General features: G+C 32.6%; 5 protein-coding genes and 3 long non-coding RNA genes across 12 annotated transcripts; 1 reads left to right on the forward strand and 7 right to left on the reverse strand.

Moving 5' to 3' along the window:
- Positions 1-782: 782 nt before the first annotated feature.
- LOC143047465 (uncharacterized) lies at positions 783-52,017 on the reverse strand. 4 transcript variants are annotated; one of them, XM_076220523.1, is made up of 3 exons: positions 5,067-5,136; positions 3,607-3,640; positions 783-3,238 (listed from the first exon to the last, which is right to left on the reverse strand). In XM_076220523.1, the coding sequence occupies exon 3, from the start codon at positions 3,232-3,234 to the stop codon at positions 1,561-1,563; it is 1,674 nt and encodes a 557-aa protein (XP_076076638.1). In that variant the 5' UTR covers positions 3,235-3,238; positions 3,607-3,640; positions 5,067-5,136; the 3' UTR covers positions 783-1,560. The 4 variants fall into 4 exon arrangements, 3 of the variants coding, with proteins under 3 accessions (XP_076076638.1, XP_076076637.1, XP_076076636.1); XM_076220522.1 differs by lacking the exons at positions 3,607-3,640; positions 5,067-5,136 and adding an exon at positions 51,923-51,966; XM_076220521.1 differs by lacking the exon at positions 3,607-3,640 and having other exon boundaries at positions 5,067-5,126.
- On the reverse strand, positions 10,957-12,332 carry LOC143048791 (uncharacterized). Its single transcript, XM_076222663.1, has 2 exons — positions 11,648-12,332; positions 10,957-11,121 (listed from the first exon to the last, which is right to left on the reverse strand). The coding sequence occupies exons 1-2, from the start codon at positions 12,330-12,332 to the stop codon at positions 11,102-11,104; spliced, it is 705 nt and encodes a 234-aa protein (XP_076078778.1). The 3' UTR covers positions 10,957-11,101.
- An 18,951-nt stretch (positions 52,018-70,968) lies between the features above and the next one.
- On the reverse strand, positions 70,969-77,241 carry LOC143049112 (uncharacterized). The gene is made up of 2 exons (XM_076222879.1): positions 76,017-77,241; positions 70,969-71,119 (listed from the first exon to the last, which is right to left on the reverse strand). The coding sequence occupies exons 1-2, from the start codon at positions 77,014-77,016 to the stop codon at positions 71,031-71,033; spliced, it is 1,089 nt and encodes a 362-aa protein (XP_076078994.1). The 5' UTR covers positions 77,017-77,241; the 3' UTR covers positions 70,969-71,030.
- A 7,109-nt stretch (positions 77,242-84,350) lies between these two features.
- On the reverse strand, positions 84,351-92,714 carry LOC143047466 (uncharacterized). Its single transcript, XR_012969567.1, has 2 exons — positions 91,198-92,714; positions 84,351-87,646 (listed from the first exon to the last, which is right to left on the reverse strand). It is a non-coding gene; the product is annotated as an uncharacterized LOC143047466 (long non-coding RNA).
- A 5,690-nt stretch (positions 92,715-98,404) lies between these two features.
- LOC143047467 (uncharacterized) lies at positions 98,405-130,491 on the reverse strand. Of its 2 annotated transcripts, none has more exons than XR_012969568.1 (3): positions 130,384-130,491; positions 99,235-99,365; positions 98,405-98,687 (listed from the first exon to the last, which is right to left on the reverse strand). It is a non-coding gene; the product is annotated as an uncharacterized LOC143047467 (long non-coding RNA). The 2 variants fall into 2 exon arrangements; XR_012969569.1 differs by lacking the exon at positions 130,384-130,491 and adding an exon at positions 130,221-130,342.
- On the reverse strand, positions 99,952-100,725 carry LOC143049113 (uncharacterized). Its single transcript, XR_012970068.1, has 2 exons — positions 100,658-100,725; positions 99,952-100,483 (listed from the first exon to the last, which is right to left on the reverse strand). It is a non-coding gene; the product is annotated as an uncharacterized LOC143049113 (long non-coding RNA).
- LOC143048792 (uncharacterized) lies at positions 104,127-112,285 on the reverse strand. Its single transcript, XM_076222664.1, has 8 exons — positions 111,845-112,285; positions 111,187-111,308; positions 110,500-110,591; positions 110,078-110,118; positions 109,087-109,248; positions 107,651-107,767; positions 104,318-104,974; positions 104,127-104,141 (listed from the first exon to the last, which is right to left on the reverse strand). Exons 1-8 carry the CDS (start codon positions 112,226-112,228, stop codon positions 104,127-104,129), a joined length of 1,590 nt encoding a protein of 529 aa, XP_076078779.1. The 5' UTR covers positions 112,229-112,285.
- On the forward strand, positions 116,992-122,608 carry LOC143048793 (uncharacterized). Its single transcript, XM_076222665.1, has 6 exons — positions 116,992-117,394; positions 118,096-118,216; positions 119,856-119,939; positions 121,109-121,240; positions 121,483-121,614; positions 122,556-122,608. The coding sequence occupies exons 1-6, from the start codon at positions 117,272-117,274 to the stop codon at positions 122,606-122,608; spliced, it is 645 nt and encodes a 214-aa protein (XP_076078780.1). The 5' UTR covers positions 116,992-117,271.
- Positions 130,492-255,306: the final 124,815 nt, after the last annotated feature.

A 255,306-nucleotide genomic window follows, 5' to 3' on the forward strand; every position in this document is an offset into this window, starting at 1 on the left:
AACCACGTTAACAAATTGACATTCACATGACGTCGCCTTATTGACAATCATACCACATCTCACTATTGACCATAATACGACATCTCCTCATTGAAAAACATACCACATCTTTTTATTGAAAATCTTACCAAGTTTCAGCATTGACATTCATATCATGTCACCTTATTAACAATCATTCTGCATCTCAATATTGAAAACAAAAGTAATCTTCTTATTGACAATCATACTACATCTCTTTATGGAAAATCATATCACATTTTCTTATAGACATTCATATCACATCTCATTATTGACAATCATACGACATTTTCTAATAGACTAATAGACAATCATACCACAACTTTCTATTGACAATCATACCACCTCTTCTCTTTGAAACTCATAGTACGTCGTCTTATTGACGAATCTCCTTATTGATAATCATGACCGAATATCCTTATTGACAATCAGGACCGAATCTCCTTATTCATGTTATTGACAACCAGGACCGAATCTACTTATTGACAATCATGTCCAAATCTCCTTATTGACAATCATGACCGAATTTCCTTATTGACAATCATGATCAAATCTCCATATTGACAATCATGTCCAAATCTCCTTATTGATAACCATGACCGAATTTCCTTATTGACAATCATGATCGAATCTCCCTATTGACAATCATGACCGAATTTCCTTATTTACAATCATGACCGAATCTCGTTATTGACAATAATGTCTAAAGCTCCTTATTGATAATCAATACTGAATTTCCTTATTGACAATCATGTCCGAATCTCTTTATTGATAATCACAAAAACGTATTTAATGCGTATTAATTATTTTTCTTATTTTTACATTGCCTAACTGTCTCATATACGTTCTACCAACATCTTTTTTATCTTCCTTATGGCCAAATATGTCCAAATCTCCTTATTGACAATCATGCCCGAATCTCCTTATTGACAATCATGTCCGAATCCTCTCATTGGTAATCATGACCGAAGCTCCGTATTGACAATAATGACCGAAAATCCTTCTTGATATCATACAACGCAGTTGTGTATTGATTAGTTTTATTATTTTGTCATTTCTAACTGCCTATACGTAATACCAACATCTTCTTTACTTAAATTGAAACTCATGTTAATTTTGTCATTAGGTTGTTGTCTCGTATATATATGTGTGACGCATTTCACACACATTTTCTATTATTCATATGGAACTGTCCTTAGATCAACTTTGTAGATGAGTTGCTGCCTCATAACTGGTATTTGTGGTTTATCTATACCAACGAAATCCACAAAAACTTGTACCCCACGAATAATAATGAATCCTTAGAAGTTTAATTTTTCTGTATAATCTCGATAAGATGTCGTTGAGTCTCGGGTCCAATACAGCTAATCTCAAATCTATAACAGGGCCAAACCAGAAATTGTCAGTTAATAACGCTATAAAATAATTTTAAACAGATTTTAATTAGATCACAAAAATTTATATAATTCAATTAAAATAATGTTTGTAATCGAGATCAAGAAAATGTTGAATAAGGTTGAAAAAGTCACCCTTCATGTCTTATTATTTAACATCATACAGAAAGGCTTCATTGGATGAATTTGCAACTAACAATGCATTGGTAGATGTGTCATAATGCAGAGCCTTTGGGAAGTTCAGTCCATCGTCACTTGATAAGAGTTGTCTGTATTGTTGTCCATCAGCAGAGATAACAACCACATTGCAAGTATAATATCCCACTACATACACGTTACCATCATTGTCTACAGAGACACATTGTAGATAGCGCATAACACTTTTATCACAGAACGTCCACAGTATGTGACCATGGTAATCACAGCAGGTTACGCTGTCAGTGTAATCTGTGTAGAACAATTTGTCACCGAATGTTGTAACGTACGCCAAACCTGAAAGTTCGGTATTGTTAACATTGGTAATTGTTTCGTCATTCAGACTGATCATCTGTATTCCTTTCGCTGCGGCACAATATATGAAATGTCCATCTTTGTATGCTACTCCACCATTATATGAATCAACTTTTATTGATTTCGTCTTTGATTTCTTCTTTAAGTCGATTATATTAATCTGATTTGATTCACCGGAAGTTACAGCAATAGAATCATCACCAACAAATACAACACCAAACGTTCGACCAATGTTCTTTATCTCAAAATCGTTTGATCCGTCAGACTTTAGTACTATTAATTTATTGTCATAATAAGAGGAGAATACCATCCTACAATCAGGAAGCAGTGAACAACCAAAGACACCTGACAACTTTGTATTGATACGTTTATGTAATGTCAGAGTCAGGTTATCGATATTTTTGGTTGGAAGAGCTACCATAATTTGGGCTTGTCTGTCCTTCCTTTTCTGAACGGAAAAATCACATGGATCAGAGTTGACATTAATTTCTCCAAACTTCTGCACGTTGGCTGGTATTTTCTGTAAAGACTTATTAATCTGACATGAAATATTGACTTGATGTGTGGAGTCACTCGTAGTAATCGATTGAATATACTTTTCGTCACCTACAATATATTTTTCGATATCTTTCATGGTTAAAAATGTTTGAAGTTCGGACGCATGTTGTTTAATAGTGGCAAAGTTTTCTTGTACTTGAGTCATCTCTATTTCCTTTTTCTTCAGAGTAGTCAGCAAGTTTTCTATTTTGCTTTTTTCGTGTTGTTCAACTCTCAGTAATTCTTTAATTAAGTCATCCTGAAGTTTATCAAGGTGGTGATTTACTTGTATCCTGGTTTGTTTTATTTCTGCTTCAATTTCTCTTTTCTTGTTTTCTATAGATTTTAAATTTTCATTCCTGTTCGTGCTAAGTCGTTTAATATTCTCGACGACTTCCTGCAGGGTTTGTTCAATTTCATTTAATGCGTTTGAAGTTTTGACGTTTTTTATGAGTTCATTAATGTCAGTTAAGCCTTTACAATCGTTGTGAGATTTCACACATTTTTTACAGCATGGACAATCGTGTTTTGTACAGAACAACTCGTATTTCTCATTATGAAGTTTGCAGGTCTGAGAGATTTGCAGGACTTCGGTGGGTAAGTTTTTGTATTCGGCGATAGAAACGGTTTCATGGCTTTTTGTTGCCTTGGAAACTGCGTGATGTTTCTTACACTCTTCACATAGTCCTTCGTCACATTCGGAACACCATACTACTGAAGGTTTGGTAATCTGAAGGTTTTCACAAACACCACAAACATTCCAATTGGTGGCCATAATCCTACAATAGATTGTATGCTCTTAGATTAAAACTTTATCATACTATTCAAATCGTTATCTAAATAATGGTCATTTAACTGACAGATTCTAGAGTAACATTAACTTACCACCAAAACATGCAAATAAAAAATATTAGTATTATAAGCGTGTTCAAGTCGAGCGCAATTAAATTAAATCAAAACAGAAAATTGTAGGACCTATAATATGATACATAAGGATTACCAGCCCATAACTGAATGTATATTTGAAAAAAAGGATACGCTACGGTTATGAAGCCTCGCAACAGATTGTCTATAGACCCCCATAATTGATGCTACATGTATTTAATTTCCCCATGTCTGTCGAATTTGGCTGTATATTTATACATACCGCACGTTTTTCACCTGAACATGGCTTTGACATCCTGCGGGGAGAAATATAGATGACAATATCAATATATAAAACAGTTGGTGCAAGTCTAAACCACCATACCTGAATTTTGACGTAATAATCGTGGTTCATTGTGGCGGATATGAAACTTAGAGTTTTTTTTTTTGTTTTTTTTTTTTAGAAAAACTGTATTGAAATTTAGAAAAAAACAAAAAAATAAACGTATTGCATACATAAAGACACTGAAATATTGAAATGTCTCCCCTTCTTAATTATATACCTGTACTTATTGTTAATTTTTTTCGTTGGACATGCACGAAGTATTTGCCACCGGAGAATATCGGCAATCAAAAATCAATTTATAATGCATGTATATAGTTTTTGACAATTAAAACATATTGTACTGATCAACTGTGTGTACATGTACTTAGTAAACACGAACATAAAAAAATGTTAAAATATAGGCCACATTGGTACATGTAAATATAGTAAATCATGTAATGTTTCCCAAATAAATTAAGAAACATTATAGACCATTATAGTAATTAAAGTAATTGTAGACTTGTCAGTTGAAGTGTGTATTTGTGTTAATTGTGACTGTATGAAACAAAGACACAATGATACATTTCTAAATACGTCTTACATGTATAAATAGAATATTTCTTTGGAAAAGAAAGATAAATGGTCGCATGATTAAATGTTTGTAAACTAGGGGAGATAATTTGAATTATTAATAGAATGTACTAGATAAATGATTCCTCGTGTAAATATACACCAATGCACCTGGTTTCCTTTTATATTCGCATCCCGATTTTATGAAACTTTATTTATCAAAAGATTTTAAAAAAGCTTTTTTTTAAGCAAACCAGTATTGAAATTCAAAATATATTAAAGACACATATTTCGTATATAACATGTATAACACTGAAATACTGGAATGTCTCACATTCTAAATTACATACTTGTATTTGTTGTAATTTTTTTCCCGTTGGACATGTACAAAATATTTGCAGGACGATATAGGCAACCACAAATCAATTGATAGTGCATGACGTATAGTTTGTGTAATTAAAACATATTATACTGCTCAACTGTGTTTACTTAGTAAACATGTACACGGTAAATACATTCAACGATCGATATATTGTTCTTGTGTTATAACAAAAATTCATAAAGAAAAAATTACTAAAAACAAAAACAAAAAAAGACAGACCTCCATACAATTTGAAACTCGAAGGGAACATAAACAAATGTTAAAATAGGTAAACAAAGTAAAACAATCAACGTGTTCGAACATATTCAATAAAAGAACTGAATCGAAAGTTGATCAAAACAAAATAAAAAAATATTATGGAAATTAAACTAGTAATTCTATATTATTGAGCTGTAGTATGTTTGTGTGGATGTCTCTATACATTGTGGCTGTCTAATACAAAGAAACAATGATACAAGTGACATACCTAAATCAGTCTTAAAAATAGAACATTCCTTTGGAAAGGAAGGTAGATGGTCACATGATTAAGTGTGTGTACGCAATGGGAGATAATTTGAATTGAAAATAGAACACAGATAAATGATTTGACATGTAAATATACATCAATGTACTTGGTTTCCTTTTATATTCGTATCATGCAACTAAATTTATCACATGATTTTAAAAAGCCTTTTATATTGATAACATGTAAGTACATTTTACATATTAATTAACGTTCTCATAGGCGGATCCAGGGGGGGGGGGCTGGCGGGCCCGAGCCCCACCTTTCGTGGGACAAATTTGGTTGATTATATAGAGAATCACCGAAGCATGACTGGAGCGGGCCCCACCTTAGGTCAGTCAGCGCCCCCCCCCCCCTTCCCCCTTAGGAAAAGTTCAGGATCTGCCACAATTTTAATCCATTATCCTTTTTTTTTAGTTTTTAGACCCACTACTTCATATTCTTTATATTTCTGCAGACTTTTTTTTCGTTTTTTTTTAAGTTCTTCAGTTCTTATCTCTTCAGTTTTTAATCCATTTTCCTTGTTTTTCTAGTTTTTAGGCCCACTACTTCCTATTCTTTATATTTCTGCAGACATTTTTTTTTTTCGTTTTTTGAGGCTCCTATTACCTTAGCTGTATTTGAAGAGCTACCATAATCTGGGTTTGTCTGTCCTTCCGTTTTCGAATGGAAAAATCAAATGGTTCAGAACTGCAATTAATTTCCTAAAATTTCTTTACGTTGGATGCTATTTGATGTAAAGACTTGTTAATCTGGAATGAAATACTGACTTGATTAGTGGAGTCGCTTGTGGCAATCGATTGAATGAATTTTTCCTCGCCTGTAAATTTTTTTTCGATATCTTTCATTGTTAAAAATGTTTGAAGTTCGGACGCATGCTGTTTAATACTGGCAACATTTTCTTGTACTTCGACGATCTCTTTTTCCTTCTTTTTCAGAGTAATTTTTCTATTTTGCATTTGTCGTGTTGTCCAACTATCAATAATTCTTTAATCATGTCATCCTGACGTGTATCAAGGTGGTGATTTACTTGTATCCTAGTTTGTTTTATTTTTGCTCCAATTTCTCTTTTCTTGTTTTCTATAGATTTCAAATTTTCATTCCTGTGCGTGCAGAGTCGTTCAATATTCTCGACGACGTCCTGCAGGGTTTGTTTGAATTCGTAAAAGGCATTTGAAGTTTTGACGTTTTTTATGAGTTCATTAATGTCGATTAAACCTTTACAATCGTTTTGAGATTTCAGACATTTCTTACAGCATGGACACTCGTGTTTTGTACAGAAAAGTTCGTATTTCTCATTATGAAGTTTGCAGATCTGGGCGATTTGCAGGACTTCGGTAGGTACCGTTTTGTATTCGGCGATAGAAACGGTTTCGTGGCTTTTTGTTGCCCTGGAAACAGCGTGATGAGTCTTACACTCTTTACAAAGTCCTTCGTCACATTCGGAACACCATACTACAAATGTTTAGTAATATGAAGATTGTCACGCACACCACAGATACTCCAATTGGTAGCCATAATTCTACAACAGATTGCATGCACTGCAATGAATGCTGTATTATATTCAGAAATGTATCGCCAACTTTACTGTCATAATTCAATTTATCTTAAAGGTTGCATTTCTGTAAATATTGACAATGCAATTTCCCATAGGAACTCCTTTTACGGCTAAAACAGTACCACTTTTACTATAAATAAAATTGAATTCTTAAACAAATTGAAAACTGTACCTATACGCCTTATTTTAGGTCCAGAAGTTTAGTATTCATATTGTCGTCTTAGAACAATGTAGAAAGTCTTACTGATTGAAATACTACAATAGGGAACAATTTGAAAATGATTGAGTAGTGTCAACCCTGTCATTATGATCCGTGTAAATAGCAAAATCCGAACTACGCCGTTTGTGGTGAGCCTGTCAGATGCGGAACTAATATAAAAATATATAAAACTAGAACACACCTGTGATATCGAGGGTCCGTGTCTGAATTAAAGTAAATAGCTATGCGTAAAGTCATGCCAATGATAAGACGCACAGTTTTCTGTGCTTTCAAAATCTTTCTCTTTGAACCTGTCAACCGGGAACTTATCAATTATTGCTAATATTAATTATTTGGAAAAAGAAAGGTCCTGGAATAGCTATATTTTAATGAACAGCATTGTCCTTTATTAGTTATAAATAAAGTTGAATTCTTAAACAAATGAAAAACGCCTTATTTTAGGTCCAGTATTTTAGTATTCGTACTGTCGTCTTAGAAAGTCTTACTGGTTAAAATACTACAATAGGGAACAATTTGACAATGATTGCTAAATTTAATAGTGTCAACCCTGTCATAATGACCTGTGTATATATCAAAATCCGAAATACGCCGTTTAGTGGTGCGCCTGTCAGATGCGGAACGTACAGATAAGGTGAATATACTAAATATGTATCGGTATCGGATTCGACCAGGAACTTGTTAATTATTGGCAATATTAATTATGTTGAAAACAAAAGGGTCTGGAGTTGTGTAATTTTAAATCAACACCATTGTCCTATATTGGCTATATATAAAATTGAATTCTTTGATTTGTCGTTTTTACCCCATGACGGCTGACAAATTGGACATCGTTATTTATGTATTATAGATATTCAATCCTGCCTCTGTCTCCAGTCCACATCTTACTGTATACCTATTTGTCAATTAAAGTTCACATTTTCTACCTCAAATGCACAATTTAGAATTCTTGTCACAACAGTATCATCTGTAACCATATATCAGAAACAATTTACCTAATAAATATACTAGAAGTGTTCAAACAAAGCCATATTTGCAATAGTTGTATGTATGCAGATTCCAGTCTGAGATATAAACTCACTTAAAATGTTATAGAGATGACTGCTAACATCTGATTTTTGCATAACTTCCGAGCATAGTTATTCCTTTCTATATCAAGAACTTAAAAATCATAAAATCATAGCATTTACAAGTTAAATTATCTGTTTTATGACCCAGGGGGTAGGCAATTTTCTATTTCTTTTGCCCCTGGGGCCTCAAATTTCCTAAATTATTCTGCTTGATCTAGAAATTTGAAATATGTAGTACATATTCAGGATAGAGCCCACTATTGTCAGTTTTGTTGAGATATTTTTGTATTTCTAGCTTGCATTTTTTATGCCGTGGTGACAAATTTTTTTTTTAGATGTAACGGCTTACTTTTGGGTCATGGACAGGACACAAGCACCCCATAAATAATATTCAGGAAGGATCGGTGAGTTTCAATTACCGCGAAGAGTAAATATAAACACTTCTTAACCATTTAACTTACAAATATGCAATTATTATTAATTAATTTTGTATTCAGAACTATGCATACTGTAAAATGTGAATGTATGCTGAGTCATCATATCTAAGGCCCAAGATTCTATCAATCTTCATGAAATATTTATAAAACTTCATATTTGAGTTAATTTCTTTAAAATCTGTTAGATAAAGCAAATTAATGTGGTTAAAATCTGAATGTTCTCTTTTTTCATCCTATATAGGTTGCATTTCTGTAAATATTGACAATGCAATTTCCCATAGGAACTCCTTTTACGGCTAAAACTGTACCACTTTTACTATGAAGTTTTGAAAAAAATCTTATCCTTGAATTGAAAGTTCATGTGCACAACAATTTTTTTTAAATGTCAAAATATAGGGCTGTGCGGCATATTTTCAACATTCATATGACCTGAACTATTCAGACTATCTCGAATGAAGGGTTAGCACAGATTTCAATGTAAATAATATGCACATGTATATTTACTGGTAACATTCCTAAGGTATGTCTCTATGAGATGGAACACAGAGATCATAACTGGGAACCAGTATGTAAACAAAATTAATTTTCTATAAATATTCTAAATCTCCTAAAAAAAAGGCGTGGTTTGAGAAACAGCTGTATTTACAAAGTGCAACCTAGCTCTTTGACATTAATATTTAGTTCAAGTTACATTTAAATTCAATATAATTTTTACAGGCTCTTGTTCAGAAAGTGACACAAATATTATACTACTAAGACGTCTTGTCCTACTAACGCTTCTGACTCCGAGTCAATAACTCTATTTGTGTCGCATGCGAATTAGCAGCAAATATCAGTTTTTAGAGTATTTGTGCTCATGCGCAAAAGTTATTCACGGTGGCCACACTCATCTGTTTTTATCACTGCTTACTTGTCGTACTTTGAATATAATTAGTATACGAGCAATTATAGTTTTAAAACATATGTATGTTTAACTTGAAAACTTAGTCTATATTCCTTAAAAACTACAATAAATAATAATATAGTTTTTTTTAAATTAAGAAGATGTCTTTCTCGAAACACATTCGATTATTAAATTTGGAAGTTTTTTAAATATAGTTTTTTTTTATAATGAACAAATAAGATGTTGCTGAACCTTATTTCAAGAGTTTGTATGGTATAAGTACAACGTTAGATAAAAAAAGTTCCAATGTCCTCTGTGTTGCATTTTTTTTTTATCTTTCCAAGGTACAAAGACATTCGGTTATTGTCCTTATAAAAACGTTTTTTTATAAATATCTTAACGAAATGAATGCTTCAGTAGGGACTCTGTGGGATATTTTTCATAAGCAATAAATACACATAAAGTATATATTATTTGATTGTACCCCATAGTACAAATTTAATGAGGCATACATTTTTATATTCTTGTTTGACCTTTGACCTTAAGCATATGTATGATTTTCATGCAAGTGAATTTTTTTTCTGCCATATTTCTATTTTCTGAAAAATATGCTTTACTTTATTTTTATATGACTACATCATTACCGATCATGCATTAAATACGATGGAATATGGAATACCAACCGTAGTCTTATTGAGGATACTTCTTGTACACATGGTCTTGTTGAAACGATGAAAAAAATGATATACTTCAAAGAAATACTGACTTTCCAAAAACGCCAAAAGGATGTGAAAAACTGGGCATTTGCAAATAATATTTATTAGTTCATGTTTTGAGACGTGTATAATATGAATTATTATATATAAACAACTTCAACTGTGCATAACTTTCACCAAAATCATTTCTTGAATGGGAAGTAACTCTTTTCATTTTAATTCCATGAATGGTCCATGAAATCGTGAAATTGATTACATAAAATTATGAAGTAAATTATACATCTGAAATTGTTTTTTCAATCTATCTGTTTCCTATAACTGTAATGTTGGGCTTTTTATAGCCGACTATAAGTTATGGGTTTTTCTTCATTGTTGAAGGACTTACGGTTGTCTATTATTTTTACATCCACTTCATTTGGACTTTGGTGGATAGCTCCATATTTTTATATAACAATTTGGCAGGGTTATAAAAGATGCAATATCTTTATTAAGTTGGTATTATGGAGACAGAATACAAATTTATCTACTTAGAGAAGATACTATTAAACTCACTTTATTAAGGGAGCTACCATTTGATTTTTATGGGGGGGGGGGGGGGGGGCTAGGATGAAATTTGACAAAAAATAGGCAGGACAGGAATTTTGAGGAAAAAAAAAGGCAGGATGAGCATCTTGGCAAAAATAAAAGGCAGGATGACAATTTGGGTAAAAAAAAGTCAGGATAAACTAGTAAAAAAAAGTCAGGATAAACTAGTAAAAAAAAGGCAGGACCGAATAGAGTAAAAAATAAAAAGGTAGGACAGAGATTACAACTAAAAAAAAAAGCAGGACAAAATTTTTCATCCTAGCCCCCCCCCCCCCCCCATAAAAATCAAATGGTAGCTCCCTAAGTAACATATGGAGAACAATTCTCAATATAAGTGTACCGGGTATACGAATGGATAAACAACTAAAAACAAACAACCAAGGTCAAACATAGAGACTTCTTCAACTAATATTAGGTGATTTGAATGAATGAGTTTATTGACTCTGGAAGCTTAAGATCACATTTACTCATATTGTTTGAGTTTACACCTTGTCTAAAATCACTAGCAGATTCCTCTTCTCGCTCGTTCACTTTTATTCCTCACTTCTGTTTTCTACAAATAAAATTGTAATACTCGATTAAGATTAACATATTTCTGTCGTCATTTTCAATTATTTGTCAAGCCGAAGAATATCTATCTAATATATATTTGTTTTTCATTGATCGCTGTATTTCGTGACACGTTTGAGATTATGACATAATATTCATCAGGTACAATCTAGTTAAAAGTGCGATTACCAATATATATGCAGGTCTGAAAATGATGCGGTGTTTAACGAACAGTGGCAACTATTACAAATATATATACAAAAAACATAAACATGGATATGAAACCTGCGGTGTACTCGATAAACACGACACACTAAGTTTGATTTATATAGTGCTAGATGAATTACACCTAATCCTGTAATTGGTCCGTCTCTTAATATTCGTTAACCTGGCAGCGAAGCAGCAAAAACCAATGTTAAAGTCGTAATGTTTTTTTACAAGTATTTGTTTAGATTTAATTTTATTTTTGAAATTTGAATTTCCAAAAAATGTTTTAAACATTTTAAACGAAAAACAAAATATATATTTACCTCTACTTTCACAGTTGTTCGTTGTCATGGAAATCAGAGTCAATAAGTTTGTTTTCAACTGATTAATTGTTACAGTTTGTCTTTGGTATTTGGTGACTCGGAAATATTTTATGTCTGCTTTTTGTTCCAAAACATAGTTCCTGAAATTGATTTGAGTTTTTAACGCATTACGTTTAGCTGTTTGTGTCTTTAATTTCTTTAACTTAGCATTTACAACACCCTTTTTATCCCAAAAGCCAAGTTTCACAATTTCCTGCGTCAAAGACTCTTTTCTTTCCTTTGATTTTGCTGCCAAAGCTTTGGTTCTGTTTTCCTTATCGATGCTGATTTGTCGCAATTTTGAATCGAGATCTTGTATTCTTAGTTTTTCAGTTTCTTTCATACTTTTCAAATTTTTTTTGGACCATGAAATTAGTTCCTCGACTTTTTCGTCATCTTTTTGTTGCAACCAGTTGTCTGTCCGATTCATGTTGTACATAATATGTGCCTCATTTGCTATCTTACTTGCGTTAGGTCGGTGTCTCAGTAACCAGTCTAACTGACCAAACACCCTCTCTGGCAATTTATTGTGGGGCAAAACTGATGAAAATTGCGCACGGTCAGTTTCGTGGTTTCCGGAAAATTGCCCATCTTCTAAATGGTCAGCAACCTTATCTTTCAAAGCCTTACAAACAGATGAGCACATTTCAACAAGAAGAGCTGCGCAGGGCGCATCATTTTCGCTATGCACCAAAGAAGCCCAAACATCATCTTTTTTTATGGCGATATCTGGGAAAGGTACATACTCTCCTGTCAATAGTTCCTGTGTACGTTCAAGGTCAACAGATACGTTCTCAAGATAAGTGACCAAAGTTTGGTATCGTTGGTTCATATCAAAGATATGGGTAGATTTGTTCTCTAGAATTTTCAATAGAGGAGTAGTTATAAATTTGTTGAATATACCAAGTGCACGAAATTCTGTAATTATTTCTGGGACTTTGATGGATTTCAGAACAGCTCTCAACAAACCGTTTAACTTGGATACATGTCCTTCAGACTTGACTTCTGTCAAAAATTTATGAATGTACTCTCGTAAATGAAAAGCTGTACCACCATTATGAAAAACAATATTAAAACGATTTCCGTGAAATGGTTTGATATCTACAGTTTTTATATCATTACGATTCAGATAAGTTTTGAATTCAAGAGATGTGCCGCATTTTTCATCACCACCAACTGCGAAAGCCTTGCAAACGCATCTTAAAGCTCTAAGAATATCGGCCTCACCTGCTTTTTCATGACTGAAATCGCTATCAAAATCTTCGATATTTTTGGTTTGCATGAACACTTTGTTTATAACATCTGCAATATTAACTGTTAGATGTAGACCACAGAAAAAGTTGTACATACGCGATAGAATATCTTTTTCAACATCAGGCAAATCATCGTACTTTTCTACATGTTCCTTCAAAAGTTTCTCTCGGTAGTCCTTTAAAAGCTGGTTAAAAACTATCTCTGTAGCAGCTCTATCAGACATTGTATATTTAATGTTTTTTAGTATATTAAATGATGTGGATGTTTGTAAGTTCTGATCGACTAGACACTTAATCCTGGTTTCAATGTCATTAAGAATACTTTTTAAAGTATCTAATTGTGTCTGGGCAGCTTTGTTTGACATCTGCTTTAGGCCGAGTAGAAAAGGAGTCTTATTCTGATCCGTTGTAATGAAAGAAGAAAATGTTTCTCCAAACTTTCGAGTTTCGTCGGTGTACAATGTCTGATTAGCAGCTGCTGTACAAATTTCTGCAGTCTGTACTTGAGAGCAAATGTAATTATGCAATTTCCAAGAGGTATAACTCGTACCTCAGAAATTACAAAGTGGAATATTTTGAAACTTTGAAGGAATATATACGAGATGTCGTTAGGTCGACCCGGTCACATTTTACATCATAATTATATAAAGGAAACCAATCTTTTTCTGAGTAGGTATCAGACAGAGTATATGTAGTATATACATGTACTAGTCAACAAAAGAAACGATACAAGGCAATGTTTTTCCTTTTATAATGAAATTGGATACACTGTACAAAGGTAAATAACAAAATATGTAGCCCCCCTTTCCTTCTTTAAAAAAAAGTTAAACGGGGTGTATCATTTTTATTCTTCACGGAATTATTCAATTATTATTATAGAATATTCATCAGGAAATTAGCTTTGATAAAGTTTTCAAAAGGATGTTTGTGATAGGAAGTAAATATTCGCAGATATTATTACTGTGCAGTTTAAACACATGTTAAGATTTAATTGATACACAGGTTATTAAAATCTTTACAACTAATTTCCTAATGCATGTAGAACAAAACTTTGGTTAGCTTGCTTGCTTTGTTTGTATATTGTACAATCATTAGGATAACACCAAATTAAATTCAAATATGAAATATAGAGGTTAAACTTTGCTTGTCATTCCTATATAAATTGTTTAAAGATGTCAATCGTATTTACAAAGCTTGTATAAACAATTATACAAACAAAGCAAGCAAGCCAACCAAAGTTTTACTTTGCAAGCATTAGGAAATCAGCTGTAAATCACCTTTGTGTGTTGATCCGATACCCGCATTTAAAGTCAAATTGTCAACCTCAGTGTCGAGTATATACACTTTCGTAACACGTCAATTAATTTTTCGAAGTCGTTTACTATATTACTAATATAACTTATGGTATAAGTTTTATAAAATTCTGGCACAGAGTATACAAATGATAGCGCTGACTATGCGATTTTCCAATAAATAATTCTAAATGGCATGTATTCGTATACATTGTATCTCTTTTATAAATAGATGATCAGAACTGCTTTTTGAACTATATTGTCCAATACATTGCTGATGTAAACCTATGCCATAAGTTTTATAAAAATTTGGCAAGAATTGTAGACGTGCGGACGGAAGGATGCGCGGTATTAAAAAACGCCCGATATTTCTATGTCCAAACAACGCATTATGCAGAAACATAAAGACAAAACTACACACAAATCGAAGCGACATTAGTTAATAAAGTAAAGCATCCAACGTGTTTTAACATATCTCATAAAAGAACCGAAACAAAAGTTGATCAAAATAAAATAGGGGGGAATCCTATTACATTTACATATACATGTACAATGTAGTTATATAAATAGTATGTGTGTTTGTGTGGATGTCTGTGTAAATTGTGACTGTATTATACGTAGTATACAGAGAAACAATGATACAAATGACATACCTATTTAAGTGTGGAAGGTAAATGGTGACATGATTTAATGTTCGTAAGCCAGGGGAGATAATTATTCAAATAAATAGAATTTAACGTTCATCTTGTAAAAATACACCAAGTGAAGAACGAATTATCATATAACTAATTAACCCTGGTTTCACTTTTATTATCATGATTATCGTATCATAATTTTATGTAACTTTATTAATCAGATGATTTTAAAAAGCCTTTTATATATTCATTAAATGCAAAATAACATCATATTAAACACGAACATGATAAACTAAAGATGAGGGTCCCTCATTTCTAAACACGATAGTTTTTAATCAATTTTCGTCTATGCTTTTTTTTTATGGTCCATTATTTCCTACCCTTTATACTTTACAGACAATTTTCCTTTTTTTTTCATTATTTTAGGCCATTTTCTACAAATTCATCCAATGTTTTTCTTCTCTTTCCAGTTACGAGTTACGGTAGTGGTATTCCGATATTTCAATATATTAATTCATGATGGGCATTTTTTTTTATTTGTGAGGGCAGCCCATGTTACCGTTACATAGGTGATTGGGGAATTGAAAACTGATTTCTTTTGGTTATCCTCCAACCGATAGTTCAACCCTTGTTAAAGAAGTCGTGCTGGTCCGAGACCACAATTGTCGTCCCTTGATTTTCGTTCACAAATATAGTCCTTAGTGTTGACAGTGGGTTACTTGCCATTAATTTTTATACCCATTCCAAATTTATTTCTCCATGTTTAATGCCTCAAATTGCAAGTAGGGGATGAAATTACATTGTAAACAAATTTGGGTCCAGAATTTTAAAGGAAAGTAGTGATTTGGTCCAGCTGAAAAAGGTTTAAAATAAGCACTTCGGAAGCTGTCAAAAGATTTCAAGACGCCCTAAACATAAAATTGTCCATATTTTGAGTTAGAGCAGATGAAGATTTCTATAATTTTGATATAATTTGTCCCAAAAGTAGTACAACACACTGTAAAAGTTTCTTTGAGAAAGCGCAGGTGGGATTTCTTTTATTTTCATTTATGTTCTAAAAGAAATGCACTACGAAATATTTGTGGTCTCGGACCTGCTTGTGGTTACGGGGGATTTATAATTACAAAGTCACGTGCGACTAAAATGGGAAGGTTAAAGCCGATACCTCATTTAGAGAAAGTATTCCGCTCACTTTACGTGAGGACAACAGTGTCCGTTGGTTGCCGGTTGCATGGCTTAATTTCTGTCCCAATTCTACATACACTCATTGTTCACTAGCAGTACGAATGTCTCGCCTTCCATCGATCCGAGCGACCCCTATGAAATAACAAACCTATTGTATTTTATTACTTCGCTCCTTTTGGAGTTCATATGATTTCCTTTGTTTACATTGATATGTCTCTACCTATTGGATTTACCAAACTGAACAATTCTGAACACCAGCAAACTACTTTCGACATACTCTCCAATGTTTCTATAAAAAAATTAAAGAAAGTATCAAAAGTCAAGACCAAACGGCCAAAAATGATAAATATTGTAGAAAGTTGAAATAAAAAATATAAAATGGTTGGAAATCTTTATTTTGATGAGGCAGTCAAAAAATACATGGTTGATCCTGCTTAAGTAGTTGCACTTGCTGCGTTGATATTTGCAAGTAAATGTGATAAGACAAAGAAGATCATAACCTAACTATTTTCTTTAGGTAAATACATCAAGTTTTTAATAGAAAACTATAACAAACCTAATTTAAGCACTTAGAGTTAAATTGTTAAAACACATGGATCCATCTCCTTTAAAGCCTGAAAATAAAGGTGTAAACTACAGATATTTATATTATCTTCAATGTCGCCAAAGTTTAAATTTCCTAAATCTATCAAGTAGTTATAAATTCAAATGAAACAAATGACCACTGAGGGAGACTTTTTACGTCTACGCATTTTTGAACTTTGCAAAAGTTCCATCAGTGACCAATGGAGACAAGTGGAGACCTTGTTGCAATACAACTACTAGTACAAATAATTATATTAGATTATCAGTTTGAATATGACGCATGCTAATTCTAACATACATAGTGCAACTAGATGTCGTATATTCACAAGTGATGAGGGTAAAATAACATTTTTGCAAAAGAGTTTTTGTTTTTTATTTAGTTTGGTTATACACACAATATTCTTCACAGGATGCAGTTGCAGACAAGACTTACTAACGGACGGTAGGACGTATGAAAGAGTGCCCAAATTGCTTTATACAGCACGCGATATAGATGTATATTTTTTTTCTTTTAGTAGTGAGGTTGCTCTCTGTCAGATTTGTGTTTCGTTGATTGTTTTATGCATCAATTGTTATTTACTTTTTCGTTTCATTTCTCATGTAGTAAATGCCGGATCTAAATAGCTTACTATTTTGTGGAAGGTTGTACGGTTAAAACGTACCTATATGCGTTATTATGTTTTATCCATTGAGTTAAACCTTCCAATTGAAAATCATAATGTGTCTATCTGTGTTGTAATGTTATACTATTGTTTCAGAAAAAGCAGAAAGTTTGGTGCTATTAAAACATTTAATCTCGCTGCAATTGTTTGCACCTGTTCTAAGTCAGGAATCTGATGTTCAGTGGTTGTCGTCTGTTTTTTGTGGTTCATAAGTGTTTATTTTTTCTCATTTTTACATGGATAAAACCGTTGGTTTTCCCGTTTGAATAGTTTTACACTATTATAGTCATTTTTTTATTGCTTGCTAATTGGCGTGAGCCCCGGCTCTGTGTTGAAGGCCCTATATTGACCTATAATGGTTTACTTTTATAAGTTGTGTCTTGGATGGAGAGTTATCTCATTGGCACTCATACCAGATCTTTCTATATCTATCTATAGTAATTTATACATTTTTCTATAGACTTTGGTAGATTGATGTCCTATTTGCAATCCCCCAAGTTATTCTCATTTTCACAGTTAAAAGGAAAGATCATAAATTGCTCAACACTTACTAGATGCCAAGATGAAACGATATTCGACCGTGAAAATTTGGTGTATATTTAAGGTAGCAAATAAAGGCAAAAGTAGTATACCGATGTTCAAACTCATAAATCCATGGACAAAAAACAAAATCGGGGTAACAAACTAAAACTGAGGGAAACGCATTAAATATAAGAGGGGAACAACGACACAACACTACAATGTAACACACACAGAAACGGACCAAGCAACAGACAAAGTCCCACGAGAATAACAAATATAACATCAAAACCAAATACATGAATTTGGGATAGACAAGTACCGTGTCACGTCTTATCGCAAATACATAGCGGGGATTGTCGATTGATCATATGAGGCTTTAAGCTGATATGTAGTCATTATAAGATCATGATGACTCTTTACTGTTTAAAAATATCGAATGTATATCATTGAATATAGAATTTACTTATCACCGAGTGTGTTTTTACATGAACAACATGACATATAGATATAGATTCTTACATTGATACGAGTGGATTACTGTAAACCAACTTATTTTCGCGGATACTTTATTTCGCGATTTACACTTTCTAGTCTACTTCGCGGCTATTTGTTTTCGCGATTTCCTAATTTACTTTATGTACTTAAATAAGTATAGATCCAAGTTTTACAAATTCTCGACGATTTAAATTCGCGATATTGTTCTACTCGCGAAAGTCGCGAAAATAAATCGCTCGCAAAAATAAATTGGTTTACAGTATCAGACTTATCCAATCGAGATAGATAAATTATCAATTTTAAAGTCCGAGCCTCGGCGAGATTGGATAAATCCGATAATCCACGAGTAACTATGTAAGAATCTGTTTCTCTAATGATTAAAAAATACATTTTCCTTTATTTGTTAACCAAAAAAACCCTTCGAGTGCCTGTCACATTGCACGAAGTTGTCAATTATATTAACACCTGTTATAGCATATTTTGATTCATACAGTTCGCTAAAAATGTCATGACCCTTAAAATCATCCAATGATCTTCTGAGATCACCAGCAACCACACGTTGGTTAAATTTTGTTATACAATGGGTCCGGAAAGGGATAAATTTCCATAGAATTAGAGAAATCAGGATATGCCTACACTTTTAGAGTTAGAATGTGGTTTCTCGGGTTCGTGTCTCTCTTTCATAAGATTTCTTTTTCATGTAATTGATGTTTTTGAATACTGGTGTTTGGCGTTTGGTCGTTAGTTGAAATGGTGTCGTCAGTTTGTCATCTATCAATTAGAATATTTCTTTGGTACCTTCCACCTTTCATTTTTGAAAAAAAATACTGCCTTTAATTGATAATTCATTATTAACAGACGTGTGGATTCATATGATGGTTAATATTTGCACAACAGGAAACGCTCACATTATCGACACACAATTCCTCGCTGTTATTGGAGTTCATAATTTTCCTTTGTTTACATTGATATTTCTCTACTTATTGGGTTGAACAGAAACGCTTACATTATCGACACAATATTCCTCGCCCCTTTTGGTGTTAATAAGATTTCTTTTGTGAACATTAATATGTCTCTAATTATTAGATTGAACGGAAACGTTTACATGATCAACAAAACATTTCTCGTCCCTTTATTAGTTCATAATATTTTCTATGTTTACATTGATATGTCTCTACTTATATGATTTACCAAATTGAACAATGCTGAACACCATCAAACCACTTTCAACGTACTCTACAATATTACTATAAAAAAATAATAAATATTGTAAAAGTTGAAATAAGAAATAAAACTTGATTTATGATTGGAGACATTTATTTTACTGAGACAGTAACAAACACAGAGGAGGTCCTGTTTAAGTAGTGGCACTTGTTGCGTTGTAAATGTGATAAGACAAAGAAGATCATAACCTAACTATTTTCTTTAGGTAAATACATCAAGTTTTTAATAGAAAACTGTAAAAAACATAATTTAAGCAAATAGAGTTAAAATTAAGTCTAAGGATTTTAATTAAAAAAAATTAAATGCAAACAAAAAGTAAATCATATTTTAACAATTTACAGAGTATTTGTATATAATCGTGTCAGCTACATATATAGTTTGTTATATCAAATTGCCCTTGGAACGTATTTTTGAAAAAAATATACGCACGGAATTAATAAAGTATTGTTTTCATTTTCTACCACTTGTCCATATATAAGTTCAATATCTTTAGAGTAAATGTTCACCAAAGTAAATGTGCGCTTTTATGCTGTTATTATTCACTGTAGGGTCCATTGTAATTAACTTCCTCGTAATGAAAAGAAGATCACAATACCAACAACAATAACCATCAAATTGGTAAAACACATGGATCCATCTCCCTTAACGCCTGAAAAAAGAAGGTTAAACAACAGATAATAATGGATATAGAAATAGAAAATTAAAATCAATGTGTACGTAATTTCAAGCATCAATTATATCCCATGTTTAGTTTTCTTTATTTCACCAAAGTTTAAATCTCATAAATCTATCAAGTACTGTAGATATAAATTCAGGTGAAACAAATAAATTCTGAAGGGAGACTTTTGACGTCTACAAAAAAGGCGTCTTATGCTGTTCATGCATATCCTTCATGCGAATCAACACCTATTTGAAATGTCAAATCGTCAAAAGAAACCCATCGGTAAATTTAAAGATTAGTCTAGTATCTTATGACAATATGGTGGTAGTAAAATGAGACAAATACATTCGGAATTGTGTCCTCTGTGCACTTCAAATTCTTTTATTTTGTTGCCTTGTTTCCTCTTTTGATCAAAGAGTCACTAGTTGATCTTTTGTGGACGAAACGCGCGCCTAGCATACATATTATTAATTCTAGAAACCTTGCTGAAATTATAAAATATATCGTGTTGGTCAGCTAATTCGTGTTGGTGACCATGACCGTGATTAAGCGTTGACTTCAGTCGTTCTTTTTCATTTGTATCTCAGGACAGTTTCATGTACAGAGCATATCCCTTATAATGAAGCCTGAATTCTATAAATATACATGTGCATTCTCAATAACTTTAAATATATAAACGCTATAATAGTGAATGATACTCTACATAATAAAAAGGCCAAGTAGTGTGGTGATATATAGAGGCAATAGAAGTATAACGCTGTTCAATAGTCATAAATCGAATTAAACGAAAACAAATGCGAGTCACAAAACCAAAACAGAGGGAAACCCATACTGTAAAATTGAAATTTTCGTGGAGGATTGAATTTCATTTATTTCGTGAAAAGAATATATCCCCGAAATTAAAGCCCACACGAAAATTTAGTCGTCATATAAAACCACTTACATTTAAGGAAACCACGTTATCTTTGCAGAATTTGTTTTAGTTTTATTCGATTTATGACTACAACACTACAAGTATTGTACACGACTATAACATTTCGTTGCGATGACATATGCAAATTTACTTATAATAATCAAGTATTTCCTCGTGGGAAAAACACGTTTGCTTTGTAAAATGATCATGATGACTGTCGACTGTTTGAAAACATCGTATGTATATCCTTGAATATAGAAGTATCAATAATTCTATTCGTTTGTTATTTTGTTTAGAGTCTTTTTCATACTAATACATCAGCGCTGGATGCTTTGAGTCAAACGTCCTTTGATATTTATTTTCATATAAAATATGTGTATGATTGGAATGAGTATATCGAATACGAAGTTAAAGAGCATTACAAACAAAATAAATCTGATTTAAAAAGGTCTACGGCAATCTATTACTGGGGGTGAATAAACGTTAGTGTTTCGTAGTTTTATATATTTCATAAATAGCACATCTGAGGAATAGCAAAATATCAATGATAATTCAGGTCAAATTGTAAAAAAAATTACACACGATTAAAAACCAAACAATAATAAAAAAAACCCGCATAAAATAAACACACCACCGAACTACTGGCTCCTGACTCGGGATAATTAGTTTGTTTCTAAGTATTGCATGTATTATAAACCATTTTGATTTAGCAATTAGTAGTAAATGCAGTTAATTTTATGGGTAATGCAAACATTGGTAATGACTGTATAAGTTAACAGGGTTGATTTCGATATGGATCACGGTTTCAAAGTTTTTAGCAATCCAAAGTCTGAATTCTTTCATTGAACGCAAACAAAAATATGTATCTAGGTTACCGTACATGACTGTGTATTTGTCCCATATCACACACATTGTCAACCAATATAATCGATCAAACAGAGCTGTTTGAATTATATTGAAATTTCGGTTTGAGATTAGTTTTATTAAATTTATTACATGCTAACCTTTTTTTCGAATATCTTAAAATAAAACTGCAGCGATTTTGTTTTGGATTTTAAAAATCCACGAGTTTAACCTTAATTTTTCACTCAGTTATCAACATGTTTACGACAAAAGTCAACCTTTATAACAATTTGTTTATTTTTCTGTTCTCGTTATCAAACAAATCGGTTATCTCTTTTGTTAAGTATACGTTGTCGTCTACTCGAGTTTCACTGTGTCTCCTCTAATAAAGTCAAGGGTAAAAGATAATACCTCGCATTCTTAATATATGTAACAAATCATTTATGATCACTGAACCTGTTGCTGGCTATTGAGAGATAAGATAAAATAACCATTTCAACAACTCCTTGTCGTTTTACATGCGACTCATTCAAGTATAACAAATGAAACAAGGTGTCACATTTTAATTTCAAAAATATATAGATTTCTATTTCACGTTTTGTGGATTTTTTCGTCGTTGTGTTTTGTTTATTGCCATGATGTAGTTATTTTTTCATGCGACCAGTTATACAACAGTTTTCTTTGGCTTATGTGTCTTTTATTATTGTTGTAGTATGATTAAATTGTGTCATATTGTGCCGTAGGTCTTTTTTAGCATACATACAGCATGGGTTTGTTCACTGTTGAAGGCTATTTGAAGTGACAGCAATAGAATCATCACCATTAAATACCACATAAAACGTTGGACCAATGTCTTTATTTTGAAATCTTTCGATCCGTCAAATTTGAGTACTATTATTGTATCGTCGTTATACGATAATATCATCCTACAACCAGAAAGCATTGAACAGTTTCGGACATATGACAACACTATCTTGATACGTTTCTGTAATGTCAATGTCAGATTTTTGAAATTTCTGGTTGGAGGAGTATCCATAATCTGGGCTTGTTTGTTCATCCGTTTCTTAACGAAAAAATCACATAAATCAGAACTGACATTAATTTCTCCAAATTTCTGCACGTTGGCTGTTATTTGCTGTAAAGATTCGTTAATCTGACATGAAATATTGACTTGGTTTGTTGAGTCACTTGTGGCAATCGATTGAATAAATGTTTGAGAAATCATTAATATTGTTAGTCATGTATATTTGTGAAAGCAGATATGCTACGACTTGGTAACAATATAGCCTCGCAACAGGTCCTCTACAGACTTCTCAGATTGGTCATCTCGAATCTGAAATGAGACAAATGTCCCCCTTAAAAACTTTTCATCTCCCCCTTTCCCTTATTCCAAAAAAGTATTTTCTTCAAGATATAGTCAGTTCCTCAATTCGAATTTCTAATGGAGTTAGCAGCCATAATTACCCATCTAAATACATCATAAAAGTCTTAAAATATAAAATGACATACATACATGTAGTCATGATAGTCATGGCTAAAATAAATGTCAATTAGTAGTAACTGCTGAAAAAAAATTGACAGCTAATCACCTCAAGACAATTATCATTATAATTTACAAGCAGTGTAATGGAGGTAATCAAACATCGTTCTTTAAAATAGAGTTTTATTACTTCAGTTACACCTCTTTTAAATTGTCTCAATTGTCATTCATTCAGAAAAACCCTTGTTTGTCCATAACTCCTTAATGATAGGGTTTGAGCCATAACCCCCTCCCTCATTAGTCAATTCTAACAATTCCTTTGTAGTATGGAAACTTGTGGAATAACTTCAGAGAGATGCATACACTTTAACACAAGTTATTGTCTGGAGACTACAAATATGCTTATTGTGGGCCGTTTTGTACCCCAATTCCTAAACAGGTGGGGTAATTACCCCCAAAATCAATCAAACTTTCCTTATATACATTGTGTTAAAATTGTATTGGTTTCTATTTACTTCTACTTAAGTTATTATCCTGAAACCATCTGTCTTTTGATAATGCTAACGACGACGACGACGACAATATGAAAGCAATATACGACCTCATAAATGATAATGAAACCACATATCCTTATTGACAAACAAGTCACATCTCTTTATTGATAAGGAAATCGCATATCATTATTGACAATCGTGATTGCCTCTCCTTGTTATAATCATACAGCGCTTGTTATTCATATCGATTCTTTATATAATGCTCTCATTAAGCCGCATCTAGTCATTAGGAATCCTGCTTTATCTTTTATTCACAATCAAACTACATCTTAGTATTTAGATATTTTCAATTATACAACACTGATTATTGACAATCATACCTCATCTTCTTATTGAAAATAATACTACATTAACAAATTGACATTCACATGACGTCGCCTTATTGACAATCATACCACTTCTCACTTTTGAAAATCTTACCAAATTTCAGCATTGACATTCATATCACGTTATCATATTTACAATCATACTGCATCTCATTATTGAAAATAAAATCAATCTTCTTATTGACAATCATACTACATTTCTTTATTGAAAATCATAACACACTTTCTAATAGACAAATATATCACATCTCATTATTGACAATCATACAATATTTTCTAATATACAATCATACAACATTATCTAATAGACAATCATACAACATTTTCTAGTAGACAATCATACAACATTATCTAATAGACAATCATACAATATTTTCTAATATACAATCATACAACATTATCTAATAGACAATCATACAATATTTTCTAATATACAATCATACAACATTATCTAATAGACAATCATACAACATTATCTAATAGACAATCATACAACATTATCTAGTAGACAATCATACAACATTATCTAGTAGACAATCATACAACATTATCTAATAGAAACTCACACAACATTTTCTAATAAACAATAATACCACATTTTCCTATTGACATTCATACAACCTCTTCTCTTTGAAACTCATGGTACGTCGTTTTATTGACAAACATGTCTAAATCTCCTTATTGACAATCAGGACCGAATCTCCTTATTGACAATCAGGACGGAATCTCCTTATTCATGTTATTGACAATCATGTACAAATCCCCTTATTGATAACCCTGACCGAATTTCCTTATTGACAATCATGACCGAAAATCATTCTTGATATCATACAACGTAGTTGGATATTGATTAGTTTTATTATTTTGACATTGCCTAACAGCCTCATGTACGTAATACCAACATCTTCTTTACTTAAATTGAAAGTTGTTATGTTAATTTTGTCATTATGTTGTTGTCTCGTATACGTGTAACAAATTTCCTTGTTTATTTATACTGAACTTTTTAACAAACACATTCAAATTAAACTGTCCTTGATATTAAGTCGGGATGTTCTCTGATTTCTCCTTTTATTTATACGGAACTGTCATAAGATACTTTTTTTCGATGAGTTGCTGTCTCGAAAAAGTATGACAGACAATATATATTACTTATATGGAACTGTCCTTAGATCAACTTTGTAGATGAATTGCTGCCTCATAACTTTAATTTGTGGTATATCTATACCAACGAAATCCACGAATAATAATGCATCCTTAGAAGTTTTTCTGTATAATCTCGATAAGATGTCGTCGAGTCTCGGGTCCAATACAGCTAATCTCAAATCTATAACAGGGCCAATACAGAAACTGTCAGTTAATAACACTATAAAATAATTTTAAACAGATCTTAATTAGATCACAAAAAATTTATATAATTCAATTAAAATAATGTTTGTAATCGAGATCAAGAAAATGTTGAATAAGGTTGAAAAAGTCACCCGTCGTGTCTTATTATTTAACATCATACAGATAGATTTCATTGGATGGATTTGCAACTAACAATTCATTGGTAGACGTGTCATAATGCAGAGCCCCTGCGAAGCTCAGTCCATCTTCAATTGATAGGAGTTGTCTGTAGCGTTGTCCATCAGCAGAGATAACAACCACATTGCTAGTATGACATCCCACTACATACACGTTACCATCATGGTCTACAGAGACACCTTGTAGATCGCGCACAACACTTTTATCACAGAACGTCCACAGTATGTGACCATGGTAATCACAGCAGGTTACGCTGTCAGTGAAATTTGTGTAGAACAGTTTGTCACCGAATGTTGTAACGTACGCGAAATCTGAAAGAGTGGTATTGTTAACATTGGTAATTGTTTCGTCCTTCAGACTGATCATCTGTATTCCTTTCTCTGCGGCACAATATATTAAATATCCATCTTTGTATGCTACTCCACCATTATATGAATCAACTTTTATTGATTTCGTCTTTGATTTCTTCTTTAAGTTGACTATATTAATCTGATTTGATTCACCGGAAGTTACAGCAATAGAATCATCACCAATAAATACAACATCAAACGTTCGACCAATGTTCTTTATCTCAAAATCTTTTGATCCGTCAGACTTTAGTACTGTTAATTTATTGTCCATATCAGAGGAAAATACCATCCGATCACCAGGAAGCAATGAACAACCAGAGACATCTGACAACTTTGTCTTGATACGTTTCTGTAATGTCAAAGTCAGGTTATCGATATCTCTGGTTGGAAGAGTGACCATAATTTGGGCTTGTCTGTTCTTCCGTTTGTAAATCGAAAAATCACATGGATCAGAACAAACATATATTTCCCCAAACTTCTGCACGCTATCTGTGATTTGTTGCAAAGACTTGTTTATCTGACATGAAATATTGACTTGATTTATGGAGTCACTTGTGGCAATCGATTGTATATTTTTTTCTTCCCCTACAATATCTTTTTCGATATTTTTCATGGTTAGAAATGTTTGCAGTTCTGTTGCATGCTGTTTAAGACTGGCAAAATTTTCTTGTACTTCGGCGATCTCTGTTTCCTTCTTTTTTAGAGAAGTTAACAATTTTTCTATTTTGCTTTTTTCTCTTTGTTCAACTGTCATTAGTTCTTTAATCAAGTCATCCTGAAGTTTATCAAGGTGATAGTTAACGTTTATCCTGGTTTGTTTTATTGCTGCTTCAATTTCTCTTTTCTTGTTTTCTATAGATTTTAAATTTTCATTCCTGTTTGTGCTTAGTCGTTTAATATTCTCGGCGACTTCCTGCAGGGTTTGTTCGATTTCATTAAATGCGTTTGAAGTTTTTACGTTATTTATGAGTTCATTTATGTCAGTTAAACCTTTACAATCGTTGTGAGATTTCACACATTTCTTACAACAAGGACAATCGTGTTTTGCACAAAACAGCTCGTATTTCTCATTATGATGTTTGCAGGTCTGAGAGATTTGCAGGACTTCGGTGGGTAAGTTTTTGTATTTGGCGATAGAAACGGTTTCATGGTTTTTTGATGCCTTGGAAACTGCGTGATGTTTCTTACAATCTCCACATAGTCCTTCGTCACATTCGGAACACCATACTACTGAAGGTTTGGTAATCTGAAGGTTTTCACAAATACCACAAATACCCCAATTGGTGGCCATAATCCTAAAATAGATTGCATGTACTTACATGAATACTCTCATATATGCTGAAATGTCTCGCATACTTTATAGGTTATAATTTAATTTATCTTTAAGGCCTTTAATATTAGTATAAAGTTCAAGTTTCATTTAAATTCAATATCATTATTTTTACAGGCTAATGTTCAGAAAATGACATATATAACATGTCATCCGCGTTGAACGCTTTTTTTTTCTGTTAAGGTACAAGGACAATTACAAAAAAACTCTTCTATAATAATCTTAAATTGAATGCTTCAAAGCAAATGTAGTGCAATTTTCCGTTGTATTTTTTACCATGGGGCATAACTTGTATCACAAGCCCAGTAGTCAGCACTTTTTGTGCTGACATGAATTGTCATTGATATGGTTATATTTATAAATTTACTGTTTACCAATTTTTTAATTTTTTGAAAAACTAAGGCTTTTCTACCTCGGGCATAGATTACCTTAGCTGTATTTGTCAAAACTTTTAGGAATTTTGGTCCTCAATGCTCTTCAACTTCGTACTTTATTTGGCCTTTTAAACTTGTTTGGATTCGAGCGTCACTGATGATTCTTTTGTAGACGAAACGCGCGTCTGGCGTATACACTAAATTTAGTCCTGGTATCTATGATGAGTTTATTTGTACCTCAGAAACTACAAAGCGGAATATTTCGAAACTTTGCAGGAATATATATAAGATGTTGTTGGGTCAAACCAGTCACATTTTACATGAAAATAACATAAAAAAAATCTATCTTTTTCTTAGTAGGTATCAAACAGAGTAGTATATACTAGTCAACAAAAGAAACAATCCAAGGAATTGTATTCCATATAAAGTGAGATTGGATACACTGTTCCTAGGTTAATAACAAAAATATATAGCCCCCCCCCCTTTTTCTCCTTTTTTTCAAAAGTTAAACGGGGTATATCATTTGTATTCATCAGCGTCGAGTATATACATTACGTAACACGTCTATTAAAAAATATTGATTGGCATTGCTTTTCACACTCGTATTAGATTTTAATAATACAACCTATTGTATAAGTTTTATAAAATTCTGTCACAAATTGTACATATGATTGCGCTGACAATGCGATGTTCCAATTAATTTAATGATTCTAAATGGCTTATATACATTCTATCTCTTTTATAAATACGTGATCAGAACTGCTTATCGAACTATATAGTCGAATACATTGTTGATGTAAACCTATGTTATAAGTTTTATAAAAAAAAAAATGGCAGGAACTGTAGATATTAGCAAGAGCGCGCTATTAAACAAGACCGGACGGAGGGACGTGTGGACGGAAGGACGGTATTTAAGGACGCCCAATATTTCTATGTCCCCATCAACGCATTACACGGAAACAATAAAGACAAAACTCCACAAAAATCGAAGCACACAATAAAAACATAGTTGAAATAGGCATAACTATTAAGGCATTCAGCGTGTTCTAAAAGAGGGACGAAAGATACCAAAGGGACAGTCAAACTCATAAATCTAAAACAAACTGACAACGCCATGGCTAAAAATAAAAAAGACAAACAGAAAAACAATAGTACACACGACACAACATAGAAAACTAAAGAATAAACAACACGAACCCCACCAAAAACTAGGGGTGATCTCAGGTGCTCCGGAAGGGTAAGCAGATCCTGCTCCACATGTGGCACCCGTCGTGTTGCTTAAGTGATTACAAATCCGGTAAATAGTCTAATTCGGTAGGTCATATTCATGAAAGGGAAGGGGATTGTAGTTACGACGTAAGGAACATATCCGATATCATTTGTGAAACGGTTATTCCATAACGGTCAACCAACTCGTGATGGCGTCCGTAAAATTTACGAAGGGATGATTTCAACTTCACCATTTGGAACTCTTGGTTTAATAGCTTCCTTGTGAGCAGCAAACCTCTATCAAGAAAATCATGATAGGAAATGCAAGCACGGGAATATCGTATCAATTGGGAGATATATACCCCGTATGCAGGTGCTGCTGGAATGTTGCTACTTAGAAATGGAAAGTTCACAATTGGAAAGCTGAAATCATCTCTTTTGTCGTAAAGTTTTGTTTTCAACCGACCCTCATTGTCAATTTCTAGATGTAAGTCAAGATATGAAGCCGACTTAACTGTATCTGTAGTATCCTTTATCTCTAGTTCGATTGGATAGATGCGTTCCACATAGTCACCAAATTTTGAATTGTTTAGTGAAAGAACATCATCTATATAGCGTATCTCACAAAACAACTGAAACGAAAGTCAAAATAAAATAAAAAAGTATAAAAAAAACCTACTACACAGTTAAAGTATGTGTGTTTGTGTGGATGTTTGTGTATAATACAGAGATAAAACGATAAAAATTACATACCTAATTTAGTCTTATAAATAAAACATTTCTGTGGAAAAGGAAGGTAAATGGTCACATGATTTAATGTTTGTAAGCCAGGGGAGATAATTCTATAAATATATAGAATAATGTTGTAAATATTTATCAAGTCAAAAATGAATTATCTGTATCACATAGCTGATTAACCTGGTTTCTGTTTATCATCGTATGTCCCCTTTTTCATCAATTCATTATTTGATTTATTGCTTTTGGTATAATCATTTATACAAGAAATATATCTGAAGATTTAATATTTTGTTCGTTATTGAGATAACATTTTTTTCACTAAGTACATCATACATGTATAAGTATTAGAGTGTATGCTAATTGGGTTACAAAACTCACGAAAGGTTGACCTTGAAAGAACTTTTGTTTTCTATGTGCATTATGAATTTTGTTGTCGCTTTGCTATCTTTTGGTGAAAGTGTATCCTATTATTACATTTACATTCTAATATATCAGGAAACTTAGGCCTGCACTGTGGGTGTTGATCAAATTTTAAAAAGGAAAGAAAAGATTATCACACAGGCTTATTCACAAAAATCATCTAGCTATAAACGTGTATCTTAAACATTGGATTTACTCTAACGCTATTTTATTGTATCATATTATAGATATTTTACTAAAAGACTCTGTATGCAAAGTAGGAAGAATTCGTTGGGTCGTATCATTAGGTTAGACATTTGATGTATCGTTTGTAACTTCTGTTTCATTTTCGTTTTGTTTAAAAGCAATCAGACTATTTATTCTGATGAGGCAGACCTAATACAAAAGCTTCTTGAAAATAATGGAAAAAAGAAAAAGTCATTCGCTACTTCACGTTCCACTAAATAATGTTATACTCTCCAAAAAAACCACCTCAACATTTGTTGACTATATTGACTGCATCTATCCCATTTAGATGAAAATAATAGATAAAATATATACACATAAGTCTGCTTTATATATTGACTTTCATCTGGAATCAAACAATAAGAGTCGGTCAAAAATAAAATTTTACCACAAAAAAGATAATATCGGTTTCAAAGCTATACATTTTTATGTTGATGTAGAACCATCCAAGGAGCCCCTGGATATGGAAGTTTTTATGTCCTAGTTGATACGATTTTCCAGCAACTTCATTTCCTATCATGATTATCTTGATGAATGGATATTACTTTCAATGTTGTACTGTATTTAAACAAGATTTTAAGTGGTGAAGTTAAAGTCATCTTTCGAAAAATTTGCAGACGCCTGCATGAGGTGGTTGATTGTTACGCAATATCTGTTTTACAGACGACGAATATAATCCAGTTGTCGTTTTCCTTTCTTCGAATGTGGCATCACATACTTAGACTTATCACCGAGTGTGTTTTGACATGACCAGCACGACATAGAGATAAGAATAAGGTTACCTCTCAGGACTTTAAATGTTTGTTCTTGGGCTCGTGTTGCTCTGTCATAATATTTCTTTTTGATGTTATTGTTTTTGTTAATACTGACGTTTGATCGTTAGTTGACATTGTGTCGTCAGTTTGTCATCAATTAGTTTTCAAATATTTCATTGGTATCTTCCGCCTTTCTATCATGTCTATATGAAAGCCTTTCTATATGAAAAAAGTACTGCATTTTTTATAATTCATCATAAACCATGTTAACAGTGTGGATTCACATGATGGTTGATACATGCACAACAGGAAATGCTTAAATTATCGACACACCATTCCTCGCTCCTTTTGGAGTTCATATGATTTCCTTTGTCTACATTGATATGTACCTACTTTTTGGATTATCCGGAAACGCTTACATTATCAACACAACAATCCTCGCTCTTATTGGAGTTCAGAATATTTCCTTTGTTTACATTGATATGTCTCTACTTATATGATTTACCAGACTGAACAATGCTGAACACCAGCAAACTACTTTCGACATACTCTACAATATTACTATAAAAAAAACAAAATGAAAGTATCAAAAGTCAAGCCTAAACGGCCGAAAATGATAAATATTGTAAAAGTTGAAATAAAAAATAAAACTCGATTGATGGTTGGAAATATTTATTTTAATGAGGCAGTACCAAACACAAAGGTGATTCTGCTTAAGTAGTGGCACTTGCTGCGTTATAAATGTAAAAAGTAAATGTGATAAACAAAAAATATCATAACCTAACTATTTTCCTTAGGTTAATACATCAAGTTTTCAATAGAAAAAAATGTAACAAACCTAATTTAAGCATATAGAGTTTAAAAGTATAAGGATTTCAAATTAAAAATAGATTAAATATAAACAAAAAGTAAATCAGATTTTAAAAATTTACAAAGTATTTGTATATAATCGTGGCAGCTGCATATATAGTTTGTTATATGAAATTGCCCTTGGAATGTATTTTTGAAAAAAAATATACGCACGAAATTGATAAAGTATTATTTTCATTTTATACCACTTGTCCATATATAAGTTAAATATCTTTAGAATAAATGTTCACCAAAAAAAATATGCGCTTTTATGCTGTTTTTTCACTGTAGGGTCCAATATAATTAACTTCCTCGAAATAAAAAAGAAGATCCCAATACCAACAATCATGATCATCAAATTGGTAAAACACATGCATCCATCTCCTTTAACACCTGAAAATAAAGGTTTAAACTACAGATAATTTTATTATGTTCCATGTCACTGGTACTTTATTTCACCAAAGTTTAACTTTTATAAATCTATCAAATAGTTTTAAATTAGGTGAAAAAATGAACTCTGAAGGGAGACTTTTTATGTCTATGGAAAAAGCGTCTTATGCTATTCATGCATATTCTTTATGCGAATTAACACTTATTTAATATGTCAAATCGGAAAAAGAACCCCACCGTTAAATTTAGATAAGTCTGGTATCTTATGCCAATATGGTGGTGGTAAATTAAGACAAATATGTTCAGAATTGGGTCATCCATGCTCTTCAACATCTTTTGTTTTGTTGCCTTGTTTGTCCTTTTGATTCAAGAGCCACTAGTTGGTCTGTTGTGGACGAAACGCGAGTCTGACCATAATAAGGCGTCGACATCAGTCATTCTTTTTTATTAGTCTTTCGGGACAGTGATCATGTACGGAGCATATCCCTTACAATTAAGCCTGCATTCTATGAATATACAGGAACGTTTCTAATAACTTTAAATATATAAACGCTATAATAGTGAATGATACTTTACATGAACATATCAATAAAAAAACTTATTCAGTCAGTAGCGGCGCGCCATACATGTCTATAAGACGAAGATGTGATACAACTCCCCTCAAGAGACGAACTTACTAAATGACATAGAAGTTAACAACTATGGGTCAGCCTTCATCAATGAGCAAAGCCCATGCCGCATAGTCAGCTATAAAATCCCCAGAAATGACAAATGTAAAACATTTCACGCGAGAAAACTTATAGCTATACATAAAGCCTAATTTACATACAAATAATAAACGAAAAACAAATATACAATGCTAGTTTTGCATAGGTATTATTTCTGAACTTAAAGTCTGTAGTACTGGAAATTTACTTTCAATATTTAGTACTATTTCTTTACTCTAAAATTATTGTACTATTTACGTACCTGTTTGTTACAGTACTTGATTTGTACTGAAATTTTGGAACAGAAATAATACCAAAAGCGATCACAATATTCCATGTTTGAAATAGACATACTTTCAAAATGCTGAGAAAGTAATGGGGTATCCAAAAATATGTAGTTCTTAAATTTCAAGTACAAATCAAGTACTGTAAAATACTGGAGTTGATTTCACAAAAACACTTACGACTAAGATTCATTGTAAATATACTGAATTGTTCATGTTTTTTTTTGTGAAATCGACTCAAGGTACCTCAATATTACAATAATTTTAAAGTAACAAAATAGTATTTAATATTAAAAGCAGATGGCCAGTACTGCAGATTGCTGGTACAGAAAAAGTACCTATGCAAAAGTAGCTGTGTAACATATTCAATCAATATTGAATAAAAGTAACTCGTTCGTAGTTTTATATATTTCAAAATTTTATAATTAGCACATCTGCAGAATAGGAAAATTTGAATGATAATTCGGGTCAAAGTGTTAAAAATTTCGAAAACGATTAAAACATCTGAAAACAATCCAACAAACAAAAAAAAGAATAATACAGACACACCATCGAATGACTTGGTCCGAACTCTGGGTAATTAGTTTGTTTCTAAGTATTGAGCGTATTATAAACCATTTTAATTATGCAATATAGTGGTAAATGCAATTAATTGCATGAGTAATACAAACAATGGCAAATATGTGTAAGTTACCAGGGTTAATATAGGTATGAATCACGGTTGCAAAGATTTTATCAATCCATAGTCTGAATTCTGTTATTGAACGCGAAAAAAAAACTATGTATCTAGGTTACCATATATGATTTTGTATTTGTCCGATATCACACACAGTGTAACGGTGCATGTCATCCAATATAATTGCTCAAGCAGAGCTGTTTGAAACGTATTAAAATCTAGGTTTGAAATGAGTTTTATAAAATTTATTAAATGCTTACCATTTTTTCGAATATCTTCTTTTTTTATTTCAAAATGCTATTTGCTGCTTACAATTATATCGAGAGATGGTTGAAAAAATCAGCAACAATAATTAAAAGTGGCGAATTTTTCAGTCGTTAGTATTTATAAATCTATACACACACATTTGTTTACTGTTTTTTTTTCGTAGATTCATTCAGTATTAAAAGAAACCATGGATATCTTAAAAACCCACAATACATCTTTAGTTTAACATGAATTTCTCTCTTAGTTATCATCTTATTTACCGCAAAAGTCAACCTTTATAAGAATGTTTTTATTTTTCTGTTCTCGTTATCAAACAAATCGGTTATCTCTTTTGTGAAGTATATGTTGTCGTCTACTCGAATTTCACTGTGTCTCCTTTAATGAAGTCAAGGGTAAATGATAATACCTCGCAATTTTAATATATGTAACGAATGATTTATTATCACTTAACCTCTCGCGGGCTATTGAAAGATTACAAAAATAATCATTTCAACAAAACCTTGTCTTTTAACATGCGACTCATTCAAATATCACATGAAATAAAGCAAGGTGTCACATTTTAATTGCAAACGTATATATTTCTATTTTACGTTTTGTGGATTTCTTCGTTGTTTATAACCACGGCGTTGAAATTTTTCATGACACCCGTTATATAGCAGTTTTCGTAGGCTGGTGACGTCTATTTTTGTTATAATATGAATAAATTGTGTCATTGTGTGTCGTACCTGAGTCTGTTATAGCATACGATACGACATGGGTTTGTTCATTGTTGAAGACTTTGTGATAATCTGTAATTGTCTTTACCTTTGTGCATGAGTTGTTATTTGTTGTTTTTTTCAATCATATCATATGTGCTTATTTTAATACTAAATGTGGAATATACTATATCATAACATGTTGCTACAATAACATACCGTTATCATTTGCAGTTACATTGAATAACAATGTGTCACAGCTTGCATCTAAGCATCCTCGAGATGTTAGAATCTTGATAGACAAACCGCCTATGTTGCCACTGAGATCGCCCGTTTGTGTCATTTTCTTTAACTCGTTTACTTTAGTGTTAAGATTGGATGGTACAGTTGGTTTTTTTTTTTTGCGTTTAGATCATAAACATTTCGGTCAGTTACAAAAAACATCGATATACGTTTCGCTTGAAGCAGAAATGTTTGAGTTTATTTCAGGATCAGAAAACCAAAGAACTCCGTTTCCCTTGCAAATTAAGTTTGTACGCCATGGAATCTACGAAATCAATTTTCCTTTTTATTATCCGAATGTGATCGTCGGCGCCTACCAAAAATAAATAAATATATCAACTTCAGTTTCACAGATCGAACGGGTCAATAAATCAAACCTGGGAAGAAAAGATATAGCGCATTGTTTTAAATTTTTCAAACATGTTTCTGATTATTTCAAGTGACGAATCTTTCGACGTTCTTAAGCTGGATTGAATTGTCCAAAATACGGTGAAGTAATCTGATGCACCAAGATTGTAAACGGAAATTGAAGGAGACTCACTAATTTGGTGAACATAGCACACAGTGTGAGAATCAAACGCTATACGCTTCACATCCTTACATGTGAAAGATAGGTAAGGACGAAGAGTTTGCACTAAACAAAACTTGCAGACATTTCCTGACGGCGTCTATACACTGTTGTTCCTCCAGTGAAAAATCTTGATAATTTTGTGAATACAAATTACAAAATGTTGTAGCAAACGCCATAGCATAGTCGTCTTTTGTTCCGTTGCATTTAGACTTTCTCTCTAAACAATCCCGATACCAAGAACAGTCTACTCCTAAAGAGCTGTATCACCGCGCAGGTAAGGTCAAATTATACTCTGTATAATCCTGGCCATTTTCGCATTTACAATTGTCATACACTGATCCCAACTCAACGTCATGAAGTTCTATCATGCATTACTAGTAACAATATGTTCTTGTGCTATCTCTGCAATTATATTTTCCTCACGACTTCTCTTGCCTATATACATTTGTAAGACATGTGCCCCTTTCAGTAGTAACCCCACTTGGTCCAGCATCGCGATCACAATCCCCTTTTACAACACGTACACACGACAGGAAAAGTATATAATAGAAATATGCTTGCGTAAACAGGTTGACCAAATTTACTTGGTGATCATTGACAGCCGAGCCAGTTCACACATTACGTAACTATTCAGAATTCAAACTCAAATTACTCTTGTTGGACAATCGGAAAAGATAACCTATGACCTATAATGTATATGATAACGCTTTATAAAAAGAAAAGAAAAGTAAACGGCAAAATTGATTTTTTATTACAAATTTACGCGTTTAACGTTCATACATAAATTCAAAGATGACGAAGGATGTTTATGGCATGCACAATATTTCTAGCGAAACGTGTATCCCCAAATATTTTGGATATTTAGAGAATCTGACTTTTATTTTAAATATTCCGAAGAAGACTTATTCGAATGACTTGTTACGTGCGTTATATAAAGAATGGTATATTATGATCTTGTTTTGAACGAAAATAATGTAAACTTATGGTTGGTTTATTAATCTAAATACATGTAACCAACTTCTTTTCATAGTATAAGAATTTAATTTTGGATGTAACGCGTCTTCTAATTGGATGACATTGTTTTGTTTATCAGCTCATAGACATAATTGACGTCATTAACGTTTTTTCATGATTTACTCTGGATTAATAGGAAATTATGAATTAAATTAAAGATAATGACTGAGTGTAATAGTTTGTTTGCTTATTTGAAATAACATAAACATGGCTTATTCAGTGTGCACCACATTTTTTTATGATATTTCTTCATGGACATTCTTCTGACGTTTCAGACTCGTTGAAATCTCGTTCTGGAATTATTTCTAAATCATGCGATACTAGTGAAAAATATCAATGAATTTCAAAAAAGAAATTAATCAAACATAACTCTGTGAAAATATTGTGTATTCACAATGAATAGTTTTTGAGTAATCCAGTTTTCAATTTTTACGACATATCAAGTCAGTCTTTTTTGCCAAAATTTTGAGAAATGGGTTAGGGATACACAAAATGATATTTCAAGAATCATGTACATCCCATATCATTCTTGTTTGTTCATATTTTTTTTAGTCTTTTATAACAAAAAAAAATCGAAATAATATGCATATTGTTCTAAAAACTGAGAAAAAACACAAATTTATAGAATTGACAGCATGGTAAATTTGACACAAAAAGCATCAAAATATAATAAAACTTTCTGATATTTTAACACTTACCTTTTTTTTTTAATTAAATTTATTCAGCTTGGTCCACTTTATCTTTATTGAAAGTACAAAACAAAGTTTAATTGTGGAACTGTTATTTTTTTCACAATTATAGCCCAAATTTGGATAAAAATTAATGAAAATGTAAAAATCATCAAAATTGGGTATTTTCAAAGGGTCATACCAAACAAAGAAGTGCACCACCACATGGTTATTTCTTCACAAATTATGTTTTTACAGTCATATAAACCAAAACATAAGGATAAGACAAAAAGTTTAATAATAGATTTTTTTTAAATTCTCAGATCCTTAAACACGGGTAATTAGATTTAGTCAAACTATTCAATTAAAATTATTTCGAGCAAACTCTTCTTGTGAGAATCGAATTAAGAGTTGGGAATATTATTAGTTTAATTCATTCTTATGGAGTTTCATGTGATGTGGTAGAATGTTTTAGATTATTTTTTCTCGAAGATAATTTGTTTGACTCTCAAAGCCAAACCATATAATTTTTTCGTCATATTCGACATCATGAAATGCATATTATCAACTGTACATGTTTGCACTGGTTTGATCAGCAGGGCAGTTCAAATTTGTAACTAAGGATTCTAAGGAGCCTGTGTTGGTACCCTTTATCTTCAACAAAGCTCATTTGTTTTTGTAAAATTCATCACTAAAGGTGAATAACTCTATCATGACAACTTCAGTCATGTAAGAATATGTGTAGATCTCATCTTGCCCATAATTTGCCTTTTTGAAAATTTTACTTTGATACTAACTACTTCAGTTTTTGAGATAATCGACATAACAGGAATAAAATATTTAAAAAAAATAATATTTTGTAATTCGTCTATATTGGCTGGAACGCGTGGTTACCGTACACATTTCTATAACATGTATAATTATATACCATGATGATGATTGTGGCTAAGTTTTTTTTTATTTGAGAAGTGAACTTATTTTGTAAGATATTAATATTAAAAATGAGGAAATGGTAGAATTCGTCATAAAAGGTCTATGAATCCAATACGGAGTCGTCTCATAATTTCTGCCATGTGAAACTTGTGTGTAGATCTTGTCTGTCTGTTATAAAGTTTCTCATTAAATTTTTAAAGATAATATGCATAATACATTTTAATAATAATCGATAAAGTCAACATCTGAGGATAATTACTCTTCCAAGGAAGTCGTCTGACAGTTTTGACATAAACCGACAGTAGGTAGATCTTAACGTTCTGAACATATTTTACATGTACCCCTGTCAGATGTGATCTATTTCTTTCAAAAATAATAGATTAATAATCATTTTAAGCAATTTTGACCCTTTTAGTTGATAGGTGGTGTTATCATACACGTTTTTAAACTATAATCCCTAATAATGGTTGTGGCAAAGCTGTTCAATTTTGTTGTGAAGTTCATTCTTTTTTAACTGTTAAATTATTTTGTCCAAAGAACAAAAAGAACGCTAGCAACTTCATTGGAAATAAACTCATCATAGATACCAGAACTAAATTTTATATATACGCCAGTCGCGCGTTTCGTCTACAAAAGACTCATAAGTGATGCTCGAATCCAAAAAAGTTTAAAAGAAAAAAGCCAAATTAAGTACGAAGTTGAAGAGTATTGAGATGCAAAATTCCTAAAAGTGTTGCCAAATACAGCTAAGGTAATCTACAAATGTATGCCTGAGGTAGAAAAGCCTTAGTAATTTAAAAAATTCAAAATTTGTAAACAGTTAATTTATAAATATAACAATATCAATGATAATTATATTGAAATTACGCGTTACACAAATAAAACGTCCAATTACCTTCACGAGTAATCCTCAAACCAAAAGATTTTTTTTTTTAAATTTAAAATATTAAAAAAAAAGTCATTAGGGAACATAGGATTTTTAAAATTTTTTTGAACAGACAATTAAATAAATATATGTTGTAAAAAAAATCAGTAACGAGATAATGACCACTAGGTTGATGAAACCTGCGGGGAATAAAACCACATCCAGTAGAGAAATTTCCGGAACTATAATTTTTTTTTTAATCTAACCTTAAGTGTACCACTATAACGCTTCCAACGCTCTTCTCTAAATTTGAAACGCTTAAAACTATTACCTAGAAAGCCCAGGATGTATAAGAACAAACCAGGTGAAGACCAAAAAGGACATAAATATTCAATATTAGCTTTACCTTTACTTTCGATCATACATTTAGATTTATAAGAATCAAAGCGTAAAGATGATTCATGACTTACTTAATTTTGTTAGGTTGGTCCAGAGATATGCACCCACCATCTATGATACAAAACATTTAATGATTAAAAAAAAGAATTATGAACGTTATAATTAACACGATAAGTTTCACTTGTGCATGCATTAATGAAATAATTTTATTATTGAGGGTGCACATGGATTTTGCTTAAACAATGCGCTTTCATAATTTTACATGACAAGAATGATATCACTTCTGGCTGTTTGTTCTTCTTTTTTTTCAATTCAAGTTTGTCCGTTGAGTTCAGAGGAAGGCTGATTAACTGTATTCCGTTTTTCCTGTCATAAATGTGTCTTTCAAAATTATATTTGTTATGTAGTGCCATTTTGTACCTTTTATTTCAAACAAAATCTATTTGAAAAATATCACAAAAAAAATAAAATTTAAGACACAAGATAGTCTTATTTAGATTTTCATCATCATCATCAATATCTTCCTTAACTTCTGGGAAAATTGTACGCAGGGAAGGAGTAATCTAGTTTAGAATCTGATGTTTCGAAAGAAAAATTGTTACTACATGTATATTTTTTTTTTGGGGGGAGGGGGGGGGGGAGAATAGACAACAAGTATCATCAATCATTTGATTTGTTTTGACCGGTTTACACACAAAATGTGTTTCACATTGCATTTTGCATGATTCAAACTATGCTGAATATCTTCCGTTTATTTTCCTATCACGAAATTCCTTTAGATTTTTTTATCAATATGTGTTCTTATTGTTCCATTTGCATTACACTTAATTTTAATGTATCAAAACCTTATGAGATAATCTCAAAATAATATGTTTCAATCCGATCAACATAAAGATAATAAGAATAAACTGTCACTTGGAAATAAATGAAATTATAATTTTATCGTGTGGTTCGAATTACTTTACGAACGGTTCAACTGCTTCACAACTATTTTATATCGCAAAAGTTTTATTAAATAATGTAAAATTGAAACATGTTACATAATTAAGCGTGGATAAACAGTGTGTTTTTTAATATAATTTTTCACTCGTATCTTTAAAATACATTGTACAATAGTTTATGTCTATCTATCTGTAGATATAGTTACAGAATATACAATTGATTATATTCAGTGATATAAAGCTACTTTAAAACACGATAAAAAAGCAAAAGAGGGCAAGTATATAATAATATTGTGGACAGTTTCAAAAGTAATAAAAGGATTCTTAGCGTGAAGATTTTTCAAGAGATGATTTAGAGTGCAGAAAAGCTTCTTGTGATGCGACTGTCATAAAGTAAGAGGTTTAGCTAGCTTTAAAACAAGCCCTGTACCACGTCAGGAATATGACAGTTGTTTTTCATGAAGTGTTTGAGCTTTTGATTATGCCATTTGATTACGGACTTTCTTTTGAATGTTCCTCGGAGACAGGTATTTTTGTGAATTTATTTTTTGCTAATTTTCACTTAGCATGATGAAAAGGTTGGTTGTCACACATAGAAATGTATTACTGGATGTCACAAAGAAATAATTTCAATTAAGGTTTCTAAAATAACTGGTAATAGCATAACACATAACTGACAGGATACCTGTAAAGCTAGCAAAATGAAAATGTCTGTAAATCATTAGTTTAGCTTCAATAATAGTCTTTTTTGTTTAAGATATCATTATTATTTAAGAAAATTCATTTATGTTTTCATTAAACTAAGTATAATTTTATTTCAAGCTTGTTGGATGGGGATAACTTTATGTCAAGTGATTGTTCAGAGAATCAGGTTATGTGAAATGTAGGCCATTCGATTTGAATTTACGTCTGTTGGTCTTTTTTTTTTTTTTTTTTTTGCTATGCCATTGTCAGTTTATTTTCGATTTATGAGTTTGAATGTCCATTTTGTATCTTTCGTCTCTTTTTTAAACCAAATAATATTTACACTCAAACCAAGTCTATTTATTTACACTTAAACCACGTCTTCTTATTTACAATCATACCACATTTTCCTAATTACATGTATGTCTTGAAAATCTTAGCACGTTGCTTTATTGACAATCATACCGCATGTCTTTATTGACAAACAAGTCACATGTCCTTGTTGCCAATCAAGCCACTTCTCGTTATTGACAGTCAAGCCACATATCTCAAATGATAATGAAACCACGTTTCCGTATTGACCTACAAGCCATATCTCATTATTGAAAATAAAGCCATAGCTCCTCAATGATAATGAATCAACATATCCTTATTCACTTTCAAGCCACATTTCCTTATCGAAGAACAAGCCACAGCTCCCTATTGACCTTTGCGCTACATCTCCTCATTGAGCTTCAAGCCACATATCATTATTGACAATTTAACCACATCTCCTGATTGACAATCAAGCCACTTCTCCTTATAAAACTGCGTGCCACATCTCCTTATTGACATCAAGTCACATCTCCCACTGACCTTTAAACTACATCTCTTTAATGATTAATAGACAACATCTCCTTAATAACATTAAAACCACATCAGCTTTTTGACAATCGTAACTGCCTCTCCTAACTATCAATTATACCCATAGAATGTATCTTTTGAAAGGCAATCATACAACGTCTTATATTAATATTGATTCTTTTCATTATATGTTGTCTTTGGTTTACGGTCTCTTATAACTATTATTATCAATCTAGCCACACATACTCAATCCTGTCATATCTTCTTATTGACAATCAAATCACATTTTACTATTTATTTATATTTACAATTACGACATCTCTTTATTGCCAATCATACCACATCTCATTATGGAAAATCATACCACATCTCTTTATTGAAAATCAAGCCAAATCTCTTTCGTGACAATCATACCACATCTTCTGATTGACAATCATACCACATCTTCTGATTGACAATCATACCACATCTTCTGATTGACAATCATACCACATCTTCTGATTGACAATCATGCCACATCTTCTGATTGACAATCATGCCACATCTTCTGATTGACAATCATGCCACATCTTCTGATTGACAATCATACCACATCTTCTGATTGACAATCATACCACATCTTCTGATTGACAATCATGCCACGGATTGTTGTCTCACTTACATAGACCCACCATTTTGTTTTATTCATGTTGAATATATAAAAAAGAAGATGTGGTATGATTGCCAATGAGACAACTATCCACATTAGACCAAAATGACACAGACATTAACAACTATAGGTCACCGTACGGCCTTCAACAATGAGCAAAGCCCATACCGCATAGTCAGCTATAAAAGGCCCCGATAAGACAATGTAAAACAATGTCTGGTGGTGTATTTATAGTATATCTTGTCGACGTTTGGTTCTTGTCTCATTAACGTATATCCCGCATCTCAATTTTATTTCGCGTTTTCTTCAAATTTTAGTTTAATCCTTACAAATATAAACCTTATTGAAAATGTTATTTCGTAGTTTATTTATACCAACATAGTTCACCTAAACGTGTACCTATAAATTATAATGAATCCTAAGAAGTTAATATTTTCTCTAATATTTGTCTCTAGATTCTCGATAAGCTGTCTTCAGGATTCGGGTTCACTACAGATAAACTCGAATCTATGATGGGCCAAAACAGAAACAGCCAGTTAGTAACACTAACAAATAACTTTAAACTAATCTGAATTAGATCACAAAAAATTAGTATTATTCCTTTTAAATGATGTTAGTAATCGAGATCAACAAAAAAAAATTGAATTCTGGAAAAAGCACTCCTCATTTCTAATCATTTAACATCATACAAAAATGCTTCATCGGATTGATCAGCAACTAACACTTCATTGGTCGATATGTCATAATGCAGAGTCCATGGGTAGCTAAGTCCATCTCCACGAGTGAGAATTTGTCTGCAGCGCTGTCCATCAGGAGAGATAACGACAACGTTGTGAGTTTGACGCCCCGCTACATACACGTTACCATCATTGTCTACAGATATACCTACTGGAAATCGCAGAGCACTTTCATCACAGAACGTCCACAGTATGTTACCATGGTAATCACAGCAGGTTACACTGTCATTGTTGCTATTTGTGTAGATCAGTTTGTCACCGATTGTTGTTACGTTCGCACAGTCTGGGAGTTTGGTACTGCTCACATTGGTAATGGTTCCGTTATGTAAACTGAGCATCTGTATTCCTTTCTCCATGGCACAATATAATAACTGTCCATTTTTGTATGTTACTCCACCAGTGAATGAATCAACTTTTATCGATTTCTTCAGTTTGTGCGTCTTTAAGTCGATTATATTAATCTTTTTTGACTCGCCGGATGTAACAGCAATAGAATCATCACCAATAAATACCACATCAATCGTTTGACCAATGTCCTTTATTTCGAAATCTTTGGATCCGTCAGACTTAAATACTCTTATTTTATCGTCACTATAAGAGGAGAATACCATCCTACAATCAGGAAGCAGTGAACAGCCAAGGACATCCGACAACTTTGTATTGATACTTTTCTGTAATGTCAGAGTCAGGTTATCGATATTTTTGGTTGGAAGAGCTACCATAATCTGGGCTTGTCTGTCCTTCCTTTTCTGAACGGAAAAATCACATGGATCAGAATTGACATTAATTTCTCCAAACTTCTGCACGTTGGCTGTTATTTGCTGTAAAGACTTATTAATCTGACATGAAATATTGCCTTGATGTGTGGAGTCACTCGTAGTAATCGATTGCATATACTTTTCGTCACCTACAATATGTTTTTCCATATCTTTCATGGTTAAAAATGTTTGAAGTTCGGACGCATGTTGTTTAATAGTGGCAAAGTTTTCTTGTACTTGAGTCATCTCTATTTCCTTTTTTTTTCAGAGTAGTCAGCAAGTTTTCTATTTTGCTTTTTTCGTGTTGTTCAACTCTCAGTAATTCTTTAATCATGTCATCCTGAAGTTTATCAAGGTGGTGATTTACTTGTATCCTGGTTTGTTTTATTTCTGCTTCAATTTCTCTTTTCTTGTTTTCTATAGATTTTAAATTTTCATTCCTGTTCGTGCTTAGCCGTTTAATATTCTCGACGACTTCCTGCAGGGTTTGTTCGATTTCATTAAATGCGCTTGAAGTTTTTACGTTTTTTATGAGTTCATTTATGTCAGTTAAACCTTTACAATCGTTGTGAGATTTCACACATTTCTTACAGCAAGGACAATCGTGTTTTGCACAAAACAGCTCGTATTTCTCATCATGAAGTTTGCAGGTCTGAGAGATTTGCAGGACTTCGGTGGGTAGGTTTTTGTATTTGGCGATAGAAACGGTTTCATGGTTTTTTGATGCCTTAGAAACCGCATGATGTTTCTTACACTCTCCACAAAGTCCTTCGTCACATTCGGAACACCATACTACTGAAGGTTTGGTAATCTGAAGGTTTTCACAAATACCACAAATACCCCAATTGGTGGCCATAATCCTAAAATAGATTGCATGTACTTACATGAATACTCTAACATATTCTGAAATGTCTCGAATACTTTATTGGTTATAATTTAATTTATCTTTAAGGCCTTTAATATTAATATTAAGTTCAAGTTTCATTTAAAGTCAATATCATTATTTTTACAGGCTTATGTTCAGAAAAATGACATACATAACATGAGACATGTTGGCTTACTAAAGCTTTTGACCTCCGAGTCAATAACTCTATTTTTGAAGCATGCTTCGCGAATTAACAGCAACTACAAGTTTTTGTAAACATTTTTGCTCGATAATAAGTAATTCACCGCGACCACAATCATCTTTCCAATCACCGCATACTTGTCGTTCGTATAATTTACTACGTATACGATCCACAAGAGGTTAGAAACTTAGAAACAAAATGTTTAACTTGAAACTATACTTCCCAAAAACTACTCGACACACATTCGACTATAAAATTTAGAAGTTTTTCACATATAGCTATTGTAATTTTAAAACATATAAAAAAAATTTTTATCTCTTGAGGTACAAGGACATTTAAAAAAGAAAGACTTTTTTTAGGTTATTGACCTTGTAAAAACTTTTTATAATAATCTTAAAGAAATGAATGCTTCAGAGCAATGTACTTATGCAATTTCCGTTATGATTAATATATCCAAGGGGAATAACTCGTACCTCAGAAATTACAAAGCGGATTATTTGGAAACTTTGCAGGAATATATAAACATGTTTTTTAGGTCGAACCGGTCACATTTTACACACAAATAATATAAAGGAAACATATTTTCCCTGAGTAGGTATCAGACCGAGTACATGTAGTATATACTTGTTAAAAAAGTAAACGATCCAAGGCAATGTATTTCCATAAATAATGAAATTGAATACACTGTACCAAGGTAAAAAAGAAATATAGCCCCCCCCCCCCCCCTTTCCTTCTTTTATTTAAAGTTAAATAGGGTATATCATTTTAATTCTTCCAGGAATCATAATTAGTATTGTATATTTGTTTCATACGGAATATTCATTATGAAATTATCCACAATAAATTTTTTCAAAAGGACGTTTGTTCACGGTGGGCATGGTTGTCCTGCGACAATCTAATTAAAAACCGATCTCTCATCGCTCCTGTTTCTGATATGTCGCGTGGGAGATCTAACGAAACCCGCTTTGAGGTCACATGTGAGTGACCTCGTAGGTATGTCTTTTTCGACCAATGAAATTGAGTCTTCCACGATCTTGGAAGTTTAACGTAAGGCAAAGGGATGTAACTCATTTTATTTACGACGAAATCGTCAGTCATAATAATTCATAAACTTTTTTGATTGGCTTATTAATAGGTCGTCAACTCATTTGCATATCTTTATAAATTCTTGACTTTTAGTTCACTCACATGTGACCTCAAAGCCGGTTTCGTTAGATCTCCCACGCGACATATCAGAAACAGGAGCGATGAGAGATCGGTTTTTAATTAGATTGGTCCTGCGAGAGAAGGTTCTGTGCTGGTGATTCGGTCCTGACGGGTGCTGGTGATCAATGAAAAAATGTTAACAAAGACGAAAATGATGATTTTTGACGTTTTCACTCATAAAAAATTGAAGAAAACAGTTGAGATTTTTCAATTTTGTTTCTTATGGGTTCATATGTAAACCATTAAAAAGTTGACCCTCTAAACTGTTTCAGTAAGCGTAACACAAAAGTGCTCATTTTCAGAAAATCTAGAACTGAAAAAATAAAACAAAAATGTTCATAGAGTCCGCTTTCCATACCGCAATCCACACGGTAAAACTTTTTTGTGAAAAAACATTGCAATTTATTAAAATTTAGTATTTTCTTAATTTATTCATGTCCTGATACTGTGCTGGTGGGCCCTGTTATTGTGCTGGTGGGTCCTGATACGGTGCTGGTGATTTTGGATAAGAAGTTGGTCATATTTGTAACAAATGTTACAAAATCAATAAAATTGGGCAGATAATTGTTGTCAATAGGATCTATGACTGCTATTTTAGCTCTTGTGCATCCATTTGGCTGTTAAATATGTGTTTTCAAATGATCGTAACTTGTATTACATAATTACATAAAAGGGCAACATCTTTCGTCCAATATCAGATAACACTATATAGTATCTAAAATAAGAATAGTTTTATTAAGATATTAAATGCCCCTTATATTGATGCTTCAACAATGATCAAAGCCCATGCCGCATAGACATGTTTGTTAGCGCTCCGCATACCCCTCCCCACTTCCACCCAACCAACCCTCCTCATTTCCTCCTTCATTGTTACAGTGGTGTACCAACACAACAATTTATCACATAAAATAATAACACAAAGACACACATTATTAAACAACGAATGCTCGCAGGTACTGAAAGCTAGTTCAAAGCCACATTTCAACTAATAGATAAACCATGTTCTCATATACAAAAATTCCAATCGTGTTGATTAAAAAAGTCTCAAAACTTAAGTTCACATTTTAATGTTTGATGAAGCAGAAATTTAAAAGTGTGCAGTTAATTTTGTGGTCACAACAGTTATTGTCATAATTATGCATACATAAGACTTATAAAGGAATTAAGAAGGTACCAAGAAATATTTTACAGTTCAATTTAATGATCATGAATGAAAGGAAATGGTACGGAAGTTTACATAGGACAAAAAGAAATTGATGGTAATTTTTTGGCGAAAGACTTAAACGCTTCTTTGCATTATATAGTACAGCTCTTCTATAAAAGCATGCAAAAAAAACTTTGATTGACTTGCTTGCTATGTTTGCTTGGATGTTTTGAGGTAGGCGGAGTTTCAATACATACTGGGATTTGATTGGACAAATACAAACTGACAGGAATTATTGTTAATGTTTATTGTCCAAACAAATTCTAGTATATAGTAAACAGACTACTTACCTGTCGTTTATAAACATCCAAACAATCATAGCAAGCAATTTGATCAATGGTTTGCTTTGCATATATTTATAGAAGAGCTGTAAATTCCAAAAAAAAAATTCTTGTTGTCGTAGATGGTTAAATCCTCAACAAAATATCAATAACTTTGTTGGAACGAATAAAGGATTTTAAATCAAATTTTCGAGGACTTTTTAGCTTCCACCCTGACCAGGCATGTTAGATGTTCGTATGCTGTTGCACCTGACGCACGGAAACTTTCACATTTCCATCTTCTTTTCTGAAATATTTTTCCCAGCTCATACTTGACAGGATTGTTATCCTAGTAAAAGGTGTAACCAATGAATTGAACACAAGTTAAAAATTCCACAATACTATATAATTTATTTTATGTGCCAATTTGTTCGAAAAAAGTCGAAAAGAAGAGAGTTTTTTTAATGTCATGATTATCTGTCGCTTTCTAGATCTATGCTTAGCATTTATTTCAGATGACATGGACTCCTCACCCTGGTGACCCTGCTGCCTTTCATAACTTTATCCGTATACATATATTAATAGATAAACAAAAGGCTGCAACTGGTATTTTTGTATTTAAAATGATTCGTTGTAACGAGACTATTTGTGGTGAATGGAAACTAGTGGTGTATGGAAACTGAGAGGGTCAAAATCTTAAATTGCTTATAAATGTTGCTGGACCCAGTTTCGTTATCTGATCTGAATTTTCTGAAATGTGCAAGGTAGATATACATTGGCCTTTTGATTTTTTTTACTCGGTAAGTTGTTCCCTAATTGCTTGAACTTTTGCAATATTAAAGCCGATTTCAATGAGTGTGTAGACAAAGGGAATATCTTTGGTTATCTTGCTTGCTGAACAGAAAAGTCATTGTTAGGTTATGTAAACTACCCTACTTTAAGAGTAGACTAGTCCGACAAATGACACATCTTTCTGTCTGTAGGACCAGGCTACTTCTAAAGGAGGGTAGTATACCTTACCTTACAATGACTTTACGGTTTAGCTAACAAGCAAGCTAACCAAAGATATTACCTTTGCCTACATACCCAATGGAATCGGCTGTAACTAAAAACTCGAATACATTTTAACAGACAGTGGTCATGTTTGTTGATGAATATTGTTTTTCCTAGATTCACTCTTGAAAAATCATTTGGTAACATTTGGTCAAGTAATTTCAGAAAACATCTTTTTGTAATTGCGGACGCCAAGACAATACATGAACCTCACTCGACCACTCGACATAGGTGAGCTTATATATGATCTTATAGCGATTCGGGTTGATAACCAGTTGAAATTAAGCCAGTTTTTTGTGTGTGTAGATTTGTATTGTTTTAAACTGTTATGACCTTTTAAAGTTAAATGTAGGTGTCTAATCTAAGAATTTCTTTTTTAAACTTATATACTTGTTTTATACTCAATTGGTAGTATGAAGCTAGGAGATATTTTAAATTTTTGAAGGCACAATTAACAAAGCAAACGGTAGTTTCAAATATTTTTAAATAGATCTTTAAGGATAATGTACCCTTGTGTTGATCCCATGCTAAACATAACAAAAATATCTGTACAAAGGTTATCTCGTCTTCATTCTCTGACATATTCTAGTCTGCCCTTTCATAAAATAGTGAATTTTTTTTTAGTGTTCTATCGAACTTTCGAAAAAATATACCTGATAACCGTTCAGACAAAAAAATTATGTTGAAAAAATCTTACAGATACAGCAAGTGATTCTTAATAGCTATAAGATACATTTTTCTTTTAAAATACAACTTTTAAATCTTACGAGAAACTATGCCAAGCTTAAAACTTTCACTGTAATCTCGCTCTAACTTATCCCCCATCCCTCCCCCCCCCCCCAAAAAAAAGAAAAAAAAAAACCAAACAAACAAACCCGCAATACTATTGTCATTCTTATAGTCAGCACTAAATTGTTCACAAACAAATGTGTTTTAAGCTGCTAATGACATATGATTCAAACGCTCAGAAAGTCCTTTGTTCTATATTTTTGCTCTCCATTTTTATGCAAAACCTATACATTTTTATTCTATGGGTTATTGTTGAAGGTCGTACGATGACGTATGGTTGTTAACACATACTTCCTTTGGTTTCTTATGGAAATTTGTCCATTGACAACAAACATACCACATCATCTACTTTATATAAGTATTGTATAATTTACAACGTATTTTGGTGATCTTGCAAAATGATCGTAATCCCGAAAATCGTAAACACATTTTCTTATCTTAAAAGGGTGCAAGAAGGGTTCCATTAACAGGCCAATAAATAAGATTACAGTTAATTTAAAAAAAAAAAATATATAGGGGTATTTTTTCTCTCATAATAACAGTAAACAGATTAACAACAATGTCAATTTCAAGAAAGCAGACAACAGTTAATTAGCCAATAACACAATCTAATTAAAAACCGATCTCTCATCGCTCCTGTTTCTGATATGTCGCACGTTCTGATATGTCGCGTGCGACATATCAGAAACAGGAGCGATGAGAGATCGGTTTTGAATTAGATTGCCAATAACAGTACAGCATCAATGATCTTGAATATATGCCACTTTTAACTAAAATATAAAGGCACTGAACCAGGACATAGGACAGAACCAGGACCGTTTTTCTTATCACCAGCACAGCGTCAGGACAATTCCGTTTAACGAACTTGCACGACTTTTGCAGTATAATATTGTTGTAATATACTTTGCATGGTACTTATGACGCATCAGAGAAAAATTAAGGAACAAAACAGTCGTTTTATTGCCGTTCTGATACAATGTAAACAAACCCACCAGCACAGAATCAGGACCCACCAGCACCTGACAGGACCAAATCACCAGCACAGAACGTTCTCTCGCAGGACAACCATACCCACCGTGTTTGTTATTAGAAGTAAATATACGCGGACATCATCACTATGCAGTTTAAAAACCCATGATTTAATTGATACACAGGTAATTAAATATTTAAATAACTTGTGTGCTTTGATCCGATACCGGCATTTAAAGTCTTATTTTGTCAACCTCAGCGTCGAGTATATACAATTTGTAACACGTCTATTAAAAATAATTGATTAGCATTGCTTTTCACACTCGTATTAGATATCAATAATATTGCAGAAGTTTTTTAAATTCTGTCACAAATTGTAGAAATGATTGCGCTGACAATGCGATTTTCCAATTAATAATTCTAAATGGCTTATATACATTATATCATATCTCTTTTATAAATAAATGATCAGCGCTGCTTATCAAATTATGGACACATGTAATCAAATATATTGTTGATGTAAACCTATGTTATAAGTTTACAAAAATTTGGCAAGATTTGTAGATGTTATTTAGAGCCCGCTATTAAACAAGACCGGACGGACAGACGTGCGGACGGTATTTAAGGACGCTTAATATTTCTATGTCTCCAACAACGCATTACGCGGTTATAATAACACGAATAAAGACTCCACAGAAATCGAAGCGAACAATAAAGAATAGTTGAAATAGGCAACATTAAGGCATTTAACGTGTTCTAACATATCTTACAAAACAACTGAAACGAAAGTTGATCAAAATAGAATAAAAAAAGTATAAGCAAAAAAATCCTACTATATAGTTATAGTATGTGTGTTTGTGTGGATGTCTGTGTAGAATGTGATTAAATAATACAGAGAAAACATTGATAAAAATAACATACCAAATCTAGTCTTATAAAAAGAACCGAGAAAAGACCATTTTCTGGACAAATGCTGGAGTAAAGGAAGTTAAAAGATCACATGATTTAATGTTTGTGTATGCCAGGGGAGATAATTCAATAAATAAATAAAAAAAAATAGAATAATTCTGTAAGTATACAACAAGTCAAAAACGAATTATCTGTATCACATAACTGATTAACCTGGTTTCCGTTTATTATGATCGTATCTTGGTTTTATGTAACTTTTTTATCAGATGATTTAAAAAAAGCCCCTTAATTTATATTGATTTAAACCATATATTTTAAATTCCATACATTATAGATATAAAGCGTGTAGATAAGGGTCCTTCATATATTATTCTTGTTAGTTTTTAATCCATTTTCCTCCTTCCCTTTTTCAATCCTAAAATATTTCTGGAGACAATTATTCTTTTTTCATTATTTCAGACCCGTTTTTCTATCAAACCACCTTGTGTTTTCTTTCCCTTTTCGTATTATCATTTTATATTATATTTTTTATTTGACGATATGTTTTTTTTTGGGGGAGTCACGGCGCTAATTATGTGTATACATGTTTTCAAGATATATATTTATAAGAGTCCGGATAGTTGTCTTTCGACGTTTTATTAATAAATTAGTTACATGTATATTGTTTAGATTTTTCTTCACTTTTTTAAGATCCAAAGGTAGCTGAGTGATTGGGGAATATATCACACTTGGTCATTTTCCGACCGGCAGTCACATCCTTGTAAAAGAGGTCGTTATTGTGGTTACGTGTGATGTATAAACACACAGCCACACGCCATTTAAATAGGAACGGTGAAGCCGATACCTCATGTAGGGAAAGTATCCCGCTAACGATATGCAAAGGGTTGGCCTGTTGAATGGCTTGAGTTCAGTCAAAATTCTTAATACACTCATTGTTCACTGGCAGTACGAATACACCGCCTTCCATCGATCCGGACGACCCATATACAGGGACACACCTATTTTAATGAAGGTAAATTTGTTATCATCATGTATATGCATGCAATATGTTCTCTGATGGTCAAGCAAACACGTATCAAGCATTCCGTTTTTTTGTTAATTGTTGGGTGCATTAAAAATGTATTCGATGGCTTCATTAAGGGGTCTCAATGGGTGGGGGAGGGTCTGATCCCGCATCCCGCGTACACTTTGTATGTAAGGAATTCTCATTTTGTTTGTCACGGCACAATAATTTGACTTTCACGTGTCACACTAACAAAAATTCGGCAATCCAGCGTCTCGCTTAGACCCCAATAAAACCCACTTCATTTCAGCCCCTATTATCCCTTGTTTTTTTATATTATTTTCCCTAATTAAAAGGAGCTGTATATGCTCTATAATGCAAACCCCATCGATATCCTCAAAGATTAGTTATGTTTTAGTATGAATAACAGTTTGGATAAACTTCGATGAGACAGCAATTCAACAACTAAAATACGACACAAAACATTCAAATATGGTTCATGTCAAAAGCTGATGATGTTCCTAATTTGGAACCGGCACATGGCAACCTCTAACGAGGTTACTACATTGCGACCAGAAGATGTCCAATACATGATAATAATGTACATGTAACAGTTGACATAATATATGAGCTACATCTACAACAAATACAAATTGTTCTTATGCAAGTGCAAGTAAACATTTTTATGTTTATACACTTTATTTGATTTTTTTTAACATTCAAATATGAAATAAAAGATGAATTTTGGTTTTTTATTTTAAGATTCTTATATCAATATAAAAAGAAGATGTGGTATAATTGCCAATGAGACAACTATCCACAAAAGACCAAAATGACACAAACATTAACAACTATTATTATAATAGGTCACCGTACGGCCTTCAACAATGAGCAAAGCCCATACCGCATAGTCAGCTATAAAAGGCCCCGATAAGACAATCTAAAACAATTCAAACGAGAAAACTAACGGCCTTATTTATGTCAAAAAATGAACGAAAAACAAATATGTAACACATAAACAAACGACAACCACTGAATATACAGGCTCCTGACTTGGGACAGGCACATACATAAATAATGTGGCGGGGTTAAACATGTTAGCGGGATCCCAACCCTCCCCTAACCTGGGACAGTGGTATAACAGTACAACATAAGAACACTATTTCCAAACAACAACAAACATTCCAAAAACGATTATTTCAAATCCGATAAAGGGTAACAATTCATTGATTTTCATAGATATTTTAATCCACTGTCAATGATCAATTCACTGTTTATACATATTGATAGTTTAAGCAATATGTGATTGTCTTAGTCTATACCACGTGTCATTGAACATATTATTTATCTTCATATTCCCTCTGAGCATCATATTTCCTCTGAAATGTCGAGACAAATAATTAACTTTCGACCCAAACTGTTTAATCATTGTGTATGTCGTGTTTAGTTATAAAAACAAGTGGATAAGAAAAATGTATTCCTATGCACCTAATATTTCATGTTCAGGAAGTAAACAGAGCATAGGCAGTGGAATAAAACATTCATTTGCCTTGGATTCGGGAGATACATGTATGAAGATTTGCTCACCCAAGAAAATCATATTACCCGCGGGCACAGCCCTCGTGAAATATAAATATTATTTGGTGGGGTAAACAAATCTACATATCTCCCTCAGGCACGGGAAATAAATGTTACTATATATTGTATTCAATGGTTACATTGAACTGAGTTTTAATACATAAATAATCACAGTGTCCTTAGTATTTGATCAGTATCAAAGAATGTGTTACATGTATTTTGAACTTGATCATACTGTGGAGTTGCAGTAGAATGTGCCCCAGTACTTGTGGTGTATTTCATTTTATCTTACCTCCTATACATTTCTAGGAATATGATTATTTAAAAGCGTCCGCGTGGAGACCGTGTATATTTCATATAAGGTTAGTAGGGAGGCGGGGCTTATTTCATACACGGTTAGTAGTGGTGTTACGTCTCTTTATATTCCATATTAGGTAAGGGCGGGGTGGCAGGGCTTCTTTCATACACGGTTAGTAGTGGTGTTACGTCCCTTTATAAAAACAAAACGGTACTGAGAAAAAATCTTAAAGGTTTCAACAGACGAAGAAATTGGTGATTAAGATGGAAATAAATTCATAAAACACATTTAAAATAACAAGTTGTTATTGTTGGTATCTGTTTTTGTAGGATCAAGGAAGTAGTTTCTTAATACCTGAGACTACTATAACACATATTATAGTAGTCTCAGTTAATACTAACAGTATTGAAAACTTGCTCATTTTTATAGATCGCTTGTCTAAAATTCACACGTACAGATAAATTCGGTACATAGTGTGCTAGTGACGTAATACGGTAGATATGGGGTCAGTAAATTCAATATGGGGATTCAAGCTTTGCTCTCACCCCATATGGAATTTACTGACCCCATATATATCGTATTAGATCCCTAGCATACTATGTAACTAATAATACATTCGGCAGGAATTTGTTTATCATTTGCATTCTTGCATACATACCTACACCGTTATGTACTTAAGTTGAATAATATTGCATGACATTGTTGTACTTAATAATATTTCTCAGTTATTGCGTTTTCGCTTGTATGTGTATATTTAACTTGTTGTTTGTATGTCAACTGTTTGAATTAGTGATCATGTTATTTCCCCCCTGTTTTAAATATATACCGTCCATTTTGTCTCTGAGGGATAGTTTTCTCATTGACAATCACAACTCATTTACTGTTTACATTAAATAAACAAATAACCAGTATGGTGAGCCAACAAACTTTTAAGTTATCTACCTTAAACCCAATATTTAGCCTTAGAGAGAGGCAACGGACGGGCAACGGACGGACAGCAAGACAAGAAAACGGAATGCGCTCAACACGATAAGTTAAATCTCGAGAAGACTGATTTACTTGTCTTGCTATGGTATCTTTTCAACCTAAAGCAAAATACAAAGTATTTTACGTCAGATAAACAAGGTATTAACGTAGGTGAGGCTTCAAATATGGTAATCGTAAAATTCGTTGTTACAACCTCATATTAATCAATAGTTGTCCAGTAGGAAATATTTGAGTATTGTATTTCAGGTATTGTCACCTAGAATGAGTACAGTTATCTTTCTTTGTACTGATTATTTGTATTTGAATTGCAGGGTCATTTCTTATATTACACAATAAAACGAATCCATGGATCTGTTTTATTATACCACCTTAACAACCTGGTTACCGGTATAACTGTTTTTTTTTACACAAGTAGTATGCTGGTAATATGTAAACCATTTGCGCGAAAGAAAACCAAGTAGTTGCAAGCCAAAGCTCTCGCGACTGAAAACATTTAGAAAAAGCTACGTGCAATAACAAAAGCTTGAGAAAAGGCTTTTGAACGTTTCAAATCTATATGGTTCTGACATTCTAAAAATGTTAACATTATAAAATGACAGTTTTCCTTCATTTTCAGTCTCAAGTCTTATTCTTGTTTAGTATGATGTTTTATCATGTCCATGAAAAAAAACATGTGATTCAATTAGTTTTTGAAACTAAAGTGTCTAAGCTATGCATAATATACATATCAAGCAAATTACAAGAACTATACAACATTTTTCAAATTGGATTATGTCCCCTTTTTCAGAAAAGATAAAAACGAGGGGTTAATTAAAATATATATTCAGAACAAGAACATTTTCATGATAAATGATTAGAAATAAACCCTTCAGCTCATACTGGAGCGACATTTTGAGTCTGATTTCAACATGCTAATTCTGACACAAGGGAAGACATCAATTATTTAGCAATACTCATACTTCTTTAAGAATTAAGAGTATTGCTGCCACATGCTTTGCGGATGACCATCGCATACGGTTACCGATATTAATTCATTGATTTCACCCGGCATTTGTTCGAACAAACGACCTCCTGACTCAAGGCGAACATGCCACCACTTAACAACCGAGGTTGATAACTGGAGAGCAATCCATTAATTTAGAAAAAATACAGATCAGATGCTCTAATATTATGTCACTATTATAAAACACCGACATCTGAATAAGATTTTTTATTCAAAATGCGTAGGATATAAATTAAGTTGACTAATAATCTCATAACATATTCACAAAGTTTCAATTATAATAATGTTTCAAAAATATTTAGCACATTTTTCGAAATTCACTATTGAATGTTGACTGTTATTTTATATATTTTGTGACTGCTCCAGCTACAGTTCCTACTGTTGCTCCTATCGCCACTTTTGTCGAGGCAGCCATTCCTAAAACACCAGCACTCTGGCATACAGCAAACCATCCACCAGCTGCAGTTATCGGGGTCTGAAAGAATTGGAAAAAACAAGTACAAAATAAAATTATAGATTAGGGTGTCCTTAAATAGTATGTTGTTGTTTTCATTGAAATGTCATTTTTTTTTCTTGATCAATAGTACATGTATATGTATATAGAATACCTAAATTGTTTTTGCTATATTAAAGTCCCCCTTAATGGCTTTGCGATATTATGTATAAAAAAAAATCTCGCAATATTGAAGACCCCATGGGTGCCTTGGTCTGTAATCTGCTCTTTGGTCGAGTTATTGTTTCTTGGACAAATTCTCTGTGTACACTCTCAATTATATTGAAACATATTAAGAAGATTTTCTTTGTTGTTGTATATCGTATTCTTATTTATGTAAAACGTTGGTAATCAATAAACGTAATTTGAATACCCAATACTTCATTTAATATTTTTTTACTGTGGAATGACATTTTTGCAGAAGAAACGATGGTCTAGCTAAAAAATGTTCTTTTATCCAAACAAATTGCAATATATTTGTTTACTGCTTTAGAAATGTTACCTGTATCCATGCAGCCACAGTACCAGCCGCCACTCCTGCTGCTCCGAACCCTGCAGCACTTAGTACCAAAGGTGCGGCTACAGTTGCAGTAACACCAGCTGCCACTGCCACGACTCCATATGTTAATGGATCTAAAATATATATATATTGAATGTTGACTGTTATTTTATATATTTTGTGACTGTACCAGCTATGGTTCCTACTGTTGCTCCTATCGCTACATATATACAAATTGGTAAATATAAGAAAGATCGTGCAATACGTTTTACTTTATCATGTTATTATGATTTATGATTCCTGTATTCTTTAAAGATACAGAAGTCATGATAATATTATACGGTTTCAAACCTTTTATAACTAACTAAACAGTTTTTATTTTGCTCATTGTCGAAGACTGTATTTCTTCAACTCACATCATTTTGACTCTGGTAGATAGTTGTAGCATTGGCTATCATGATACATCACGTTATATAAATTCGAGATTAGAACTATAATTACCCTTGTCTTCCTAATGTACAAATTTTAATAAAACTAGTGTGAGTACCAAATCAGGCTATTAAGAATTATCATAAGGAAGAGGGAGACAGTGTACATTTACAGATGTATAGGTATTTAAATGAAAACATATCCTTTCTTTGTAAGTTCAGATGGGTTGTGTATTTCAACTTCAGAGGCGGATTTAGAGGGGGGGGCAGCCCCCCCCCCCTTTTGGGAAAAACAATTGGTTGCTTATATAGGGAATCGCTGAAGCGTGACTGGAGCGGGCCCCCTCTTAGGCCACTCAGTGGGCCCCCACTTATGAAAATTTCTGGATCCGCCACTGAACTTAATGACCATTGAACGATTTTGAGTTCATTAGTATACAATGAAAAATTCGGGAAATTTTCCCGAATTTTTTTTTTATTGAATTTTCTACTGTTATTGGGGACTTCGTCCCCATATTATTGTATTAAAAAGACATTGCTTCCGGAACAACCCCTCAATTGCATGACTATCCCTTTTCTGAGTAAAACAATACATTTCAAGTGATTTATTTTGTTTTTGTTGTAAAATCAACTTTTTAGTACAAAATTATGTCACATGTTGAAAAAATGTTTCCCATTGGAATTGAAAGAACTAATATATATACCTCTATCTGGTTTTATAATGCAACATCATTTGTTAATGTCCATTTTGATTGGATAACGTCACCAGCTAAAGCGTCGCCAGTAAACTGAATTTGCGACCATCAAATCCCCAATTGACGCTGTCGGAGCTTAAAATACAATACAGTTATCTCCTAATTGTATTAAGTTCAAAACATGTCCAAGAGTTTTATAATAAGCTTGGATTTATATCTCCTGTTATTATTATTAAAAATAATGAGACCCCTCTTTCAGAAAAAGCTGTTTCAAAAATAATGATTTTTTTCGAATTACCCTTTTAGGTTAAAAATCTTAATTTTCTTTTCTTCAACAGTAAAATGACCCCTTGCCCTCATTTGGAGGGTTGTTCCCAACATGCAGTACAATAGTCAAATAATTTTGACACTTTGAAAGACTGTTTAATTTTTTTTTTGCTTTAATATGCAAAAAAATATAGGAGTAGGCTAGTCCAAATAATCAGGATGTCTTGAAAGGCTATTTTATTTTTTTCTGTGATGCTGTCCTCCTCTTAACATTCTTTTTTAAATTTGTATGGAGCTTGTGTACCTTATTTGGTCTTCTGTCAGTCCTCTTTGATTTGAAGCCTTTAATATTGTATTTCTTTGTTACCCTGGTATTAAATTGTTTATATGAATAAAACACTGCAAGTACATGTATACAACAGCTGTACAAGGTCTTATTTGATTGAGTAAGACCTCAGACTATTATTATAGACAATTTTTTACACAGGTGATTCAGTATTTAATATATAATGAATTTGTTTTTATTTTGTAGAGCAAAGCAGTATTGCAATATTCTTCTATGGATTTTTGCAGGATTAAGTAACTCATGATTTTATGTACTGTGCATATGAGTGAATTGTAGTCGTATGCCTTATATAATATACTGAGTTGCACATCAATCAACATAATTTCACCAGATTTTTTAGGCTGCGAATGGTTTTAACAAAAGAACAGGAATATTTGATTGTTTTATTTACATGTCCTTCGATTTAACATAAATCTACTTACATGTATAGCCACATCATATGAGATAGTATTTGTTGACCTACTTTCTACTGTATTATTCATTGTAATTTTAACTTAACTTAACTAAGTCTTTTAAAAAACTACTACAAGGACTAGAGGCTTGATAGACTTACTAATTCAGTTTACTAGGTTATTTCTTTTTCCTAGTATTTATAGTCTAGAAGAAGGACACCACACAACAACAAAAACTAAAGTAAGCAACACAAACCCTACCAAAAACCAGGGTTCATCTCATGCACTCCTTAATTGTGTATTTTCTGAAGAGTCAGTTGTTTGTTTGGTCAAGTGTTTTCACATGTATTTTCAGTATCATATATATAGTTCCTGATAGCCTTTTACTGTTTGTGTTATATAACAATTTCAGCAGTTGGCCTTAGATAGAAAGCTGGGTATTTACAAATAAAGCCATGATAGGCAGGCTTTAAAATTAATAGTATATATTTAACCCTTGCACAGTCTTATGCCTTTAGTTCAGTGGTTGTTGTTGGTTCATGTATGTAATTTTTAATTTTCGACAAGGGAGCTACCATTTGATTTTTATGGGGGGGGGCTAGGATGAAAAATTTTGTCCTGCTTTTTTTTTTAGCTGTAATCTCTGTCCTGCCTTTTTATTTTTCACTCTGTTCGGTCCTGCCTTTTTTTTTTTAGTTTATTCTGACTTTTTTTACCTAAATCGTCGTCCTGACTTTTTTTTTTTGCAAGTGTCTCATCCTGCCTTTTTTTTTTTACTCAAAACTACTGTCCTGCCTATTTTTTTCAAATTTCATCCTAGCCCCCCCATAAAAATCAAATGGTAGCTCCCTAATTGTTTTGTAAAAAATTAAGCTGTCAGTTTCTCAATTGAATTGTTCATACAATGTATGTCTGGGCCTTTAATAGCAGACAATATGATATGGGTTTTACTCATTGTTCAAGGCTGAACAGTTGCCTATAATTTTATAACATCCACTTTATTTGAACTTTGATTGACAGTTGTCTCATTGGCAATAATACTCAAATGTACCTTTGTTGTTGGGATATGCAAGTACCCGACCAAATCCACTCTATGTAGTATTTCTATTTGTATCCATCTGAAGAGTTCAGCCTTTTTTAACTGATTTTTTATAGTTTTTCTTATGTTGTACTATTACACCACTGTCCTAGGTTAGGGGGAGGGTTGGGATACTGCTTAAAGAACATGTTTAACCCAACCACATGCTGTTTCACTATGCATGAATGTGTCTGTCCCTATCAGCAGCCTGTAATTCAGTGGTTGTTGTTTGTTTTTCCTTTATCTTTATACAACTATACATTGGTATTATGTAGTATGGGTTTTGCTCATTGTTGAAGGCTGTACAGTAACCTATTATACCACATCTTCTTTTTTATACTCATCTTCTTATTTTTATACATGTTATATAGCCTTGTTTGATTTTCAATTTTAGTGTTTATATGTTTTGAAGTTTAGTATGACATCCATTTTCACTGAACTAGTACACACTATTTTGAGTCCATCTAAAGCCTGACTGAGGGTGCTGGATTTTCTTTGCCGTGATGAAGATGCATTGGTGTCCTTTGGCTGTTTTCTTCTCCTTAATTGTCTCTTTGACACATTCCTTATCTCTATTCTCAATTTTACATATTCAACACTAAAGCAGATTTTTTTATTCCTATTTGTCTTTTTACTGTCCAAAGTAGGCATTTGGAAAACTCCTGGGTGATCTTTGTGTCCATAGCATAAACATAATAAACTGTAATGCCACTTATTTTCACCATCATAACAATTGAGCATTCAGTTATTTAGATTAGAAATATCAGTTAGATTAACAATGTTTTTTTGCCATGTTAGAGCCTTTTAAAACTTATTATAGGCTATGGATTTTGCTCATTGTTGAAGGTTGAAAGGTGACCTACTAATTGAATTTCTATTCGGATCTGATGGATTGATGTCTGATTTGTCTCCTTTTTATATCTAAATTTCGTATACTTATTTATATACATATTAAATGTAGTTTCGTAACCATTTAAAGTCATGTCAAAAGAAATCTGCATAGCAAGATCGTGAATGACGTGTATGTATAGGCTTTAAAATCCATACAGATTTATCGTGTAAAATCTTGGACGTCAGCATAGTTTGATTAGATTACATTGTACAATAAGAATATTATGACACAGGCCGTTTCAGGTCTAGAGCTTAATTTCAGATATATAATTTATTTCAAGTCCGGTTTGTAAAAACACGAGAACACAAGCTTCAAAATCCTATATAAATATGATACGTGTATTGGAATTCTTTACATTTTAGAAAAGAAGACCGTTACTTTGTCTTTCTTTCTTCCTTCTGTTTTATGTTCTATATCAATAGTTTCATCTTTATTAAAATTATCTATTGCTAATTAAATGTACATGTATGTGCCTGTTCAAGTGAATTATGTAATCCATTTCAACTAGAATCCCTCAATTCAGACAAAAAATTCTCAAAATAAATTTTAAATGTTTCAATTATATATGTACATTTGTAATTATGAAATTTGTAATAGTATATTTGAAATCGTAATCAAATGTATGGTTTGAATCTTATAAAATCTTACATTCTATATTACATCAAATTCATATTTTTCAACTACAGTCATTTATTTTTAAAATACTATTTTTTTCGGCTGGATTTTTTTCTATATATGCATACTGCTCTATTTCTCTTCAATTACTCCAATGGGCGTATGACATTTGCGCCGATTTTGAAAATTTTCATTCTTTCATTTGAGCCGATTTCATTTTTTCATTTGCGCCGATTTTATGTTTACTCCTAATTAGATTTACAGGTAAGTTAATACTTGTACATGTACTGTACTATACCATTGGTAAACCTGGTTATAAATGTTGTTCATTTATGTTTAATTTAATTTTGATTCATATTGTTCTGGAACTTCGTTGTAAGACGATGGACATAGTGCACACTGAAACGAACCGAGGAGTCAATTCTTTAATCATATCGAGGGCCATACATACACATGTATCGGAAGGTCAGTGTCCTAAAACATAACATCATATCTTACTAATTTACCATAAAATCGTGTAAAGCCAGATTCACCACGGATTATATTGTCAAACACAGATCGAGCATTACCATGTGGAAGATGTTCGAAAGACAGAGGCTAAAGAACTATACGGGTACTGTCAAGTGAAAAGTTTGGAGGTGCATGTATCTTGTAGGCCTTCTTCCATCTCCCCGTGGTGAGCAGGGGACAACAGTTAATATACATGTTATGATTCACAATTCATAACATTTTTACAAGTGGCTAATGAAAGAGGTATATATAATGATAAATGAAAAATAACACGACTTGGATAGAGAGTTCTCTCATTGGCACTCATAACAAATCTACTTATATCTATTCACCTGTAATTTACCTGTAAAAAAATTCGGCGCAAATGAAAAAAAAAAACCGTCGCAAATGCAAAACGCCGACTCCAATGCAGCCAGACAGGTGTTGTTCCCACCGAAACAAAAAGCCATCTTTTTTTTTGCATTTGACAGCTACGGTATACCCCAATTATCATATCATCACACTGACAGGGACCTTCAAATAAGCAAGGTATTCAAAAATAGTCATCCTTTCAAAATGTTTTGTTTTATTTTATCTCCGGGTGGAACTGTTATATCATTCATTACAACCTGTGTGCTTTATAAGATCAACAATTCTATTTGATTTATCATTGTTAAAAAATTCGGCGCAAATGAAATGCAGATCGGCGCAAATGCAAAACGCCGACTCCAATGCAGCCCGGTGTTGTTCCCACTTGTACAGTTGACATTAAGTTTTCTTTCATTGCTTTTTTTATATAGAAAAACCTAATTTTCGAAATACTCATTGTTACTATTAAATTTAACCACGTCCCACCTTGAAAACCATTATTGGTCCCTTTAACGAGACAGCAACCAAACATATACAGTCCAAATTATTCCTCCGGTATTAAATAAAGATACTTGAAATTTGTAAGAATATTTCAGATTGATATTTAATTGTTTAATATCTTTTTTTTTTTGGTATTGAAATTAAAACAATTGATTAATCGAAGTGAATATCTATACTCTGGAAATCATTAAATTTGTAAGAATATTTAAAGTTGATATTTTGTTTTTTCTCATTCATGCACTGGTGTAATATTCTAGAGAATTGCTTTTTTGTATGAAAATTAAAACATTTGATATATAACGAAGTCAATATCCGTACTTGGGAAATCCGTATTTTGCTTTACAAAAAAACAAAACATAGTTTAAAATCAAACTTTGTAACTGTTGACTATAACCACGGATTTGTTTAGATTAATATATAAATCCTTGATATAACCAAGTCCGACTTTTGAAATTCAAGACCATACGTACTCATGTGATAATTCATTTCGAATTATATTTTTTTTTTATATTTAAATGTGTCCGTTGTAAATGATGATTTAGAAAGTACTTTTTGGAGAAAAATGGCTAACCTTTTTAATAAATGAAAGGAAAATTGTACAGAAATATAGACATCTTTTTCTTTTTGTGTATTTAGGTTTGTGATTTAAAAAATAAAATCCGTTCCTTTCTCCAAGGTCCTTAACATACTTAAAGGCGATTCCCTGTAAAGGGAATTTCTATTTCAATTCATTTGTCTTTAAACAGACACTCCTTCGATTAAATTCCAAATCTGATTGATCAAATCCAAACTGTGGGCGGTCTTCTCGTTATCAGGTATATTATCATTGGTTAACACAGAAAGTTGAACGCCAATAGTAAACCAATGAACATGCAGAATACAAGTAACGATTTTTAAAATATATTTTCTTATATCAATGACCAGAGCTCTGATCAATGACTTAACTTAATCTATAACTCTGAATTTCTATTACAAAAACGACAATAGTTTCTTCTTTTTTCACGCAAATATACACGGTCCACTGCTTGCACTCAAATTCTCGTATTTGATTTGTTATATAATTAAAACAGGAACTTTCATAGATGTTTTAGTGAGCGTTTGTATGCATTCGATGGATAATTTATTGTTTTATCTTAAAGTCTTTGTTTTTATTAAAATATATTCAATATTTGAGAAGTTATTTAAGGTTTTATCAAATGAACATTTCATCTAAGTGTTAATTGTTAATATTTTTTTCATGTCCGTAGATATGGGTATTTCAACACCCTGAAGTACCCCAGTACACCCTGAGGCGAATTTATCCCCGGTCTTAGTCTGAATCGGGTGAGTTTTAGGGAAATACGCGTACAAAGTGTAACGTGAAAACAACGTTATAGTAGTCTCAGGTTAGATCGAAAGTGTACTCTTTGTACTTTGAATATTACTGAAGATGAAGTCCATTTTGTTTTACAATGTGAATGCTGTAGAGACTTAAGGAGGCATTTTATGAAACCTTATTATTATAGACGTCAATTGTCGTTCAAATTAGTGCAACTCCTCAGCACTGAAAATAAAAGATTTGCGTAATTTTTGTAAACTCTTGATTAATGCACTTAATCATAGGACCAAAATGTTATTGATCAATACTTGATATTTATTCGCTTCTCTGATGTAGTATGCCATGTTGTCATATTAAAAATGTATTTGTATTTATTGCACTGATAAGCTTAATGTCTGTGCTCAGAGTATTAAAGTTTTTAAAAGTTTTATAACTTTTTTATACTATCCTGGATTTGTACCAAACTTGGACAGAAGCTTGTTTATTATCAAAAGCTAGTATCTAGAAAGAAATTAAGTTAAAATTTTGTTCTTTATTTCCGTATTTTACATGTACTTATGAATGGACTTAGCTTTTCTTCTAGATACATTACATGTCTGCAGTTAAAGTGTTTAAAACATTTATTAGATTCATAAACTATGCTGCTTTTTTTTTACAAAACTTGGACAATCAAAAGTTAGTATAGAGAGAAATATCTTTATTATTTTTTTTCTCATTTTTGTTGAGGCTGCGATTAACATCAAAAGTAGGCGAGACACCAGGTTCAACGGAATCCTTACAAATTTAATATACAATAAGCACAGTTTTTTTTTTAATTCATTTTTTTTTATTATTATTAAAGTTTCTGTTATAAAAGTCTGTTGGAAAACGTTCTATTAAACTTTTTTTGTGTGTTGCATAATGTAAAAGGATAATTCTGAGGATAATTAGATTATTTAGATTTTTCTAACTGCATAAAATTAAAAAAAGTTTCAACTTTTATTAAATATGAAACAAACAATATTTCAAGAGAAGCAACTTTTCCTACTTAAAACTGTTTTATTTTAGATTTTTCCTGATTTCACAACTTTTGAAATCATAAAAATGGTCACTTTAATTAAAAATAATAAATCAAGAGAAACAATTCCCTAATTGCATGTTGTTTAAATTGCAATAAAAACGCAGAGGTTTAATTTGTTTATTTAATATTTTTATCTAAATTCACATTTCGCCTTAATTTAATTCCCATCTGGCCTTAGTATTTTTTTTAACTTTTTACCTGGAATTTCCAGTTAAGGTAAAATGAGAACACACCATAAAGAGTTGAATAGAATTATCAGGACGCGCCGTTACATGGGATTATTTATCCACGACCGACGATTTCATTCTTTACCAATTAGCGTGTTGATTAGTCGTTTTATCTTTAATAATTATTAAAAAGAGTCGTGTCACGGTGATTTGCGATGGTGGTCATTTGGTCTCTTGTGAATAGTTGTCTCATTGGCAATCATACCACATCTTCTTTTTTTATGTATAATTGTTAAGAGATATCAAGACAAAAGCCGTCTGTTTACAAAGACTTTTTTTTTACCAAATTGTCTCTTTCAGATATTGTTTGAAATGATTTATGAAATAATGACTATGTGCTTTACTCATTGTTGAAGGCCGTACGGGGTCTTATGGTTATTAATTTCTATGTCATTGTGTCTCTAGGGAAGAGTTGTCCAATCGAAATCGTCCAATCATACCACATCTTCTTGTCTATGTTGCATGTAGTAAACATTTATTATCATAGCGAACTCGTTTTTGTCCAGAAATATATTGCTCGAACGTGTTTTTCATATGATAATAAATTTGAAATGAACCATAGCAAAGGCAAAAGATATAAACTCTGTCCAAATACGTCCGTTTACATGTAAGTTCAGTTTGGTTACATGTAGTAAATATTTTTTTATCAAATGAGTTCGTTTGTGCCCTGAAATATATTGCTCAAACTTTTTCTTCATATTTTAAAAAATTTGAAAATGGTCGCATAAGATAATCTCTGTCAAACCAGTTCATATATGAACTCAGTGTGGTTGCATGTAGTAAAGATTTATTATCTTATTGATTTCTTTTTGTCCAGTAATACATTGCTTAAAGTCTTCATATATGAAAATAAAATTTGAAAAGTGCACCACAAGAAACAAAATAAAGTGTTTCAGCTCCATACCTTTCTATTGTTCGAACACTTTATTTTGTTATCAAAATTTTTATATATTTCAGTCTTTTATTAATTTGAACGTCAATTTAAAAACCCGACATTAGACATATTGCTCTGGTGACACATTTATAATTCATATGAAATAATTACAAAATACACTTGAGAAAATACTTCTTCATTCTGAAAAAAAAACCATGAATAAAATTTCAACAACAATTCATTTATTAGTATCCAACTTTACCAATCTTGTCGATTAAACACAATAGATATAGCAGGATTCCCGTGTAATCAGTTGACACGTGTCATTGATTTTCGTCATATCAAAGAAAAACAGGCACGTGTCTAAATAATGTTGAATATCTCGTTTATCTAAGATTATTTTTCTATAAAATTTGAAATTTATGTATTAGATATCAATATCTACCATAATATGAAAAGAAATTACATTTAATGACACCCCATCTAGTCCTTAGTGACATGTTATAAGTCCTTAGTGCACAAAGGACTAAGGAATCCTTAGCAGTGTTTAGACGCACCCCACCATACAGCCCACTTAAATTAAAGTTTAAAATATTTCACTTAAATTTCTTTAATATTTCGAATTTCTTATACATGTGTTAGAATAAAAACAATCATTTCAATTTTTTTTTATTTAAAGATTTTAAAATGTTTTAAATTTCTTTATCTCTTTTTAACCCCAAAATCTGCCATTTTCTCTTATTAAAAAAAACTATTTTTTGTTGGCATTTAAGGTATAGCAAGGAGGTTATATTAGATATCATATCATAAACACCTCTACACTGCATTGCTACCAAAATTACACCTGAATTATATGACCCAGTCACTGATAACGGTTCATTCAACCTATGCCAGCATTTTGAAATTTAGGTATAAAATTGTATGAAAAAATGTTGGCATAGGTTGAATAATTTGTTGCATTTTAAGTGTTATAAAAACATTAATTAATTAGGGGCTAATCAATTTACAACCAGTTTAAACCTACCGTTAAAGTATACTCAATATACAAAGTCTTTTACAAGTACAAGTGAAAATGTAGGTATAATTGTGTGTGTTGATGATCTTTATTTCATATAGGAATACGTTAAAAATCAATAAAATGAAATAATGAGGGGGAAAAGACTGAATTTTACGGATTTTTATTAAAGGAACAATCATCTAGTTATATTAAATATATATCAGGGTCATTCTCGTGAATAATATAAAATGTATGATCAAAATACTAAATTTATATAAAACAGTTTTCTTCAAATACAATGACATAATACACTATTGAAACTCGTGTATCTAATAAATACTGAAAAATATCTATTATAAATGGTCACTTTTCATTCCAACACATTCATAGAATTAGACAAATTTCACTAAATACGATTGTCTCAAAAGTCATACTATAAGACATGATGCTAGATCTGCACAATCAACTGGTGTCATGTTATCCTTGGGTCTCTTGGGCAAGTTTCAGAAAGATATCCCAGGAGTAAGACATGTCTTAGGATGGTTTTACGGTATATTCTAGTCCTTAGTGGGTTTTATTAAGTGGTCCTAAATTTTGACATTTTCTAAAGTTGGTCACAAAGTACATGAAGCAAGGACTACACGAGAGGTTTCTTACGATGGTCTTAGGATAGTCACAAGTCTGTTTATATAAATTGCACTAATTTTGTTTTAGTAATTTTGCAAATTATCTCATTATTATCTTATTATCAATTCGGATGATGGAGTTTCAAATTAGAGCTAGACACAAAATGTAATCATAAATCTCACAACTCAATATAATAAATAAAAAAACGAAGAAATTTATTTTTTTAAAAACCAAAACAAAGTTACCTGTTAGGTAAATTTGACCTGTCACCATCATCAGACTGTTGTTCTTTTTCATCCAAGATGAAATGTATTGGATGGCAAAGCCTTTTGCTGAAATATAATTTGACCAAGTTTTATAATGCTTTACTTTTATAAATTGTTATTTGGATGGAGAGTAAATAATGTCTCATTGGCACTCACACCACATCTTCCTATATCTAATTTTTATGAGGCCAATGTCTACAAAACTATACATTTGTTTAGAAATTTTACTGAATAAAGTAATTTTGCTAAACTAAGAAACAAGTTCAAGTAGATATGCAAGGTTCAAAAACATTTAGTCTGACTTCATGTATCTGTATCGGAATAAAACCAAAGAAATTATTTTTCTTATTGGTAATTCATGTCCTACCAGTATTTATAAGGTACCAACAAAAAAAATCTTAAAAAAACATGGTACAATATATATTTCATGTGCTAATAAAAAGTCAAAAAGTGATAAAACATATAGTGTATGACATTTAGTTAAGTTCACATATGTCTGAGGAACATGTCAGTAACTGCTAGTAGTCCTTTGTAAATTTATGTATAGTTGTCATTTTGCTTATTTTGTTTTATTTCCTATCATTTTGCCTATTCTGACATACAATGTAGGACTATGACTTCTTTAAAACTGAGATTTCCTGTGCCTATTGTTTTTGTTTTTCTACAATGGCTAGCTATAGAGGTATTAGGATTATGTTGAGATCTTGCAAAACATGTTTACCCCACCGCATTTTAGCGCCTGTCAGGAGTCTCTAGCCTTTGTTATTTTTTAAGATTTTTAATTTTAGTTCATTTTAATTTTGGAGTCTAGTATAACATTCATTATCACCTTGACCACATGTTTCCGGGGAGTAGTACATAATTTTGTTTAGGTGGTAGCTCAAGCATGCCTCTGTGTGTGGTTTTTTTCTCAGTGTGTTGTAGATCCATTGGTGGTCTTTGGCTGTTTTCTACTCTTTGGTCATGTTATTGTCTCTTTGACACATTCCCCATTTCCATTCTCAATTTTTTGTTAATATTAAAATTACCCAATGACAGTCAGTTATATGTGAGGCCTCTTCATTCCTCTATATACATTTGTACTAGGTTTGTATTCTCCAGCCATTCAATACAGATAACTGACCTGGAAAAGATTTAATATGTCAGTATTTTACTATTTCAGATGCAACTCAATGCAGATACTTTATACATATATTATAGATAGTTATATTAATATATTATATTCTGTTGGACATATTTTTTTTAATTTTATTCTCAATACTAATTAATCAGCCTTTTATGGCAATCAACAATTGTTACAACGGTAAACCTGTATTTGTTTAATTGTTAGTTTCATAAAAATACCATGTATAAAGTCTTCCTTAGGCATGTTTTTTTCAAATGGAATTTTGGACCACTATGCATTCTAATTGGCATAATCCATATATGGGGGGGGGGGGGGCAATCTTTTTATGTAACGTAACTGTTATCAGTATTTTTGCATTTTCTGTTAACTGTTTTTGCCAAAATATCAAGGTGTTGTTAACATGTTAACAGACCCCCTTTTGCCCCTCCTCATACATAGCATGAGGATAACTTGTCTTATTCTAAGAAGAATTTCATATTCTCTTGCACCGTCCCTTGAAGATCTTTGCTGACTGGACACAGTATCTATAATCTTAAAAATATGTGTTTAAAATATATATTTTAAATATTTAAGAAGTTTGACTCTTCTGCATTAAGTACAAGAAGTGACTTCCTTTTAACTTGAGAGTAAATGTTCACCAAAATAAATGTGCGCTTTTATGCTGTTATTATTCACTGTAGGGTCCATTGTAATTAACTTCCTTGTAATGAAAAGAAGATCCCAATACCAACAACCATGATCATCAAATTGGTAAAACACATGGATCCATCTCCCTTAACGCCTGAAAATAAAGGTTTAAACTACGGATAATTATATTATGTTCTATGTCACTGGTACTTTATTTTACCAAAGTTTAAATTTCATAAATATATCAAGTAGTTATAAATTCAGGTAAAACATATGAACTCTGAAGGGAGACGTCTACGGAAATGGCGTCTGATGCTGTTCATGCATATCCTTCATGCGAATCAAAACTTGTTCAAATGTTTAATCAGAAAAAGAACCCCATCGGTAAATTTAAAGGTTAGTCTGGTATCTTAAGCCAATATTGTGGTGGTGAATTAAGAAAAATACACTCGGAATTGTGTACTCCGTGCTCTTCAACTTTGTTTTTTGTTGCCTTGTTTTCATTTTTGATCCAAGAGTATCCTTGCTGATTTTATAAGATACATCGTGTTTGTCAACTAATTAGTGTTGGTGACCATGACCCTAATAAAGCGTCGACTTCAGTCTTAAGGGACAGTTTTTATGTACGGAGCATATTCCTAATAATAAAGCCTGTATCCTATAAATATACACGTGCGTTCTTATAACTTTAAATATATAAATGCTATACTAGTGAATGATACTCTTCATGTACATGTATATCAGTACAAAATTTATTCAGTCGGAAACGGCGCGACATACGTACGCATTTTGATATCTATAACAAAGAAGATGTGGTATGATACAACTCTCCACAAGAGTCCAAATGACACAGATATTAACAACTATAGGTCAGCGTACAACCTTCAACAATGAGCAATCCACATGCCGCATAGTCAGCTATAAAAGGCCCCATAATGACAAATGTAAAATAATCCAAACGAGATACTTACGGCCTAATTTATGTATAAAACATAAACGAAAAACAAATATAACATATTCAATCAAACCAACGAAATACAGAACCAATGAACTGCTATGAAAACAGACGCCAGCATACATAGAAACTATTTGATAATTGATTTTTTTTATAACAACTGTAAATAAAAATTTACAATCGGGAATGCCGGGAGTTTTATTCCCTATTTGATTCAGTGTGGCTTCCCTAAAGGAAGATCTTTAATGACCTGAAACATTTGTATCTTCTTTATAATTTTTATAGAAGCTAATTGTACTTAACAATCCAATCGGTGACCAACGGAGACCGTGTGACAACACAACTACAAGTATTGTACATAATTATTACATTTCTTTGCGATGACATATGCAAATTTACTTCTAATGATCAAGTATTTCCTCCTGGGAAAAACACGTTTGCTTTGTAAAAGCAGAAAACAAAATTATTGGCAATAATATGTATCAGTCACCAGTGATGATATCGATATGAATCACGGTTGCAAAGTTTTTATCGCCTATGTATATACACGTGCCTTCAAAATAACCTTAAATATATAAACGCTATAATAGTGAATGCTAATTTATATAGATATAAAAGATGTGGTATGAGTGCCAATGAGACAACTCTCCATGAATATAGAACTAATTCAGACAGAAGCGGCGCACAATACGTACGCATTTTTGTACTTTGTAAACGTTTAATCAGTGATCAATAAGTCCGGTATTGTACATGACTTTGACATTTTGTTGCAGTGACATATTCAAATTTACCTCTACACTGTTCTACTTATCAGGTATTTCCTTGTTAGCAAACACTTTTGCTCTGTAATAAACCTAAATGCACCTATCCTAAGTCAGGGATCTGATTTTCAGTATTTGTCGTCTGTTTATGTGGTTCATAAGTTTTTCTTCTTTCTCGTTTTTTTATAGATTAGACCGTTGGTTTTCCCGTTTGAATAGTTTTACACTAGTATAGCTTGTTGTTCGGTGTGAGACAAGGCTTCGTGTTGAAGGTCGTACCTTGACCTATTATGGTTTACTTTTATAAGTTCTTACTTGGTTGGAGTGTTAACTCATTGGCACTCATACCACATCTTCCTTTATCTACCTTTAGTAATTTACACATTTGTCTATAGACTCTGGTAGATAGATGTCCTATTAGCAATCCCTCAAATTATTCTCATTTTTAAAGTTAAAAAGAAAAATCATATATTGCTCAACACTTCGATCGTGTTAATTTGGTGTATATTAAAGGTAGCAAATAAATAACGTGGAAGGTCGACTGATCACATGAGGCTTTAAGCTGATATGTAGTAATTATATGATCATGATGACTGTCTACTGTTTAAAAACATCGAATGTATATCCTTGAATATAGAAAAATCAATAATTCTTTTCGTTTGTAATTTTGTTTAGAGTCTTATTCATACTAATACAACAGCGCTGGATGCATTGAAGAATCAGTCGAGCCGATAGTCCTTTGATATGTATTTTCATATAAAATATGTGTATGAGAAAACTTTTCAAAATAGTGAATATGACGTGAATTTAAGCAACTATAGATGGTAAGCGTTCGGACTTCAACGATGAATGTAATACAAAGTTGAAGAGCATTACACACAAAACAAATCTGAATTATTTAAAACAAAAAGGGCTACGGCAATCTATAACTGGGGGTGAATAATCGTAAGTGTTTCGTAGTTTTATGTATTTCAAAATTTGATAATAAGCACATCTGAAAAATAGGAAAATATCAATGATAATTCGGGTCAAATTGTAAAAAATTTCAAACACGACCAAAAACCAAACAAAAAACGTATAATACAGACATACCGCCAAATGACAGGCTCTGAATTCTGTCATCAAACGCGAAAATAAATCTAGGTTACGTATTTTTTTTTATTTGTCCCATACCACACACAATGTGAACAATTTAATCGTTCAAACAGAGCTGTATGAATTATTTTGAAATTTCGGTTTGAGATGAGCTTTATAAAATTTATCAAATGCTAACCTTTTTTCGAATATCTTCAAAATAAGAATGCTGCAGGTTTTTTTTCGGATTTAAAAATGGTATTTGCTGCTAACAATTATATCGAGAGATCATCATGGTTGAAAAAATCAGCAAGAATGATTACAAGTGGCGAGTTTTTCAGTCGTTAGTATTTATAAATCTATACACACACATTTCTTTACTGTTTATTGTGACTCGTAAATTAATTCAGAAGTAAAAGAAAACATGGATATCTTAAAATCCACGAGTTTAATTTCTCTCTCAGTTATCAACATATCTAGGGACGACATCAAAAATTCAATGAAGGACAAAAAACTTAATTCACATAGTTTTTTCACTGACCCCCACACCCCCCCCCCCTTCTTAACTTAATTTGGGAAAAATTGATTGACCAATAGGGATATATGTAAAATAGATTTTAGATTAACAAAACTTGCAGCAATGTTGACCCCCCCCCCCCACCCCCAAACTATTTGATTTAAGTTTTTTATCCTACATCGATCTTTTGATGTCGTCCCTTACGACAAAAGTCAACATTTATTACAATTTGTGTATTCATCTGTTCTCGTTATCAAATAAATCGGTTATCTCTTTTGTGAAGTATACGTTGTCGTCTACTCGAGTTTCCCTGTGTCTCTTTAAATGAAGTCAAGGGCAAAAGATAATACCTCGCATTTTTCATATATGTAACAAATCATTTATTATCACCCAACCTGTTGCGGGCTTTTGAGAGATAACATAAAATAATCATTTCAACAACTCCTTATATTTTTACGTGCGACTCATTTAAATATAACATGAAATGAAACAAGGTGTCACATTTTAATTGCAAAACGATATAGATTTCTATTTTACGTTTTGTGGATTTCTTCGTTGTTGTGTTTTGTGCTCATTTCCTATGTAATGAGTGGTAGGGATGAGCCGCTGGAATAGGTCACTATTTCATGCTTCATGATATACGAAAAGGGTGAGAAATTCAGATTAAGTATATCAATAGGTTGATATTTTCCCTTGCTAGATTATATCATAACTATCTGAAACTAATCAAATGTCCGTATTTATTTTTGATGCGGTTAAACCACAGTTGTAAATGCATCAGCTATTTGTCAAACCAATTAAACTCTATTTATTCAATGTTGTATTTCCACTGATAATAGTTATAGATGCAATAAATCCGATCATTTTGACATTTGCACCTAATTAACATTCAAAGGTTTGTATACATGAAACACGCTAACAATTATTTAAAGAATTCCATATGAATTTGATAAATTATTATTGTATTGTATTATTGTATGAAAGTGTCAGCGTCCTTCAAGAGGGGACAGCTGATGTAACTTTTTATCAGTTTTTAATTAATGTTAAACTCAGTAAAAGTGATACTCTCTAGAGTATTACTACATTTATCTGACAAAACATATCTTTTGTCTTTTGAAATTGAAATTTCTTCATAATTAAAGATATAAAAGGCAAATAAAGAAAAGTGTTTAAGATGTGACGAATTTATTGGAAAAGCAAAGTGTGATTATTGCGACTGCGTTGCTTCTAAACAAGAACGTGATCATGAGCGGGACCTCCAATTTTTTTTATATACTAATGTACTAAAAGATGCAAAATATCCAAATATATCTATAGGTCTGATTTTGGTCAATTAATATATGACAAGGTATATATTTTTGATAAACAAAATATATGAAAAGGGTGGGATACTTGATGTATCAGCTGCCCACCCCTACCAAAAAAGTTTGAAGTGCCCCCCCCCCCCCCGAGGTTTGGTGTATTGCCCTGACTGCGACCTGTAATACAGCAGTTTTCTTTGGCTGGTGCTTCTATTATTGTTGTAGTATGAATAAATTATGTCATTTTGTGTCGTACCTTAGTCTTTAATAGCATACTATACAACATGGGTTTGTTCATTGTTGGAGGCTATGTGATAATCTGTAAGTTTTTTACCTTTGTGCATTAGGTGTTATTTGTTGTTTTGTCAATCATGCTATATGTGCTTATTGTAATACTGAATGGGGATTATACTATAACATAACATGTTGCTACAATAACATACCGTTATCATTTGCAGTTACATTGAATAACAATCTGTCACAGCTTGCATCTAAGCATCTTTGTGATGATAGAATCTTGAAAGAAAAACCGCCTATGTTGCCATTGAGATCGCCCGTTTGTGTCATTTTCTTTAACTCGTTTATAGTAGTGTTAAGATTGGATGGTACAGTTGTGTTTTTTGCGTCTAGATCATAAACATTTCGGTCAGTTAGAAAGATATCGATATACGTTTCGCTTGAAGCAGAAATGTTTGAGTTAATTTCAGGGTCAGAAAACCAAAGAACCTCGTTTTCCTGCCAGTGAAGTGTGTACGCCATGGAATCTACAAAATCATTTAAAATTTTCATTTTATCATCCGAATTTGATCGTCGGCGCCTACCAAAAATAGATAAATATTTCAACTTCAGTTTAACTAAGCGAACGGGTCTATCAAAACTAAAACTTGGAAGGAAAGACACAGTGCATTGTTTTAAAGTTTCGAACATGCTTATGATTGTTCGAAGTGACGAATCGGTCGAGGTTTTTAAGCTGGATTGGATTGTCCAAAATACAGAGAAGTAATCTGATGCATCTAAATTGCAAACGGAAATTGAAGGAGACTCTGGAACTGGTTTAACATAACATGGCGTGTGAGAATCAAACGCTAATCGCTTCACATCCTCACATGTGAAAGGTAAGTAAGGACGGAGAGTTTGCACTAAGGAAACTTGCAGACATTTTCTGACGGCATCTATCCACTGTTGTCCGTCCTGTGAAAAATCTTGATAACTTTGTGAATACAAATTACAAAATTTTGTAGCAAACGCCATTCCATAGTCGTCTTCTGTTCCGCTGCATTTAAACTTTGTCTCTAAACAGTCTCGATACCAAGAACAGTCTGCTCCTGAAGGACTGTAACATCGCGAGGGTAAGGTTAAATTAGACTCTGTATATTCCTGGCCATTTTCACATTTGCAATCATCATAAACTGGTCCGGACTCCACGTCATGAAGTTGATGCATTGATAATAACAATATGTTCTTGTGCTATCTCTGCAATGATATTTTCCTCCCGACTTCTCTTGCATATATACATTTGTAATACATGTTCCCCACTGATACTCTTTATAATACGAAGAATCTAGAAAACATTCAGTTACTCCACTCGGACCAGTATCGCGATCACAATTCCCGTCTACAACACGTACACACGACAGGAAAAGTAAATAATAGAAATATGATTGCGTAAACATGTTAAACAAAGTTACTTGATGAATTGACAGCCGAACCAGTTCACACATAACATAAATATTCAGAATTCAAACTTAAATTTATCTTGTTGGAAAATCCGAAAAGATAACCCATGACTAATCATGAATATGATAACGCTTTATCAAAAGAAAATTAAAGTAAACACATAATAGTTTTCGTATTACAAATTTACGCGTCTTACGTTAAAACATACAGCCAAAGATGACGTAGCATTGTTATTGCATGTACGATTTTTAGTATATTTCTAGCTAAACGTTTATCACCGAATGCGTTCGATATTGGTTCATTTTAAATATTCCGAAGACAACTTATTTGAATGACTTGTAACGTCCTTGCTAAGTGCGTTGAATCAAAAATGCTATGTTATGGTCTTCTTTTTAACGAAATTAATGGTTGGCTTACTATTCTTCATACATGTACCCAACTTCTTATTTTTAAAGTATACTAATTTAATTCTTGATGTAACGCGTCTTCTGATTGGCTGACGTTGTTTTGTTTATCAACTCATAATTTTGTCATTGAGTCATCAACGTTTTTTCATGATTTACTTCGGGAAAAAATGGAATTAGGAATTAAATTATACGAAATGACTTTAACATTTTTCTGCATATTCGAAATATGCGGATTATTCTGTGTGCACCACATTTTTTTTATGTTATTTCTCCATAGACAGAAACCATATTCATTTTTCGTCATATCCGGCATCAGGAAATGCATATTATCAACGGTACATGTTTGCAATGGTTTTGATCAGCTGAACAGTTCAAAGTTGTAACTAAAGACTCCAAAGAACCTGTGTCGGTACCGTTTTCTTCATATCTTCAACGAGGTCAATTTGGTTTAGTAAAAATCATCCTGAAAGGGGAAGAACTCTATCATGACAATTTCAGTCATTTAAGAGTATTTGTAGATCTAATCTTGCCCATTATTTATCATATTAAAAAATTCTACTTAACTACAACAGATAATCGACATAACATGAATACAAAATTTATTAAAAATAATATTTTGTAATTCCGGTTATGTTGGCTGGAAGGCGTGGTCACCGTACACATTTTAGAAATTTATACCATGATGAAGATTGTGGCTAAGTTTGGTTTTATTTGGTGTGTAGTTTCAGAAGTGAAGGTTTTTTGTAAGATATTAATATTTAAAGGGGAAATGGTAAAATTCGTCTTAAAAGGGCAATGACTCAAATACGGAGTCTTCTGATGATTTCTGCCATGTGAAATTTTTGTGTAGATCTTATCTGTCTCATTATTTGTCCTTATAAAGTTTATCATTATAGTTTTTAATATAATAGGCACATCTGACAAAAATAATCGATAAAGTAATCATCCGTGGAAAATAAATCTTTCAAGAAATCATCTGACAGTTTTGACATGAACGGACACCAAGTAGACAATAACAATCAAAACCAAGGAGTTAACAAAGACTCACAAAACCAAAGGACATTTACATTAACAGTTATAAATAATAATTAAGAAACAACACGAACTCCATTTAAAACCGGGAGTGAAATCAGGTTCTCCGGAAGTGTAAGCATTTCCGGCACCCATCGTGTTATTTCTTTGTTCAGTTCGGTAATAATGGAAGGTTATTATGACTGAGGAAGAATATCAGATATGATTTCTGACACACTTTTGTCATAATGGCCAACAGCTCATGATTGCGACCGTAAAATTTCTTTAGTGATGACCTTAATTTGATTGGTTCATAGCCCTGTCTTAGCAACTTTTAAGATAGCAGTATTCCTCGTTCAACAAAATCAACGTACTTTGAGCTAGCTTTAGAGTAACATATCAATTGAGACACATATACTCCATATGCTGGTGCCGCTGGGATGTTGCTACACAGAAATGGAAAGTTGACTATAGGAAAATTAAAATCATCGCGTTTGTCATAAATGTTGGTATTAAACCTACCATCAGTATTCAGTTCGAGAAAAAGATCTAAATATGAAGCAGATTTATCTGTGTCGGTAGTATCTTTAATTTCAAGTTCACTTGGATATATTAAATGTAAGTAATCACTGAATCTATTATCATTAAGAGACAGTACATCATCAATATACCGAAAGGTGAAATTAAAAGACTGGGCTAATTTCTTTTCTCCTTTCTGTACAAGCCCTTGGATAAATTCTGCTTCATAGGAATATAAAAACAAATCTGCAAGTAGAGGAGCGCAATTGGTACCCATTGGGATTCCAATAGTCTGTTGGAAGACCAAACCTCCAAATTCAACAGATATGTTGTCAATTAAAAAGTTCAGCATGGCAGTGATATCCTCGTCGGTATATTTTTACCTTGACTTTGTATGATTTTTCACAAAGTAAGCTGAATTCCAGCCCAAAACTAGATATTTAAAACGTCTAGTGCCCATTTTGTTAAAGAAACATAAGCTGACGAGTTCTTTCAGTCGAGCTTTAAGTTTAGTATGTGGAATAGTGGTATAAAGAGTTGAAAAATCAAGGTTTTAATGTTGGTACAATGTTTTAATGATTGAGATTGTAAATTCACCAATAACTCTTTTGAATTTTTCAGTATCCACATCTGATTAACACCACTTCTTGAATAAGCCGTTTCGGAATATTTCTGAAGTCCTTCTTTGACTGCAGTGAGTATGGCAGTAAGAACTTTAGAAAGGGGTTAAGTGGAACACTTGGAAGAACCTGCAATATATCTTTCATTATAAGGATTCTTGTAAAGCTTAGGAATCCAATATAAGGATGGAAGATCCTGGTCTTCATCCTTTGGATTAACACCAAAAAAGATTAGAACCGATTTGTTGTATTCCAGGATCTCCTGCTTCGTAAGTGTACTAAGTGTATATGTAGGATTTCCAAGTGTGTTATTTATCCCCAGTTCCTTAATCAGGCAGTCAATGTAGTGTTTCTTGCAAACAAAAACAATATTGTTTGAGACTTTGTCAGCTGGAACGACAACATATTTGTCATGGAGGCAAGACAACTCCTGTATGACATGAGGGTCTTTAAAGATGGAAGGAGCTTTGGTGCTTATTGACCCTTTAAGCTTACTTACTCTTATCTGAATCAATGACCTCACTGAATTAAACATTTGGAATATATCTACCCCTGTCAGATGTCATCTATTTCTGTAAAAAATATAGTTGAAATTAGTAATACATGTTTACCCTATGTTTCATGTTGGGCAATGTTGGCCCTTTTGGTTGACAGGTGGGGTTAACATACACGTTTTTAAACTATATACCCCTTATAACGGTTGTGGTAAAGCTGTTCAGGTTTGTAGTGGAGTTTATTATTTTTAAGTGTTAAGTTATCTTGTCCAAAGAACAAACAAACAAAAAAAGACGCTAGCAACTTCATCGGGAAATATTGAAATTACGCTTGATACATTTATAACGTCTGACGAGATTACCTTCACGAATAACCCTCAAACCAAAGGAAAAACAATAAAATAAATTTTAAAAACAAATTAAAAAAATTATGTAAGAACAGAAACACGCGACGAGCAATAAGTCATTAGGGAACATATGAATTGTTTGATTTTTTAACAGACAGTTAAAAAAGTGTATAATGTAAAAAAAATCAGTACTAGCTTGATGAAACCTGCGGGGAATATAGCAGATGAATATATCCGGTACTATAAAAATGAATTTCAAATTAACTGTAAGTGTACAAGTATAACGCTTCCAAAGCTCTTCTCTAAATTAGAAACGCGTAAAACCATTAACAAGAAAGCCCAGGATGTATAAGAACAATACAGGTGAAGACCAAGCAGGACAATAATATTCAATATTAGCTGTACCTGAAGGAGTTATGACCTTTAACTTTCGATCATGCATTTAAAGTTAAAAGTGAAAAGATGAGTCAAGACTTACCTTATGTCATAAGGTGGGTCCAGAGATATTCACCGATCATCTATGATGATAAATCTATTACGATTAAAAAAAAGAATTATGAACGTTATACTTAACACAAGATTCAATTGTGCATGAACTAATGAAATAATTAGAACATTTGGAGGGTACAAATCAAAATTGATAAAACGATGCATTTCGATATTTCACATGACAAGCATGATATCACTTTCAGTTTATGGGAAAAGTAAACGCAGGGAAGTGTTATTCAAGTTCTGAATCTGATGTTTCGGAAATTGTTACAAGTGTGACTACATGAATTTTTTTAGGAGAGAATATACAATAAATAACACCGATCTTTTGATTTTTTTTGAACGGTTTACAAAGAAAAATTTGTTTCACATGGAATTTTGCATGAATCCGAATAATGCTGAATATCTTGAGTTATTTTTCCCACCCAGAAATTCCTTTTTAGTACTAGTAAATATTTTGTTTAATTGAACCATTTGTATAACACTAACTTCTAATAAATCAAAAATACTGTGGTGATATCAAAATGATATGTTTCAATTCGATCAACATTAACTTAATTAGAATAAAATGTCACTTGGAAATAAATGACATTACAAAAATCATTTTGAAATTATAAAATCATTTTGAAAACTTTGAATTTTTCGAAAACCTAGAGACTTCCTTCCCAGGAATAAATAACCTTTTTTGGCCGTGTTTGGCACATTTGTTTGGAATTGTAGGTCCTCAATGCTCTTCAACTTTGTACTAGTTTGGCTTTGTAATTTTGATCTGAGCGTCACTTATGAATCGTAGACGAAACGCGTGTCTGTCGTATAAAATTACATTGTATAATACTGGTACCTTTGAAACTATTTGTACGAATTATTATACTAACGGTTCAACTGCATACAAAACTATTTATCTCAAAAAGGTTTTATTAAATAATGTAAAGCCTCGGTCACACCTTAAAGCCTCGGTCACACCATACCGGATAGCACGAACGGACGCCTAACGGATGAAAATAAAAGTTGTCCGTTGACAAAATTGTCATCCGTTGGGAGTCCGTTGATGTACTGACATAATAAACCGGACGCGTAACGAATGCATAATGGACACACACCGGATATGCATCGAACGAGAAACGAAAACGTAACGGACAGAACGGATGTCGAACGTACATCCAACGGACGAGTACCGCATAAAACGGACACGGATGGATTGAAAAAAAGTTATCCGTTAGGCATCCGTTCGAGCTATCCGTTAAGGTGTGACCGAGGCTTAACGGATAGGTCGAACGGATGCCTAACGGATAACTCTTTTTCAATCCGTTTATGTCCGTTAGACGTCCGTTCTTATCCGTTAGACGTCCGTCCATATCCGTTGCATGTCCGTTTAGCGCACGTTCTAACCGTCGACGTCCGTTCTGTCCGGTGGAAAATTTTGAGCATTTTCAAAACTTTGAACGGACTTCCAACGGATGAAATGTCCGTTCAGTGTCCGATAGCCGTCCGATTTGTACGGTACTGGTCCGTTTCGTTTCCGTTACGTGTCCGTTACACATCCGTTGGATGTCTGGCAGATAAATTCACCAACGGACTTCTACCGGACGTTTAACGGATAAAACGGATGTTGAACGAATGTGAAACAGACTTCTACCGGACGTATAACGGATAAAACGGACGATGAACGGAAATGCCTATTGGAAATTTCGTGTCAGAAATGCCAATAATGCCAGATATCTTAAAGTTCATGAATTCTTATTATTCATATTCATCGATCTTAGAGAAAGGACACGTCTTCACTATCAATCAGCTCTTATTCAGGTCAGCTAGCTAGCAAGATGAAAATGTTTGTAAATCATTAGTTTAGCTTTAATAATAGTCTTTTTTGTTTTAGATATTATTATTATTTTAAGTCGTAAAATTAAGTTGAATGTCAAATTCAATAAGAAGCTGTTTTTGAAAACTCAGTTATGTTTTCTTTAAACTAAGTAAAATTTTATTTCAAGCTTGTTTGATGGGGATAACTTCATGTCAAGTGATTGTTCAGAGAATCAGGTTATGTGAAATGTAGGCCATTCGATTTGAATTTACGTCTGTTGGTCTTTTTTTTTTTGCTATGCCATTGTAAGTTTATTTTCGATTTATGAGTTTGAATGTCCATTTTGTATCTTTCGTTTCTTTTTTAAACCAAATAATATTTACACTCAAACCAAGTCTATTTATTTACACTTAAACCACGTCTTCCTATTTACAATCATACCACATTTTCCTAATTACATGTATGTCTTGAAAATCTTAGCACGTTGCTTTATTAACAATCATACCACATGTCTTTATTGACAAACAAGTCACATGTCCTTATTGCCAATCAAGCCACATCTCGTTATTGACAGTCAAGCCACATCTCTCAAATGATAATGAAACCACGTCTTCGTATTGAACTTCAAGCCATATCTCATTATTGAAAATCAAGCCATAGCTCCTCGATGATAATGAATCAACATATCCTTATTCACTTTCAAGCCACATTTCCTTATCGAATAACAAGCCACAGCTCCCTATTGACCTTTGCGCTACATCTCCTCATTGAGCTTCAAGCCACATATCATTATTGACAATTTAACCACATCTCCTGATTGACAATCAAGCCACTTCTCCTTATAAAACTGCAAGCCACATCTCCTTATTGACATCAAGTCACATCTCCCACTCACCTTCAAACTACATCTCTTTAATGATTAATAGACAACATCTCCTTAATAACATTAAATCCACATCAGCTTTTTGACAATCGTTACTGCCTCTCCTAACTATCAATTATACCCATAGAATGTATCGTTTTAAAGGCAATCATACAACGTCTTATATTCATATTGATTCTTTTCATTATATGTTGTCTTTGGTTTACGGTCTCTTATAATTATTATTATCAATCTAGCCACACATACTCATTATCAATCCTGCCATATCTTCTTATTAACAATCAAATCACATCTTACTTTATTTATATTTACAATTACAACATCTCTTTATTGCCAATTATACCACATCTCATTATGGAAAATCATACTACATCTCATTATTGAAAATCAAGCAAGTCTCCTTCGTGACAATCATACCACATCTTCTGATTGACAATCATGCCACGGGTTCTTGTCTTATTAAGTATATCCCACATCTCAATTTTATTTCGCGTTTTCATCAAATTTTAGTTTAATCCTTACAAATGTAAACCTTATTGAAAATTTTATTTCGTAGTTTATTTATAGCAACGTAGTTCACCTAAACGTGTACCTATAAATTATAATGAATCCTAAGTAGTTAATATTTTCTCTAATATTTGTCTCTAGATTCTCGATAAGCTGTCTTCAGGATTCGGGTTCAATACAGATAAACTCGAATCTATGATGGGGCCAAAACAGAAACAGCCAGTTAGTAACACTCTCAAGAGCCTGTGTCGCTCACCTTGGTCTATGTGCATATTAAACAATGGACACAGATAAATTCATGACAAAATTGTGTTTTGGTGATCATGATGTGTTTGTAGATCTTACTTTACTGGACATACTTTTTGCTACAATTATATCTATCTATAATGAACTTGGCCCAGTAATTACAGTGGAAAATATATTCTAAAAATTTACAAAAATTTACAAAAAATTATGAAAATTGTTAAAAAATGACTATAAAGGACAATAACTCCATAATGGGTCAACTGACAATTTTGGTCATGTTGACTTATGTGTAGATCATACTTTGCTGAACATTATTGCTGTTTACAGTTTATCTTTATCTATTATAATATTCAAGATAATAACCAAAAATTGCAAAATTTCCTTAGAATTACTAATTCTGGGGCAGCAACCCAACAACAGGTTGTCTGTTTTGTCTGAAAATTTCAGGGCAGATAGATCTTGACCTGATAAACAATATATCCCCTGTCAGATTTCCTCTAAATGCTCTGGTTTCAGAGATATAAGCCAAAATCTACATTTCGCCCCTATGTACTACTTTTAGCCATAGCGGCCATCTTGGTTGGTTGGCAGGGTCACGTCACACATTTTTAAAACAAGATACCCAAATGATGATTGTGGCCAAGTTTGGTTAAATTTGGCTCAGTAGTTTCAGAGAAGAAGATTTTCTAAAAGAATACTAAAATTTTTAAAAAATGGTTAAAAATTGACTATAAAGGGCAATAACTCCTTAATGGGTCAACTGACAATTTTGGTCATGTCGACTTATTTGTAGATCTTACTTTGCTGAACATTATTGCTGTTAACAGTTTATCTCTATCTAAAAATATTCAAGATAATAAGCAAAAACTTCAAAATTTCCTTAAAATTACTTATTCAGGGGCAGCAATTCAACAACGGGTTGTCCGATTTGTCTGAAAATTTCAGGGCAGATAGATCTTGACCTGATAAACAATTTTACCCCATGTCAGATTTGCTCTAAATGCTTTGGTTTTAGAGTTATGAGCCAAAATGTACATTTTACCCCTATGTTCTTTTTTAGCCATGGCGGCCATCTTGGTTGGTTGGCAGGGTCACCGGACACATTTTTTAAACTAGATACCCCAATGATGATTGTGGTCAATTGCAAGTTTGGTTTAATTTGGCCCAGTAGTTTCAGAGGAGAATATTTTTGTAAAAGTTAACGACGACGGACGACGGACGACGGACGCAAAGTGGTTGGAAAAGCTCACTTGAAATACTTGATTAAAATAACTTTAAACAAATCCAAATAAGATCACACAAAATTAGTATTATTCCTTTTAAATGATGTTAGTAATCGAGATCAACAAAAAATGAATTTGAATTCTGGAAAAAGCACTCCTTTTTTCTAATCATTTAACATCATACAAAAATGCTGTATCGGATCGATTAGCAACTAAAAATTCATTGGTCGATATGTCATAATGCAGAGTCCAGTGGTCGTTAAGTTCATCTCCACTTGTGAGAATTTGTCTGCAGCGCTGTCCATCAGGAGAGATAACGACAACGTTGTCAGTATAATACCCCGCTACAAACACGTTACCATCATTGTCTACAGATATACCTACTGGAAATTGCAGAGCACTTTCATCACAGAACGTCCACAGTATGTTACCATGGTAATCACTGCATGTTACACTGTGATTATGTGGGTTTGTGTAGATCAGTTTGTCACCGAATGCTGTTACGTACGCATAGCCTGGGAGTTTGGTACTGCTCACATTGGTAATGGTTCCGTTATTTAAATTGAGCATCCGTATTCCCTTTTCTCCGGCACAATATATTAAATGTCCATTTTTGTATGTTACTCCACCAGTGTATGAATCAACTTTTATCGATTTCTTCAGTTTGTGCGTCTTTAAGTCGATTATATTAATCTTTTTTGAATCGCCGGATGTAACAGCAATAGAATCATCACCAATAAATACCATATTAAACATTTTACCAATGTCCTTTATTTCGAAATCGTTTGATCCGTCAGACTTAAATACTCTTATTTTATCGTCATTATAAGAGGAGAATACCATCCTACAATCAGGAAGCAGTGAACAGCCAAGGACATCTGACAACTTTGTATTGATACGTTTCTGTAATGTCAGAGTCAGGTTATCGATATTTTTGGTTGGAAGAGCTACCATAATCTGGGCTTGTCTGTCCTTCCTTTTCTGAACGGAAAAATCACATGGATCAGAATTGACATTAATTTCTCCAAACTTCTGCACGTTGGCTGTTATTTGCTGTAAAGACTTATTAATCTGACATGAAATATTGACTTGATGTGTGGAGTCACTCGTTGTAATCGATTGAATATACTTTTCGTCACCTACAATATGTTTTTCGATATCTTTCATTGTTAAAAATGTTTGAAGTTCGGACGCGTGTTGTTTAATAGTGGCAAAGTTTTCTTGTACTTCAGTCATCTCTTTTTCCTTTTTTTTCAGAGTAGTCAGCAAATTTTCTATTTTGCTTTTTTCGTGTTGTTCAACTCTCAGTAATTCTTTAATTAAGTCATCCTGAAGTTTATCAAGGTGGTTATTTACTTGTATCCTGGTTTGTTTTATTTCTGCTTCAATTTCTCTTTTCTTGTTTTCTATAGATTTTAAATTTTCATTCCTGTTCGTGCTTAGTCGTTTAATATTCTCGACGACTTCCTGCAGGGTTTGTTCGATTTCATTAAATGCGCTTGAAGTTTTTACGTTTTTTATGAGTTCATTTATGTCAGTTAAACCTTTACAATCGTTGTGAGATTTCGCACATTTCTTACAGCAAGGACAATCGTGTTTTGCACAAAACAGCTCGTATTTTTCATCATGAAGTTTGCAGGTCTGAGAGATTTGCAGGACTTCGGTGGGTAGGTTTTTGTATTTGGCGATAGAAACGGTTTCATGGTTTTTTGATGCCTTAGAAACCGCATGAAGTTTCTTACACTCTCCACAAAGTCCTTCGTCACATTCGGAACACCATACTACTGAAGGTTTGGTAATTTGAAGGTTTTCACAAATACCACAAATACCCCAATTGGTGGCCATAATCCTAAAATAGATTGCATGTACTTACATGAATACTCTAACATATTCTGAAATGTCTCGAATACTTTATTGGTTATAATTCAATTTATCTTTAAGGCCTTTAATATTAATATTAAGTTCAAGTTTCATTTAAATTCAATATCATTATTTTTACAGGCTAATGTTCAGAAAAATGACATACATAACATGAGACATGTTGGCTTACTAAAGCTTTTGACCTCCGAGTCAATAACTCTATTTTTGAAGCATGCTTCGCGAATTAACAGCAACTACAAGTTTTTGTAAACATTTTTGCTCGATAATAAGTAATTCACCGCGACCACAATCATCTTTTCAATCACAGAACACTTGTCGTTCTTATAATTTACTACGTATACGATCCACAAGAGGTTAGAAACAAAAAGTTTAACTTGAAACTATACTTCCCAAAAACTACTCGACACACATTCGACTATAAAATTTAGAAGTTTTTCACATATAGCTATTGTAATGTTAAAACATATAAAAAAAAATTTTTTATCTCTTGAGGTACAAGGACATTTAAAAAAGAAAGACTTTTTTTAGGTTATTGACCTTGTAAAAACTTTTTATAATAATCTTAAAGAAATGAATGCTTCAGAGCAATGTACTTATGCAATTTCCGTTATGATTGATATATCCAAGGGGAATAACTCGTACCTCAGAAATTACAAAGCGGATTATTTGGAAACTTTGCAGGAATATATAAACATGTTTTTTAGGTCGAACCGGTCACATTTTACACACAAATAATATAAAGGAAAGATATTTCCCCTGAGTAGGTATCAGACCGAGTACATGTAGTATATACTTGTTAAAAAAGTAAACGATCCAAGGCAATGTATTTCCATACATAATGAAACAACAAATGGAAGTTTTTAACGACCTTGACTGGCTATACAGCCCTTGCACGGTCGGTTCATAATGAAATTGGATACACTGTACCAAGGTAAAAAAGAAATATACCCCCCCTTTTCCTTCTTTTATTTAAAGTTAAATAGGGTATATCATTTTAATTCTTCCAGGAATCATAATTAGTATTGTATATTTGTTTCATACGGAATATTCATTATGAAATTATCCACAATAAATTTTTTCAAAAGGACGTTTGTTATTAGAAGTAAATATACGCGGACATCATCACTATGCAGTTTAAAAACCCATGATTTAATTGATACACAGGTAATTAAATCTTTAAATAACTTGTGTGCTTTGATCCGATACCGGCATTTAAAGTCTTAGGCCGTGTTCACACCAAACGCCGTGTAGAGTAAACATGTTTACAATTAGTTTAGTGTAGTGTGCACTGGTTTCACATTACATTTGTTCACATCTATACACCTTGTTTAGCTACCTGTACATAAGATTTGTTCTCACTTGTAAACTATGTGTCATTTAAATGTTCATTACGTAGAACTGAATTCAAAATTTTGGGACAATTTTTCTAGCGGTCCCTTTGACTTCAAAAGGGGGGGTGGGGGGGGGGGGGGGTGGGAATGGAAATATTCCGATCCCCAATTTGATAAAAAAAAAAAAGATCATACAGATGATAAAAGAAATATTCTGAATCAAAGAGTTTCCCCATACATTATAGTGTTAAATATTGAAAAAAAATGTATTTGATCACCAGCATCGAAAAAAAAGGAATAAAAACGTACTCAGATAAAAAAAAAAATAACCCTCCCCCTTTTTAAGTTAAGTGGTTACTACTTTATGAAAGCCATTTTTATAATTTGCAGTAGTTTGAATATACTAGAGATGTCTCGATTACGCACTAGAAAACGTTAGCTGCAGCAGCGTGCTTACAGCCGAAAAAAAGGATTGAGTTATTAGGGATCTCTAAATTTTTATCTTTTCTGTTTGTTTCAAATGGTATTTCTTCTCCAAGGAGTATTTGGTAAAAGAATAGGGTCACGTTTTTTTTTAAATTTATTTTAAGTGTTATTTAACGGATCTGAGATACTAGACAAACATATCATTTACCCCACACTTTTTTTAGTCATGCATTTATGCGTGAATCGTTGTTTGAGTAAAGACCAGTGGCAAATATGTCTATGTACGTCAAGTCGATTCGGGAAGACCTTTTCGAATGAATTAGGCAGCAACTATTTACTTCATTTTTTAGGGAGGGAAAATGGGGGGTAGAGGGGCGTTGGCTATTGATTTTTCCAGGACAAATTTTGGTGACAAGTCGAAATCAATTTTAGCATTATATATATATAGTGGCAGCTGAGGGTGAAACAAACAATTTTTTTTTCAGGGCCAAAAACTGGAAACATTTTTTGTTTCCAAAACAAAATCCATAGCTCACCCCCCACCCCCTTGCCTTTATGTTTTATACTCAACTATAATAGCCCCACCCCCATGCCTTTATGTTTTATACTCAACTATAATAGCCCCCCCCATGCCTTTATGTTTTATACTCAACTATAATAGCCCCCCCCCCCCCCGAAAATCAATTGGTTCCTGCCTTATGGGTTCGGCAATGATGCTGCTTTGAGTCTTAATCAGGGGTTAATAAAGTACGTGAATTTGTTTTTAACAAAAAAAAATCTGTAAAATTTAGACAACAATTTCTGTAAAGAACTATACTAATAATTATCAAAAATATCAATTTTACTCAAAAATAGTTTCCTCCTTAAATATATACACGGTAAAACTAATGTCCTAAATGCCTAGTTTTGTGTACACTTAACCTACACAAGGCCTACATTGACTATCGACTGTGTGTAGATAAAACATGATTTAAACTACATGTAAACATTGAGTTTTATCAATGGGAACGCAATTGTGTTTAGTTTACGTGTGAGTTACACTAACACAACACCGAATTTAGGTCAATGTGAACACGGCCTTATTTTGTCAACCTCAGCGTCGAGTATTTACAATTTGTAACACGTCTATTAAAAATAATTGATTAGCATTGCTTTTCACACTCGTATTAGATATCAATAATATTACAGAAGTTTTTTTAAATTCTGTCACAAATTGTAGAAATGATTGCGCTGACAATGCGATTTTCCAATTAATAATTCTAAATGGCTTATATACATTATATCATATCTCTTTTATAAATAAATGATCAGCGCTGCTTATCAAATTATGGACACATGTAATCAAATACATTGTTGATGTAAACCTATGTTATAAGTTTACAAAAATTTGGCAAGATTTGTAGATGTTATTTAGAGCCCGCTATTAAACAAGACCGGACGGACAGACGTGCGGACGGTATTTAAGGACGCCCAATATTTCTATGTCTCCAACAACGCATTACGCGGTTATAATAACACGAATAAAGACTCCACAGAAATCGAAGCGAACAATAAAGAATAGTTGAAATAGGCAACATTAAGTCATTTAACGTGTTCTAACATATCTCGTTAACAACTGAAACGAAAGTTGATCAAAATAGAATAAAAAAGTATAAGCAAAAATATCCTACTATATAGTTATAGTATCTATGTGTGTTTGTGTGGATGTCTGTGTAGAATGTGATTAAATAATACAGAGAAAACATTGATAAAAATAACATACCAAATCTAGTCTTATAAACACAGTGTACAAGCGGACAGTGACACAAAACGGAAGTTGCTGATCTGTCCGACGGCGATCGGCTCGTTGTTTTTCAAAAAAATATAGAATATCAACACAAAGTGTCCCATAATGGATTGTTCAGCAGCTCAAGGTAAGTGAATAACTACAATGATGTATTTTTGACCATTTAAAGCTTATTTTATGCTTTTAGCATCAACCGTCTTTTTAAAATAACTCCTGATCATGAAGAGGGGTCAAAATTTTGCGATTTTTCGAGTCATAAATCTTAACAAAACTCCGAAAATTCAAACATTTTCAAGATTTTTAATCGATACATAGTTGAATAATCATATTCCGCATACACACACAAAAGTTTGGTTCATTTTTTTTTATTATATTGTCACAATTGAATCTTTTCTATTCAAAGTGTACTGTCCGCCTCGTTGCCACCGTATGTTTTCATACTGTCCGATTCGTTGGTCATATTCATGATCGATATCTTAAGCAAAAGTAAGATTGAAACATGCAATTTATCCACATTCATGACCGATTTCCTAGGAAATATCAACATTTATAAAATGTTACTGATTATTACATATAAAAAGCATTGTTAATGCATGCACATGAAAATTTAATATACGTTTCTCTAGTTTGTTTTAGGAAAATGGGGCACGTAGGTGATTTTTATGGTATATTTATTCATACATTCATGTGGAACATTGTTATTTTTATCACTCAAAAACATAAATAGGGGTAATAACTTTTCATGAAAAATACAACCATGCAACAAAAGTTATTTCTAGGCCTTTTATAGCTGACTATGCGGTATGGGCTTTGCTCATTGTTGAAGGCCGTACGGTGACCTATAGTTGTTCATTTCTGTGTCATTTAATTTGTTCTCTTGTTTAGAGTTGTCTCATTGGCAATTACACCAAATCTTCTTTTTTATATTTATAAACGTTTGACACAGAAAATCAAAACAATAGTTTCTTACACCCAGTTTGCGTCTTATTTCACCAATAATCAAACAAATCTCATGGCTTGGAATTCAAGTCAAAAAGAATCAATTGAAAAGTTACGGTGTACTTGAATGGTCCATGAGTTTGTTTTCCTATTGCCTTAGTAGAGGTAAGAATACTTATATACACACATTTAACATGAAGTATGCGGTGAAGCCTTTCTTGTTAAATTTTTTATCATAACTTGCATTTATTCTGTATGAGTTATTATTCAATTCTTATATGTACAAATCATCGATTAAATAAATTAATATGAATACATTCACGTTACTTAATACATGTATTTGTAATCGCTTAGGCAGTTGCGGATCCAGGCGGTCGGGGGTCCGGGGTTGGGAACCCTAGTTAGAATCTAACAACAAGGTCCGCAAACGATGAATACGAGCAGCAGACATGAGTAAAGGTTCTGGAAGAGTGACCAATGTCCCCCTTTAATTGACACGAGATCCAAGCTGAATATATAATCTATAAATATTTTCCATATATAATCATAGACAGTATCTGAGTTGAATAAAGTTTAAATGTGGATAAATTGCATGTTTCAATCTTACTTTTGCTTAAGATATCGATCATGAATATGACCAACGAATCGGACAGTATGAAAACATACGGTGGCAACGAGGCGGACAGTACACTTTGAATAGAAAAGATTCAATTGTGACAATATAATAAAAAAAAATGAACCAAACTTTTGTGTGTGTATGCGGAATATGATTATTCAACTATGTATCGATTAAAAATCTTGAAAATGTTTGAATTTTCGGAGTTTTGTTAAGATTTATGACTCGAAAAATCGCAAAATTTTGACCCCTCTTCATGATCAGGAGTTATTTTAAAAAGACGGTTGATGCTAAAAGCATAAAATAAGCTTTAAATGGTCAAACATACATCATTGTAGTTATTCACTTACCTTGAGCTGCTGAACAATCCATTATGGGACACTTTGTGTTGATATTCTATATTTTTTTGAAAAACAACGAGCCGATCGCCGTCGGACAGATCAGCAACTTCCGTTTTGTGTCACTGTCCGCTTGTACACTGTGATAAAAAGAACCGAGAAAAGACCATTTTCTGTAGTTAAGGAAGTTAAAGATCACATGATTTAATGTGTGTGTATGCCAGGGGAGATAATTCAATAAATAAATAAAAAATAGAATAATTCTGTAAGTATACATCAAGTGAGGGCCCTCATGGGGTTTTTGATTATGTGATTACTTGGCCGTTTTTTAATGATTTTTTGATTATTAAGCCAAATATTTCATGATTATTTGATTACCTAGGACTGTATTTTTAGTTTATGATTATTTGATAACTAAAGATAAGCAAATATCTAATGATTATGTGATTATATTGGCAAAAAAAATGGTGATTATGTGATTACTAGGACCCCCCCATGAGGGGCCTCTCAAGTCAAAAACGAATTATCTGTATCACATAACTGATTAACCTGGTTTCCGTTTATTATGATCGTATCTTGGTTTTATGTAACTTTTTTATCAGATGATTTAAAAAAAGCCCCTTTATATTGATTTAAACCATATATTTTAAATTCCATACATTATAGATAAGCGTGTAGATAAGAGTCCTTCATATATTATTCTTGTTAATTTTTAATCCATTTTCCTCCTTCCCTTTTTCAATCCTAAAATATTTCTGGAGACAATTATTCTTTTTTTCCATTATTTCAGACCCGTTTTTCTATCAAGCCACCTTGTGTTTTCTTTCCCTTTTCGTATTATCATTTTCTATAGTATTTTTTATTTGACGATATGTTTTTTTTTTTTGGGGGGGGGGGGGTAGTCACGGCGCTAATTAGGTGTATACATGTTTTAAAGATATATATTTATAAGAGTCTGGATAGTTGTCTTTCGACGTTTTATTAGTAAATTAGTTACATGTATATTGTTTAGATTTTTCTTCACTTTTTTAAGATCCCAAGGTACCTTGGTGATTGGGGAATATATCACACTTGGTCATTTTCCGATCGGCAGTCACATCCTTGTAAAAGAGGTCGTTATTGTGGTTACGTGGAATGTATAAACACACAGCCACACGCCATTTAAATAGGAACGGTGAAGCCGATACCTCATGTAGAGAAAGTATCCCGCTAACGATATGCAAAGGGTTGGCCTGTTGAATGGCTTGAGTTCTGTCAAAATTCTTAATACACTCATTGTTCACTGGCAGTACGAATACACCGCCTTCCATCGATCCGGTCGACCCATATACAGGGACACACCTATTTTAATGAAGGTAAATTTGTTATCATCATGTATATGCATGCAATATGTTCTCTGATGGTCAAACAAACACATATCAAGCATTCCGTTTTTTTGTTAATTGTTGGGTGCATCAAAAATGTATTCGATGGCTTCATTAAGGGGTCTCAATGGGTGGGGGAGGGTCTGATCCCGCATCCCGCGTACACTTTGTATGTAAGGAATTCTCATTTTGTTTGTCACGGCACAATAATTTGACTTTCACGTGTCACACTAACAAAAATTCGGCAATCCAGCGTCCCGCTTAGACCCCAATAAAACCCACTTCATTTCAGCCCCTATTATACCTTGTTTTTTTTATATATTATTTTCCCTATAAATTAAAAGGAGCTGTATATGCTCTATAATGCAAACCCCATCGATATCCTCAAAGATTAGTTATGTTTTAGTATTAATAACAGTTTGGATAAACTTCGATGAGACTGCAATTCAACAACTAAAATACGACACAAAACATTCAAATATGGTTCATGTCAAAAGCTGATGATGTTCCTAATTTGGAACCGGCACATGGCAACCTCTAACGAGGTTACTACATCCCCAGAAGATGTCCAATACATGATAATAATGTACATGTAACAGTTGACATAATATATGAGCTACATGTACAACAAACACAAATTGTTCTTATGCAAGTGCAAGTAAACATTTTTATGTTTATACACTTTATTTGATTTTTTTTAACATTCAAATATGAAATAAAAGATGAATTTTGGTTTTTTATTTTAAGATTCTTATATCAATATAAAAAAGGAGATGTGGTATAATTGCCAATGAGACAACTATCCACAAAAGACCAAAATGACACAAACATTAACAACTATTATTATAATAGGTCATCGTACGGCCTTCAACAATGAGCAAAGCCCATACCGCATAGTCAGCTATAAAAGGCCCCGATAAGACAATCTAAAACAATTCAAACGAGAAAACTAACGGCCTTATTTATGTCAAAAAATGAACAAATATGTAACACGTAAACAAACGACAACCACTGAATATACAGGCTCCTGACTTGGGACAGGCACATACATAAATAATGTGGCGGGGTTAAACATGTTAGCGGGATCCCAACCCTCCCCTAACCTGGGACAGTGGTATAACAGTACAACATAAGAACACTATTTCCAAACAACAACAAACATTCCAAAAACGATTATTTCAAATCCGATAAAGGGTAACATTTCATTGATTTTCATAGATATTTTAATCCACTGTCAATGATCAATTCACTGTTTATACATATTGATAGTTTAAGCAATATGTGATTGTCTTAGTCTATACCACGTGTCATTGAATATATTATTTATCTTCATATTCCCTCTGAGCATCATATTTCCTCTGAAATGTCGAGACAAATAATTAACTTTCGACCCAAACTGTTTAATCATTGTGTATGTCGTGTTTAGTTATAAAAACAAGTGGATAAGAAAAATGTATTCCTATGCACCTAATATTTCATGTTCAGGAAGTAAACAGAGCATAGGCAGTGGAATAAAACATTCATTTGCCTTGGATTCGGGAGATACATGTATGAAGATTTGCTCATCCAAGAAAATCATATTACCCGCGGGCACAGCCCTCGTGAAATATGAATATTATTTGGTGGGGTAAACAAATCTACATATCTCCCTCAGGCACGGGAAATAAATGTTACTATATATTGTATTCAATGGTTACATTGAACTGAGTTTTAATACATAAATAATCACAGTGTGCTTAGTATTTGATCAGTATCAAAGAATGTGTTACATGTATTTTGAACATGATCATACTGTGGAGTTGCAGTAGAATGTGCCCCAGTACTTGTGGTGTATTTCATTTTATCTTACCTCCTATACATTTCTAGGAATCTGATTATTTAAAAGCGTCCGCGTGGAGACCGTGTATATTTCATATAAGGTTAGTAGGGAGGCGGGGCTTATTTCATACACGGTTAGTAGTGGTGTTACGTCTCTTTATATTCCATATTAGGTAAGGGTGGCAGGGCTTCTTTCATACACGGTTAGTAGTTTTGTTACGTCCCTTTATAAAAACAAAACGGTACTGAGAAAAAATCTTAAAGGTTTCAACAGACGAAGAAATTGGTGATTAAGATGGAAATAAATTCATAAAACACATTTAAACTAACAAGTTGTTATTGTTGGCATCTGTTTTTGTAGGATCAAGGAAGTAGTTTCTTAATACTAATAGTATTGAAAACTTGCTAATTTTTATAGATCGCTTGTCTAAAATTCACACGTACAGATAAATTCGGTACATAGTGTGCTAGTGACGTAATACGGTAGATATGGGGTCAGTAAATTCAATATGAGGATTCAAGCTTTGCTCTCACCTCATATAGAATTTACTGACCCCATATATATCGTATTAGATCCCTAGCATACTATGTAACTAATAATACATTCGGCAGGAATTTGTTTATCATTTGCATTCTTGCTGACATACCTACACCGTTATGTACTTAAGTTGAATAATATTGCATTACATTGTTGTACTTAATATTTCTCAGTTATTGCGTTTTCGCTTGTATGTGTATATTTAACTTGTTGTTTGTATGTCAACTGTTTGAATTAGTGATCATGTTATTTCTCATTGACAATCACAACTCATTTTCTGTTTACATTAAATAAACAAATAACCAGTATGGTGAGCCAACAAACTTTTAAGTTATCTACCTTAAAACCAATATTTAGCCTTAGAGAGAGGCAACGGACGGGCAACGGACAGCAAGACCAGAAAACGGAATGCGCTCACCACCATAAGTTAAATCTCGAGAAGACTGATTTACTTGTCTTGCTATGGTATCTTTTCAACCTAAACCAAAATACATAATATTTTACGTCAGATAAACAAGGTACTATCGTAGTCGGGGCGTCAAATATGGTAATCGTAAAATTCTTTGTTACCTCCTTATATTAATCAATAGTTGTCCAGTAGGGAATATTTAAGTATTGTATTTCAGGTATTGTCACCTAGAATGAGTACAGTTATCTTTCTTTGTACTGATTATTTGTATTTGAATTGCAGGGTCATTTCTTATATTACACAATAAAACGAATCTATGGATCAATTTTATTGTACCACCTAAACAACCTGGTTACCGGTATAACTGCTTTTTTTTTTATAAAAGTAGTATGCTGGGAATATATAAACCATTTGCGCGTAAGAAAACCAAGTAGTTGCAAGCCAAAGCTCTCGTGACTGAAAACATTTAGAAAGAGCTACATGCAATAACAAAAGCTTGAGAAAAGGCTTTTGAACGTTTCAAATCTATTTGGTTCTGACATTCTAAAAATGTTAACATTATAAAATGACAGTTTTCCTTCATTTCCAGTCTCAAGTCTTGCTCTGGTTTAGTATGATGTTTTATCATGTCAATGAAAAAAAAACATGTGATTCAATTAGTTTTTAAAACTAAAGTGTCTAAGCTATGCATAATATACATATCAAGCAAATTACAAGGACTATACAACATTTTTCAAATTGGATTATGTCCCCTTTTTCAGAAAAGATAATAACGAGTGGTAATTAAAATATATATTCAGGACGAGAACATTTTCATGAGAAATGATTAGAAATAAACCCTTCAGCTCATACTGGAGCGACATTTTGAGTCTGATTTCAACGTGCTAATTCTGACACAAGGGAAGACATCAATTATTTAGCAATACTCATACTTCTTTAAGAATTAAGAGTATTGCTGCCGTATGCTTTGCGGATGACCATTGGATACCAATATTAATTCATTGATTTGACCCGGCAGTTACGAAAAAACGACCTCCTCACCCAAGGCGAACATGCCACCACTAAACAACCGAGGTTGATAACTGGAGAGCAATCCACTAATTAAGAAAAATACAGATCAGATGCTCTAATATTTTAAGTCACTATTATAAAACACCGACATCTGAATAAGATTTTTTATTCAAAATGCATAGGATATAAATTAAGTTGACTAATAATCTCATAACATATTCACAAAGTTTCAATTATAATCATGTTTCAAAAATATTTAGCACATTTTTCGAAATTCACTACTGAATGTTGACTGTTATTTTATATATTTTGTGACTGCACCAACTACGGTTCCTACTGTTGCTCCTATCGCTACTTTTGTCGAGGCAGCCATTCCTAAAACACCAGCACTCTGGCATACAGCAAACCATCCACCAGCTGCAGTTATCGGGGTCTGAAAGAATTGGAAAAAACAAGTACAAAATAAAATTATAGATTAGGGTGTCCTTAAATACATTTGTAGTATTTTGTTGTTTTCATTGAAATATCATTTTTTTTCTTGATAAATAGTACATGTATATGTATATAGAATACCTAAATTGTTTTTGCTATATTGAAGTCCCCCTTGATGGCTTTGCGATATTATGTATAAAAAAAAAAATCTCGCAATATTGAAGACCCCATGGGTGCCTTGGTCTGTAATCTGCTCTTTGGTCTAGGTTTTGTTTCTTTGACAAATTCTCCGTGTAGACTCTCAATTATATTGAAACATATTAAGAAGATTTTCTTTGTTGTTGTATATCGTGTTCTTATTTATGTAAAACGTTAGTAATCAATAAACGTAATTTGAATACCCAATACTTCATTTAATATTTTTTTACTCTGGAACGACATTTTTGTAGAAGAAACGATAGTTTATTTAAAATTGTGAGCTTGGTATCTTTGATGTTTTTTATCCAAACAAATTGCAATATATTTGTTTACTGCTTTAGAAATGCTACCTGTATCCATGCAGCCACAGTACCAGCCGCCACTCCTGCTGCTCCGAACCCTGCAGCACTTAGTACCAAAGGTGCGGCTACAGTTGCAGTAACACCAGCTGCCACTGCCACGACTCCAGATGTTAATGGATCTAAAATATATATATAACTGATTCCATTTCTAAAAGGGAAAATCCATTGTTTTCCCTTTTTACCTTTGTAAACCAATTTTAGATAAATTTAAATCATTAAATGCCTTTTTAATGCTTTATTTCTAACTTAAGTATTAGATTTTTCATATTGGCTCAAGAATTTTAACAAATTTTACAATATCTTGTAAATTTATTATGAAATGTTTCCTCCAATATACTATATACTAGTCCATAGACAATTTCTAACAATTCACATAGCATAAAATTTGCTATCTGGTCGTTAGTCCAAAACTGGAGAAGTGACTTTTAATTGTTGTAAAAACACAACCTCAATAAAAACTTGATAAATACCAAATGTTTAATCCAAAAATGTTTTGAATAGATATTTTGGTCTTTCGACCAAAAATAATGTTTTCAAACGATATTGTATTATTCTGGTCTATAGACCAAATATTCATGTATTTTCTTATTCATAAAGAAAAACCAATCAAACAATTAAACCAATCTATAGTATGTTTGATACTCATAAACTGGTCTTTAAACCAAAAAAAAAGAAAAGGGAAAGAAGAAGAAAATGATTCGGTAGAATTTTTAGTATTTATTATCAAAGACAAAAGATCAATATCAACGAATGAGGCCAGATAATAAAAAAACACAAAACAAATATGACAAAAAGAAACATCTACGATTCACTGTCAATGTCATTCTAATAGCTTTATGTCTCTCACATGTTATTGATAAGTAACTACTAAGATATTTAGGAGAATAAAACAACTTTTATTAATGAAATATTTCAAATGTGTTCGAAACTTGTAATTACAACTGACAACTGTCTAAATAATATATAAGTTGGTTTGAAATAGAAGGATAAATATGTGATGTAACAATTCTTTCCCAAAGACTTAGAAATATTTTGAGGTAAAATATCAACACTAAATGCAAATATTCGTCTATCAAAAAATACATGAACAATGATTCTAAAAGAAAATATATCGCTAAGTATAATCTATGTTTTTGATAATAACTTTTAGTTTCACAAAAATAAATGTATGAAGAGTAAATTTTTCTGGTAATTTCTTTCACATTCTTTTTCCTTTTCTTTCCTTGGCATGTTTTCTCTGAAATAGAAGAAACGATATATTTACATAATTTTGCTTAATGCATATTCATCTTTTTTTCTTCAGCTTTAAAGGAAGATATCAATATGAGGTTCAAAATGGTGATACTTTCGTGACTATTCACGAAAAAAAAATCAATTCAAATGAAAGAACAAAATATAAATCACATAATACCTTCTGATTCTTTTCTATTTCCTTTTGGTGTCCTTTTTTGTTGTTTTGGCTGTACTTGCACCTGAAATGTAAGAAATCATATACATTGTAGTTTGTATGAACAAATCACGTTTCTTAATAACATCGAATGCAGATTTTTAAATAATTAATATTTGAGTTAACATATACACGGCCGACACTCGGCTAACCGAGAGATAGGTCGGTTAATCTATATTGAGTATGCGGCTATATCGGCGGTTGGTCTGTTAATCGGGTTGGTTATACGTCTGTTAAGAGTAAAACGCACAATTTTAATATTAAAATATATTTAATATACAGATTTTATGTACATTATAAGAATCAAATCAAAAAAAGAAAAGTGTCTGACAAAATGATATATATCATAGAACATTTTCCAACTGTAAAAACATTTCATAGTCAGCCCAGTTTTCAGTAAAACTAAAAGGCGTCGCGCAAGTATGTAGTATTTATGCTTATACGCATAGCAATTTTTGTAATGAAAGGCGAAAAAAACGATTTTAGATATCATTTAAAGGACACAAAATCGTACTTTGGTTCTAAAATATAAATTGAAATTAGTAAATATTTCATAATTGTAATATAACGTGAGTAATACCACGTTTTAGTGAACATTATGGGAATAAAGTCTGTTAATGGGTTGGACAATTGAAATTGTGTCAGTTAAGAGTTATTTAGCCACGACAATAGTTGTGCTACCTTTATATTCTCCCTTTGAAAAAGTAAAGAATGAAATGCTCTTGAGTAATAGATTTTCTAAAAAAAAAGACAATACGCTGCAACAGTATCCTACTAGTAAGAACATTTTTATTTTGACTTCCTTTGCATTTTATTAAGGGGTGTGTCACTTCAATATATGGATATGGATTGCCTGCTTGAATATGCATGAATCTATTATTAACGTTTTCTTCAGCCTTAATTTTTGTGTCTGTTCAAAGTAGCACGTTCTCAAATCCGTCCGAAAGTGTCTTTCTAATACAACACAGGGTACATATAACGTGTTGTCGTTCTCATATGCACATGATATTTGTCACTGGACGTTAAACTCTAAATCGTCAACATCATCCGATTGGTTCTTTTCTTCTATTACTGAATCATCTGTTGTTTACAAATCAGTCTAAAGAAGTAAATGGAAAGGAGCGAATGCAGCTACATTTGGTTATCTTAAGTTTTAATTCATTTTAGTTACATTACGACGTTTATCTCTAATTTATATACTGGCTAATACCAATTTAGATACAAATTAGTGTCATTCATGACAACCTAAACAGAATCCACATGATATATGCGACCATTCTTGGATGAAATCTATATATTCTGTGCCCTTTTCTATATTAGCGCTGGTATCATCCCGAGACTCCCATATCGGCCTCGAGGCTTTAGCCGAGGGCCGATATGGGTCGAGGGATGATACCAGGGCAAATATGGAAAAACATGTTATAATCTTTAAGCTATTTATCACATATTTAAGTGTTGCAAAAAAGAGGGGGAAAAAGTTCAATTATAACAATTTAATGAAACATAACAGGTAAATCTTAAAAAATTATCCGTATCCGTAACAAATATGTGATAAGATATAAATAACACATAGCTGAGAGGGTGATAGAGCAGATTGGGTCCCGAGAAAACATTGTCTACCGCGGCAAAGCCAAGGTTGACAATGTTTTTTCGAGGGATACCGATCTGCTCTATCACCCTCTCAGCTATGTGATATTTGATTTATTATAATGAATGTCCTATCATCATTTTCTTTAACAGATGAGTTTTATTATAAAGTATTTTATATGTAGTCACGTACTTGACAGCGTAACGGGTATTTGAAAAATCATCAGAAGTGAAGTAAATAGACAATAGTAGTGCATTGACTTGACATATAAACGATACAAGGATTAGGCCCGAAACGGGAAAAAAGCTCTGCTATCAAGAAAATAATATTTTCAATTGTTGTTATTTTGTTATTGTCATTTATTTTATTTAAATTTTGGGTAAATACCCCTTTTAAAAGGCCTCATATCTGGCTGAGAAATATACATCACAATGAACATGATGAAATGTACATTACCAGTTGAAACCAATCGATGGTGAACGAATGCGTTTAATATCAACAATAAGTATAATACACAATGATTTATAGGTTTTAAAGTAAAAATATTAACAAGTGAAATACGTTTTTCGAACAATTGTTAAAAAAAAAAATAAGTTTGAGTCGTTCCACGCTTCGTTGTATAGTAAATTAGAACTTTAAGCATTGTCTATAAAATAACTTGATGTAAATTCAATTCATTGTCGTTTAAACTGCCGATTTTTGATTGGTCTAGCCGAGAGGGTGACATTCCAAAAAATTGTCACCCGCTCAGCCATGTGATAGAGTAAATTAACACCTTCGTATAAGGCAATCAAAATATGGCATTTTAACATGATGTATAATAATACTTTAATATTACACTTTTTTATATCAGTTTTCAATATTCATGGCCTAAATTCATTGTTCATGTCAGTGTTTCCGTATATATTATGTTTCATTGCTCATGTGTTGTTTCCGTATATTTTAGCCACTCGTCTTGAGCCTACCCATTTGATCCGATAACACCCCATACAGCAATAAAGTTATACTTTTATTGCCATTCATAACTCTTAACAGACCAATTAACAGACCGGGTTTTATACATCCGACCCATTAACAGACCAGGTTTTAAATAAAGGTTGATTTATGTCACCAAAATACAGATTTTTGTGTAGATTTTTCACACAATGATATCAATTTGGTTGTCAAACATAATGCCTGTCTTTGTTCGATGTTCAAAATATCGCATGCAAGTAAATTCAACCAACGTGTCTTTTTGTGTACATTTTGTGTGTGTAAAATGTGTATAAATTTATTGATGAGTAACACGCCTTTTTATTTTATAGATCGTACATCGAAGCTAGAAAAATAATAATTACACCACTGGATTCAGTACATTGAATTGTTTTGTTAGACATGAATAATTTTTATGATAAACATATATTTAAAAAGTTATACAATGAAACATGTAGAATTTCCAATGATTTCCTCGATAACACCTGATTAACAGACTTTAGCCAACCCGATTAACAGACCCACCGCCGATATAGCCACATACTCAATATAGATTAACCGACCAATCTCTCGGTTAGCCGAGTGTCGGCCGTGATATAACAGAAGACGATGGCGAAAAACAATTGTCACATTTAGTAGCGTGATCGACTTCTTAACATTGCAATGATTTCCACAGAAACAAGTATTAAAATGTGTAGTGGGTCGCTCTAAAGTTGGAGCGATAGGACTGTTTTGTTTTTTTTTACTTTGCTCCATGTTGAAGGTTCACTGTCACTTTCGAATGAAAAACGTATAGCACTGTTCCTTTGATTTAAAACATTTCGTGACGTATAGTAATTTTGTGTCCTATATTGATAAACTATGTCTTATCTTTTAGTTTAATGAACTCTGGAAAGCATAATATACGGACAAACTTATCACACAGACTTAAAGCATTATTTATATTGTGATGATATACCTTTTATACTTTTTTATTTCAATACAATGAAACTGGAGATTAAATTTATTAATATATTAAATGAGAAATATGAAAACTTATATAGATAAGAACTAGACCGACTTACAAAACATTCCTCTCGCTCATTTTCCAATAATCTCCTTAGTTCTGCTGGAATGTCTTGATCAACGGATGGTCCTTGTCTTTTCAATTGCTGTTTGGGTAACAGAGGTAGAATCCATTTTGCCTTTGATAGAACTTTTGTCCTTCTGTATGGCAAACTGTCTCTAATTTTTTCTAGATGTCCAAGAAATCCTCCCCACCACTTTTGCTCTGTATGTTCTATTTGATCGGTGAAAAGACATTGCCACTGTGGTATTCTAGATTTGATCTTATTTATATCTATCTTCTCGAACAGAGGATTGATAACTTTTGGTATTCCCTTTGGTAAATTAGGTTTTCCGGAAATGAGTTGAATAATGCCATGTTCAGTTTTCCATTCGCTGTCTTGGAAAGCTTTGTACTGCATTTTCACATTATTTGTTGCTAAATCCCGGATAAACTTATAATGCAAAGGTTTCGTATGCTTACGAATGTCGTTAAGGCTTGATGTTATCCATGAACGAATGTCATAAATAGCCTCTATATCCTTAACGTTCGGAAGCATCTCCTTCAGACGAGGCATTGTTTCAGCATCATTTCTACGAAGAGTTTCGGCTATTCGACTAAAAGCGGCATCCACATCTTCGTGTGTATGTCCTACTGGTAAAAATGATAAATGCACCTGAAAAGAAAATTTCCTATTTGTAACAGTATAATAATAGGTGATTTAAATACGCTAACATGTAATGCTAGACTGAACTTACATTATAAGTGTGTAAAATGCCAAATTGATTCATAGTATGTCTTGTATTATAAGAGTTGACAATACCCTTCGTATTGAAAGGCAGGAAACTTCAAAATGTATATGAATAAAGAGCACGTGATATGCCCGTATTATTTTCAAAGAATGAAGTTCTAGTACTTCTAAATATCATGTTATAAATCTATAAAAAAAAATAACCTTCAAGGGATGTTATACTGATAGATATAAACCAGCCTACAAGGTTTCATGAAATCATTTTGAGTTTTTGTCCGAAAACTGACTAATCCCCCCCTCCTTTTATGACTAAAATCCCACAACTCGGAACGATAATTGCCATAATATACAACATCGATAGTATACTTCAATAAACACTTCACCAAAATATCATGAAAAATGTTCTACGCATTTGACAGTTATTATACGAAAACACTCGAAAAAGCCCCTTTTAAATGGATAAAATTCCTATAACTTGAACACTTTTAAAATCTATAATTTATAAAAATAGAAAGAGACTCACGTAGACAGATCTATATAAGGGAGCTACCATTTGATTTTAATGGGGGGGGGGGCTAGGATGAAATTTGAAAACAATATGCAGAACAGTTTTGAGTAAAAAAAATGAGACACTTGAAAAAAAAGTCAGGTCGACTATTTAGGTAAATAAAAGTCAGGATAAACTAAAAAAAAAAAAGGCAGGACCAAACAGGGTGAAAAATAAAAAGGCAGGACAGAGATTACAGCTTAAAAAAAATGCAGGACAACATTTTTCATCCTAAATAGTAATTTCTATTCAATATTATAAGTGTCACTGGGAAAACAATTTCTAACTAAAATCGTAGAAGTATTTTACTTCCATGCTAAAACCTTATATTACAGGCATCATAACTTACATGATCAACCAAAAGTCCCACAAAAAATTCCCAAAAAGGGGTCTTGTAAATGGATGTTTTACAGAGAGGCGTAGCAATAGCATGTATAAACTGTAATCAATGATACATGTGTGCAATTTCAGAGGTAATTATATTGATAGGCAATAATTAATGTGTCAATTGATCATATATTTTCATTGTCTGGTAAGATACAATGTATATGTATATACTGTGCACTGTTCTTTTTATCTACTTGAGATGAATGACCCCATGTGGTTAGCATCTTTATCTGTGGAATTATTGTTGACACAAGATAATTAATCCTTATTAAGATGTCACAGATTATATGTTAGAGAAGAATTATTTAAAAATCATTAAATTAATATAGTATATAACAAGAGGCTACGTTTTTCAAGTCCAGTCCTACATTATAGTCCCTCCTCGTGAAAAAGAAGGGGGAAGACGGCCCTGATCCCGAAGTCCCGGGCTTAAAAACATGAAATCCCTAGGTCCCGAATTTTAAAAAAAAAGACCCGACATCCCGAACTTCGGAAAGAGAATTCCCGGATCCCCAAAGCGTAAATCCCGAGCTTAAAAACACCCCGAAAAAGGTCCTGCCGCCCCTCAAAGAACCATTAAATTTCGAATAAAGCAAATCATTGTATTTATTTCTCGCGTAATGATAACACATAAGAATTCAGTGTTGATGAATTTTAATGCACTATATTTTCAAGAATTTTAGGGAGCACAGGCCCTTATAATCATCCAATACCCATACCCCCCCCCACGGTTGGATCTGCCTATGCAAATATGCTTAATACTTCCCACAGTTTCGGTACTGGCATGAAAATACGGATTTTTTTGTGTTATTAAAATTTGCTGTTACAAAATGATAAGAAATTATTATAAATTAAGGAATGTATCTCCCTCGTGCAAAGCTCTGATTTCTTTCACGGATTTGGCTATACTTTTTGGACCTTTTGGATTATAATAGCTCTTCATCTTTTATATAAGCTTTGGATTTCAAATATTTTGGCCACGAGCATCACTGAAGAGACATGTATTGTCGAAATGCGCATCTGGTGCAAGAAAATTAGTACCGTTAATTTTATTTACTACCACTGGGTCGATGCCTCTGCTGGTGGACTATTAGTCCCCGAGGGTATCACCAGCCCAGTAGCCAGTACTTCGGTACTGGCATGAAAATACGGATTTTTTTGTGTTATTAAAATTTGCTGTTACAAAATGATAAGAAATTATTATAAATTAAGGAATGTATCTCCCTCGTGCAAAGCTCTGATTTCTTTCACGGATTTGGCTATACTTTTTGGACCTTTTGGATTATAATAGCTCTTCATCTTTTATATAAGCTTTGGATTTCAAATATTTTGGCCACGAGCATCACTGAAGAGACATGTATTGTCGAAATGCGCATCTGGTGCAAGAAAATTAGTACCGTTAATTTTATTTAACCCTTAAACCTAACCGTTTTAAATCTAGAAATAACCACACTTTTTAAATCTAGCAATAGATAATTTCTCAGTGAAGAGGAAGTCCCAAATAAATTTGCCGAGGGGAGGAAAGAGGAATATATTATTTTATGCTTAAAACTATTTTCACCTTTAAGGGTGCACACGCCCATATGTATATACCTTCACAACCACCTGGTAACTGTTCTTTTAAATGAAGTAACAAGAATCGCAATGATTTGTAAATTGCAACTTACCTCATTGAAAATACGTTGGTGAACAAGGAGTTCACAAAAACCCAATACATATCGATTTTTATTTTCCCGCCAACAATTATCTGCTTGCAAGTACAAAATAGGCGGTAACTTGTTACCCTACAAGGACAATAATCATAAAATTACTTCAGTATCGTATCTTACCATGTTTTACCTTATGGACATAGTTTTATAATAAACTTCTTATAATTACTCGTAGTAATCCGTAAATGGCTCCCTAATAATTCATTTCAACTGTCAAAATTGTCGCAAAAAATGACAAAATCGTAAGGGTTTGTAAATGTGTCACGGTGTGTGATGCTTAAGGACGTGTTAGATAAATCCGTGGATGTGAAGCAGTGCAGGATAACAGGGATTGTTCATAGATTAACTCGAACCATATACAAAGTCAACTGGGATCAGCCTATTCAGACAAAGAGAGTTTCTACTTTATAAATGATTAAACGAGATTCTATGAAGAAGGCAATTGGGACCGTTAATGAAAATGCAGTGAGATTATAAAATGATAATCATAAAGAAATAAAAAAAAGAATTCAATTTATGGAAAAATCAAGTTTGTTTAAAGAATTAATGAAGATTGTATTCAAAATATTGAATCGCCATCATGATGGAGTAGAATTACGGATTTACATAAAACTTTTTGGGGGCACATTAACCCGTTTTCAAAGGCAACAAGTTACAATAGCTATTTTTATGCCCCACCTACGATAGTAGAGGGGCATAATGTTTTCTGGTCTGTGGGTCCGTAAGTCCGTCCGTACGTCTGTTCGTTTGTTCGTGTACTTTGGGCACATTCTTGTTAAATATAACAGGGATTACGTTAAATATAACAATAAACCATTCTAAAAGCACAAAACTCTGTCATTCAAATTATATGGCTAATCGGGCGAACTTATTTGTTTTGGGTGTATAGATTAATTATTTTCAACAAATTAAAAAGATATGTAGAAATGTGGACCACAGTAAAACTCGGGGACCAATTCACTACTTAATTGATATGGGTCTGTTATCTTATCCTTTACATATACTTTCGATTCAAAAAATATATTACTTTTCATATATTGCCTAGGATAAATTCAACTTTTTATTCTTATGATTTTGTGTGATGTGTTCATAGGAGTTTTCCTTGTGTCATGTTGACGTACGGCGAGACTGTTTGCTGTGAAAAAATACAGGGCGTGTCATATAACAAGTAATTGGAACTCTTTTCATCTTATTTCCGATTGTTTTCCAATATATTCTTCAAGCTGGAAATGTGACCAATTCAAGCTGAACGCCCTATCACTTGTATACAACCAAGGATGTTGGCATTCGAGGAATAAACCAGTATAGGGAGTGCTCATCACCACCCTCACCCCACCCGAAGTCATACATGTATTGACTGATCATACGTTTAAATTGTGAAGTGTTTTACTTACCATAAGTTTTGAAATCTGGTGAAGAATTAGCATAAGGATATTCATGGTCAGATTAGAGTCGTGCGCATATTGGTTCCAGTCGAGAAAGGTGAAAAATTTATTTTGTCCATGAGCTAAAACTCCGGTGACATGTGTCGTTAGTTGGTCAACTTTATTCACAGCCTGCAATAAAACGTGTCAATAAGGGACGACATCAAAAGTTCAATGAAGGATAAAAAACTTAATTCACATAGTTTTTTCACCGACTCCCCCACCCCCCTCTTAACTTAATTTGGGAAAAATTGATTTACCCATATGGATATATGTAAAAATCAATGTCGGATAACCAAATCTTGCATTAGTTCAACCCCCCCCCCCCCCCCCACCCCCAAACTATTTGAATTAAGTTTTTTATCTTACATTGATCTTTTGATGTCGTCCCTAAGACAACCACATATATGGACCAAAGTAAAAGATATATAAATTCGTTGTAAATTAAATATTTTACTATCCTAAAGAAATATAATAAAACAATGATTTACAAGGCATACTAAAAAGAGGAAGTCTGTAACAAACTGACAATATCAAACGATGTTTACGGAACAAGTTACTGCCATATTCCTGCATTTTTGTAGCTTGGTACATGAATTTTAATGAGAAAAAAAATGTACACGTATGAATGTATGGATGTGTCATTCAATTTACAGTTGTGGCGTGGTCGTCAATTCGCGAATAATTCCTCTCAAATTGCCGTCTAAAACTTGCAATGAGATAAAAGCTAAAGTATGTTAAATTAATTGTACATACAAAAATCGCTCTAAATGGATAGATTGATTTATTGTTTGTTGCTCAACCTGTATTGCTCTTTAAAAGAAAACGTATGGTAAAAGATACAAAATAAAATCTGCATAATTCCAAAGTTCCACATCAAACTCTATAATCGAAAGAAAAACTATGATGTTCGTATATTTCCGAAGAGGGAATTTTCTGTTATATAAAATACCTAACTTACCTTTGCCATTCGACCAACAAAATGAGGAAGATTCGTTTTTGCTACAATGAAAACAAAACTTAAAGTTCATTATATTTCAGTCATCAAAGTTTGTTTTAATAGAATAACATCACACTTCCCATTTGAAATTAAAAAAATGCGAAAAAATAATTCCTTATTCGGTTCATTAGTTTAAATAAAATAGAAAAGATTTTAACTTCAATGTTTTTTTCTGTTCCTTCCAGATCTTATTGGTTTTGCCTTTAAAGTAATCAGATGCTCAAAGGCAATGAGAAATTGGCAAACTGAGTCAATAGTATATCGACTTATATAAAACTGACGCAATGTTAACTGACTTTTACAAAAATGACCGACCATTTATCTTACGGTCGACCCATTTTTCTCTAAAAAGTCCAAATATTTATCCGTAGATCATAACTTACACTGATCCATTCCATCTATAATTAAGCTTAGATATTGTGATGGGGATGTCTTAGCAGCATTTTTCTTTGTGTAATAGTACTTTCTTTCCAACCTGCAAAAATAGATATTAAACATATTAAAATATTAGTTTGCTGTTCCGCTTGTGTCTAGCAAGCAAAGTCCACAAACACAACCCGATAAATTGATTGTCAGATTTTTATTTTATTTGTATTGTTAAATATCAGCTGCTTGATACAATATGGAGCGTTTTGAATTCGTTCGCTGCGCTCACTCGACAAAAAACTTCATATCGTGACCTGCAGCTTACAATAAATATGCAGACACCGTCACTGTTACACACAAACCTACACAACAGAACACTATCGATAAATGTTATTGGCTGTAGCTATAGTTAATTTATATTCTTCTATGTGTAGTCTAAAGTGCCGCATGTGTAGCAGGATCTGCTTACCCTTCCGGAGCACATGAGATCACCCCTAGTTTTTGGTGGGGTTCGTGTTGTTTATTCTTTAGTTTTCTATGTTGTGTCATGTGTACTATTGTTTTTCTGTTTGTTTTTTTCATTTTTAGCCATGGCGTTGTCAGTTTGTTTTGGATTTACGAGTTTGACTGTCCCTTTGGTGTCTTTCTTCCCTTTTTTATAACTTAAGTTTGATTTCATATTTATTAATTGCATATTTACATACATCTGTCTGCTATTGTGTTCTCTTCGTTCAGCTCGCAATTTTTCTCTCATCACTGGATCATGCGTGGTCTCTATCTGTCGTTCCAAACTTGTACATACTGTGCATTTCGAAAAGGAATTGGTCTGAAAGTGTAAATACAATTACATACACATAGCATATACTGACAAATGTTTGAGCTACATTCCAAATACTAATTTGTAACTATTTTAGTTGCAGTCTCACATCTACATATACGTAAGAAGTCTAAATTTATAAGTTAAATCCACAGTAAACGTTTTGCAAATAATCAAATCAGTGGCGGATCCAAAAAAATTATAAGTGGGGACCCACTGACTGCCCAAGAAGGGGCCAGCTCTGGTCATGATTCAGTGATTCCCTATATAACCAACCAAAGTTTCCAAGAAAAGGGGGCCGCCTAAATTCGCCTCTGCATATACAATTATTATAGTGAAATTGGTTAATATTAAACTGTCCAAAATATGTCCTGGTTTACAGCATCACCTTTGTTTCGTAATGTACTTAATATAATGGAATAATATTATTAGTACCATTTTTATAACGCAAAGGAACGTACGCGTTTCAGACCTTATTTTTATTTTAATATATAAGTTTTAACTTGATTATTTAAAGATATGGCCTAACTTGATTTAATTTATACCTTTTTGACTTTAAGATTGGGTAAATATTTTTTCCACATTCCGTAGAAGGCTGATGGCATTAAAAATTCTTCTGATCTTTCCTTCATATCTTCTTTATATCTTAAATAAATCATGCACTGTCGTGTCCGATAAGGTAGTAATAGTGTATTACAGTCGGGCATCCTGTCAACGTAATATGTAGCGTATTCCTCCAGCCAATTTATAGCTTGGAGTGATTTTATGCTGGCACAGTAGTGTCTCTCCGATACAGAAAAACGTGCTCCTCCTATGAACTTTTTTCGATTAGAGTAATAGAAATTTTTGTGAATTCCAAGCATTCTCATCAATGCCTTTGGACAAACTACATGTCCGTTCTGTATACGGAAGTATGGTGTATACTCCATATTAGTTTCAGAGAACTTTTTTAATAACCACTGGTTGCGACCATTTATTGTCTTTGACCAGAATTCTAAACGCATGTTTTTAACCTCCACAAAAGAGAATTTCTTCGTACAAACTTTACTACAACAGCGTCTACATGACTTTAAATCCTTCTGAATACTTGCTACTTTTGTATGACGAGCAAGGAGACGACTTCTCTCTGGATCTACAAAAATGTGATATGATAGTTTTGTTAATAAACTAAAACACTAATTTTTTTTATTTTTATTTTTTCTCTTTGCTATTTTTCCCGCTTTTCTTATAGCTATACGATAATTGGATCATTAAATGTAATCAATTAATCTTATGTACATGTATTTGAACATGCAATTGACCGTACTAAGTGTTTCAACCACATGTGATTTAATCAACTGACAAATGAAAAGATTAACGAACAACATTTAACATATGAATTGATAAAGAACAATTGACCTTCACAAAATATCTGTATGAATCTTTAGGACCATCAATCAACGTTAGCAATAATGGGCACTCATTGAAACATGATTCTCAAATCATGTCAGATTTTAATAGCTAGGCTGCTCTTCTTTTAAAACACGAAAACAATACGCAATAAATTAAATGCGTTAGGTGCATTTTTCTAGATTAACACCCAACAAGAACTCACAAAGCCCTGATGTATAAAAACGATACAGTTGAATAGCTATTTTATAAAAAATCACTAAAAAATAATAGCCAAAGTCCTTCAAACGCCAACTTTGCCGAAGGTAGTTTTAAACGTTTCTAATTACGGTAGTAAACACTAAATTTTATTAAGGAAATTCACAACCATTTAATGTACTGAAACAAGTGTGTTATCTTTTGACGAGCAAAGGCAGGTCGTATTTCTCTTTATATTACTTTCCAACTTATCGATAGAGAGTTGTCTCATTGGCACTCATACCACATCAAGTTCCTTTATCTATTATGATAACAAACAAAACAAAAAACACTTACGTGATTGCGATTCAAGCAATGGTTTTGTTTCTTCTTGGGGAAATGTAGCTCTAACATCATGATACATTTCTGCCATACCAATTGATGCATCTGAATACACTGAAACATTTTCATTTATATTGCTTGCTGAGCGAGAACTAGCAAGATATGACATTCCTTCAAAACCAGAAGATAGTGACAGTATTTCGGTTGATGCTAGATGAAGTGTTTCCGTATCTTCTTCGTTGAATTCATAAGGCGACGAAGGGCAAATATTGCTTCTCAGTATTGTGCTAATTTCTGAACCCATATAACAAGAACTTTCATGTTCACTGCTGGAAATTCCGAAAGCTGGTTCTAAATCGATTAAAGTTGCAGTTACGGAATAATCAAACAGTCCAAAGTCATAATTATCATCTGATATGTCTCCGACCTTACTGATCACTGGTATTTTTCTGGGTGTACTGGTCATTAAAGCTTTGTTTGGCGATTTTAATGTTGTGTCATAATTTACTGCATCCTCTTCAAATGACTCTAATGTTTTTGTTTCTAGAATTAACGACAGGCTGGATTCAGCAGTCTTGCTTAAGTCTTCAAAACAATATGAATCAGACTGTCCAAGATTATGTATAACAGAATGTCCAAGATTATACGAATCCCCTAAATTATGTGGCTCCGACAATGAATCTCCTAAATTTACCCCGTGATTTTCGGTATAATTTAAACACACTACTGAGTTTTCCGCTGATTCTAAAAAATGAGAACCACCAAGATTACTTGAATTTACAAATGTATATTCATCAGTAGCGCTCGATGCATCAGCGAAAACAGTCACATCATTCAAAATTGATTCAACAGGTAGGATAATTTCCGGCACCTGAATGGAGAATGTCAATATCCGTCTCTGAAATAAACAATCGATTATTATGAGCATAAACTGTTAAAAGTGACAATGGATATTTGTAGCCGTATTTTATTCGCTGAACTCCGGCAGTTTTTGTTGTGTTACTGTGTTCATGTTACCCACGATCTCTTTTTACTCGTATATATATTCATACGGTAAAAAATCAGAAAGCTGATGAATATATAAAAAAGAAGATATGGTATGATTGCCAATGAGACAACTATCCACAAAAGACCAAAATGACACAAATATTAACAACTATAGGTCACCGTTCGGCCTTCAACAATGATCAAAGCTCATACCGCATACTCAGCTATAAAAGGCCCCGATAAGACAATTTAAAACAATTCAAACGAGAATACTAACGGCATTATTTATGTAAAAATGATGAAGCCTTGTAACGTATGAATATTGAAAAGACTAAGGGATAATATATAGACCCTTCTACAACGAAATTTGTTTGACATGCACACGTATAAAAATTGCGGTTTTTATCCAACGCAATCATAGGTTTGAACGTAGTTTTCAATTTAGACTCGTATATATATATATATATACAACTCGTCTAAACATCAACCCATATATATATATACTGCATACATATAGTGTAAACGTTTTGAAACTGTATTGCATGACATTTTTTTACTATTGATAGTTTTGAATTCTTTACGTTTTACTTTTACGTAAGTGCGTGTAGTAAAAAAAGGGAGGGTTTGTTCCTCGACGCAACAATGTATCAATCAAAATTGATCTTCTTCAATATTTAAAATAATATAAGCTATGAGAAAAATCAGATGGATTTAAATTAATTTTTGTTGTCATCTTCACCCCCCAAAAAAAATCCATCAAATTTGGGATCAGCATATATTTTTAAGGAAAAAAAAATCACAATTCCCTCCCGTTTGAAGTTTAATGGTCGTTCTCTAATTTTGGTGCTATTTTCACATTTCTTGATCGGTGTGAGAAAAATATTTCTCTAATGTGTGTGCTATGTTCACATTTCCTGACCGGTGTGAGATAACTCAAATAATGCAAGTCCTTTCCGTGTTCGGTTGTCTCCTACACGAGGTTAATGTAGCCTTCGTAGATCAGCGGAATAAAACGACTGAATTATTCGGGTAAGGTGCGTGTGAGAGAAAATATTTCTCCTCACTATTGAAAAATCTGTTCTCGGCAACTGATTGGTTGAAATTTAATTGTGACGTTAAATTTTCTTGGTTTTCTTCTTAATTTAATATACAACATTCAATTGAAAGTGTTATTTAAGTCTCATCCCTCAACAAATACATGTAAATACATTGTATAAACTTGAACTAACACAAATAAAATGAGAGCCATTATAAGAGACTATTAAAATGCATATATATAAGTCACTAAAGAATATGAAATAAAATACTATTTACACATGTACAAACGTGCTGGAATAAACAAAACAAGAACACAAAGTAACTGTAGGTCTGTATAAATTACCTATTTTTTTTATTTTTTTTTTATTTAGAGTTGTCGTTTTGCTTTATTCATACAATATTATATAGGCTTATTAAACAGTTGTTACAGTAGCTAAAACAAATAGCAAAGAAACAATCACCACTGCTTCAGACTTAATCCCACTGAATGTGTGGATCGTAGCTTTTAAGTTATGCAATGTCCGGATAAAATGTTACAGAAGCTGCGCCCCGTGGTGAAAATTGCCGTAAAAGTAATGTATGTATACTAAGTATTCCGATCTATAACGAAAAATCTTACTCGCGATCAAATCATCAAAGCAAGAAAACACTTACATGTAATGCGATTAGATCTCCAATTATACATGTAACGTTTAGGAGGATTAATACGTTACTATTAACAGGATTATATTAAAGTCTGTTTTGTGAAAAAAATCATAACTCGATAAACTTGTCTAAGTGTTTTTTTTATTAGATGTCCGCTGCTGACCCCATACTTTTAAAATGTATCATTTGATATCAGTCCCGTGACTAAAAACAAGCTCAGCTTATTTTAAAATATACAGTGCTAGGTTATTTTACTGTCACAGAATTTAATACGATGGTCGTAGGAAATTGTATATGGCACGTCGAAAATAGGATAGGAAGGTACAAACACGTGCAGTTTCCAGGAGAGAAATTTTGTATATATATAAAAAAAAAAAAAAAAAAAAAAAAAAGGAAACATTTTAGTCTTGCTACCCACGTCTAACTAGCAAATCGATGTTTATCCTCAAAAATACCAGATTAACCTTTCTCTTATCTGATTTATTAGGTTAATAAGATCCACCAATTGTCCCTGATCTTAATGTTAAAGCATACCCAAAGAAAAGTCATATATATGATCGATCTGCATTTGATATGTTAAATTCTTTTAAAAAGGAATGAAAGATATAATCACAACAATAAATGTAATAAAAGAAAAACGATATGATTACAAAAAGGCAATTCTCTGCAAGAGACCAAATTACACAGACATTTACCGCTATATGTCACCATACGGCCTTCAACAAGACACAAACGAGAAAACTAACGGCGTAATGTATGAACAAAATAAGGATAGAAAAAAATAATATGTTAATAAACTCACATAAATAATAAAACAGCAACAAACGACAACATTACCACTGAATTCCAGGCTCATGAATAGGGACAGGCACATTTAGAATGTGTCCGAACCAGGTATATAAGCGAACGCCTTAAACCCCCCTTTTTCTGTCCAGTATATATTCGGTTTAAAAAAAACGCCAATAACTACCCAAATGTATCTTGAAGTCTTTGATCATGAATATTTAAAACGTTTTCATTGTAAAAATATGTGTGAACCTCTATATTTTAATATATTTTTTTTTAATTTTTTTTTTTAAAAATATGAATATTTCAAATTGACTTACCTCTGACACTGGGTTGCAGTTCTCTCTTATATTCGTCTTGACACCATTCAAAGTTTGAACAGATAACAACACGTTTAAACACAGAGCCGATAAAAAAATACAGTAGTCCATTATGTTCTAGTTGAAAAGTAAGAAACACATGGTTTAAAAATATACATGTAAAAAATGCGCACGTGTCTAGCAGGCGTGGCTTCGCAATGCGATTAAATATAACCAGTGGTGAGACATTGTAGCAGTCCACTATTTTTTTTTCTAAATCGAGATCAAACGTTTATATATTACGCAATAATGTCGGGTTCAGAGAAATGGAAAATCGTAATCGAAAACGGAAGACTTTGTGTAGAGGAAAATGGTAGATATTTTGAGGACATCGACAATGTTGGAACAACAAGAGACTTTGGAATTATCAAGGTGACTATCTAAACATTTTAGTAATTTACAGTTTTATTTGGTCAAATGTGGATAAGAAAAGCCATCGGGAAAAACTACAAACTCAACAAACTTGTATTCAAAGCAAATAAAAATATCCAAATCAAATAATACATAAAAGTAAAGAGATACTTTTAAGAAAAGTAGATAACTTTCTATTAAAAGTTGCATTTAACTTACGTCACTGACAAAATTAGTGAACTACTTGTATACTATTGTTTCTTAGAACATTGGTTTGGAGTTGTAAACATAGGAAACTCTAAAACTATAAACTTTTCTTCTTCTGTATTGAATGACATCTTCAAATGTTAGGGCAAGTACATTTAGATTTTGAATTCCTTGACATCATGTCAGTGTTTCAAACAAAATCATTGATTGATCATGTACATCTCTCTATACAAATATCTCCACTCTTGTTTTCAAAATGAAGTATACTTTTATAAATGTTAATCCATCAATAAGCTGCATATTCTTATTACATTAACCCTTGTGAAGTACCAACTGTTCATTTTAATGTGGAACGGTCATACAAATCACATTTATTTTATTCTTAGACTAGACTTAACACAATATCGATCAATACATGTATATTAGTTTTCGTCAATACAGAAATACGACTGTTGGCTTCATGTTCAATGCTTGTCAACGTTCACAAAACACATGATGTTTTCTTATAATTTAAGGTTACATATGAATCTGGAAAAGCGAAAATGTATAGTTTGAAAAACTTATGCGAAGGTCTTGGTTTTGGGCCAGCTGTCAAGACTCGTTCAGGTTTTATGAAAATATGGGACTCATTGAAAGGTGAGAAATGTATTTAAAATTTGTGTGTTGTTCTTGTATCATGAGTATATAGTATATGTATGGATATTGGCTTCTCTTGCATTCGTCACAACTCGGCCGAATCCGTACCTCCATCTAAAGATAGAAGGAGAGTAGCGGCGACTCCGAGGATTGCCAACTGCTACTCTTGATTTTGACCTTTTGTCAGATATTCGGAATCCTCTACTTTTCTCCATGTAGTACCAATGAAAAAAAAAAATACCAACCCTTACTTTTTAATTCATATTGTTATGCCCCACCTACGATAATAGAGGGGCAATATGTTTTCTGGTCTGTGCGTCCGTTCGTCCGTCTGTCTGTTCGTTCGTCCGTTTGTCTGTTCGTTCGTCCGTCTGTCCGTCCGTTCGTTCGTCCTTCTATTCGTCCGTCTGTCCCGCTTCAGGTTTAAGTTTTTGGTTAAGGTAGTTTTTGATGAAGTTGAAGTCCAATCAACTTGAAACTTAGAACACATGTTCCTTATGATATGATCTTTTTAATTTTTAAACCAAATTAAACTTTTGACCCCAATTTTACGGTCCATTGAACATAAAAAATGAAGGTGCATGTTTCAGGTTAAAGTTTTTGGTCAAGGTAGTTTTTGATGAAGTTGTAGTCCAATCAACTTGAAACTTAGTACACATGTTCCTTATCATATCATCTTTCTAATTTTAATGCCTAATTATATTTTTTATCCAATTTCATGGTCCATTGAACATGGAAAATGATAGTGCCGAGTGGGGCATCCGTGTACTTTGGACACATTCTTGTAATTACATATAGTTAAACTAGTCATTCATTAAAATCTATTACAATTCTTGTTATTTTTTCAAAGTGTTTGAAAGAAAAAAGGTACCAAAATTTTAAATGTGTGAGCATTCTAAGAGAGAATCATTTCCCGCCAAATTTTCAATTGATTATATTTTAAAAACAAAGTCGCGGACCTATTATCTTTTCCTGCTTTTTAGCCTATGTTCAGTTATTTATATAATATCAATATATACCAGTTGATTAAAAAGCTAGTTATTATCAAAAAGAGAAGCTAACATCCTTAATCGAACGAAGGCTTCAGTTTTTGTCGTATATATTTTAAACATTGACTTTGTTGCGATGCCAAGAGGATGAAATTGTTTTTAGAAAATGACTACCATGAACAAACATTGATAATAGCTTATTTCCATGACTAGTAATCCTCGCTCAATACTCCACTGGACCTGATACGGCACCCAATAGTACTTGTGGTTAAAAATTTGATTTTATTCAACAAATTAATTAATGAACTGCTGGTACGTGACCAAATGGTCAATGTTAATCATCCGTATAATTGCTCTATGGAATGTTTGCAAAGCTTCAACGGAGGCACTTTCTTGGCTAGATAATATCAATGAACTTGTATTGGTATATTCGTTAAGTGTTTGTATGTGTTTTATTTCGTGATAGGAGGGGTAAAGAAAAAGGCAAAAGGGGTGGGTTATTGGTTGTCTTTGCCTACTGCAATGTACTAGTAGTGTGCGTGTGAGTGCTTTTCTATGTTTACTTGTCCAATTCGAATTGTCTTTTTTTTACTGAAGAATATAACTGTAGCAAACAAGTTTTAACTACAATATGTACATAACTTTTACAGCAAACGTAGATAATTATCAGCTACAGACATCTTCAACAGATAACATCGATCAGTCGAAGAACCAAGTTAATATGAATATTTCAGGTAGATGTGATTCTTTTAATACATATTTGATATTTACACACGCTTTCGTGAAAACAAGTTACTAAAAATATAAACTAATCCGTAAATATGAGAAAAAAACAGATTGAAAAACTCTTACCATAACCAATAATATTAATTCATATTTTATGAATAAAAGAAGTTATAGTATACTAGTATGCATGCGAGATGACAAGTAACGATTCTATAGAGGTCCTATTATCGCCGTATTACATTTGCGAATATTTTGTTTTTAAATTGCATCTTCACTTTTCCGCACAGACCCCTTTTGGATCAGCCACTGAAATACAATGTTCAAAAATGGGGGGGGGGGGGGGGGCAATATAAATGGAATGTAATAAAAATGCAGTTATGGAATTATGAGCTGTGTAAAACTTGCAATTGAAATGCTGTATCCGTAAAATATTCAATAATAATGGACTATACGGACAAAAAGTCTTTTGCCCCCCCCCCCCTATTTTTTCCATTGTCATTGTTTCTTTAAAAAATTGAACACGCACCGGCGTGACACGGAGAAAATAATGGCAATTTAGACAGCTAAAACTGTTCTTGTGACATGACATTGGAATAAAAAAAATCATGTGTCACGTTGGCGCACCGAACACCTGCAAAATGAATGATAATTACAATATTTGAATTATGAAAGGAAGTTTACCAACTTACCTCACCCAGTTGCTAATTTTAGTGGTTTTGAAGTTCACCCAAACAAACATTCAAATCTCAGGGACTATTCTAACATAAGACGTAGCTTTCCGAAACAGAATTTAAGAAATGAGAAAATAGGGGGGCCAAAAACAGGCCTTATCGTACCAGAATTGCCAGTTTTCCTGCCACATCGACTTCCTGCAACAGAGATTGGTTTTGTTTCTGTTATAATTAAGAGTTTTTATTTCTATTCACTGAATCATAATATGGGTCATGTGGTCAATTTTATTCGTTGAACTTAGTTCTAAAGCATAAAACATGGCGCGAACGTTACGATTTTGTTCGAGTATCCGTACAAAAAATGATACTAGAAATTAGAAGATTTTTTTTTTACAAAACATACATTAAAATTAACATAATAATAATTGTGTTTGCAAAGTTCCATTCTATTGTTGTGACAAATACGAAAAATCTAATTCAAGATATTGCCTGTTTTCTGTGAATAGATGTACCGGGAGGGGAGGATTTAACCAGGACTGACGACAACGTAAACACATTGGATAATGTGCAAAGAAAATCCTCGACGCGTATGTCACCAGTCCACACGAAATTATTGTCACCAATGGACAGTTCTGAAGGTATTTTTTTAATCCTCCTTCTTGCAAACAATTGATCTGCTGCGTCGTAATAATAGTCATGTGTAATTAAAATAGGTATGCAAGTAATATAAAATATATTCCACTTAATATATATATGCTTTTACAATAAAACTGGAAGAGACCAAGATCAAGTAAAACATGTTAATGAAAATTGTTTACTATTTGAATAAAAAACATAATTACGATGCGAAAATGTTATGTATATTTTATTTTTGCAACAGATGCATCGACAGTTGAAGATATTCTAGAACGTAGCATGAGTTCTTGCACTGAAGCGCATATGAATAAAGAAGACGTTTCCGATAGCACACCAGTTACAGTGGAGCAGTCAATTTTGGACGATTATTTAATAGGTATGATATACCATCTTCATTCTCTTAATAGGTGCTACTCATGGTATGAAGTATAGTGTCTTTAAATCTTAACTTTTATAGCTGACCAAATGTTGTATTGGCTTTGCTCATTGTTGAAGGCCGTATTATGGTGACCTATAGTTGTTAATTTGTGTCATTTGGTCTCTTGTGAGGGTTTGTCTCATTGGTTATCATATCACATCTTTTTTTTTTATTTTATACTTGTCTGTTTTTTTGACATCGCGTAATATATTGTTTCTCTAGTTGCTGTTTTTGTTTAATAACCATTTAAAAAATTAATAGTGAATGTGTTGAATTTATGTTAAATGTCCAGTGGAAAATGTTATATTATATGTGTCTATCCAACAAGCCCAGCCAAGACGTTAGGCTTTATTCATTATGTAACACTCCGGAAGAAGAGTCATCATACAAGGACACATTGGAGACTGCTATTTTCTCAGCGGAGAAGCCGCAGGTATTAATTTTTAAGTCGACGATGACGATTACGATGACGGTGACGTCCAGTGGCAAATATGATGGGCATATAATGGCGATTGAGTGTTAATGTTTTATTAATACACTCATATATTGTACTAGATAGCATGCTAAATTGTGTTGTAACCCAGTACTTCTCAGTTCTTTTCTTTTACTACGAAATGTTACATGTTTGGCGAAAAAGTAAAAATGGGTAAGTCTTAGTTTTGAACAAACTTGGGGATCGAACACACGATTACAAGGATCGCTTCCAGAAGCAGGACCACCGAGGAGGTATTTCTTATTGCGTATACGGGTACTTGAAATTGTAACCATATCAAAGTTCAGAAATATTACTTTTATTTCAAATGTTCAAACACTTTCTCATTAACTGAACAACATATCTTTTTGTATATTTTGAATTGCTGATTTTCCATTCTAAAATAATAGCATTTGTTTACTTTTAGGAGACACATTAAAGGTACATATTCAGAACTTAGTTACACCTGCATGCCGATGATCGCTGTTTTCGAAATCTGGACACGAAACATGCTCACTGTCTAAAACAATTTTATGAAAATCAGCAAATGTGTCATACAATTCTCATTGGCAACATTGTCAGCGATGTTACTACTAATAAAGATAATTTGTCAAAGCTTCTTCAAGAACCTGGCAAAGTAGCAGTTGAAACTTTAGGTGGTAATCATACAAGACATGCGCTACAATGTTTATTCGCAAGCCAAACCAAACCTATTAGCATGGTAACATGTCGGTTATACAACAAATTACCAGACGAGTTGGCGCTACAATTAGGATATGAACACAATGCATCTAATACAATAGGAAAATCGACAAGTTTTGTTGATTTAGTAAAGGTGTTTCGAAAAGAAGCAACAAAAATAGTAGGAGATACAGATATTAGCTGCATGCAAAATAGTGAAGTAAAGCAATGGAAAGATATTTTATGTACTATTCTAGGGATGGACAGAAAGGCGGAAGAATTTCATAACAAGTACAAAATTGTTTTAAAAATTGCAAAATCAAAGGATTCAGTATGGAGAACATTTTTAGAATTCTGTTTCGCTTTCGAAATGAATGAAATTAGAAATACTCCAAGAGGATCTTTAAAGGTTACACAGTTGAGAGATTTTTCAATGCTTTCTAGTGATAACCAAATACATATTTTGGAAGAAACATTACAGACAAAAGACTGGAGAGTATTTAAGAGAGAAGTAGAAAGGTAAATAAATGCAAATCATGTCGTGTGTACTGTAAAACAAATTCACTGCATTATATGATTTTCTTAAATGTTGATTTTATATTTGTAAATGAACGATACTTCCTTACTATTAATTGTTCATTTCTTGGTTTGTAAAATATGCTTCAAAAGGCATTCGGCAAACATTTACGTTATATCGGGAATGTTATTAAAAAAAAAGAACCGTGACTTTCGTAATTTAATTCACAGTTTAAGGAAAAATTGGAGCATTTCATCGACCTCAGTAAGGAAATTCATTTGTAATATTATGATATTAAAAATAAATTATGAAAAAAGGAATGTACACACCAGTTTTCAAAGATTTATCACCTATAAAATTGTTCACGAAAACAAAACACAAAAAAATACCTAATAAACGCTTAGACAAGAATAAAGGAAATGTGCAGGCAATGTTATGAGAGACAGCAACCAAACGACACATATAAACTAAAACTATCTAGAGACAACACATAGCCTTACAAATATAGGCAGTCGCCATACAATTTGTCAAGCTCTTAATTTTCCATTATATACATTTTGTGGATAAGTTACACAAAGACTACCAAAGATCTTTCGTTTTATCGAAATCACAAACAAAAAATGTATTTATGAAATGTCAATCGCAAATTCATCTCGTCAACCTTTTCGATAGGTCGTGTATTTGGTGGTTGATGCAGACTGCAGCCTTATAATTTTGTAAACTTTGTTTTTTTCTTAATGTATAAAAAGTGCAATTTCATAGATCACATCGATATTTTTGGTAATAAGCCCACCTTTCATTTTAAAAAAAACCCGGTATATTGAAATATTACTGAAAAAAGCTCGCACTGTACTTATATCAGTATTGAAGTTACTAACTTTGATGATATCACTGGATTTATTTTGTAGTGTAAGTTCAGATCGAAAGAAAACACCTGGGAAAACAAAAGCAGATCCGTCAGATATTGACAGAAAGATCAATGAAAGGTATTTTAGCACTTTAAACGAACATACAGAATAAGTTTCATGCCTCCATTTATGACAATTTTTTTCTGAATTTTATCATTTCACGGGATTTCCAAATGTCATTGATTTATATGATTGCGTACTTTGATGTTTGAACATCATTTGGTGCATTTCCGAACGCGCATCTAAATCATAAATCCCTACTGCATGGCTGGCGGCACAAAACTGCCATTTTGATTTGTTTTAGTTGACGATATTATTCCAAAACTACCGTTTTGTTAATTACTGTTAAGAGATATTTTTTTTTGAATTTTAATGTTTTAATTTGTTGATGAAATTTTTCAATATGAAATACTACACTCTCAAATTTCTGTTGCAAGCTGGTTTAACTGTAATAAGGGAATAGTTCACTTCTTCTTCATGACAAGCATTTAAAATGTGTCTTTGCCGATTTGAATTTACCCATTAAATAATTGAGTAATTTTATTATATTTATCTAGTGAGTGTAAAATAAAACAACTGACTACCGAAAGAGAAAAATTGTTAACTACTTCATCAACATTAAAATCAAAGTTGACAGAAGAACAAAAGAAAACAAAGGACTTCGAGACATTGTTGAATCAAGAAAGGAAAAAATGCAGCGCACTTGAAATTAAATTACAGCAATTGAGGAGATCAGAGACTGAACTCAAAGTTGTCTTGGATAAGCAGATTGATAAAAATGAAAAATCTGGTAATCTGCTACAAGTTGAAAAAACAAAATACCAAACCCTGGAAGAAATGTACAATAAATTGGTAAGTTGAATATTCTATTTTATAGGGCTGTAATAGCCCTTTAGACAAAACGCTTATTATTTTGTTGATGATATGTGGAATAATATCCTGAAACAGACTTACGATAGTTATAAGATCACATTAATGATGCATAAAGATTTGCTCAATTGACCATACAGTCTGCTGATCTTTATCTTGCATTACATAATTAATCAAACATATTTATCAGCTTAGAATAAATACGAGAGACAACAAAGAAAAATGGTTTATACAATAAACATCTTGCATGTTATGTACCTGCTTTAAACATAATAATAAAATAGTGTTTATTTAAATGTTCTCAATACGCAAACTCTGAAAACAATGATGTTTTTACAGGAAGAAGCAAAAGCTTGTTTAGAAAAGAAAGTTCAGGAATTTGAAGAATCTATTAGATGTCAACATACTGAAAAACACACAAGCCAAGTAGACTACTCTATTGTAAGTTTTATAACCTACGTATATATTTACCTAACAATAAAAAAAAATGTCCTTTAATTCTTTGTTAATTGTTTTTCATTTGTCTTTTCGGGGACTTTTATATAGCTGACTATGTGGTATGAGTTAACAATGGTAGGCCGTGCGGTGACCTATAGCTGTTAATTTCTCTGTCATTTGGTATCATTGGCAATCATATCACCCATTCTTTTTTACAATTAGACATTTTTTGTTTGTTCAACAAATGATATTAACTTTGATCTGAGTGTACGTAATTAACTTAAAATCGGGAAGATTTGTTGAGTTTCGTAAACGTGTAGTTCTGCTTTCGTTGCAAGTTACAAAATAATTTTGACCCCTGTATTCATAATTTCTCTTTTTTTATTTGGTCAGATTCTATTATTCATATGCATTTCCTTTACAAATGATTGATTTTCATTGGATAATTTTAGTTTTTCCTTTTTATTCTAGTTTATTGTAAATTTTAGTTCCAACGTGTGTATCGTCAAGTTTGTTGACTATTATGTATATCAGTCTAGTATGTCAAGTGTACGTTAAGTTTGTCAATATAGATTTGTATATTAATTAAGTTTGTTTGCTGTTTATGACTACATATTACTGTAACTGTCTGTGACGTGCCATTGTCATTAGAACACTTTTCATAAAGTCTCTTAAAAAGATATACATAACATATTTTTTTATATATTTACAGGTATCTGGTAGAGTCTCGACTCCAAAACAAAAACTGAAAAATGACTGCAGTGACACTTTAAACAAGAAGAAAAGAAGGATGAGTTCAAAGGTAAATAAAAGAATAAAAAAAGGTGTACAAACAATTATAACAAACTCTCCGATTACAGAATAATTCTGGCTGTGACAGTATTGGCGTAAATAGACCGTGGGCAAATTTGAACATTCTGGACATTTCTGTCTCTCCAAGAATGTTTTCTATCCAGAGCAATTTTGAAAAAAAAGTTCTCAAAACTTGTGCTTTACTCCAAATCTTTTTGAGCCATGTTGGCATATTAGTTGGCAGGTGGGATCATAATTTTTTTTAAAACAAAATATTCCAATGATGAGTATTGTCGAATTTTGATAAATCTGGCAATATAATTTCAGAGGGGAAGATTTGCTAAAAGGTTTACAGATTACGACAATACATGTAGTACGCTTTTTTTAACCTACTTTTAGGACGAGTTTAACTGCTAGATAGGTGGAGCCAAGTCGGCCATGTCTTTAAACCTTGTCAATCTTTCTGGTCTAGACACGAAGAAATACACGGTGTGGTATAAACTTTATCATATGTTTTGTGCAGTTGTAAGATGCTTATTTTTCATTTATGTTATAGGAATTTGAAGTTGGTACGTCTGTTGAAGCATTTTGGTATCCAGACAAGTGTTGGTACACAGCAAAAATACTAATGAAGACAGGAAAAGGTAAGTACTGTTTTATTAAAACAAAATTTGGAGGACCAGTGTTATTAGATATAATATCAGACTGTACAAAATAATTCTGTCGTATAAAGAAATTAAAGTGGAAATGCTTGTACTCAATCAACACATGTACAAAATGTATGTAAGTTGAAAAATAATCATATTATTAAAATTCTCCAAATCATGGTAGCAATCCTGATGAAGCAATTCAACAAAAAAAGACTTGGCGTTTATTTTTACAGAACAGTACTTGTACTAAACTGTCGTTTCGGTATATATTTATTTCAATAAATTGTTTTACTTATGAACTTTGTTATAAATCTGTTTGCAAACTGAACGCCATGTATCAAATTTACTGTAATATGGATTTTTTCCAAAGTACTACTTTTAGGCGTTGCATCGTCCTGAACATGTTTGTACTATTTTCCGATGGACGTAATTTTTTAGGCTTGTCACCACTACTTGATCGAAGTCAGTTACTCTTTACTAGTATCATTATAGTTTCAACATTCAAGCAAAATTAGTCCACAATTTATTATTCATTAATACTCAGATCTTTTAAAAATAAATTGATTTTTTTTACAGGCTATGAAGTAAAGTACGATCTTGATAAATTTGTCAAAGATCTCCCTTTGAAATATGTAAGAGCAGAAAAGATATCTACAGAATAGACAGATTTGCTGAAACAAAGGAGAATGACCATCATTGGAGGATAACTATGATGCTAGCCAAAGAGGAGAAATATTTGACGAACATGTGTTTTTTTTATAATTATTATTGTTGTCCCTATAGAAATAATATAAAAAAAAATGTTGTAGATATTGCGTAGTTGTTAATAATTGTCATAGAAATAATCATATAGCTACTTGCGTAAGGAAGTACAGCAGTCACTGTGACACATTTGTGGATTTCTTTATCATTTACTTTAACACCAGAAATTTGCGGAAAAAAAGAAAGCAATAGAATATACCAATAATAAACGTTTAACTTTTGATTCATTAAGCTTTTTAATTGCATTTTAAGTTGGGTAGTGATGTTTAATGGATAAATGATAGTTAATATCATTGACTTTAAGTTTTCTACCATTTTAGGTGAAGCGAATTAGTATCTACAACGTATATTTCAATATTAAAGACAGATACACCCGGTTCACAAAATCGTTAGAAAAATAAATCTTATTTCAAATACAGTGTTCCAGAGTAATATGCAATTTCAATGTAATCAATTAATATAGATCTAAAAACAGAAACATTTATATGAAATTCATCTGTAAATAAATACTTCGACTTGTATGGTTCACGTTTTTCTTTACCAGAAATATGCATCATTTCGGGGCTTTTTATTGTTGAAGGTTCGGTAAGGATTTTGCTCTTTTTAAAAGGCCGTATGTCACAGAAAACCTATAGCTTTTTTATGTCATTTGGTCCCTTGCGGAGAGTATTCTCACTCGCAATCATACCACATCTTCTTATTGAATATTTGAAAACAAAATGTTACCGGTTGATTATGTATATATACTGAATGTACCTTTTTAGTCTATGAACAATTGTGTTTGGAGTAACATTTTCACGTTGTTCTTGGTCTAAGAACCAAAAAGCAATATACGCATTATATTTTACATTCAATTTTGTTCTTGGTCTAAGAACCAAAAAGTGTTATACGCATTATATTTTACATTAAATTTTGTTCTTGGTCTAAGAACCAGAAAAATAAGATTGATACTATTTTATTTGATATCATTCATTTAGTTGGTCTTTAGACCAAAATCTGTTGGACAATAGCGCTATCATCTGCATGAATGTAATATTTTATTGTTTAAATTAATTAAATATAAACAACTTAGCACTGACGCCTAATGTCTAAAGTGTTTCTGTTTTTGGTCTCAAGACCAGACTTCTTCAAGCATAAACAGTTTTACGCAAGTAAATACAGATAACAGTTCGTTGTGTTGTTTTGAAATGATGGGTTCATGCATGGATTCAGCCATACCAGATTTATTCAAATTGAGAACTAACCCGATATTTTTATATTCTGGTCCAATGACCAAAATATGTATACATCGATCTAAAATTATTCCAATTCTGTAAGACAAAACTGTTATAATTTATCAAAAAATAATTGGGGGAAATTTCAATGTCACTGCTAGTGATATATCAATGGTATGGGTGTTATAATTTTCAAAATTATTCAAACTTTGCAATTAGGTCAGTTAAATATGTCGATCTGCATTGGTATTTTAACTAGTACATGCAAGTATAATGGTTGACATGTATCAAAGAGGAAAAGAATGCATTTTCCCTTTTAGAATTGGATTCAGTTATATATTGAATGTTGACTGTTATTTTATATATTTTGTGACTGTACCAGCTACGGTTCCTACTGTTGCTCCTATCGCTACATATATACAAATTGGTAAATATAAGAAAGATCGTGCAATACGTTTTACTTTATCATCTTATTATGATTTATGATTCCTGTATTCTTTAAAGATACAGAAGTCATGATAATATTAGTCGGTTTCAAACCTTTTATAACGAACTAAACAGTTTTTTTTTTGCTCATTGTTGAAGACTGTATTTCTTCAACTCACATCATTTCGACTCTGGTAGAAAGTTGTAGCATTGGCTAACATAAAACATCACGTTATATAAATTCGAGATTAGAACTATAATCACCCTTGTCTTTCTAATGTACAAATTTTAATAAAACTGAGTGAAGACCAAATCAGGCTATTACAGAATGTAAGAATTATCATAAGGAAGAGGGGGACAGTGTACATGTACAGATGTATAGGTATTTAAATGAAAACATATCCTTTCTTTGTAAGTTCAGATGGGTTGTGTATTTCAACTTCAGAGGCGGATTTAGGGGAGGCAGGGGGCCCGCCTGCCCCCCCCCCCTTTTTGGGGAAAAAAAAATGGTTGCTTATATAGGGAATCACTGAAGCGTGACTGGAGCGGGGCCCCTCTTAGGTCAGTCAGTGGGCCCCCACTTATGAAAATTTCTGGATCCGCCACTGAACTTAATGACCAGTGGGAAGTATTTCATCATGCAAATTATCAATTTATTTACAGAAACTTTCTGCCATATATCATGTATATCAAACAACAACAACAGATTTCTTTTTGTTTAGTTATACTGTTATGCGAGTAAACGTTTATAAACTTTGTCATGACATATAGATCGAACAATACAATTTACTTTGCTAGAATGTGTAGTGTGTATATGTGTAAACACAGACTTACCTATAATTGCACAGTGATATATAAAGGTAAACAAATTCAGGCAACTGTGGTAAACTATAAAAGGATGATATCTGTTTAAACATATTATAATATCACATAATAATGTTACATGCATAAATATATACAAACTAATTTGACACCTTGTCAAAACAAGTAAACTTACCAGGCATTCTTCCGTGATATCTATATAATGTTAATTATGTTATATTTCAAATACAGAAGGTCAAGGATAAAAGCTATGCTATGCAATTACATAATAATTCTAAATATAGGTAAGCGGAAGAAGGGATCCCGTAGACCGCCCTACGTCACGATTCATGAATTATGCATATTCTATTTATAGGCTATTTTTAAACGATTCGGAAAATACTAATGCTAAAAATAGAATTTTCTTAACATGTAAAACTATCTTTAAAAAAACGATGCAAAATCATTAACTTTCATGGAGAGTGGTAAAGCGTTATTTTCGTGGAACGTGATCGCGTTTTTTTATTTCACGTTCAACGTGTTTTTACTTTTTTATTACACGTTCAGTCGTGCAAAACAGCTAGAAGTTCAAAATGTTCTGCTTATGTAATTTTTGTACGTGCTTCGTGATTCAAATGCTTATTTTGCGTGCTCAGTATTTTTCCAAAAAAAAAAATCAAACACCAGACAGGGATCGTCAACATGGTCAAGAACGAAATTGATTTATGTTTAAACATATTTATTTATAGTGGATTGGGAAACAAGTTTTGCAACTTATATTAATCCCTTTCCACGTTGCGGGTGCGAGTTCTGCCTTGTAGCGGCATAAGCCTACTCTTTTTCGAAATCTACAAGGGTGTCTTTAACGTGCAAGAGATATGGCTCTCTCTTAACACGGGTCAGCCATTTATCGTCCCCTTCCGACGGACTATCATCGTTTCCTCAAGACCATACTCGCAAATGGTGTCGAGGGAGAGCCGAAAATTGCATGAGTTCCTGAAATTTTCATCTCAAACGGGAATCGAACCAGGAACCTTAGTGTTAGTAGTCCGATGCACTAACCAAAACACCATGGCTCTCTACAAATTGATTTAATTTTGTTTCCGTGATAAGAAATGATAAGGTGGTAAGGCCAATGATGTTGTTCCTTTATTTGCAATAAGTTCAGAATATCTTTATATACTTTTTTAAAAGCTGTAAATTATTTATATCATAAATGTGTACACACTAAATAGGGAATATTAAGTAAAACAGAGAGTTCATATATACAAGAGGTCAGTGACACAGTCACAAAAGGTTCACCTTAAAGTCTTTATTTTTCGTGCAACGTTCATGACAGAAATTATTTCACGTTCAACGTGAAATGGTGTCTTAAATAAGAAAATGTTCCGCATTACAGTAGCATATATCATTGTGCCCTCATTAAGCAAATACATATTCCTTTTTAAGATATATATGATATTTCACATATATATGACACACAGTAGTGGTGCCTTAATTATGTTGTAAAGACTTGCAAATGTCCCATGCACGTGATCCCATGGCTTTGAATATACTATGGAGTTGATATTTTTATTATCTGCTTAATAGAGTACTTTGATGTATAGGCAAATTGAAAAAACATGTAGCTTACACGTTCTTAGGCACGAGACATTTCCTTTACGGGGTGTGAGGGGGTAGTGGTAGTGGTGGTGGGGTGGGGGTGCTAGTCTTCGTTTCCCCTGTTATTGTTTATAATGAAGCTACATGTTCTATTAGGGCGTTCTACAGGATCTTCTGGGCGGTCTACATGATCCCCTGTTGTCTGAACCTTATATATCTACTATAGAACGTTCTTTAGGATCTCCTATATTGTTTGTTTATCATGTATATACTAAAGGACGTTCTACAGGATCACCTGGGCAGTCTATAGGATCCCCTGTTGTCTGAACATTATATATAAACTATAGAACGTTCTTTACGACACCCTATTGTTTGTTTTTGATGTATCTACTAGAGGACTTTCTACGTGATCCCTTGGTCGGTCTGTGTGATCCCCTGCTTTCTCAACATTATATATCTACTACAAGACGTTCTACAGGATCCCCTGTTGTTTGTTTTTCAAGTATATACTATAGGGCGTTCTACAGGATCCCCTGGTCGGTCTACGTCCTGTTTTCTTAATATAATATATCTACTATAAGAAGTTCTATAGGATCCCATATTGTTTGTAAATCAAGTATATACTAAAGGGCGTTCTACAGGATCCCCTGGGCGGTTTTCAGGGTCCCTTGTTGTCTGAACATTATATATCTACTAAAGGACGTTCTATAAGACCCCCTGTTGATTGTTTTTCATGTTTATACTATAGGGCGTTCTACAGGATCCCCTGTTGTCTTTACATTATATGTCTACTATAGGACGTTCTACAGGATCCCCTGGGCGGTCTACAGGATCCCCTGATGTCTTTACATTATATGTCTACTATAGGACGTTCTATAGGATCCCCAATATTGTTTGTTTATTATTTATATACTAAAGGGTGTTATACCGGATCTACTATAGGACGTTCTATAGGATCCCCTATATTGTTTGTTTATTATTTATATACTAAAGGGCGTTCTACCGGATCCCCTGGGCGGTCTACAGGATCCCCGTTTGTTTAAAAATATATATCTACTATAAGACGTTCTAAAGTATCCCCTGTTGTTTGTTTTTCATTTATATACTATAAGACGTTCTATAGGATCCCCTATTGTTTGTTAATCATGTATATACTAAAGGGCGATCTACAGGATCCCTTGGGCGGTCTACGGGATACCTGTTGTCTTTACATTATATATGTACTAAATGGCGTTATATAAGACCCCCTGTTGATTGTTTTTCATGTTTATACTATAGGGCGTTCTACAGGATTCCCTGGGCGGTCTACAGGATCCCCTGTTGTCTTTACATTATATATCTACTATAGGACGTTCTACAGGATCCCCTGGGCGGTCTACAGGATCCCCTGTTGTCTTTACATTATATATCTGCTATAGGACGTTCTACAGGATCCCCTGTTGTCTTTACTTTATTTATCTACTATAGGACGTTCTATAGGATCCCCTATATTGTTTGTTTATTATTTATATACTAAAGGGTGTTATACCGGATCTACTATAGGACGTTCTATAGGATCCACTATATTGTTTGTTTATTATGTTTATACTAAAGGGCGTTCTACTGGATCCCCTGGGCGGTCTACAGGATCCCCGTTTGTTTAAAAATATATATCTACTATAAGACGTTCTAAAGTATCCCCTGTTGTTTGTTTTTCATTTATATACTATAAGACGTTCTATAGGATCCCCTATTGTTTGTTAATCATGTATATACTAAAGGGCGATCTACAGGATCCCTTGGGCGGTCTACGGGATACCTGTTGTCTTTACATTATATATGTACTAAATGGCGTTGTATAAGACCCCCTGTTGATTGTTTTTCATGTTTATACTATAGGGCGTTCTACAGGATCCCCTGGGCGGTCTACAGGATCCCCTGTTGTCTTTACATTATATATCTACTATAGGACGTTCTACAGGATCCCCTGGGCGGTCTACAGGATCCCCTGTTGTCTTTACATTATATATCTACTATATGACGTTCTACAGGATCCCCTGGGCGGTCTACAGGATCCCCTGTTGTCTTTACATTATTTATCTACTATAAGACGTTCTATAGGATTTCATGCTGTTTGTTTATCATGTATATTCTAAAGGACGTTCAATAGGATCCCTAGGCAGTCTACAGGATCCCCTTTTGTCTGAACATTATATATAAACTATAGAACGTTCTATAGGTTACCCTATTGTTTGTTTTTGATGTATCTACTAGAGGACTTTTTAGCGGATCCCTTGGTCGGTCTGTGTAATCCCCTGCTTTCTAAACATTATGTATCTACTACAAGACGTTCTACAGGATCCCCTGTTGTTTGTTTTTCAAGTATATACTATAGGGCGTTCTACAGGATCCCCTGGTCGGTCTACGGAATCCCCTGTTTTCTCAACATAATATATCTACTATAAGACGTTCTATAGGATCCCCTATTGTTTGTTAATCAAGTATATATTAAAGGGCGTTATACAGGATCCCCTGGACGGTCTTTATGATCCCCTGTTGTCTTTACATTATATATGTACTAAATGGCGTTGTATGTATAAGACCCCCTGTTGATTGTTTTTCATGTTTATACAATAGGGCTTTCTATATGATCCCTTGGGCGGTCTGTAGGAAACATTGGGCGGTCTGCAGGAATCTTTGTTTTTCAACATAATCTATGTACTATAGGACGTTCTGTTGATTGTTTTTCATGTTTATACTAAAGGGCGTTCTACAGGATACCATGGGCGGTCTACAGGATCCCCTGTTGTTTTTAAATTATATATCTACTATAGGACGTTCTATAGGATCCCTATATTGTTTGTTTATTATTTATATACTGCGTTCTACCGAATCCTCTGGGCGGTCTACAGGATGCCCTATTGATTGTTTTTTTTTTATGTTTATACTATAGGGCGTTCTAAGGATCCACTAGGCGGTCTACAGGATCCCCATTTGTTTAAAAATATACATCTACTATAAGACGTTCTAAAGTATCCCCTGTTGTTTGTTTTTAATTTATATACTATAGGGCGTTCTACAGGATCCCCTGGGCGGTCTACAGGATCCCCTGTTTTCTCAACATAACATATCTACTATAAGACGTTCTATAGGATCCCCTATTGTTTGTTAATCAAGTATATACTAAAGGGCGTTCTACAGGATCCCCTGGGCGGTCTTCAGGATCCCGTGTTGTCTTTATATTATATATGTACTAAAAGGCGTTGTATATATAAGACCCCTTGTTGATTGTTTTTCATGTTTATACAATAGGGATTTCAATATGATCCCTTGGGTGGTCTGCAGGAATCTTTGTTTTTCAACATAATATATGTACTATAGGACGTTCTGTTGATTGTTTTTCATGTTTATACTAAAGGGCGTTCTACAGGATACTATGGGCGGTCTATAGGATGCCCTGTTGATTGTTTTTTATGTTTATACATACTATAGGGCGTTCTACATGATCCACTGGGCGGTCTACAGGATCCCCATTTGTTTAAAAATAAATATCTACTATAAGACGTTCTAAAGTATCCCCTATTGTTTGATAATCATGTATATACTAAAGGGCGTTCTACAGAACGTCTTATAGTAGATAAATAATGTTGAGAAAACAGGTGATCCTTTAGAACGCCCTATAGTATAAACATGAAAAACAATCAACAGGGGGTCTTATAGAACGTCCTATAGTACATATATAATGTAAAGACAACAGGGTATTCTGTAGACCGCCCAAGGGATCCTGTAGGATCCCATGTTGTTTGTTTATCATTTATATACTAAAGGGCGTTCAATAGGATCCCCTAGGCAGTCTACAGGATCGCCTTTTGTCTGAACATTATATATCTACTATAGGATCCCCTATATTGTTTGTTTATTATTTATATACTAAAGGGCGTTCTACCGGATCCCCTAGGCGGTCTACAGGATGCCCTGTTGAATGTTTGTTTTTATGCTTATACTATCGGGCGTTCTACAGGATACCCTTGGCGGTCTACGGAATCCCCTTTTGTTAAAAAAAATATGCATATGAGATAGGAAATTCTATAGGTTCCCCTGTTCTTTGTTTTTCATATTTATGCTATAAGGGCGTTCTACGGGATCCCCTGGGCGGTCTACAGAATCCCCTTTTGTTAAAAAAAATATGCATCTGAGATAGGAAATTCAATAGGTTCCCTTGTTCTTTGTTTATTATGTATATATTATAGGGCGTTTATGATCCCTTGGGCGGTCTGCAGGATCCCCTGTTTTCTCAACATTATATATCTATCATAGGACGTTCTATACGATCCCCTGTTGATTGTTTTTCATGTTTATACTATAGGGCGTTCTACAGGATCTCATGTTGTCTGAGCATTATATATTATTCAGGATCCCCTGTTTGATTTATATGCATCTAGGATAGGACCTTCTATAGGTTCCTCTGTTTTTCTAAACATGTATCTACTTTACGTATATACTAGAGGGCGTTTTATAGGATCCCCTGTTGTTTAATAGTCGTGTATCTGCATGCTATAGGGCGTTCTATAGGATCTCCGGGGCGGTCTATAGAATAACCTGCTGTTTGTTCATTATGTTTCTAGTATAAGACGTTCTTTAAGATCCTCTGGGCCGTCTATATGTTCCCCTGTTGGTTGTTCATCATGCATCAATAACAGGGCGTTCTATAGGATCCCTTGTTGTTTAATAATTGTGCATCTGCTATAGGGCTTTCTATAGGATCTCCGGTCGGCCTATAAGATCCCCTATTGTTTTATAATCGTGAATCTGCTATAGGGCGTTCTTTAGAATCCTTGGGTCGTTCTAAAGGACCCCCTGTTGTTTGTTCACCATGTATTTTCTAGAGGGTGTTCGATATAATACAAAGGTCGATCTAAGTTGTTTGTTCGTCATGTATCTATTAGAGGGCATTCTATAGGATCCCCGGGACTGTCTATAGGATCCCGTTGTTTGTTTATCATGTATCTACTAGAGAACGTTCTATATGATCCCATGTTGGGTCTGTATGATCACTTCTTGTTTAATAATCGTGTAGCTGCTATACGGTGTTATATGGGATCCCGGGGCGGTCTATAGGATCCCCTGGTTATTTTTTTCATTATGTTTCCAGTATAATGCGTTCTATAAGATTCTCTTGACCGTTAATAAGTTCCCCTGTTCGTTGTGCATCATGTATCCATAACAGGGCGTTTTATATCCTATTGTTTAATATTTGTGTATCTGCTAGATATATCCACTTGAAGGTGTCCTATTTAGGATCCCCTATTGTTGAATAATCGTGTATCTGCTATAGGGCGTTCTATAGGATCCCCGGGGCGGTCTATAGGATACCCTGTTGGTTGTTCATCATGTATCTATAAGTAGGGCGTTCTATATGATTCCCTGGGTGGTCTATATGATCCCGTATTGTTTAATAATCGTGCATCTGCTTTAGGGCGTTCTTTAAGATCCCCGGGTCGGTCTATAGAATCTCTAGGTCGGTCTATAGGAGCCCTGTTGTTTGTTCATAATGTATCTATTGGAGGGCATTCTACAGGATCCCCTGTGCGGTCTGTAGGATTCCCTGTGGTTTAATAATTGTGTATCTGCTATAGGGTGTTCTATAGGATCCCGTTGTTTTGGTAATCACGTATCTACTAGGGAGCGTTCTATGGGATCCCCTGTTGGGTCTATAGGATCGCCTGTTGTGCAATATTCGTGTATCTGCTATAGGGCGTTCTATATGATTCCCAGGGAGGTCTATAGGATCCCCGGGTCGGTCTTAGGATCCCCTCTTGTTTAATAATCGTGCATCTGCTATAGGACGTTCTTTGTTATCCCTTTCAAAGGGGGCATATTGTTATTGTTCGTTTCTTTTTTTTTCATTTCGTTTATAATACATCTTCTTAAGTGTATAATATATCTTCTTGAATTAATAAGATATCTTATAAAGTATATAAGCTATCTAATAAAGTATATAAGCTATCTTTTAAAGTTGATAAGATATTTTATAAAGAGTAAATTATATAAAATATCTTATATATTATATATTATATGAGATATCTTGTATAGTATATTAGATATCTCATATATTATATATGAGAGAGAGATTTTATATATCATTTGAAATATCTGATATATTATATGAGCTATCTTGAAGTTAGAATAAATAGTAAAATGGCTTGTCATATATACTCATTGAATCTATTATCATTAATAGACAGTACATCATCAATATATCGGAAAGGGATATTAAAAGACGGGTCAATTTCTTTTCTCCTGTCTGTACAAATATATAAGAATACGAAAACAAATAGAATTGGCATTGCGAGCAAAGGCGGATGTCATACTGTTGTCAAGTTTCCAGACGACCTTGCCATTGCTAGGTTACCGTCAGCAATTTTGAAATAAAATTTATACTAAAAAAACACAACTACCTACTGCTAGGTACATGTAGTTTTGAGGATCATACAAATTGTTGACACCTACTTTGTATATTGAATATCATGACCGCCAAGGTATAAACAATAGGGTATCCTATAGACAGACCCGGGGATCCTATAGAACGCACTTTAGAATCATATATGCGCGATTATTAAACAAAATGGACTCCTATAGACCGCCAAGGGGATCGTATAGAACAACCTGTTATAGATACATGATGAACAACCAACAGGGGATCCTATAGACAGCCCAGGAGATCGTATAGAACAACCTGTTATAGATACATTATAAACAAACAACAGGGGATCCTATAGACCGCCCCGGGGATCCTTTAGAACGCCCTATAGCAGATACACAATTATTAAACCACAAGGGATCATAAAGAACGCATATGGGAGCATAAATATAACGCCCTCTAATAGATACATGATGAAACTACAGTGCTACTATAGACCGACCCTGGGGTTTTATGGAACACCTCTAGAAGAAACATGTTGAACAAACAACAGGGATCATATTCACCGCCCCGGAGAACCTATAGAACGCCCTATAGCAGACACGATTATAACACAACAGGTGATCCTATAGACCCAACAGGGGATCCCATAGAACGTTCTTTAGTAGATAAATCTAGTGAATACATGATAACCAAACAATGGGATCCTATAGAACGCCCCGGGGATCCTATAGAACGCCCTATACAGATAAACAAATATTAAACCACAGGGGATCATATCGACCGCCCATGGGAGCATATATATAACGCCCTCTAATAGATACATGATGAAAAAACTAAAGAGCTCCTATAGACCGACCCTTGAATTTTATGGAACACCCTCTAGAAGAAACATGTTGAACAAACAACATGCAGAGGATCCTATGGACCGACCCGGGGATCCCAAAGAATTCCATTTAACAGATGCGCGATTATGAAACAATACGGGGTCCTATAGACCGCCCAGGGGATCTTATAAAACAACATGTTATAGATTCATGATTAACAACCAACAGGGGATCATATAGACCGCCCCGGGGAACCTATAGAACGCCCTATAGCAGATGCACTATTACAACACAACAGGTGATCATATAGACCCAACAGGAGATCCCATAGAACGCTCTCTAGTAGATAAATCTAGTGAATACATGATAACCAAACAATGGGATCATATAGACCGCCCTGACGATCCTATAGAACGCCCTGTACAGATACACAACTATTTAACCACAGGGGATCATATCGACCGCCCATGGGAGCATATATATAACGCCCTCTAATATATACATGGAAAAAAAAACAACAGTCGAAACTGTACAGCGTCCTTTAGCAGATATATAATGGTCAGACAACAGGGTATCCTGTAGACCGCCCAGGGGATCCTGTAGAACGCCCCTTAGTATATACACGATAAACAAACAATAGGGGATCATAAAGAATTTTCTATAGTAGATATATAATGTTCAGACAACAGTGGATCCTGTAGAACGCCCTTTAGTATATACATAATAAACAAACACAATATGGAATCCTATAAAACGTTCTATAGTAGATATATAATGTTTAGACAAAAGAGGATACTGTAGAACGCCCTTTAAAATAAACACTAACAACACCAACAGGGGACCCTATATAACATCCTATTTTAGATATATAACGTTGAGAAAACAGGAGATCCCGCTGACCGCCCAAGGGATCATAAAAGCCTTATAGTATACACATGAAAAACAAACATCCTTTCTCAGATGCCTAATTTTTAACAAAAAAGGATCCTGTAGACCGCCCTGGGGATTCTGTAGAACGACCTATAGTATAAACATAAAAAACAATCAATTGGGGGTCTTATAGTACGTCCTTATAGTATATATATAATGTTCAGACAACAGGGGATCGTGTAGACCGCCCAGTAAATGAACAACAAACAACAGGGGATCCTATAGAACGTCTTATAGTAGATATATAATTTTGAGAAAACAGGGGATCCTGTAGAACGCCCTATAATATACACTTGAAAAACAATCAACAGGGGGTCCTATTAACGTCTTATAGTAGATATATGATGTTAAGACACCAGGGGATCCTGTAGAACGCCCTATACTATATACTTGAAAAATAAACAACAGGGAATCCTATAGAACGTCTTATAGTAGATAAATAATGTTGAGAAAACAGGGGATCCTGCAGACTGCCCAGGGGATACTGTAGAACGCCCTATAATATAAACATGAACAACAAACAACAGGGGACCCTATAGAACGTCCTATAGTATATATATCATGTTGAAAAAACAGGGGATCCTGTAGAACGCCCTATAGTATACACTTGAAAAACAAACAACAGGGGATCCTGTAGAACGTCTTATAGTAAATAAATAATGTTGAGAAAACTGGGGATCCCGCAGACCGCTCAGGGGATACTGTAGAACGCCCTATATTATAAACATGAATGACAAACAACAGGGGGCCCTGTAGATCGTCATATAGTAGATATATAATGTTGAGAAAACAGGGGATCCTGTAGACCGTCTAGGGGATCCTGTAGAACGCCATATAGTATACACTTGAAAAACAAACAACAGGGGATCATATAGAACGTCTTATAGAAGATAAATAATGTTGAGAAAACAGGGGATCCTGCAGACCGCCCAGGGGATACTGTAGAACGCCCTATAGTATAAACATGAACAACAAACAACAGGGGATCATATAGAACGTCTTATAGTAGATATATAATGTTGAGAAAACAGGGAATCTGCAGACCGCCCAGGGGATACTGTAGAACGCCCTATAGTAGAAACATGAAAAACAAACACCAGGGTCCCTATAGAACGTCATATAGTAGATATATAATGTTGAGAAAACAGGGGATCCTGCAGACCGCCCAGGGGATACTGTAGAACGCCCTATAGTATAAACCTGAAGAACAAACAACAGGGGATCATATAGAACGTCTTATGGTAGATATATAATGTTGAGAAAACAGAAGATCCTGCAGACCAACCAAGTGATTCTATAGAAAGCCTTATAGTATATACATGATAAATAAACAACAGGGGAATGTTAAGAAGGTCCTATCTTAAATGCATAATTTTCATAAACAACAGGGGACCCTGTAGACCGTCCAGGGGATCATGTAGAACGCCCTATAGTATAGACTTGCAAAACAATCAACTGGGGGTCATATGAACGTCCCATAGTAGATATATGATGTTAAGACAACAGGGGATCCTGTAGAACGCCCTATAGTATATAATTGAAAAATAAACAACAGGGGATCCTATAGAACGTCTTATAGAAGATGAATAATGTTGAGAAAACAGGGGATCCTGTAGACCGCCTAGGGGATCCTGTAGAACGCCATATAGTATACACTTGAAAAACAAACAACAGGGGATCCTATAGAACGTCTTATAGAAGATAAATAATGTTGAGAAAACAGGGGATCCTGCAGACTGCCCAGGGGATCCTGTAGAACGCCCTATAGTATACACTTGAAAAACAAACAACAGGGGATCCTATAGAACGTCATATAGTAGATATATAATGTTGAGAAAACAGGGGATCCTGCTGACCGCCCATGGGATACTGTAGAACGCTCTATAGTATAAAAATGAACAACAAACAACAAGGGACCCTATAGAACGTCTTATAGTAGATAAATAATGTTGAAAAAAGAGAAGATCCTGTAGACCAACCAAGGGATCCTATAGAAAGTCTTATAGTATATACATGACAAACAAACAACAGGGGAACCTATTGAAAGTATTATCTTAAATGCATAATTTTTATAAACAGGGTATCCTGTAGATCGCTCAGGTATTCTGTAGAACGCCCTATAGTATATACTTGAAAAATAAACAACATGGGATCCTGTAGAACGTCTTATAGTAAACAATAATGTTGAGAAAGCAGGGGATCCCACAGACCGACCAAGGGATCCCGTAGAAAGTCTTATAGTACATACTTGATAAACAAACAACAGGGGAACCTATAGAACGTCTTTTAGTAGATTTATAATGTTGAGAAAACAGGGGATCCTGTAGAACGCCCTATAGTATACACTTGAAAAACAAACAACAGGGGATCCTGTTACGTCTTATAGTAAACAATAATGTAGAGAAAGCAGGGGATCCCACAGACCGACCAAGGGATCCCGTAGAAAGTCTTATAGTATATACTTGATAAACAAACAACAGGGGAACCTATAGAACGTCTTATAGTAGATATATAATGTTGAGAAAACAGGGGATCCTGTAGACCCCCCAGGGGATCATGTAGACCGCATAGGGGGTCATGTAGAACGCCCTATAGTATACACTTGAAAAACAAACAACAGGGGATCCTGTAGAACGTCTTATAGTAGATATATAATGTTGAGAAAACGGGATCCTGTAGACCGCCAAGGGGATCCTGTAGAACGCCCTATAGTATACACTTGAAAAACAAACAACAGGGGATCCTGTAGAACGTTCTCTTAGCCTAGTAGATACATCAATAACAAACAATATGGTATCCTATAGAACGTTCTATAGTTTATATATAATTTTGAGAAAACAGGGGATCCCACAGACCAACCAAGGGATCCAGTAGAGAGTCCTCTAGTATAAACATGATAAACAAACAACAGGGGATTCTATAGAACGTTCTCTTAGCCTAGTAGATACATCAAAAACAAACAATAGGGTATCCTATAGAACGTTCTATAGTTAATATATTATGTTCAGACAACAGGGGATCTGGAGAACACGCCCTTTAGTATATTCATGATAAACAAACAATATGGGATCCTATATATATTTTTTCCAAAAATTACAGGGCCCATAAAGGGCATAGAATCAGATACAATTGATTTACATAATTGGTAACAACAACAATAATAAAGGCATATACATATATATTTGGAATATAAGCATTGGTCAGAATCAAGCCAAAAACCACATATATAGTGTGAATAAAAGAATAATAAAATTACATTATATATGTATTTATTCTCAAATTGTTTACTTGACTTAGTGTCAGTGTTCATATCTGATATCCTTAATTAAAAAAAAGTCACCAATATAACAGCCCAGTTCTTCCATACGAGTAACATTTTCTTGGGTCAAGAGCCATAAAATTTAGAAGATTTATTTAAAGTTATAAAATTATAACAATTGTTAGAAATGTCTTGGAAAAAATCGTCCCTTTGAATATCATAAAGAGGGCATTCTAATAAAAAAATGAAGCTCATCTTCAACTTTACCGAGTGAGCAATTAGAACAAAGACGCTCAGATCTTTCTACATGTTTTTTTGAATTTCTGTTTGTCTCAATTTTTAAAGAGTGAGCGCTTATTCTTAATTTACAAATTGACTGTCTTTTTTTTTGAAGTCCTGTAATTCTAAATATTTTTCTTTTTTAAAACAATTTTTTCCCTTTTTCGGAGTTAATTGTTTGATACTTCAGTTTATTCCAAAATGTGAAATTACTTTTATTTTTAACATACTGACATAAAGAACCAATTGATTGGTCAAAATTTGGTAATTCAATCTCTCTCTGAATATAATCTATACTAGAATACCATGTATTTACATTAGAACTATGTAACTGTATGTTTACAACATATAAATGCATCAAATAATAATCCTTCTTTCAAACGTTCCAGTCTATGACAATATTTTAACATTGATAAAATTATAGTAAAATACATAGGAAATCTACCAATCTCTGACATTACAGCTATATTACTTGACTTTCTGTTTACACCAAGAATATATTTCATAAATTTGGTTTGAGCTTTTTCAGAAGAATCCTGACCAAAAGCTTGTTCCTATAGAACGTTCTATACTATAGTAGATATATATATATAATATTCAGACAACAAGGGATCCTGTAGACTGCCCAGGGGGATCCTGTAGAACGCCCTTTAGTGTATACATGATAAACAAACAATATAAGGGATCCTATAGAACGTTTTGTAGTAGATATATAAGGTTCAGACAACAGGGGATCATGTAGAACGACCAGGGGATCCTGTAGAACGCCCTAATAGTAGCTTTATTGTAAACAAGTAACAATGGTTCCTATAGAACGTCCAGCTATAGTAGAATGGTCAGACAACAGGGGGTCAGATTACAGATTCGTTTCTTTAAACGCAGACCAGTTTAAACACCCTCTCACACTCCTGTAAAGCTTAGTACGTGTAACATGTTTAACATGTGTATTAAGCTACATCTTTTTTCAATTTGCCTACATAAAAATACTCTTTTAAACGGATAATAAAAATATTATTAACTCCATAGTATATCCAAAGCCATGGGACCACGTGCATGTGACATTTGCAGGTCTTTACAACATAATTAAGGCACAAAGTCCTACTGTTTATCATATCTATATGAAATGTATCATGTGTATTTTAAAAAGGAATATATATTTGTACTATGATGATATGCTACTGTAATGCGGTACATTTTCCTTTTTTTCATGTGATAAACAAAATAAATAAAGCAAATTCACCGTGTTACATGAAAGTTAATGATTTTGAATCGGGTTTTTTTTTTAAATAGTTGTACATGTTGAGAATATTCTATTTTTAGAATAAGTATTTTCAGAATCGTTTATAAATAGCCTATAAATAGAATATGCATAATTCATGAATCGTGACGTAGGGCGGTCTACGGGATCCCTTCTTCCGCTTACCCTAAATATAAACTATTAAAACTACACATATTTACATCGGAGAGATCGCGTAACAGAAACGGACATAATTTAAGCAACTGGTTTTATGCGTTTTATTTTACCATGGGGAATTACAGATAATTTAGGTGAAACCTGGTCTTTTTAGAATACGCATTGATTTATTATTGCTGATATTTGCTTTTTATGGCATTTTTTTTTAGGGAAACACATATTTATTTGGGCGAAATTTAGCTAAATATATTCTGAAATGCCATGTTACAGGGCATAACCAAAACTTCAAATGAATCTAAAAATATAAGTACAAACTATGGTATATATGATACTAGATATTTGAAATAAACCATGCAGATATAAAGTATATAGGTATAAGAAAAGTATACTAATAAATGTATGTACATGTAGTCGAAGTTGACTACCACTGCATGTTTGATAGTAGGTCTGGCAATAGAATGTTAAATAGCCATGTAATACCATACATCTGGCATATTATACTTTGTTTTTAATGCACGTAAACGATTAACGGGATATATTTAATGTCATGTGTGCTGTAGTTTGTTTTTGTTTTTCATTTTTAGCCATGGCGTTGTCAGTTTGTTTTAGATTTATGAGTTTGACTGTCCCTTTGGTATCTTTCGTCCCTCTTTAAGAATTGAATGCTTCTTTTTGTAACTTCATTGGGGTGTAAAAGCGTTGACCGAAGTACATTTTATATGAAGCGCGGATAATTCAATATTTATAATTACATTTTTAGCTAGGATCATGAAAACACGACTTTAATAAACTTTTTATTTAATTCACCTGTAAACTTTATTGTGGGACCTCGTGTAATTATAAATGACAAATTTTATTGTGTAATGCAACTGCTTAATAATACATGATGTACAGTTAGCCAATCAGAATAACGTATTATAAGAAACATGCATCAAATGTATAAATTATATGACCATATATCTGACCTGTAGTCAAGTCCATATGGGTGTTGGATAGTACGTTGGGTCATACGGTTGTTTTTTAAAGCACGTAGACAATGAACGGGCTATATATCTGACCTGTAGTCCAAGGGGAACTTCTGTTAGGCGGAACACATATTTAAATGCCACGTTTAAGCACTGCATTTAAACTATTTCGTGGCTGCCAGTTTTTATTGGTGGAGGAAGCCGGAGTACCCGGAGAACTAGAAACAACCGAAATTCGATAAGAAAACTGACAATCTAGTCAATTAAGATTGGAGACGAGCGGATTTCGAACTCAGTGTTGTCTGGCTATATAGTGATAACATATAGTCCAATATTACTCTGACGTCCAACGGCTGTTTTGCCAGACAAGCTTGGACCGTGGGACGTCAGGTCTCGTCCCATATCAAAAAGTGGATATTTGCCCGTACAAAATAGATCCACTGTTTCGTTGCATCTAGCCGCGAAGACTCGTGGTTGATAGGTCTATGCTGCATAGTACTAAATATTATGATTCTTAAAATAAAATAAACATACTAATATATATATGTTCTAGACCATACGAGTATTTGGACCGTACGCGAGATTTCAGGTAAGTTTATCTGTAATATACATTTGTAACTAATAAACATGACCAACGCCTTAACATTAGTCAGACCGTACGCGTACAGTCCGACCGTATGCGTATCTTTAAAAAGAACGCATACGCTCTAGATCGTACGTGTATTTCTAAAAAGTACGCATATGCTGTAGACAGTACGCGTATTTTTAAAAAGTTCGCATAACCTCTACAACGTACGCCAATTTTTAAAAAGTATGCATACGCTCTAGACCGTATGCGTACGATCCACATACTCATATGGTCCGGAAAATATACACTGCCAGTCCACGTCTATGCCTTTTTTAAGCTGATGTTAATAGTTTTTTTTTCTCTCGTGTTGTACTATTACATCACTGTCTCTGGTTTTGGAGGGTTAAGCACATTCGAACTAGGCTACAACTCGTATGTACTAGTATGTGTCTGACCAAAATCATCAGCCTATTATTCAGTGGTTGTTGTTTGTAGCTGAATATCATATTTTTTGTTCGTCCATTATTTTGTGAATAAATAAGGCCGCTAGTTATCTCGTTTGGGTTGTTTCACATTTGTCAGTTCGGGGACCGTGACTTATAGCCGACTATATATGGTATGGGATATGCTCATTGTTGAAGACCGTACGATGACCTATAGTTGTTAACTTCTATGGCATTTGGTCTAGAGTGGAGAGTTGTCTCATTGGTAATATTATTCCAAATCTTATTATCATTATATTTAAACATATATTGACTTGTCCAAGTTTCCAGTGGAAATTCTTTTTGCAAGCAATTGTTTCGTAGGGTATAGCCTTTGCTGTCGGAGACTAAGATTGCAGTTTTATGTTGGAGGCCAGGAGGATATTGTGGCTGGTCTGCAATGTATTTTTCTAATTTTCTGCTCATATGGTCATTTGGTAAATTGATTTATCCCGTTAGATTGTTTACATAGAGATAAACCGGAAGTTGGAATGTCAAACAAAGAGGTACGTTCCCGCCAGTTGTCAAATTTTGAAATCAATTTAGGTGTCGATCCCTGCTTTTACAGGACGAGAACAAATCAACAATGATTACGAGGTGTGTGCTATAAAAGGGATTGGCGAATTCGAACTGCCAGTGAAGGATGGGGTAAATAGAATATGGACAGATATTAAGCCATGCATCAAGCCATTAACCAACGGACTCTTTAAAAGTGATCAGGATACATTTTCTACATGAGGTATCGGCTTTAACGTTCCCATTTAAATCGCACGTGATTGTGTATATATCCCACGTAAACACAAGGACGACCACTTAACAAGGGTTTGACTGCCATAAGTGATCAGATTTCTATCACATTCACCCAAGTACCTTTAGCTGTCAAAAAATGAAAAAAAAAAAACAAATGGCTAAATAATAACTTAGATACTGAAAAATGTCCAACGACTATTATCTTATCTATAATAGCTTTAATAGGCTCTTAATTCATAACAAACAGAAATGTTTAAAATTGTCAAATAAAAAAAGGTTACATAAACATGATTAACTGATAATACGAAAAGGAATGAAATGAAAGCATAGCATTGGAAGAAAAAAAGGCCTGAAATATTGAAACAGAAAAATTGTCTGCAAAAATATAAGTAATTGATAGTAAGTAATAGGTGTAAAAAAGAAAAGAGGAAAATGGAGTAAAAAATATAACGAGTATAGAGATGAAGGGCCCTCATCTATATATCTAATATCAAATATGCACTTATAGGAAGCCTAAACAGGTATCTCATTTGTATTAATGTTTCTCTATGTAATATAGTAACAATTTACACAGACATCCACACAAACACACACACTATAACAATATGTAGTAAGATTTGTTTAAACTCTTTTTTTTTATTTTGATCAACTTTTGTTTCAGTTCTTTTATATGATATGCTAGAACACGTTGAATTACTTTAAAAAACTAATGTTTCATATTTCAACTTTTTTTATTGTTCGCTTCGATTTGTGTGGAGTTTTGTCTTTATTGTTCCCGTGTAATGCATTGTTGGGGACATATGAATATCGGGCGTCCTTCCTTCCAAACGTCTGTCCTTCCTGTATTGTTAGCGCGCTCTTAATAACATCTACACTTCTTGACCAATTTTCATAAAACTTATTACATTGGTTTACACCAGCAATGTCTTTCACTATATAGTTCGATAAATAGTGCTGATTATTTATTTATAAATAAAATATACAATGTATATATGCCATTTAGAAATTATTTGGAAAATCGCATCGTAAGCGCTATCATTTGTAGAATTTGTGCCAGAAATTTATAAAACTTATACAATAGGTTATATTAGTAATATCTTATACGAATTCGAAAATCAATATCAAACAACTATTTTCAATAGACGTGTTACGAAATTGTATATATACTCGACGCCGAGGTTGACAAATTAGACTTTAAATGCAGGTATCGGATCAAAACACAAAGTGATTTAAATCTTATGTTTAAACTACATAGTAATGATGTCCGCGTAAATTTAATTTACTTCCAATTACAAACGTCATTTTGAAAACTTTATCATAGATAATTTCATGATGGAACAAATATGCAACAATTGTTATTCCTTGAAAAATTGAAATGATAAACCCTGTTTAATTTTAAAACAGAAGGAGGGGGGAGGGCTATATTTTTTGTTATTTACCTTGGTACAGTATATCCAATTATGTGGAAAATACATTGCAGTGAATTGTTTCTATTGTTGACTAGTATATAATAATCTGTTAGATACCTATTCAGGAAAACAATGATTTTCTTTATATTATTTTCATGTAAAATGTGTTCTTTTTATTTATTTCTGCAAAGTTTCAAATTATTTCGCTTTGTAATTTCTGACGTACGATTTATGCCTCTTTGTAATATAAATATAAATCATAACGAAAATTGCATTACATTTGCTCTGAAGCATTCATTTTATTAAGTTGTTTTCTTAAGGACAATAACCGATTGTCCTTGTACCTTGAAAAGATAAGGGGAAAAAAACATGCAACACATTGAAGATTTTTTTTTTAAATCTGACGTTGTACTTATACCACGCATACTCTTTAAATAAAGTTTAGCAACTGTTACATATTATGTGTTAATTACAAAAACCATATTTTATAATCGAATGTGTGTCGAGTTAGACATTGTCTTTATTACAAGACTATATATTTATTGTAGTTTTTAAGGAATATAGTTTCAATTTAAACATATATATGTTTCTAAACTCTTGTTGCTCGTATATTAAGTATATACAAAGTACAAGTATGCATTGATTAAAAAAGATAATAGTGGCCACCGTGAATTACTTATGTGCATGAGCACAAATACTTTAAAAACTGGTATTTGCTGCTAATTTCAGGCACGCGGCAATTTTTTTTTTGAGTTTTTGACTCGGAAGCTAAGGGAGGTCAACACGCCTTATATTATGTGTCACATTAACCCAAACAATATTGATGACGACGATGAAGAGGACGACGACGATGATAACTAGGACAATGATGACGACGATGACGATGATGAGGACGAAAATTATGGCGAGGATGACGATGACGACGACGACGAAGACGACTATGATGATGACAATGATGATGTTGATGATAATAATAATAATAAATCCTTTATCTAAAGAGGGTAACTCAATTAGAACTAGTCTTATTTTCATTGAGGCCCTCAAACAAACATACATTCATACATTAAGATGCAATTATATCCAAAATTCAATTATTAAAACATAAAAATTGGCAACAGATGGCAATATTTGATAAAGTATTGATAAAATTTTCTTGTTCTTACAACAAAAGAAAGAAACCAAATTATTGAAATTATTCCATACGTTGGTTGCAGAATAATGAAAATATTTTTTTTTAATTTGTATTTGGTCTTGGAACAAATAGATCATTTTTAATGACAGATCGTTATATGTGGTGTTGCACATCATTAATATTTAGCATTGCTAAGTAATCAGGTGTTAGTCCATTTAAAGTTTTATATATAAAAATTGATTATTGGTTTTTTATTCTTTATCCATTTTAAAGATGAAAACATAAAAAATCACTTTGTAATAAATTTCCCTAAACTGGATTACAATAGTCTTCTTCTTCTTCTTCTCTTCTTCTTCTTCTTCTTCTTCTTCTTCTTCTTCTTCTTCTTCTTCTTCTTCTTCTTGATGATGATGATGATGATGATGATGATGATGATGATGATGATGATGATGATGATTACATGTATTTATGCTTACTTTTGGAGTATTTTTTCATTGATTGTTTTTCCCTAAATCAGGATTTTTCAATTTCTGTTTTAATTTGTTTCACATTTGGTTATGTGGAAGGATATATCCACACCTATATCAGAGAAACAAACAAAATCGACGAAAATTGGTACACACAAAAATAAATGAATTCAAGGTATTTGTTTTGATGTATGAGGATCACCACACATGTGCTTTTGTTGAAACGATATTCCAGGATGTGTATGTCCTTCATATAGGTTTCATATTCACATGGAAGCTATTCAACCAAAAGGTCCAAGTGTTTTTTTCAGATAAATCATCATTATGTCCAATTTACAGACACTATCAAGAGTTACGGAATATCTGTTTCGCAGATGTTGGCAGATATGTTCCAAAAGTCATAACTATAATTCCATACCGTTTTCCCCGAAGAGGACCTACAGAATTAGATTTATTATCGGGTTTGTACTGAAATGAGCAACACAACATGTGCCACATGTTGAGCATGATCTTCTTACACTCCCGGGAATCACCCAGTTTTTGGTAGGGTTTGTGTTGCTCGGTCATAAATGTTTTCCTGTGTACTGTAATTTGTTTGTTTGTCTTTTTCTTTTTTATCATTTGCGGTTTTAACTCATTTTCGACTAATGAGTTTGAATGATCCATTGGTATCTGTCACCTCCCTTTTGTGTCATTATCAATAAATGGAATACAGCCATTCTAAACGGTAAATTAAAAAAAAAGAACAGAAAAAAAGTTCAAGTGTTTACATTTTGTTCTTTTAGTAAAAACCTGCATTCTCTTTTAAGTTTAAAACCAGTTTAGTGTGAAGAATATATATTAATTGGTGTTTTTTGCGTTCGAATATGAAATAAACAGTAATTACCAACAAGGGAACATATCTTCACGTTAAGATAGTATAGCTTTAAAAGCACTTTACAGAAATATACACTTTAGGTAAACAAAAAATAGTTAAAAATCAAAAAAAGAAAACCCATAATACAATGACAACATCGGAAGCTCAAACACATCAAACGAATGTAAAACAACTGTCATATTCCTCACTTGGTACAGGCATTTTCTTATGTAGAAAATGGTGAATTTATCGCTAGATAAACCTCTCACTGGTATAACAGTCGTATACAATTCGGTATTTATTGACACCGATGTGTGAAAAAAAACCTGACACAATAGGTAAAAATGTCAATAATAGTGTTAGAACAGTCAACATTAAAACTTATGTTCCCAATGGACTGCTTACACTGTAGTTCACGATTAGTCTGATCGGTTGTACACGGATGGTTTTAAATAAATATCAGCATAACATACTTATGAGATATTATACGAGGTGGTGAAAGAATAAGTGGATGGTCGAAATTGGTTTTATTCACCAAATGATATTAATTAATATGTGTGTCTCGTTTGAATGTCGTAATGAAAGACATCGTGTGTGCATTATGAATCAGATAACTAAAAGCCTACATTTACAAACTTAAGGTAATACAGCAAACAACACAAATATTTCACGCTTACACAAATAACCAAATTTATGCTGAATCATCAAATCTTTTATCTTAAAATCAATCATTGCATTGCTTATATATACAATATTTTAAATCGAACAAAAGTGTACCAATTGAGCATATATTAAACGGAATACTACACAAAGCACAAATACAGGTTGTCTTTCGAAATCCGGTAAGTGTTCATAATTAAGTGAGCTAAAAATAAACGCAACAAAGAAACAACACTTTCATTTCATGAACTATAAATCTTAAAATAAATGTTTAACACCAAATTTTTGTAACATCTTTGTAAAAATAAAAAACAATGTTATAAAATATAGTTCATTAGCCATTTACATTATTATGTGCATTTTAATATTGGATACAAATGTTAAAAATTACTCGAAGAACTATTCTACTGAAAAGATTCAGGGTTTTGAAATTACTTTTATTTTATGTTGATATAAAATTGTGTTTCTTTTTCATTGTTTTTTGTCATGTGTTTGTGTGTACATGGTGTAGTTCGTATGTTCAGTTATTATTTGGTTCGCTTTTCAAACTTTTGCGGACCTAAAAGCTTTTCCCGTTTTATATAAAATTGTTATTATAAAGTAAAATTACTAAAATACTGAACTCCGAGGAAAATTCAAAACAGAAAGTCCCTAATTAAATGGCAACATCAACATCTGTCCTCTTTATTAGTTAATAGAAGATGCCCGTGAAATTGCGGTACAATTTTGCAAGTGTTATTACAGAGAGTTTTTAAATTTCGCGAGCCGAATGTAGACTGAGCATGCGCGAAAGATATACAACACGAATTTATAACAGTCTCCAAATTTGTATATTTTTCGAAAATTGGCGTTTTCTGTAGAAAAACAGTTGTTTTAAAGATAAATGTTGAAGTACAAAACTCAACATTTATACGTCATTTCAGATATATTTCCGATTTTCTATCGTTTTCGAGGCGTTGAGGTCAGTAGCAAAGATGAGAGTATAATTTTCAACATAATTTATAAAAAAAAAAAAGTCAATAATATTTACAAAAAAAAAAAAAAAAAAAAAAAAAAAAAAATTAAAACTTCTAAGGTAAAATTGTAAGAATATATATTTTTTAGAGTTTGTGTTTGATAAATAAAGATTTTTCAAAGACCACAATCAAGAACTTTTGCATTATGTTTTCAATTCTACAAATGCATATATGACACCTTTTACAATACAGTACGAGATTAAACAGATTAAGTTTTGCGATATTTCTACTTAATTAAACAACTGATCAGTGTGTTTTTGTCAAATTTCAGAATCTTCCTAAAGAAAAATCACTAGTATTTTGCAATATCAAAATGGTAGAATACGCTATAATTGTATTGCTTTGCAAATTCGCGTCTGGTGTATTAAGTTATATTCCTGGTGCCTTTGATAACTATTAACACCATTGAGTCGATGTCACTGCTGTTGGACGTTTTGTCCCCGATGGTGTCACCAGCCCAGTAGTCTGCACTTCGGTGTTGACATGAATTTCAATTATATTGTCATTTTGATAAATCCTGTTGACAAAACTTAAATTCTTTTCGAAAAACTAAGGATTTTCTTATCCCATGAATAGCTTACCTTATCCGTATTTGGTTCAACGTTTTGGAATTTTGGGTCCTCAATGCTCTCCAATTTTATATTTGTTTGGCTTAATAACTATTTCGATCTAAGCGTCGCTGATGAGTCTCATGTAGACGAAACTATTTGGGATACCACAAATGTACAATACAGCATGTGTTGCACGAACAGGTTAACAATGCTTCAATGGAATAAGTAATCGGTATGATGGAATTTCTTATTGACAACATTTGTTTAATTAAGAGGTTGATTTTTTTAACAAGTTGTTGATATTCCGATAACCTATGTTTATTTATCAACGCATTCGGTATTGTAGAGCTTGCAGCTGCGACTTATACATTTGTGTCTGACCAGAAAGTTTATAAACCAGGGTTATGTCAAAGAGTTTTTTCTAAAACCAAATGTTCCTTCGAAGATACCAAGACCTTGTTGATAATATTCCGTATCAATTTTATAGACAATTGATGCCGATCTCCAAGCATAATTCTAGTTGCTGAAGTTGTCCATTATCTTAATTACTTTAAAATTGTTATAGTGCTCTCTATATTTGTTTTGTATATTTTTAACCTTGACTGTTCAGTGCATTTTTGATAATATCATTTGTGTGTATTGTTGTATTTATGAATCTCGCCATTGTGTTAATGTCGTCATCGTTTTGTGTTGTTGTCTTTCATTTTAGCTTATGTGCAGACTATTAATTCCGGGCGATTTGTGAAACAATTGTTCAGATTGTGGTTAAAGCATCAAACTTTGCATAGTGTTAGTTGAGGTCATAACTAACAATTATAGCTATAGACCAAATTCAGAAAATCAAAATGGCGGCTCTGGGCGGCCATTTTGAAATCATTTTCAGAAAATTACAAAAAATATGAAAAAAAATATGAAAAATATATTACTTTAACAATTTTGATTATCTTTCGAAAATCATTATGAGAAAGACTATCAACTGAAGACAATTGAAGTATTAGTGGCCATCTTGAATGGTGGTCATTTTTAAAACGTAAATTTCCAATATATCATTATTCGCTATCCTAAATTGTTATTTGAATATATACTAAGTTTTGTATATGCGTTTACAACAAGTTTTGCTAATCATTTATTTATAGTGGGAGATATTATGGACATAATTGTGCAAATCGTGATACAAGCATGAAATTTGGTATAATTGTTGACTAAACAATACTTAAAAAAAATCAGCTGCTGGCCATAAAAAATTTCCATTTTTTCAAGATGGCCACCGCTCATTTTGCAAATGGCGTCATATCCAATAGGCTACATTTCGTAAATCCTTTGAAAACTGTGTTATAGGTTCATTTCAAATTAAGTTTTAATAAGACGTAAATTACAGTTCCTAAAGTACGATAGAACAATGCATAAATGACGAAAAAGTGACTTCCGGTTCCAAAATGGCGGCAAAACCGTTGAAAATGGTTACATTTCGTTAATAATTTGAAAGCTGTGTATAAGGGCATATCCAACAGTTTGTTTCTGACGGTGAGAATTTTTTCCCTTTAAGATATTTTATTCTTCAATTGACAGAGAATCAAATTTTGCCAAAATATATGTTGTCGATTTCGTTTTTGCCAAAAATGCTGCTGAAAATTGAACATTTTTGCAATTTTGGAGTAAAAAACTTTTTTTTTTTTTTAAATTAAATATGATTTTTTAATCAATATATACTTAAATAATTGGGCTCAATTTGAAGCAAATATAATTCAAGATGGTAAGAAAAATCTAACTTTACCATTTAAACCATTAATTCTTACTCAAAGAAAGCCAAAAACGTTATGGTGGACCCAAACAACGGCAAGAAATGAACATTTGAAATGCACATTTTTGATTTTTTTTAAATATTTCTCTCGGTGTCGATTTGGCCAAAGTAAGATATATTATTCTTTGAAAAAAATGAAACGTCATAACGTTTTGAAAAATATTTGTCACCATACTTGTTTTTGAGAAAAATTGAGAAATATAATATTGTTTACTCAATTCCTCCCGTGAGCCTCACAAATTGCGCCAAAAATTAAGACGTTTCCGAAAAAAACGTTATATTTCCCCGCTAATTTCCAAAGGCAGTGCGACGGTGTGGCAGACACATGTATTTACAATGTGACTTTGTTGGATAGTTGTCTCGATAGCACTCATATCGCATCTTCTTGTTTATATTGAACCAGTATCTGGACGAGAAAACAATTCAGTTAGTTTTATTATTGTGTTCGTCAAAATTGTGAAACCCGGGTGTGAAACATACAAACCGTGGAATTACAGACTATTAAAATAGTCCCTCTGGTATCTTTCATCCCTCTTTTAAAATAAGAGTATTACACGTTCGAAATCCATTTCTGTGTCTCGGTCTATAGTACAAAGCAGGGTTAATTTTTTATGTTATATTTCCATTTGATGTTTTTGTTCTGAATATTCATTTAGTACAGTACTTGCAACCTTAGGCGTTACTGTTTGACGTGAACTTGACTGATCGGTGAATGATCGGTGACGGATGTTTGACTGATCGATGAGTGATCGGTGATCAGTGACCCATAGGATCCGTCAGATAAGTCAAATAACCTATGTGAGAGTTACCCTGACAACTGTCACCGATCGATTAACTCGAATAATTCAAGCCCTTTCCGTGTCCGATTTTCTCCCACACGAGGGCTTGAACTCCTTGTGATCATTGGCCGCGTCGCCTGCTCTCTGTGAGAGAGAGCCAATCAGCGGCGATCAGGATATGAGTCTGCGCAACTCTCTTGAAATTGTCTTACCAAACACGTGTGTTCAATTAACACAAATCCGATAATAATTAATTAACATCAATTAACATCAGTTTACATCATTTATCATCAATTAACATTGGGAACTCCTCCTTATTTAGCTGCCAATTTAAATCAAAATTCCCATATTGCAAAGCGGTGTGAATTTTCCGGTTGACGGTCTTGATCGAGGAAGACGTTCAGGCGTTAATGTAGCCTTCGTAGATCAGCGGAATATAACGACTGAATTATTCGGGTTACCGATCGATCAGTAAATTAAATTAATGCACGGATCGGACGGATACGTATATATTTAAAATTCTTATGTAAACCGAACTCGACAGTGTTTACAAACGATGAACGCGGACCTCTACGAAGACACCTTAATTTACACGTCAATTTGTAATAAATTGGTTGCAATAAAAAAGTGAAAATAGTATATAACAGAATAATATGCTTAGAGCGTTAAATTGTTTGTGTTGATTAATAGTTTTGTATTAAATATATTTAACATCAGAGACATACAATACATAATTGTATTATATGACTCTGTTAACATAAACTTATTCCTACGAAAATGGTTATTATTAACCGCCATTGGATTTTTCAACTTTTTATAGTTTCCAATAGGTTGTTTTTTTTGTGAAATTAAAAGAATGTCAAAGAAATTTTTTTCGCATTGTTTAGAATTACCAAAATTGTTCTTCTTTTTATCAAAAATGATACTATTTTATTTGAAATCAGTTATTTTTACCATTCTGAGACAAGTCTTCTAATCAGAATCGAGATATAATGAGAATCAAAATACTTAAACTTTTATTTTTGTGGAATAAGAATGCAGTTATTGATTTATTTTGATACAAATTATTAACCATCATATCATTTGAGTACTTTTTGTACATCAAGATTATATTAGTTGTTCTTCATGAAATATGCTTACTTAAAGGAAAAAGATACTAAATTTGTTTACGCGTTGCCTAAAGTGCAAATATTTTTTCTTTTTACTGAAAATTATTGACCGCCATTAAATTTTTGTACTTTTTATAGTTTAGAATAGTTTTTTTTTCATAAAATTAAAAAAACATCAGAAAAAATCATACTAAAATTTTGTTCGCATTGTATAAAATAACCAAAATTATTATTCTTTTTATCAAAAATGATACTATTTTATTTGAAATCAGTTATTTTTACCATCTTTAGACAAGTCTTCTAATCAGAATTGAGATATTATGAGAATTAAAATACTTAAACTTTTATTTTTGTGGAATAAGAATGCAGTTATTGATTTATTTTGATACAAATTATTAACCGTGATATCATTTGAGTATTTTTTGTACATCAAGATTGGCTGTTCTTCATAAAATATGCTTACTTTAAGGAAAAAGATACTAAATTTTTCTACGCGTTGCCTAAAATGCAAATATTTCTTAATTTTACTGAAAATTATTGACCGCCATTAAATTTTTGTACTTTTTATTATTCAGAATAGTTTTTTTTCTTCATAAGATTAAAAGAATATCAGAAAAATCATACTAAAATTTTGTTCGCATTGTATAAAATAACCAAAATTATTATTCTTTTTATCAAAAATGATACTATTTTATTTGAAATCAGTTTTTTTTACCATCTTGAGACAAGTCTTCTAATCAGAATTGAGATATAATGAGAATTAAAATACTTAAACTTTTATTTTTGTGGAATAAGAATGCAGTTGTTGATTTATTTTGATACAAATTATTAACTGTGATATGATTTGAGTACTTTTTGTACATGAAGATTGGCTGTTCTTCATAAAATATGCTTACTTTAAGGAAAAAGATACTAAATTTTTGTACGTGTTGCATAAAATGCAAATATTTCTTAATTTTACTGAAATTTATTGACCGCCATTAAATGTTTGTACTTTTTATAGTTTAGAATAGTTTTTTTTTCATAAAATTAAAAGAATATCAGAAAAATCATACTAAAATTTTGTTCGCATTGTATAAAATAACCAAAATTATTATTCTTTTTATCAAAAATGATACTATTTTATTTGAAATCAGTTATTTTTACCATCTTGAGACAAGTCTTCTAATCAGAATTGAGATATAATGAGAATTAAAATACTTAAACTTTTATTTTTGTGGAATAAGAATGCAGTTGTTGATTTATTTTGATACAAATTATTAACCGTGATATGATTTGAGTACTTTTTGTACATGAAGATTGGCTTTTCTTCATAAAATATGCTTACTTTAAGGAAAAAGATACTAAATTTTTGTACGCGTTGCCTAAAATGTAAATATTTCTTAATTTTACTGAAATTTATTGACCGCCATTAAATGTTTGTACTTTTTATAGTTTAGAATAGGTTTTTTTTTCATAAAATTAAAAGAATATCATACTAAAATTTTGTTCGCATTGTATAAAATAACCAAAATTATTATTCTTTTTATCAAAAATGATACTATTTTATTTGAAATCAGTTATTTTTACCATCTTGAGACAAGTCTTCTAATCAGAATTGAGATATAATGAGAATTAAAATACTTAAACATTTATTTTTGTGGAATAAGAATGCAGTTATTGATTTATTTTGATACAAATTATTAACCGTGATATGATTTGAGTACTTTTTGTACATGAAGATTGGCTGTTCTTCATAAAATATGCTTACTTTAAGGAAAAAGATACTAAATTTTTGTACGCGTTGCCTAAAATGTAAATATTTCTTAATTTTACTGAAATTTATTGACCGCCATTAAATGTTTGTACTTTTTATAGTTTAGAATAGGTTTTTTTTCATAAAATTAAAAGAATATCATACTAAAATTTTGTTCGCATTGTATAAAATAACCAAAATCATTATTCTTTTTATCAAAAATGATACTATTTTATTTGAAATCAGTTATTTTTACAATCTTGAGACAAGTCTTCTAATCAGAATTGAGATATAATGAGAATTAAAATACTTAAACTTTTACTTTTGTGGAATAAGAATGCAGTTATTGATTTATTTTGATACAAATTATTAACCGTGATATGATTTGAGTACTTTTTGTACACTTTTTGTACATCAAGATTGGCTGTTTGTATACGACTTCAGTATGTATACTAAAGAAATTTATCCTGTAGAACTTACTTTAAATAAAGCTAATGATAACAATGACCACTGCCCTTTCCTCGATCTTGATATCTATATCATAAACGGGAAGCTTAATACAAAAATTTATAATAAAAGAGATGATTTTTCATTTCCTATTGTTAATTATCCATTTTTAGATGGTGACGTTCCCTTGTCACCATCTTATGGTGTTTATATATCTCAACTTGTACGATTCGCTCGTGTATGTAACAATGTATTAGATTTTAGCGAGAGAAATTTATGTATTACTGAAAAATTATTACACCAGGGTTTTCGATATCACAAACTGGTCAAAACATTTACTAAATTTTATCACCGGTATAAGGAAATAATTCGTAAATATAACTCAACATGCAGACATCTTATACGTTCAGGTATTTCACATCCAAAATTTTATGGAAATATTCTTTATAAAGCACAAAAATGTCAGTATTCTCCTCAGAAACTAACAAAACCTTTAAATAGACTTATTAAAAGGGGATATAGTTACGATACTGTTGTCAGGTCATTAAAGATTGCATATTTTGGCTTTAACATTGATTCACTGATAGGGTCTTTGCATCGGAACTAAACACATTTATTTCTAAAAAAAAACAGTTGTTGGCATGACACGGGTTATGTTCTTCTCATATATTTTATGATAGTATGATACTAAACCCCTAACGGGAGGGATTGTACCTGATATTCATATGATGAAGACATAATCTTTCAATCAGTTTAATTGAGGTCTGGAGCTGGCATGTCAGTTAACTGCTAGTAGTCTGTTGTTATTTATGTATTATTGTCATTTTATTTATTTTCTTTTGTTACATCTTTTGACATCGGACTCGGACTTCTCTTGAACTGAATTTTAATGTGCGTATTGTTATTCTTTTACTTTTCTACATTGGCTAGAGGTATAGGGGGAGGGTTGAGATCTCATAAACATGTTTAACCCCGCCGCAATTTTGCGCCTGTCCCAAGTCAGGAGCCTCTGGCCTTTGTTAGTCTTGTATGATTTTAAATTTTAGTTTCTTGTGTATAATTCGGAGTTTAGTATGACGTCCATTATCACTGTACTATTATGCATATTTTAGGGGCCAGTTGAAGGACACCTACGGGTGCGGGAATTCTCGCTACATTGAAGACCCATTGGTTGCCTTCGGCTGTTGTTTGCTCTATGGTCGGGTGGTTGTCGCTTTGACATATTCACCATTTCCTTTCTCAATTTCATGTTCTTCATAAAATAGGCTTACTTTAAGGAAAAAGATACTGAATTTTTGTACGCGTTGCCTAAAATGCAAATATTTCTTCATTTTTCTGAAAATTAATGACCGCCATTAAATTTTTGTACTTTTTATAGTTTAGAATAGTTTTTTTTTCTTCATAAAATTAAAAGAATATCAGAAAAATCATACTAAAATTTTGTTCGCATTGTATAAAATAACCAAAACTATTCTTCTTTTTATCAAAAATGATACTATTTTATTTGAAATCAGTTATTTTTACCATCTTGAGACAAGTCTTCTAATCAGAATTGAGATATAATGAGAATCAAAATACTTAAACTTTTATTTTTGTGGAATAAGAATGCAGTTATTGATTTATTTTGATACAAATTATTAACCGTGATATGATTTGAGTACTTTTTGTACATCAAGATTGGCTGTTCTTCATAAAATATGCTTCCTTTAAGGAAAAAGATACTAAATTTTTGTACGCGTTGCCTAAAATGCAAATATTTCTTCATTTTACTGAAAATTATTGACCGCCATTAAATTTTTGTACTTTTTATAGTTTAGAATAGTTTTTTTCATAAAATTAAAAGAATGTCAGAGAAATCGTACTAAAATATTATTCGCATCGTTTAAAATAACCAAAATTATTCTTCTTTTTATTGAAAATGATACTATTTTATTTGAAATCAGTTATTTTTACCATCTTGAGACAAGTCTGCTAATAAGAATTGAGATATAATCCTTGGATTTTTGTACTTTTTATTGTTTAGGAGTAGTTATTTTTGTAATTTGTTATTTCAAAGGCTTCGATTGTGGCGAGAATATAGAAAGTCCATGATTATGACTTTTTTTAAAGAATTTTATGATGATAAGGATACAAAAATTTAAGATATTGAAAAAAATAGACTACATTTTTCAATAACTGATCCTTTCATTTTGTTTTTCCCGAGTATGTTTGGAAAATAATAAAATCAATTTCGCGATGTAGACACTCGCCGGGTTTGAAAATAACTAATCTTAATAAAACGAAAAAGACCATTATTTAATGATGATATTTTAATTTAGGTGTTATCTGTACATTTCTTTTCATTTCAATTCATAAAACCTTGCTAAATAATTAATAAACGAAATGTATCATTGAACGTTCTATTTTCATGAGTCGCCATTTTAATTAAATTAAACGAAACTAAGATTCCGTAATTTGTATTAGTTCATCATGTGACGTATTAAAGTTCAATTCGTCATCAAGGTCGATCGGTACTATTCGTCCGACCAGTCCGATCAGTCAATTACTTTTACTATAAGTCTGACGGATTGCTGACGTGAGTTTGACGCGAACTTGACTGATCGGTGACTGATCGATGACTGCTGATTGATCGCTGAAATAGTAACGCCTAAGGTTGCAAGTACTGTATGCCATTTGACGTCCGTCATCAATAATCATTATTCATTTTACCGTTACTTTACAATGAAGCGTTTTTCTTATACTGATTTATATTACACCGTCTATAATTTCACATCTCGAAATTAACAAAGAGCACGTAAAATTTTGCAACCAAACCCTTGTCTAAAAACTCACTGACTCCGTATTATTTATTCATTTTGCAGTTTCGGGCTTTTTATTCTTTATAGGCTTCTAGCTATAACAAAAATGTATGTTGACTCTAAGTGTTTTGAATTATATGATCGTTGGTTTGCTGTCGTATTAATGTTTACCTTTTAAATCTTTTTCAAAACAAAAGGAGTGATTTGGGTATGGAAATATTCACATCTCTAGACTTCTCCCGTCCGACAGTATATCTTTGCTAAAATTGGGTGCGGCCGTTTAGCTGCTCGGATATATAAATTTGCAGCCTTGTTTAGTCGAAATAAAAATGTCGTATATCCGATGCATAGTGCAGTGAGAGTTTCGCGCTATCTATACGTTAAAAAAACATCTAAATAAATGGTTGAAGGGATATATACGAACTTCGAATAAACATCTTAACAACAACAAAGGTCACATGAATCTTCAAATAAGTCACATTGCTGATTTTAACACATCTGTTGCGCCTTTTGCAGTTGTAGATGAAAAAAAAATAAATGTATTTAACAAAAGAGATCAGTAAGACAATACATTGAGAATTAACGAAAGGGCCGTTGTTTTCCGCTTCAATATATGAGTTATTGCATATGATATGTACACAATGGAGATTGTTTTCTGTTCTACTGCCTTCCACCTAGTTTGGCTGCATACAATGTAACCACTGACGTAGACTACTATATTATTATTGATTATTCAAACAGATGAATTCAAAGAAAAAATGCGGAAAGAAAGTCTAAAATTTTCGTTTAAAAAAAATAAATAAAAAAAATAATAAAATATCAAAACTGAAAAACTGTTTGAGACAATTATCAGTTGAGACCTAATGATTATGCATCACTATATGAAACTAATAAATTGATTGCTCCCGTGCTTCAGTGGCAAATATATCACGCATATTTACGACGAGGCGAAAGTGGATCTGAAGTAAAGCATTGATACATTATTAAGATAAAGAGTTTGCTAGCGGTAAAACGTATGCCGTACTAGAATAAAGTTGAACAAGATCAATATCTTGAGGTAAGCTATTCATGCTATTAGCCTCCCCTTCCCAATTTTGAAACATAGTATTTCGATAACTGTTTTTTTTTTCCTATCCTATTATGTACCCGCTGATTTTATGAGGGCGTGTCTAATAAATCAAGACCTACATCAACTCTACACCGGTTTTTTTTTTTGCTAAATTATATTTGTGTCCTCATACATAAGTATACACCAAAATTGTCAGATATTTTCTACTTGTATGTCAGTGTATACATGTATATGACAATGTTTTCCTATTTCATGATTTTTTTTTCAGTGTCATCTTTTGTTTTACATTTTTTTTACTAGTTAAAGGTCATATTCATTTAAAGAGCTATTGTACATTAATAGCACTTCAACGCAAAGCTATATGCATGATAAATGTTAGTTTACGCCTTATTTTATTTTTGTCAAGAAACCTTTTTTTTCATCTTTCTCAAGTAAAACCAAACTTTGAGTTTTCTATTCTGAATGACAAAATCTCGGAAAAGTTTGTTAAAGAATTAATTACAATTTGCATTCTAATGCAATAATAAATCATTACGCATTTGTTCTCGTTGTTCCTACTGCATGTATTGAAGGTAATTTCAATAAAACGGAAACTTAGTGAGTATGGTCTATTTCCGCCGTGCCCTTTCCTTTGATGAAAGAATCCCCCTTTTCCAGCAATTCCAATGGTGATTTACGGGAAACAATAGACGACGTTTACGTTTGTTATTACCTCCCCTGAAACTATTGGATATGCCCTTAAGGTAGATGGGGTGTCTAAATTATAATCCATAGAATCTTTTCATAATTTGCCAAAATGTAGTTCATATCCTGCTTGTTTAAAAACATTAATAAAAAGAATGGGTCACCGGACTTATTTTCACGCTACAGGTTGTTCAAAATTGTTAAGATTTTGTATAGATTATGCATGGAAAACCCATTTTTCCGCCATAAAACGCAAACAACACCATAGAATTTTGAGATAAAATATGAGAATATAGCTTCAATGTTATGCTTTCAGATAAGAAAAAGAAAAAATGGGGCCACGGGACTCGTTTTCTTGCTACATGTAAAAATGGATAAATTCCTAACACATTCTATTGTAAAAGTAACACTATCTGGATTATCTGCCCTTGCATTTGAGTTGCCACCCCTTATTTGACAAAGTTAGAAAAAAATGAATCAAACAAAAGAATTCTTATTTTTGTAAAATACAATCATAAATATGATCAAACATGGCATTTTCTATATTATAATGAAAATTCTTACTCATGAATTACCTACTACTATAAAAATTTGCACATTTCAAAGATCTAGACCTTGTTTTCTAGTGTTTCAAAATCCAAGATGGAGGAAGACACCCTATCTACCTTAAGGTATAATCCAAAGTAAGATTTGATAAAACGTAAATTACAGTTTCAAAAGTACGATGAAACAATACATAATTGACGAAAAGTGACTTCCGGTTCCAAAATGGTGGCAAAAACGTTGAAAATGCCTACATTTCGAAAATCCTTTGAAAGCTGTGTTGTAGGTAAAATCCAATGAAAATTTTGATAAAACGTAGATCACTGTTCCTAACGTACCATAAAACAATATATACATGACGAAAAAGTGACTTCCGCTTCCAAAATGGTGGCAAAAATGTTGAAAATGGCTACATTTCGGAAATCCTTTGAAAGCTGTGTTGTAGGTAAAACACATCTTTCGAAAGCTGTGTTGTAGGTAAAAGACAATGATAAAACGTAGATTACTGTTCCCAAAGTATGATAAAACAATACATACATGACGAAAAAGTGACTTCCGGTTCCAAAATGGTGGCCAAAAAGTTGAAAACTTTAATTTCTTTTCTTCATTTTTTTCCTATTTACAAGAGATATTACTTACTTATTAAAGTTCAAATACATAGTTTGGTTAGAAAAGAGAGGTTGCATTTTCTATAATTATATGACAGTTGACAACATAGAAGGCAAGAACGGTAGCGTTTATCAACACCGCTGGATTGTTTGCAACCGCTTTTCAAAAGTTCCTGATACGAGGATGAAAGGACAGCCAAAAATGTCCATTTTGGTTTCCAACTGTCATTTTTTTCTTCATCCAAATCCAGTGTTCGTGACTTGGTACGTGGACCTGCTGAATGCATAAATTCGGTAAAGTCCACCTTGATATGCTTCTCTTTTGATGTGCTCCGGAAGAGAATCTCTGGTAGGCCGAATAGCACATAGCACATATCACTCATAAAGGCGCTGCTTCCTGAAAATTGATTCAAATTGTGCCTTGTGGACGTTACCGTACATGATGCAAGCAAATGCTTCTATGATGTCCATGTCTGTGTCCTCATTCAGAAAAAAGCGAGCAAATCATTCGTTACACCTTTGAATACTTCCTATAACTGCCAATATGCCCTTTCTACTTTCCCAACAAATGCTGACACAGTGTCACATTCACAGAATGCATGGAAGGAAAGAATAGCAGCTGCACGAGGACCAAACACATTTGATATGTCATTAACATGAAGCCTTCGAATGTCTTTAATCCTTCAAAAACCTATCCACAATTTGTCTATACCTAATACTGCGAGATCTGAAATCCCTAATACTACTAGATATTTGTCCGTTTTACTCAAATTTACCTTTATCAACCATTTTCGTTAGCAAGCTTATCATGGACAAATGTACGTGTATCTGCTTGTTCGTGGTTCTAAAGGTGTAGCTGGGAAGTATCCGTATTGAAATTGTTAAGAATATCTCACGTTCAGTAAGATAAGCATTTTTGTTAGTCTCTAAAAAGCAATCATGTTTACTCTTAATTACCGATGTAACATTTTATGTAAGGCAGTATGACATCATTTGCATAATCATCAAATATTTTGCACGTGGTGGCCTAGAATTAACCATAGCTGGCCAACCAACACTAAATGCGCCCGAATTTTGATCAGTTGATGGCAAATCGCACAATGTTTCAAGCATACGAATTCGCTGCGATCTAATAACACTGTTTAATATGACATCTTTAGACAAAGACATAGAAGCAATTTGGTTTTCATGGATAAAGAAATCTTCCAAGTCAAGCTTTTTACTACGACAAGAAGTTAAAAGTATAGAATAGAGATCGTAATCACTTTTCATGTTCTTCAGCTTTGCTTTTGGACAAAGACAATTCAAGTTTCATTTGACGGCTTTAATAGGAAGGAAATAGTTCTTTTTTATCTAGTTATAAAAAAAAATCTCCGTCGTTGCTTTTGCTTTTATTGTTCGGACACAATATTTAGGAGTTTATATACATATCGCACCATCCTCCGAGTCAACAAAATTTCCTTAAAAGAGTCAATTTTGTACCAATCTGATAACTGTTCTAGAAAAAGGAAAAATGGATTTCCAAACTCTATCATCACTTTAAAAAGCCTTTGATACTCTTCAAGGAAATCCTTTTGTGTTTTGTAGAGTCTTCATGATGTCGTTCATCTGTTTACGAATGACTCAAACCACTAGATCTTTCAAATTCATCTACCAGTCTACTTACTTCCATCCATCCATAGTCCTAAAGAGACCTTCGGTTGTACCAACATTGCCCTTCACAATTGCATTATTCAGGTTTTGTGCCTGGTCAGTCGTGATATAAGAAAACAACTTGCTTGTCTTACGTACCATGCAATTACCATTTGAAAATTCCATTGCCACCTTGTGTTAGATGTTCGTGAAGGGAAACCATAACTCGGAGATGGATCAATAACCATCGAGCATAGTTAATACGATATGGACCAAAGAAATACGGTATTATGCTTGATATGCACTGATTGGGATATACGATATCTGACTTATAAAATGAGCGTACGACCGAAAGCTCAAGAAGTTCTTATAGATTCATAACTGAACGCCAAAAAATCAACTGTGGTCGAGATGACTCTCTGTTCCTTCACCAGTCCACAAATAATTGAACGACACAGAGTCATAAGCTATATTTTCTGCGTTTATACATTAATGATTCAAGCAAAACACTCGCAGTTATCTAATGCACCTGTCTAGTCCTACGTACATTTGAATATACATGGAAGCTATATGACGTTCTATGTGTTGCAATATCGGCTTCAGTGAGAGCACAAGCCCATCAACTTTCATGCAATATATCACCATGTTTTTTTTAAACAAGTCATTTCAATGTACTATTCATAAACCTATCTTCTCTGTACAAATCTGGTCATTCCCGCTAAATTTGCTTAACCAATACCAAAAGTGGGTTATCTGCAGCTTTAATTGTATTTGGCCGGGATTTTGATAGTTAGCAACTTTTTTTCACTTTATCCATCGAATGCTTGACCAATTCAACTGAATGGGCGTGTTTTTTCAAACAGTGGCATCATAGAAGTTACACTTACTTGAATAGAAGAGCATATATTTTTAGAGTAATTAAATGACGACCTATGTTTACGAAATTCAAATCCTCGTCTGTTAGATGAACTACAATTTACATCATTGTGTCCTGGTAGTAAATGCAATTCACTCTGTATGTCTAAAAACAGTTTGCGCATGCGCAAAATTGATAAATGCATTTGTTTTTTATAACCTTAAAATGTTTTTAAAACAATTCATAATATCATTAGAAATCCAAAAGCACCAAGTAAATAGTAAATAGTTCAAATGTTTATTTGTGAATTTTGTTACATTTTCGCGCATGTGCAAACCCAAAAAGTCAAATATTTATTTCTATTAAAAACGTCACATGCAAGGAATATAGCCATCAAGCCTTATAATATTTTTCACTTAAAGAAGATCAAAGAAAAAGTTTCCAGAAAAATAAGTATTTTCAAACTGGAAAAGCAGCCATTTTTTAATTAGGCCGTGGCCATCTTGAAAAAATGATTTTTTTTCATGGCAAGCAGTTTTTTCTTAAAAAGTATATAATAATGATGCTTCGTGCTAATTTTCATGCTTGAATCATCATTTGAACAATTCTCTCGATTTTGCTTGCTAATATCTTCCACTATTTATGACTGTTACTATTCATATATGATATATTCACCAAACACTCAAATAAGGCTTGCATATATTGACAAAATAAATATATCTAAAGAAATAAATAAGTTCTGTTACTTGCAGTTTAGCATGTACGGCTTAGTTACTTTTTACCACAACAAAATGCGTGTATACGATATGAGTTATGACCACTCTATGTCAAAACGAAAAAATAGGTAGGTATTGAAATCAATGGAGCTGATAAACCTAATAAACACATAGACTGGAATAAATTTCGAAACTTTAAGAGAGGACACTTGAGAATTTACAATGCCCAGCCGTTGAAATACAAAAAGAGTAGATAATCAAATTGAGAAAGGAAATGGGGAATGAGTCAAAGCGACAACAACCCAACCATAGAGCAGACAACAGCCGAAGGCCTCCGATGGGTCTTGAATGTAGCGAGAAACTCCAGCACCCGTAGGTGTCCTTTAGCTGACCCCTTAAATGTGTTAAATGTATGTATACTAGTACAGTGATAATAATACACAAGAAACTAAAATTAAAAATCATACAAGACTAACAAAGAACAGAGGCTCCTGACTTGGGACAGGCGCAAAATTGCAGCGGGGTTGTAGACATTTGAACCGGTTATTCAGTCATTTTTTTGTAGGCATACAAGTATTCCAAGTTGATGATGACCATGTAATGGGACAAACACTCCAGAATCACAAGGCAAAAGGTACTTATCCTGTTAATGAAAATCTTCAGATCGAAATATATTTTGTCAGGAAAAACGAAAAAAGTATAAGATGAGTCACTTATTGAAAATGCCAGTAAAATAACCAAACACAGTTGTGATGAATCAACAATAACAATGATTTTGTGATGAGATATCCGACTAGGTGTAACACCACTAATTCGGGACCGGCCAGAAAGCACAAAAAAGAAAAAACACAAAACACAAAAATACTGAACTTTGAGGAAAATTCAAAAAGAAGGTAGTACATATTTAACACAAAATAGTTCCTATGCAAGAGTGTAACTCTCAAAACATGTAGAATATTTAGGTATTTTTTAATCAAATGAAAGCTGAAGGACTTGTAATTATTGTAGAACACTTTTGGACTTATAATTTTGAATATTAAAAAAAAATGCACCAAATTTAAAAAGGAGGGTACATTTTGTCTTTTTGTCAGATCTAAAGTATCTGTTTTGGTACATTCGAAGTTCCGGGAACCAGTTCTTTCTTATATCCCATTAAAGGTATGCTGATTTTGTCAGTACAAGCACCATAATGTGTTGCTTTGACATGCAATGATTGCCACTTTATTTGAACTTCAAACAAAAGAGGTGTGTCTGCTTGAAATGGAGGAATTTAACATAGAAAGCAACGGGACCATGAGTTAGTGGTGTACTTCCACTATCATTATGAACATTCGACACTTATGATCGACAATAGAGTATATGACTGTCACTTGAACTACTAAATATTGTTCTTATGGCCATTCTCAGTGCTGGGGAGTATATATCATGCTAAATGTTTGTTAAAACTGCATGACAAGGCAATTAGACATAAATCAAAGACACAGAAGAAAAGTCGGGTGTGTTATCCATGAAATGGGGCTTGCCAAAATGATAGAAAACATTGAGAAAAGGAAACTTATGTCTGTTGAAGTGATTAATGTTAACAGGTGTTATTGAGTGTCCCTTTAAAGCTATTCTTAGTATCAAGCATATATATTTTGCCTGTTATGGCTATGCCGATGCCTTCATTTTCACCCTTTTATTATGAGGTCTGTTTAAGAGCTTCACGAATACCTACATTGAAAATCAAGAAAACTAATTTATCTTAATTGTATGCTTGCAGATATCCTATGGCAGCTACATTCCAATTTTGTTAGATGTGTTGTATTATTTCTTCCTTACCTGATAGCTCCAAGTTGTCCAAGGCGTTTACTGTACAGTTTTACGTGACCTGCAAGCTTGAAGATTGGTACAATATCTCTTCCAGACCGAGTGCCGTCAATGTATTTTATTGTTTTGGAAAGCACAACTCCAAGGATAAAATATTCCTTTCTTTTTTTCTGTATTTTTTATTCTGCCTATTTGCTATGTTGTCAGGTTTTATTGTTGAGCCTGCAGCTTTCGTTGCAGAAAGCTCGACATAGGGATAGTGATCCGGCGGCGGCGCGGCAGAGTTAGCTTAATTCTTAAAAGCTTTATATTTTAGAAGGTGGAAGACCTGGATACTTCATACTTTGTATATAGATGCCTCAAGCTACGAACTTTCCGTCAGTCACATGTTCAATGTCCTTGACCTCATTTTTATGGTTCAGTGACTACTTGAAAAGATTTTTTGTTATGTTAAATTTTCTCTTATTATACATAATAGGATAACTATATTTAGTATGTGCGTACCTTGCAAGGTCCTCATGCCCGTCAGATAGTTTTCACTTGGCTCGACCTCATTTCATGGATCAGTGAACAAGGTTTAGTTTTGGTGGTCAAGTCCATATCTCAGATACTATAAGCAATAGGTCTAGTATAATCGGTGTATGAAAGGACTGTAAGGTGTACATGTCCAACTGGCAGGTGTCACCTGACCTTGACCTCATTTTCATGGTCCAGTGGTTATAGTTAAGTATTTGTGTTTTTGTCTGTTTTTCTTATACTTTATATATGCAATAGGTCGACTATATTTGGTGTATGGAATGATTTTAAGTTGTACATGTCTAGCTGGCAGGTGTCATCTGACCTTGACCTCATTTTCATGGTTCAGTGGCCAATGTTAAGTTTTTGAGTTTTTGTCTATTTTTCTAATACTATATGCAATAGATCAACTATATTTGGTGAATGGAAATATTTTATGATCTATATGTCAGTCCCGCAGGTTTTAGATGACCTTGATCTCATTTTCACGGTTCATTGCTAAGTGTTAAGTATTTGAGTTTTGGTCTGTATTTCTTAATTTATAAGCAAAAGGTCAAATATATTTGTTGTATGGTATAATTGTTAGCTGTACCTGTCTGCCTGGCATGGTTCATCTGACCTTGACCTCATTTTTATGGTTCATTGAGCAATGTTTAGTTTTCTTGGTTAATGTTGAGTTCATGTGACAGTTGTAATAAAGCTTTATATTTATGACTATCAACATAATATCAATGGTTAGTAAAGAAGGCGAGACATTCCAGCGTGTGCACTCTTGTCACTCACTAAGCAAGATACTAGTGTTTTGACTTCTCCAGCACTTACGTTGTCTTGTAGTACGGTTGCACAGTCATGTCCTATAACATGTTGATACATCATCACAGAAAAAATACACTGTAGTCTATGTTTTTGTTGATCCATTACCATCTTACAGTGTCTGATTGCTTATTGTTTTCTTTCAATTGGCAACTTATCTTCAACATCAGAAGTATGTTTTCACTTTTACTGATAAAATATTTTGAGATCTGAAATTTGTTTGACAGGATTTGTGACATATTGGCTTGTGATTCTGAAGTGCTTCTGCAGTTCCATAGCCTTCATTCAACTGTTTCAAATTAACGAAAGGAAAACCAATGCAAACCCCAACATCTTCGGATGCTTGCATCAAAGGAGTTATTGCCAGCTCAAATGTCTATGTCTGTTCTGTTTGTATCTGGTTGGCCTTGCAACTTACATGTCCATTTCTTGCCGTTTCACACATTCTTTCCAGTCTATTCGTCCATGTTGTTCCTCTGATATCTGGCTCCAGTGTTTCCGAAATCTACAATTTTGATCCTTTCCAACAACAACTTTCGGTCATAAATTAAATCATGTATAATATGTAATTTCAGTTTTAAACAAATACTTAGGCAAACGAGTAAGTAACAGAAATTCTGATACTTTATCTTTATTTCGTAAACATGTGCATGCCTTATCTGACCATTTTGTGAATATCAAATATAAATTAGCAAAACAAGTATAGATGCAAACAGTGAATTAATAAAAATATCGAATAATGATATATTGGAAATTCATATTTTCAAAATGGTCATCATTTAAGATGGCTACCAAAAACTCATTATCTGAAAGTCCTCAGATGACAGTCCTGCACTGAAGAATATACCATATGAATATACAGGAACTTTCCAGCAGCAAGCGCTTAACTAATTAGTCAAAGTGAACACGGTGATCAAGGAAATTCAAATATGTATAGACAGTATAAAGTTGTACTACTATGTGTAAATGTGGAGAACAATGTGATAGCATATGATAGACAGAGAGTGCTATTGTGTGGTTTGGCAAAACATGTAAATTTCATTCATTGTGAGGTATTTTTAACGTCAATTGAAATCATTTGGGTAGTTGATTTTCTTATAACATTACTTGTATGATATGCATTTTATTATGTCTGCAATCAAGGTTTTTGAAAGTTGTTTCAAATGAACAATATCAACAAAACGAATTATCATGTAATCAGCCAACTATTAGGTATACTAATATTTTATGCTTTATTTGTACTTGTAAAATTCTCCTGTTATTCTATCTTGAGCAAGAGGTAGTTTGAATATTGCTTTTAGCGTTATATTTCATTTTAGGGTTCTCTCCGTGGTCCGTGTTTTAACTATGTCGATTACTTTTGAACCTTAGAGACAATGATTCAGATTTAACAACTAAAGTTTTGAGTGTGAACTTCTAGATAAAAAAAAAATAATGTACATTGTCGGAAAATATAAAGTAATTTATACCCGCTACAAAACAGGAGAAAAAAAACTGGGAAGAGGATGGAGGGTGGGTTGTCCTGTTTTTATAGCTCATACAAATACATTTGTATATTTTTCAATAATGTAAATATAATGCATACTTATTTTATGATTTTAAAGCCGTCTCCCTTTTTTTGGCTTAAAAATTAAAACAAATTTCAAGATGGCCGCCATTCAATATGCGTAACATTTTCAAACATTTTGTTCAACAAGGCAACTGGAATCATCACTGTTATTATTTTTACCAGGTTTCGTGTCAATATCTGGTCTTATATAACTTTTATGATTTTTTTATTAATTTATAGAGATCAAACGTCCGTTATTTTAAAAATGGCCGCCTCTTCCGCCAATTTCAACTTTTAGTAGCTTAAAATGTTGCCCATGATATATACTACTACTATGCCAAATGTTATGCTCATACCTCAATCTGAGCAATTTTGTCAAAAATCTGCACAAATCGACTGGACTATATAGAGTGTCTATTTACAATCATGTTTTCTCTATTGCCGTAGTTGTTTGTTTTTGTAGTGAATTAGAATAAAGTACACAAATAGATGTAACCAAATCTTTGAAACTTCTACCTGTTATATATGTTTGTTTTGCTCAAACATTGTTGTCAATACAATGACATTTGTATAGGAATATAATTTATGAAAACAAGTGTACTCAACAATTTCCTACATATGAAAATATCTGTACATAAGGACATTCACTAGCTGATATATGATGACAAATGTTATTCCGTTAACTCTGAATAAAGTAATAACAAAGCAACTTTAATCTTTAGAATTTGAAAAAAATAATTTCAAGACTTAATGAGATGAAAAGTCAAAGAATAATTTTAAAATAAATATAGAAAAATAAAGTAAACATATAGAGTTGTGAAAATATTCAGATAAAGATAGTCAAGGTGGAACTTGCATAACCAGTCGTAAGGTGTACTTGGTGTAAAACAACTTTTTTTAGATAAACTGTTCTAAACAATTCTGCAGAATTAAAATGATTTTATTATGGCTAAAACAAATGTCCATTTCTTTCATTTGATCCCTACTTATTGAAGCCAAGAAAATATTATAAAGAGATAATTCTAAGTAGACATTTTAACTGTTTTTCGACCACACATATTTGACCTGATGACAAAAAAATTTGATTAATGAAAAACTAAAATGTAGCAAAATTTTCTACTTGAGTTCAAATTTCAAACTTGATCCTACAAGTTGAGAATATCACGTTAAGTCGTTCGATTTTATTTTAACATTCAATCTTAAGGTCCAACAAATTTAAAGGAAGCGCGATATCAAAATACCGGATTTCAATGTTAGGGTGTTTCACATGTAGAGCAAGATCTACATACCCTTCCCGAGCACCTTTAATTAACTCGAGTTTTTAATTGGGAACATGTGGGTTAGGAATTAGTTTTTAATGTTGTGTTTTTTTTTGTAAAATTGTATATTGATCTTTTTTCATTTTAACCCGTTTTGTTGCCAGTTTATTATCGACCTATGAGTTTGAATGTTCTTCTGGTGTCATTCGCCACTCTTTAAGATGATGAGTTCTTGTTCTATAAGTGTTCTTTCTTTTAATCTATTATATGTTAATATACTTTTGTTTCTATCTTTCAAAACCAATTATAAGTGCGTTAAGCTTGCTTATTTCCAGACCTCAGTGTTTCTATTACCGGAGACGAATTTGACAGAGTTCACAAAAACAAAATATTCTACACCAGCAAATTCTTTTTAAGGCCCATTCACTAAGAACTTATTTCGTAGATACCAACAAAAGTGAAACTAAATGAAATATGACAGAAATAAATCCTCCTTTCGAGAAAAATGTTCAAGCTTCTACTATTTTTTTTTTTGTAATATTCAAAAAATATTTTTTAGTAACGCAACACAAAGTTCAAAGCAACAGTGAACATGTAAAATTTATAAAGATCTTATATCTTCACATATTGGAAATGTTATTTTTGAATGGGAGACTTATCTAAATGTCGTCAATATCAGACAAACAAAAAGCAACGGTCTAATCTATAAAACAAAACATTCCTCTTTTAGCTTTAATAATCGACAGAACAAATAAATGATTTAAAACAATTCAAAACGCAAATTGTGGTCGTATATGTTACCTTTGCTGTATTTGACATTTTCTTGAATATGTTGTCAACATATATTGTTCTTCAAATTCTTACTTCATTAAGCCGTATTTTGAGTTTAGAGCGTCACTGGTGACCTTTTTTAAGACAAAAACGCATCTGGTGTACAAATTTTAGGCCTGATATCTGTGATTAGTTTATGTAAGGTAGAATAATAAAAAGTAAATGTCATCGTGCTATTGTTTTCTGTAAAAGTCATGCAAACGATTGTTCATAAAAAACACATTTTGGGATTAAGAGAAATATATGAGATAAAATTTTGAAATAAAATATGACAAGATAGGTGTCTTCATCATGTTCATATGCTTTATAAAAATAAAAATAAAAAATGGTACCGAACTTGTTTTATTGCTACAAGTTAAAGAAGTAAAATTTCACTACCAATTCATTTAAACAACTTTACTATAAAATTTATTCTTAAAGCATTAATATTGATTTCTTTTTAAACATTTTGGAAAATAAGCAGTCTTACAAATAAATTGCAAATCTGGCTAAAATTTGAGATTTTAGCATAGAACTATTAGCAGATCGATTATGTACTTCTCTAGTACAATCCTAGATTGCGGTATACAATAAATCTAACTTAAGACAAAATGTGCATCTGGTGCACAAGTTACAGGTTAAATAAAAGAAGTATATTTGAAAACAGGTCTGATTCATATCTAAGTTCACTTTGGGCAAGACTGGTTTCAGAGTTAACTTTAGATTGACATTGTCTAAAGTCTTTTGGAAGTCACACAATCAGTCTTAGAACCAAGTGATGTTTCTGTTATAGGTCATAGGCAGGTCACATCACTCCTAAAAGCTGTTAACACTCGCATTTTCTGACAATCATGGTAAAACGGATTTCTCAAAATCGCATCTTTCTGTATATAGATGACTTGTGTTAAGCATATATACATGATAAATAAGAGAAGTGATACTAGAAGTGATACTAGTTTGGAAGCGCATATAGGCGTTTTTCAATAAAAACGTATTTTCTTGTCCCAGCCACTTTGATCTTTGCAAGTGAAATGTTTGTGCAGTCGGTACATTGAATTATATTTAACATTTTAAAGCAAAGAAACAGTTTATTTTTAGAGGGATTGATCAGATATTGACTCCTGAATGGTCCAAAACATCCAAAAATGGCATGTCCCTAGACCGCCTATTCAACATTCATACTCTAAACTATCGTAAAAAAATGAAGAAATAAATGTTTTTTTTACTTTACATAAGTTCTTTAATAATTCAAAAGTATGAGATATTGACTTCTGAATGGTCCAAAACAACCAAAGTGGCATGTCCCTAGACCGACTATTCAACATTCATACTCTAAACTATCGTAGAAAAATGAAGAAATAAATGTTTTTTTTACTTTACATAAGTTCTTTAATAATTCAAAAGTATGTTCAGAGCCAACATATTTTAATAAACAGCTTTCAATATAGTTTTTTTAATTTCAGAAGGTGTGTCTCTCACAAAATGTCCACTACGAAACGTAGTCATTAACATTTGCCAATAAACAGTTTTAAAAAATCAACGCAATTTTTGTTTGCAAGAGATATAAACATTAGGGTCTTACAAAAGAAGTGATGCTTTTATAACGGCAATTAAATTGTTGGTAAGAAAAATTGAGCACATCAAATGGACCAGAGTGATACCGTATTTTTGATAATGTCCACTACGAAACGGGTCAAATCTCCTTCAGTATCTGGTTTTAAAATTATAAAAAAAATATCAGTGTACAGCTTGATAAATGCTTTGATGAATACAATCAGTCTTGTTACTATTGCAATATAGGGATTGTGGGGAAAAAATAAAACATGCGAATACGTCCCTTACGAAACGGTCCCCTATGAAACAAGTATGGGAGAAAAACGTTTCGTAATGGACACTACCACTACCATGCAGTCTTTTTAAAATCTTTTTTCAATTATATTCGTGCAAAACAAATAACAAGGGTTAGTTTCATGTAACTTTTATTATGTTTTTATTAACATGTAATAGGGTTGATGTCAACTACGAAACTTTTTATCCACTACGAAACGCATCAAAATGTCCACTACGTAACATGAGTTGAACCTTCATATGTGAAGTACTGTCTAATTTATCGATAAAAATGGTTTTCCAATTCAGAATAAAAAATATATGTTTTCTCGTATTTAAAGTAAACAAACTGGAATGTCTATAGGAAACATTTAAAATTGCAAAACATATGTGTGTTTAGAAGAAGTTTCGTAGGGGACAGTACACAAACTATGAAAATAATATCATTTTAAAGAATATTTAAGATTGCACTTTTTGTTTACAAACAGGTCTATTATAGAGGTATTCAAAATAACTCTTGAAATTAAATTTCAGACAAGTTGATTTTCCATTTTTTTTAGGTCTGAAATTTACGCTTTTATTGAAAAACGCCCATATGGTAAACCCTTGTGAAGTTAATTGGCTGCAAATAAGTCGGAATTTTTAGTTAAGTTGTGTGTTATAAGCTGTAATCTATTTATCATGTGGAGTTTACTTGTCGCAATGATGAAGTAAAAAATTAATTACAATGTCGACTTGCCAATATAAATGTAATGACATTGTAATAAGAAGTCGACATGTTGAATTCAACTTCTTAATTGATTCAGTCGACAACTTGTACATTTGAAGATGAAGTAAAACCACGTGACCATTTTGGAAAAAAATAAGTATATTTGTAAGCACTGGCTACATTTACATTGAAATATAACAATACAAAAATATTATTGTAATATTGTAGACTAATTGCCGGAATACATGGTTGGGTAAGGATCCGATTAATTACGAATGTAACAATAATATTGGTGTCTACCGTTACTTTGCGTTATTATTACATTAATACACTTCAATGTACGCTAGATTTATTAAACTTAAAGCATCCTTTAGTTTTGTTGCTTATTTTTTTTTTTGCCAATAAGAATGAAATTACGATCACAAAATATCTGGACTCTGAAAACAAAAACTCTGATTAAACTAGTTTAAACATGTCGGCAGATGTTAACATCAATTCTAATATGACGTCCTTCTTTCGCTTTGTAAACAACATTGTGTGAAACAATCTCGATATATCTATACTAAGCACAGACTCAAAGATATACATAATAACGGATGTTACAATATACCTCCCACGTAAATTCACATGTATTTGAACCTACTTTGCAAACGCTTTGCCAATTTTATTGATTAGAAATTGTCATAACACAAAAGACAAAGGAACTTTTATTCTTATTCGGATGCATAATGAAAAGAATTTATGTATTGCAACTAGTTTTGTTTATTTCCTAAATATAGTAACACAGCTATATTTTGTGCAATGTCAATTTCATCATGGAACACTTTCTCTAAAAAAATTTGATGTGATTGATTCAGTAGAGGATTATGCCAGGCAATGTGCTAAGCGCGAGAAGGAAGACGTAGACACTCTTTCGAAATGGATTAAGGCAGTAAGGTCGTTGATACAAATCAGAATTAAGAAACTAAATGGGTCTATCAATGCCCATGCTACGTCAATCTTGAAAGACCCAAATGTTGTAGGACACCTATCCTACCTCCATGACAATTATTTGTTGTCCCCGCAGATAAATCCCCAAACAACATCGTTTTTCTGTGTATAACTCATTACATTAACTGCTTGATAAACGAATTAGGTATAGACAATTCACTTGGAAACTCAACATATACCCTTACGACCCTTACCAAAGAGGAAATCCTGGATAGTCATAGGTCTGTTCTATTTTCCTTTGGAATTTCAACCAAAGATGAAGAACTGGATTTTCCATCACTGTATTGAATACCTAAACTACATAAGTGTCCTTACAAACAACGGTATATTGCTGGGTCTTCCAAGTGCTCAACGAAACCTCTTTCTAAATTAGTAACATCTATTTTATCAGCAATCAAAGACGGGCTTCAAAGTTATTGTGAAACTGCCTACTCTAGAGGTGGCGTGAATTAGATGTGGATACTTAAAAACTCCAAAGATCTTTAAGAGTACATACAATCTAACTCTCTTTCATCTTGTAACAGTATTAAAACATTTGACTGTTCTAATCTTTACACAAGTATTCAACATTTCAAACTAAAAGACAAATTGAAAAAGTTGGTAATGCTTTGCTTCATAAAAAAGAATGGCCGACGTAGATACAAGTATCTTGTCTTAGGGAGGGATACATCCTACTTTGTAAAGGATCACTCTGATTCAAACAAAAAATCTCTGAAACTGATATCATCAAGATGCTTGATTTCTTGATTGACAACATATTTGTTACGTTCGGAGGACGTGTTTTTCAACAGTCTGTCGGCATTTCAATGGAAACAAAATGTGCCCCTCTACTTGCGACTAGTTTCTTTATTATTATGAGGCTGACTTCATGCAGGAACTTGTTAGGAAGAAAGATTAGAAGTTAGCAATATCCTTTAACTCTACTTTCCGCTATATCGATGATGTTCTTTCACTAAATAATTCAAAAGTTTGGGATAAGCAACACGACGGGTGCCACATGTGGAACAGGATCTGCTTACCCTTCCGAAGCACTTGAGATCACCCCTTTAAATTTATGAGTTTGACTGTCCCTTTGGTATCTTTCGTCCCTCTCTTCTCTACAATCCAAAATTGTTAAGTTTTAATGGTGTTTTAATGCCAGGCATTTAAAGTTTCTTTAACTTAAAAAAAAAAAAGAAATAGTGCAGAGTGGTAATGTACAGTATGCAATACAGACGGGTATATTGCTGCATCACTCGTTTGTGATTGCTTATAGGAATTGTTTCACCAAAATGTGTTGGACTAAAGTATGCTCCCAAAACAACATAGACTACTAGATTTATAGAAACTGTCATTGTAAATAAATAAAAAAAAAAATTGCATGCAAAATTGTAAAATTCAAATAAAAGTTTTCAGGTTTTATTTTAATTTATATTTCTAGCAGTCCCAGCGTACATTGAATTACACAGGCATACGAGCTTCCCTTAATATTTAGGGGTAGTAGATATTACTATGATCTATTATGGATAGAAAATTAGTTACTGTGAAGTGCATTAATGTAACAATAACGATCTAAAGGACGAAGACGCCGACGCTTCTACTAAATAAAGTGAGGAGATGTGGTGTGATTACCAATGAGACAACTAGTCACCAAAGTTTAAATAAAGGGGATGTTAGCATTCATTGACAGTCGTACGGCTTTCAACAAATCGTATTCCGCTATAGAAGGCCACCACGTTTAAAACCAAAAAAAAAAATACGAAAAACAAATATGAAACACATGGAACCAACGACACCCATAGATATATAGATATCGCATTGAAATACAGGCTCTTGACTTGGGACAGGCATATGAAGAACATGTATGTGAACACTATACCTTAACCCTAACCTGGGAATGCCGTGTAACAGCACCACAAAAACTATTAAAATCAGTCAGTGCAGCTGATTAGTATTATACATATTTAAATTCATTTCTGAATAGTACAATGAAAGTACTTTAGTCAACTGTGAATGAAATTTTTTTTGCAGTGTTTGAAAGCGGTGAAAATTCTAAAAAGGCTATCATTATCCCTTATGGGCCAGGAAATACTACCGTGCCACCTTAAGGGGGATATACATTTTTACGCTAAATCAATAAAGGAACTTTTTTTATCTATGCAATTTGTAAGTTTATCAATAAAAAGTTGAGTAAGGGCAACTATGATAAAAACAAGTCTGATAGTTAAAATTGCAGATATAGCAAATTATGCCTGATCTGTAAGTAATAATGTAAAATTTTACCGAGAAATTTTAGAACTTAATTATTTTTATGTAACTTGCAATACATTTTTAATCATAAATACTTGCGTTAACTTTTTGCATTGTTTGACACATGTGCAACCACTGAAATTTGAGACGCGACATTCTTCGGTTGCATGATTTCTTATTTTTTCAACACAAGTACAGCTATACTAGTTTTCTTGAGGTTTAATTTGTAGTTCTGATGTAACATGACACCAGTAGGAGCTTTTGGGGAACCAGTAAGTGGTTAAGGGGTCCTTACTTATTCATTTAGCTCTCATATTGGTCTAAAATAGAGATAGAAATAGGGGTTTCCATGCATTGACTAGACATTGTTTTTGACAAAGAATGTATTTATGATGTTATATCAGCAAGATTAAATGGTGTATTCATTTTCAATGCAAATACCATTAGTTGTTAAGATTTTCTGACAATGAAAAGCACAATAAAGGCAAATTGATTATGTAAGGGGACATAATTTAACTGAATGCATACATGAGAAATAGGCAAACAGTCAACTCAGAGATGTAATTCTAGAACATGTATTGTCAAACAGATTTTGGAATAATAGTTAACTGCAATCTAAAGACTCTTGTTGTATTGCCCTCATAATCTGGAAATGTTTAAAGTAATACAAGGCATGCTGTAAAATGTGGAATGGACTTTAATATCAGTTTTCATGATTTGGTGCTTAAATTGTTTCTTTCAGTCAGATTAACCATAAACAGAGTTGGCAATCCAATAATTCCTCCTGAATCACCATGTTTGACTTCTGTGTTGATTTGAAACATCATATATTTGGGGTTTGTTCAATCCTTAAGTAAAAATGATAAGATGAAAAAAGTGAAAATCTGCCAGATGGGGTAGGGATGTAATGTTTCATTTTTTTGGGGTAAGAAATGAGTGCAGACTAGTATGCTTTATTGTAATATGTTCCAAAGCAAGAAGTCTATGCATCATAGGTGTCATGACTGGTTTCAAGTTTGTTATGTCTTGTTTAAGGTGGCACGGTAGTATTTGCATTCCAGAACTTAGGTTGCTCTTTTGTGTACCCTACTTAGGTAAATGTATCTAAACAGTGTGATTGGACAAAAAATACAGTATCAACTGAACATACTTTCCCAAACTGAGGGATGAATCAGGTGTAGAAAAATATGAAATAATTTTACATACAGATGAAAATTAATTTTTGAGTTTTTTTTTTAATTTTGTATTCACTGCACCATAAAAGACCTAAAAGTACTAGTGGCCTTAGGTTGTTGAAAATAGCAAAAAAAGTAAACGGTCATGATACATATTTAAATTCATTTCTGAATAGTAAAATGAAAGTACTTCAGTCAACTGTGAATGAAGATTTTTTTGCAGTGTTAAAAAGTGGTGAAAATTCTAAAAAGGCTATCATTATCCCTTATGGGCCAGGAAATACTACCGTGCCACCTGCACGACTTTTCTAATCCTCGTGTTTGGATATAATACTTTTTTAAGTGTTTCACATGTTTCGGGAATTTGGATTATTAATTTCGATGTGTTTTTGAAAGTTTGGAATAATTACATGAAAATGTAAGTTGGAGTGTGAATATATTTTTCATAGTTGCACTTATTTTTATTGATGTTTACTTATATTATTAATTCGTATATTTTAACAAATTTCATTCGGTTAGGGATAGTCACATGTTAAACTATATTTTCGAAGGTAGAGAGAAAACGGCGGATAGCAAAAAGCATATTGACCGCAAAAAGCATATTGCACGGTTATTTTTAGAATATCTAAAATCCGATATACTTTGTGACGTCATGTAATGAATTTCAGGATATTGTTTAACGTTTTGAAACAAATGATATCTGTGATCGATTATTTGACGAAAAAAAATCTTCAAATACACAAGATGTCCAACAAAAAAGTAAAAGAAATAACAACTATTATCACATATTTGTTACGAATACGTTGGGTTTTGCATATGCAATAACCTCAAAATTGCCCGGGGCAAAAAAGACGATATTGATATTGTGCCCTGATTCCAAATGACGTCACGTCATTGCGTCCTTGACGACACTCTTGTGATACAAAATTTAAAATTTTACCTGTTATGTTTCATTAAATTGGTATAATTGAACTTTGTGTCTCTATTCTGCAGAACTTAGATATATGATAAATAGATTATAACATGTTTTTTTCCATATTGGCCCTGGTATCATCCCTCGACCCATATCGGCCCTCGGCTAAAGCCTCGAGGCCGATATGGGAGTCTCGGGATGATGTCAGGGCCAATATGGAAAAGGCCATGTTATAATCTATACTTTTCACATATTTGTTACGAATACGTTGGGTTTTTCATATGCAATAACCTCAAAATTGCCCGGGGCAAAAAAGACGATATTGATATTGTGCCCTGATTCCAAATGACGTCACGTCATTGCGTCCTTGACGACACTCTTGTGATACAAAATTAAAAATGTTACCTGTTATGTTTCATTAAATTGGTATAATTGAACTTTGTGTCTCTATTCTGCAGAACTTAGATATGTGATAAATAGATTATAACATGTTTTTTTCCATTTTGGCCCTGATATCATCCCGAGACTCCCATATCGGCCGATATTGGAGTCTCGGGATGATATCAGGGCCAATATGGAAAAGGCCATGTTATAATCTATACATATGTTTCATTTCAATTCTCAATTTTATATGTTATTATTGTCATGGAGATTATAAGTTATCTACGTTCATATCCGTAAATATAGATATTTTAACACCCTGAAGTACACCCAGTACGCCATGAGGCGTAGCCGAAGGGTGTACAGGGTACGGAAGGGTGTTAAAATATCCATATCTACGGATATGAACGTAGATAACGAATTTATCCCCGGTCTTAGTCCAAGTTTTATGGAAATTCGGATACAAAGTGTAACGTAAAATTCTAACATGACATCCTTCAAACGCTTTGAGTACACACCCGTGGTAAGATATGAATACATTATTAAGGCTGTTCCGATTGTACTTCCACGTCATATGCTTTTTTATGAATGAGGTACCCGACGTCACAATCTCCAGCGCAGAGATCATATCCGTTCCGTTCAATACTTTGGAACGGACATGAACTCTGCGCCGGAGATTGCCGACGTCATAGAAAGATGACGTAAGAATATAAGCATTTTACGGGAAAATACACGCTTGTGAAACCGAAAATCATCACAGCAAGGAAAAGTAAAAAACGGTGCTAACATCTGGTATAAGCCAATTATTTTTATACATATGGTACATTTAAGTAAACTATCATTTGAATTCATCCAAAACTATATAAATACGTTATTGAAAATAGTTTTTAAGCACATCACTTCTTTAGTTTGCTTCGTTCTTTTACGTCAATTTAATATTGCGTTTATTTATGGGAATTGCAAATAATGTCCTCCACCTACAGCGCTTCGATCCAAAAGAATTACCGTATTTATCCTATTAGAATCGAAATAATTCATGTGGGCTTGAAAATATCGTGATTTTACCACGGGTTGTCCCTTTATGCCGATATTTTACCCCTCGCTATCGCTCAGGGTAATTTATTTGTCATAAAGGGCCAACCCGTGGTAAAATCACGATATATTCAAGCCCCCATGAATTATTTCTTAAACAACGATTTTTACATTATCTAAAAAAGTTTTATTGAAATTTGGAAATTTTACATATTTTTACGGGGTGTAGGGTACTACCTTTTCCCTACAGGTAGTCAAATATAAGACGTCAATGTTGTGAGAGTTACGTCATAGATGGTGTGACGTCAACGTGGGTCATTTGCATAGCTAGTTCAGTAGCTTAAATGATCGGCATAATAGGACAAAATCGTTAATGAATTAAATATTTAATTACAAACATCATGGATAATTATATACAGAATTCAATATTTCACAAGGAGCAAGGGATAATGGTTAGCAACGTCCGGAGATATGGGTTAACACCCAGGGGCTATGGGTTTTGTAACGACGTGCGTTAACCAATCAAAATCCTAGATATATGCTAAGCCGGGGATAAAATGTAATATCTATAAAGTTCCAACAAACCTAAATGACGATTTTGATACAAACATGGTCGGAAATTAATAATATAACAAATATAGCCTTTGTATGAGGTCAATACAGGATATATCGACCCAAAGAAGTATATCGACCTCGGACTTCGTCCTCAGTCAATATACTTCTTTCAGGTCAATATATCCTTGTATTGACCTCATACAAAGGCTATATTTGTATAATATTGCAAAATCTAAATTATTTCTAGGCATTAAATGTTAAACTCATAGCATTCCTAGCTAATCATATTTAACATGGTGATCATCACGTAAATTAAGTATATTAAAAGTAATGATTTAACATAGAGAAGAAATTGCAAAAAAACAAAAACTCTATATTAGTAAATATAGGAAATATATTGTAGCTATATACGTATTTGATTTATGCATCAATCATTGAATGTTAAACATAAAGTTTACATTTTGAACTATGTAAATAAAGAAATGATAAATATGTCCAATGCTTAGTCAGAAGTATTACACATTCCTGTAATGTATTGTGTCAAGATAATGCTCTTTAGATATGTTTGACACGAGTTCACAAAAATAATGATGGGATAAAACGATAAAACCTACAGGTACGACAACACAACGGTATATATTCATACAAGTATTTCGTCGTGTACTATTAATCAATAGATAAAGCTTATCTTAGGCTTTTCTTGTCGAATAATGCACCGAGGGGGTTTAAACTCTAGGATAGAAAGACCATGGGGAAGTCTGTCGGTTGACAATCCTGATTATATATATGTTGTTAAGAGGGTGTCCATGGAAAAACCAGGCAGTGGGTGGCACATGACATATTTTGTTTTCAATTTTTTTTCATCTATTTTCATATCACAATTTCATTCTTTCTTAAAGTTAAATTTTGTTTTTATATTAACTACAACAAATAAAGAGAAAAAAAATACATGAAAGCACTGCAAAAAGGGGAGATAACTCTTCATTTTGTACAAAATTTTGTTGCATTGTTAGTGAACTTTAAAATCATTTTCTGAGCCATCCACTGATGATTCAAAAATATCTTTGACTTATATATCCTTTGTATGATATAAACATTGCATTGGATCCAAAACTTCAGTGGGAAAAAAATATGTTGTGCCACCAATATCATAGGATTTGCCTGATATTTACTTGGACAGCCTCTTAATTATTAAAGTCTTTATTTTTCCATGTTGTGTTTTTTTAACTGCTGTGTCTTGTGAATTATGAGTTTGAATGTATCTTTCTCCTGTCTTTGAAAATGTGTATTATCTGACATATATCGTCAAATAAAATTATGTTTTGCAGTATTTCAATTCTATGCACCGATCACACTTATTTGGAACTTTCGTGCCTATGCATTAAAGTCCCAGTAGTCAACACTTCGGTGTTGACATGAATATCAATTATATGGTCATTTTTATAAATTTTCTGTTTACAAAACTTTGAATTATTCGACAAACTAAGGATTTTCTTACCCCAGGAGTAGATTACCTTAGCCGTATTTGGCACAACTTTTTGGAATTTTGGGTCCTCAATGCTCTTCAACTTTGTATTTGTTTGGCTTTTTAACTATTTTGATCTGAGCGTCACTGATGAGTCTTATGTAGACGAAACGCGCGTCTGGCGTATAAAATTATAATCCTGGTACTTTTGATAACTATTTACACCACTGGGTGGATGCCACTGCTGGTGGACGTTTCGTCCCCGAGGGTATCACCAGCCCAGTAGTCAACACTTCGGTGTTGACATGAATATCAATTATATGGTCATTTTTATAAATTTTCTGTTTACAAAACTTTGAATTATTCGACAAACTAAGGATTTTCTTACCCCAGGAGTAGATTACCTTAGCCGTATTTGGCACAACTTTTTGGAATTTTGGGTCCTCAATGCTCTTCAACTTTGTATTTGTTTGGCTTTTTAACTATTTTGATCTGAGCGTCACTGATGAGTCTTATGTAGACGAAACGCGCGTCTGGCGTATAAAATTATAATCCTGGTACTTTTGATAACTATTTACACCACTGGGTGGATGCCACTGCTGGTGGACGTTTCGTCCCCGAGGGTATCACCAGCCCAGTAGTCAACACTTCGGTGTTGACATGAATATCAATTATATGGTCATTTTTATAAATTTTCTGTTTACAAAACTTTGAATTATTCGACAAACTAAGGATTTTCTTACCCCAGGAGTAGATTACCTTAGCCGTATTTGGCACAACTTTTTGGAATTTTGGGTCCTCAATGCTCTTCAACTTTGTATTTGTTTGGCTTTTTAACTATTTTGATCTGAGCGTCACTGATGAGTCTTATGTAGACGAAACGCGCGTCTGGCGTATAAAATTATAATCCTGGTACTTTTGATAACCAATTAATCATTGCACTTAAAGACTCATTAATAATGTGAAGTAAATTCACCTTTTTTCAAATATAGACTTATTAAATCACTGTCCAGATGCGATGAAAAATAAGTAACGAAGCAAGAAACAAATAATTGAATATTTATTTTATGAAATATACAGTCCACTTGTAATAGATTTATATAAATAACCTTTTGAACGGGGGTGCTGGATTTATATGTTTCTTTTTGACATGATCGTTTTATCGCGAAGAAACAGAATCTAGCTTTATTTTTTTCAATTTCAAAATAGATATTTTGTCTTCAAATAACCTGGTTTTTTTCCCCAAAATATTGAGCATTAGGATGAATGACACTCCTCAACCCATTTTAACTTAGTACGTGAGCTAACACAAATATCGAACTTCAAAGAAAAATTCAAAACGGAAAGTCCCTTAACAAATGGCAAAATCAAAAGCTCAAACACATCAAACGAATGTAAATAACTGTTAAATGTCTAACTTGCTACAAGCATATCATCATGCAGTAAACAGTGGACTAACCTGGTTTTAAAGCTAGCATAACATCTCAATTGTAATACATTTGCGTAAAACTAAAAATATTGACAACAAACAAGTTGACATCATAGGCAAAAAGAGGCTCTTAAAAGCTTGAATCGTTTACCTTTAATTTGTTTGCTCAAATCTGTCATCAATCATTATTTTTCTTTGTTTATCATTGATAAATGAGTGGCTTAACAATGTTCTTTGTATCGGTACTATTTTTCTTCAAAAGCAAACCAGAATTGTCTTTTACCCCTATAGTCCATTTGAGCTGTATAAGCTATGCCTCTTGATGTACAAAGAAATAAAATAAGTAAAATATACTAGATACTCTGACAGTCATTCAACCCAAGTTTGGCTGAAATGGATTCAGCAGGTCTGAAAGAAGTTTATTTTTTTAGAATAGGCAAACTAGATGAACCATTTGTGAATAATTGTTCTTAAAGAGCAACGGCTCATTACAGGGAGCAATTGGCAATGTTGATCATTTAAACGTATTCGAAGATCTTACTTTGCTGATTTTGTTTTAGGTTTACAGTTTATCTTTAAAATCAAAATTACAAAAGTGACAGCAACACACAATTGGTTGTTAGATGGACATATATATTTTATGTCAAATAAACTCATCATAGATACCAAGATTGAAATTTAATATTAACGCCTGACGCGCATTACGTCTTCAAAAGACTCATCCGTGACGCTCGAATAAAAAAATGTTAAAAAAGGCCAAGTAAAGTAAAAAGTTGTAAAGCATTAATGACAACAAATTCTCAAAGTTTAGTTTATATTTTTGAACATATCAGATATGCTTTAAATGTTTAAGTTTTGAGATAGAAGCCAAAATCTGCATTTTCCTCCCTAAAGTAAATTGTAAGCCATGGCCGCCATGGTTCTTTTTGACGAATTGAAAATAAAACAACACTATTTTCCCGAGTTAAACTAATAGTGCGGTGACTAAAGGCAGATTTTTTAAAATTTAATCTCCCCACCGAATTCACACCTATATAATATATCATTGGAAAGAAGAAACCTTGTACTATAACAATATGCCTGTCGTCAGGACTTGATATGGTCATATTTGTTTTTTCATTTAGGTCAAAGGTCATCTGTACAAATCTGTGAACATTTTGACGGGTTTCAATTTTGAGATTTTCTTTTTCTATTTCTAAACTCTACCTACATGTAAATACAAACGATACTATTTTGGCTTAAGTAATTTTTGTTGTTATACATTAACTTTAATCATTAAGAATTTTTTTTAAATACCTAAAATGACGTCTTATGAACAAACTTCAAAAATCAAGTTTTCAACCAATACAATGTTATCAATAATTTCAATTTCAGGCAAAAATAAAGTGCCATGAGAACAATACTTTTTTAATTATTTTTTAAACTACCTTTTGGGTGAGGTATTAGACCAAAGCAAAGAACACTATAGTCAAATATGACCTCTAATTTAATTTGCGGATACTTCTGTTTCTTTTTGTAGACTACTCGTTTTTTTCACAATTATTGCTGCTTCCATAGTATCATCTGTTGTTGTGTATTTTAGTCTGGTTAATGTCTAATACATGATATGGTTTATACCTATACCCCCCCCCCCCCCTTTTGCAACGTACCACAAACTTCAAAAGTATTCCATATAAAAAAGATGTGATAGGATTGCCAATGAGACTACCCTCCAAAACAGACCAACTGACTCATAAATTAACAATTATAGGTCCCGCATGGCCTTCAACAATGAGTAAAATCTATACTGCAGTCTTCAATTCCCGAAATGAAAAATGTAAAACAAACGAAAAATCTAACGCTTTGATTAATTGACAAAATAATTGTAAGAATAACACAAATATAATATATGGAAACAAACGACAACCACTGCATTTACAGTCTCATGGCTCGCGACAGACACGTACCGAATGTGTGTGTGGGGCGAGGGGACATTTTTTAAAGGCTCTCCAACCCTTGCCTAACCTGGGACAGTGTGTACCAATGCAGCAAGCTGTATATAAAATCAAGCGTTATCTCCATCATCTTCATTTTCATTAGCCAAACAAGACATGTTTTAATATGTCTACACATTTCAGTCATGGACACAGGTCTGTACATGACAGGTTCTGCTCAAAGAAAACATGTTCTTTTGGGCACACAGATTTTCCTTTACAATTACAGACAAGGTATTGCAGGAAGTCCAAAGACATTTGTCCCTAAAAAAATACCGACTTCAAACCATCCCTATCATTCCATCCAAGATTTAACGGAGATCTTATAGGAGATCTTATATGTGGTTTAGGAAGGTGTGATATGGTTGTCTGCAAAGATGCTGGGAAAACATTATACGGGACGTACACACTATCTTGAATACGCCTAATTTTAGGGTTGGCAACACTTATTAGATAGCGTCGCACTTTACGAAGCACAAAATCCATTGGCATTCAATGTTTTAACAAGGTGTTTTGAACCAAACTCATGTTATATTTGTAAAACCAATCATATATTAAAAGGAATTCAAAAAATGTGGCCGCATGAACGATTGACTCAATAATCATGACAATAGCCAAGTATTTACGGAATTTACTGGTTCCATTTCCTGAGAATAGACTTGGCTATATACAGTATCATCGAGTTACCTTAAAATGAATTGTAATAAATACAAAGGCAGAGACAATTCGTCCGAAGTTGGCTACTCTTCTGTATACTTGCAGCGGAATGCAATATCTGTCCGTTATGTGTGTCTATGACTGTTGACATTGGGATTTTGAGGTCAGTTTTCAATTGACTAGCAGCTGATATGACATCTCCAATATTAATGTTGCTACTGAACATTATGTTAGATTTGCCTTGAACTTGTTGAAGTTGTATGACAACTGAGATTCTATAAAGATCAATGAGTTTAGACTGCATTTTAAAAGTAGAATATTTTAAATTAGAATCAGTTGGAAGAAAAATCTATATTTATCAAGTAATGTTGTCATGAGGAATGTTTTTTTTTTTCACCATTAACAAATCGTTGTCAACAGCCAAAATAAAATTAGTAAAAGCAGAATCGTGATCTGAGATTTCTGATTCCACGTGTTTGGATTTTTTTCTTTCGTTTTTTATAAATATTTTGTAATGCAAACAGAATTATAGAGTGCTTGAAATTTAAAAGATGGACGAGAAACTATTCCAAGTTTAACGTTATCTGCCACGGATAAAACATTCTTAATACGCTCATCTGATTCAAACTTGAGTAGTTTTAGATCTTTCTAAAATGTTTTGTTGCAACAAAATATACAAACGCTCCAGTTGAACGACTGCATTCTAGAACGCGTACAAACACCCGAAACTGACAACAGTCTGATAATTGTATGTCCTCATTAAATGTCAGGTAAGAAGAATCCTCGCTCTTCAAGGGGGAACAACTCTGTGTACTTGTGTAACTTTTGAAGCATGGACGATGACAAATTTACAGCTATGGCATGAAACACCTTGATGTTCACCTCATCCAATCTTTTATTCAATGCAGATACAAAAGTCGACTTCCCTATACTGGTAGATCGACTCAAACTTTCAGTCGATTTTTAGGGGCATATTAAAGTACTGCATATATTTTAACGACTTCTGTGTTTTCTTTGGAATTGAAGGAGCAAGTTTCAACGGACTTGACGAATCGTACATGTCGTAGAATATTTACTGACACTATCCGTGAATTATTTTGATTTTTACACTAAGCCTTTTTCTGGCAAAGTATACTTGATGGTTAAACAAAAAAAACATAGAATATAAATACATAAAAACAAAGTATGTGACATATATTAGTGCACTATAAGCATGATAAGTGATTTTTTTTTATATAATAGCGAAAAAGGTAGTTAATTCATATGAGTTCACAGGAAAATTTTGACATATACACGAAATGAGATGGAAAGGAATTGATTAAGTTCCGTGTTTAAAATTGAAGTTTTTTACTCTATTCTTTTTCCATTGGTTTCTTAAGGCTTTTTTCATATTTAGGACCATCAGTACCTAGAATCGATACGTCAAGATCACCAATTGTGAAGGAATATTTAACAACAAGGTTTTCATAAGACTCATGAGATCAACATAGTTTAGATAGTCAAGTAATCTATTCCTGACATTGGAAACCTCAGGTAGAACAGCCTTAACATTTCAAAAATTCATAAGAAATTAAAGAAGGATAAGTTTTGTTGACAGTTAATTTGTAACTAACACCATATCAATGATAATTAATGTCAACACAGAAGTGCTGACTACTGGGCTAGTGATTTCTGGAGAGAATAAAAACTCATCAAGCAGTGGAATCGAGCCATTGTTTAGAATTGTGTTTTGCGGATCGAATCAGTTAATCAAATTATTTACTTTTGTTTCACTTTCAATGTTGACATTATTTTTCTTTAAATAACCGTAAACGGACAATGCATGCGTTATTCTATCTTTTTCTAATAGGTTAAATTGGAGTTCACATGAATATGGATTTAATGAGGTCGAGATATTCACTTGCAAGTGAAAAATTCATTATCAATGTTTATTGGCTTAATTTGACAAAATTGAACCATTTTAGCTGATAAAAGCAAATTATTACTTCACTATTTCAGTTTCATTAATGATTGAACAAAAAAAATCATACTTTTCATTTGTTTTACCTCTCGTAGCTAGTGCCCCTTTAAGTACGTTGTTAAAGATTATTGAGGACCAAACCTTACTTAGAGTTTTGCTAAATACAGCTTAGGTAATCTACTCTTGAGGTAGAAAAAGTCTTAGAAATTCAATAATTCAAAGTTCAAAGTTATTTAAACAATTAATTTATTAATAATACAATAGCAATTATAGAATAACTATTCGAAGATGTCAGTGAGTAACCGAACAATTAGTTAATTCAAGAGTTAATCAACCGTGTTGTTTTGTCACGAGTTATAACATTGACAAAAGTATTTTTAGTTGCATTAAGCTGTGGTCATACCTTACCGGATAGCTCAAACGGACGCCAAACGGATGACAAAAAGTTTTTCCGTTGACACATTTATTGTCCGTTGGGAGTTCGTTGGTGAACTGACCAAATAGAGGTTTCTCGATTTGCAACCGTACCAACCGTAGTACGAAGTGGGAGCCGTCATTTAACTTTTGGAAATTATTGATGTATACACTTAATATCAACGAATATTTTAGGAATCATATGCAGAAGTATTTTGAGAATTTTTTGCTGTAATTTGGGACTAATTTCATATGGTTACTTCTTGTATTCATAAGAAACAATATTGTGTGCACTCGATTATGCTTTCAAGCAACCGTTGCAAGTAACCGTTCGTACGAAAGGTTTATACTTAAGAGTTATTTCCCCGTGAAACTACATAGACACAAAGAAGCTAAATTACAAAACAAATTTAAAACCTATATAAATTTTGTTCGTAATAATTTTATATCATTATAAAATGTCAAAGTTTTGTATTTTTGTGGTACGTTTTTAGAAAACATGAGCAAATACAATGTATTTTAACAAAATAAATTGACCCCAATAACAAAAAAATAATGAAAAAAAAAACTTAAAACCAAATCAAGATGCAGCTCGTCTGTTCTTAGTCTAGAAAGCCAGTAAAATCGTCGAAAATAAAGTATAAAAAAAGTATGATCGTCCAAAATAAAGATAAAGAAAAATTTGTCATCATTTTGTTCTACATTAAAATAAAACAATCAAGATAGTATATTGTTCCATTCTTGCCAATATGCTATATAATCACTGATGATTTTAATTATTAATCTACAAATTCAGGGATTTTCAATAATTAAAAGCTTCAAAGATGATATCTCAAACCAAATACACTAGTGGTTACAGGAAAGGGAGATCCCAAAAAACTCATGGTCAATAGTCACACGAAAAGACTGAAGAAGGATATCGCCTTGCTATATAGCATGGAATCCTGCTCGGATCTTAAATACAAGAAATCAGTTTTAGGTTGCTGATTTCCCTTCATTGTTACAATTTGTACCTTCAGATGTTTGTGCTAAAAACTCTATTTCTCTGAGACGTGCCGTAAAATCTGATTTGATATGGAGGACAAGGTTTTTTTTAAATGTTGATATTGTGGTAAAAACAGATGTGAATTTGATAGGTATGCCTGTGGAAAATCAGGTCAAATGTGTAATAGTCGATGCCATTCAAATTTAGTTTGTAAATAAAATGTTTAATATTAAAATATTATATAGAACATTAACATTTATCAAAACGACTGTACGCATAAAAATAGTTTTAATGATAATTTCATTTTATTTGATATTCTCGACCTAAAAACAATTGCTAAAACAATACGATAAAAAGAATAAGCATTATGCCATTTAATATTTGCATACTGACTTCATCAACCCGCCCGTGTGGGCTCGCTTGATATTATTAATACGGATACAGTCAGTATCAAAAAGGGCTCGCTTGATATTATTACTGATAAAGTCGGTATTAAAAACAAAACATCAATTATTCTATATATATTTTGCTTATCATTTAATTATTTTGTGTATAACATTTCAATATTTTTGTGTCTTTCATATTAATAAATTATGCCTAACGTTTTACAATATTAAGGTTATTATTATGATATATGAAGGTTAACTTTTAAGATATTTCAATATGTTATATATTTTAGTATCATTTCAGTTATTCTGTATAATCCCTGACGTTTTTTCTAGTGATTATACATAATCCCTGAAAGTTTTAGTGATTATATATAAACTCTAAACTAACCAGTGATTATATATAAACCCTAAACTAACCAGTGATTATACATAATCCCTGAAAATTTTAGGGATTCTACATAATCCCTGATTATACAAATTCACTGTAACATATATATATATATATATATAAGAAGACAACGAGACAAGTCTCCATCCAAGTCACAACTTGTAAAAAGTAAACCATTGTACTGGGTTGCACAAACGTCATTTAATTTAAACATTATTTAAAAGATAAATGATACTTAACTTCTTAAATAATAATTAGTTAAACAACAGTTTAAAATCTGTTGCTCAAAGCTTAATTACGCCTTCAATTACTTAAGTGTTATTTAACAACTTTAAGTATTATTTAATCCAGAATCAACTGGTTCTAAAACAGTTCCCTTATTCGCGTGCATTTTCGCGAATTTTGTACGGAATCAAAATGGAGAACCAAGTAGACGCTGATACAAAAAAACGATCATCAAACTGGGATTCATCAGAAATTACTCAGGCAACTGGTTGAACAAAATTTAACTGTAATAAGAAGCAAATTGACCAACGCCATTACAAATGCACAGAAAACAGGGGTCTGGAAGACCATAGCATGCCAAATCAATACACCTTATCGCTATTTGTCCGCCATTGCTGGAAATCACACAGGTTCCCGTAAAATTTTGACGTCATAAAACAAAATGTCTGACGCCACAATGGAAAAGTGATTGTTGTTGACGTCAAAAGTTCAAGCGGACGGGTCAGCCGGGAATAGCGATAAGGTGTATGCTCTTGGGTTACATTGTCGCACAGGCAAAGAAGTTAAAACCAAATGGCAAAACTTGCAATCAAAGGCAAAAACACAGTATGCTGAAAAAAACAAATATTCAAAGCAAACAGGTGGTGGGCCGGCACCTAAACCAATGTCAAATGAAACAGAGAAAATAGTTGAAATGATGAAGGATTGTTCCAGTTTCGTTGGCCTGAATGGTTGTGAATCTTCAGTGATTCTTGTAACTTCTGAAGGTGCTTATTCTTTCTCTTTTTCTCTTATCGTGTTGCTCTTAAATTTAGAAATAAAGGAAATACACATTCTAATTCTCTCAACTACGCATCAGCTGATCAATATTTGTAAACACATTCCTTAAAAATAAATTGTGGGGCCTTTTTGAAGGGTAGTCCACATTTGTATAATAATAAAATTAATTGTATATATAAGGACGCTCACACACTGCTTGTGGAATGAATATCGTCATTCGCTATTTTCTAATTTTTCAATATTTACGATTTCTTATTCTCTGACCTCTCAATTATAAGTCAAAATGAAACCATATGACTGTGACCAAGCACATTTCGCAACCGTCAACAAAGTCGAACGGATATTCACTCGAGCTTACTTCAGAAATAGAAAAAAAAACCTTACCGGTTTCTGTGTAATAATCCAATATTTCCCAATATTCTTACTCTCACAAATATTATTATTTTTAATTCAATTCTCCTGCACTATTGCCTCTTAGAGAAATATTTTAGCGTTTCGATTTTTAACATGACGTCACGGTAGTAATGAGGTACAATTATGGGTGTTTTTAAAGCACACCATTATCGATTTATTCTATGTTACAGTACTTGAATTTTTTGTATCATTTCTAACATGTCTAACGTGATAATTCTTGCATAAACACAATTAATAATTTGGGTAAACGTTATTTCAACATTGAGTTTAAAAAAAAGACAATCGACTTGTTCCGAGATAAATGATTGTTTTTATTAATTTAAAAAGTATTTTCATACTAGAGGGGAGGGGGTCTTTGGGATCGGGTGTTTTTAAGTTCGGGATTTCAGGATTGACCCTTTCGGGATCCGGGAATTCTTTTTTTTCTAATTTGGGATCGACGGGAATTAACTTTATTTAAAATCTGGACCGCGATCGGGATTTTGTGTCTTTAAGCCCGGGAATTCGGAATCAGGACCCTAGCTCCTACCCCACCTTTTCACTACGCAAAAATTAAATGGAGCATATATCATTTTTTTTCAAATAATAAATGCTTTCTTAGTTGTCTCATTGGCAATAATACCACATCTTTTTTTATATTTTCGTCGAGGAGCATTTGTGTAGCCATAGTTGATCTTAGTTCAAAATAATGTACAATGTAGTCGTGGAAAATATTTATGATCCTTAATGCTAATAGAAAGAAATCTATGCAATAAACATTAACACATAATTTAGATGTTGATAACTATTATTAGTTTATTGCTACAATTGACACAAAACTGGTAATTTGCAGTTACCTTTTTTCTGAGACAAATATAAATTAAAGTCCTATAATTTAGACAAGAACTATATAATATCATTGCTTACATTGCGAGAGGTCGTGTATTCGATCAATTTCCCTGAATCATTGTTTTATTGTCAATTAGGCTAAACAACATTAGTTTCCCAAGTTTAATATATTGCTTCATATTTTTCCTGTCGGGCATTTGCATTGTATTTTTTTCTCTCTCTCTCTCGTCATTATTAAAGGCCGCGGCACGGTTGCCCATCAGTGCATACATCTACTTTGTTCAAACCTTGCTGGTTAGTTTTCTCATTAGCAATTGTACCACCTCTCTTTACTCTAATCATTGAACATTGAATTCGTACAGTGCGTCTTCCTCAAAATATCCCACAGTCAGAAATTAATAGGAGTAACGTTATATAGATTTAGGATGGGGGTCTCACGTGGGTTTATTTTGGAATAGAATAGTATGGCCCCTTTTTAGTCGGAAAAAACTTTCTTTCTCACATTTTTGGAAATGAATTGCTTAGACCCAAACAAAATTGGCTCGTTTTGCTCGGCATCTTTATTGGTTATTTTTTACTAGAACAATGTGATTCTCCCCCATCAGGCCCCTCTTTTCTCCTGGATTGGGACCCCCTTTTTAAATGGCTGGATCCGCCCCTGCCTCCAACACACGATATATACAAACAAACCGTGAGAGGTTTGATTTTAATCAGAATGAACTATGGCCCATGATGTATCTAATTTTAATTTTACTGACGGCAGTTCAATATATTTATATACATTGTATATCAACATTTTAATTGACATATTAACATTTTCTTGAAGATTGTATATACTATGTAAATATTTTGGCAGGTTAAAACAATAAGTATTTTACTTTCTTTCTGTAATATATATTCAAACACTGCCTTCTTCATGCCAGTCTAATCGATACCGTATAATTCATGCATTTTCAATCTTTATATTTTCAGATAATTCAGACTCAATCTTTTCACCAAATATATCTCCAGCTGAATCTTTCTCAGGGTGTGAGGTTGAGGTTCAACCAGAAAGTTGTTTGTTAGTAAACAATGATACCTATGATAGTACTATTACGTGCACTCCCGCTACTGCAATTTCGTTACCAAGATACACAAGCACTCCATACTCTAAGAAAAACTCAGTGAAGACTTCACATGTAATAACTCAGGAAATGCTAGCAAGGAAACAATATGATGTATTAACAGTCCAGGAAGAAAAATTTAAACTTGAGGTAGAGAAAATTAAACTGGAAAACGAAAAGCTTAAACTTGAAATTAGAAGGCTGAACCAGTGGGAAATACAAGAGAACGACGCCCTACTAACTCTTGATGCATTAAATGCATGAACAATGAAACAAAGAAAAAGATGATGTACAATTTTTGAACATTTATGTTATCTGTGATATTATTCTTTAATGTGCTTCAGTGTAATATAATAAAATTATTATGCAAAAAATGTCCTTGCAATGTGATCTCTCACAACACGTCCTTCGTCTGGTCCTTGGAAATCTTTGCTGATGTTCCAAAACATTTGAATTTCATCGTCAGGATCCTCCATCGGTTCTCTCATCTCTATTGCAAGATTGTGCAAAACTGCACATGCCATAATTAAGGTGCATACTTTCTCTGGTTGCAGTCTTAATTCTGCGTGCAAGCAATAAAATCGTTTCTTCCACCACCCAAATGTTCTTTCAATGCAGCATCTTGTGCGCGTGTGAGCAGTATTAAATCTCTCGTGGTAAGGCTCTGTCGGTCTGATATAAGGCGTCATCAGGAAACTTCTACATGCGTAGCCGCTGTCACCAAGTATTAATCCATCTTCTACACATTTATGAGCTTGCTCCAAATGTTCAGATATTTGTGAACATCTCATGATATGACTGTCATGAACACTTCCAGGCCACCTCGCTACAATGTTTGTAAATTTACCTACGAAAATAATAATTGTATACTGTAATATAAATCAAGAAATACTAAAACAAAAACAAAATCTTTTAGTTTTTGAGAGCTTATTTGATTTTTTATTGATTTTTAAAACAACACAATTTTATTTCATAGCAAATTCCGAATTGAGAATTTTATGACACCATTCAAAGGTTTTAAAATTGCCTTTTCAAATGTTTTGTCGGAACGGTACCGTTGGAACTTAGGAATGATATTAAAAGATCAATACATGTAGGATAAAAAAAACTTAGATCAAATAGTTTGGGGGTGCATGGGTGGGGGTTTAAGATTTCGCAAATTTTGTATATATAAAATCGATTTTTTTTCCAAATTAAGTGAAGAGGGGGTGGGGTGGGGATCGGTAAAAAACTATGTGAATTCAGTTTTTTATCATTTGATGTCGTCCTTTATACCTTTCATAGAATTTTCTTTGTAAGCGCTGGTCTGGATTTTACTTTATCAGAGATGATCAAACAGCCAGAAGTCTACGCGGAATCTTAATTGGTCAAGTTAAAAAGTGGGTTTATTTTCTGGCATTTATCAGTGAAATGGACAAACGATCTACATATTTTGTTATGCTTATAACTGCTTGAATATTTAACTAAATCACTCTATGATAAATTGATATACTTCAAAAAATATTGACATTTTTTTTTGCAGGAACGAATAATGATAAAGTAATGTTATATATTCATTGCGGATGCATGTTTATAGTTCTATATAGATATAGGAAGATGTGGTATGAGTGCCAATGAGACAACACTCCATCTAAACAACAATTTAAAAAAGTAAACCATTATGTATATATATGCGTGGCATGAATGGAAAATAAAAATTAATTTATGTTGATAAATACCTTCATTATCACAAATGGCCTGCACATTTATGCTATGAAAGCCCTTTCTGTTGACAAATGATGGTTCGTCGCTTGAGGGTGCTGCAATTCTCACATGGGTACCATCTATACAACCAATTACTCCCGGGAATCCACCATTGTCATAAAAACCTTGCTTTATATCTCGTTTCCTCTGTTCTGACGGCCATTTGATGTACTGGTCAGATTTAGAAGCAAGGGCTTTTGATACTTTGTTAACACATCTACTAACTGTTGATTTATCTATACACACAGTATCTCCTATGACCTGCATGAAACTACCAGATGCAAAGAACCTCAAAGCAACAAGCACCTGTTAAAACATTATATATGATGAGTTTATTTTTAAAACTTGCGTGCTAACAGTTCATTAACCATTTATATATATATACATTATCAGAGGCGAAATCAGGGGGGGGGGGGGGGGGGGGCAGGGGCCCGGGCCCCCCTTTTTTGAGAAAAAAATTGGTTGCTTAAATAGGGAATCACTGGCGCATGACTGGACCGGGCCCCCTCTTAGGCCAGTCAGTGGGCCCCCACTTATGAAAATTTCTGGATCCGCCACTGATTATACACTTAAAACGCTGCTTATACAGAATTTAAAAATCATATATTACATGCATTTAATTGCAAAAATTTATCCCTGAACCCCGAAATAAGGTACAAGTATCGGGTCCTTTTCGTCATTTGACACGTTTGCACACAACCGTATATGATGTTCGAAACATAATCTCTTCATACAAAAATATATGTATTTAATTTAATATCTAGATATTTATATTTTCAAGATTATTAACATGCAGGAACCGGCGTTTCTTAGTTTAGCGATTAAATGAATAATCGTTAATTATTAATTATTATACATACATATATATATATATTGATACTTAAAAGAGGGTCCTTATCCCGAAATCCCGGGCTTAAACTAATGAAATCCAGAGGTCCGCTAATGCCGCTACAAGGCAGCACTCGCACCCGCAAAGTGGAAAGGGATTAATATAAGTTGCAAAACTTGTTTCCCAATCCACTCTAAATAAATATGTTTAAACTAACTAAATCCAGAGGTCCAGAATTAAAAAAAAAAATCGAAACAAGAATTCCCGGGTCCCGAAAGGATCAATCCAGAAGGTTGCCGAAAAGCAGCATGTCTTCCATATTTAATCGATATTTAAATATTTAAAAGTACCCCTTTGCCACATTTAAGTTTAAGTAACCTTTAAGTGTTACTTACCTCTAATAAACCTTTGTGCAACAGGAATAACGGTTACTTAATTTTAATTATGGTTTAACGTATATTTAAATGACACTTAAATTTAAATAACGTTTGTGCAACCCAGTCCTGGACTTATTATCTAGAAATCTTTAATAGACAAACAATTTCTTCAAAAGCAAAAGTGATCAGCAATCCTAAATAATCAGTCGACTTTTAATGTAGTTATTACCCTATAGATTGAAACTTTGAATAGCAAATTGATCAAAAATACAGGATCTGCAAAAAGTCTATTCTAAAATATAAAAGGTAGAGAGAAATTAAAATAGAAAACTGATCAACAAAAAAGAGATTTTAGTCATGAATGATATTGTAGTCTTTAGAGCCTTTAGTTAATTTTCTGTTCGATAACCTGATAGCAAAGATATAATTTGACTTTGAACAATTATGCATAGAGCTATAACTGATATCGTATTCACTTGGCATCCTTCCTTTTTGAAAAATTATCTATACCCTTGGGCTAGAAGTTTTTAAGTCTTCTAAAAAACCCTCCTTAAATCACTATACTATATAAATTTAAGAGACATATACTTTTTTTAAAACACAACTGTTCATATATCTTTTTCGCAATAAGCCGAGAGAGAAAACTAAGAAAAACTAGAGTTAAACTATTAAAGTTATATCGTATTCATGGACTAGTACATATCAATCTGAACAAATTACCTAGAAACATTTACCAACCGATGTAAATTATCCTTAATTTTGAGCCATAAATCAGTTGTAAATGGTGCAACAGACATTAAATAGCAACATAGTATTTTCCGTAGTTCATTACGAAGAGTTAAAAAGACATATTCATATTGTATTAGTGCAAATATAGCGTCAAATTATTGCCGTTATCAGTGAACAAAATACGCTGTGTTGTAAGACGTTTTTTCTAGCATTGATGTACAACAAAAGGATAAATGGATGGATATTGGCCAACATTTTCCCTCGTAGATTATATATACTACTCGCAGGCACGTGCAATACACAAATGTACTCGCGACAATATTTACAAATATTAATGTTAAATAACAATGACAAAATAAAAATAAGCGAACAAGATGAAATAATATCGTGAAGATAAATATTTCGACTCAAGAAGTTGTTTTCGTTAGTGTCATAAGATTTATATTCATTTTTTAAGTTATATAGTCAACATTTTTTTAAAGATTACATCCACCGAAAAGTTCAGTGACAAAATATAAGGAAAAAGATAGATCGATATTTTTACAATGTGTGTTGCGTTTTAAAAAAATGTTGCTCCAGTGATCGAAAAGATAGCTTAATTAATAAAAATTGATTTTAATGCGAAGTCAACATAATTCTGAACACAGTTTTGCCATTATAATTTATAACGTATACTAGTTATACAAACACCAGTAAGATACATTGGTGGATCCAGGGGGGGTCCGGGGCTGGAACCCCCCTTTTTTGCCGATCAATGCATTTGAATTGGAACCTTTGTTACCTGAGTTGGGAATCCCCCTTTTTAAAATGGCTGGATCCGCCCCTGAGATATTATTAATGAATAATTTCTAATTATTCCAATTTATATTTAAGTATTAGAAAACATTTTCCATTCTAATCTTTTTTCTAAATATTCAAAAAACAAAAACATAGCCAAACAGAAATGGAAATCTATATTTAGAAGAGGAAGGTCGAGGCAACTCAGTTCCAGTAAGGACGGTTTGATTCATTCTCTTCTACACAAAATAAATGGTATCGTATAAAATCACGAGCAAGGTTTTCTAGAAGCAGTGAAATCGTAATAAAATAAAAGATTAAGGTTTTTATCGCTGATATGCAATTCGATTTCTTTATTTTTATCATGATGAATACAATAATCTCATGCATTAAAGGATACCTCCAAAACAGCACCAACGGTTGTGTTACGTACCAACCGTACCTGATACGTAGCAAATCGAGAAACCTCTATTAATACAACGGGCGCGTAACGAATGCCTCACGTACACACACAGGACATGCAACGTACGAGAAACGGAAACATAACGGACAGAACGGATGTCAATCGTAGATCCAACGAACGATTACAGCATAAAACGAACAACTAACAGAAGTGTACCAGATAAAACGGATGAAAAAATTAATCGGTGTTTGCTTTGCACATCTGCAATAACATACTGATGGAACCCGACATGTAACAAGAATGTATCTATAGAACACGGACACTCCACTCGCACTATTATTTTTTTCATTGTCAGTGAACCAAACAATTGGGGTCAAAACATAATTTGGCATTTAAATTAGTTAAGATCATATCATGTATTCTAAGTGTCACGTTTATTGGACTTCAGGCTCAGCGTCATCAAAAACTACATTGACCAAAAACTTTAACCTGAAGCGGGATAGACGGTTTGAAGGGCAGACGAACGAACGGACACACACACCAGAAAACATAATGCCCCTCTAATATTGTAAGGCGGGGCATACACGTTTTGTTATCACTGTTGTCGCTAGCGATGATGGGAGCGTGTCAGAAAGAAATAAATACTAGTAGGAGTCAACTGTTGATTATAACATTTGCCTTACCGAAAGTGAAGTTAGTAGGACAAAGGTATCACGTATCAAACAATTTCACCCCTTTTTGTTTAAAGGCAAAGGACATCTTAGTGCACTTGTCCAGTTGATTTGTTTTGTATTACGTTTTGTTTACATGCCACGTGTGCAAATATTGCGCTACTCTGATTCGAAAAAAAATTGAAGCAATGTAGGAGTTCCTATTCTAAATCTGTTAATGTTTTGTACCTTTTGGTACAAAAACGGTATTTTGTTATGCGGAACTCTCCAACTGTACTAAATGGTTCGATATTTTGCCGCAGGAGTAAGGTGCCTAAGAGAAATTGCTAACTTGAGTCCTGGTTCTACCGGATTCCTGTAAATTGTTATCAAAGATACCAGGCTTATAATGTAATACGCCAAATGGGCGTTTCGTACCTCGTACTTAAATGTTACCATTTTGTATCATATATTCTTAGAAGTTTTGTTTTTTTAAGATATAATCATGTTGAGATGATTTTTGTTCAACTCTAAAATAATGAGGTTTGGTAACCAACTAATACATAATTATATTAAACTGTTATTATTTATTGGTTTTTAAAAGTCGTTTTTGTCAGGACATTTATTGAACAGGGACACAAACTGAGATACACACACGAAGAAGGCCATGAATAGAAAAGTTTGCAAACGAATTTGTGACCAAACAAGGAATTTGCTATGCCTTTTTTAATTTGAGAAATTAAAAGTTATGTTTCTGGTATCTTTATCGTTATATCTTATATACGTTAGGTAGATATCCTGTTCAAGTGTGTAATGCATATTTTCGAAAATCATTGTAATACTTTTTAAAATATGATATATACATTAAGGTTCAATTATACTTTCTGACAAATAATTGAATGGCACGTGTATTCAATAAATATTTGAAGTCTCAAAAAGCTTTTACGGTATAACACAAAACCTCGATGATGTACGGAATAGTAAACATACAAATCGTCCATGAGGTCCGAGATCTTATACCCACAAATATTCCTTGAGGTACGAGATGGTATGCATATGAATTTTCAATGATGGACTAAATAGTATACCTGTCAATATTCCATGAGGTACTAAATGGTATACATATCAATTTTCCATAATTACGAAAGGGTATACATGTAACATATTCCGTGAGGTACGAAATGGTCAAGGTAAGAAATGGTCAGTTTACGAGAGGGGTTTTGCCAAGGTACGAAATGGTAAGGGTACGAAATGACTAAAATTCTTGGGAGATATGAACTCCGTATGCAAGGCTACTTGTGTGTTGGTACATATAAATAGAAAGTTCACAATTGGAAACAAGAAATCAAGCATCTTTCCAACTTGACCATTCTTTTTATGAAACAAAGCAAATCCCTACTCTTTCAAATTTTTTTTAGTTTGAAAAAGAGAATAATACTGTAAAGTGTAATTTTTTAATACTATTGCAAGAAGAAATAGTCTCAGATAGTATTGTGAATTTTTAGTATCCACATCTGATGAATTGTACATCTGTCTGACTCTGCTTTGTATAGGAAAGCAATCAGTAGCCATGTTTTCAATTTCTCACAGCTGTGTAGGTTTATACACACTATTTATGTCACTTTAAATGTTTCTAAGCAAATTTTCGAAAAACTAAGGATTTTCTTATCCCTTGCATACATTACCTAAGCCTTATTTGGCACAACTTTTTGGAATTTTGGATCCTCAATACTCATCAACTTTGTTCCTGTTTGGCTTAATAAATATTTTGATATAAGCGTCACTGATGAGTCTTGTGTAGACGAAACGTGCGTCTGGCTTACTAAATTATAATCCTGGTACCTTTGATAGCTACTTACCCAACACTTATGGTTTATGATTCAATGAATCAATCGCCCAACACAATATATGAGACACACAAGTTTCTGCAATTTTTCTGCTTTTCGTCGTCATAAATTTGAATATATGTAAGTATCCGATCAATGCATGATCGTCCTAGCCTTCGGAAACCATTTAAATCCTCACAGAGTAAGTCATTTCAGTTTCAAAACAATTATTATCATTATTATACAGTTATGCTGCTGTTGACATCACACTCGTTGACATGTGGTAAAGTTGCATTTTATAATTTATCGATTTCTTTAGTACCGAATATGTGATACTGTACGCCAATTAACACGGCAAAATATTGTCATCAAAACACGACTGGAATAATTTCAATAGAATCTTGATTATCATTACACATTTAAATACTTCATTTGGTACCTTTTCTAAACAGGTTGCTTTATTAGTTGTGGATTTTATGGCATCTCTGCCTTGCTCAAGTATTGTTTTGGCGTTATACATTTCGTTAGTTCGAATTTAATGTGTACTTCCCGTTCCAGAACAGCTTGTGTGTGCTTCCCAATAGTCTGTACACGTTTGCTGATTATATCTTAGAAGTTTTTTGGGGATTTTTGTCTCAATGCTCTGCATACAATTGATGTTCTGCTTGGTGTGTTTGTTTTTCGGCTTTCTTAAACATTTGGAAAAGACTGTTCTTTTCTTTAGGAGTTCCTCATACTGCAAGTAAACATTTTGATGTTTTCTCACATGTTTCCACAATTTAGAAAGTGCAATGCTCAAATAGATATAGGAAGATGTGATGTGAGTGCCAATAAGACAACTCTCCATCCAAATAACAATTTCAAAAAGTAAACCATTATTCTGTAGGTCAATGCACGGCCTTCAACACAGAGGTTTGGCTCACAACAAGCTATAAAAGGCCCCAAAATTACTAGTGTAAAACCATTCAAACGGGAAAACCAACGGTCTAATCTATTTAAAAAAAACGAGAAACGAGAAACACGTATAAATTACATAAACAAACGACAACTACTGTACATCAGATTCCTGACTTAGGACAGGTGCAAACATTTGCAGCGGGATTAAACGTTTTAATGGTACCAATACTTTTTCCTTTTTTTCTTAAACAATAGCATAACATCACAGCATAGAAAAACACACGATAAAATATCAATTGGCAGGCTTAACTCAATCAAAAAACGTAAATTAATAAATCAAAGAACTTTTTTGTTTTCTACCATGCCTACGACCTTTCTTTTGCTGCTTGATTTTTAACAGTTACTTTGTAATTGAGTTTCTCGTTCATCTCATTTTGACCAATTCAACAAACTCTGAATATATATCATCAATTCCGTTTTGAATACGCATTTTGCAAGCTATGAATACCACTTGCAATGGTTAGGCTGTGTATTGCTTTTTATACTGCACTCGTTCTATATGAGCAGTCAAAATGCGTTGACTGTATATTTCTATGTCATATTCAGTCACTGACCCGATATCACTTTTCTTCATGAATATTTAAATAGAAGTTGCCGAAATTATATTTAATTATTCATACGACCTCCTCAACCTTTTTCTTGTTTCCAATGTATACAACGATGCGTGGAACGACTCAAACTTGTTTCTTTTACAATTTTTGGAAAAACATATTTCAGTTGTTAAAATCTGTTGTTTGCAACCTATAAATAATTATGTTTTATGCTTATTGCTGATATTTTAGTCCATATTCAAACGAATTCGTTCACAATCGGTTGCTGGTTTCAACAGGTAATATACATTTCATCGTGTTGTATTTTTTCTCCGCCTGCATGATATAAGACCTTATTAAAAAAAAAATCACAATATTTAAATCAAGTAAATAACATTTACAGATTAAACAACAATTGAAAATGTTTTTTTATATCGCAGTATAAAGGCAATAATAGTGCATTGGCTTGCCATATCAACGATATAAGGAATTAGAATTCGGCCCGAAACGGGAAAAAATCTCGGCTTTATGTAACATGTCTATTGGAATAACTTTTATAACGTATCTTTTTTATTTTATAAGTCATTCTTATTGATTGGTTTATTTTTCGCTATTGCGTTGTTCTTATTTTCATAGTTTGGAATACAACTAGTTTAATATCTTTGAAATCTTTTTAATCCAAATTCATCTGAATTCATACACTAAACTACACCTTTAGTTAGTGTTTACTTTCAGCGTTATGTTCGTTCGAACCATTTTAATTCCATACGCTTACATTTATCAATGGGTGGTCAGTGGAGGGTGATATTATTAAGCGCATTTGACGTTAACATTCCTGTGCTGTTTGTTGCTTTTTATTGACGAGGTTTTGCCGTGCACGTTGAAGATTTTTTCGTTTCTAATATTGAGTGCTGGGTGAGAAATTTTAAAAGCTTTCTTACATTTGCTCCAGTTTGTCCTTTCATATTTTCATCTATCTACCTTAATATAAATATAGGATAGTTTGTCTATGTGTCTCAGTTTCATTTTGTTTATCAGGTACAATGTTCCTATGTTTATCCTTCCAGAAGTAAACCAAAACCTTTAACCTTGCACTCGTAACAGATGTGTTCGATTTGAAATTATAGATGGAGACGCGAATGCCAAATATTTCTAATTTTGTGGATTCTGTTTCAAGTCCAATTTCCCTGGTGATATCATCAATTTTTAAGAGTTTCATGCTACTTCGGTCCTTTATGTTACTGATATCGTCGTGTTTAATATGCTTGAATGATAAATTGTGTTCAGCAGGTGTTTTTGTTGGGTTTGTTTCACACTTTAATTTCTATTTGACTTACACGGGATAGTAGAAGTTTTATTTTCCTCAGGTAATCTCTGTTTTGCATTATTTTTTATTTTTTCGTCATTTTTTTCCCTTCTCAACGTGATAATGTGCTTTATCTATTGTATAGTCAAGTCTGGATTCCAGTTCAGTGATTTTAGTCTGCGCAAAATTTAAAAGTATGTTATTGGTCATTCCTGTAATGCATTGTTTTAAGATAAGGGTCTTTAGTTTTGTTGACATGCATCCACAAAACATAATATGATAACATCTATAAGCGAGAACACACAACGGCATACATTATATGATCAACCACTTATTCAAAAGATAAAGCATATTTTAAAGTTTTTTTTCTTTTTGGACAATGCACCGAGAGGTCATACTTGTTCGAATTAAACATAAACCAGAGGGAGAACTTTCTCATGTTTATGCAGGCAACCTGACTCTCCGATGTATATTTAATTGTTTCGTATCACGGTGTGGAACTATTAGTTTCAGTAAACATACACGCCATCTTGAAATAATTACTGATCACTGATTGGTTACTTTATGATACGGCTGAGAATCAGCAACAGCCATTGGTTTAAATAAGATAAAGAATTACAGACTTTTCGCGTTCAGGATAGGTCATTAAAAACCGGAAAATCAACTATGTGTTTATCAGTTCCGATCAACTGTTATTAATTCATGTTCGTTTTATTATGCATATATTGCACACTGAAAATCAATATTGAAATATCAATGATCAATACACGTTTATTTGCTTTGCACGATTTGTTTTGCTAACCGATGTTCCTACACAACGTTTTGAAAAAAGCATTATCTGTATTTTATAACTTAACTTGCTAATCTAGGCAAGCCTCCAGAGAGGCACACTTATAACGCACACTCTTAAAAGTAAATCCATATATTTTATATTAATCAACTATTTAAAATACCACATGCACGCATATTAAATTGAATTAGGATATAGCGAAGCAGTCCACAGCTTTTAAGAAAGATAAAAATTGGTAAATATTGTTGTTTGTCTTTCGGTCCTTTTTTGTCATGGCATTGCCAGTTTATTTTTGAAATATGATGCTTTCACCTCATATTAAAATATTCATTTTATGAGTTATTTACCTTCACACACAAAACAATCCCATTAATCATGATGAGCAAATCAATGTTAGTACAGCCGATTGCATTGAGTGTGTAGATAAAAGTAATATCTCTAGTTTGCTTGCTTGCTTCATGTAACTGAACCGTGGAGGCATTATTAGGTTATGTAAACTACCCTTTTTTAAGAGTACACTAGTCCGACAGATAACTAATATATCTGTCTGTAGGACTAGGCTTCTTCGAAAGAGTGATAGTATAATATCAAATGATAACTTTACGGTTTAGCTAGCAAGCAAGCTCACCAACGATATATCCTATACTTACACATGCAATGCAATCGACAGTAATAAACTTTAGAAATCACTGCCCAGTAACAATACAAATATAATTGTACCTGCACAGTGAAAGACAAAAATGAAACACATTGTTACAGTGTATGAACACTACAAGTAATTTTATATTACGTAATTTATAATAAAAACCTTTTAAAAGCGGTGTGGATTTAATTGAGCAACAAAACTGGTGCTACATGTGGAGCAGAATTTGTTTAACCTTCCATGGCAGAGCACCTGATATAAAATTTCAAAGGGGTACGTGTTGCTAAGTCTTTGTCTGTGTTAATTTAAGCACTGTTGTTTGTCTGCCTGTTTGTCTATTTGTTTCTTTTTCTTTGGTAACCATGACGTTGTCAGTGTATTTTCGTTTAATGTAACTTGTGCTTCTTTTTTGCATGACATTTTTTCCACTAAAAAAACAAATCTTGTATTTCCTAGTTTTAATAAACAGTAGTTGATATTTTCAATAATAAGAGACAATACTAACCTTACGTAAACACGGCATTAGTTTACGTTGAATAATGTTTCATTGAAGGACATTCTCATTATTCTAAAAGAAATTAGAAAAATACATATGTACATAATGTAAAGTAAGGAAAAGTATTCAAATATTAAAAATATCAATGTTAAGCAACGTGATAATCCTTGCTATTCATGATGTAATTCTTAGGTTGTTGTTTGTTGTTGTTTGTCATATTTGTATTTCGTTCATTGTTTTTTACACAAAGTAGACAAATAGTTTTTTCATGTTTGGATTGTTCTACATTTATCATTTCCTTTTTTGGATTACTAGGAGGTTTGAGTTTTTCGTTTGTTTTTGGTCATTGTTGTAGTCCTTATGGTGATCTATAGTTGTTAATTTCTGTGTCATTAGGTTTAACAACTTAGTTTACAAACAGAAGTTACCAAATGTGGCAAATATATATACATTTGATAACCTGCAAATAAATGTATATTTTATAGGTAGAATGATTTCTATAATATATTTGAAATTCGTCTTATTTTACTATTCAATACACTTATTTAATCCTTTACTGAAAAGGCTATATTGTATATTAAATATGACATGTCATCAATCTACAGTTTGTGTTGTTGGGGATTTAATTTAGACATATATAGTATGTTTTTTTTCTGTGCATTGTAATTATAAATGGTGGACGTTTCGTCCCCGAGTGTATCACCAGCCCAGTAGTAAACGCTTCGGTCATTTTTTTTTTATATATTTCCTGTTTACAAAACTTTTAATTTTTCAAAAAACTAAGGATTTTCTTATCCCAGGCTAAGTACTAAGGTACTGGCATGAAAATACGGATTGTTTTGTGTTATTAAAATTTGCTGTTATAAAATGTTTGAAATTATTATCAATTAAGGAATGTATCTCTCTCATGTAAAGCTCTGATTCCTTTCACGGATTTGGTTATACTTTTTGGACCTTTTTGATTATAGCTCTTCATCTATTATATAAGCTTTGGATTTCAATTATTTGGCCACGAGCATCACTGAAGAGACATGTTTTTTTCGAAATACGCATCTGGTGAAAGAAAATTGGTACCGTTAATGTTATTCCCTTAGCCATATTTGGCACAACTTTTTGGAATTTGGGATCCCCAATGCTCTTCAACTTTGCACTTGTTTGGCTTTATAAATGTTTTGAAATGAGCGTCACTGATGAGTAGATGTAGACGAAACGTGCGTCTGGCGTACTAAATTATAATCCTGTTACTTTTGATAACTATTTCATGCAAACACCTCTAACGTTACGGAATATTATAGGTGTAATTTGAATAACATGAATAAGGGAACAAATTAGTAATTATGTCCTAAAGGTAAAAACTGATGGCCATTTGACGATAATTTAAGCATACTTCTATTCCGTCGTGAAATTGTTTTGGTGATTTAAGTTATACTGGTGTTGTCGTTCCGTAAATAGTATTAAACAGAACAAATAAACTCATTTAGATATCGGGTTTGAAATTGTATTTTTGCTCTTGACGCATGTTTCGTCTTCAAAAGACTCATCAGTGTCATTTGAATAAAAAAATGTTATTCCTATCTTGAACAGCGTGGTGTAAACGTGGTATAGTCGTAGTGGAAGCGTAGTTGGGTCGCGGTAAGAACGTGATGGTCGTAGTGAGGTCGTAATAACGTCGCTGATAGAACGTAGCGCAGTCTCTCCGAATAATATAACGCTTTCGCTACGATGGTACAACGACCTTCGCGATCTTACTGCGCTCTCACTACGTTTCTACTACGACTTGATTTCGCCACGACTGCTCCACGATTGTTTTGAACATGTTCAAAGTTGGCATCGCTCATCATGATCATCACGACCGTACTACGACCTTACAACGATCTGCACAAACTGCGGTATAAGGGGTACAAACCTTGCATTTGTGAATCAAATAGGAAATTAAAAAAGGATATGTTTTAAACTATTTCTAAAAATATTGTTTCGTAGATATTGTGATTTTACCTATAGTAAATAAGTTGTCTTGAACATTTTGTAATTTCTGTAATGTACGTTATAATCAATTAAAAAGAAAACGAAATAATACAGAAAAAAATGTAGTCTTACGATAACGAATAATTTGTTATCTGTTTTAATTAATATTTCAGATGTTCAGCCGAAGAAAATGGAAGCAGAACAACGGTTTACAAAATTGTTTTCGTTTTGTTTTGTAAAAGCAATGGAAATCGTCAGTCTTTTTATAAATATCAAGGTACTGGGTAAAAGGAGTTTTGAGGACTTTCTTAACCTATTCAAGCATGACATGTTTCACCAATGGATTCCGGGTGTACCATGTTGTCAGTGTCAAGACGACAAAGACAAATTTCTTTATCCAAGAAATGCATTTGTGGAATATCAAATGGCATCAATGTACGACTTATATGGGCAAATTAATTCGAATCACGAACTGAAAAGGAAAAACGGAGATATATCTCAGCATTGCATATGCAAAATTGTTGCAATTCCTGGTGTCAAAACTATTGATATAGATATTGGAACAGTTTACTGCCTTTTAAAAACATGTGATACAAGCGTGTTTGCTAGTGTTGTAAAGGAACTTGAAGCTATTAGGAAAATCAGAAATAATCTTGCACACTCGAATGGAAAATTAACGGAATTATCGTTCAACACAAAGTGGAATGAACTCGAAGATGCTGTTATCTCTATTGCCAACAAAATCAGTCCTTCACACAAGGATTACGTAATTAGGCAAATTAAAGCATTAAAGTTAAAAGAAATTACCATAACACGAGATGAATTTATGGAAGGAATTAACAAAATCAAAGAAGACTATGAAAAGGTAAATTATACTTGTTTTACTCGCACAGTATGAAGTCATTATAAGTTATAGTACATACAATGGAAATCACTTCTAACCTCTCAAAAGAACTGTCAGAATATCTGTCATAGAACTGTTCTAACCTGTCCTAGAACAGTTCTACCTAGAACACTTCTACCCTAGAACTGTTCTAAGTAGAACTGTCAGAATCAGTTCTAGGTAGAACTGTCAGGATCAGTTCTAGGGTAGAACTGTCTAAATCAGTTCTAGGTAGAACTGTCCAAATCAGTTCTAACCGTAGAACTGTCAGCAGAACTGACTAAATCAGTCAGGACTGTAGAACAGTTCTAAATGACGTCACTGCAGTAAGGGCACTTTAGAATTTAGAAGAAATAAATCACTTCCAATTACTTTGCTATAGCAGATTTTCTATATTTTTACTGATCGAACGTTACATGTACAAATATCGAAGTGAATAGGAGGTTATCCAACTCATCGGAGAAATATTTTTATAAGATTGCATAGGAGACCTCATTGTTTACGGTTCTTCGTTCCCCGTTTTTAACAGTCTCTTCATAAATATAAGTCTGCATTTTATTCATGGAATTTTAATCGTAATTTACCTTGTTTGCCTTGGATTTACATTCATTTAAGATTCTGTTTTGACAAATGTTCAAACGAAAATTGTACAGTGGATTAATTATGGGATATTGATGAAAAAAGTGTTGTATTATAACGTAAAAAAACTATACATTTGCACCATCTCGTCAATTTAGCCAGTCTTATCCATAACGATTATAAATGATATCAGGGAGTCTGGAACTCATAAAAATATACTCATCTGAACATAAATGAAACATTTGCCCCTGGACGTTCGGCTACAAACAAAATCATGCATTTTTCTTTGCCTTCTTCAAATTATATTAACAGTATTCTATTTCAAGAAGAGAACTTCCCATACATGTACTTTTTATTTTAAAATAAAGTATATGAATCAGTCATGTTATAGTTTTGTTTAAATAAAAAACCCATTACAAACCTGAGACTACTATATACTACTATATAGTAGTCTCAGCACAAACTAACGGACTTAAAAAGTCACTTTAGTGACGGTTCATTATTATCGATACTGAGAGGAAATAACGGCGCGCTAAATTTTTAGATATGGTATAAATACATCTTATCGCTATTTGTCTGCCATTACTGGATATCACACAGGTTCCCGTAAAAATGTGACGTCATAAAACAAAATATCTGACGCCACAATGGAAAAGTGATTGTTGTATGCTTCAAAAGTTCAAGAGGCCGGGTCAGCCAGGTGTCATTTTTATCATACGATCCGTCCTGACATAGAAATATTATTGGTTTACAATGAGGCCATATATATTTACATGATAAGTGTAAATAAGTTCAGTTTTGGTTGATATGGTCAAATAATTTTGTTAAAACGACTCAGTCTGATACATGTATATCGGAACTACTGAAATTTGTTTACAATTCAATATTTTGAATAAAAAGAGGACTTGCAGAAAATTGCTGGTACTCTAAATTGATGTGGAAATTTGTTTGTAGCCAATGTGTTACAATATTGCTGTCATTTGAATTATACAATCCATCGTGATATGTAACTATAAGTGATTTACTATATATATGTTATATTTGTTATTCTCGTGGGATTTTGTCTATGTGTGTTACATTTTAGTGTTATGTCGTTGTTCTCCTCTTATATTTAATGCGTTTCCCTCGGTTTCAGTTTGTTACCCCGATTTTTTTTTTCGTCCATGGATTTATGAGTTTTGAACAGCGGTATACTACTGTTGCCTTTATTTACTATGCGGCTATATATATAAATTAAGATTTACATTATAAAGTGTAAATATGGTCAGTTTTGGTTGATGCTGTCAAATATAAAAAAGATGTGGTATGATTGCCAATGAGACAACTATCCACAAAGGACCAAAATGACACAGACATTAACAACTACAGGTGAACGTATGGCCTTCAACCATGAGCAAAGCCCATACCGCATAGTAAGCTATAAATATGGTCAGTTTTCATGGTTTTGGGTGATGCGGACAAATAATTTTGTTATATCCATTACTCAGTCTGAGATATCAAAACTACTGAAATTAGTTTACGATTCAAAATTTTGATTTAAAAGAGGACATGCTGGCAATATAAACTGATGCGAGCATAACTTTGTTTTCCAATATTGCTTTCATTTATATTAAACAATCCATCCTGCTATAAAAATATAAGCTCGTGCAATATAAAATTCTACTTGGAACAATATTCCCCAATATTCATGCAATAACCCTATAATATAGATCATTTGTATTATCATGATTATACACTCCATCCTTACATAAAAATATTGCAGATTTACTATGCGACTATACGAGTTACATAAAAAAGAGCAAATATGGTCATTTTTGGTTGATGTGGTCAAATATGGTCAGTTTTGGTTGATGCTGTCAAATAAGGTCAGTTTTGATTGATGCAGACAAATAATTTTGTTACATGAGTCAGTCTGTGGTATGAAAACTACTGATATTTGTTTCTGATGCGATATTTTGAATAAAAATAGGAAATGCTGGCACCCTCAATTGATGCGAAAAAAAAATTGTGGTCATTGATTTCCAATATTGCAGTTATTTATATACTACAGTCCCTCTCGACCTAAAATTATAACTGAATTGCTGTGCAGCTATATAGATTTACATAATAAAAAGCAAATAAGGTAAGTTTTGGTTGATGCAGTCAAAAGATTTTATTACACGACTCAGTCTGAAGTATAAAAACTACTGATATTTGTTTATGATTCAATATTTAGGATCAAGGGGAGGGGGTCCAGGGGTTGGAACCCCACTTTTTTTTTAACATCAATGCATTTGAATGGGAGCATTTAGTTGGACCCCCCCCCCCCCCCAGCCTTTTAAAAATGGCTGGATCTGCCCCTGCATGCTGGCACTATAAATTGATGAGAACAATCTTTTTTTTTTAAATTGCTGTAACTTGTATATTACAGTCCCTCTAGACCTAAAATTAAAACTGAAGTACTTTGCAGCTATATAGATTTGCAGAAAGAAAAAGCAAATAATGGCAGTTTAGATTGATACGGTCAAAAGAATTTTGTTAAACAGGTCGTCCGAGGTATGAAAACTACTCGTAAACTGATATTATATTGGTTAATGAGGTCCGATAATTTTGTTATGTGATAACGAGCCATTCTGACTCCCGGAATAACAAATGTAAAACAATTCAAATAATAATGCCCATACAGGCACATACATGCAGAATATGGCGTGGTTAACAGGTTAAACATGTTCTCTTGCCGATTATGAATCTGAAATAAAATCGGCAAAATAGCAAAACTCTATATAATTTAAATCGCTTTTTTACCCAAGTTTTATATTAAGGCAAATAGTTCTTAAAACTTATAAATCAACTCTAGCCGTAGAGTTTATAAATCAATTTTAGCCGTAGAATTTATAAATCAATTTTAGCCGCAGAACTTATAAATCAATTCTGGCCGTAGAATTTATAAAAATCAATTCTAACTGTTCTAGATGTAGAACTGACCAAATATTTGGTCAGTTCTAGCTAGAACTATCTAAAACTGTTCTAGGGTAGAACTGTCAGGATCAGTTCTAGGTAGAACTGTCCAAATCATTTCTAGGTAGAACTGACCAAATCAGTTCTAGCTAGAACAGTTCTAACCTAGAAGTGACTAAAAGGTGTCAGGCTGACAGTTCTACGTACTGTTCTAGAACAGTTCACCTGACAGATTTAATGAGAGGTTAGAAGTGATCTCCACTGTACACGTTAATCTATGTTGAAATTTGTAAAGCAAGAAATAGAAATTTATTTTTATATATTATTCAATCTTGCATCTCTTAAACATTATATAAAATAGTCTTTAATTATTTTGTAGTTATTGGAAGAGAGGCTCAAAACAATGAAGCAACAACTCAAAAAACAACTTGCAGAGCATTCAGGTATATTCAATTTTGAGGACTCGACTATTTTAACTATAGATAACAATGCTGATTATGGCAATGCAGTTCATATCGAAGGACATACGTCACCACACAGAATGAATTATGTATTCATCACATAATGTTTTTCGCTAACTTGATTGTTTAAGAAAGTGGTTGTTAGTTGCCTGACAATTGCAGCAAATGTAAATATATTATCAAAATCAATTTGAAAAATTCTATCTTTGTAGTATATTTAAAAGTTGCTTAAATCGCAAGAAATCAGATGAAATATATATATATATATATATATATATATATATATATATATATATATATATATATATATATATATGCTCTATTAACACAAGAATTGATTAACTATTTTTTCGGCACTTTGCTGGGAAAATATTTAAAAAAATGTTGACAAAAAAAATATCAGCCAACCTTTGAAGAGCAAGACATTTCTGCTCTACCATCACAGAATAGGATACTTCTCAAGCAAGACAAAGTAATTACTAGCCGCGTTATACACATTTTAAGCTTTATTCTGCCGTATGACACACGGTGGGTGACGGGACAATTCAAATGCAATATCAACCGTAGAACTTATTATTTGCTGCACAGATTTAAGTGAAAATGTTTCCCATTCTACAATCACATTAAAGGTATAGAACCACTAATTTAGGTGCGTCGGAGAGTACATACAAGAAAGTAGTAAATATGTTAAATAGTTCCTACGCATAGCTGTATCGAAAGCTAAGTAGTTTTTTGTATCAAATGAAAGCTTGGAATATAAGGAGCAATGTATAACCCTCGTTGAAAGATTAATTTGAAAATTACAAAAGAATAAACAATTATAATAGGAGAGCACCTTCAAACCAAAAGTACCTGTTGTGTAGTGTCTAACTTCCGGAAACCAGTACGCTTTAATATGCAATTAAAGGTATGTTGAATTGTGTTAGCACAAGTCATGATACGCTAAAGTTTTGACATTAAATGACTGCCAGTTTATTAGTACTTACAACGTGTATGCTTGAAATTGCAGAGTTAAACACAGAAAGCAATGGGGCTATGAACTGGTGGTTTTACACCTAAAGAGAAACATTTTTTTCTTGCTCTGTGTAGTATAAGAACGCACAACGGCTTAATTTTAATGAGACACAACACTCAATAATTATATGAATCTAGATATAAAGCTTACCTCAAACTGTCGAGTTAAATTAAAATGTGTACTGCAGTTGCAGGAAACAAGATATTGAAATCTCTTGGAAAGTAATACTTAATTATAAAAGGAGGTTGATTTACCCAGTTTAATGTCATTCTGACTGCGAAAACAAATTATAAAATTTTTGTTTCCATCAATTTTAAAGGAACATATATATTTATAATAGCTGTTGTCTTTGCCTGACAATACATTATGTCATAAAAATTTGAGAATCAAAACAGAAGGTATTATCATTTTTCATTTTACGTAATTATCGTTAAAGACGTTTTCTGACATAAAATATTGAAACATTATAAATGAATTAAAAAAAATGTATACCTTAAATATTTTTAGAAATATCAATCATAGAAACTCATAATTGACAAAAACACACAATTTTGACTTATCATGTTTAAAGTTACTGTATATTGAATTATGATCAGAAAGGATATGGGGTATCAAAATAAGTATATGTACAGCAAAACCAACATAACTCAAAGGCACAGCTAGTCAGTGCTGTTCTTCGTCCACAGGACACATTTATGCCTTCAACACGTAACAACAAACTCTTAGCAGACTGTTAATTTAAGACGACACCTATCGCCAGTTTAAGCCTAATCTTTGCAAACTGATAATCACGCCATATATATGAATTGTAGTACAAACACATCGACTAGTATATGTATCAGTAAGAGAAATCTGAAAAATAAATCAAACATGAACTGTCACATCTGTTGGTATCGTCTTGGTTGTTTCTTATAACTGTATCAAGAATAAAACATACTACCTAGACAAGTAGTTTGCAAGAGTTTCCCTATTTCCGCAGATTGTCGACATTTCTATGGGAACCAACTGAGTGTATGCTCTTGTGCTCATTTTTAAATTTCATATGAGTCGGTATCCTTTGTGTAAACGTTAACAAAACGTCAATAAAAACCTGATTTTTTTATTTCACATTTAGGTATGTTGATCGTGTTATTGCCATCTACAGTCTCGAAGTTTCTGATTTGATAACATTGATATATTATCTATTTTCGTAAATCATGTCAATTGTAGTGCTCAAAATATAAATATAGGGTATTTCGTACTAATCATTTTTAAACATTGTTTTACCTCAAATTTTACTACAATGTTAATCTCAGTACCAGCATCAATGATAAAACTGACCAATTTGATTTTTAAATTCAAAAACAATTGTTCAAGGAAAAATGTAAGGTCTTTCAACATTAATTGTCATACTAGTTTAAAACCAGCTACAGTTGAAAATACTTCTCACCTCTTATTAGAACTGTCAGAATTATATGTCATAGAACTGTCCGGACAGATTCTAAAAGATTTAGAGGTTAGAAGTGATATCCACTGTATATATGGTTTACTCAAGGTAATCCTTAATGTCCAATCAGAGGTTTTTCATACAACAATATATATGGTTGCTAAATATTTTGTCTAAATAAATGGAAATAATTTGCGTTTAATGGTTTAAAAAGTAAAAACACAAAAATACTGAACTCCGAGGAAAATTCAAAAAGGAATATGTCTGCTCTGGTCTCATATGAAAACTTGAGTCACATTGACCCCAAAAATACTTTTCTGTTGGAATAGGGGGATAAATAGCTACTTTTGATTTTAAATGCATCTTCCGATAGATCACTTAACCCTGATTTAAAATATATATGGTTCTAGGCACATTAAAAAGAATTCAGTGATTGGAATGGCTACTTCCAGTTTAGAAAAGATCTCGTCTGGCTGACTTTTATAACGTCTTTTACATTCCAAATTTATAAAGGGACCCACTAGCTTTCTCACTTTAAGGATGTCAATTTTATCTTTGACTGTTACCATAATTACAATGTCATACAGGAACGACCTAAAACCAAATGATCCTTGGTACTTTCTAAATAAAGTTGATGAAGTATATCCAAATATTTTAAACAGAAGTTTAGAGGATAATCTCACTAAATGTCGACGAATTTTTTTTAATAAAAAGATATGTTGCGGCATGTTGTAGATAACAGTTTCAAAAAAACAAATTGTCGATGTATTAATACATGTCATACAGTTTTTTTAAGAGAAGCAATAATTAACTGAAATCAAAATTTGAAACACGTTAACCACTGTCCATTTTAGAGTTAGGATCCCGCTAAATGGTCTAACCCCGACTCATTATATGTATGTTAATGCCTGACCCAAGTCAGAAGCCTGTATTTTAAGTGGTTGTTGTTTGTTGATGTGTTACATAATTGTTTTTCCTTCTTATTTTGTATATAAATTAGGCTGTTAGTTATCTCGTTTGAATTTTTTAACATTTTTCATTTCGATGCCCTTTATAGCTGAATATGCGATAAGGTCTTTGTTCATTGTTGAAGGCCTTAGGGTGACCTATAGTTGTTAATTTTTATGACATCTAGTCTCTTTGGAGAGTTGTCTCATTGGCAATCATACCACATCTTTTTTATATGACCTTGACGTTCGACTTTCTACTCATTTTCTTTTTGGTAAACCCTCGATCTGAATTCAAAGGACCCTAGGTGCCTATCGCTAATTACATGTATTAGCATTTTAGAATATTTTTTTTCTATATTAACTACATAGTGAGATAATGACTCTCATGTTGAGTTTCTAGGTCTCTTCTATCAAACCAATGTCGTTATTCTAAGGATATAGCCAAGGTTTAGAAAAAAAGAATTTGTTGATTTCTGTTATCGTATAGTCGGATAGATTACATGTCAAACATAGTTCGTGAATAAATGTCTTCGAAATTAGATCTTCTCGCAATAATTATAAGGTTACGTAAAAAGAAGAAATGTTTATAAAACTCCTTTATTCAGAGAACAATTGCAGGTGATTTCTCCCTAATTCAATCAGGATATGAACTGTATGTTCGGTATTTGAAAAAGTTTATTGCGCACTGATTCTGAAAATATTTAATGCACTTTTTTTTGACAAACTAAGGGAGAGTATAAGTCATCTCTGGTTGAATCAATGCCGCTTCTTGACATAGCACAAGGTAAAATCTACAATTCGGTAGGGTATAAGGCAATTCTACGTGAACAAATTCATAAAAGTCCTATGATCCACGGTAAATGGAAACGTAACCTATCAACCAAAGTGTTTGTGTTACGGCATGCCCTTACTGACAATTTGATACATTTGTAAACACGTTTTGTCGATATATCTCTGAGAAGCTATACTGAAAAAAATCAGAATATGACCTTGACTTTCGAACTAGACCTCATTTTCCTTTTGGTGGACCATGCACCTAAAATTAAATATCCATATGTCTCTATCACTTACTAGCAATTAGACAATTAGAAATATATTGCGCTTACTTTTTATTATACATGCGGGAATTGCTCAAATAGAGTCTTCGAATCGCTTCGGACAACATTTTTAAACAAAATATAATGATAAACAAGCAATTTGAAAAAAGATTTTTTTAACAATTGCTAAGTAGTAGAGATTACAAATAAAACAGTGTCTGTGGAGATAACTCTTACAATGAAAAAAGTTTTGTTCAACGGTGTCAGTTCCATAGTTTATAAATGTGACATCATATACCAAACATCTAACAAATGAAAATCTGCTGAAAACAAAATAAAAAAGGGCAGACGAAAAAAACATTAAAATTAAATAGTCAGGGAAGAATTGGAGTTATTTCTTACGGAAAGGATAAACTTCTATATGAAAATATTAATACCTAGCTTACAAATGTCATTTCGAGTATCAGATGAATGATTACAGTTCGTTGTTTAAAAAAACCCATATAGGAGCTAATATTGAAATAAGGGGACTGGTTTGTTTCTTCTGGGTAGAAAAAGGTAAATTCCATGTAAGTGTCGATATATATTACAGTCGCTCAAGAGAAGCAGTAACAGGCAAAATCCAAAAGTTACAAATTCAATTTTATCTTTTCTTTTGCACTCAATTTCAACGTCATATGTCAGTTGTCTCATATCTATTGGCCCCGTATCATTCAAGCGTATGGCTGAAGACTCATTTCAAATATTTCAAAGAAAAAATATTCTATATCAGTTCAACTGAAAAGTATTGACCATTGTTAAAGTCGCTCCATGTCGTGAACAGTTATTTTTAAAAAAAACTTTTTTATCATTTACTGTTAAGGTTTTTTTTGAAATAAGAAAAACAAGCGAAGTTAAAAATAAAGAACTTGACCTATGACCTCAACCTCTATTTCCTCAAAATAAAAACGATTTAAAATATCATATCACCTAGTATGTTATCGTCGTGTCATACGTTTTCGTATGTCATATGTTTTCGTATCATCCATATTTCCTTGGTTTTGATTGCACACGAGTATATTGTGACGTGTTTTTCGGCTTCTACATTTAGAACAACAACATAACTATCACTTGACAAATTTAAAACATATTCAAAGTCGCTTTAAAAGACGTTAGCACAAATTTAATAACACATTTTTTTATATAGATTAGACCGTTGGTTTTCCCGTTTGAATGGGTTTACACTAGTAATTTTGGGACCCTTTATAGCTTGTTGTTCGGTGTGAGCCAAGGCTCCGTGTTGAAGGCCGTACATTGACCTATAATGGTTTACTTTTTTATATTGTTATTTGGATGGAGAGTTGTCTCATTGGCACTCACACCACATCTTCCTATATCTAATTAGTCATTTTTATTTAATGTAAAAAATATGCATCACTAGAATAAAATGTAGTTGTTGAAAAAAAAACTGATTATTGTTATTTTTAGGTCTTTCCACTTTTCCGTGGAAAGACCTATTGGTTTTCTTCTGATTTTTGTTTTTTTGCTTCCCTGTATTGATGTGCCGCAAGATGTCGCTTAGATATTTAGAATATGATATCGTGCAGTTTGTACGCATTTGTATCTACTTCTGCGTAACCGAATACTTTTCTCCCCGTGTTTTTTTTTATTTCGAAAATTTCGTTACCGTTTAAGGAAACGACAAATTTATTTGCAAAATTGCTCGTTATATCCTCAGGATGTTTCTTTTAATTTTGACCGAAGCCGTATAGAGATTCCATATGAGAGTTATTTCCCCTTTTGTATTTGATATAAGTGAAATGTATTTTTAACTGGAATACCATAAGTGATATAGGCCTAGGGTTTTCTGATTTGAGGTCCTTGTTAAAAAAAAAATGAGGTCAAGGTCATGTTTAAAATTTCTATTTTGGTTTGTTATCACTAAATTTCAGAAATCTTATAAGATATCGAAAAAATGTTTTACAGAGTTGTTAGTTGCGATATGTCGTAACAGGTAAATTTGAGTTCAAAGGGTACTGAGATATTTAATGGGAGCTGTCTCCGCTATTATATTTAAAATTACATGTATGGTGATATACAATGTAACTCATTTATCATATATAATTAAGACCTAATGTATTTTGACTTGAGGTTCTTCTTTTTGGCTCATGGTCATAGGTAAATTTTAACGTTCTAGATTTTGATTTTTGCTTTTACCTGATATGTATACATTATAAAGCCATGGAACTTTCTACACAAGGTTTCAAGCCATTTAAATTTGCAAATCCCAACCGGAAGTAACCTTTTGTAAACCGGAAGTACCTATTTTTTGTATTAAATTAATGTAAAGTATATAGAACCATATATAAGTTTAAAACCGTGTCAAGTAAACTATCAAAAAATATTCGAAGTGACATTTTCAAACCGGAAGTAAAACATTATCTCCCTTATTTATATATTATTGTATAAAAAACATTTATTTTTGGAGTCAGTGCACAATAATCTGTCATTTGACTCTGGAATTGACATTTAAAACCAAATTTCAATAGTTCATACAAAAATAGATCCTTGCTGGTGAAAAGACCTTAAATTGTTCTCTGAACAATTGGTTTTAAATTATTACTGTATCTCCTTCATTTGAATCAATAAAATGGTATCCCGTAACATGTAAATAAAACTATATGTAGAAAAAACTAAGGAAAATTGTTTGAATTATATACTAAGGAGACTCATACATTATACAGACTGTACATTATATGCTTTCTTAAAAATCAACAAAATCTGTATATTTCAGAAAACATGTCCTGTGTTGTTAAGAATGTCATATTTGATATCATCAAAAAGAATGGCAAGCCTTCTCCGACGGATGAACAGCAATCAAGAAGCTGGAAATGTTGTGTGTGCTTGTCATCTTACGGTAAGCGGAAACATTTTAAAAAAGCTGAATCCTAGAAATTTATTTTCAATTATTTCTAGTTGACTATGTATATTGGTAAGGGTTTTAAATATGAAGTCAATATAATTTTTCATATTACTATTTTGATCTGAACGTCACTGGTGAGTCTTATGTAGACATTCCAGCGGTATAAAACAGTTACTTTAATTATTCATACCTTTTTTATATTGATTTTGTATTTATATTAATTCGTGTTTTTTACTCGTGTTATAAATATGTCTTTTGATTGAGTTACGCCAATTCAATTGATATTTTATTGTGTGTCTTTCTTTGTTGGGATGTTACACTATTGTTTCAGATAAGGGTGAAGATTTGTTACCATTTAAATGTTTGAACCCACTGCAATTGTTTGTACCTGTCTTTAGGAAAGAATTTGATGTTCAGTGGTTGTCGTTTGTTTGTGTGTTTCATAAGTGTTTCTCGTTTCTCGTTTCTCGTTTTTTGTTCATTCATGTTCAGTGAAGGATGTTTATTCAATATTGTCGATATCGCGATATATACAATGTTAACACGATATAGTGTCAACATTGTTTACATTGTTTGAAATCTTATATAATGTATACAACGTTGACATCGCGATGTATACAATGTTAAAACGATGTTGTGTCAACATCGTTTACATTGTTTGAACCCTTATATATTGTTTACATCGTTGACATCGTTAACATTGCGATGTATACAATGTAAACACGATGTCGTGTCAACATCGTTGACATTGTTTGAACTCTTATATATTGTTTACATCGTTGAAATCGTTAACATCGTTAACATCGCGATGTACGCAATGGTAAACCGATATCTAGTCAACTTCGTTAACATTGTTTGAACTCTTATATATTGTTTACATCGTTGACATCGTTAGCATATAGCGATGTATACATATACATATATGCGGGAATTTCTCGCTACATTGAAGACCTGTTGGTGACCCTCTGCTGTTGTTTTTTATTTGGTCGGGTTGTTGTCTCTTTGACACATTCCCCATTTCCATTCTCAATTTTATATAAGAAGATGCGGTATAAGTTCAAATGAGACAACTTTTTATTTAAGTTACATCTTTTATAAGTAAACCCCTTTAGGTTTGTCATTAATACGGAGTTTTGGTTTTTATCGAGTAGCAAGCTATGAAAGGCACAAAAAAACACTAGTGTAAAACTATTTGAACAGGAAAAATAAAGGTCTAATGTAAAAAACATGAAACCAGAAACACGTATGAACAATTCAACAAACTGAACGACAGATTCCTGACTAAGGACAGGTGCAAACAAATGCAGTTAGTTTTACGTTTATATACGTACCATATACTCAATATAAAATATAAACACGATTTTGACACAATATTGTTAGCATTGTTATGTGAACAATTTAAACAGAAAGGTATATATAAAAAAATAAGTGGTATGATTGCAAATAAGTAAATTTTCCAGTACATACATACTAACTGGCACATCTATATATATCTGTATGGCTTTAACATTGATCAAAGTTTATATGGCATAGATAACAATAAAAGACGCCGACATGAAAAATGGAAAACAATTTTAACTATATAACTAACTGCTTAACCATGTTTACTTATTTAAAAAAAAAAAGAACGAAAAAAAATGTATATACAACAACAACAAGATGTTGACACTTTATTGTTAATATTACGATGTATACGATGTGAACGATGTAAACAGAAAGGTGTAGACAATATATATACAATATAAACACGATGTTGACACAATATTGTCAACATCGCGATGTATACGATGTGAACGATGTAAACAGAAAGGTATAGACTTTATATATATATAAATACAATATAAACACGATGTTGACACGATATTGTCAACATCGCGATGTATACGATGTGAGCGATGTAAACAGAAATGTATAGACTCTATATATACAATATAAACACGATGTTGACACAATATTATCAACATCGCCCAGGTGGTCGTGTGGTCTAGCGGGACGGCTGCAGTGCAGTCGATTTGGTGTCACGATATCACAGTAGCATGGGTTCGAATCCCGGCGAAGGAAGAACCAAAAATTTGCGAAAGCAAATTTACAGATCTAACATTGTTGGGTTGATGTTTAGACGAGTTGTATATATATATGTATATATACAATATAAACACGATGTTGACACGATATTGTCAATATCGCGATGTATACGATGTGAACGATGTAAACAGAAAGGTATAGACTTTATATATACACGATGTTGACACAATATTGTCAACATCGCGATGTATACGATGTGAACGATGTAAACAGAAAGGTACAGACTCTATATATACAATATAAATACAATATTGTCATCATCGCGATGTATACGATGTGAACGATGTCAACAGAAAGGTATAGACTCTATATATACAATATAAATACAATATTGTCATCATCGCGATGTATACGATGTGAACGATGTAAACAGAAAGGTATAGACTCTATATATACAATATAAATACAATATTGTCATCATCGCGATGTATACGATGTGAACGATGTAAACAGAAAGGTATAGACTTTATATATACATAATATATATAATATAAACACGATGTTGACACGTTATTGTCAACATCGCGATGCATACGATGTGAACGATGTAAACTAAAAGCTATAGACTCTATATATATACAATAGAAACACGATGTCGACACGATATTGTCAACATCCCGATGTATACGATGTGAACGATGTAAACAGAAAGGTATAGAACATATTGATAGGATACAATGTAAACACAATAACGACACTATAAAGTTGACAATATCGACAAAACATCGTGCACTGGACAAAATTCTTTTTTTTAGATTAGAACGTTGGCTTTCCCGTTTGAATGGTATCACACTAGGAACTTGGAGGAGGGAGGGGGGCTTTTTATCTGGCTGTTTGATGTGAGCCAAGACTCTGTATCGAGACCACACTTTGACCTATAATGTGTTACTCTTATTAATTGTGACTTTGATAAAGAGTTGTCTCATTGACACTCATACCACATCTTCTCATATCTATCTATAGATTATCTTAGTTGTATTTGGCAATATTTGTTTTTGAATTTTTTTATCCACAATGCTCTTCAACTTTATACGTATTTCGCCTTCAAACTATTTTTCTCTGAGAGTCACTGATGAGTCTTACATAGATGAAACGCGCGTCTGGCGTATCAAATCAAAAGCCTGGTACATTTGATAACTATCGATCTTTTGAATAAACTTATTCTAAAAGGAAGCCGATATAACACTCAGTCTGATAAAAGCCCTTTGGATATCTTTATTGGTAAACACATTAGCTTTGTTATCTAATTTTAAAATTTAAGATAATTAAATACTATTTATTAAATATACCAGGTTTATCATTTAGTACCCTAGACGCGCGTTTCGTCTAAATAACACTCATCAGTGTCGCTCATATCAAAATATTTATAAAGTCAAACTAGTACAAAGTTGAAAAGCATTGAGGATCCAAAATTCCAAAAAGTTGTATCAAATACGGCTAAGGTAATCTATGCCTGGGATAAGAAAATCCTTAGTTTTTCGAAAAATTCTAAGTTTTGTAAACAGGATATTTATAAAAATTACCACATTATATATATTCATGTCAAGACCGATGTGTTGACTTCTGGGCTGGTGATACCCTCGGGGACGAAACGTCCACCAGCAGTGGTATCGACTAAGTGGTGTAAATAGTTAGCAAAGGTACCAGGATTATAATTTAGTTCGCCAGAGGCGCGTTTCGTCTAAAGAAGACTCATCAGTGACGCTCATATCAAAATATTTATAAAGCCAAACTAGTAGAAAGTTGAAGAGCACTGAGGATTCAAAATTACAAAAAGTTGTACCAAATACGGCTAAGGTAATCTATGCCTGGGCTAAGAAATCCTTAGTTTTTCGAAAAATTCAAAGTTTTGTAAAACAGGAAATTTATCAAAATGACCACATAATTGAAATTCATGGCAAGACCGAAGTGTTGACTACTGAGCTGGTGATACCCTTTGGGATGAAACGTCCACCTGCAGTGCACGTGGAATCGACCCAGTGGTGTAAATAGTTATCAAAGGTGTCAGGATTATAATATAGTACGCCAGACGCGCGTTTCGTCAAACAGTTTTGAGCATTCACGTCTTGATAACACCAAATCAATTCCATGTGTAATAAAATAAATTGTTATTAATCTGTATAAAGTCTTTGTACACATTTTAAGTAAAGTAATATTAGATTGGTACTTGGTATATTAAACCTTAATGTTAGTTATATGGTTCGAATAAATCGGATGAGTTAAGATATTTCCAACTGATGTTTAGTCCTTTCTTTTGTTGTGATGTTACACCACTGTCCCATGTCAAGGGAGGATTGAGTACCCGCAAACATTATTAACCTCGAAACATAATTCAAAAGTTGCCGTTTATTCATCTCAGGCATATATGGTTTTGTTTGTAACTTGTATTAGCTCATATCGTTCAGATATAAACGCAAATGTGATAGTCACCATCGATTTTCCTCAACATCACACATGAATATGGTAGATGCTGCTGTAAAAATTAACACAAATTTTAAATTTGACATTATACCAAGTGTTTACGAATAGATCATCATTGGTTTGTATAAACCTTTGAATACATTCACAAAATATGCTTGTGGTCTGTTTGTTACATTGAATTAATGTCTCTTCCAAAATTTGAAAATTGGCAAATTACTTTAACGTTCATTCACATATTGTATTTTCTTTTTGGTTTGAAATATTTTATGATAATTTTATCGTTACATTGTAATTCCAGAACCAAGAAGAACTGTACTAATTATATGGACTATTGAACCACCATTAAATTGGGATGTAGAAAATATAAAAGAAAGCTTGCTAAACCACTCTCCAAAATCAGAAAGTTTCGATATTGAATTTGTTCGCAATGGAAGTCTGATAATTGGAGCAAGACTACCCCGTCAAATCGTTGAAAGTCAGGAGCAGTTGAATTTAACCACATATTCATTTTTTACCCAAATGGTTGAAGTTTGTAAAATTGACGTCGATACTCCTGCTGTGATATCAATACGTTACACAGTAGATGAAAATCCAGAATATGTAAGTTATACTGATCATACTGATGATGAACATTTAGATGAAAGAGGTGCCAGTGGTTACAGTACTGAGTACTATGTTGACCGAAAAGATAAAAACAAACTTGGCGAAGAGTATCCAAAATAGAACAATAACTTGTCAGATCATAATACAAATTCTATAAACCTGTTGTTACTGTCAAATTTGATAACATAGTCGCTTTGTGAATCTTTGCTTGATTACAACATTGTATCAACTTTTTTCTATCGTTACTTTGTAAATATGCTAAGGTGAAGGGTGCATTTGATTTGATTTCCTGTCCTAAATCAGGAACCAGATGTTCAGTCGTAGTCGTTTGTTGATGCGGTTCAAAAGTGTTTCTCGTTTTTTGTTTTCGTTGTTGACTAGACCATTGGTTTGCTGGTTTCAGCTGTTTACACTAGTCATTTTTTGGGGTCATATATATCTTACTGTTCGTTGCGAGCAAGACCGTATTTTAACCTTCAATGGTTACTTTTACAAATTGTAACTTAGCTGAGAGTTCCGTCATAAACACTTATACAAAATCTTCTTCTATATATAAATACTTAGCTGTAGTATTAAAACTGTCTTTACAATATAAATTTTGATAACTTATCGGATCCTTAGTCATTAACTTGGACCCTTACTTAAAATCCTATAGAAGTTCACTCGATCTTATGCAAGAAAAATGCAATATGTTTGACGATGAGAATTATCTTATTTTAATATGCGAATTGGCAATAAAATTGGAATATTTCAACACTAATGATATGATTTGATGTAAAATATGCTATGAAGAATGAGTTTGGGAAAAGGAGTCGCAAAACTGTTTAGTTAAGATAAAAGTTCATCCTTTTATGTGATTCGTTTTTTTCAATTTCTAGTTGTTTACATGGTTACTTTTAACTTTAGCAAGCTTAGTTTTCATCTTTTATTTTTGTGTTTGTCATGGTGTTGTTTGAATACATTCTCCATTTTATTTCCCTCTTGCTTTAATCGTGTGTCGTGGTTTTTAAAATTGAGAATTGCAATCGGAAATATGTCAAAGAGACAACAAGTCGACAAAAGAGCAAACAACAGCTAAAGGCCACCAATGGTTCTTCAAAATAGCGAGATAACTCCGCATCTAGAGGTGGTCCTCAGCTTGCTCCTAAATAAACATGATAAAATTGTGTACTGTTTCAGTGAAAATGGACGTCTTACTTAACTACAAAACCTACAAATGAAGTAAAATACAAAAATAAACCAGAATAACAAAGGTCAGAGACTCCTGACTTGGGACGGGATAAAAAATACTTATACAGTTTTTATATTGAAAAAGACATATAACAATTTCCATGTAACGTAATCACAAATTTCCAGGTAGTCTGAAAATTAATATTGAATAAGTAATTTGTTTTATTTAGTTAGATATTTTATTTTAATGTTTCACCTCTATTAAATACAAGCAAAATGACACAACATTAAATAGGAATTTCACAAATAAAGTTTTAAAGTTCCTTTTATATCGTTCTGATACTGAAGCACTGGAAACTGTTCAAAGGATATGAATAAAACTTACATTTTTGAAGAAGTAACTACTTGGTATCATTTTCATAGGCACACACTGAGTAACATTTGAAATGTTATATATAATATAATCAGATTGTAACATTTAGAAACGTCGCACGATACTGGTGTCACCTAACGTTACACACTCAAAGACGTAAGCCAAAATAAAAACGTTAGAATGGATGTTGTTCAGATAGCTTTTTACAATAAATTTAAAGGATTGATTTGTTTTTCCTAAGAAAGGATTAATTGTTTTTCTTAGATAACAGATGTTAAACTTTAGTTTTATTAACAAATAAAAAAATAAAAAAGTAACCTGAATTGAAACCATGTTTCTAATATCTATAATACTAAAATTACGAGGTCCAATTTGTCAGCCGTCATCACGTAAAAACGACGAATCAAAGAACTCAACTTTATATATAACTAATTTAGTACAAGGTGTAGATTAAAAATTACCAACAAACGGTGTATTCAGGATTAATATGCTTCATACACGGGTCATAATCACAGGTCAAATTGTTACCTATTGTAGTATTTTAATCAGTAAGACTTTCTTAGATAACAATACGAATACTAAAAATCTGGACTAAAAATAAGGCCTATAGGTACAGTTTTCAATTTGTAAGCGGGCATGACGTAAAACAGCGAATCAAAGATTTCAACTTTATTTATAACTAATATAGGACAATGCTGTTGATAAAAAAACACTCCATTCCAGGACCTTTTGTTTTCCAAATAATTAATATTACCAATAATTGATAAGTTCCAGTTCTACGGGTTCAAAACGAAAGATTTGAAAGCAGACGGAAAACTGTGCATCTTATAATCGGCATGACTTTATCATATGACAATACTAATACTAAAATAAGGCTTACGCATAGTTATATACTTTAATTCAGTCACGGACCCGCGATATCACGAGTGTGTTCTAGTACATTTTAATTATAAAGGCAATCGATTACTTTTTTTATGGATAAACTATGCACTGCAAATGTACTCCTCTTTGCACTCCAGAATGTCAAGGAGAAAGGACTACGGCATATCTAGCATGTAAGTTCTGCACAAATATATGCAAGGGAATTAGCGGGAACAATTATCATTGCTGTTTTTTTTCTATTAATTTGTAATATAGCGGATCCGACTATTATAGTCCGGAAAACACTTCAGTTCCGCGAGAAAATCTCTCCCAACCCCTTCTCTATGAATCGGTAGAGCTTCAACATATTTTTTAATTTTAAAGTTTTCTTATTAAGCAACAAAATAAAATAGCCGTATTCCAAATCGTCTGTGAAAACCGCAATAATGACAATAAGACGGAACCTTAGAAGTATATGGTTCTTTTAAATAACGTCAAAATCGTATGTGGGGACATTGTATCGGACATTTTGGTTTTATCTGTTATCTCGTATATTAGCTTTAATTTATGGGAATTTAATATCAAAATAGAGATAATTTTTTGTACTTTCCTCCATTATAAAAAAAATTATGTAGCGAATGACACTGTATTAAATAAACATCATGAAAAAAAAAAACAGAAAACGTAACCCTACGTTTAATTTGGTTTGGAGGGGACAAAAAGTCGGACATTGCTATTCAACTCGAATGATAAGAATTTATTTTAAAAAAATCCTGATTATTGCATGAGGCGAAAGTGTGATCTTTATACAAAATACTAGTATAAGAATTATACATAGGGATTGCTCTTGAATTCCCTTTTTTGGGACAATTTAACAAACATTACGGCAACCTTTCGTGCATGGGACACATAATTTGGATCATCTTGATCCCTTTATTTTTTTTATATTTCCGTCTTTTCGAGAGAAAAAAATCGACATTACGTCATCGCCAATTATGAATTGCTTGTTCTAGACAAACTTTTATATCGTTTGGTAATACAATTTATATGTTTTTCACGGTATTCAGAATTTAAAAGTGTAACGCGGGACAAGGAAATCATATTGCAAAATAAAGGTTTTATTGAGTTTTGATTAATGAAAATGGTCTGTTACATATACAAAATTGCATTAATCTGGAAGAAGAGTTTAAAAGCTTTAAAATGATATACAACACTTTATAATATCAATTTTTATGTTTAAAAATTAATAAGATGAACCTGTCTTGTCCGTGGTTTTACCAAAGTAACACCAGTAGCGTGCGACGTTTCTTAACATTTCATATCAGATGCTCTATCAGCACAAAAGCTGATGGCTAATGATCTTTTTATCAAATTCTTCAACAATGGAGAAAACTATTTTTGTTTTATATATTTTGATCTTTTAAGTGGTTTCCAATTAAAAGTTCAAAAAGTGAAAACCTTACTGACGTAGTACGATAATGATATACGTTCGATACAAAAACATATCATATGCCTCAACAAAGAGGAAAATAAAAGAGAGAAAAAATGATGGACCTCATTTTAATATGTCAAAATACAAAAATGCCATGGTGACTCATAGATCGAAACTAAACTGACAACTATGGCTAAAACCGAAGAAAAAAACAGAAACAATATAGTACATAAGACACAACATAGTCGGTGTACGACTGTCTTAATCTGTGAAAGACTGGTGATGACTGTCAAATCTGTCATATTTCGTTGCAACAATTCATGTATGTCTGTCCCAACTTTTTTACAGGTTGTGAAAGTAAAAAAATGCTACCAACAGTCATTTAAGAACTGTTGCAGTGGTTTACGGTGTTGTCACAGTAAAAATTTATTTATTACAGTCCTTCTAATAGTTGTGGCAGTTGCATAATATCTGTCCCAACCTTTTAATAGTTGGGACAGTTACAATTTGTTTGTGTCAACTTTTCAGACGTTGATGCAGTAAAAAAATGTTTGTCATAACATTTTTAGAGTTGGAACAGTAGTTAAATGTTGGTTACAACTTATGAAAGGTTGACACAGTCGTTAAATGTTTAAAACAAACACTTCATATGTTGTTGATACAGTCGATAAATGTTTTTAATATAAATAAATATGTTAGCGTAACGGTAGTCGATCGGTGTAAAACAAATCACGTCTCACCCGGCTCTCAAGATTTGATATAGTTGTGAAATGGTCCATAATTTGTACTATTATCATCTATTGTGCGGTTGTTAACTTGTTTTGCTTTTTATTCATTATGTCTTTCCGCTTTTCCGTGGAAAGACCTATTGGTTTTCTTCTGATTATTATTATAAGTTCTTTCAACCTTTCGGTTGAAAGACCTATAGGTTTTGATCTGATTATTATTAGGTCTTTCAACCTTTCAGGTGAAAGACCTATTGCTTTTGTTCTGATTATAAGGTCTTTCCACTTTTCTGTGGAAAGACCTATTGTTTTTCTTCTGATTATTTTTTTTTCTTCCGCCAAATTTTGTTCTTGCGATAAACATTTGTTTCGCGATATGTCGCTTAGATATTTGGTATGTGATATCGAACAGTTTATGCACTTTTGAAATTTACCCTGCGTAACCGAATACTTTTCTTTGTAGGAGTTATCTCCCCAAACACTGTTTTCCTTGTGATCACATCTCCTTCGCAACCGTAAAAGATTACGACAAATTTATTTTATAAAATTGCTCGTTATATCCTTCGCATGATTTGTCCAATTTCGACCGAAGCAATATGAACGATCCATATGAGAGTTATTTCCCTTTTTGTATTTGAAATTTTGAAATGTATTTTAAACTGGAACACCATAAGTGATAGAGACCTAGAATCTTTTGATTTGAGGTCCTTGGTCCAAAAAAATGAAAATTAGGTCAAGTTCAAAGGTCAAGGTCATATTCTAATTTTTGAATTTGTCTTATTTTCACTCATTTTCATTAACCTTATAAGATATCGACAAATTATTTTGTATAAATTGTTAGTTGCGACATGTGGTAACTAAATAATTTTAGTTGAAAGGGTGCGTAAACAATGAATGGGAGTTTTAGCCCCTATCATATCTTAAATTATGTTTAAAGTGATATAACTTAATCATACATATTAGAGACTAGGGTCTTTTGATTTGAAATCCTCAGTGTGTGACCTTGAAATTGAGGTCAAGGTCATAGGTTAATTTGACGTTCTAGATTTTGACCTTTGCTTTAAATTCATATCTATACATCATAAAGCCATATGAACTGACATTTTAGACAGATTTTTTATATTTTGATATCAAAATAGATATTAACTGGTGGAAAGACCTTCAATTGTTCTCTGAACAATTGGTTTTTAATTTATTTATTTTTCTTCCGCCAAATTTTGTTCTTGCGATAAACATTTGTTTCGCAATATGTCGCTTAGATATTTGGTATATGATATCGAACAGTTTATGCGCTTTTGAAATTTACCCTGCGTAACCGAATACTTTTCTTTGTAGGAGTTATCTCCCCAAACACTGTTTTCCTTGTGATCACGACTCCTTCGCAACCGTAAGAGATTACGACAAATTTATTTCATAAAATTGCTCGTTATATCCTTCGCATGATTTGTCCAATTTCAACCGAAGCAATATGAACGCTCCATATGAGAGTTATTTCCCCTTTTGTATTTGAAATTTTGAAATGTATTTTAAACTGGAACACCATAAGTGATAGAGACCTAGGATCTTTTAATTTGAGGTCCTTGGTTCAAAAAATTAAAATTAGGTCAAGGTCAAAGGTCATATTCTAATTTTTGAATTAGGCTTATTTCCACTCATTTCCAGAAACCGTATAAGATATCGACAAATTATTTTGACTAAATTGTTAGTTGCGACATGTCGTAACTTAATAATTTTAGTTGAAAGGGTGCGTAGACAATGAATGGGAGTTTTTGCCCCTATCATATCTAAAATTATGTGTAAAGTGATATAACTTATTAACCATACGTATTAGAGACCTAGGGTCTTTTGATTTGATATCCTCAGTTTGTGACCTTCAAATTGAGGTCAAGGTCATAGGTTAATTTGACGTTCTAGATTTTGACCTTTGCTTTAAATTCATATCTATACATCATAAAGCCATATGAACTGACATTTTAGACTGATTTTAATATTTTAATATCAAAATAGATATTAACTGGTGGAAAGACCTTCAATTATTATAAGTGGAAAGACCTATTGTTTTTCTTCTGATTATTAGGTCTTTCCACTTTTCTGTGGAAAGACCTATTGTTTTTCTTCTGATTATTAGGTCTTTCCACTTTTCTGTGGAAAGACCTATTGTTTTTCTTCTGATTATTAGGTCTTTCCACTTTTCTGTGGAAAGACCTATTGTTTTTCTTCTGATTATTTTTTTTTTTTCTTCCGCCTAATTTTGTTCTTGCGATAAACATTTGTTTCGCAATATGTCGCTTAGATATTTGGTATATGATATCGAACAGTTTATGCACTTTTGAAATTTACCCTGTGTAAACGAATACTTTTCTTTGTAGGAGTTATCTCCCCAAACACTGTTTTCCTTGTTAGCGCATCTCCTTCGCAACCGTAAAAGATTATGACAAATTTATTTTACAAAATTGCTCGTTATATCCTTCGCATGATTTGTCCTATTTTGACCGAAGCGATATGACCGCTCCATATGAGAGTTATTTCCCCTTATGCATCTGATATAAGTGATATGAATTTCTATCTTATAAATCATAAGTGATAGAGACCTAGGATCTTTTGATTTGAGGTCCTTGGTCCCAAAAAATGAAAATTAGGTCAAGGTCAAAGGTCAAGGTCATATTCTAATATTTGAATTTGGCTTATTTTCACTTATATCCAAAGACTGTATAAGATATCAACAAATTATTTTTACTAAATTGTTAGTTGCGACATGTGGTAAGATGTAAATTTTGATTGCAAGCGTACGTTGAATGTAAAAGGGAGTTTTCTCCCCTCTTGTATTTAAAAATACGCGTTTGGTGATATAACTCATTAACTAAATATAATAAAGACCTATGGTCTTTTGATTTGAGGTCCTTGGTTTATGACCTTGAAACTGATCTCAAGGTCATAGCTTAATTTGACGTTCTAGATTTTGACCTTTGCTTTTATTCTATATGTATACATGATAAAGATATACAACTTTTAGAAAAAGATATCAAACCATTTAACCTTGTAAAAAACAACCGGAAGTGACCTTTAGTAAACCGGAAATAGCTATTTTTTTGTACTTTTTAATATAAAAGTATATAGAACCAGATATTTTTGGAATCAGTGTCAAGTAAATATTCAAATATAATCGGAAGTAACATTTTTCAAACCGGAAGTAACAAATTATCTCCCTTATTTAACAAAAATGTATGGAAACAATATATTTTTGGAATCAGCTTAATAGGAGCTATCATTTGACGATTGAAATGACATTTTAAACTTAGTTTCACAACTTTTCATATCAAAATACATTGTTTTGATGGAAAGACCTTCAATTGTTCTCTGAACAATTGGTTTTTAATTTTTTTTTTTTTTTTTCTTCCGCCAAATTTTGTTCTTGCGATAAACATTTGTTTCGCAATATGTCGCTTAGATATTTGGTATATGATATCGAACAGTTTATGCGCTTTTGAAATTTACCCTGCGTAAACGAATACTTTTCTTTGTAGGAGTTATCTCCCCAAACACTGTTTTCCTTGTTAGCGCATCTCCTTCGCAACCGTAAAAGATTATGACAAATTTATTTTACAAAATTGCTCGTTATATCCTTCGCATGATTTGTCCTATTTTGACCGAAGCGATATGACCGCTCCATATGAGAGTTATTTCCCCTTATGCATCTGATATAAGTGATATGAATTTCTATCTTATAAATCATAAGTGATAGAGACCTAGGATCTTTTGATTTGAGGTCCTTGGTCCCAAAAAATGAAAATTAGGTCAAGGTCAAAGGTCAAGGTCATATTCTAATATTTGAATTTGGCTTATTTTCACTTATATCCAAAGACTGTATAAGATATCAACAAATTATTTTTACTAAATTGTTAGTTGCAACATGTCGTAAGATGTAAATTTTGATTGCAAGCGTACGTTGAATGTAAAAGGGAGTTTTCTCCCCTCTTGTATTTAAAAATACGCGTTTGGTGATATAACTCATTAACTAAATATAATAAAGACCTATGGTCTTTTGATTTGAGGTCCTTGGTTTATGACCTTGAAATTGATCTCAAGGTCATAGCTTAATTTGACGTTCTAGATTTTGACCTTTGCTTTTATTCTATATGTATACATGATAAAGATATACAGCTTTTAGAAAAAGCTATCAAACCATTTAACCTTGTAAAAAACAACCGGAAGTGACCTTTTGTAAACCGGAAATAGCTATTTTTTTTGTTTTTTATTAATATAAAAGTATATAGAACCAGATATTTTTGGAATCAGTGTCAAGTAAATATTCAAATATAATCGGAAGTAACATTTTTCAAACCGGAAGTAACAAATTATCTCCCTTATTTAAAAAAAAATGTATGGAAACAATATATTTTTGGAATCAGCTTACTAGGAGCTATCATTTGACGATTGAAATGACATTTTAAACTTAGTTTCACAACTTTTCATATCAAAATACATTGTTTTGATGGAAAGACCTTCAATTGTTCTCTGAACAATTGGTTTTTAATTTTTTTTCTTTTTTTTCCGCCTAATTTTGTTCTGGCGATAAACATTTGTTTCGCAATATGTCGCTTTGATATTTGGTATATGATATCGAACAGTTTATGCGCTTTTGAAATTTACCCTGCGTAACCGAATACTTTTCTTTGTAGGAGTTATCTCCCCAAACACTGTTTTCCTTGTGCTCACAACTCCTTTGCAACCGTCAAAGATAACGACAAATTTATTTTACAAAATTGCTCGTTATATCCTTTGCATGATTTGTCCTATTTTGACCGAAGCAATATGACCGCTCCATATGAGAGTTATTTCCCCTTATGCATCTGATATAAGTGATATGCATTTCTATCTTATAAACCATAAGTGATAGAGACCTAGGATCTTTTGATTTGAGGTCCTTGGTCCCAAAAAATGAAAATTAGGTCAAGGTCAAAGGTTAAGGTCATATTCTAATATTTGAATTTGGCTTATTTTCACTTATATCCAAAGACCGTATAAGATATCAACAAATTATTTTTACTAAATTGTTAGTTGCGACATGTCGTAACACAGATATTTTGATTGCAAGGGCACGTTGAACGTAAAAGGGAGTTTTCTCCCCTCTTGTATTTAAAAATATGTGTTTGGTGATATAAGTCATTAACCAAATATAATTAAGACCTATGGTCTTTTGATTTGAGGTCCTTTGTTCATGACCTTGAAATTGATCTCAAGGTCATAGCTTAATTTGACGTTCTAGATTTTGACCTTTGCTTTTATTTTATATGTATACATGATAAAGCTATGAAACTTTTGGAAAAAGGTATCAAACCATTTAACCTAGAAAGAAACAACCGGAAGTGATCTTTTGTAAACCGGAAATAGCTATTTTTTGTACTTTATTAATATAAAAGTATATAGAACCAGATATTTTTGGAATCAGTGTCAAGTAAATATTCAAATATAATCGTAAGTAACATTTTTCAAACCGGAAGTAACAAATTATCTCCCTTATTTAAAAAAAATGTATGGAAACCAAATATTTTTGGAATCAGCGTACTAGAAGCTATCATTTGATGATTGAAATGACATTTTAAACTTTGTTTCACCACTTTCATATCAAAATACATTGTTTTGATGGAAAGACCTTCAATTGTTCTCTGAACAATTGGTTTTTTATTATTTTTTTTTTCTTCCGCCTAATTTTGTTCTTGCGATAAACATTTGTTTCACAATATGTCGCTTTGATATTTGGTATATGATATCGAACAGTTTATGCGCTTTTGAAATTTACCCTGCGTAACCGAATACTTTTCTTTGTAAGAGTTATCTCCCCAAACACTGTTTTCCTTGTGCTCACAACTCCTTTGCAACCGTCAAAGATAACGACAAATTGATGTTATATATATTATTCTCGTGGGATTTTGTCTATGTGTGTTACATTTTAGTGTTATGTCGTTGTTCTCCTCTTATATTTAATGCGTTTCCCTCGGTTTTAGTTTGTTATCCCGATTTTGTTTTTTGTCCATGGATTTATGAGTTTTGAACAGCGGTATACTACTGTTGCCTTTATTTATTTTACAAAATTGCTCGTTATATCCTTTGCATGATTTGTCCTATTTTGACCGAGGCAATATGACCGCTCCATATGAGAGTTATTTCCCCTTATGCATCTGATATAAGTGATATGCATTTCTATCTTATAAACCATAAGTGATAGAGACCTAGGATCTTTTGATTTGAGGTCCTTGGTCCAAAAAAATGAAAATTAGGTCAAGGTCAAAGGTCAACGTCATATTCTAATTTTTGAATTTGTTTTATTTTCACTCATTTTCATTAACCTTATAAGATATCGACAAATTATTTTGTATAAATTGTTAGTTGCGACATGTGGTAACCAAATAATTTTAGTTGAAAGGGTGCGTAAACAATGAATGGGAGTTTTAGCCCCTATCATATCTAGAATTATGTGTAAAGTGATATAACTTATTTACCATATATATTAGAGACCTATGGTCTTTTGATTTGAGCTCCTCAGTTTGTGACCTTGAAATTGAGGTCAAGGTCATAGGTCAATATGACGTTCTAGATTTTGACCTTTGCTTTAAATTCATATCTATACATCATAAAGCCATATGAACTGACATTTTAGACTGATTTTTAATATTTCAATATCAAAATAGATATTAACTGGTGGAAAGACCTTCAATTGTTCTCTGAACAATTGGTTTTTAATTATTTTTTTTTTCTTCCGCCAAAATTTTTTCCTTCGCTGTTTTTTTGTTTCGCAAGATGTCGTTTAGATAAATGAAATATGATATCGAACAGTTTATGCGCTTTTGAAACTGACACTGGGAAACCAAATACTTTCCCATATAAGAGTTATCTTCCCGAACACTGTTTTTCTTGTTATCGCTTAATTTTCACAACCGTATAAGAAACCGACAAATTTATTTTTCCAAATTGCTCCTTATATCCTCAGGATGTGCTGTTTTATTTTGACCGAAGCCGTATAGAGATTCCATATGAGAGTTATTTCCCCTTTTGTGTTTGAAATTTTGAAATGTATTTTAAACTGGCACACCATAAGTGATAGAGACCTAGGGTCTTTTGATTTGAGATCCTTGGTCCAAAAAAATAAAAATAGGGTCAAGGTCAAAGGTCAAAGTCGTATTTTAGATTTTTATCTGTCTTTGATTTCCCTATAACTTTGGAATGGTTTCAGATACAGAAAATTTAAGAAGTGAAAAATGCTTGGTACTTCAAGGGGCAATTTTTTTACGTGATGACTGTATTGGTTTTACCATTATGTAAGGGACATAACTCCCATTTATGGTTTATAAAAAGCCATTATTAGGCAAAACTCTTAAACAAAAGGTCCTTGACCCATATGGTCTTTTGCAATGACATTGTGGAGCAATGACCTTGACGAATGTCGAAAGGTCAAAGGTCAAGGTCATGTATTAAGAAACAAATTATGTGATTTTGGCACTATTTAAAGATTTTATGTGTGTTTGAATTCCAACCAACCAACCAATCAATCAATCAATCAATCAATCAATCAATCAATCAATCAATCAATCAAATCAATCAATCAATCAATCAGTCAGTCAGTACATGCATGTTTCCATCTCATGTGTTTAATATGGGGTCCAAGATCTCATTTATTTCTTTTCCGCTTGTTTCAAGACGTGTTTAACCAAACAACGTGTTTAATCAACTAATCAACGTGTTTAACCAACCAACCAACCAACCAATCAATCAATCAATCAGTGCATGTTTCCGTCTCATGTGTTTAATATGGGGTCCAAGATCTCATTTGTTTCTTTCTCGCTTGTTTCAAGAAACCCTATATAACGTGTTTAATCAACCAATCAACATGTTTAACCAATCAACCAACAAACCAATCAATCAATCAATCAATCAATCAGTGCATGTTTCCGTCTCATGTGTTTAATATGGAGTCCAAGATCTCATTCGTTTCTTTCTCGCTTGTTACCTATCAAACGTGTTTAACCAATCAACCAACGTGTTTGATCAACCAACTTTTTTTACCTTGGCTGTTTTTTTGTTTCGCAAGATGTCGCATAGATATATGGTATATGATATCGAACAATTACTACGCTTCTCAAACTGACACCGCGTAACAAAAAACTTTACCTTGTAAGAGTTATCTCCTCGAACACTGTTTTTCTTGTTATCTCTAAGGCTTCGCAACCGTATAAGAAACCGACAAATTTATTTTACCAAATTGCTCCTTACATCCTCAGGATGATTTGATTAATTTTGACCGAAGCTATCCGGAGACTCCATATGAGAGTTATCCCCCTTTTGTATATGATATAGGTGATATGCATTTCTAACTGGTAAACCATAAGTGATGGAGACCCAGGGTCTTTTGATTTAAGATCCTTGGTCCAAAAAAATGAAAATTAGGTCAAGGTCAAAGGTCAAGGTCAAATTCTAAATTTTGATATGGGCTTATTTTCACTTATTTTCATTAACCTTATAAGATATCGACAAATTATTTTTACTAAATTGTTAGTTGCGACATGTTTGGTTGCAAGGGTGCGTAGACAATAAACGGGAGTTTTCGCCCCTCTTATATTAACAATTATGCGTAAAGTGATATTACTCACGAACCATACATATTAAGGAACTAGTGTCTTTTCATTTGAGATGTTTAGTCTATGACCTTGAAATTGAGGTCAAGGTCATAGGTTAATTGGACGTTCTAGATTTTGACCTTTGCTCCAAATTCATTTATATACATCATAAAGCCATAGGAACTGACATTTTCAACTGAATTTTAATATTTTTATTTCAAAATAGAGTCTTATTGGTTGAAAGACCTTCAATTGTTCTCTGAACATTTGGTTTTTAATTTTTTTTTTTTTTTTCTTCCGCCTAATTTTTTTCCTTCACTGTTTTTTTGTTTCATAATATGTCGCTCAGATATTTGGAATATGATATCAAACAGTTTATACGCTTTTGAAACTGACACCGCTTAATTGAATACTTTCCCATATAAGAGTTATCTCCCCGAACACTGTTTTTCTTGTTATTCCTCAGGCTTCGCAACCGTATAAGAAACCGACAAATTTATTTTTCCAAATTGCTCGTTATATCCTCAGGATGTTCTGCTTTATTTTGACCGAAGCTGTATATAGATTCCATATCAGAGTTTTCCCCCCTTTTATGTTTGATATAAGTAATATGCATTTCTAACTGGAAAACCATAAGTGATAGAGACCTAGGGTCTTTTGATTTGAGATCCTTGATCCAAAAAACTGGAAATAAGGTCAAGGTCGAAGGTCAAGGTCATATTCTAAATTTTGATTTTGGATCATTTTCACTTATTTTCAAAAGCCGTATAACATATCTACAAATTATTTTTACCAAATTGTTAGTTGCGACATGTCGTAACACATAAATTTTAGTCGAAAGAGTACGTAGACATTTGATGCCAGTTTTGCCCCCTTTTATATCTAATATTAGTTGTAAGGTAATACAACTCATTAACAATATATAGTAGAGGCCTAGAGTCTTTTGATTTGAGGTCCTTGGTTGATGACCTCGAAATTGAGCTCAAGGTCATAGCTAAATGTAACGTTCTAGATTTTGACCTTTGCTTTTACCTCATATGTATACATGATCAAGACATGGGAATTTTTATATTAGGTTGCAAGCAATGGGATCTAGAAAAAGACAACCGGACGTGACCTTTTGTAAACCGGAAGTAGCTATATTTTGTACTAAATCAATGTAAAAGTATATAGAACCATATATTTTTGGAATCAGTGTCAAGTAAACAATAGAAAATTACCGGAAGTAACATATTTTAAACCGGAAGTAAAAAATTATCTAACTAATTTATATCTTTTTGTATAGAAACCATATACTTTTGGAATCAGCGTTCAATAAGCTGTCATTTGACGCTAAAATTGACATTTAAAACCAAATTTTAATATTTTCTTATAAAAAAGATCTTTACTGGTGGAAAGACCATCAATGGTTCTCTGAACAATTGGTTATTAATTTATTTTGCGATCGTTGTTAGTCTTTTGTCGTTTTCCGTTTATTGCCGTAGCATTGTCCGTTCATTTTTGAAAACGGAATTATTCACACATATCACAGCACTAGTAAAGCGTTTTTGATGTCTAAATCTTTCTTTAAATACAATTTTTGACATATTTTGAGACCATTATACGGTAATAAACAATTTTTGAAATTTGAATTTTTTGCCGCATTAGTTACTTGAACATTGCTTGACTTCATTCTACTATGCAAAATATCTCATTGAAAACTGTACAATACACAGGAATTAATTTCTGGAGCCTACCCCTGTTTAAAAATTGGTAAAAAAATACACTGATTTTTATAGACATTACGGTACTGTTTGTTGCAGGTGTAATATTTTGTCTCTTTATTATTATTGCCTTTTCGAAGTAATCATGTGCTTCTGATATTGATCAATAGAAAATTTAATTTGAGTGACGCTGTGCCGAAAACCAAATTAAAAATTCGGACCAGTTCAATATGAAATAAATTCACTATTTTGAAACGGACTATAGCTTTAGAAATCGGATACATGTGCACACTTTAGTTTCTTTTCGTAAAAAACAGCTTCTGGTGGTCTATATTAGCTATACAAGTAGTCTGGTAAATGTTTTGAATGATGCGAAATCGTTTAGCGTATGCATATACCCTTGGAGCCGTTTTTACCAAAAGAGGGGGAGGGTTAAATCCGAAGATTTCTGTGTCATGTGATGTGACAAGATCTAACAAGTATCGCCAAAAGTTAGGCCTATATATGGTTATCAAGCCTGTAAGACAAATTTTAGATAAAAACAGAAAAGACACATCAAGGCGATGTAATCCTGTACTTAGTATCCGTATTTTGAATGCAAATAAGAAACAGACTATAGCATGAAAACGGAATTATTCACACATATCACAACACTAGTAAAGCGTTTTTGATGTCTAAATCTTTCTTTAAATACAATTTTTGACATATTTTGAGACCATTATACGGTAATAAACAATTTTTGAAATTTGAATTTTTTTGCCGCATTAGTTACTTGAACATTGCTTGACTTCATTCTACTATGCAAAATATCTCATTGAAAACTGTATAATACACAGGAATTAATTTCTGGAGCCTACCCCTGTTTAAAAATTGGTAAAAAATTACACTGATTTTTATAGACATTACGGTACTGTTTGTTGCAGGTGTAATATTTTGTCTCTTTATTAGTATTGCCTTTTCGAAGTAATCATGTGCTTCTGATATTGATCAACAGAAAATTTAATTTGAGTGACGCTGTGCCGAAAACCAAATTAAAAATTCGGACCAGTTCAATATGAAATAAATTCACTATTTTGAAACGGACTATAGCTTTATAAATCGGATACATGTGCACACTTTAGCTTCTTTTCGTAAAAAACAGCTTCTGGTGGTCTATATTAGCTATACAAGTAGTCTGGTAAATGTTTTGTATGATGCGAAATCGTTTAGCGTATGCATATACCCTTGGAGCCGTTTTAACCAAAAAAGGAGGAGGGTTAAATCCGAAGATTTCTGTGTCATGTAATGTGACAAGATCGAACAAGTATCGCCAAAAGTTAGGCCTATATATGGCCATCAAGCCTGTAAGATAAATTTTGGATACAAACAGAAAAGACACATCAAGGCGATGTCATCCTGTACTTACCCGTATTTTGAATGCAAATAATTATAAGAAACAGACTATAGCATGAAAACGGAATTATTCACACATATCACAACACTAGTAAAGCGTTTTTGATGTCTAAATCTTTCTTTAAATACAATTTTTGACATATTTTGAGACCATTATACGGTAATAAACAATTTTTGAAATTTGAATTTTTTTGCCGCATTAGTTACTTGAACATTGCTTGACTTCATTCTACTATGCAAAATATCTCATTGAAAACTGTATAATACACAGGAATTAATTTCTGGAGCCTACCCCTGTTTAAAAATTGGTAAAAAATTACACTGATCTTTATAGACATTACGGTACTGTTTGTTGCAGGTGTAATATTTTGTCTTACCCGTATTTTGAATGCAAATAAGAAACAGACTATAGCATGAAAACGGAATTATCATCCGAAAAAAAGTTTTCATTCGGATTTTTTTTTTATAATTTCATTTTACATTTAGCAGACACGTATAAATTGATTCGAAAGACTGTCATGACTAAACAATTTCGGAAATTATAGTCAGCTATAAAAGGTCCCGACATGACAATGTAAAACAATTCAAACGAGCAACATAACGGCCTTATTTATTTTAAAAAAACTAGCTTGGTTAAAACAAAGCAACATGCATGTCGGTGAAAAGTGAACCATAATTATTTCTGATGGGATTTGCATGCAATTGGTCTCAGTTGAAAAAAACGTTAACCTAACATAACATACATTTGGTCAATGAAAAAAAAATCATGTCAGTTTCACAGTATTTGTTCCATTTTTTTTGTCGAATAACGAGGTTTTTTAAAATGTGATTTGTCCGTTCGTCAAGCAAGACAGTTGTTTTAACTATGGACACTTAACGAAAGATTGACTTATAAGTCTACATTGTATTTATTGTTAAATTAAGTTTATAATGAGGAATACGTGTGTGAAGGGAAGAAAAGTCAATTTGTTCTCCTTACAGAAGCTACAAAATGTATGTTAATTTTATCTCACTTGGGCTTTTTTTTTTATTTTATCTTTTAAATTAAATTATGATATTGCATAAAGTATAGTATATTCTAAAAGAGAGATCCTATTTTTATAATCAAAACCAATATATAGTGTCACTGTTTAAATATTGCAATTCTGAACATAATTTCATTATATTATTTGTTATATTGGTTTCTTACAACATCTACTACTAGGGACACAAATTCGGCCCTGTTGACTTCAATTTGTTTGGTTACTTGAACTCTTCTTGGTTTCAAATGTTAATAGAACTTGATTTGCTTGGTAAAACCTTTTAAAAGGTTGCATACATGTATCTTTTATTTGACACAATGCTGCGAGATTTTATGATTTTAGTCGTTGTGTATTCAAGTAACAATCCATTGTGTGATTTTTAAGAATTAAACTTTTCCAAATATATTACAGTTTTGAGTATTTTTTTTAATTTATTTTCATATTCGTTTTAATGATTATTTCATAATACATGTAATGTTTATTTCTAAAGGAATATATGTAACGGATCTCTCAACTATGGCAAAGTATTTAGTAAACACGGGGTATTTTCCAAAATACATGTAGCTATATAACTTAGCCAAATCAAAAACTCGTCAAAGATAAAACTCTGAAAGTGTTCAACTTGAAATGATAAGAAAAGTGTGAAAAATTAATAATATTTATACACGCATCACTCCCTGTAGAGAACAATCAAAGATACTTGAATCACACAAATCAATATTGGTATCCCGGGGTGTGTAGGTTTATACAGTACATGTAGTTGTTAAAAAGTTAATTAGTAAATATTTCTGTTAAAACATATTTCAAACTTTTATCACACTACTGAGTATCGGAATGTATTATGTGTGGGTTTTTTTTCCCAGGGAAGATAAATCATTATTGTTAGCAGAGACATAAATATTGTAGTATATGTCACTGTTGTTAGTTAGCTTACGGGTATGGAAAAATTATGAAATAATAATTATTGAAATTTTAATAATTTAAAAAATCGAAGCCATTTTTTCTGTTAAAAATATAACTGGTGCTACCAAAGAACCTTATCCAATTGATGTTTATGGATGGTCACGATTGAAGCTTATTCTTTTACTCAATTAAAATCCGAAAGAAGATTTTAATTTCGACATGCATCCGTAACACCAGTCTTTTGTCAAAGTTTTTCTCGGAAGCTTCCAGCAAATTTATTTTTGTCATTGTAATGAAAAAATATATTATATTAAGATTGTTAATTGTTTGAAGTCCACTTTTCAACATAATGATTCCTTTGTATACTTTATCCTCTATCATGATTGAAAAGGGGAAAATACACAAAAAACGTATACCTTGTGTATTGCAAGTATTTCTACTTTAATGTCACATGTAGAGTAAACATGTATTTCTTCAAAATTATATTGTATATCAGAATCTTAAAGGATATAATCATACTGATACATAAAAGTATAAGTTTTTTTCCGATGACTTCGTATCCAAGCGTGTAAAATTCTCTTTTCCATGACGATTTTCAATTTTCAACCATAAAAAGACGGGAGAATTACAAAAGTTAATTTTTAGACAAAAATACCATTTTATTTCCCTGTCTTTGGAGATTATTAAAATATCCACGCGAAAAAAAGAAAATAACGAATACTATTTTTTATTGAAGCAAATAGATGTCAGGGGTTCGCAAAACAATGCCTTCTCTGTATACATTAAAAGGGCTACTTTGCTATTTATGGTAGCAAATTTTAAATCAAAAGTGACGGATGTTTAAAATATCTTATTTTCATAAAATTTACATCATTAAACAGTTCAAACCTTAAAGAAACTATATTTAACCACGCGAAGAAGAAATTCAAATGTTAACATAAAGTAATACGGGTATAAAGCTATTTGCCCATACAAATCTATAGTAAAAGTAATCGCTGTATATGGATAATTACTAGCGCATGCGCATTAAAGACCGAACGAATTCTTGTACATGTCACACATATCACAACACTAGTAAAGCGTTTTTGATGTCTAAATCTTTCTTTAAATACAATTTTTGACATATTTTGAGACCATTATAGGATATAAAGTACTAAATGGTGGCCCCATTGCCGGCAATGCTATTTTTAGTAATTATCTCCTTAAAAGGCGCTTTTAATAAACTAATTATGGAAAAACTGCTGTTGTCTAATTGAAGCTCGATATCTATTTGCGATTTTACCGCACTCAAATATATATGGTCCCATGGCTTTTCTTGGTGAATTTTGGGGGTTTTCACGATACCTGACGATTTCGCAGAAAAATTTCCCTAATTTTGAGCAACATAAAAAAAATATTTCCGGCCCTTCATACTATACATTTAAGGACAAATTTGTGCTTGCATGAAACTTTATTCATAATGCTTTCCAGAAGAAAAATACATAAAAGATATAACAACCAATCACAGAGAGCCATCTATCTTTATCTCTATGTCATGTCCCTTCATAAAATGGCTGCGCCCATGTAATTTGATTTGGTACATTGTAACCTACATTATACTCCCCTCTCACGAAACATCAACATTTTTCTAAAATGCGACCTTATAGTATTGCATTACACATTTGTATTTATAACTTTGTAATGAATTAACTGTGACATTAAACTTATTTCAATAAATTTAAACAATGAATAGAATAAATACAGAAAAGATAACAAGTTAAAACAATATAACTGAAATGTGACATTTTATTATCGGTGGTATAAAAAAAACGCCTTCCATCTCCTTACGCTAACGATATATATCTTAAATCAATGTTACATGTGACACAATGTTTACTGCATTCCTATTTTCTTTTTTCTGTTGAACTATCCATGGTTTTGTTTTAAAATACAGTATTTATAACCTCATGCACGTTATTGTTTACAATGAAAACAATTTCCGCTTGCATGACATACGGGCATTTTTATCAATGATGTCATTCTAAAAATAGCTTTAAATTGCTATTCAAAAACGATCAAGTAATGTAGGGGAAAGAAACTAACTTAAAAGACCAAAATAAGCTACAATTAATGGGGGTCTCATTGGGGGTTCTGATCACGGATCCCGCTTAGTTACTTTTTTTTTTTTAGATTCTCGCATCCCACTTACACTATGTAAGTAAGCAGTTCTGATATTTTTGTAATTTCCCTAACCCGCTAGACTTCATTTCCCGTTTTCACGGCACAATAATTTGACTTTCATGTGTCACGCTTACAAAAAAATCCGCCTCGACAATCCCGCGTCCCGCTTAGACCCCAATGAGACCCCCCTAATAGGTACATAAATAGTTTACCATGCAGTCAGTAGCCAAATACACATGTTTATACTTTTAGACGACCTTTAATAGTAATAATGAACATTTTAAATCACCAAAACATTTAGATTTTATAACTTTAAAATTTAAGACCATATAGATTTAAGTTTATATAATCGAAAGATGATAATTTGTCAATGAGCAACTGTAACCCGGTACTGCATTTTTTTGGCACGCGTCAAGTAACATTTAAAAGTGCCAGGATCTGTAAGAGCTTTGAAGAGCTTATTTTATCGTATGATCTATGTCTGTTAACTTACTGTGAAAATATATTTATATATTTATAACAAAAGCTAGTGCTATTTTCTTTTCTTTTAATATGAAGCCCCACCCCTCCTTCAGCTTATCTGATTAATTTACGATCACTCTGAATAAAGAAAGTAAGAAAGTCAGAATTCTTTTATCAGGTATTTTAAATACTGGTCGATAGTTGTCTCATTACGAATCATTTTTATTTACATCTCCTTATTTTTTTTTTAACAACAAAGCTTTATTTAGATGCGGTATAGTGATGAATGTGTAAAGATGCAACATGGTTGTAAATAAATTGTTAAATACAGCACAAAAGATACATAATATATCACACTCAAGTCAACCCGCATGCATGTCAAAAAACAAAAACCCCCAAAAAAAAAACTACCAAATGACTAGTAGTCTATAAAAAAATCAACTATAGTATACCAAAATATATAATTTGTAAAGACTTGCATGCAATTAGGACTATAGCTCTATGTTCCTATAGATCTCATAACCTAAAATTTCAGAGAAACACGTCCTATAGTCAGGTGATATCAAAATACCAATTTACAAATTCAGATCTACTACCTCTGGTATATTGCTTACTTTGATTGTATATTGCCAAACTCCAACATATAACAAATTACATTGTAAATATATATGTTTGGTGCGGAAGGAAGAAATTCAATATTGATCCTTCAAGAGACAAGTGAGTGTTGGAGATACTCATTCTCTTTTGTAAAATACTGATTAATGTCGGGTGCGCCTAAAGAATGTAGGACAGTCAGAAAGTCACAGGACAAAAAGTCACAGACAAAAAGTCACGGACAAAAAGTCGCAATTCATTTTTTCTGATTATTTAATATTTCTTTGAATAAAAAATGCTTATTTTTTTAAAAACATTTTTTTATTTTTCTTGAAGTATTGTATATTAACCAACTTTGTAAGCAAAATTTATCAAAAAAATATCTAATTGTTAAATAAACAAAATGTCAAAGTAGATTGGCACTTAAATGGCTCCATGGTGCCAAGAAATGTGTTCTTTGCATGATTAAAATTAAATAAATCTTCATTTTTCAAGTAAAATGATAAAACTTTAATATGAATATATGTATCAACAAGTAAATATTTCAAGATATTTATCTTATATATTCAAACAATTGTCAAAAAAATATTTGTGACTTTATATCCCGTGATTTTTGTACTGTGACTTTCTGTCCGTTTACCCGCCTAAACAGTGCTAAAAACATAATGTATGTACAGAAATTAAAGAAAACAAATTAACAAAATTAACAATAAATACGATAGGTTTAAACATATTTTATTTGCTCAAAGCGAAAAAGGATCATACACAAGTAAAACATACTTATAAAGTCTTCTCCACAATACAATATATATAACAATACAAATTGAACGTGAGCATACATCATATAATATAAACAACATAAATATAACTTATCTATACTGAAAAAGGTAGAGGGAATGAGGAAAGAACGACAGAGATTAGGTTGATGATGATAATGATGATGATGTGTGTTTTACCTATGTTGATACTATACTACGAGGAATCGTTTTGATCTCTTTATAAAATTGAATACTTGTTTAACAATTTGCACATTTTGATCATAGGAAAGAGTGTCTCTTCCAAAAACCAGTAGTGTTAAGTCCAAATCGCAGCCTTCGGGAAGCCAGCGGAGACCATTAAACAGAATAGCCCTTTCATTTAGATAGAAAGGACAATCAAAGAAAAAATGGTGCATGTCCTCAATATCTAAACCACATTTACATGTTGGATCAGATATAATGTTAGCTCTAAACAAGTCACAATTCAAGAACGATGCCGAACATCTAAATTGGGTTAATATTATGTTCAATTTTCTTGGACCATATAAATAATGTTTTAAGTTAGATTGATTCTCATTTCGAATGTCGTAGTTTTTTAGTTCTACTTTGAATTTTGATAACGAGTCTACATTTCGAACTGCTATGTTCAAATTATTCCAAAGTTTAATTGTTGATGGGATAAAGGATTGGGAAGTTAGAGTCAGCCTACAAAATGGTAAAATGATATCTTGTTCATTTCGCAAGGGATATTGTGTTGTACTTTGAATTTTAGGGGGCACAAGGTTACATAAATATTCAGGGGCATTATTATTCTGAATTTTATAAAATAATTGTAGTTTTCTTCTTTTTCTTCGTTCCTCTAAAGTTTCCCAACCAACCTCTTTTAAGACAGTCTCAGAGTGTGTGTAAACAGGCAAACCTGTTACAATTCGTGCAGCTTCAAGTTGTAGCTGTTCTAGTTTAATTGAATAACCTTTTCCACAATTGTCCCATACTTCAGTTGCATATTCAAAAATTGGTCTAATAAATACTAGATATAATTTTTCCAAATTTTGTCGGCTAAGTTGACATTTGAGTTTTCGCAGTATATTCAGATGTTTTTTAACACTATTTAATATATTTTCAACATGGTTGTTCCATTTTGCGTCACTTCTAAATGTAACCCCTAGATGCTTATGAGATCGCACAATTGGTATTTCTTTGTTGTTCATAGTAAAATTAAGGTTTTGTATCTCATTTTTTTAAAACATCATAATTTCTGTTTTTTTCAGGATTGAAAGACATAAGCCACTTTCTTGACCATTCATCCAGCTGTCTCAGGTCACGACTAACAACTGACTGTATAAGTTCATCGTCATGACCCGAGTAACTGAATGAAGTGTCATCTGCAAATAGTCTGCATAAAGAAGTTAACTGTTCAGCAATATCGTTAATATATATGATAAACAATAAAGGACCAAGAACGGATCCTTGGGGTACACCAGCTGAAACATTGCAAAAAGTAGAGGATGATTCATTAATGATAACCTTTTGTTTTCTTTGATATAGGTAGCTAGTGAACCAATTTAAAAGATTTCCCTCAATGCCATATGCTTTCATTTTATGTAGTAAGCCAATATGCCAAACTTTGTCAAAGGCCTTCGAAAAATCACAAAAAACAAAACAACAAATTTCTTTTGTTTCTAGTGCATTTAAAATACAATCATAGATTTCTATTAATTGATGCACTGTTGAATGTTTAGGCAAAAAACCTGATTGGTATTCATAAATTAGTTTGTTATTAAATAGATGATTATATACATGTTTAAACACAACTCGTTCCATAACTTTCCCCACGCAGCTAATTAAAGATATTGGTCTGTAATTAGATGGCAAAGAAGAGTCCCCCTTTTTGAAAATAGCTATTACATTTGCAATTTTCCAGCTGGTTGGATATATACATTGACTAAGGGACTTATTGAATATAATTTGAAGAGGTATTGCAACTTTATCTGGACAAATCTTGAGCATCCTGTGGCTAATCACATCTGGTCCCGAGGCTTTATTTGGATCAAGAATATTAATCATATCTATAATTTTTTGAATAGTGACATGTATGTCACAAATTTTATTGTTAGATTTAGTTTCAAATTGTGGTAAGTTGATATTTTCTTCATTTAATTTGGAGATTAAATTAAAATACTTGTTCAAAAGCTCACATTTTTCTTCATCTTTATATGCTATTTCGTCTATTTTTTCGGTATTTATAATATTTTGGAGTGGGGGGATGTTATTTGATCCATTGTTAGATTTGATTAACATTTTCATAATTTTCCAATAAGTTTTTGTATTCGATACATTATTTAGAATGATGTGGTCTAAATTACTTTCAAATTTTTCTTTTAGCAACTTTTTTCATATTATTGACCCTATTTCTCTGTCGCTTGTACTTCAAAATATCAGATTGTTTTTTAGATTTAAAAGCCTTTTTTCGTAATCGATCTCTAGTCCGTATTTCTCTCCTAAGCTCGCTATTGAACCATGGTTTGTCGTTTTTTCGTATAGTTACTTGTTTAGTAGGTATGCACTCCCTTGCAATGTTCAGAAAAGTTACAGTAAATATTTCACATAATTCATTAACATCCTTGTCATCGGGAAGAAGTGCATACCAATCTGTTTCATTCATTTTTTTCAAAAATTTATCTTTATCCATTTTATCATATATCCACACTTCTCTTTTAAAAGTACGTGACATTGATGAGGGACACTCAAGAAATATTACTGCTGCATTGTGATCACTAATATTTGAGGGAATATCTAAAACATCTGATAGATAATATGACATACAGTCACTTATTATTATGGGATCTAAGAGTGTACTACTTTTATCAGTAACTCTTGTTGCTTTATCAATTACATTTCTTAGATTGAACAAGTCCATAGTGTCAATAAGTTTATTATTATTGACATTAAAGAGATCAGAATTTAGATCACCAGTAATCACTATATTTTCGTTAAATTGAAAGGCAGTTTCTATTGCATGATTTAATCGTGCCCAGAAGTCAGTGTCCGCATTCGGTGGACGATATGAGTGACAAAGAAGGAAGTTTTGACCTTTGGCTCGTATTTCAACCCAAAGTGTTTCATCAAATGGATTTTCTAGTTCGCTTTTTCGGACGATACCGATATCATCTTTCACATATATCATTAATCCACCACCAAAGTTGTTTCGATCTTTCCTTATAATGTTATTGAAGGAATCTAGTTTTAATTGATCTTCAGATACACTAGGATCTAAATGTGTTTCTGTTACAGCCAGGACATCAAATTCGTCAGTGAAATTATTTAAGAATTCTAATTTGTTTCTAATACTACGAATATTTAAATTACATATTGATATGGATTGATCGATTTCACTAAATCTGACACTAGAGGGTGTACTCGATATGTTATTTTCATCTGGACCAGGGTTTGGTTCAATATTTCCGACAAGAAGAATAAAATGAAGCACAAACAACAGAAAGATAATGTCAATCTTGGGATTTATAGACTGTAGACAAGCTAGTGAAAAAACATAGAAGGAGCAATGTAAGTTAATTTTTAGTAATTCTAAATAAGTATAATAGCTATAATTAATATAAGTACTACTTTTCCTCTTGCTACATGTACAATGAAATAAGCCAATGGCTGCCCTGTAATCCTCAATTCTGACTCCCATATTGTTTAGGGGGT

The sequence above is a fragment of the Mytilus galloprovincialis genome, chromosome 10 (genome assembly GCF_965363235.1).
Source record: "Mytilus galloprovincialis chromosome 10, xbMytGall1.hap1.1, whole genome shotgun sequence".
NCBI lineage: Eukaryota > Metazoa > Mollusca > Bivalvia > Mytilida > Mytilidae > Mytilus > Mytilus galloprovincialis.

Excerpts from the sequence above, each read along its gene's own strand:
- LOC143047465 (XM_076220522.1), bottom strand. The coding sequence starts at position 3,234 with ATGGCCACCAATTGGAATGTTTGTGGTGTTTGTGAAAACCTTCAGATT.
- LOC143048791 (XM_076222663.1), bottom strand. The coding sequence starts at position 12,332 with ATGTGCTCATCTGTTTGTAAGGCTTTGAAAGATAAGGTTGCTGACCAT. Across the intron at positions 11,122-11,647 it reads GAACAACTGTGAAAGTAGAG|AAAACAGAAGTGAGGAATAA; the intron begins GTAAATATATAT and ends TTTTATTTGTAG.
- LOC143049112 (XM_076222879.1), bottom strand. The coding sequence starts at position 77,016 with ATGCATCAACTTCATGACGTGGAGTCCGGACCAGTTTATGATGATTGC. Across the intron at positions 71,120-76,016 it reads TGTAACTGCAAATGATAACG|GCGTTAAGGGAGATGGATCC; the intron begins GTATGTTATTGT and ends CTTTATTTTCAG.
- LOC143048792 (XM_076222664.1), bottom strand. The coding sequence starts at position 112,228 with ATGGAGTATACACCATACTTCCGTATACAGAACGGACATGTAGTTTGT. Across the intron at positions 111,309-111,844 it reads CCAATCTTAAAGTCAAAAAG|ACCAATTCCTTTTCGAAATG; the intron begins GTATAAATTAAA and ends TTACACTTTCAG. Across the intron at positions 110,119-110,499 it reads TATAGATGGAATGGATCAGT|CAAAAACGAATCTTCCTCAT; the intron begins GTAAGTTATGAT and ends TTTTCATTGTAG.
- LOC143048793 (XM_076222665.1), top strand. The coding sequence starts at position 117,272 with ATGTCGGGTTCAGAGAAATGGAAAATCGTAATCGAAAACGGAAGACTT. Across the intron at positions 118,217-119,855 it reads AATATGGGACTCATTGAAAG|CAAACGTAGATAATTATCAG; the intron begins GTGAGAAATGTA and ends TAACTTTTACAG. Across the intron at positions 121,241-121,482 it reads ACCAATGGACAGTTCTGAAG|ATGCATCGACAGTTGAAGAT; the intron begins GTATTTTTTTAA and ends TTTTTGCAACAG.